General features: G+C 36.5%; 15 protein-coding genes and 1 long non-coding RNA gene across 29 annotated transcripts; 8 read left to right on the top strand and 8 right to left on the bottom strand.

Moving 5' to 3' along the window:
• Positions 1–28,332: 28,332 nt before the first annotated feature.
• On the bottom strand, positions 28,333–42,985 carry LOC127179181 (uncharacterized). The gene is made up of 6 exons (XR_007829490.1): positions 42,853–42,985; positions 31,339–31,466; positions 31,138–31,223; positions 29,821–29,912; positions 29,262–29,340; positions 28,333–29,069 (listed from the first exon to the last, which is right to left on the bottom strand). It is a non-coding gene; the product is annotated as an uncharacterized LOC127179181 (long non-coding RNA).
• LOC127179180 (uncharacterized) lies at positions 32,497–33,567 on the top strand. Its single transcript, XM_051132496.1, has one exon. The coding sequence runs from the start codon at positions 32,881–32,883 to the stop codon at positions 33,454–33,456; it is 576 nt and encodes a 191-aa protein (XP_050988453.1). The 5' UTR covers positions 32,497–32,880; the 3' UTR covers positions 33,457–33,567.
• Positions 42,986–46,542: 3,557 nt separating the features above from the next.
• crabp2a (cellular retinoic acid binding protein 2, a) lies at positions 46,543–52,903 on the top strand. The gene is made up of 4 exons (XM_051132308.1): positions 46,543–46,926; positions 50,118–50,296; positions 50,603–50,719; positions 50,804–52,903. The coding sequence occupies exons 1-4, from the start codon at positions 46,845–46,847 to the stop codon at positions 50,852–50,854; spliced, it is 429 nt and encodes a 142-aa protein (XP_050988265.1). The 5' UTR covers positions 46,543–46,844; the 3' UTR covers positions 50,855–52,903.
• A 13,233-nt stretch (positions 52,904–66,136) lies between these two features.
• itga10 (integrin, alpha 10) lies at positions 66,137–122,514 on the top strand. The gene is made up of 31 exons (XM_051132070.1): positions 66,137–66,530; positions 67,051–67,256; positions 76,166–76,277; positions 76,482–76,591; positions 76,692–76,780; positions 86,441–86,555; positions 86,645–86,772; positions 87,936–88,084; positions 96,054–96,204; positions 103,227–103,392; positions 105,624–105,697; positions 107,521–107,665; positions 107,764–107,912; positions 108,633–108,776; positions 108,901–109,104; positions 111,676–111,806; positions 111,978–112,144; positions 112,271–112,413; positions 112,610–112,720; positions 112,824–112,909; positions 114,028–114,169; positions 114,897–114,989; positions 115,098–115,174; positions 115,597–115,686; positions 118,081–118,165; positions 118,255–118,368; positions 118,471–118,578; positions 119,297–119,410; positions 119,526–119,621; positions 121,772–121,885; positions 122,001–122,514. Exons 2-31 carry the CDS (start codon positions 67,205–67,207, stop codon positions 122,055–122,057), a joined length of 3,516 nt encoding a protein of 1,171 aa, XP_050988027.1. The 5' UTR covers positions 66,137–66,530; positions 67,051–67,204; the 3' UTR covers positions 122,058–122,514.
• Positions 122,515–122,604: 90 nt separating this feature from the next.
• On the bottom strand, positions 122,605–131,674 carry polr3c (polymerase (RNA) III (DNA directed) polypeptide C). Of its 2 annotated transcripts, none has more exons than XM_051132072.1 (15): positions 131,575–131,674; positions 129,393–129,539; positions 129,018–129,282; positions 128,403–128,606; positions 126,692–126,774; positions 126,500–126,601; positions 126,196–126,288; positions 125,993–126,073; positions 124,973–125,024; positions 123,961–124,021; positions 123,727–123,877; positions 123,416–123,517; positions 123,285–123,334; positions 123,044–123,193; positions 122,605–122,940 (listed from the first exon to the last, which is right to left on the bottom strand). In XM_051132072.1, exons 2-15 carry the CDS (start codon positions 129,537–129,539, stop codon positions 122,859–122,861), a joined length of 1,623 nt encoding a protein of 540 aa, XP_050988029.1. In that variant the 5' UTR covers positions 131,575–131,674; the 3' UTR covers positions 122,605–122,858. The 2 variants fall into 2 exon arrangements, with proteins under 2 accessions (XP_050988029.1, XP_050988028.1); XM_051132071.1 differs by having other exon boundaries at positions 131,531–131,652.
• Positions 131,675–132,086: 412 nt separating this feature from the next.
• Positions 132,087–146,175, top strand: rnf115a (ring finger protein 115a). The gene is made up of 9 exons (XM_051131324.1): positions 132,087–132,216; positions 133,263–133,321; positions 136,125–136,179; positions 136,305–136,573; positions 138,566–138,634; positions 142,522–142,594; positions 142,681–142,774; positions 143,023–143,138; positions 145,779–146,175. Exons 1-9 carry the CDS (start codon positions 132,139–132,141, stop codon positions 145,896–145,898), a joined length of 933 nt encoding a protein of 310 aa, XP_050987281.1. The 5' UTR covers positions 132,087–132,138; the 3' UTR covers positions 145,899–146,175.
• Positions 146,176–146,804: 629 nt separating this feature from the next.
• Positions 146,805–156,527, bottom strand: gba (glucosidase, beta, acid). Its single transcript, XM_051131323.1, has 10 exons — positions 156,264–156,527; positions 155,968–156,156; positions 154,033–154,179; positions 153,813–153,946; positions 151,449–151,621; positions 151,088–151,325; positions 150,774–150,998; positions 147,944–148,107; positions 147,345–147,461; positions 146,805–147,265 (listed from the first exon to the last, which is right to left on the bottom strand). Exons 1-10 carry the CDS (start codon positions 156,316–156,318, stop codon positions 147,160–147,162), a joined length of 1,548 nt encoding a protein of 515 aa, XP_050987280.1. The 5' UTR covers positions 156,319–156,527; the 3' UTR covers positions 146,805–147,159.
• A 159-nt stretch (positions 156,528–156,686) lies between these two features.
• dap3 (death associated protein 3) lies at positions 156,687–164,551 on the bottom strand. The gene is made up of 13 exons (XM_051130442.1): positions 164,368–164,551; positions 164,010–164,051; positions 163,727–163,852; positions 162,549–162,650; positions 162,302–162,410; positions 162,122–162,214; positions 161,921–162,051; positions 160,184–160,264; positions 159,805–159,978; positions 159,602–159,661; positions 157,718–157,807; positions 157,403–157,520; positions 156,687–156,857 (listed from the first exon to the last, which is right to left on the bottom strand). The coding sequence occupies exons 2-13, from the start codon at positions 164,046–164,048 to the stop codon at positions 156,772–156,774; spliced, it is 1,209 nt and encodes a 402-aa protein (XP_050986399.1). The 5' UTR covers positions 164,049–164,051; positions 164,368–164,551; the 3' UTR covers positions 156,687–156,771.
• Positions 164,552–166,891: 2,340 nt separating this feature from the next.
• Positions 166,892–202,529, top strand: LOC127177994 (histone-lysine N-methyltransferase ASH1L). 10 transcript variants are annotated; one of them, XM_051130591.1, is made up of 16 exons: positions 166,895–167,248; positions 172,890–173,554; positions 174,248–177,758; positions 186,476–187,166; positions 187,291–187,385; positions 189,618–189,691; positions 191,205–191,250; positions 193,023–193,125; positions 193,272–193,374; positions 193,488–193,555; positions 193,723–193,928; positions 195,924–196,052; positions 196,150–196,204; positions 198,992–199,106; positions 199,470–199,720; positions 201,336–202,529. In XM_051130591.1, exons 2-15 carry the CDS (start codon positions 173,069–173,071, stop codon positions 199,575–199,577), a joined length of 5,790 nt encoding a protein of 1,929 aa, XP_050986548.1. In that variant the 5' UTR covers positions 166,895–167,248; positions 172,890–173,068; the 3' UTR covers positions 199,578–199,720; positions 201,336–202,529. The 10 variants fall into 10 exon arrangements, with proteins under 10 accessions (XP_050986552.1, XP_050986555.1, XP_050986553.1 ...); XM_051130593.1 differs by having other exon boundaries at positions 166,895–167,404; positions 193,723–193,901; XM_051130590.1 differs by having other exon boundaries at positions 166,895–167,404.
• A 5,465-nt stretch (positions 202,530–207,994) lies between these two features.
• Positions 207,995–215,574, top strand: trim109 (tripartite motif containing 109). The gene is made up of 6 exons (XM_051131082.1): positions 207,995–208,582; positions 211,265–211,360; positions 211,450–211,683; positions 212,337–212,428; positions 212,518–212,633; positions 214,068–215,574. Exons 1-6 carry the CDS (start codon positions 208,136–208,138, stop codon positions 214,571–214,573), a joined length of 1,491 nt encoding a protein of 496 aa, XP_050987039.1. The 5' UTR covers positions 207,995–208,135; the 3' UTR covers positions 214,574–215,574.
• A 2,512-nt stretch (positions 215,575–218,086) lies between these two features.
• Positions 218,087–239,046, bottom strand: rusc1 (RUN and SH3 domain containing 1). 3 transcript variants are annotated; one of them, XM_051131079.1, is made up of 12 exons: positions 238,871–239,046; positions 234,429–237,574; positions 228,421–229,428; positions 226,539–226,658; positions 226,383–226,459; positions 226,195–226,212; positions 225,786–225,960; positions 225,298–225,403; positions 225,154–225,200; positions 221,894–222,653; positions 221,634–221,798; positions 218,087–219,953 (listed from the first exon to the last, which is right to left on the bottom strand). In XM_051131079.1, the coding sequence occupies exons 2-12, from the start codon at positions 237,481–237,483 to the stop codon at positions 219,788–219,790; spliced, it is 5,697 nt and encodes a 1,898-aa protein (XP_050987036.1). In that variant the 5' UTR covers positions 237,484–237,574; positions 238,871–239,046; the 3' UTR covers positions 218,087–219,787. The 3 variants fall into 3 exon arrangements, with proteins under 3 accessions (XP_050987036.1, XP_050987037.1, XP_050987038.1); XM_051131080.1 differs by lacking the exon at positions 226,195–226,212 and having other exon boundaries at positions 238,871–239,045; XM_051131081.1 differs by lacking the exon at positions 228,421–229,428 and having other exon boundaries at positions 238,871–239,043.
• A 758-nt stretch (positions 239,047–239,804) lies between these two features.
• Positions 239,805–245,716, bottom strand: fdps (farnesyl diphosphate synthase (farnesyl pyrophosphate synthetase, dimethylallyltranstransferase, geranyltranstransferase)). Of its 2 annotated transcripts, none has more exons than XM_051132358.1 (10): positions 245,601–245,716; positions 245,029–245,184; positions 244,695–244,835; positions 243,594–243,674; positions 242,547–242,669; positions 242,291–242,379; positions 240,868–240,940; positions 240,698–240,775; positions 240,467–240,601; positions 239,805–240,375 (listed from the first exon to the last, which is right to left on the bottom strand). In XM_051132358.1, exons 1-10 carry the CDS (start codon positions 245,685–245,687, stop codon positions 240,175–240,177), a joined length of 1,164 nt encoding a protein of 387 aa, XP_050988315.1. In that variant the 5' UTR covers positions 245,688–245,716; the 3' UTR covers positions 239,805–240,174. The 2 variants fall into 2 exon arrangements, with proteins under 2 accessions (XP_050988315.1, XP_050988316.1); XM_051132359.1 differs by having other exon boundaries at positions 245,658–245,696.
• A 1,432-nt stretch (positions 245,717–247,148) lies between these two features.
• On the bottom strand, positions 247,149–252,258 carry LOC127178012 (uncharacterized). The gene is made up of 2 exons (XM_051130621.1): positions 252,226–252,258; positions 247,149–249,685 (listed from the first exon to the last, which is right to left on the bottom strand). The coding sequence occupies exon 2, from the start codon at positions 249,670–249,672 to the stop codon at positions 247,591–247,593; it is 2,082 nt and encodes a 693-aa protein (XP_050986578.1). The 5' UTR covers positions 249,673–249,685; positions 252,226–252,258; the 3' UTR covers positions 247,149–247,590.
• Positions 252,259–252,370: 112 nt separating this feature from the next.
• LOC127178011 (uncharacterized) lies at positions 252,371–255,308 on the top strand. The gene is made up of 4 exons (XM_051130620.1): positions 252,371–252,532; positions 253,951–253,986; positions 254,118–254,602; positions 254,703–255,308. Exons 2-4 carry the CDS (start codon positions 253,952–253,954, stop codon positions 255,212–255,214), a joined length of 1,032 nt encoding a protein of 343 aa, XP_050986577.1. The 5' UTR covers positions 252,371–252,532; position 253,951; the 3' UTR covers positions 255,215–255,308.
• Positions 255,309–257,384: 2,076 nt separating this feature from the next.
• Positions 257,385–257,816, bottom strand: LOC127178624 (transmembrane protein 100-like). The gene has a single exon (XM_051131600.1). It carries the CDS (start codon positions 257,814–257,816, stop codon positions 257,385–257,387), a length of 432 nt encoding a protein of 143 aa, XP_050987557.1.
• Positions 257,817–259,808: 1,992 nt separating this feature from the next.
• Positions 259,809–275,929, top strand: LOC127178623 (uncharacterized). The gene is made up of 10 exons (XM_051131599.1): positions 259,809–259,976; positions 261,901–262,008; positions 268,931–269,075; positions 269,180–269,292; positions 272,384–272,509; positions 272,621–272,648; positions 272,761–272,814; positions 273,536–273,583; positions 275,481–275,556; positions 275,792–275,929. The coding sequence occupies exons 1-10, from the start codon at positions 259,809–259,811 to the stop codon at positions 275,808–275,810; spliced, it is 885 nt and encodes a 294-aa protein (XP_050987556.1). The 3' UTR covers positions 275,811–275,929.
• The last annotated feature ends 4,838 nt before the right edge of the window (positions 275,930–280,767 follow it).

Genomic DNA, 280,767 nt, shown 5'->3' with positions numbered 1-280,767 from the left:
CAAGAGCAACAAGATTTGAAGCTCATGGCAGACACCCCAGAGATTCGCGCTGTGATTGGCTAAACGTTAGTTCACTCAAATCTAATTAACAAATCAGAGAACACGGGCAGAAATATTGGCGCTAGGTCAAAAAAAGTGCGGGGGACAGAATCACCTGTTTCTAAAAGTGAGGGGGACATGTGCCCCCATCCCCCCCGGTTGCTACGCCCCTGGCTGCAAGCGCGCTGCAGGTCATGTGACAGGAACCAACCAATCAGCTTCATCCTTTTCCGTAACAACATTGAAAGCTCAGCCAAGATGGGGAAACAGCTGATAATAGCTGTACAGGGATAGACATTTTTAAATGCCTAGTTCTTTCATGAAAATCTAGATGGCGCAGGCTGACGGGTGTTAGCCTTATACCACTTGGCACAAGCTGATTGGTTCATTTTATTATATTTATAAGTATCTCAAAGGGTGTTTTTTTTCTTAAAATCTAAAGCACTTTTGTTATGCAGTCATTGCATTATGCGATGATTGGCGTGCGTGTCTTCCCGCCCCTTCTCATTTGAAAAAAAAAAAAAAAAAGCCACCAACGGTTGCCACTTGCCACTTCAACACATGAATCTTTTTGCTTTGGTCTCGTTTGTTTTCCATTGGAATAATTAATAAGGATGTTTCTTGACTGTTATCTAATAATGTATTCTCAGCAGTTTCCTACTGTATCTACACCAAACCAGAGTGATGAGTCACAGAGCTTGCGTTCAAGACTCTAGCAGATACTGGTTCCATGCGCAGGTTGTAAAATCTGGCGAGTGTATTAGGTGTAGCCCAACCTGCAGCTCTGTAGATGTCTGTTAAAGAGGCCCCATTCGCAAGAGCTGCCGAGGCAGCGACGCCCTTGTTCGCGTGCCAAGTTCCGTTGGACCGAACAGGGCTACCAGGAGAATCTGTTTTGAGTCATTCCCAACATTGCACCATGTCTGTGCAATAAGCCTCACTGGGGGATAAGCCGGAACATGATGGCCTCTGTCTGCTTTTTTTTTTTTTCTTTTGTTACCGTGAAGAACTGGCATGCAAATTCTTTCACTGTGTCGCTGAAAGGATCAATCTGGGAAATGGGGGTTCAAGAAGCGGACTTCTAACTTCCCGCATTTCTGACAGGTTAAGCCACAGGTGGTGCTCCTGGACCAACAAATTGGACATCGCCCTTCCTAAAGCCTGCGCCGCAACTTTCATAGCTCAGAGAGTGTAATCGGTCATTATACACAGTTCCTGTAGCTCTAGGTTGGAACCCCCCTCGTACAGATCTCATAACACCTTGGCCTGAATCCCCACAGGATGGCCGTGGCATGCAGGGCAGACGCAGCTTGTCCAGAAGCCGTGTAAGCCTTGCCTGGAGAGAACTTACAGGCCCTGGACGGCAGCCATGGGAGGAACCCATCAAGTGGCTGCGATTTGCAGGGAGTACACCGCAATCGCCCTCTCCGCCTGGGGAACCTCCGAAGCCCCCTTGCTGGACCCCCACCAAAGGTGGTGAAGGAGGAGGAGTTGGTATATCACATTCTGACCGTTTAGGAGCTCTGAATAATAAAATCAACCGTACTGAGACAGAATAACAAACTCATCTGGAAGCTTGATCAAGGGAGGTGCCTTGTACCCGGAAGTAGAAAGACCGAAACAGGAAACAGTCGAGGTGAGCCGCGGCTTCACGTAAAAGCACACGGCTCATGATCAAAGCGCGCCCATGATCATGTTTTCGCAAGCATATCTCAATACTGAACACAACAGTCGTGTCGATCGTTTGGGGAGGTAAGCCGCAACCAGAAGGACACGGAGGGAAAGGCATGTTTACCAACACACAATCCCAACCGCGCCAGCTCTTTTAGAGAAATTGCTCTTTTAGGAGGAAGATTGCTCTTCAGGATCGCCGTCGAAGCATCCAGGGGAACTCTCACAACACTTATCTGTGTTTGAGAAGGGAGAGACGGCTACTTGCACCATAGATCCAACGACCAAGAGGTACAGCTTCTCACGGAGAGACGCTGCATTCTGCTCTGAAAGAACAGAACGAGTGAGCAAAGCACGCACTGCCCTACTTATACCCGGATACCCGGGGCTTTGGAAGAATTCTGAAGCTCTACCACAGCTTAATTATAACCATGCATACTTTTTAATGCTCTTGTGAATGTTTTAGTAGTATTGTAAAATAATTGCCTTTTCTGTTTTTCTGTCTTTGCTGTTTTTTGGATACGAAGCTGAGAAGTCTGCACAGGCCCAGGAATTATACCATTTTATCCTGATCTATTTAACTTTTTTTTTAATCCAGTTTTTATCTGGTTTTGTTTTATATTTTGTTTTACCCAATAGAAATAAAAATAGAAAGAGTTGGAGTAGTTTAAAAGTTGATTTTGCACATTATCACATTAACTTTATCCAGAGGAATTAATAAAAAAATATAAATGGGGCCCAGTTCTCACCCACTGTGGTCCCACAAAAACCCCATATAGGGGCCATTTGTGGATCCAGTATGGTCACACATTTGGGCCCCATAAGGGTTCTGTAAGGGTCCCGTCAGTTTTGTATTCTGCACGCGGCTCATATGTTCCGCTTTCCACTCAAATTTAAAAGCTGCTGTCGGTTAATGATGATCTGATGGATGAACTCACAGCTCAATTGGACTCTTGTCGTGTCAGGAAATGGTAATACTTTCAGTTTTATGAATGTCACCATCTCTGATATTGCTTTGGTCTCTGTTGCTATGGTTACTCATAAGGAATACAGGCTTGACTCTCGTTGCACATTCATACAGACAGTATTCGAAAAGCGACAGTAAGCTGCTGTGTGAACCGGACATTTCGAGACTCACACACTAAATGAAAAAGTTCAACCGGAACTCCACAGAGGGCCATGACATCTAGGCCTACCTGCAAGACATCAACTTTCACCTGGAAATGAGACCTCATGTGACTGACCGAGACAGGCTATACAGTCATGGTCAAAAATATCAGCACCCTTGTAATTCAGTCAGAAAATGCAACACTTCTCTCAGAAAATTTTTCCAATTGCAAATGTTTTCGTATTCACGTGCTTATTGTTTTTGTTTGCACTGCAACAACACAAAAAACAGAGAAGAAAAGTCAAAGATAACCTCCCGGGACGTGGACAAAAGAACAAAATTAATGAAAAATTACAATGAAGGATTGTTCAAATGTTGGATAAAGAACCCTGATTAACTTCCAAACAAATTCAAGCTGATCTGCAGACACAGGGTACAACAGAGTCAGCTCACACTAATCGTCGCCATCTGAATGAAAAGGGACACTATGGTAGGAGACCAAAGTAGGACACCAAAGGCATAAAAAGGCAAGACTGGAGTTTGCCAAAACTTATGTGACAAAACCATAATCCTTCTGGGAGAATGTACTGTGGACAGATGAGACAAAAGTAGAGCCTTTTGGTAAAGGACATCATGGCACTGTTTACAGAAAAGAAATGAGGCCTTCAAAGAAAACAACACAGTCCCTACAGTCAAACATGGTGGAGGTTCAAAGATGTTTTGGGATTGTTTTACTGCTTTTGGCACTGGATGCCTTGAATGTGTGAACGGTATCATAAAAACTGATGATTACCAAAGAATTTTGAGGTACAACATAGTGGCCAGTGTCGAAAAGCTGCGTCTCCACCAGAGGTCATGGGTCTTCCAGCAGGAAAATGACCCGAAACACACGTCAAAAAAACACTCAGAAATGGTTACAAACAAAGCGCTGGAGAGTTCTGAAATGGCCAGCAATGAGTCCAGATCTGAATCCCACAGAACACCTGTGGATAGATCTCAAAACAGCAATTGGGAGAAGACATCCTTCAAATCTGAATAACCTGGAGCAATTTGCAAAAGAAGAGTGGTCCAAAATTCCAGTAGAGAGGTGTAAGAAACTCATTCATGGTTACAGGAAAGCGATTGATTTCAGTTATGTTTTCCAAAGGGGGTGCTACCAAATATTAAGTTAAGGCTGGCAATAATTTTGTCCAGTGCATTTTTTGGGTTTTGTGTGGAATTGTATCAGATCAACAATTTTCTGAGAGAAGGGTTGCATTTTCTGACAGAAGTGCACGGGTGCCAATATTTTTGGCCATGACTGTACCTCCTAAGAAACTGTGCCAGCTACTGTGCGAGGTCCTGATTGAAGAGTTTACAGACCCAGAGTCTGAACAAGGATGTGAACTTTAAAAGCCTCTTCCTAAGAAATCTGCACCCTAGAGTCAGCCATTACCTAGGTGTCATAGCCTGTCCTCACACATGACCATCCAACAGATGTGTGAACTAACACAGACAAAACAGACAAAAGATGGCCTCAAAGAATGGTTACAAAGTATTCATCTACTCAAATTCTGTCACCAAAGACTCAAGACTTGCACTGGAAGACACCTATGGCATCACATGACCAAAGTTCTCTAACACAAGCACAGAGAATGTGACCCCCATGTCTAGAACAGCTATCAGACCAAACACTGGGAAAAGCCATGGGACTAGCCAGGCTTCTGAAGAAACCCAAAAGATAAGAACAAATGGAAAGGTAATTGGACATCCAAGAGCAATCTGCGTAGGTAAGCAACAACAAAACCCACCTTAGCACCACTCAGACAAGCACAGTACTAAGTCCGCACAAGAACAAGACAGCCTATCATCAGAAGACTTGGAACAAGTCATGAAACAATTAAAAGAATTCCTTGAAAACCAGCTAAACTTAAACAGAATTTGCAGCTGTGACAGGGTCAGGAAACAGCTTCTGCCTGTGGTCTGTATCCAAAAGCAACACCCACAAACATCTGAGAAATTTATAAGCTCCGGTGAAGGTCCTTTTCACAGATCACTCTGTATCACTCTGAAGGTAATGTACTGTCTTCTTTGCTCTCATGCTATGGAAACTACTAGACAAATCAGTTTTAAAGTTTGTTAGCATTCTTACTGTATATGGAGAAATCCTAAATAATAAAAATGTACACTTTATTTCATCAAGGCTTTAAGAATTCCCTTTTTCCTGTTCTTTTTTATTGTAGCTCTCAGCTTAAGTGTTCTCTTGAAGATGGCAGTCAAAATCATCCTGATGCTCAGCCTTCATCTGTGCCTGGCTCATCTAGAATTGGATTACAGACCTCCAGCGAAAAAGCCCTGCACACGTACATTCAAATGGAATCAAAAGACAATTTCCAAAAAAGAAACATCTGCCTGGGAATCTCCCAGAAACATTGGAGGTTAAGGTGTGGAGTGAATTCCTGAAGGAAAAAAAACTCTGCAGTGATGCAAAAAGATCTGTACAAAGCTTTTTTGACTTAAAACAAAAGAATGAAGTGGAAAAAGTCTGCACTTCAGCTGGAGGCAAGGTCTTTACACTGGGCTCCAATCTGTGTATTAGCAAGAAATCATTCACTTTCTTTGAAGTTCAGGTGGATATTGATAAGTGTAAGGTCTTTAAAGTTAGCAATGTTAGCCAACACATCATTCTAGGCTGTGACAAGTTTGGACATCACATATGTCTGCCTGTTCATTTTGAGTTCAACAAACTAAATGATAAATCGAAGGAAGGAAATAAAGATTGTAATTCTGCAGAATATCAGGATCTCCTGTACTAAAAAGAAAAACGTGTCACGGCGTGGTGTGCGGGGAATGAGGAAGAAGAGCGAGGAGATCCAGGACATGCACATTTATTAAATAATCCACAGTATGAACAGGAACAGCAAGGAATCCACACAACGCAAAAATACAACTGAATGACAAAACTAAATGACAAATAATGACTTTAGAATGACAATACAAAAACCGACAAACAAACAAACTGTGAAACCAACCAAACTTAAATTCACAGACTAATCAGGGGGAGACAGGTGAAATCGATTAAGCAGTGACATAATAATTAGAGACGAACAGGAAAGACCAAATAAGGGCATACATGGGGAAAAACACACAAAACAGTCCACAGGGGTGTGACAAAACGTGTAGCCCAATAGGAGCATGTGTCTTTTTCTTTTGAATTAATTTTGTATTATCAACTTCTGTATTCTTAAATTAGTATGTGCTGTCATTTATTTTTCTGTCAAAATGTTCTTCAATATGTTTTTATATTATAAGATACCGTTGGACTAAAAATGTATTTTCAGTGTAAATCCATTTTAAAAATTAAAGGGTTTGTTCACACCAAAATGAAATTCTGTCATTATTTACTCACCCTCATGTTGTTCCAAATGTGTAAGTCCTTCGTTCATCTTTGGAACACAAATTAAGATTTGATATTTTTGATGAAATCCAAGAGCTCTCTGACCCTCTGTAGACAGCAAGGGTAAAAATCCAAAATAAAAAGTCCTAAAATCCAATAACAATTTGATTTTAAATATAATTTTTTCAGCCATTTGATGGAGGAGGTGGAAGGTAAAGAAAAAGGTTTCATAAAAATTCCCATATATTTTGCTGCTGACTACATATAGCAGGGGTGGTGAACGCCGGTCCTGGAGAGCCGCAGCCCTGCGTAATTTTGCTTCAACCCTAATCGAACGCACCTGAACAAGCTAATCAAGGTCTGAAGGGTTACTAGAAAGCAACAGGCAGGTGAGTTTTAATTAGGGTTGGAGCTGAACTCTGCAGGGCTGCATTAATTACCTGGTAGAAGCTAGCTGCATGGGATAAATGCTAGCATGGACAGGTTGAATGTAAACATCCTCAAAAACCAATAAAACTACACCAGATACTATACAACTATGCCGTGTGTTGTAAAATGTTGGTAGCCAGGATTATGATACTTAAATTATGAAACATCAAGGTTCTTGATGTGGGCCTGAAATGCCTGAGTGGGTTTGAGAATGATACCCAGATTTTAAATAGTTTGATCAATGCACGTCACACGCACATGAGTTATTTTCCCAAGGATTTGTGGTCCACACAATCAAATGACCACTCCAGTTTATTTTAATTTGTGAAAAATCTGCATGGACATACAGGTGCATCTCAAAAAAATTTAATATTGTGAAAAAGTTCATTTTTTGTTTGTAACTTATTTCAAAATCTGAAACTTTCATATATTCTAGAATCATTACATGTAAAGTAAAATATTTCTAAAGTTGTTTTTAATTTTGGATTATTAGAGCTTACAGCTCATGAAAGTCAAAAATCCAGTATCTCAAAATATTAGAATATTTCCTAAGATCAATCAAAAAACGGATTTGCAAAACAGGAAAGTTCAAGTTTTTTAAAGTATGTACATTTATGCATTCAATACTTGGTCGGCAGCACAAATGACAGCAAATGACTTGCTCCTAGCATGATTTACAGCATCAGTGAGGTGTGGCATGGAAGCGATCAGCCTGTGGCACTGCTGAGGCACTAGTGAACCTTCAGCTCATCTGTATATTGTTGAATCGACTATTTCTCATCTTTCTCTTGAAAATGTCCCATAGATTCTCAATGGGGTTCAGGTCAGGCCAATCAAGCACAGTAATATCATGGTCAGCAAACCACTTGGAAATGGTTTTGGCACTGTGGGCAGGTGCTGCTGAAAAAGGAAATCAGCATCTCCAAAAAGCTTGTCAGCAGACGGAAGCATAAAGTGCTCCAAAATCTCCTGGTAGACGGCTGCATTTACTTTGGACTTGATAAAACACAGTGGACGAACACCAGCAGACGTCACAACACCCCAAATCATTACTGACTTCAGAAACATCACACTGGACTTCAAACAGCTTGGATTCTGTGCCTCTCCAGTCTTCCTCCAGACTCTGGGACCATGATTTTAACATTTCAAAATTTACTTTATCTGAAAAGAGGACTTTGGACCACTGAGCAACAGTCCAGTTCATTTTCTCCTTAGCCCAGATAAGATGTTTCTGTTTCAGAATTGGCTTGGTAGCCCTTTTCCTGAAGACATCTAAACGTGGTGACTCTTGATGCACTGACTTCGGCTTTAGTCCACTCCTTGTAAAACTCTCCCGAGTGTTTGAATCGGCTTTGCTCGACAGTTTTCTAAAGCTTGCAGTCATCCCTGTTGCTTGTGCACCTTTTCCTACCCAATTTCTTCCTTCCAGTCAACTTTGCATTTAATATGCTTTCATACAGCACTCTGTAAACAGCCACCCCTTTCAGTAATGACCTTCTGTGACTTACCCTCTTTGTGGAGGGTGTCAATGACTGTCTTCTGGACCATTGCCAAGTCAGCAGTCTTCCCCATTATTGTGGTTTCAAAGAACAAGAGATACATGGAATTTATACTGTAGGGATGGACATTTAATGAAACTCAACTGTAAATATTATAATATTTTGAGATACTGGATTTTTGACTTTCATGAGCTGTAAGCTCTAATAATTAAAATTAAAACAAAAAAAAAAAAACTTTTTTTTTTACTTTACGTGTAATGAATCTAGAATATATTAATGTTTCAGTTTTTGAAATAAGTTACAAACAAAAACTGAACTTTTTCACAATATTCAGGTTTTTTTTAAATGCACCTGTACTTAAGTTTTGTGTAAATCTCAAGGTAATGAAATGAAAAGTGTAAAATAGGACAGGATGTGTTTGAGTTCTATGCTTTGTGTCTGGTCTCGTCAATGAGTATGTGTGTTCCTACCTTCCTTTTGTGGATTTAAACATCAGAGGTTTTAAATCTTCTTTTTGTTTTTAAAACTACTGTTTGTGCTTCAAAAATCTACTGGTCACATTGCCAAGTATCAAAATATCAGTGTGAGACATAAACGACATGGAATTTATCTTACAGCAACAGACTGATTATTTAACTGAAATCTGATCAAATGGCTAATCAAAAAATGTTAGTTATTAATAGGCCCAATTTATGTCACATCACAAATTTGAGTGTCTACTGCACATAGGCCTATTTTTGTATATTCTCTGTGTTGACTTGACTGGATGCTATAACATCACAATTTTCGTGAAAACAGCTATAGGCATGCACAGATTATTAAATTAATTGAATTTACAGAGTTAAGGAAAGACAGACTAAATGGTGGTGTGCCACTTCCTTTTGACACTTTTACCATCTACCCTAACTCATGTAAGACCACCAAAAAAAAAAAAAAAAAAAAAAAAAAATCACATACACACTGTAGCATCTGGACCAATCAGACATACAGTTATTTGTTACATTTAACAAACATTCTTTAAAACCAACAACCCAGCTATATGCTGGAGTTTTGAAGACAACCCCCCAAAGCAACTAACACCCCAAAAGGGCTTAGTTGCCAGGGTGACCATCTGATATCACTGGTTTTATTGCCTCAAGGAATGCAAACGGAGCACACTACATTTCTCTATAGGAAAGACACAATGCCTATAGAAATGGACTCTTTCCTATTCATTCACAGACAAACCTTTCTTTGACCTTCCTATCACACACAGCCCAGGTCACTGTGTACAGTACTACTGCATTGTATCTTAATTTTGTCTGTTGTATTTGTATTTGTCTTTCTACTGTTTTATGCATGCATTACGATAGATGACTAGTCATATAACCCACCTATGTCATGTTTGGACTCTTTTAATTCATATTTTGATGATATAAAAGATGGTGTAAATTAGATGTCGATACCCATGTAACATATTAGTGTTTTAAGAAACCTTAGTAGTTTTTGCATCAACACCCAATCGAATTACATATGCAAAATACCATGCTCACAGACAAAGAGTCGTAAACTTTCACTCCAAAGGTGAAAGTTACCATTGGTTCGCGGACCTCCTGGAGGCGCAGCCTCCAGAGAGCTTAAAGGCATCGCCTCCCTCTCCCCTCTGGCTTCCTCTTCTCTGTCTTCTTCGTCTGCAACATCTTCCGATTGCTGCCCGTGTGGAGGAACCCACAGGGAGCCTGAGCCGGCACAGGGCATGCCCGACAGGCCCAACATACAGAGCTGTGGCTCTCGACCACAAAGTTCCACTCAACCCTGGAATTCATCTTCATGACTCGCCTCAGCCAGTCAGTGGTTCTTGGAGAACCTAAGAAGATGAGCTAGAACTCTTCAGGACTTCCCTAAGCGTGCGCCAGGCCTTGCGGCCTTGTCTTTCCATTTCCCAAAGATCACAGGACTTCAGCTGGGTCCCTCTCAGCTCTTGGTTCTTCTTCACTTTTCACATGGGAAGAAACTCCCAGTCACCAACGAGTCAGGACATCTTTGGAATTCATCACTCTTCAGACCCGGAAGAACGTGATTGCAATTCCAAAACCACCACTGCTCCAACCATCAAGACTTTCAGAGACTGCATTTGGACACTTGTTCGACGACCAAGGCAATGCAAGTATCGTACACTTAACTAAACAAACAGAGGTTTAGTATAAGCTGTAGACAGCACTGATGTTTTCACAGCAGGTGGTTAACTGACTCTTTTCATAGCTTAATTTCCTTGTCTTTCTCTAACTGCTTCTCACTGACCATTCCCGCATGTATGAGTGATTTCATGTTTGTTTGTTTAGATTAGTTATATGTTAGTCCTTCATTAATAAACTATTGTGCACAAATTACATGAGTTTTGATTCTGATTCTGCCTTGCAAATGAATGTCCCTTTACGATTCCGATTCGAGCTACATGCTCTAATGCAGTGGTACTTTAAGAAAATAATTTTCTGTGGCCAAGAAAATATCATTTCTTAGAGTTGATATAAAGATTATACTGAATGTTCGCTGAGCGAACAGATTAGTTGAGGGAAAATTGATTCTGCTACAGTTACTACTGGCAGCTGATATAAGTAATTGCAATTAATCATAATTAATTGTAATTATTTATATACATTTCCCTTTGAGGTAAATCGCGACGACACACTCTAACAAAAGTGAATCGGCAGCATCTGATCTGACTGCACACTTCTTATACGTATACATTATCTAGTAGGTACATGACATTTTCTTCTCTGTATGAAATAACAACAGATTCTGAAATGCTGTCAATTATATTCATCTTGACTCTTACACTTTACACTTGTCTGAGTGAGCTGGACAAGCTCATCTAGGCTAAGTCTTGCACTAAAGTGAAGAACCAGAACTGTTACGGCACTTCGCCAACATCTGCACAAGGACATCCCAACTGATCTATAGAAAATAAAATGGCAGGAGTCCATTACAAAAAAAGAATAGGAATAGGAATAGGAAGAAACAGACTTTCTTCCCTTTTAATGAATCAGAGAGTGTCATAGCTGTGTGTTTATCAGAGGAAAGATGAACATCTGAAGATGAACTGTATCAGGTTTGGAGGAAGTCAGATGTCTAGGACGAGTAGCTTTTTCACATAATGTCGAAAATAAAACTAATCGAATATTGTGTTTATGTGTGAAAAATCGTGTGATATTTGAAGGCGTAAATCCCGACAATGCCACACAGAGGCTGATTTCATGCAAATTTCTCACAGACATCTAGAGCCAAACAGGCCTATCGGGTTTCATTCCGATCAGCAATCGTTAACATCATCTAATAGGTGCTTAAAATTAATTGGCTGATGACAGCCATGTTTTTCAAGATATGCCAGTGCCCTCATAGATATGAATGGGACCTTGGACAAAGACACTGCATGCTGAATTTCAAGTCAATCAGACTAATGGGTGCGTAGTTACAGCCATTTTCATGTTTGGTTTTTTTTCTGTTATAGCACCACCAAGTGGTCAAACTCCCCAATTATTGTAATTTGACCAAAGATTGAGTTCATTCATATGTGTTCTGAGTTAGGTGAAAATGTAGTCCTGCAATGTAGTCCAGTGTTGTTTTGGACCTCACTAACTTTATTTATTTATTTATTTATTTATTTTTCATACAATAAAATCCAGTGTAATTCATTGTTGTTTTGGACCTCACTAACTTTTTTTATATTTATTTATTTATTTGTCCTACAATGAAAGCCAATGTAATCCAGTGTTATTTGGGCCTCACTTAAATTATTTTCTTTATTTAATTATTTATTGTAGCTAAACCTTTTGCACAGTACTATGTGTACAAACAGTTACTAGCTTCCTTGTTGAGTGGGTGTCTATGCATAAGTAATTCACAGCAACTCACATATTAACTTAGCAAAAGCTCCAGGAAAGATCACCACTTTTCTACCATGGTAATGTATTTTTTCCTAATGGTCTTTATTTCTGTCTTCTATTGATAAATATGTGTTTTTTTGTTGTTGTTTGTTTTTTTAATTAATGTATATTTCACATTATATTATATTATATTCTAACTACTATATCTATAACTACTAGGTTTATAACTTTTTTATATAGTAAAGACATCAGCTTAGGTTTAACCTTTATTTTCCATTATATTTCTGAAACTAAGCAAAAACAAGTAAAATAGAATAGAAATAGAATTTTTGGTTTGAAGTGCATCTACAAACAATAAACTGCAAACAGTGAATCTGAAATCTGACATTTTGATCTTGCATAAATACCCTCAGATCCTAAAAAAGCTGTCATTCTTGATCATCTTGACTGTGGTGCTCCACACTTGTCTGAGTGAGCTGGACATGCTGCATCCATCTCAGCCCTGCACCAAGCGAAGAACCAGAATGCACATGACACTTTCCTTAAACACCACCTATGTAAAGGCACACCAAAGGATACAGACTTAGGACAACTGCAGAAATTAATTATTAGCATCAACACCTGGAACAGGCCGATTCAGTCAGTCTTTCCCTTCAAAAGGTGATAAATATGAGGGAAACCTTTGCATCAGCAAGGAGCCTCTCAAGTTCTTCACTGTTATTATCAACAGAGGAATAAGAAAGTGATTTGAGAGGTAAAAGAGTAAGTTAGAGAGAGAAATGTAAGAGGGGGGCTGTGGAAAGTTAACATGAATGTGTGGGGCTGCTTGTTTCACAGTGTGAAAGGTCAAGATGTGTTATTTCCAATGAATATTAAAGTGTGACAATAAGTGTGAATATGGTCTGGAAACAGTTAACCACTTCCTTCTCAAATTACTCCCATCTTTTTTTTTTTTTTTTCTTTTTTGCTTCTGTGGAACAAAAGAAGCCTTACAAATTCTTCACCTTCTGAGATCTATGATAAGAAGCAGGTCAAAAGTAAAACATCAGCAACAGCATGTTATTCTTGGATGTGATCAAAAAAAAAATAATAATAATAATAATCATAATAAATAACAATAACAATGCTACATGTACATCAGATAATAACAAACCACACAGCAATAATAATCATTATTCCTTCAAAAGTGCTGTTTCAAGTCAGGATTCATGGCCTGCAAAACTGTGATCTCTGAATGTTACTTTTTAGCTTTGCTCATTTAAATAAACCATTGTTAAAATGTAAAATGAGGGTGTTTGCTCATATTCATGAATGACACTCATTCTTTCTATATGCCGTTCCACTAATTCTGAAAATAAAGACACTTTCCCCCTGGCTTTTAAATCATTATTTCTTAATATTACTGTCACAATAAATTATATGATTCCATAGAAAGTTAAAGAAACGCTATGCTCTGTTTCTGTTATATTCTCCTAATCATCAGGTCCAGGTCCAGAATCCATCGAAGTTCTTTCTGCGCCACCTGGTGAACATCTCGTATCAAAACTGCTGTCGAACTGTTCCCACAAAACCAGGTAACAACTTTTTTTTTTTCTATCACACTTTTTTATGTCTAGTATGGAAGCCCCTTTGCGCCACTGAATAAAAATAAAAAAAGATGTGACTTTTTTCCGTAGTTACAGCCATTTTCATGTTTTTTTTTCCTGTTATAGCACCACCAAGTGGTCAAACTCCCCTATTATTGTAATTTGACCAAAGATTGAGTTCATTTATATGTGTTCTGAGTTAGGTGAAAATATTTAATTCCATTCAAAAGTTACAGCCATTTTAGTAAATTGTTTATCTAAAAATTATTTTTCCTTTATATTTATTTATTTATTGTTTTTTTTTGTTGTTGTTGTTGTTGTTTTGTCCTACAATGAACTTATACAAGTATCATTATAAAAGGACGTAAGTTATTAACTTTTTTTAATTTCACATTTAAAAATATAGTGTTTAATCATTTCTATACATTTATTCAAATGAAAAACTTAAAAATAAGTAAGCAGGTATGACCTGCAATATTCTAGATACATGTATATTTAGTAAAGAGCCATACAGGTACCTAGTGGGTAAACCATGGCATTACAAAAAAAATGATTTCTTTTCGCACCACAAAATTCTAATCTCTAATTTGCTTCTTTGCACTGGAATTTAAAACCTTTTTCTCTGTTTAACCTTAAATACCACACTAATTGTAATAAAATATATATATATATATATTTATATTAAGTCATTAATGGAACATAATTATTGGACAAACAAATAGTATTTAGTACTAAATGATCTCCTTAAAATATTAAATAAATATTATTGAACTAAGATACAGAACATGTATGGTCACATTATAAGTAAGCAATACCGGAGGGATAAATACAAGAAAACCATATTAACCCATATTAAACGAAAATTAACCATGGTTTTACTATAGTAAAAGTGTAGTAACCATGTTTTTTTGGTGCATTGATTACCAGTTTAACCACAAATACCATGTTTAATGGTACTACATGTAGCAAGACCTTGGTTAATTCGTGGTTACCATGGTTTTTTGGTTCTATTTGTAATAAAACCATGTTTCATTTTCGTACGGGTTGCTTCCACTCTCCAGAATAAAATTATACTGTAAATGTCATCGACGTAAAAAATCAATCATAATAAGCTGTAATAGTTACCAAAAATTGCTGCAAATACCTGTATAGTGAAGCTGTCGTCTCTATCCTACTTAAACACATTCAAATACACTGTCCGCGCTAGTTTATTTGCAGAGCTCCGTGAATCACGTGACCGCGTAACAGCGACCTCGACGAGATCAAAGGTGTGTTCGACTCCATCAACGGCTACAGACGGCGATCAACGAGAATAACCGAGAGCAGTCGGGGGTGGAGTTAAAAACGAAGGCGTCAAGTTCTACACTAGGCTTGTTTGGTATGAGCAAGTTCTGAATCGTTCACCGGTCATCACCGCAAGATGCATGCCGGTTAGAAATGAGTCCGAATTACGTCCGTCTTGCTCTGATGTGCTGACGTGTGCCAAAAAACTCTAGCGACGGCGAGGCGGCTGTGTCGGATTGAGCAGTCGGGCGCAGTAGCTCTCCACCGACTGCGCTGACCAAAAGCACGATGGGAAACGCCTGGATGACGACACCGCTTAAAGCTCATTGGTTCAGACAACAGTGATGTTGTCGTTTTCTAAAATGTTTTATTTTTTAATCTAGTATCATGTGATTATGTGTTTAAATTATGCATGAATATTCCCAAACACTATGCCAGTGCGATCTCTGCGTGAGATGAGTGTTGTCATATTTCTATAAAAATCTAAAATACACGTTTGTATTAAAGTAAAAATGGATGATAACTACGCCTTTCGTATGGAATTAAATAGCAAGCACTTTGAGTTTCTTGTTCATTTTGATATAAAAACAACAGAGCTTAAATTATATCATGTTTATCAACAACACAGCACATGAGTGTGATAACGCGATATCCGCCTTTGATCTCGTAGGTTTCAGTTCTACTTCGAGAAGTCTGAACTGTCTGTCTTGACTGTGCTTATTTCACTCCTCCCCTCACTGCAGCCGCCTACTCTCACCTACATTTCAGGCGAGGCAAGGCGCATCTCAAACGAGCCTACGTTTTACTCTCGTTAGTGAAGCTCTCGCGGTGTTTGCATGCTGTATCACAGATGAAGTGAGTTAAATGCAATATTTATCAAATGCACAGACTTTTCAAAAGCGTTTTCATGAGCAACAGAAACACGTTTCATATACTGCTTAATACAGCGGCATCTGAACAAGAATAATGATAAACAAACATACTGTTTAAATACTAATAAAGTGGGGTTATTTGTGCTTTTATCAGTGTTTTATGATAAATGTGACTCAATATAACATTGCGTCTACAGTAAAAACACTTTTATTGTTCTAAAAACACAGATTTGTCAGCATTATCGCCACTTGGCCACTTGAGGTTGTTAGAATAAACCCGAAACACACGTGATCCTTGTCATGCGGTGAATCTGGCCAATCGTGAAACAGCCATGTGATCATCAGAGCTCATGCAGCCGCTCTGGAGAAACTGCGCCGGCTGAGTTAGTCGGCTGCTCTCGAATCGCTATCGCGGTACTTTGATGCCACACGTGACAGTCACGAGGCGTCGGCGCCGCCTCAAGTCGGACAAAATTTCTAACCGGCATGCACTGCTTCAAGTCAGAATTTGATCGAGCTGCGCAGCGCTGCGTTAAGTCGAACACACCTATTGTGTTTTAAAAAGGCCTTTAATATAGCATACGATGTACGTCCACTGGGCACTTTCCAAAATCCCGTTCAGCACCGCCGAGAGTTCGCGCGATCGTTCAAACAAAACCGAAAGTAAAACCCGCACGCGCCTTCAAAAGCATAATACCCCGCGTTTAGAGCGCGACTCCCCATTGCGTGCAAATTAGGCTACATAACATATTTAGGATGTTATTAGCATGTAGGCTATAATAGGTTGTGTAGTTGTCTATACTTCTGTATTGAACAATTTGCAGAAATCGTTTGTTTGTTTGAACGATCGCGGGAACTTTCGGCGGTGCTGAACGGGATTTTGAAAAGTGCCCAGTGGAAATTCGCCCCTGGTACATCGTATGCTATATTAAAGGTCTTTTTAAACGTTGTTTTAGTGCATTAAATAACGTTAAGCGTTTTAAAATGCACTGAAAAGTTCACGCACATCCACATGTGAAATCACTTGCATATATGTATATACACAACTCAAGCATGTGTCTTACCTGAAATTTATTTTGTATGTTTGCGTGAGTGTTTTATGGGTGTTTATGCGCGCAACGAGTTTATATGTATGTGCGAGTATGTACAGGTGTGTCTGCATGCAGCGAGTTTATATGTATATGTGCGTGTTGTTGTAGGTGTATATGCATGGATCAAGTTTATACGTATAAGCGAGTGTCTATTAGCGTATGCATGCGTTAAGTTTATATGTATATACAAGTTATTCACAAGTGTATATGTATTCATTACTAACATAAGATGTATTGGTATGGATTTCATATTAGTGTGCACGTGTATTTCATATATATATTTTGAACATCCAACAGTATACATGTATATGCAAGTAATTTCTAGGGGTATATGCAGGTGTTTTATGTATGTATTGATAAGCGAAGTTTGATTTAAATCCTACGTGGGGCCTCATATGTTACATCATATCAATTCATATCATATCATACTGAATTTGTATTAATTTGGTGAAATTTAAAAACAGACTGTAACCCATAGCCTATAAGAATTTAAATGTAAGGTAAAATATTATTCATAAGTATAATATTGTGTGAGTAAGGTAGGTTTTAAACATGAAGGACAAGTGTGTTTATTATGCATTACAAATTTTATTCAATAAATGATTGAATTAATGAGGCAAAAGCGTAAGAAATCAATATATGTGTTTGAATACATACAGAATGCATTATTTATGGATATCAGCAGACATCCTCACATTACTGCAGTTTCAAGACAGAAATAAAAGAAGCAAAGCTACAAAGTAACATCCAGACATCTGAATTCTGCAGGTCATGTGTCTAGACATAAAACACCTCCTCGAAAGAAACAAAGCTTGTATTTGGCATTGCTTTACTGCAGTCTGGTTTGTTATTATCTGGTACAGCATCATTTAAATTAGCCTCAAAATGAATAGGCAGACATTTATTTTTAATTTTATCACAGCCAAGAATAACATGTTGTTTCTGAACTTTGACTTTCTTGACTTGTTTCCTATCGTTGATCGTAACAGTGAAGAATGTGAGAGGCTTCTTGCTGATGCAGAGGTTCCCTCCATACACCTTTCCTCCTGATGAACACACAGCTATCACTCGTCCTGCTTCTTGGAAGGGAAGGAATGACTGAATCGGCCTGTCCCATGTGTTGATCCTGTCAATAAACCTCTGCCATTCTCTTAGTTTGCGTGGATCATTTGGTGTGTTCTTACGTAGGTGTCGGTGAAGAAAAGTGTCATACGCATTCTGGTTCTTCGCTTCAGTGCAGGGCTCAGATGGATGCAGTAAGTCCAGCTCACTCAGACAAGTGTGGAGCACCACAGTCAAGATGATCACACATGACAGCATTTTTAGGATCTGAGGACATTTGTGTAAATGCAAAAATGTCATTATTTCATAATGCAGATCTGACAGATACTGTCAGCATTAACAAGTTAAAATATTTGTATTCAGACAATGCAAAGACTTGTTCTTTCACATTTACCATCAATAATAATAATATCACAACCATAAAAACAACAGACATACAAGATAATTAGAAAAAACATATCACCATATTGCGAGAAGTCCTTGTGTACGTCAGACGATAGTCAGTGCTTTGACTCAGGTTCAGGTTTATATAGGTAGGTGTGCTGTGGGAAAAATAGTGCTGGCAGTAAACCCAGAAGGAAGTGGCTAACCATCTTCAAGCTTCTTTTCACACTTTAAAATGAAGCATTGTGGCATTTGTAAAAGAAGGGTTAAAACATTTTAAAACAAATATTTAAGAAATCTGAAAATCAGACCCATATAAATACAATTTCACATTCCCTGTAACAGGAAAACGAAGAAGAAACAATCACATAAAGCATAAAGATGTTTTTTTTTTGAGGTTTATCACCTGTTGCGAAGTCATGCAGCAGAGCTTGAACTGAGGCGGTTGCAGAATGAATTGTAGATTAGACTAGCATAAAAAAGTTCTGAAAACCAAGGATAAAACGGAGCAATTAAATAAGAAATAATGCATAATAAATATGATATAAATATGAAGTAGATGGAAAATATTACTATTTAGTTTGTAAAAAAAGGGAAAAACCACTGGTGTGTGTGTAGGGCTGTGTTAACCCACATTTTGACTGCTGACACCTGTGACAAAGGTCTCTCTGAAGATTGTGACAAAGGTTACCTCAAATTTCTTATAGTTGGAAAGGTCTAAGACTCCTAAATAGATATTTTTGCATGATTATTTGCTACAAATTATGTAGGAACAGTAATAGTAAATAATTTATGACAAGAGTGCACCTCAAAAATCTATATCATAACATGAGTTCTGACATTTTCCGTTGCCTTTTATCCTATCACGTTTTAAAGATCATAATACATGATATATCAGCTCAAAGTTTAAAACCTCAAAATTCATCCTGTGAAAGCCATTTTAAAATAGGACAATGCATTACCAGGGAAATGGTACTTTAAAATCATGATACAAAATGTATTCATTCATGAATTATAATAATTTAAGTTTGGATAGTGCACTTTCACATCTATGTTCAAAAATAGGGGTGACAGTTAAAGGGTTAAACCTACCATAAACCTATCAAACCTTCATCATTAAAAAGTGAAAGCAGTGCAAATGCAATGGTTGGTAATTTACCTCATCTATTCAACTGCAGGATATAAACTCACAACTGCGAGAAATAAAGTCAGAATTGCGAGACTGATATTTTCAGAGATTTCGAGTTTACATCTCACAATTCTGACTTAATAACTTGCAATCGGCAGTTTATATCACACAATTCTGACAATTTCACACAATTTCTCAGAATTGTGACTTTATATCTTGGAATTCTGACTTTATTACTCGCAGTTTGCGAGTTTATATCATGCAATTATGACTTTATTTCTTAGAATTGTGACTTTATATAAAGACCAGATATAAAGCCGCAATTCTGATTTTATAACATTTTAAAGCAAATATTTAACAAATCTGAAACACAGACCCATATACTGGTATGTGCCAAAAAATTAGAATAAAGAAGAAAAGTCCATTTATTTCAATAATTTGTTTCTTTTTTGAAACTTGTATGTTATATTAGTTCACTACACACCAAGTGAAATATTTCAAGCCTTTATTTGTTTCAATTTTAATAATTATGGATTAAAGATAACAAAAAAAAAAAAATCCAGTATTTCACAAAATTAGAATATCATGACAAAGTTCAACATTGTAGGTTCCCTGTGTCCCAATCTAGTCAGCTAAATAATGATAAACACCTGCAGTAGTTTGGAAAGCCTTTAAATTGTCTCAGTCTGGCTTAGTAGGCTTAAGAATCATGGGAAGACTGCTGACTTGACGGTTGTGCAGAAGAGCATCATTGACACCCTCCATAAGAAGGAAAAGTCTCAAAAGGCAATTGCAAAAGAAGCTGGATGCTCAAAGCGCAGTATTTTTTATATTAACAGAGTGTTAAGAGGGTGAAGGGAAAAATTTGGCCGGAAAAGGTGCACAGTTGACAGGGATGACCGTAGCATTGAGAGGATTGTCAAGCAAGGGCGGTTCAGTAATCTGGGGGAGCTTCATAAGGAGTGGACTGAGGCTGGTGTCAGCGCATCAAGAACCACCACATACAGACGTCTGCATGACATGGGCTACAGCTGTAGAATTCTATGCGTCAAGCCACTCCTGAACCAAAAACAATGTCAGAAGCGTCTGTGCTGGGCTAAGGAGAAAAAGTACTGGTCTGTTGCCCAGTGGTCCCAAGTCCTGTTTTCAGATGAAAGCAAATTTAGCATTTCATTTGGAAATCAAGGTCCCAGAGTCTGGAGGAAGAATGGAGAGGCACAAAAGTCAAGCTGCTTAAAGTCCAGTGTGAAGTTTCCAGTCAGTGATGGTTTGGGGTGCCATGTCATCTGCTGGACCCACAGTCCAATGTCTTTTATCAAGTCCACAGTCAATGCAGCTGTCTACCAGCAAATTTTAGAGCACTACATGCTTCCTGCTGCCGACAAGCTTTTTGGAGATGATAATTTTATTTTCCAGCAGGATTTGGCACCTGCCCACAAAGCCAAAACTACCAGTCCCTTTTTTTAAATAGCCATGGAATAACTGTACTTGATTGGCCGGCAAACTCACCTGACTTAAACCCCATTGAAAAACTATGGGGTATTGTCAAAAAGAAAATGAGGGAACAGAAACCCCGAAATGCAGACGAGCTGAAGGCCAATATCAAAGCAACTTGGGCTATGATAACACCTCAACTGTGTCAAAGGCTGATGGCCTCCATGCCACGCCGTCTTGATGCTGTAATTGGTGCAAAAGGAGGCCCAACAAAGTACTGAGGACATAATACAGTACATTAACACACTTTTCAGAAGGCCAACATGTGTTTAAGATCCTTTTTTTTATTGGTCACATGAAATACTCTAATTTTGTGAAATACTGGATTTGGGGTTTTTTTTGTTGTTGTTGTTGTTGTCTTTATTCCATAATTACAAAATTGAAACAAATAAAGGTTTGAAATATTTCATTTTGTGCGTAGTGAATATAACATACAAGTTTCACTATTTGAAACAAATTATTGAAATAAATGGACTTTCCCTCGATATTCTCATTTTTTGGCACATACCTGTAAATACAGTTTCACATTCCATGCAACAAGAACACAAAGAAGAAACAATCACATAAAGAATAAAGATGTTGTTTCTTTTTTGAGGTTTATTATCTGTTGCGAAGTCATGCAGCAGAGCTTGAACTGAGGTGGTTGCAGACTAAATTGTAGATTAGCATAAAAATTCAGTTTGTGACTGGCATTTTTAAGAAATTTTGAAAACCAAGGATAAAACAGAGCAATTAAATAAGAAACAATGCATAATAAATATGATATAAATATAAACTAGATGGAAAATATTATAATTTAGTTTGTAAAAAAAAAAAAAAACATGGGTGTGTGTGTAGGGCTGTAAGTTTCTAACCACATCTTGACTGCTGACACCTGTGGTCTCTGAATTTTGGGACAAAGGTTACCTCAAATTTCTTCCTTCCTTCCTTTCTTTCTTTCTTTAATAAAAGCAGTATAGATTTAAAAATCAATGATCCTGGTTTTATGATGACTTATTTTTGTGATCAGGACAGCTCTAATGGTCTGCTTCTCTCCATCCAATTTTTTTAATAATCTTTTTAACCTTTTATCTATCACCCGTCCCCTCAGTTGGACGTATAGGTTTACTTACAAATAAATCCTATTCTAATCATTACAAACTATATATGGTTGGAAAGGTCTGAAAACTCCTAAATAGATATTTCACCACGGTTATTTGCTACAAATTATGTAGAAACAGTAATAGATTAATTTATGACAAGAGTGCACCTCAAAAATCTATATCATAACAGGAGTTCTGACCTTTGACACAAAAAGACATTTTCCGTTGCCTTTTTCCCTATCATGTTTTAAAGATCATAATAAATTATATATCAGCTGAAAGCTTAAAACCTCAAAATTCATGGGAAAGTCATTTTAAAATAGGACATTGCATTACCAGAGAAATGGTACTTTAAAATCATGATACAAAACGTACTTATTCATGAATTATAATAATTTAAGTTTGGATAGTGCACTTTCAAGTCTATGTTCAAAAATAGTTGTGACAGTTAAAGGGTTAAACCTATCATAAACTTATCAGACCTTTATCATTACAAAGTGAAAGCAGTGCATGTGTAATGCTGGTAATCTATTAGCTGAGGTGGCAGTAAGACATCTTACAGGTTTTAACAATTACTTTTTAAGTCTCACTTTGCAGTTTGCAGTTGAGAACCTGTCATTCTCACCACTGACCATAGTATTACTCTGACTCAGCATCATGTTTGAGGTTTTGAGGGGATGAAAACTGTGAGTGTGCACCATCACCTTGTGAAAAGAAAAAAAGTGTGTGTAGCCCAATAGGTCCATGGGTCAAATTTATGTTCCCTAATAAATTATTTCTTCCATTATTTGTATTACAAAATCAGTCAAACATAACTATCATTGATGTATAAAACTCATTGATCACTTCCATTCCATGTTTCCTATAGTCAGTGGCGTCAGCCGATCACAACAGTGGTTGATTCCTGACAAGCCTTAAAGGACCCGCCCTTAAAACATCTCATTTTAGACAGGGTCAGAATGAGGGGAAATAAAGCAATAAGCCCCACAAAGCTTGGTTGAAATTTATAACAAGTCATGGGACTTATTGCTTTTATAAAACTGTTATTCCACATACATAGGAAGGTTTCACAAAATAAAACAGAGCAAACAAAGTGTAATGATATTAATAAAAACAGTATTCTTTCACTAAACAATGTAGTTCCTCAGAAACAGTTGTGGTTGCAACAAAGTGGTTGCCAAGCAACACACAAAAGTAAACAAAGGTGTATGTTTGTAGAGTCATTTACAACAGCTTCGAATCAAAGTCCCTTTAAGGTGGCCTCCTATGAAATGCCTCTCAGGCAGGCAAGTGAAGCTCCTATCTATCTGAATGGGGAAACATCAAATTCTTCAAAATGATCATCAATAAAAATTTCAGTATTTGAAATCACCAGTAAACACAACAAACTGCCTCATAAAACACTTATGCTTGCAAAAAAGCTTATTTTTCAGGCAAACTCAGCAAAAGTAAACAAAGGTGTATGTTTGTAGAGTCAGTTTACAGCAGCTGCAGAATCAAAGTCTTTACTAGTTAACAATTGGCTCTTTCATTAAGAAGACGAGGCTTCACGGCCATAATGAGCGTTACATCTTTCCCCATTCAAAACTATTGGAGTGACAAGTCTTCCTATTCTATCTGAATCCGGGGGGCTAAACATCTACTGTAAAAGGCGGCAATGTAGTATACCAATGGTGTTTTGTGTGCTAATTTAAGTGTTTTTGGACCATTGTTTACTTTGTAAAGTTGCACATCTTTATGAGATGATTCCGGTTCTTAGGGACAACATAAGCTGTTTGAATTTGTGTTCCCACATCGTTAACAAGTTTGGATCACTAAATCTTGAATGACTGTCAACTAGTGAAATGACATTTGATCCAAGACATCAGAGCTTGTGTTAAAGGGCATGCCAGATGAAGCCTCGATTCCAGGCTTGTTAATGTAGAAATCCTATTTGTAGAAGCCTCACTTTCTGTCCATGTGCGCGACCCACTTGTTCAACCCCCTGATCTTACTTTGCAAGTGCATTTTCATTGGACTTATTTAACAATTACATTTTTAAATACCCAGTCATACAAGTAATATGAAGAATACAAATTATTTTAGGAAAATTAAATATTGCCATACGCAATTAATATATGTGTACACTATCCATCTATTACATCATATTGATATTCGTACTGGCATTTAATGGCACTGTTTAATGGGTAAATTAATTTATCAGAGTCAGAAATTCAACAAACAAACACACATACAGGCTTTTATTTGTGCATATAACATTAGTCGATCTATGAAAACTGTGGTGAATGCTTCTTCCGATGAAGCTTCACAGGCTTTTGGCTGCTTTATTTTTTACTAACCACCAGATTGCGCTGTTTCGGTGTTTCACAAGGCTTCATTTGCCCGTCACTCCTGTCAACTGTTGAATGAATGAGTGTCACATCCCGCTTGTTTACTTTGAACTGGAAGATGCTCCCACTTTTGACGCACGGCCTCATGGGGCGTAGGAAACTTGTGGTTAGTCTTTGTTCGAATAGGGCTCAGTCAATCAGAATCAGGGGCTGGAACTATCTATTTTATAAATAATAATTTTTCCACATAATTATTTGTTTTTGTTTTGTTATGTTTGTTTCTTTTGCAACTAATTGTTTTAACATTATAAGTAAGCCTCAAGGAACATTAAAATAATAAAAAAAAATCCATGTCATGACCCTTATTGTGTAGTGTGTGCATAGAGAGGGCTACTAAATAACCTATATAGGCATTACATATCAAATGAATAGAGCTGAAAGAGTTAAAGTAAGATAGATGCTTAATAAGGGAAATTTGGTGTCCCACTTCCTGTTGATCTACTCCGTGTCATGCAAGACCACCAGCTACATAAGTGATCATACATACCACAGAAGATCTGCCTGCATCTGTTTGGGACTGTACACTTCGCACAATATGGTAATGTGCTTTTTTCTAATTATGCATTGAATAGATCTGTATTTTTTTAGAAGTTAAATTATCTAAGTTGGCTTGGAACATATCTCAGCCCTGCACTAAAGCAGAAAACGCGAAGGCACACCAAACGATACGCGAAGGCACACCAAACGATTTGAAAAAAGAAAACTGGAAAAAGTTCATAAACGGCATCGGCACCTGGAACAGGACGACTCAGTCGTTCTTTCCCTTCAGTGAGAAAAACAATGTGGAAGCTGTGTGTTCATCAGGAGGAAAGATGTATAAGGGCAACCTCTGCATCAGCAAGAAGTCCTTTTCCTTCATCACTGTTAAGATCGACAGTAAGAAGAAAATAATTAAAAGCATCAACCGTCAAACACAGCATGTCATACTTGCCTGTGATAAATTTGGCAACAAATGCCTCCCAGATCATTTTGAGCCAAATACAAAAAAACGTAAACCAGATAACAACAACCCAGACTGCAGTGCATGCAATTATGAGGAAGTGTTTCCCTAACTGTAATGTAACAGCAGACAAATTATATACTGTATATGGGCTGATGAAATTGTTGATGCTGAAAAATATAAATAAATATCATACATGAAACAGCTTTCTTGCTGTTATGTTATCAGCAACAGGATTTCTTGTTCAGAACACATAAAATTAGTTTCTTTAATTGTTTTACTCACATTTTATCATAAATGAAGTATTCTAATAAGAAAGCTAACTTTATGGTTTTGTTGATTTTGAGCTGTTAATATACGAATCTTTTATGTCTACATACTTATATATAGAATATTTGGTAACACTTTACAATACGTGTGCACAAATATGCATTAATTCATGCTTAATTAATGCACAGATTATCATGAGTTAGTGTATAATTCATGAAGAACTAAACCATTTATTAATGATGAGCAACTAATTAACTAATGAACGTTCAATATGATTCATAGATTAAGTAATCGATAAATTAGTATTAGTTAAATGGGTCATAATGTATTAATTCCCTAATAACTTATTTTATTAACTAATGACGTAAATGTATATGTTAATTGTATTTATATTGTAAAGTGTTACCCTGTTTTTAATAATTAAGATATATTGTTCATTAATTGTTTTGTTATTGTTTCAAGAATAAAAAATAGTATTATGACATTAGGAACATATACCATCCAAGAAAAGCTTGTTATTGTTTAACATTTACATTATTAACATTTTGATAACATTTGTGATAACTATGTAGCCTATGTCCCTAACAGGGTGGAATACATTCACAGCCACTGTCTGAACAATCTACCCACAATTATTATTTTTGGAGTCCCTGAGCTTGGCAATATGTATTCCTACTAGTTAAACATGCACTATAGAATTTCTTTCCCAAGAACTGTGAGGCCAAAATGTTACTGGAAACCAGGAATGACCCATTTATGTCAGTTTTGGAATTGGTCTTTTTTTGTATTGATCAAGTTTATTACTGTTATGTAGATTTGTTTCCATGACATTCGAAGAAGCAAAGCTGGACTATTTGTTATCACTACTGCTGTTTGTACTTTCATAAAAATTTTCAGATCACTTTACCTCCATCCAAAACACTGTTGCTTGTAATCGTATGGCTGGATCAACTGAAATGTAGGTTTTAATTGAAAAACGTTTGCAGTATGATGATACAGACACTAGATGGCGCTCAGCATCTTGCCATTAACATTACACAGTGAACACACATAAAATGCATATATTCATTTGTATATTCAATATATTTACTTACCAAGTTGCACATTTTAATTCTTCTGCTGTAGGATCTTTCAGAAATGTTGCTGTAGAGTCAGAGATGTGCTGCTGAACACTGTGCAAGTGATTCAGTCACTGCTGAGGTTTACATTGAGCACTTTCATCAGAGAGCAGGTAAGTGCTGTAGGAGAAAAGTATTTTACTACAGCAGTGGTTGTCAATCCTGAGAGAGCTTCATGAATCGAAACGTGTGTCAGACAAGAGACACATACAACAGGACTGGATCAAAACTGAAAACAAGAAGTTTGCCTGCCCATCCAGTCCTGATGGATAATGGCAAACGAACTTGGCTTGTTGTCATCAGCGAAGGCTCGGGCCTTGAACACGAGGCTCAGCTTGAGCTCAGATTTCAATCACCACATTGTGGTACTGCACAGAAGAAGAACAACAAAAATACAAGAGGAAACAGGGAGGTGAAGGGATGCCGAAGAATTGTTGCTGTGACAGCGCAATGACTGCTGCTCATAATGATGATCGACAGAACTTCTGTAACTTCAAGTAAGAGGTGTAGAGTATACGTAAGAGTAATATAGCAAAGGTAAGTGTTATATAGTATAGGGCACCTACAACAGTGCTCCCCAAACCTGTCCTGGAGCCCCCACCACCACACTATTTTGTTTGTATCTCAACTTACACACCTGAATCATCTCATCAGGTCATTTGTAGACACTGTGAGATCTAAATAGATATTTCAATAACAGAGACACACATAATGTGCAGTTGTGGGAGCCTGCATGATCAATTTGATAAGCACTGACAATAGCTTTTTTGATATGGGGCAGCCGTGGCCTAATGGTTAGGGAGTCGGGCTTGTAAGCGTAAGGCTGCGGGTTCGAGTCCCAGGTCTGGCAGGGATTGAAGGTGGGGGGAGTGAATAACCAGCACCATCAGTACCATGACTGAGGTGAGTCCCTTGAGCAAGACACTGATCCCCCCAACTGCTCCCCTGCAGCGATAGCAATAACACACTGAACACACACGCTGCTCCAGGTGTGTGTGTGTGTGTGTGTGTGTATGTGTGTTTGTTCACTACTCACTGTGTGTGTGCACTTGTGCAGAGCACAAATTCTGAGTATGGGTCACCATACTTGGCCACATGTCACATCCTTTCCTTTCCTTTTCCTTAATATAAAGGTCATTAGTCATATTAGAGGCTTGAGGTTCATTCCCCGGGGTACCTGACTTGGCCATGGCTTCTGAGATACCTGTGGTGGTCGTCACTTAACGGCTGCTGTTTGCTGAACTTCCTGTCAGGGTTATTGCCTCCCTTAAGTCCCTGTCTTAGCCAACGCTCCCTGAGGTCCCTGTGATGGCCAATGCCGCTTGAGGTCTCCCCTGTCATGGCCAAAGCTCTCTGAGGTCCCTTTCATTACCGCCGTCTGAATATGGCTACTTCTCTACTATATAATAGGCCAAAAGCAATATGTAAAATTAGTGGTATGTTTGTATTTATAGCATTCAAGTAGTTTGTCCAGATTGCATTCATACTCTACAAATTTATGTTTTATAGAGCATTACTTCACTTACTGAACTTTGTATTCATTAGGTGAAACTGAATTTAGGTAAAATATAATTTATAAGTAGAATATTGTGTAACGTAGATTTTAAACATGAAGGACACGTGCGTTTATTATGCATTACAACTTTTATTCAATAAATGATTGAACTGAGGCAAAAGTGTAAGAAAATATATATGTTTGTATACATACAGAATGAATTTGTTTATGGATATCAGCAGGTATCTTCACATTACTTGCAGTTTCAAGACAGAAATAAAAGAAGCAAAGCTAAAAAGTAACATCCAGACATCTGAATTCTGCAGGTCATGTGTCTAGACATAAAACACCTCCTCGAAAGAAAGAACGCTTGCATTTGCTATCGCTTTACTGCAGTCTGGTTTGTTATTATCTGGTACAGCATCATTTAAATTAGCCTCAAAATGAATAGGCAGACATTTATTTTTAATTTTATCACAGCCAAGAATAACATGTTGTGTCTGAACCTTGACTTTCTTGACTTGCTTCCTATTGTTGATCACAACAGTGAAGAACGTGAGCAGCTTCTTGCTGATGCAGAGGTTCCCTCTATACACCTTTCCTCCTGATGAACACACAGCTATCACTCGTCCTGCTTCTTTGAAGGGAAGAAATGACTGAATTGGCCTGTCCCATGTGTTGATTCTGTCAATGAACTTTTGCCATTCTCTTAGTTTGCGTGGATCATTTGGTGTGTCCTTACGTAGGTGTTGGTGAAGGAAAGTGTCATACGCATTCTGGTCCTTCGCTTCAGTGCAGGGCTGAGATGGATGCAGTAAGTCCAGCTCACTCAGACAAGTGTGGAGCACCACAATCAAGATGATCACACATGACAGCATTTTTAGGATCTAAGAACATTTGTGTAAATGCAAAAAATTTAATTATTTCATAATGCAGATCTGACAGATACTGTCAGCATTAAAGTGTTTGTATTCAAACAATGCAAAGACTTATTCTTTCACATTTAACAGCAATAATTATAATAATACAACCATAAAAACAACAGACACACAAGATAATTAGAAAAAAAAATATATCACCATATTGCGAGAAGTCCTTGTGTCCCGTCAGACGATAGTCAATACTTTGACTCAGGTTCAGGTTTATATAGCTGGGGTGCTGTGGGAAAAATAGTGCTAGCAGTAAACCCAGAAGAAAGTGGCTAACCATCTTTAAGCTTCTTTTCACACATCAAAATGAAGCATTGTGGCATTTGTAAAAGAAGGGTTAAAACATTTTAAAGCAAACATTTAACAAATCTGAAACACAGACCCATATAAATACAATTTCACATTCCCTGTAACAGGAAAATGAAGACGAAACAATCACATAAAGCGTAAAGATGATGTTTCTTTTTTGAGGTTTATCACCTGCTGCAAAGTCATGCAGCAGGGCTTGAACTGAGGTGGTTGCAGATTGAATAGCATAGAAAATCAGTTTGTGACTGACATTTTTAAGAAATTCTGAAAACCAAAGATAAAACGGAGCAATTAAATAAGAAATAATGCATAATAAGTATGATATAAATACGAAGCAGATGGAAAATATTATAATTTATAAACAACTGGTGTGTGTGTAGGGCTGTAAGTTTCTACTCACATCTTGACTGGTGACACTTGTGGTCTCTCTGAAGCTTGTGACAAAGGTTACCACAAATTTCTTTCTTTCTTTCCTTCCTCCTTTCTTTTTTTCTTCAATTAAAGCAGTATAGATTTAAAAATCAACGATTCTGGTTTTATGATGACTTTTTTTTATCATGACAGCTCTAATGGCTCTCCATCCAATTTTTTAAATCATCTTTTTAACCTTTTAAGTGTCACCCGTCCCCTCAGTTGGATGTTGGAAGTTTACTTACAAATAAATCCTAATCTAATCATTACAAACTATATATAGTTGGAAAGGTCTAAGACTCCTAAATAGATATTTTACCACTGCTAATTGCTACAAATTATGTAGGAACAGTAATAGATTAATTTATGACAAAAGTGCACCTCAAAAATCTATATCATAACAGGAGCTCTGACCTTTGTCACAAAAAGTTATTTTTCATTGCATTTTTCCCTATCACGTTTTAGAGATCATAATAAATTATATATCAGCTGAAAGCTTAATACCTCAAAAAAAGTTAAAAAAAACACATCTTAGAGGTTTTAACAATTACTTTTTAAATCGCACTTTGCAGTTAAGAACCTGTCATTCTCACCATTGACCATAGTATTACTCTGACTCAGCATCATGTTTGAGGTTTTGAGAGGATGAAAACTGTGAGTGTGCACCATCACCTTGTGAAAAGAAAAAAAAAAAGTCTGTGCGGCCAGGTAGGTCCATGGGTCAAATTTATGTTCTCTAATAAATTATTTCTTCCATTATTTGTATTACAAAACGAGGCAAACATAACTATAATTGATCACTTCCATTCCATATTTCCTATGCAATCTATATAGGCATTACATATCAAATGAATAGAGCTGAAAGAGTTAAAGTAAGATAGGCGATTAATAAAAGGAAATTTGGTGTAACAAGAAAATGAAGACGAAACTATCACCTAAAGCATAAAGATGATGTTTCTTTTTTGAGGTTTATCAGCAGTTGCAAAGTCATGCAGCAGAGCTTGAACTGAGGCGATTGCTATAATTAGATATATAAGGTAGACGCTTAAACAAAAGGAAATTTGGTGTCCCACTTCCTGTTGATCTACTCTGTGTCATACAAGACCACCAGCTATATTAGTGATCATACATACCATCTCACAGAAGATCTGCCTGCATCTGGTTGGGACTGTACACTTCTCACAATATGGTAATGTGCTGTTTCTAATTATGCATTGAATAGATCTGTATTTTTTTAGAAGTTAAATAATCTAAGTTAGCTTGGAAGTTATTTAACTTTTTTACATTTATACAAACATCCTCAGACCTTGCTGTCATTTTTGATCATCTTGACTCTCACTCTCCACGCCTGTCTGAGTGAGCCAGACACGCTGCACCCATCTCGGCCCTGCACTAAAGCAGAAAACAAGAATGGTTACAACACTTTTCTTCAACGACACATACGCAAAGGCACACCAAATGACCTGAAAAAAGAAAACTGGAAGAAGTTCATAAACAGCATCGGCACCTGGAACAGGACGACTCAGTCGTTCTTTCCCTTCAGTGAGAAAAACAGTGTGGAAGCTGTGTGTTCATCAGGAGGAAAGATGTTTATGGGCAACCTCTGCATCAGCAAGAAAACTTTTTCCTTCATCACTGTTAAGATCGACACAGAGAACAAAATAATTAAAAGCATCAACCGTCAAATACAGCATGTCATACTTGCCTGTGATAAATTTGGCAAAAAATGTCTCCCAGATCATTTTGAGCCAAATACAAAAAATCTCGAACCAAATAACAACCCAGACTGCAGTAAACGCAATTATGAGGAAGTGTTTCCCTAACTGTAATGTAACAGTAGACAAATTATATACTGTATATGGGTTGATGAAATTGTTGATGTTAAAAAATATAAATAAATGTCTCATATGAAACAACGTTCTTGCTATTATGTTTCAGAAACAGGCTTTCTTGTTCAGAACACATAAAATTAGTTTCTTTAATTATTTTACTCATATTTTACCATAAATGGAAGTATTGTAATAAGAAACCTAACTTTACGGTTTTGTTGATTTTGAGTTGTCAATACAAATCATTTATTTGTTATCTACATACTTATATAGATTATTTCATATCTATTAATAGCTTAAAGGTTTTCTTTATATAACATACATCAGTATCCAAAGACAGTAATAGAGCACTCCATAACTGCTGTGAATGTCCTCCAAAAGGACCATATGAGTCATATGGCTGTAATATTGGCTCACAATCAAGTGAGCTATAAAAGGCTTGACGTGTCAAGTCTCGGGATTTTGGTTATAGAATTGAAGACTGAAACTCAAATAGAGAAACACACCAGGAGGTAAAAAACACGACGTCGTTCAGCTAAAGGAAGCGAAAATATACCGTCCACAAGAAGAACTTAACAAACGCAGACACCAACACTTAATTTTGCAGCTCCGCATTTTGGTAAGTATCATTAAATACAATTCCCAGCAAGCAATTTTTGGTCTAAAAAACGTCTATTAGCCGTTGAAACACAGCATAGACGTCTAGGCTAAAATAAGGTTGTCACTGGGCTGTCAGTGAAAATTTAATAGACGTCTAAACATAGCCCTAGAATAGACTATAAATATATATATAGAAATATATAGAAATATAGAAATAAAACCAAACACTTTGTAAACGCTGTTGACTTTGCTTACATGATGAAATATCATATATCTCACAAGTATTTTGCCAAAAAATGACATGTAACTAAATTCAAGATTATTTGGTTTAGAAGTGGGTTACAAATAGCCGGACTATATCGGGTCTATAGTTAAACTAGACGTTGAAATGACGACTATTGCTTGCTGGGTTTTGTCCATTCACGTGTATAGGATAGCTTGCTTTTAGAGAGAGAGAACCACGCGCATGCCACAGACGCCAGCAGAGCTGTGGTTTAGCCTATATAGCGTGCTATTTTTAGATGACTTTGTGAGAGGACCTAACCTGGAACTTCGTCTGCAAAGCGGAATATGTTTAAGGAACAACTGTCTTTCCTCTTTCTTCCCGACAGGTCTTCAAAATGATTGCTTTTTTGCTACTTATGGCCTTTGTCTTGCCTCAAAGTCACTCAGCGGATACAAACTCTAAGCCCTGTATGCCAGCGAGACACAACAACGCTCATAATGTTTTCCTCAAGCGCCATATTCCCGATGACGTGCCAAGAACGTGGGACAATAATGCCTGGGAAACCTTCCTGAGAAAGATTAAAACGTGTGACAGACCGACGCAGTCATTTTTCCGTGCAAGCGAGAAGCAGCGGGTGGAAAATGTGTGTACTAAAGCCGGGGGTAAGACCTTGTCCGGTAACCTGTGTATCAGTAAAGAGAAATTCTCTTTCGTAACGGTGCGGGTCAATGTCAATGAGGGAGCGTGTGGGATCAGAAACATCAACAATGAGACCAAACACATCATCCTCGCCTGTGAACAGATAGGAGATGTCTGTCAACCCGTTCACTTTGAAGGAAACCCTCAAAGCACAGCGCCAAGCAATAACCAGCTGGACTGCGGCTCTAAAGGAAGCTCTGGGACTAAAACCACAGTGATAACTGTGTTTACTTTTCTGCTTCCTTTAATAGCGATGGTTTACATTTTGTAAGAGGCGAAACTATATTTTCAGTGCTACTTCTGTACGTTAAAAAGCATGCACTTCTTTGTTTTGTTTATATTTGTTTGCTTTTAATATTTGTTATAATAAAACCGTTTTAAAACATGAAAGATTCGTGGAATTAATAATTGTGCGTACAAACAATAGATCGACTGTCATTGGAAAGCTGTTACCTCAACAACTAAATTATTTATTGACATAATGAATGGCATGGTCCTTATTCCATATGAATCATATTTTATTTGTGAACAAAATCCGCTTTTTCTTGGTGGAGATTTGCTCCATCCCTGATAGCAGACATACATCACAAACACGTCTATTTGATATCATCATTTACATCTGGAAGACTTATTTTTTTTAGTGTTTTCTCATCTGCAATACGTCTATAGGACGTTTCCTATCAGATATCAAATATATGTCTATTAGATGATTTACAAAGTATGTAAAACTGACATCATCTTACAGACGTTTGTCAGATGTTTGTACACAGCAGATGCTTTTCAGATCAAGTGATCTTCAACAGCCCTGACAGCACACATACATCTCGGGAGACGTCTATCTGATGTCTGCATTTACATCTGCAGGACGTATTTTTTAGAGTGTTTTCTCATCTGCAATACGTCTATTGGACGCTTCCTATTAGATGTCAAATAGACATCAATTAGATGTCTTTAAAACGTTTATGGCTTAGAATGTATGTAAAACTGACATATTACATTTGTCTTTTGTCTTTTTTTGTTTGTGCACAGTAGATGCTTTCCAGATCAAGTGATCTTTAACAGACATCTTGCAGACGTATGTCTGCTATCTGGGATGTCTTACAAGCTTCCTGTGAAACAGGTGTTTCGGTGTTAGGAAGTTTGAACAGAAACCATAACCGAGACGACTGAAGTGAGATAAATTAAACAGCATTTAAAAATGCAGAAGTGATATATGCTGCGGTATTGGACTAAACAAAATATTAGCAGGTCATGACCAGTGTACTCACACCCATGTCATCCAAGATGTCCATATCTTTCTTTGTTCAGTCGAAAAGAAAATTAAGGTTTTTGAGGAAAGCATTCCAGATTGTTTCTCCATATAGTGGACTTCAGTGGGAACCAACAGGTTGAAGGTCCAAATTGCAGTTTCAATGTAGCTTCAAGGGGCTCTACACAATCCCAGCCTAGAAATAAGGGTCTTATCTAGAGAAACGATCATTCATTTTCTAAAAAGAAGAAAATGTATATACTTTTTAACCACAAATGCTCATTTTGCACTAGCTCAACCTCATGCAATATGTAGTAATATTGGAAAGGTCATGCGTGATGTACAGGTGCTGGTCATATGATTAGAATATCTTCAAAAAGTTGATTTATTTCACTAATTCCATTCAAGAAGTGAAACTTGTATAATGTATACATTCATTCCACACAGACTGATATATTTCAAGTGTTTATTTCTTTTAATTTTGATGATTATAACTGACAACTAATGAAAACCCCAAATTCAGTATCTCAGAAAATTAGAATATTGTGAAAAGGTTCAGTATTGAAGACACCTGGTGCCACACTCTAATCAGCTAATTAACTCAAAACACCTGCAAAGGCCTTTAAATGGTCTCTCAGTCTAGTTCTGTAGGCTACGCAATCATGGGGAAGACTGCTGATTTGACAGTTGTCCAAAAGACGACCATTGACACCTTGCACAAGGAGGGCAAGACACAAAAGGTCATTGCAAAACAGAGCTCTGTGTCCAAGCACATTAATAGAGAGGCGAAGGGAAGGAAAAGATGTGGTAGAAAAAAAGTGTACAAGCAATAGGGATAACCGCACCCTGGAGAGAATTGTGAAACAAAACCCATTCAAAAATGTGGGGGAGATTCTCAAAGAGTGGACTGCAGCTGGAGTCAGTGCTTCAAGAACCACTACGCACAGACGTATGCAAGACATGGGTTTCAGCTGTCGCATACCTTGTGTCAAGCCACTCTTGAACAACAGACAGCGTCAGAAGCGTCTCGTCTGGGCTAAAGACAAAAAGGACTGGACTGCTACTGAGTGGTCCAAAGTTATGTTCTCTGATGAAAGTAAATTTTGCATTTCCTTTGGAAATCAGGGTCCCAGAGTCTGGAGGAAGAGAGGAGAGCCACAGAATCCACGTTGCTTGAGGTCCAGTGTGAAGTTTCCACAGTCAGTGATGGTTTGGGTTGCCATGTCATCTGCTGGTGTTGGTCCACTGTGTTTTCTGAGGTCCAAGGTCAACGCAGCTGCCATACTTGCTCATACTTGCTCATACTTTTCATGTTCCAACTTTTCAGTTGGCCAAGATTTCTAAAAATCCTTTCTTTGTATTGGTCTTAAGTAATATTCTAATTTTCTGAGATACTGAATTTGGGGTTTTCATTAATTGTCAGTTATAATCATCAAAATTAAAAGAAATAAACACTTGAAATATATCAGTCTGTGTGGAATGAATGTATACATTACACAAGTTTCACTTCTTGAAGGGAATTAGTGAAATAAATCAACTTTTTGAAGATATTCTAATTATATGACCAGCACCTGTAGGTGCAAGTACAGTTCCACTGTTTACAAAGTGAACATGCAAAGAATTTTAAACACCCTTTAAAAAAGGTAAAACAAAGATGTCAGATGATTTGGAAGTTGGAATAGAAAATAAGATGTTTTTTGCCCAACACTACCTTTTTTAACCCTACCTTTTTTAAGTACACAGATGAAGAAATAACCACATGTGACCTTTCCAACATTATTACATACTGTATGAAGTTGCACATGTGCATCACAGAGCTAATGCAAGACGAGCATATGTGGTTAAAAAGTATATCAGTTTTTATTTTATTTTTCTTTTAGAAATGATAGATTGTTTCACTAGATAAAACTTATTACTCCAGTGGGATTGTGTAGAGCCCTCTGAAGCTTAACTGAAACTGCAATTTGTACCTTCAGTGTTGGTTCCCTTTGAAGTCCATCTAGAGAAAAATTATGGAATGTTTTCCTCAAAAACCTTAATTTATTTTCAACTGAAGAAAGAAAGACATGAACATCTTGGATGATATGGGAGTGAGTAAATTATCAGGAAATTTTTATTGTGGAAGTGAATGAATCCTTTAAGGACTCCTTAAGGAGTACATTTTGTAATTGTAACACTAGTTAGGGTAATTTGTAATAATAAGTGGAAATGAGCAAAAATAAATAAATAAATCACATTATACAAACTGTATTGTTACATATTTAGGCTACTACTTGACATTTAAAGATTCCGGTGCTTTCCCTTTCCTGTTTCATGGGATTTTAGAATTTTGATCCAAATTTTTTAAAATATAAATTCCTGACTGCAGGTGTAATGTGGAAAAAAAAACCGATGTCTTAAAACTGTGCTGATATTTAAATACACTTGTTTTCCGCCAGGGGGCTCTTGTTTTCCGCATTTCACTCTGGTGACTGTACAGAACATGCCTATTACCTTATAAGCCTAAACAAAACATTAAGATTTGTGTTAATGAAGTCAATCAAGTTTTGTCCTTGCTCGTTAGTACTTGTTGAGTACTATACAGTTGCAGTCAAAAGTTCACATACACCTTGCAGAATCTGCAAAATGTTAAGTATGTTACCAAAATAAGAGGGATCATACAAAATGCATGTTATTTTTTTATTTAGTACTGACCTGAATGAGATATTTCACATAAAAGATGTTTACATATAGTCCACAAGAGAAAATAATAGTTACATTTATAAAAAATGACCCGTTTAAAAGTTTACATACCCTTGATATTTAATATCAAGGTTCACGGCTGAACCTTTTCAGCTATAACGGCTATAACCATTTCACGGCTGTGTTTTTATTGTTGTTTTGTTTTGTTTAGTAATAGTTGTTCATGAGTCCCTTGTTTGTCTTGATCAGTTAAACTGCCTGCTGTTCTTCAGAAAAAAATCCTTCAGGTCTCACAAATTCTTTGGTTTTCCAGCATTTTTGTGTATTTTAACCCTTTCCAACAATGACTGTATGATTTTGAGATCCACCTTTTCACACCAAGAACAACTGAGGGACTCATATACAACTATTACAGAAGATTCAAACGCTAACTGATGCTCCAAAAAGGAAAATTATGCATTTAGAGCTGGGGTGAAAACTTTTGAACATAATGAATATGTGTACATTTTTCTTATTTTGCCTGAATATCATTTTTTTCATTTAGTACTGCCCTTCAGAAGCTATAGACAATACTTACATGTTTCCCAGAAGACAAAATAAGCTCAATTTACCAAAGAATTTGTGGGACCTGAAGGATTTTTCTGAAGTACAGCAGGCAGTCTAACTGTTCAGGACAAACAAGGGACTCATGAACAACTATCACTAAACAAAAAAACACAGCTGTGGATTATTCAGGTAATTTTACAAGCTAGTATGGGAGGTGAGTTGTACAATGTGGACTAATTTGTGAAAGCACTGATTTGTGAACTCCCTCAGTAAGGATGTGTTTTGTTACCTCTCTTTATCCACTAGATGACACCAGTGCTCAAATTTATATAGCAGGGCAAGAGCCACCAGGCAGTTCATTTTGGCAATTGCCCCTTTTTTCCTCAATAAAATTTCTTTACAAGCTCATTATTAAGACTTCTTGGCATTAGAGTAAGACTTCTGTTTACAAAATGCCCTATTATGAATTTCAATTTTAGTTGACTCAATATTATCTCCTTCTTTTTCCTCACTTCATAAGTGCTATTGTGTGTCATTTCTAGCCAAACCCTTACGAAAATTAACCATGGTTTTACTATAGTAAGAGTGAAGGCTAACCACAGTTTTACTGCAAATACCATGGTTAAACTATGGTTAGTGTAGCAAAACCATGGTCAGTTTATAGTTACCATGCTTTTTGGTTTTATTTGTAGTAAAACCATGGTTATTTTTTTTGTAAGGAAAGCAAACCTAATTGCAAAAATGATTCCTGCATTCATAATACACTCATTCCCTATTACACAGCATGCAAAAAACAATTCATCATGTGAAGGGTGTACAAGTATACAGTATATATGAAACAAACTAACAATTTATGCAGCCGACTGCTTCTGCTAGGCTTTCAGCTTGACATGATTCTGAAATGTGGACATTTTACAATCGCATAATCACACAGGAGCCGAGGAGCCACAAGGTATTACAGACTTTCTTAGGTTAGGCTGGTTAGGCTGGTCAAACAAACAAAGCAATGTTTTCATAGCCACAAAGCCACAGTGTTAACACTTTTTCTGGGAAATCAAAGAAAAATTACAGCACCTTCAACCTCTCCTTCACCTCTCCACCCATTAAATCACTTGTTCCCTGAGCTCTCCATGTGCAGTTATTGTAATGTGTTACAGGAATCTGGCCTTTCTTTACAAGAATTCCACCACATTTCCACCCTTTTTTCTTTCTCTCATTCACTCTGCGCTCTGAGTTTCTCTCTTTCATCCCATTTTCTGTACACTTCCCATGGCTTAGGCACACTATATGCACAATTTTTCTAGAAAGCATATTTTTAATGCGCTGTAGTCTTCAAGAGAATTTCATGCTCTTTCACAATGAGATACCACTGAGCAACTATCTATCAAGCCTTAAGCTCTGGCAAGCTGGCACTGACTTCAGTCAATAGTTCATGACACAAATATGACATTAGGCAAATCAATACATGCACACACCAGGCAGAGCCAGTAAATGTAACAATTGGTTTTGAGGAGAAAGGAGGAAAGAATGAACTGAAAGAATGAGTGAAGAGTGAAAGGCAGGGGGTGTGCTGAGGGGTGGCGGTAGGGTAGAAAAGGGTGGAGTGTTAGAAACCGGGCCTGCACTCAGATTGAACTTTATGGCCAAAAAAAGGCATGAAAATAAGAGGTTTGCACACAAACTAAGGTGAGAGGCTGGGAAAAGCTTTTTGCTTTTCTTCCCACATGTCTTATATTTTCTCCTCTGCTTAACTTTTTAAATTTTATTGTCATATTGCACATGCCTATCACTTTCATTGTGTTATCAGAAAGCTTAAGATGAGCTATGAAAGTGAGGATAACTCACTGTAAATGGATACACATCCAGCACGCAAAAGCAATGACGAATGGACATGGAACTTGCAGTCCAGCAAGCGACTTCTGTGATTCGGTGTTGATTCAGTAGCCATTCTTTGAGTACGTATTGTCTGATTCAAAACCGGAAAGATTTGTAATCCTTTTCTTTTAAGGAAACTATGCAATAAAAGAAGTGACTCCTAAGACTTGTTTGTTCATAAACTTTACTGTACATACTCAGGCTTTAGATGACTGAAAGCTACTAAAAGATGTGGGTGGAAGAGTTCATTTATACAGCATTTTGGATCCAAATCAAGACACGAGGACTCTTAACAAAATAATAGCTTCAGAAATCCCCCACTTAGAGAAAAATAAAGAGAGAGAGGAAGAGATCTACCGTACATTATAATTAAATTTAACTCTGTTACCTCAGCTACACTCTGTTCTTCTTTCTTTCGAATTAACTTAGGTCAGCTGTCTGTTTTATTGCCAACAGTGATCAAAAATGTTTGACTCAGTTATCTTATATTTACCTAAACCTACATTTAGTGTATTAATGAACATCACTGTTTGATATTTCTACATTGTTCTAACTGGAAAATGATCTTTCATTCTGACTTTCAACCTCCAGACTAAAACCATCAGGGGAAAACAAACAAGAAACAAATGCTTTGGCACAGAAAGCAGTTAACATGGATGCCTGGTGGGTTAGGAACGAGCCTTTTCATTTAGAGTGCCAGTTTTAGCGCACACACTTAACTGCAGCCCCAGATGACTGAGGCTTGTTGAGGTAAAAGAGTTCATTTATGCAGCATTTTGGAGCACGGTCAACAAACAACACTTGAGAACATTCAGTCTGCTGTATTGGATTCTGAAAGGTTCAGAACAAAGAGAAGAAAGAAAACAGCTTGATAGTAATTGGTGTCATAGGACACCAAGTCAAAGGTCAGGTCAAGTTTAGTTGAGTTCTGGAGTGGCTAAAAGTGTGACTGTGAAAAAGATGAACCACATCGACAAGATAATCAATGTGTGTGTTTCAGTTGAGTGTTTCATTCAGATGGAAACAGGATGGAGAACAGAAGACAGTAGGAAGTGATTTTAAAGATAAGAAGCCAGCCGATTGTGTGGCTACTGCCCCACCAGTCCGAGACTGATTTGACTAAAGTAGGATAAAGGCTGAATTAATGATTAGAGAGAGAGAGAGCGGATGTGTGTGTAAGAGAGGGGGAATAAAGGAGGAGGAAAGGGGGAGATGGAAAGTGGAACGGTTTGATAATGAGCAAAGGGTAGACTGAGACAGAATGAACAACACATGGGGTGAAAAAGGAGGAACATGATGTATATAGAAGGAGAAAGAACGAGGAACAGCTTGATTAAAGAAATCATGTGGTTCGTGTTAAGTTTCAGTGGGTATTGATGGATATATGGCGGTAATGAGTCAAATAGTCAAGCATGATCTAGATTTACTTCTTCACCCAAATTAATTTAGCTGGATCTGCACTATAAATCAGCCATTCATCAGATGTACGAGTGAGTGTTTGTGTGGGCAAGGAGAGACAAAATTCCCATTTTTAGTAATGTTGATGATGAATAAGAGTGGGGGAAAAACATTCAAATTTTCAGTTGATTTATAAATAGTTTTTTTGTGAAGTGACATCACATTACAGTTTACAAGGTCAAATTATCTTAAATAATAAGGAACATGTTGATACAATCATATTATATTGCACACAATCATGAGGGCATGATATCATTTTTTTGGGCTTTATATTAAATAAATACAGTTGAGGTCAAAAGTTTACATAAACCTTGCAGAATCTGCAAAATGTTAATTATTTTACCAAAATAAGAGGGATCATAAAAAATGCATGTTATTTTTTATTTAGTACTGACCTGGATAAGTTATGTCACATAAAGGATGTTTACATATAGTCCACAAGAGAAAATAATATGTGAATGCATAAAAATGACCCCGTTCAAAAGTTTACATACGCTTGATTCTTAATACTGTGTTGTTACCTGATTTTTTTTTTTTTAGTGATAGTTGTTAATGAGTCCCTTGTTTGTTCTAAACAGTTAAACTGCCTGCTGTTCTTAAGAAAATTCCTTTAGTTTCTAGAAATTATTTGGTTTCTCAGCTTTTTTTGTGTATTTGAACCCTTTCCAACAATGACTGTATGATTTTGAGATCCACACTGAGGACAACTGAGGGACTCATATGCAACTGTACCTTCTGAAGGGTAGTACTAAATGAAAAAAATATGATATTTAGGCAAAATAAGAAAAATGTACACATCTTCATTCTGTTCAAAAGTTTTCACCCCTGTCTTTTAATGCATCATGTTTCTTTCTGAAGCATCCGTGAGTGTTTGAACATTCTGTAATAGTTGTATATGAGTCCCTCAGTTGTGAAACGATCATTGTGAAACGATGGATCTCAAAATCATACAGCCATTGTTGGAAAGGGTTCAAATACACAAAAATGCTGAAAAAACACAGAATTTGTGGGACCTGAAGGATTTTGTTGAAGAACAGTGGTCAGTTTAACTGTTCAGGGCAAACACTCATGAGCAGCTTTCACTAAATAAAAAAAAAAAAAGAAAAACAGAGCTGGTGATCATGCAGGTAACAACACAGTATTAAGAATCAAGTGTATGTAAACTTTTGAATGGGGTCATTTAAAAAAAATCAACTAATATTTTCTCTTATGGACTAAATAACTTATTCAGGTCATTACTAAATAAAAACTAACATGCATTTTGTATGATCCCTCTTATTTTGGTAAAATAATTAACATTTTGCAGAATCTGTGCAAGGTGTATGTAAACTTTTGACTTCAACTGTATTAAATATTAAAAATCAGTTAATTATTTTTGGACTGTTGTATCCACTGTGTGTGCAGCTTTGGCTACACTTTCAAATGTTCTCACAAACATAGTGAAACATGTTGAGAATCAACTTGGTCATACTTTTGAAGTGGATACTAATAATGTTGACAGGATTGTGTAAGAGACTCAGGGTCAAGTTTTGGGAACATCGTATAAAAATCATTGTGTTTATATTTCCTTCCAAACATAATGAAACCAACTCTTGAGTGTGTGGCGTCGTGGATGAGAGACGGTTCGATTGTGTGTGGTTTTCCAGACATAAGCATGTAAACCAATGTGCTGGTGGCATGTGTTTGGGGTTATGTGAGTCCCCGGAGTGGAGTATCACTTACCCTGCTGAGATTTTGGCAAGAAGAGTGAGAAGCAGAAAGAGAGAGAGAGGAAGAGAGGGAGGGAAAGTGAGAGAAATGTAAAATGAAACCTCTTTCAAAGTGCACAGAAATATTTATGCCCTCATTGCCAAGCACCTCTCCTTACTGCCTTCAACTTTCTCTGTCTCTCTCTGTGTGTCTTCTTTGTCTCTCATCCTTTTCTCCATCTTTGTCATTCTCCATTGAGCTTTGATCTCTTTCTCTCACTTATTCTTTCCTCCTTTCACCAGGCCCGAACAAAGTAATAAAAAATGACCTAAGCACAAAAGAACAAAAGATAAGTGGGTGGGAATGAAAACGGGTAAGGCGAAGAGGGGGGAAAGGGGGATGAGAAGAGAAAAGAGGAGCGAGAGGGTGTTCGGTGTCACGGGCCACCCAGGACAGGCAAGATTTTGTAAATGTTTACAAGGAAACATCAATTGAATTGCTTTGCTAATTTCCTATTTCACCTGTTTCCACACCGCTGGTTTCTCCTGAGGTCAAATGTGTGTTTTCATATGCAGGAATGCCTTTATCTTTAAACATACTTTCTTGATGGTGGGCACAACCCACAAAGTGGGGTATTTAGATATACCGTTGATAACTCTTGCTTACAGGCCTGCAGCTTACAAGTTAAAAAGTCAACAAATACTTACAAAGGTAGAGGACGCCTTAAAGGAGAGATTAGGACGGCGATAAGAAGACAAATAGCTCCATTGATATGAGAGTGTAATGACTATCGCCTGTTGTTGTTATACGAAGAGGAACATGTGTGGACATGAAGCTATTGTGTGAACACAATCGGCAAGGTGTGTGATGTGTGACGCATCGCCTCGCGCTATCTCTGTCAAGTGCTTGTAATACAAGCGTCGCGCTTTGTCAACATGCAGTGAGCAGCCGCGACCCCACGGGTCTACATTCCTCTCTATAAACCGGGAAAGAAAAGTCCTACAATAAGGAACACCTTTGTGTGGGATGCTTAAAACTAATAATCGTAAAACTGAAGTGTGCAGGGAGGTTGTGAGTCAAAGTATTTTGAAGCACGGGTGAGGGAGTCGGTGTTGCCAGATCTCGCAAGAAAAACAAACACACATTTTTAAGACTAGATAAAATACAAATGGCAAAGCTAGGATAAAATGAGACAAATTAGCTATTTTTTAAAATAATTATTAGACCTTTATTCTTTTATAAAAATAGGCCTAACTAATATATATATATACATATACACACACACACATCTGTGGTGACTGATAATGCCAGTATGCCTGCAATGGTATATTTAAAAGCTATTAAATGTTATCATATTTTATTTTCAAACATTGTAGGCTAATAGATCTTAATAAGGTTAGACGCCATACTGAATTTAACATGGATGAAAACGAGACTTACAGTCTTTCCAATGCTATCTCATGACAAACTGGTGTGCATTTTACAAGGTGGCTAATTTGTACAACCTCACTCGTACGATTTGTCTAGAACCCAGTGACAGGTAGGTTTAGGGGCGGGATTTGTGGTAAGTTATTCATACGAATTTGAAAACTTTTAAAAAAACATATGATTTAGCAAAATTCATACAAATTTGTATGACCTCACACCTCAATTAGCCACCTTGTAAAACGTACGAACTGCGAGATCTAGTTGGTCTCTACAGTAGTAGGCACTGTATCCACCTTTTTTCTTAACGTAAGAGTTAATTATAAGAGTTAAAATTAGTAAATTTTACGGGTGTGGCTTCCCGTCTCTGCATCTAGCTTTTTTTTGCTGTACAAAACAGCTTGTTTTGCTGTTTGATATTGCAAATTGGTGTGTATTACCACATTATTTTAATGTATTATCTTAATTATGAGCACACTGGTTTGTAGAGCAAACAGTTTTAACCGTATACCGCACACAGTTTTTCTTCTCGTTAATTCGTAAATTAACCGGAAGTCTCACCCATAGGCTTACTTCTGCGTTGAGGAAAAAGGTGGATAAAGGTCCTAGAACATGTCAATTTTTACAACATAAAACTTTTAAAACTGTTTTATAGTTTTTGTTCACTGAAAGATTTTTTTCCTCAGAAACACGTTTTGTCAGCTAAACAGTACAATCCTTTCAACGCACTATACTTTCATTTCTCATAGTCTCGTTTTCATCCTTGTCAAAAATTAAATAGGGCATTACGATGACTAGTCTATTCCCTCAAACTATACTTTATTCTGTATTTTCTCTACATAGTCAAAAACGGACCCGCAATTTGTTTAAAATACGCGGACATGGCAACACCGGAGAAACTGCACAGCGCGAACGGTCCAGGCTGTCACCCCGGTAACCCGCGTATTAAAATCTGCAGTTCGCTGTGGCGCGGAAGACCATCCATCAAAAGTAAATGGTTAACGACTTCTTTGTACGACTCACATTCATCATCCAGTCTCCATGGCCCGCGTCTTCATTAGAGACCCAAACTTCGCCTCTCCACCTTTTTTTTTTTTACCAAGCCCCTACCCCCCCATATGCCCGGCTCTTTTCTTCCGCTTCAACAGCAGGGGTGAGGGGGAGACTAAAGACCCTCGGGGACGCTCCTGCAACCTCCTGGCCTCTGCTAGGTCACCTTTTGTGCCGGTGTCATTCTCTTCACTCGCGTTCTCTTGCTCCCGTCAGGATCTCTGGAATTTCCACCACCCGCAGAAGACCCTCCGTGTCTCCCTCAGTCCCAAACGTGGATAAGGATAACCACAGCGGAGACAGATCCAGTTACAGGAGTTTTGAGTGTGCTGTGATTTGCACAGGCGAGAAAAGACTGAACTTGACAGAGCTCTGTTTTAACTATTAGCCTGACAAATTGTCCTGATTGTTTTATGATCATATTCACATTTGTGAGTCCAACAGTTTCTGGCACACAGCTTGTTTATCTCTCACAGAGAGTGAGACATCTGTCCATCCCATCTTGTTGAATGTCTATTCTATTCTTCTATTCTATTCTATATTTGTTATATTCAATATGCTTTTATTCTTATGTTTTTTTAATAACAGAAAGATCCAAAGATCAGCATTTATCTAAAAATAAAAAGCTTTTGTAACATTATACTCTATACCATTCAGTTTTTTTGTAGAAATGAATTGTAGAAATGAATACTTTTATTTAGCAAGGATGCTTTAAATTGATGATAAAGGCATTTATAATGTTTCAAAAGATTTCTGTTTCAGATAAAAGCTGTTCTTTCTATTTATCAAAGAAACCTGAAAAAAATTCTACTCAGCTGTTTTTAACTTAATAATAATATATGTTTTTTGAGCAGCAAATCAGAATATTCGAATGATTTCTGAAGGATCATGTGACTGGAGCAATGATGCTAAAAATTCAGCTTTGAAATCACAGGAATAAATTACATTTTAAACTATATTCAAATAGAATATTTTAAATAGTAAAAATATTTTACATTTTTACTGTTCTGCTGTACTTTGGATCAAATAAATGCAGGCTTGGTGAGCAGAAAAGATTTCTTTAAAAAAAAAAAAAAAAAAACATTAAAAATCTTCAAAAACTTTTGACTGGTCCTCTTTATAGGACTAATAAGATTCTAGCAATATTTTGCAGTGTCCTTTAAGAAACAAAGACTTGTTCCTAAAAAACTTACGTGCAAATAAATAAATCCATACATAAAACTGAATTCTGATGGGCGTTTTCTAACGCGCACATGTTTTAAGCAGGGCGTGGTGTGGGCGGGACAAGACAATAATCTCAAAGTATCATTGGCCCCTTGATTTGACAGGGCAGATAGAGGGCGGAGTTTGTCGAAGAAGAGGTGTGTGCGCTCTCGGATTAAGCGTGATAACTGTCCCAAATTTTCGGTTCAACCTATTCACCACAGGCTATAACGTTTGGAGGAGCTGAATGAAACTCTGAGACGAAAAGAAAAAGGCTTGACATCTTAAGTTTCTCTTGTCAAGACAGAGAGAGCAGCAGAAGAGTAAAGAGGAAAATCAATTTGGCATTATAAGTGGAAACACTGCATTCAGAATCAAAGTTGCAGGTTCTTTTAAAGGGTGTCAGCTTCAAGGACTGTCACTCAACCACGCACCAGAGAGAATATTAGTGGGATACACTCAAAAGAACGACAGAACGCACGATGGATCGCAGAATCCCCGATTTTGCTGGCACTTGGAAAATGAAAAGCTCCGAGAACTTCGAAGAGCTTCTCAAAGCACTGGGTAAGTGTTAATCATGATGCAGACCTGCACGCGGAGAGTGCGCAAAGTTGACTATCAATCCTGAACAGACCGACAAATTCACCACCTCTCCTGTGTGAGTGTGTGGAAAGCGTTTTAATATTCATTCCATATAACTAGCCAACTTTTGTTACTAGTAAATATTTATTTTACTATCAACGGTATATCCAGATCGTTAGGCTAATAGTATTTAATCCAGCTTTTGTATTTATTAGATGCAAATAGCTATTTATTAGCTTACTGGTTTTAATAAACATAGCAGGCAGAAAGCAATTGGCTGCGTTTGGTTTGGGCAGGGTTGAGTTTATTCGCTTAATTGAACAGCAATATTATCCTGTCCTGACTGGAGCTTTAAAAACCCACCCCAGTATTTTGCGCAATTTGCAAGTGATGTGTGCGCAAATTGTTATGTGTGTTTTGGAAAGTCAGTTCGCAAGGCGCTTGCGAGTCTTTCTCAACCAGTTCGGAAATTCTTGTTTAAACATTTACCACTGTTCAAGCCAGAATCCTGGAATTTCAGTGGGTTCCCAAAATTTGACTGACGTCCAATTTAATGAGGGACCGCTGCCACCCAAACGCCCCTCTTCAGCAGTCTGTGTCGAACAAAAGAAGCAGATTCTCTGAGAAGAAAGAGTAGGTCCTTCATTTCACCATTCAAAAGAATGATGAAATGAAGCAGACAGGTTAAAGAGGGCGGAGGAGGAGCACAAAGGAGAAAAAAAACCCTTTTGTTTCTGACATGGGAACATGATGTATTATATGAATACCCCAAATTGCAGGAGATGAGATATGCCGCCACACGAACCCCTCTGAGGACAAATGTCGCCGTAAAAAAGAAGGGGGCGTGGTTATATGTTAGGAATGTGGGTGATTGACAGATAGGTTGATTTAGGAATGAACTTTAATGTTGTGCAAAGACACATATATGCACGCACTCTCCTAAATTCACACACTTTCAGCAACGGAACATTAAAATTCTTTTCGCCCCACGAATATTTCAGTGCACAGATGGGCCCGACCTGTCACCACACCCTGTCATCCACCGCCCTCCTCCATCTTGTGTCCTCATCTCCATCCCTCTATTCTGAAATACTTCCTTTGACCTTTAACCTACGACACTGACCCTGACCGTCTGAGTCCTCTGACATCTTTTCTCGGTTAGTTATGGGGCTTGAAGCAGGGCTTGATCTGAAGAGTCGGTTTAACTTTATTAGCTAACGTTTTAACAAGTTTTGCCTGGATTACACACTCAGAGTGAGAATATGTCTTCCATTGCACTACATTTTTGTGAATTTGCATGTGCTAATGGTTAAAATTGGTGATTGGAGTAATTGATAATTTGTTTGCGCGTCTCTGCCTGAACGTGTGTCTAAATTTTGGCCCCCTCTTGTCTGCCTCCATGTGTATATATTTACCCTTGGTGACAGGTGGGAATGTGTGTGAGGTGAGTAGTGTGAAATTCTACTCGACGCACAGAGGCTCTCTCTCTCTCTCTCACACACACACACAGACTGGCCTTTATATCTAGCTGTCTTTCTTCACACTTGGGTACCCTTTTTCTATGTCTCTGCTGCCTTTCTTGCTCCTTTTTTCTTCTCTTGTCAGTAATCTCATCCTTATTTGACTGTGGCATGCTTTTTTCTTTGTTGCCTCTGCCCTTCCCTACTTCCAAACTGCGCTCTATCCATTTCCTGTCAGGAAGGTTTAATAGATTACAGCATCCCCTGTGGCTGGTTGAATAACTTCCCCTTTCAATGCTTTCGTTCACCCACCTACACACGCACACACAGCAAGACTCCATTTGACATGCAGTATTTAATTTTGTCTAATGAACAGATTGAATTTTTATTTGTGTGCAGAATACAAATCGTGTATTGCGAAAGGGGGTGTTAGGGATTGACCGATAACTTTTTTTTTTCCCAATTAATCTTTAATATTGAATAGCCCCCCAACAATATCATTACACCCGAGTACATTTTTTGCATAATTAATTTTATTGTTTGCATAATTATTTATTAATAATTATAACTGATTATCAAGTGCGAAACATACAGCAAAACAAGACAAAAATAGTACTTACAGGAAAACAATAAAACGATATTTCTATCTAACTATATTTACTTATAATAGCATTAGTAATATGTAAATATTAATAACTATTATAATAGTAAATATTATTATTAGTGCTGTTCAAATGATTAATCGTGATTAATCGCAACTAAAATAAAAGGTTTTGTGTACATAATATATGTTTGTGTACTGTTTATTTATTATGTGTATATAAATACACACATGCATGTATATATTTAAGAAAATATGTTTATATATTAAATATATAAATACATAAATGAAAATATATGTAAATATTTTCAAAATATACACTGCATGTGTGTCGCTATATATATATACATAATAAATATACACAGAACGCACATATATAAATAAAAACTTTACTTTGGATGCAATTAATCACAATTAATCATTTGAACAGCACTAATTAATAATTATATGGCATTATAATAGTAATTATTATTATTATTATTAACATTATGTATGTATTGTAGTCTGACAGTTAGTTATTTGTGTCAAAATTATAGTGGATTATAGTGATTAGCAATTAAATTAGGGCTGTCAAATGATTAATCGCGATTAATGGCATACAAAATTAAAGTTTGAGTTTGCCTAAGAAATGTGTGTGTAATTATTATGTATATATATATATATATATATACACACACACAAATTAATGTATATATTTAAGAGAAATATATTTTTATGTAAAAAATAATTTTATTTATATATAATATAAATTATATAAAAATATAATAAATACATATAAGGGTAAATATTTCTTAAATATACACATGAATGTGTTTGTATTTATACTGTATATACATTATAATTATACACAGTATGGGAAACTCGTACGAATTGCTGTGAGATCGGGTTGGATTCAGGTGATGTCATCAGACAGTGTCGGCAATGAGAGCAGATGTATGAAGCCAAGCCAGACTTAATAACATCACTTTCATTCCCCCGATCTGTCCGACCAAGGGTCTTTTTGTCCTTTAAACTCTATAAATGAAGATTTCTCCATAACCTCTATGAATGCCAGAGTACTCACTGTATTCACAAGAGATTGTTCTGATGTGCACGTGTGTGTGTTTTGTCAGGTGTGAACGTGATGCTGCGTAAGATTGCGGTCGCAGCCGCGTCGAAGCCATCTGTGGAGATTACGCAGAACGGAGAAACCCTGTCAATCAAGACCTCCACCTCTGTAAGGACCACCCATGTCACCTTCACAGTTGGACAAGAGTTTAACGAGGCCACTGTGGATGGACGTCCCTGCACGGTACATACACACCCACAGAAAAACATAGAAACACTTCAGTCATCCTCCTGTACATCTGTCTGTCTGTAACAAATTTCCCTTTTCCAAAACACTCAAAAGAGCAAGAACCTGTGAGTGAGTGTTTATGCAATCCAGATCTCTGATGTAGACTTTCAATCACACCCTCCATCTCAGAGGAGCTATCAAACTGGATACACACCCATTCCTTCAACTTCCATCTCATGGGCACTGATCTGTTTCTCATTCTTTCCATCTCCGAAGAAAAATACTGCCTTCACATATTTTGTCTGTCTCTGTTTTTCCCAGAGCCTTCCTCGTTGGGAAACAGACAGCAAGATTAGTTGCGAACAGACTTTGCAGAAAGGTGAGGGTCCAAAAACCTCATGGACCAGGGAGATAACCAATGACGGTGAACTGATTCTGGTAAGATTTATTCCTGCTTACACACACATGGGTCTTTGATCATATTTTCCCTTTTAATAGTCTATTTCCTGCTTTTTTTGGCAGACCATGACCGCAGACGAAGTGGTGTGCACAAGAGTTTATGTCAGAGAGTGAAAGTATGAGGAAAAAGGAAGACTATCCGTCGAGATCACTCTCTTTCCTCGTTAACCACAATGACTGTGATTTTATATCATCTGTTTCCTTTCTCCCTCATCTTTTCTTTCATGCTGTTTTGTTCACAATGTATTTGAATAATACTTCAGAGAGCCATGCAAATAATTCATGTGAGGTTCCAGACATTTTAAATTGGGCCCTGATTTGTCGTTTAAAAAATACATCATTTTGGGCTCAAAAGCACTTTTAAGGGTTGGTCTTTACAGATGAAGACCTGGAAATCTGAAGCTTGGAAACCAGACTTTGGTGAGACAGTCCATCAGAATATCAGTAAAGGTGCGGTCAAATTAATATTGTAAATTTTCCCAGGTGAAATTCAGTCATTTCAATAATGATCTGTATTAATGGGAATTTCCAAACTCAGATTTTGGGAAAAAATCAAGCTGGATTGACTATGTGTGAGCTGTGCTTCATGCATCATTTCTCTAATGACAACAGACAATTGACCTTTTTTGCCAGCAAAATTTCGCTAATGCGACCGCACCTTAAGAATGTAAGCCAATGTACGATATGCTGTCGGAACATGTTATATCTGTAGTTTAGTCCATTATTTTTTTGTTAAATCTCCTCAGTTGACCCTTCGCTAAGCTCCGCCATGAATTGTAACTGACCAATCTTACTTTAGTAACTATTGCTGTTTCCATCATCCAGTGTACCTCTACGGAGAAACTGTGTTTGGATAGATTTTGAATTTTGGATAGATTTTGATTTTGAAAACTTACAGTTGTTCTACAGTCAATTTTACTGTATTCAGCTGATTGTGAGAAGTGTGTGCCTTGATTTTGATTTGCTGTTACTACAGTTTATAAATCTTACAGCATAATTTGAAACTTTTGTTAAAGATAAGATATTTCACCCAAAATGAAAATTACCCTATGATTTATTCACCCTCAAGCCATTCAAGGAATGTGTGACTTTCTTCTTTCAGTAGAATATAATCAGTTTTATTAAAAAAATGTCCAGGGTCTTCCAAGCTTATAATGGCAGTACATGGGTATTGAGATTTTGAAGTTCAATAAAGTGCACAATTATTTATGTAAGAAAAATACCCATATTTAAAACTTCTTAAACTGTAATCTCTATCTTATGCTAGGACATAGGGGTAGCATAACCTCTCAAGAACCAAGTTTTATTTATAGCAAAGGAAAACAAGTCTCCTCTTGACTTATATAGAAATTCTCCAACATTTTTCTTTACAAATCTTCGTTTTGTACTTTTAATTTGTGACTGGCGTTTTGTTTTGCTCTCTCCTCTGCTACGTCCTACGTCATTCGCTGGAACGGCGTTCTCTCGTGAACGTGTGCTTGACAGTTAGCGGAAGCTAGAGATTATGGTCTATAAAGTTCTTACATAAACACACAGATTCACTTCAGGAGGCTTTTATTACCCCCTGAGTCGTGTCGAGTACTTCTTATGATGGATTTATGCACTTTATTGGACTTTAAAATCTCAACACCCATTCACCGCCATTATAAGCCTTGGAAGAGCCAGGACATTTCTTAATATAACTCCAATTGTATTCATCTGAAAGAAGAAAGTCATATACACCTAGGACGGCTTGAGGGTGAGTAAATTATGGGGTAATTTTAATTTTTGGGTGAACTATCCCTTTAAGAAAAAGGCAGATTCAATGTTTCAATTCATTCCACCCCGAAAAGACAAAATCCAATCAAGATTTTAACACTTTATGAGCACATTTTACTCAAAAATACATTGTTTATTGAAATATCCAATTCATTCCTAAGTGACGTTCTGTGCTGTCTGATGTAGGAATGGTACAAAGGGCGGAGCTAAGCGAAGGGTCATTTGTAATTAGAACCCCATGAAACTCCAATCCCAACCTTCTCTTTTCTTCTTTAATTTTTTGTATATATTTTAATAAAACCTGAATCTTCATCCAAAATCTCTTTATATTTTTCATTTTTATACAAACAGTTTCAGCAGTCATTACTTATTTCTCTGCATGCACAATAAAGGTTACTGCCAAGAGTTTGTGTTTTTCTGTCATTCAGTAGCAATTACTCACACAGAAGTTTACTGGCAGTTCCGTGATGTCAATGGAACAAATGTCAGTTGATTTTACTTCAAAATAAGAAGAAATTAAAGAAACTGCCTTGAGTTTTTTTTTTTAACAAACCCACACTCCTTCTCACTCTCTTTTCTCACTCAGTCACACTGGTCTTATTTTAGTATTTCTGCCAGCTGGCTGTAACTAGAATAACTTGTCTGTCCCTCTCCACCCCTCCGTCTCTCCCTGATTTTTCCATCTCAGTCTTTCTTTCTCATCACTATCACCCTGTCTCTGGATCCTGTCTCTCAGCTCAGAGTTTTACAAAACCCTACAATTTTAATGCACTGATTGTCATTCAAATGCATGGAATGTAAATGTATTGTAACATAAAAATGGCCGGAAAACACCCACTAGTCATCAAAATTTCCCTGGTAACCTGATCCTCCACTCAAAACATTCACATTTCTTTTTTTCCATGCTGACAGAATTGTCGACCGTAAGTCATTTATTAGACTAGCCAATGGTTATTGGCTAAACTAGCCAATGGGATAAAGCTCTTAAATAAAAGAGATCCAGGCAAACTGTCCAATCCAGGCAGGAAATGCCAGTCGGATTACAAGGTGAAAATGATTGACAGCAGATGTGCTTAACAAGAAGCAGGGAATGGAAACTCAGGGTCAAGATGAAATAAGGACCATCATACAGTGCACTCATGTGCATGTTCATATAAACTGTACATACACAGTGCACCATCATATCCAGGAAGGTTAAGAGTGTGTAAATACAGATGAAATAGCATAATCAAGTGTATTCCCACTCAGAAAGAAAAACAAAGGTAGAATGGAGGTGATGGTGGAATGTGGAGAGGTTTAGGGGTGATGCCTGCAGCTGTACTTGGTTACTGAGTGACCCTAATAAAACCAACCCCTCTCTACCGCCTGCCCCTATAAAAGACTCCAAATAACTGCCTCTCCTTCCTCCTTTATTACCCCCTGGGGCAGTAAAAGGCAGCTGTCTCTCTCTTTTCGAAAACCACCCGCACATTTGCACACATATGAAACCAAACATGCACATTCTTTCGAACCTTCACATGTGCCATCAAACACTTTGGCCACTGTGAGCACAGACCATAAAACTGCACACATACACACACTCACACACATGTGAGTGCCCACAGCTAGTAATGGGCCCTAATGTGGCAGAAACACTCGCATATTTGGTCATTAACTTCAAAGGAACACTAGCAGATAGGCTAACAACTCATAAACACACACACACACATGCTGATTTTGGCCAGTATTGTGCAGGGCAGGTAAACCTGGAATGGCAATCTCTTCCCAACATCTATTCTGTTTGCTTTGGATTTAGCTGGCAGGCAATTTGACGAGCAGATAAGCATTTACGCAGCAGAACACACACACACACACACATGTTCGGTTTCCATGTTTTTAATGGAGACATTCCCCAGGTGTAATGGTTTTTATACTGTACAAACTGTATTTTCTATCCCATTACTCTAAACCTACACCTCACAGGACACTTTGCATTTTTAGATTTTCTAAAAACTTCATTATGAATGATTTATGAAAGCTTGTTTCCTCATGGGGACCAAAAATGTCACCACAAGGACAAGTATTTTGGATATTGCCATCTTTGTGAGGACATTTTGTCCCCATAACGGAGGGTATCCCTGAACCACTCACTCACACACACATACACACACAATGCAAAACTCTACAGTTGAGGTCAAAAGTTTACATACACCTTGCAGAATCTGCTAAATGTTGATTATTTTTACCAAAATAGTAGGGATTATACAAAATGCATGTTATTTTTTATTTTAGTTTGCATATGGTCTACAAGAGAAAATAATAGTTGCATTTATAAAAATGACCCCGTTCAAAAGTTTACATACGCTTAATTCTTACCCGAATAATCCACAGCTGTTTTTTGTTTTGTTTTGTTTTTCACACTGAGGACAACTGAGGGACTCATATGCAACTATTACTCTTAATGGTCATGTTTCCTTTTTGAACCTTCTGTAATAGTTGGACATGAGTCCCTCAGTTGCCTTGAGTGTGAAAAGAACAGCGGGCAGTTTAACTGTTCCAGACAAACAAGGGAGCCACGAACAACCATCATTAAAACAAAAAAACTGTGGATCATTCACGTAACAACACAGTGTTAAGAATCAAGTGTATGAAAACGTTTTAACAGGGTCATTTTTATAAATTCAACTATTATTTTCTCTTGTGGACTATATGTAAATGTCTTTTATGTAAAATATCTTATTCAGGTCAGTACTAAGTAAATAACATGCATTTTGTAAGATCCCTCTTATTTTGGCAAAATAAATAACATTTTGTAGATTCTGCAAGGTGTATGTAAACTTTTGACCTCAAATGTATAAACAGACTTTCAGTCCTAAATGATGTGTCGAGAGCATTCATTCAGTATCATTATCTCATTTTTGACCGAGATGGCTTTTAGGGGGTATTGCATCTGAACTCTTCATATATACAGTGCCTATAGAAAATCATCATACCCTGTGAAAACCTTTACCTTTTGTCATATTGCACCCTGGAAATAAATAAATTAATTAATTAATTAAAGGTGCTTTCACACCTGTAGATTGATTGCTTTGTTCTAAAACAAGGATTAAAATTATTTCAATGTTGCTTTTTATTTTTGGTGCGGTTCACTTTCACACAACAAAGTCACGCGCAAGTAAACTGTCCTCTCATTAATCAAACTTCCACGGTTTATTTTCCAGGATTCCCCTCAGCTGTCATCTGTCAGGATGGAACAACAGCTTTGCGGGCCTATCGTTGCATTTTTTTGTAGCTGTCATTGTATTAATTTATCATTTTTAGCACGAGTACACGATTCATTGTTTTGGCGCGGATCTGAGCGCGATTGCCGTGTTCACATATGCCCAAACAAACCGAGCTAAGGGGGAAACGTGTCAGGTTCGGAAACAAAGTAAAAAATAATTTAAAATTTAAATCTGGAGGATCATTAAAAATTAATCAGTTAAATGCCTGGTTTGGTAAAGTGATCAGCCCCTTAGAGTATACCATTATAAACTTGCTTCAGAATAAATAAAGCTGTTTCTTGATGATTCCACTGTTAGTAGTGCATGGTACGGCAAAGAATTCGCCATGGTTGGGAAAGTGCTTTCAAAAGACCTCCAGGATAAAGTTTTAGAAAGGCACAAGTTAGGAGAAGGCTACAAAAACATTTCAAAAGCTTTAGCTATCCCTCAGAGTACTGTTCAGAGCATCATTAAGAAGTGGAAAGTGTATGGCGCCACCTACACATTGCCTAGATCAGGCCGTCGTCCAAAGTGAATGACAGAACAAGGAGGACATTAATATGAGAAGCTACCAGGAGGCCAAAGGCAACTTTGAAGAACTTACGAGGTTCTATGACTGGATCTGGTCAGTCCGTGCATGTGACAACTATCTCCCAAGCTTTACACAAAGCAGGCCTGTATGGCAGGGTGGCATGAAAGAACACATTTGAAAGAGACTGATACCAAAAGGTGCTCTGACCTTTTTGGACTGAAGTCCAAGCGCTATGTTTGGCGAAAAACAAACACAGCACACCACCCAAATCACACCATACCTACTGTGAAGCATTATGTTGTGGGGGTGTTTCTCTTCAGCTGGGACTGGGCGATTGGTCAGGATTGAAGGGAAAATGGATGCTGCCAAGTACATCCAAATTCTTGAGGAAAACCTGCGTCCCCCTGCTAGACAGCTGAAGATGAACAGGTCATTCACCTTCCAACACGACAATGACCTCAAACAACAATGAAATAACAACTATAAGAAGATGAATGTCATTGAGTGGCCAAGTCAGAGCCCTGACTTAAATCCAATTGAAAATCTGTGTATGAATTTGAATAGAGCAGTCCATTGCTGCTTACCACAGAATTTGACTCAACTTGAGCAATCCTGAAAGGAAACCTAGGCAAATACTCCCCTATCAAGGTGTGCAAAGCTAGTACAGACATATCCAAAAAGACTGATGGCTGTAATTATAGCAAAAGGTGGCTCTATGAAGTATTAAATCAAGGGACTGATGACTTTTTCAACCCTGTTATTCTAGTTTATATATTATATATATATATATATATATATATATATATATATATTATTATTATTATTATTATTATTATTATTATTAATTTGCAGAACTGTTGCGTTTTGTTTAATGATGTGAGACCAAAACTGTAAAGCTGGAAAAGCTATTTGGAATGGGGTTTGATTTCAGGCTGCATGACAAATAAAGTTACTATGTATGGTGTTTGACTTTTAGACTTTTAGGTACTGTATGCATATATACATATATCTTGATTATACCATTTCCACCACCATAGTTTTCACCACACAACAAAGATGCAGTGAAAATTACATTATGGTCTGATTTTTAGAATGTACTATATACAATACCATTCAAAAGTTTAAAAGCAGTCATTTTTATAAAATATTATTACAATTTAAAATTGTAATAATTTAGTGTAACGTGAACCTTTAACAATCATTTTAATATGCTGATTTGGTGCTCAAGATACATTTCTTATCATTATCATTCTTGCAAACAGTTGTGCTGCTTACTATATATTGTGGAAACCATAAAGCATTTTTTTTCAGGATTCTTTGATGAATTGTCTTTCAGGGTAAAGCATTCTTACTGAATTAAAGCATTCCTAACAAACACAAGACAAAAACAACAATAAACAGATAAAATCTTAGTCACTTCAATCTCAAATGGTATTTCCATTAAAAAAAAAAAAAAAAATCCTCAGACCCACTAATTTCCCTTACCAGCACTTATGTTGTTAGCAACAACCCTTTAAACCCTTTAAAACGGACTCTAATCTCTTATCTCACATTTTCATGGAAGAAAGATTTATAGCTGTAAATAATTTTGTGCATAGCATAGGATGAGCTGGCTGTCACACAAAGTCAGATCTTAATCTTCGTTGTTGAAAGATAACAGATATATCACATCCATGCTAAATCTGACAGCACGGTGTGATTTGGGATCAGATTTATGCATGTAAATATACGGACAGTCAGTTGGGTAATGATAATATTTTGTGCCCTGCAGCAAAGACTGCACCGAATGCTATGATAGACAGAAAGATTTATATGACTGTATCTGTGTGAGTGTGCATGTGCTATCAAAAACCACTTTGTCAGAGACAATGAGCGGCAACAGAGAGGAAAACTGAAGCTGAGGGTGTGTGTGCAGAAACTGTGTGGGCACAGTTTTTCAAACATGACATGTACAAGCGTGTGTGTGTGTGTGTGTGTGTGTGTGTTAAAGAGTTAACGGTGAGAAAAATCCCACAGACAACACACTCCAAAACGCCCTGTGGGCATACTGCAAAGCATTATGGGTCAAACAAACCATTGTCACCTTACAGCTGATTGGTGGATCACAGCTGGCCCTGATCCATGAACCTTGAGGGCAGTCTGTGAGATACTTAAGCACATGCACAAAAGTAAACAGGGTTAAGATCGGCAAATATGTTTCTCACACCCATCAATCCACACGTTTCGCTTGCACACTACCAAAGGCGCAATGCATACACAACTCCACGCACGCACTATCGGCCATCTACTTCCAGTAGAAAAAGACAAACAGTCTCAAACATTTCTCACCGTGGTGCTGACTCAAAGTGAGCTGGTGGTGAGGATTCCAAGATTCCAGACATGCGGAAAGAGTGAGTCCCGCACCGAGGTGTGGAGAGAATCACACGGAAACAGTCACATCTCATGGCCAGGCTTCTAGGTCAACTGTCAAGTTTAGATGAATATGTGGGTTCAGGACAAGTTTAGTTCAATCCACAGCATTCCTGGCATAATGTTTATTTCCACAAAGATGAAATTCCACTTGTCCCTCATTTCCATAGAAAAATACTCCCTTTTTCATAGCAACTAGACCTACACATTATGTGTTTTAACATGATTAATCAAAAAAAAAAAAAAATGCTTACTCACCTTTCCTGTGTAAAGCCATATCCAATTATACAACTTTCATCACAGAAGTAAGCCTATGAGCGAGACTTCCGGTTCATTATAGCTGCTACAGAAAAATAACGAAAATAATAATAACGTGCAATAAATGGTAAAACTGTTTGCACTACAAACCAGTGTGTTTATAATTAAAATAATAAATTATGGTAAGACACATTAATCTGCAAAATCAAGCAGCAAAACAAGCTGAAAATAGCTGGAAACCAGACCCAATTTATAAATGACTGCGCCCACTCTTTTGGAAAAAATATATTTTTCTTATCCACCTTATTCCTGTGTCCCATGGTGCTTTGCACGCATTATGAATATAACTTTAATCAGTGAAATGCTCGCTCTATGAACGCAATAATACGTTGAGATGACATTATTCTACTCACCCGTAAACCATTGAACATTAAAATGACATTTAAAGTGCAAAAGCATAAACAAGGTACTTTTAACAGACTATGAATAACCCCAAAATCGCAGTTCTTTCCATAGCAATAACGAAAGGGCAAAATACGACTCTAGTAATACATATCTGTATTATGTAGTAACATACATTGCCTTAATAAAAAAAGTTCATTCGTCAGCACCCATTGCCTTGTGGTTAGAGCATTGACACATAGCGCAACTGCGCTCACGGCAACCCGAGTTCGAGTCCCACCTCAAGGTCCTTTGCCGATCCTGTTCCCCTCTCTCCTCCCAGTACCTTCCTGTCAGCTCTCCACTGTCCTCTCATAATAAAGGTGTGAAAAGCCCATAAATATAATAATCATGAAAAGAAAATAATCATGTGGAAAAGAATGCAGTGACTGAAAAAAAGCTCTTGCCATAGATTTTCTTGTCACGTTAACATAGCATGCGTTACTTAATTCTCGTGATGTCTAAAAAATAAAACATATCGACAGCTCATTCAGTCAAACAGATAGGTATCCTTTATTTGTAGGGCAACCTTGTGATTTGAAATTTTTTGTTTCACTCTTTTTAAATGGAAGTTCCCCAAACCAGAAGTGTCAGCCATAATTCAAAACGCAGTAGGCTCGTCAGCAGGAATAAGGTGGATGGGAAAGGCACTGAAAACGAATAACGTGTTAGCCACTAAAGGGACATGGTTAGGCGCTTGCTAGCGGTAGCCTGTTACATTATAGTACATAAAATTTCACTTACCACAAAAACAGAGTAAGGAGAGGACTGATAGAATGGCGAATGATTTGCAGATCCAGAGCACCACTGACAAACATCTAATCTTGTAAAATGTGTGGTAAGTACTGCTGCTGGTGTTTGCAAACAGTGATAAACTTTTTTTGTGGGCGGAGCCTATCTGGTGGCAGAAAATGACAGTTTTCAAGTGGCAGTCTATGGAAGCCATGGAATAAAAAAATAAAAAAGGTACATTTAATTTAGATTTCAAAATTCTGACTTTATTCTCGCAATTCCGAGATTATATCTCTGATAAGAAAAATCAACTCATCATTCTCTATTTTCCCCCTCGTCTTAGAATCATGAGCTTATATCCCACACTTATGGCTTTTTTCCCCCCTCAGAACTGACAAACTCGCTATTGATGAGTTAAATTGAGTTATAAAGTCCAAAACACAAGACATAAACTTGGAAAAAAAGTCAGAATTGTGAGATAAAATAGGTACATGTAAAATAGTATTTCATGCTGTAACTATATAAATGTAACAGATCATTATTATTGTTATAAGCTGCATAATATTATGTAGACCTATTGTTCAAATCAAATTTAGTTTAAATCAAATTAAAGTTTAAAACAAATTAAGCTTCAAATGGTGTCTTTGACGATAGTATTCTATAAAAATGATTTACATTCCTATTCTGACATTTATATAGCGCTTTTCTGCTTTTTCTAAGCACTCAAAGTGCTCTACATTGTGAGGGGGGTATCTCGTCGTCCACCACCAGTGTGCAGCATCCACTTGGACCACCACACACCAGCTTATTGGTGGAGAGGAGACAGGGTGATGAAGCCAATCAGTAGATATGGGGATTGTTACGAGGCCATGATGGTCAGAGGCCAGTGGGCAAATTTGGCCAGGATGCCAAGGTAACACCTCCACTCTTTTCAAAAAATATTCTCAGATTTTTTAATGACTAATCAGGTCCTCGGTTGGAAGACAGACGAAACGTTAACCCGACACATCCAAAGGCACAACAATAAATTTTTTTCTTTTATTCCATGGATTTTACCCATTTCCCTCCATTTGTTACCAGTGTTTTTCTATCACCATAATACGCACGCAGCTGCAAGTGACGTTACTGTCACGTGTACTCCAAATTCTTCTATATCAGTGGTATCCAAACTCAGTCCTGGAGGGCCACTGTCCTGCAGAGTTTAGCTCCGACTTGCCTCAACACACCTACCTTGAAGTTTCTATCTAGAATGCCTAGTAAGAGCTTGATTAGCTGGTTTAGGTGTGTTTAATTGGAGTTGGAGCTAAACTCTGCAGGACTCTGGCCCTCCAGATGCAGGATTGGACATCCATGTTCTATACAGAGTATGTGTGATGGCAAATCTCGAAAGTGAAAGTAAAAAGCGAGCCCACATTTACATGCAATTTCAGTGCCTTGCATATTAATAGTGGCTCCCTGATGCCTGCCATTTCTACTGTATAATTACCTAATGATATAATTGCGAGAGAAAGCATTGAAATAGCTATTTTTTCCTTCCATCTCCTATTTATTCCCTTTAGGGGTTCTGTAGTACACGTCATTTCCTTTTCGAATATGGTATTAGGATTCGAGCACGCCCTTATGTAACACCATAAACTCTAAAACGACAATGAAAAACTCTGACTAAAAGAGTTTGATAGCTTAAATTAGTATAAGCTTCACAAATTCCAAACTCACTTCCATTGTAAGTGCCTCACTGTAACCTTGTTCTTGCATTTTTTTAAAAAACAATTGAGGGATGAGTCAAACTTATTTTATTGTGGTAGGCCTAATCAACGTAATAGCACAGTGCTGTAGATTATCTTGTACTAAACCCGGAATAATCCTTTAGGCCTCAGCCTGTCTGTAATTTTCCCCAATGGATAATAAAGAGAGTCTGAGGACATGTGCATCCGTTTGGCAGAGTGTCATTTTTGCGACACATTTTGAAGACACCATGCCCCTCCTGAAATTAGAATCAGATCCCTTGCAGCATTTGCAGCAAGAATAACGTTGGGGAAAATTACAGATGCCCGAAAGGGTAGATGAGATCAGCAGACATTAGACTACCAAAAGATCACAGCAATGACCCCAATGACTCACTGCGGCTTTTATAGGGTAAGATATCATTACATGGAACTCAGTGCATGAAGGGCGAGAGTGTAGATATAATAATAAAGCAACATTTAGGCTATGTTCACACAGTCAGCGTTTGGGATTGACGACTGTGTTTAATAAGAGCTATGTCTCTTAAAGGGATAGTTCACCCCAAAAATGAAAAATCTGTTTTTAATTACTTACGTCGTTCCAAAGACCTTCGTTCATCTTCGGGGCACAAATTAAGATATTTTTGATGAAATCCGAGTGCTTTCTGACCCTGCAGAGACAGCAACACAACTACCACATTCAAGGCCCAGAAAGGTAGTAAGAACATTGTTAAAATAGTCCATGTGACATCAGCGGATCAACCGTAATGTAACGAAGTTATGAGAATACTTCCTGTGCACAAAGAAAACAAAAATAACGACTTTTAACAACAATTTCAATCTCTGACGCAAGTTCATCAGAGTTTGTGAGTTCACGAGAGTTGCGTTGCTGTCTATGCAGGGTCAGAAAGCTCTCGGAATTCATCAAAAGGTCTTACGGTTTGGAATTAATGACAATTAATGACAGAACACAGAATTAATGGAGTAATTAAAGACGGTTTCACTGGCCAAGCGACAGCGGCTTTATATTATTTGAGTTGCACTTAAACTGCAAAAACTGATGGCAGCAGTTTCAATTAAAAATGACTTTGAGATGACACATCTCTATCTTTGTAAGATATCGAAACCACACATGAAAACACCCAACATGCACTAAACTAGTTGTCTGTATAGTTGTGTTCAAATGGTTGTGCAAACTCACAGATTTCCTAAAATGCATTTGTGAATTTATGTAAACATAACCATATTAAGGACTCGAAAAGAGGACATACTGCTGGTGTGTGAACACTGTTTCTTTCTCTCAGTTTCTCTCGTTTTTTTTCTCCCACAGACACATCCATTCATTGTCACTCACATACTGTACTGAATGGAGTCCCAATTTACAGATTTCATGCAATGCTGTATTATACCAAATCTGTGGGAAGCCACATTGCTATTAACAGCAGGCAGCTGGTGGGGTCAGCTGACCGCTGAGTTTTGATTAGTTCGGAGAACTGAGGCAGAAGACAAGAAACGGTCAGAACACACCAGCTTCAGACAGTTTCCCAACATCTGTTCCTTTGTTACAGTATGTTTTGGCCTCATTGCTCACTCTTTAATGGGAAGAGAGTGTGTTCTTGGAGATGATGTGAACACCCTGTTTAGCTTTTTTACATAAGTGTGAGTCAGAAGGAAAATCCTGCTAGTCCAGTTAATAACATTTGAATTGTAGCTTTTGCATGTACATGACTAGTGTTTGTGGGTATTTGTGTCTGTGGTGACATCATTTGTGCTTTAAGACAAGATTCCCTTGCCAAAAATATGACAAGTAATACAAATATGACCTTTCACTGCAATTATCTTTTCGTTTAAAATATATATTTCACAACTGGCTGTTTGCATAAACTTTTGCATAAACTATCTTTCTACATGAGAGTGTGAGAACGAGGCGTTAATAACAGGGAGAATTTTAATTCGTTTCCACTCCCACGTAACTGTTACCTTAATGACGTTTTTAACGTGGCAAGCGGTGCACAACCCCCACAGGAGAATTACACAATTTTCTGCGGTTACAAATATTTAGATTTGTTGTGAATCGTAACACCCTTGGTAACGCTCAGTGCAAAAGGTCGACAAACAACAACGAAATAGAGTTCAGAACGAAGTCATCACCTGCAACGCACAAAACGAATACGACGGAAAACGAATAGGGAAATTGCAACACCTTGAGGATTCTTTCTGAAATGTAAGAAGAAACAGCGTGTTCCAAAATGTGTTACGCTGCCTCCCTCTGCTGGATGAATATTGCAGGTGCATAACTAAAATTCACTCAATAGTCCTCCACAGTCAACAACTAAAGGCAAAAAGAACACATAATAATGATATTGACGTTATGCTAGAAATAAAGTAAAGTTTTTAAATCTTTGGCATGAAATAACATGTTTAATTACAGTCTGTAAAATATTTGAAGGTTTTCAAAAATCAAGGTCAAATTTTGTTGTACATTCAAGCTTTATTTTTGTCTTGAAATGCTAAAATGTGAAAATGGTATTTAAATATTTAGTTGGGGGAAAAGTATTTCATTTACTCACCCTCATGATATTTTGACTTGAATGTTGGTACATAAACAGTTTTGGTTTCTACTGGCCTTTGTAGTATGTATGTATGTATGCATGTATTTATGTATGTTGTTGTCCATTTGTAAACTAAACCAGTCATTTTGAAACTGATATTTATACATCCCATGCTGAATAAATAAAGGATAGAACAATAGTTGGCCAAGATACAACCATTTGAAAATCCGGAATCTGACGATGCAAAAAAAAATCTAAATGTTGAGAAAATCGCCTTTAAAGGTGCCCAAATGAAGTTCTTAGCAGTGCATATTACTAATCAAAAATTAAGTTTTGATATATTTATGGTAGGAAATTTACAAAATGTCTTCATGGAACATGATCTTTATTTAATATCCTAATGATTTTTAGCATAAAAGAAAAATGTATTATTTTGACCCATACAATGCATTGTTGGTCATTGCTACAAATATACCGATGCTACTTATGACTGGTTTTGTTGTCCAGGGTCACATATACTGAAAGTTAATGGGAACTGTAACTGTTTGGTTGCAAACATTTTTCAAAATATCTTCTTCTTTGTTCTACAAAAAATGAAGGTCATACATGTTTGGAATGATAGGCTATTAGTAAACGATGACCGGATTTTTGAAAATTTTAAAATATTATAAAACCATTCCAAAAATGTTAAAATGTAATTTGCATCTCCTTCACAAAATATTATCAAGCACAATAAATAATTTGAGATGTGCTTCAATAACAGTGTGATGGAAATTTGGTGATGGAGAAGTATGATCAAGCAAATAAATTCACAACCATTTAATAAGTGAAACAGAGATAAGGTCCAATTATTGTGTTTTTCATAGCTCTCCTTCTCCAGCAAAACTAAATGAGTTTTCTGGGCTGTGGTGAACCCAGACATGACCCAAGGCCCTACAGTGTTTTGACAAAGTCTTAACATAACAGAGCTGATAATATCTGTGGCGTGACTGTGGCGAGAAAAAATCAACCAAATCTTGTTTTTTTAAAGAGAGGGTCAGTCTGTATTTCGTGTTTATGAGGCTGTCTAAGACTGAGGTCTTTATAATAACTCATGACGAATTGATGTGTTGGATAGAAGTCATAAACATCTGACAACACGGTTCTGTCATAAAAGCAAAGGTTGATTTAAAAGGAAGGGCAAACTAACAGATCTCTGTTATCATAACCAGAATCTACATAGAGTTGCCAAATCTATAATGTATTTGTTATTAGAATCACTCCGGTTGGAAATTGTAATACTATTTTCTTAAAACCGCACCTGATGTACTAAATTCGCGTAAGATTAGAGTTAAATAGCGTCACACACACACACACACACACGCATGTTGGGTTTACATGTTTTATGGGGACATTCCATAGGCGTAATGGTTTTTATACTGTACAAACCCTATTTTCTATTGCCCTACACCAACCCTACACCTAAACCTAGCCCTCACAGGAGACTGTGCACACTTTTACTTTCTCAAAAAAACTCATTCTGCATGATTTATAAGCCTGTTTCCTCATGGGGACCTCACAAATGTCCCCACAAGGTCAAAATTTACTGGTATTACTATCCTTGTGGGGACATTTGGTCCCCATAACGTGATGAATACCAGGTGCACACACACACACACACACACACAGAAGACAGAGAGAGAGAGAGAGAGAGAGAGAGAGAGAGAGGATTTGTGGGCCAGGCTCAGAAAGAGGGTCCAGTTGTCTGAGGGAGACGAAGGTTTTGCTCCAGAATCAAGGCGCTCTTTCATTTGCTCCATTTCATTTGTATATATTTTGGAGACTTGGAGACACGTTGCGGTCGAAAGAAAGCAGCTACGAACGCAATGAAATAAATTTCACCTCAGGACAGTTGTGCAAAATAATATTTAAGACAATTTTTCATTTCATGTGGAAGGGATAGATGTTTCTTCTTTAGCAGCATTGACAGAAATTACCGGGAAATAATTTTGACAGTTATTTTTGCGAATGTATATATTTTGGGAACCGCTCGTTTGCAGAAGTTGGACTAAACTTATGGGCGCGCTCTTATAACTACAGCAGGTGCTGGAGCCGCGCAAAACTGGATTTTGAATTAACTTTGTTTATGTGGGGAACAAGATGGTAAGTTAACTTAGTGTTTAATTTGTTGGTTTGTCAAGTTTTGCTTAATAGCTATCATTAAGCTGCGTAGTTACCCTAAAATTTAAAAGTGATAAAATATTCTGTCATACACCCTTATGTTTTACCAAAGTCGGGAGAAGGAGATATGAATGGGCTGAAGACATTTTAGCCACCACTTACTTTCTTTGTGTGAAAAAGTTAAGTGATACTGACAATTCCTAACAATTTGCCTAGCATATCCATTTATTTACATGAGTTTGGATAACATAAAGGTGAATAGTGAATAATTTAAGAGTCATATTTGGGTAAAATGTTGTTGTAATATTTATCATTTGTAATTATAAGCACCTTGAGACTGAATATAGTTGTTATTAATTATAGAAACATTATATACTCGTACACGCGTACAGTGTGGTAGCCTACTAATTTGAAACATTTTTTTCAGTACTTGTTTGAGCCAAAACGCGTAAAAAGTTGCAACCAGGCCAAAATACTATACAGTAATGTCTTTCATGCGCAGGGAATGTGAGAGTTATGCCACTGGAGAGGAAGCACATCTCCACCTGAGAGAACACGCGCGTGCGCGCCTGCTAACGTGCGCGCGCTGTATTTACACCCGCTACTGAGAATTACATTTTGAAGAAGTAAAAGAAACTCAATCACCTAACTGACTAATGGAGATTCACAAGTACCTGCTGTTGTTGAAGATCACTGTTCTTCTCAAAGGTGAGTTTAACCAGTTTTTTATGCGTTTAATTGCCTTGATTTGTGCTGTATTGCTTTGTCATGTGATTTTAAATAAAATCACTTTTTGAGTTACACCTACAAAATGATGCAAGTCATGGAATTTAAAACTGTCGTCTTCTGTAATATCCCTCCACTTACAACAAGTTGTTGACTGTGACCCCCAAAAACATGATTTCTTTGTTCAGCTAAACCCTTTTCTACTACAGATACCATAATTACTGATGTGGCTCAGTAAAGTTTAAAGGAGTCATCACATATTTTTGGTTCCTTGAGGTTTACTTATAAAGTTTTATGCTCAAAAATGATTATTTTCAACCCTCATTCTGAACCTCTGTCTAAAATATGAGCTGTTTTAAGGGGTGGGTCCTTTAAGGTGTATCAGGAATTGGCCACTGTTGTGGTTGTCTAATGTCATTTCCAGACAAAGCATTATGACGCATTATGAAGCATTATGAAATCGTTTACTTACAGTTTATGATGCAGCTGCAGTCAGATTTAGTGTGTTTTTGTGAACTCTCCATTACACTGTGCCTTGATTACAAAACAAAATGCTCCGATCGATGCTCAGGAATGATCCAGGATGCCATTAAAAATAAACTATCTACTTGTTTCTTACACTGGAATCCTTCTGATATCTGTACAAAAACCTGAAAGAGCTGTTTAAACCAAACGCATCAAAGCAAACGTTCTTTCACTCAATTTGTCCTATTGACAGCATACTCAAGCACATGCACTGTGTCAGAAAGGGAACTAGAATCTGTATACTGTATCCAGTGTAGACAAGATAGCGGCAGTGATTGTAATTTTTATCTGCTTTTGACACAAGGTGACACTCGCAATTAGTGTATTCAAGTGTCAGCTGTTAAGTGACTGAATGCCAGTGGGCGAGGGCTGTGGTGAGACTGTTCATCAATGCCTTGCTCTGGAGGCAGTGTTTATGCAAACGACTGTGCCCAGGTGATGTCACTTTGCCCCTCGGATCCAAACAAGCAGTTTTCTGAGGGTTATTACAAATATGCTTTTTTATTGATGATGAGGACATTTTAAGTAACTTGCAGGATGCATTAAAGGAGAAGTCCACTTCCAGAACAACAATTTACAAATAATCTACTCACCCTCTTGTCGTCCAAAATGTTCATGTCTTTCTGTCCTCAGTCGTAAAGAAATTATGGTTTTTGAGGAAAGCATTTCAGGATTTTTCTCCATATAATGGACTTCATTGGTTCCCCCGATTTTGAACTTCCAAAATGTAGTTTAAATGCAGCTTCAAAGGGCTCTAAACGATCCCAGCCGAGGAAGAAGGGTGTTATCTAGCGAAACGATTGGTCAGTTTTTTTCAGAAATTTGTTTTAATACTTTTTAAGTACAAACGCTTGTGTAGAACAGGCTCTGGGATGCGCGTCCACGATGCTACGAATTAGTGATGGGTCGTTCTTGAACGATTCGTTCATTTTGAACGAATCTTTAATGTGACTCGGGAACAACGAATCATCTTGGGGAGTGATTCATTCAGTCACGCATGCGCAACATCCTATTAGGTTCTGTACTGGAATTAGTTCACCTGTTTCGAGTCTTCAGTTTTTTTGAGTCGTTCGTTCATATTACAGTGCTGTCATGTGATGAACGAACAAATCAAACCCGAAAACTTGTCAGATAAGAGGTGAGGTGAGCTAATCATAGACTAAAGACCCAGGTAAATAATGAATGAATCTTTTCTGTTTCTTATAGCATTATAGTTTTGTCTTGTTTGTAGTGTGATCAACGTTTGTATAAGCAGTAGCTGTGTTAGGGAAGTAACATGTTGCAAAAATGTACGAAATGAATGAAATGACTCGAAAAAAGATTCATTCGTTTAGCTGAATGAGACTCGAAGGTCTGAATCGGTAAAATGATCCGAACTTCCCATCACTGCTACGAATCACGTCTAAGTTCATCGTCTGTGTACTCCGGCTCAAAAAGGTAGAGTATGTCAAAAAACTACATCTTATTTTCTCCTACAACTTCAGAATCATCCATTGTACCTTTTTGTATGTTAACAGCGTTTGACTTACTTGCACTTTCTTAGTCTTTGTGTCTTCACTTTGTAAACACTGGGTCTGTAGTTCCGCCTACGTTCCGTGTGACCTTTCGAAATGTTTCAGTAGTATGTAGCGTCGTGAACGCACATCCCAGAGCCTGTGCTACACCAGCTTTTGTGCTTAAAAAGTATACAAATTTTTATTTTACGAATTGTATCGCTAGATACCTTTGAAGAATAGAGCCCCTTTGAAGCAGCATTTAAATTACATTTCGGAAGTTCCATTTCGGGCACCAATGAAGTCCATTATATGGAGAAAAATCCTAAAATGTTTTCCTCAAAAACCATAATTTCTTCACCACTAAAAACATAAAGACATGAACATCTTGGATGACAAGGAGGTGAGTAAATTATTTGTGAATTGTTGTACTGGAAGTGGACAAAGGCCTCTTCTGTGTCAAAAGATCAAGGGAAATTTGGTTTCCCATGTCATGACCCCTTTAAAGCTGTCATCTGTAAGATCCCTTCACTTACTTACAGAGTTTTTGGTTATGCCATACAGTAATTACTGATGTGGCTCAGTTACATTTAAGAATAGACTTGCTTGTATTTAATTAAAGTGTGAAGCATGAAAATCTTTGTATCTAACCGTAACTACATCACTTTCCTTGCAGTAGTCTTTTTACTGGAGTTGCTTACATTATACAGCATACGGTATATCCTCTATTAACTGACTTCATCAAGACGTGAAGATTGTGAGGGGGTCTTTTGTTTAAATTCAACACTGGGGGAAACGAAAGATGTTAGATAAAGTACCCTACTTATCATGGCACTATAAGGTATACAACCTCACATATCTGGACAAATTACTATAAACGCTAGAAATACTGCTTTAATGGGCCACAACAGTCGCAGTTGAAGTATTTCCAGACTGTAGTCAAATGTAATGCCACTAGCCATTTTGTACACTCTCATGCTACCTGTTTATATGCATTGTGTCATCTAGGCTGCATACTGTAGGTGTTGGTGTCTGTTTTTGAGCATATATGCTGTGGCGGCTGATGGGTTCTGCAGATGCTATGTGATGAGCAAGCTCTCTGGTGTTCAGCTATGTTCTTCTGTGCTTTAGATGGAGAACACAGGTGTGGACTCTGGGAATTCCACCCCCTTGCCCCCTCCATTTGTCCCTGCATTTCTCACTCACAAACCATCCGCCCCCAGCACTTATAAGAGAGTGGACTGAGACATAACATGAAAAATAAAGACAGCATGAAGCAGAAGAAAAACACTAAACAGAAGCAATCCACTGAAAAGGTTTTCAAGTGGATGGAGTGCATTAAATCTGTTTGGATAGAAGTGTAATTAACAGACTGAGAGAAATTAATGTGAAAATCCAACATTGCAGAAAATGAGGGTGAATGTGAGTCTGCTTAAGCTCAAGAAGAGTCAATAATGGTTAATTTTTGTCCTATTTTATTTATTTATTAATTTAATAAAGTAAAATGCAATTCATACAGTGAGTTGAGACGTCTTGTATGAGGTGCAGGTTTTAATTTTTTTTTAAGTGAAATTCAGCAAGCCTTTTAAAATATTAGATTTTTATAATATTAATATTAGACAAACTGAAGTTACTTCAGGTTGTAAAATTATGTATGCAGTGAATCCCCCAAAACCTAATGATATTTATTAAAATTAATATTAAGTAGTATAAATATGTTAATTAAGTAATCATTCATTGTGTGTGTTATATATATATATATATATATATATATGTGTGTGTGTGTGTGTAAATATTTATACAATATACAATATTTTTGGAGAGTAATGATTTGTACTCTCACATAATTATATATTTAAGACGTGAGGGAAATGTTATTTATTTATTTATAATAATTTTTTTTTTTTTTTTTTCACTTAATGGGTTCATCCAGCTTATATGATATAAAAATTTTGTCTATTTTACGCACTGGTGAATTTGTGGCAAATTCATATCTTTTAAGTCGTATGAAAACTTACGCTTTTTAGAAAATAAAAATGAAGCATTAAGGTCTAATTTGACTCTTAAATCTACCCCTCAATGGACCGTAAGCAGATTGTATGAAAATGCATGAATGAGATTGTACAAATTTATACAAAATTAGACACCAATTCACCAAATCACAAAATGGGTACACAAATTGCCATGAGATTGGCTTTGGTCTTTAAAAGCTTCTTAAAAATAGTATTAAAATTTTTCAAAACTATTCATACATTTCTAAGAAATGTTTTTAAAAGCCTTATTAATTTTGTTTTTTGTAGACATTCTTATATTTCACTGACCTGAAAATAGCCTACAGAAATCTTGTGGAAAAGAAAGTTAAAATAACTAAACTGCGCTGTTTTTAACATGGATAACATTGTTTCCTATTTGAATGGGTTTCTCAGTAACATCTCTCTCTCAGTAATGTGTCCCATATGTGTTCACATATTAGTCATGCTGGCATTACTGAACTGTACATTTACATGTCTAATAGGACTCATTCAAAGTGACATCCATTCAGTGGTGGATGAGTATGCCTATGTCTCAGTGTGGTGTAGGAGTGCATTTATGCGTGTGTAATAAGTGTATATATGTATTTTTGTGTGTAAGGAGTTTAAGAATCTGGACTGCTTTTCCAGACTGTTCACCACCAAACTACATAAATGTTTACAGTTGTCATGACAGAGCCCTGGAGGCATGGACCAAGAAAAACCACAGAGCTGAAACAGAGGACCAAAGATACTTTACATCTCTTTCACACATAGAAACAAACACTGATGAAATACGAGCACAAGTGTAAATGAGAAGAGGGGAGTATTTAGAGGCAGGTTTTAAATGAGGATAGTGTGGAAAAGATAAATGACACCCAAATGCCACTTCTGGATGGTTCATTCACACTTAAACATGTTTGAATGGGTCAGTGGAGCTGATGATTAAACTCTTCTCAGAACTAACTTCACTTTTCCTATACATGTTTTCATCTCAGTGTCGTTTTAAACTGATGTATGAAGTCAGTTCACCTCAAGTTCACACAAGTGTCCTGTGGAGTAACTGCTGGTGTGGTTCATCACATTAAACCTTTTTGACTTGAGGGACCCCCATGAAAGATTTATGTTATTTAAAAAATCCACATTGTTTTATACATATTTTGGACTATGGGGGCGCCATTATTTTGATGACGTGAAATGGTTGCACTCGGTGAACTACTGGCGCTGCCTATTGCTATTTTTACCAAACACAACTCGGAATACACAACTCAGAAAATAAAATGCTGATACGATGACCACAGCTACTGAAAGAGCTTACAGGTGGCGATGGATATAAGTGTAGGCTTAAACCAAATGTCGTACCATCAATTTTATGTTTACAGCCTGCCAGGATGGCATCTAGCGTTTCTTGTCTCTGTCGTTTGTAAGCTCTTTCAGAAGCTGTGGTCTACTAAAAGCCTCAAAGGCATCAGGGCTAAAGTGGAGAGAACAAAGACGTGGGTCTTTTATGAAATTTTATTCATCCACAGGTGTCTTCCCATTTTTTTCTCCTCTTCTTATCGCTAGGAAAGCAGTGAGAACTTACATCACTTCTCTTGTTGCCCTTCGACTGGAAATTACAACCAAAGGCCACACAATAGATGCATTTCTGTTACAACTTAACTCCGTTAAATTTTAGCGATTAAAAATTATTTTGAAATTACAGCGTTTCCATTAATGATGTTACACGGCTAAACGTAATTTTTTCCTCTCGCCATAAGTCATGGCAACGGATTTTGGTGGGATTTTGAAGGATTTTGGCTAGTGCCACTGCACTAACCATTATATTTATTTGAATGAGGCGTAGGCGTATCTTTAGAGTGGCAGTGCGGAGAGCCGCTTATTAAAAATGTTGCAGCACAGTTGGTATATAGAGTGGCCGTGATCAGCTCCAGTGGCTGTGTCGGAGCTGTAATGCACCACAGATGTGTGCAGTGTAAATTGTTAAATACTTGAAAGCAGCCACATATCAAATGTGTCTTGAGCGTTGTAGTATATTGAAGAATGATCATATGATGAATGCCATATGACCTGTAAATGCAATAAAAAGGTTTCCATTGCAGTTTTGCAAAATATCCCTTTTTCGAATTGCCTTAAAAAACACCTCATGCGACTATAAAAATTGTTTTGTGATATATGAGCGTTTTTGCTAAAGTAACGCGTTTCCATTAGGTGTATTTTCAATTCACAATTTCAATTTGCTCAATTTGAAGGGTAATGGAAATGCAGCTAGTGCGGCATTGTATCAGTATTTTATTGTCCGAGTTGTGTTGTGGTAAAAATAGCTTCAGGTAGCGTTAGAATCTCACTGGGTGCAACCATTTGATGTCGTTAGGAAATTGTATTCGTCCACAGGCGTCTTCCCATTTTTTTTCTCCTCTTCTTGTTGCTAGGAAAGCAGTGAAGACTTACATCACTTCTCTTGTCACCCTTCGACTGTAAATTACAACCAAACGCCACACAATAGACAGCTTCCATAACATATTTCCGCAAAACTTTGGCGATATTTTATAAATGCCGATTGAAAAGTGTCGCGAAATGACGGCATTTCCATTAACCGATGTTTTCAATTCATTTTTAATTTCAATTTGTGCAATTTGAAGGGTCATGGAAATGCAGCTAGTTTGGCGTTGTATCAGTATTTTTTTTTTTCGGAGTTGTGTTGCGGTAAAAATAGCAACAGGTAGCACCAGTAGCTCACCGGGTGCAACCATTTGACATCATCAAAATAATGGCATCCCCATAGTGCAAAATAGGTATAAAAGAAAGTGGATTTTTAAAAAAATGTAAATCTTTCGTGGGTTTTCTACTTTTTACTTTTCTTACTTTTTTCAGTAAGAGATATCATTTACATTATATTAAGCCATACAAGTATTAATACCTGGGGTTCCCTTTGAAATAAATGACAGAAAGACATTTTCAAGTGTGACTTATTGTAGAATCATCATTAAGGTCATGGGTTGGATTCCCTAAGAATACACAAACTGATCCAAAGTATACCTTAAGAACATATTTCGCTTTGGATAGAGGAAAAGAGTGCAAAACAGGGAAAAGGAGAAATAGGAGCACAAGAGAATTGTGGGAAGACAAGTTTGGTTTTCTGAACATTTTTTGGGGGGGGGAGCATGAATTACAGAGCGCGTCCCATTTGTTCTTTGATCCATATGGATCCCCCTCCATGTTCTCATTCCATTGGAAAGAGAGAGAGAGGATGACAGACTGAAAGAGAGTAACGCAGGCACCCTGTTTGAGGTCTGTGGGGTTTGGTTCTCTGCCTGCCCCCTTTTTGAAAGCCTCCCCCTGCTTTCTGGGTAAACAGTCCTAAGAAATCCACTCAGAGCACAACTTCACCCACAGTGAATGAGACCTCAGTGTATGTTCGGGTCAAAACCCGTATCACACAAAACAGAGAATTAGCCTCAGATAGGTTTCAGTGTTGGGATTATGCTGGGAGTGTGATTGACTGGTCAATCTGTTCCGCAAGGCTGTTTTGGCCAGTGGGGCTGTTTTGAGTTACATTTGCCATGAGCTACAAATCCACCGGTGAACTTCTCCTTCAGCCTCTCTCTCTTTCAGTCATATAAAAGGCAGGTCTGTATGTCATAACAGGGAACCACTATGTTCAGTAGTTATTACGAGCGACGCCCTTCCCTCTCTTTTCCCTCTCTTCCCTTCTCTCTTTTTCTCTGGCCTTTTCCTGTCTGTGTGTCTGTCACTCCATCCGTTCAGTTCATTCATCAACTACGACTGATCTTCACTGCTCTTTTTGTTCACAATGTTGGACACTTGAAAAGCTAATATGAATCCTTCTTGATATTTAGGGGTTCAAGCGCGTAGCGCTGAAATGCTATTGTAATTGTTAGAATGGTCATGGATGAGCTATTTCCATGTAAACTAATTGTAAGTCATAGAGACTTCAAAGTTGGAGGGTTGGTAGTACTCACACCCCCTACAACGTGACCAAGCCTCGCTCCAATTAGCCTGACGGGGGCACTACAGCATTCAAAAGTACAAAATTGCTCGTAACTCCTAAACTGTCAGTCGCAGGCTGAAGTGTCTCATGTCAACTTTTGACTCACCATGGCAAAGGGACGCCAAAGTGTTTGAAGGGGGCAGGGCCACTTTTAGTAAAATGCCTATAACTCCTGAACGGAATAAGATATCTTCGCAAAACTCAGCACACTTGGCTGATCGGAACGAAACCGTGGGCCTTTTTGACTCGGAAATCTGAAAGAAATCAGCCACTGGATGACAGTATCACATTTTTGGAGGGCGTAAACGATTGTACATTGCATGGTTTTCTGCACATACACACTATATTCACATCGTATGATAGACCTCCTCGTTCCGAACAACTATATAACCTCTAGAACCACTGTTGTCAATCAAACCATTTTTTTAATAACTGAGAAGATTTAAAAAACCTACTTTTGCGAACTATTCCTAGGTTTTTCACTCAGTCTGGAAAAAACACCTAGGTCAATAATTATCAAAAACGTGTTGAAATTTACCCTTTGGGAGGCTATAATAGGGCCCTTTAGAAAAGGGGCCTGTCCAAATATACCCAAAAGCCTATAAAGCCTAAACGAAAACTCAAAACTTCATGAAACTCGCTAAGCACATGCAACAGGTGATTCTAAACAAGCATGCAAAGTTTACAAAGTTTACAATATAATCCCTTACTTTAACTTCAATTATATCAGTTTAGTAGAAACTATGGTTACCATGATAAAGTTTTGTAATAGAGGTAGTACTCATCTTTACCTTATCGGACGTGGTATTCGGGAACATTCCTAATTATTTTACTATATATTCTCTCTTTTAGGGCTGTGTGAGTGTTTTAATATTGATGTGAAGAGGCCAAGGATCTTCAGTGGGCCTGAAGATGCTCTGTTCGGCTTCTCTGTGTTACAGCATGAGAACAATGGAGAGAAATCGTGAGTACTTTTTGGTTTTACTTACATTTACAACTAAGTACTAGAAATACCATTTGGATATTACATATGAACACAGACAAGGTTTTATTATATTAAAATGTCATCAGGTGATTACAAACTATAACAAAACAGGCTTATACAGTAAATAAATAATGTTTTGCTGTTTTTGCTGATATTCTGAGTGACTCATTGTTTTATGAACAGAATTCTGGTTGGTGCTCCATGGGATGGACCACAAAATAACAGGAAGGGGGATATTTACAAGTGCATTGTGGGAGATGAGATAAATTCAAATTGCTCAAAAGTGAACCTAGGTATTGGATCAACTCTCTGACTATGAAAATGTACATTTATTGACTGTGTTGTGCTTGGAGTATTAGTTTACAACATGTTTTTGTGTTATTCCCTGTATAGGAGAAAATGCATTTCAGAATATCTCTCGAAATCTTAAAAACTCTCATTTGGGGATGACACTGACCCCTGCTGCTTCAGATGGCTTCCTGGTAAGATTATATTGAAAATTATTAATATAATCTTAATGTAAGATTATAATTAAAAACCAAAAACAACAAATTTTTAAGTACTGACATCACAGCAATATTTGGATTATTCAGTCATGTTTATGTTTTATATATATATGTGAGTAGGCATGAGTGTGTACGTATTTGTGGTATGGTGTGTAGAATGAGTGGTTATGAAATCCCCTACTCTGTCTCACCCAACCACCACCATCTGTCATGACCACCATCTATGTGAATGTGACCACCTGCATAACAGTGGTCACTATTGGAGTGACACATTATAGAGTCAGTGTTTGTCTAGATGGGTGTGTATTCTTGAAAAGATACATACGACTTTCTTTCTTGTTTGGAATAGAAAATTAGAAATTAAGTGGAATGTGCTAGTTACCTGGTTTCATGCAATTAATATGAATGGGGATTGGAGCTTTCAGCTAACTGGTAATTCACTCACCATCAGGCCATCCAAGTTGTAGACGAGTTTCTTTCTTAAAGGGATAGTTCACCCAAAAATGAAAATGTTGTCATTAATTATTCACCCTTATGTCGTTCCAAACCCGTAATGCCTTTGTTCATTTTCAGAGCACAAATTAAAATATTTTTGATGAAATCTGATAGCTCTTTGACCCTCCATAAACAGCAAGGGTCCTACCATGTTCAAAGTCCAGAAAGGCACCAAGAACATCAACAAAATAGTCCATGTGACATCAGTGGTTCAACTGTAATTTTATGAAGCTATGAGAATGCTTTCTGTTGCACAAAAAACTAACAGTTACGGCTGCACCACTGTCGCATGGACTATTTTATTGATATTCTTGGCACTTTTCTGGACCTTGAACATGGTAGGACTCTTGCTGTGTATAGAGGGTCAGAAAGCTCTCAGATTTCTTTACCTACCCCTAAACAGATCATATTAGTACCTTAAAGGTACATTTTAGTACTTTAAAAATACATATTTGTACCTTTTCACTTTGTACCTTAGGGTACCGCCCCAGCGACAGAACTGTACCTTTTTTTCTGACAGTGTTGGGTAAACTAACCCTTTAAATGATAGACTAGAGTATCAATTACTTGTGGATTATTGTGATGTTTTTATTAGCAGTTTGAACACCCATTCACTGCAGAGGATCCATTGGTGAGTCAGTGTGATGTAATGCTAAATTTCTTAAAATATATTCAGAAACAAATTACATCTAGATGTATATTTCCAACATCACAAGATCATATGATTATTAAGATTTTCAGACAGACGTCTAGCCGCTTCATCTTTGTCTGTACGTGTTCACTATTGCAACACTACTCAAGGTTGAACATCTCTGTTCCCTAAAGTGCACTTAAAAGTTAGTCTAAGAAGAAAGAAGTGTTAGTCTGATTTTGTTTATCTTGAAAATGATTCGATTAAAATATCTTCACATATTCCTTAAACCCAAGTCATCTGAAGAGGCATGTTCGCTTTATATGATGAGCAAGTTGGACTTTCTATGGGCAGAATCATTACTTTATTAAGTTAAACATGAGAACCACATCAATTTGTAAATGAAACATTCAGACTACTTTCATTGAAAAGACCCAGTTCAGAACAATGAGTCATTCATAAACTAGATTGTCAGGATTTCCACAGAATAATGTAATTTTTGATCTGCTTCTCTCTCCAAGATATCGTATGAAATTAAAAGGACTGAAATATAGAATACTTTTTGTTGCACAAAAAACTAACCATTACGCACCACTGTCTCATGGAATATTTTGTTGATGTTCTTGGTACTTTTCTGGACCTTGAACATGGTAGGACCTTTGCTGTCTATAGAGGGTCAGAAAGCTCTCGGATTTCATCAAAAATATCTTAATTTTTGTTCTGAAGACAAACGAAGGAATGACATAAGTAATTAATGACATAATTTTTGGGCGAACCATTCCTTTTAATCATAACAGATTTTGAGAAATTACATCAATGGATCATCTGCTGTGAAGGGGTTTCATCAGAATGAGAGCCCAAATAGCTGATAAACACATCACAATAATCCACAGGTAATGTAAGTAATGCAGAAGTGCCTATTTAAGATGTTTTTATCTATTAATCATTGCTTTCAGCCAAAATAAGAACTCTGTATCCATAATATTGCTTTCTCCATGCAGTGAAAAGTTGTCTTGTCTGAATCAGGAGAGAAATATGCACCATTATAGAAGCAGTGAACAAAACAGTCCAAAACAGTAATATGTCTGTGGATTTTGATATAAGAGGACTACATGAGGTGGACATTTTCGACTGGAGGGAGCCTTATTATGGGTTATCTTCTTGTATTTGTTGTACCAAATGTGATAAAAATGCCATAATTATGGATTTGTTTCTTACAAACATGCAGCTCTTCACTTCACAAAACTTTAAAGGGTTAGTTCACCCAAAAATGAAAATGAGCCCATTATTTACTCATCGTAATCCTAGGTGTATATGACTTCATTCTTTCAGACGAATCCAATTGGAATTACAGTGGGTACGGAAAGTATTCAGACCCCCTTAAATGTTTCACTCTTTGTTATATTGCAGCCATTTGCTAAACTCATTTAAGTTCATTTTTTTTCCTCATTAATGTACACACAGCACCCCATATTGACAGAAAAACACAGAATTGTTGACATTTTTGCAGATTTATTAAAAAAGAAAAACTGAAATATCACATGGTCCTAAGTATTCAGAACCTTTGCTCAATATTTAGTAGAGGCACCCTTTTGATCTAATACAGCCATGAGTCTTTTTGGGAAAGATGCAACAAGTTTTTCACACCTGGATTTGGGGATCCTCTGCCATTCCTCCTTGCAGATCCTCTCCAGTTCTGTCAGGTTGGATGGTAAACGTTGGTGGACAGCCATTTTTAGATCTCTCCAGAGATGCTCAATTGGGTTTAAGTCAGGGCTCCGGCTGGGCCATTCAAGAACAGTCACAGAGTTGTTGTGAAGCCACTCCTTCGTTATTTTAGCTGTGTGCTTAGGTTCATTGTCTTGTTGGAAGGTAAACCTTCGGCCCAGTCTGAGGTCCTGAGCACTCTGGAGAAAGTTTTAGTCCAGGATATCCCTGTACTTGGCCGCATTCATCTTTCCCTCGATTGCAACCAGTTGTTCTGTCCCTGCAGCTGAAAAACACCCCCACAGCATGATGCTGCCACCACCATGCTTCACTGTTGGGACTGTATTGGACAGGTGATGAGCAGTGCCTGGTTTTCTCCACACATACCACTTAGAATTAAGGCCAAAAAGCTCTATCTTGGTCTCATCAAACCAGAGAATCTTATTTCTCACCATCTTGGAGTCCTTCAGGTGTTTTTTAGCAAACTCCATGTGGAGAGGCTTCCATCGGGCCACTCTGCCATAAAGCCCCGACTGGTGGAGGGCTGCAGTGATGGTTGACTTTCTACAACTTTCTCCCATCTCCCGACTGCATCTCTGGAGCTCAGCCACAGTGATCTTTGGGTTCTTCTTTACCTCTCTCACCAAGGCTCTTCTCCCCCGATAGCTCAGTTTGGCCGGACGGCCAGCTCTAGGAAGTGTTCTGGTCGTCCCGAACGTCTTCCATTTAAGGATTTTGGAGGCCACTGTGCTCTTAGGAACCTTAAGTGCAGCAGAAATTTTTTGTAACCTTGGCCAGATCTGTGCCTTGCCACAATTCTGTCTCCGAGCTCTTCAGGCAGTTCCTTTGACCTCATGATTCTCATTTGCTCTGACACGCGCTGTGAGCTGTAAGGTCTTATATAGACAGGTGTGTGGCTTTCCTAATCAAGTCCAGTCAGTATAATCAAACACAGTTGGACTCAAATGAAGGTGTAGAACCATCTCAAGGATGATCAGAAGAAATGGACAGTACCTGAGTTAAATATATGAGTGTCACAGCAAAGGGTCTGAATACTTAGGACCATGCGATATTTCAGTTTTTCTTTTTTAATAAATCTGCAAAAATGTCAACAATTCTGTGTTTTTCTGTCAATATGGGGTGCTGTGTGTACATTCATGAGGAAAAAAATGAACTTAAATGATTTTAGCAAATGGCTGCAATATAACAAAGAGTGAAAAATTTAAGGGGGTCTGAATACTTTCCGTACCCACTGTATATAAAAATATGTCCTGGCTCTTTCAAGCTTTATCATGGCAATGTATGGGTGTTTCTCTTCAACTCCAATTGGATTCGTCTGAAAGAAGGAAGTCATATGTGACCCTGGACCACAAAAACCAGTCTTAAGCAGCACGGGTATATTTGTAGCAACAGCCAAAAAATACATTGTATTGGTCAAAATTATAGATTTTTCTTTCATGCCAAAAATCAATAGGATATTAAGTAAAGATCATGTTCCGTGAAGATATTTTGTACATTTCCTACAGTAAATATATCACAACTTAATTTCTGATTAGCCATATGCATTGCTAAGAATTTAATTTAGACAAATTTAAAGGTGATTTTCTCAATATTTAGATTTTTTTGCACCCTCAGATTCCAGATTTTCAGATAGTTGTATCTTGGCCAAATATTGTCTTATCCTAACAAACTATACATCAGAGCTTATTTATTTGGCTTTCAAAAGATGTATAAATCTCAGTTTAAAAAAAATTACCCTCATGACTGGTTTTGTGGTCCAGGTTCACATATACTCACATATACTAGGATGGGTTGAGGGTGAGTAAATAATGGGCTAATTTTCGTTTTTCACTCTCAGATAAAAAGGTACAGTTCTGTCACTGCAATGATACTGCAATGAAAGGTACAAAAGTGAAAAAGTACATCTTTGTACTTTACCTGCCCCTAAACAGATCATATTAGTACCTTAAAGGTACATTTTAGTACTTTGAAAGTACATATTGGTACCCTAAAGGTCCATATTGGTATTTTAAAAGTACATATTTGGACCTTTTCACTTTGTACCGCCCCAGCGGATTTATATGATGTGGATTGTGGATTATTGTGATGTTTTAATCAGCAGTTTTAACACCCATTCACTGCAGAAGATCCATTGGTGTGTAAGTGTGATGTAATGCTAAATTTCTTAGAATATATTCAGATGAAGAAACAAACTACATCTAGGATGATCTGAAGGTGAGTACATTTTCAACATATTTCATTTTCGGGTAATCTATTTGTGGTTGAATTTCTCCTACGCAACCGACTTGAGTTGAGTTGTCTCCCATCTTCCTCAAACTGCGGAAGGTCTGACAGCTCTGGAGAACCAGGCCTGAGACAATTCTATATTTATAAATGTATATAAATATCTATACATAAATGAATTGGTTCATTTGTATGTCAAATCAGTAACCCTCCTCTGTTACTGATTACTTCATCTTGTTTCCCAAATCACAAGATCATATGATTATTAATATTTTCAGACGTCTAGCCGCCTCGTAATTGTCTATGTGTGTTCACTATTGCAACACTACTCAAGGTTAAACATTTCTGTTCCCTAAAGCGCACTTAAAAGCTAGTCTGAGAAGAAGGAAGTGTCTGATTTTGTTTGTCTTGAAAATGATGCGATTAAAATATCTTCACATATTCCTTAAACCCAAGTCATCTGAAGAGGCATGTTCGCTTTATATGATGAGCAAGTTTTGATTCGCCAAACTCAAACAGAACTGTTTTGATGTCTGAAAGTTTTGGTTGAATGGACTTTTTATGGGAAGAAGCATTATTTTAGTAAGTTAGACAAGAGAACCGCATCAGTTTGTGAATGAAACATTCAGACTGCTTTCATTAAAAAGACAGAGTCGTTCAGAAACTACATTGTCAGGATTTCCATAGAATAATGTAATTTTTGATCTGCTTCTCTCCCCAAGATATCATATGACCTTAAAAGGACTGAAATATAGTAGTTTTAAGGAAGTACAACATCCTGATTTGCAGAGAAAAAAAAAAGGAAATCATGTGGGTTTGGAACGATGTAGATGATGAAAACGTTTTCATTTCTGAGTGAACTGACATATATGGAAGAATGGATTGATGGATGTAGTGGGAGAAAAAGACAAAAACAAGCTAAAACCTCACCTGACCCAAAACCTGACCAGAACAGTCAGTCTTGCTCTTAGTATTCATGGCTTCAGCCTCTAAAATTCTTTTACCCGCACACACGCTAACTCTTCCACACACACAAGGCTTTTTGTGTCGGGCAAAATGCAGCGAACCAGATCAGTCCAGTTCTGGAGCCGCTCTGCTGTGGCTTTGGTGGAATTGCTGGGTGGCTTTCGCCAGTAGTCAGACTTTTTATGAGAGCGAGCGAACGTTTCGGCGGAGGGAGTCTGGCTTTGTGCGCTCAAACAAAAATATGTTTTTGTGTGTGTGTTTGTGTGACAGAGGGTTAAACAGAGAGCAAGTGAGTACAGCTTCTGGGATGGAGTCACACATAGTTCACCGTGGCGTATGCCAACTAAAACTAGCGCTCACAGCACGGATGTAATGAACCCCACATTGCAGATTCAAGTATCACTAACCAAATCGTCTAATTGAATGTACCTGTTTGAAGATTTGCGAGTCTGTGTTTGTTCCTTTGGTCAGTGCTATAACAGGATAGGAATGTGACTCAAGCCCTTTGTAATGACAGGCCGTGGAAAAGCCATAGCACCTCTCACCCTCATCGCCACTTCAGTTCTGTCTCTCGCGCTCATTCTGTCCTTTTTCCTTTCCCTTTTCTCCATCCTCCCATCCCTCTGTTACAGGCCTTCATAATAACAGGGTGGGGAGTCGCAGAACATTTACCCCCCTTCGGTCTAACCACTCCTTCCAAACCCGTCTTTCTTTTGTCTCATTCTTCTTCTTTCAGCTCTTGGTATGTTTTCTTTCTCTCTATTCTTTGCCTCACCAGTCCTCACAATGGTTTTTCAGGCAAATAAATGGTACTCTTTGAAGACTACTATTTTATGTGTTTTTTTGCCCTTCTCCCCCCATTCCCTCAAAGTACGTTTAAATTGCTTCATTGCAGGAGCAGCCGCCAACTCTGTTAAAGCATTTATGACAATATCAACAGTTCTCCATATCGCTGCTTCTCATTCTTTCTTTCTCCTCTCAGTCTTCTCTTTCTAACCCATTGTGGTGATTATATCCAAGAAACGAAAAATCACAAATCTTCAATTTCTACAGAGAAAGAGACCCAAATAATCCCACTTTTAAGTTTCAGAAGAGACCTCAACAATACCTGAACTCTGTTCAGACTAATATGATTTCAATATGACCTTTTACAATTATTTATTGTTTTATTTATTCTTTTAAGAGAATTATTTGAGAAAAGTTCTGATAACTTAATGACACTATCATTCAAAAATGGGGTTGGTACATTTTTTTAATGTTTTTATGTTAGAAGTCACATATGCTCATCATTCTAAAAAATGCTGGGTTGTTTCAACCCAACTTTGGGTCAAATATGGACTAACCCATTTTTTGGGTTAAAAATTTCATTAAGAAATTTAACCCAACAGTTGGGTTAGTCCATATTTGACCCAAAGTTGGGTTGAAACAACCTAGCTTTTTTTTAGAGTGAAGGCTCAATTATTTGGTCAAAAATACAGTAAAAACATTTTTAATATATTTAAAAATATAATTTATTCCTTTGATGGTAAATCTGAATTTTCAGCAGCACATTCTAAAAAATCCTGGGCTAAAAAGAGCCTAGCGCTGTGTAAAATATGGACAAAATGTAGTTGTTTTGACAGTTGTTGAGTGGTTGCATTAAATGTTTAACCAAATCTTCTGGGTAGTTTTATTTAGCTTAACTATTGCTTAAAAATTACTATATGGATGTTTAAAATGAACCCAAAATTTGTAAATGAAAAATTTACAAAGAGGCACCAGCAATAATCGAAAGGTGAACATTTATTAATACACTCTACAAAATGCTGGGTTAAAAACAACCCAGCTTGGATTATTTGGCAACCCAGTGCTGGGTAAATATTGGACAGAACACATTCTGGGTTATTTTATTTAAGTCAGCTGTTGTTTAAAAGTTATTACATTGCTGGCTTAAAATGGACTGGAACTTACAAAAACACACACAGAATTACTAGAGACAACAGCAATAATCAAAAGAAGAACATTTGAAGAACAATTTGAATACAATATATATTACATACATTTGAACTCGTTTAACAAGCATTTTAGACATAAAAAATGTAACATTTAAAAGTAGCATTTTGATTGTAGTGTATTAACCGTTCTCTGTAATCGCTTTTTACTGAAATAGCGCTAATTCTTGTGCCGGTGTGACGCCGAAATTTGAGAGATAAGGGCTGCTGTTTGCCGGGCTAACTTTGAACTTCAGACCGCAGCCTTGCGTTTCAGCTTGAAGATGGCATCACTGACATTAGAGAACATATTTTAACATCAAATTAAATTAAACTCAATATTATAAAACTAATAAAATCCATTTATTTTATGCAAGGCAGAAGGCATTTCCATTATGCAGTGACCGCTGCTGACGCAGCTGACTGACATCTCGTCCTTATGTTGCGTTGCCTAAAAATAATACAATTTACAGCACAGTAAAGACTTATATGTATACAAACCTTTATTTAGCTGAAGAAGTGCACCACATAGGCAGTGCTGAGAACTGTAGAGGTCTTAAAAACTGTGCTCTGATGGTTGTATCTCAGCCGCTGGGTTGTTTCGTTAGAGACAGGCTTTGCAGTGGTTGGGTAAAAAAAATATTAAAAACAATCCAATAAAATTACCCAATGGGCTGAACCTAGCTTTTGCGTTAAACAAATAACCCAGCATTTTTTAGTGTTTAAAAATGTTATTATTTAAAATATGTTATTATTTAATTATTTATTTATTCAACTTATCAATACATTTTAATTTATTGAATGTATTAATACATGTTAATTTCTAACCAATTTTTTTGGTTCGTTTTAAGCAAGAAATATAGTCATTTTTTTTAGCAATAGTTGAGTTAAATAAAACTACCCAGAAGGCTGGGTTAAACATTGAACCCAACTGCTGGGTCAAAACAACTGCAATTACTGCAATTACTCCAGTCTTCAGTGTTACATTATCCCTCAAAAATCATTTTAATGGTGCTCAAGAAGCATTTCTTGTTATTATCAGTGCTGAAAACAATTGTGCTGCTTAATATATTTTTTTTCAGCATTCTTTGATGAATAGATAGAATAGAAAAGTTCAAAAGAATAACATTTGAAGTAGAAATCTTTTGTAACATTATTAATGTCTTTCGTGTCACCATTAAAATTGATATCAGTAATAATTTCCTTACAAAAATTGTGCTGAGCCCAAACTTTTGAACGTAATTATCCTGCCTAAACATTGAAACTTCTGAGCAATAAAATATTCCTCTGTGCTTTTTCATGACCACTTTCTCTTCACTTTTTGCTTTCTTTCTATTCCTTTCCCCTACTTTCCCTGGTTCACTTCACTTCAGTAGATTTTATTGGTCTGACCAGCACATGCCGCTTCCCACAAGACATTTGTCAGAAAAAGGCCCAATACCAGACTTAACATTCACACAGAGAATTTAACATGCAATACTAACAAAATTCCTGATTTGTGCACGTTCTGAGTGAATGCTGTTCATAATAATTGTGTAAGGTACCAGTAATGTAAGTATACAGGTGGTACTACAGATGCTGAATGAGAACTGTATATAAAGACTTTCTCGTTGTAATCTTTAGGCCTGCGCTCCACTATGGTCCCAGGAATGTGGTACATCTCTGTTCAGCACAGGAATCTGTGCGTCTGTCACCAATGACATGGAGCCCAAGGAAGTCATTGCACCCACTGCCCAGAGTGAGATAAACATCCTCTGTCCATCTGACCTGCTGGATTGAATGAAACAAATGCATTTAACTGAACTCCTTTTGTGTTTGTTTTTACAGGATGCACAACATACATGGACATAGTCATTGTTTTAGATGGTTCTAATAGTATCTACCCCTGGTATGAGGTGCAGAACTTCCTTAGCAACATTCTCAGCAAGTTCCACATAAGCCCTGAGCAAATGCAGGTATGATTTTGTTTTCATAATAAATTATGTAGCTTAGGGGTATTTCTTTGTGATTATATATGTATAAAAATGCTTTCTAGGCTTGAAAATTTCTTGACAATTAGTACAAGGTCATGAAATATTGTATGTATTATCATTTATTTGCAGCTACGATGTATTGCTTAAGTTAGAAATCAGAAGTTATAAACCTCTTCCATTTCCTATCCAGTCATTACAAATGAATTGAAAAAGTAATGGAAAAATCGTGGAAATTCATTGGTCAGAATGTATGCATAAACATTCACCAAAGTGAGGGGGCAAAATCTTTACTCTCAAACTGTGTTTTTAGATACCAGAGACCTGGCTAAGGTTTTGACAGATATGTACAACTGCCTTTTAGCTTTAAATCCTGTCATCAGCAGCTCCAACACCAATCTAGCTTTGATGCATTGAGCCAATATGAGCGACTATGAGGAACAGAACCGCAAGCCAGTCCGCAGAGAGAAATGAGCCCAAACAGAAACAGCACTGGCAGGCTGGGGAAAATAAATGACTATATTAATGCGAATAGACAGAAGTTGCGGTTTCTAGAGGAGAAGGACAAAGGGGACAGAGTTACAAATGTATGAATGTATGCAGTGTCAAACCAGAATATGATAAAGAAAAGATGGACTGATGGATGCATGGATAGATTAATGGATATGTGCGTATCTACATTCCTGGCATGTGTTTTTTTATAATGCGAGTTATTTAAGGCAGGCTGGGGGCAACACAAGGTAAAAGGAAATTCCTCTGGTTTGCGGAGCATTTTTTGCTTAGACAGATTTAGGCCTTCATGTTGGTGGAACAGAGCACACAGTGCAGATGCCAATCTCATCTACATCTCATTTTAGAGTTATCCACTCTGCACAAATTACTGCTGCTATGTGATTTACAGCAAATTACCTCAAACATTAGCTAGACCAAATATGAAGAGCAACCTCTGAGGGGCCCTCTGTTTACAAATAGCACAACCTCTAGATTCAGGCTGTTGGTTGAGACAATGTTACATTGTTGAGCAGAAACGTCTTTCTAATTGTTTTAATAACATGTTTCTGTATATAAACTGAGATGGGAGAAATGTTACCATTAGAAATCATATGCATCACCTATGTATGTATTTTACTGTTTGTGACTGTTTGTAGGTAGGTGTCCTGCAGTACGGGGAGATCTCGGTCCATGAGTGGTCTCTCAGGGACTATCAGACAACACAGGATGTGGTTGAAGCCGCCAAGAACATTAGTCGTCAAGAGGGACGTGAGACCCGGACCGCGTACGCCATCCAAATGGCCTGGTATGATGACCTTCTTCTCATTCAAAACAAATGTAGCTTGGCCCACTCTTTTACTCCTTTATATCTGACCTTTCCATGATCCCCACCACATCCAGAGATAATGTAAAGTATGTAGCATAGTTGAGCCTATCTGGTCAATAGTGCCTTTGTTTTTATGTTGATGTTTTTGAAGGTGCCTCCTCAGAACTGTAATTCCATTCCTTCCCCTGAGACTCTTATGTACGAGCAAAAAGTTGTTTAAAAAAACTCCTATTCACTTCACTCTGTGTCCCGTTCACACTCTCTCCATTCCTGTAATGTCTGCCTCTGTCGTTCTTCTTTATTGGTATCCCAATACCAGATCCCTCTAACACACACGTATACACACAAATGTAGGACACTAAACATAGCTGGCACTTGCTGACCACGAAAGCAAAGGCTCACAAAATGAAACTCGTCTCAGATTTATAGTGACTGCTAGGAAGAAACTTTCTACTGTCTGAAAATGAGATTTGAACAATCCAGTCTAATTAAAGTCAAGCTATGAATTTTAAAGGGGCCATAGCATGGAAAACAGAATTTCATTTGATATTTTGAAATTTAATAATAACACAGAAATATGTTTATTGTCATGATAATATTGCATTAGCATTTTAATAGGATTGGAAACCAAGAAACTGTTCAGAACCAGGCGTAAAAAAAAAACCAAGTGACAATACTGCTGTTGAATCTGCTATTGAAATATACTGCACAACCAGTTTAGTCTGTTTCCTGAAAAAATGACTCTTGTGAGTTTGTTTGTTTCAGTGAATCAACAAAATAAATGTACAGTGTGACCAGCGTAATCTGACTCCTGAACAAATTACTCTTGTGAGTCGGTTCGTTTTAATGAATCAACAACATGTACAGCACGACCAGTGTAGTCTGATTCCTAAATAAATTACTCTTTTCAGTTGGTTTGTTTTAGTGAATTGGCAACATACATGTACAGTGCAACCAGTGTATTGTGATTCCTGAACAAAAAACGTTTATGAATCGGTTATTTTAATGAATCAAAAACAAAAAGTTCAAACAGTTTAGTTTGATTCCCGAACAAAAAAGTCTCATGAGTCAGTTCTTTTTAATGAATCGACAATATACATATACAGCGCAACTGGTGTAGTCTGATTCCTGAGCAAATTATTCTTGTGAATTGGTTCGTTTTAGTGAATCAACAGTGTAATCTGATTCCTGAATAAATAACATTTATGAGTCAGTTCATGTTAATGAGTTGAAAACAAACATGTACACTGCCCTCCAAAAGTTTGGAAACGCCCTAGAAAAGTGGGGTTTTGGACAATATTGGCATGAATCCTTTTTAATTTGTGATAATTTTGCACTGATAAGGGACAACACAAACTAGGAAGACATATTTTGTTATATAAACAGTTTATACATAGAAAAAGGTAAATTTTCGATTAATCAAAATATCCACCATTAGCAGCTATTACAGCTCTGCATAATCTGTGCCTAAATTCATTGTATTCTAAATTTAAGATATTAAGGTGTGCTGACCCAAAAATCTTTTAAAAACCTGGGCCAAGTTTAAACCAGTCACCAGGCATCACAGCTGGCAAAAAGGCATGTGTGACTTTGACATGTATATATTGCCATTATTATGTAATCAAAATGAAAATTATTATTGCTGGACTTCAATGATAATGTCAAGTAACTTTAATGTATTTGCACCAAAAAATGATAAATATTTATGCTGATATTGTCCAAAACCACACTTTGCCAGGGGTGGTTCCAAACTTTTGGAGGGCAGTGTACAGCGCAACCAATGTAGTCTGATTTCTGAACAAATGATTCTTGTAAGTCGGTTCGTTTTAGTGAGTTTCCTGAACAAATAACTTTATGATTCGGTTTGTTTTAATGAATTGCCAACATACATGTACAGTGTGACCAGTGTAGTCAGATTACTGAACAAATGGTGTTTATAAGTTATTTTTGTAAATCAAAACCAAACAGTTCAAACAGTTAATTTTGATTCTTTTTAATGAATCGAAAATATACATATACAGCGCGATCGGTGTAGTCTAATTCCTGAACAAATTACTCTTGTGAGTTGGTTCGTTTTAGTAAAATAACATACAGTAAATGTACAGTGTGACCAGTGTCTGATTCCTGAAAAAACAACTCTATGAGTCGATTTGTTTTAATGAATCAATAACATACATATATGGCGCCACCAGTGTAGTCTGATTCCTGAACACATTACTCTTGTGAGTAAGTTCGTTTTAATAAATTGACAGCATACACGTACAGCGTGACCAATGTAGTCTGATTCCTGAACAAATAACTTTATGAGTCGGTTTGTTTTAATAAATTGACAACATACATATACAGTCCAACCAATGTAGTCTGATTCCTGAACAAATAATGTTTATAAGTTGGTTATTTTGGTGAATCAAAAACAAACATTTCAAACTGTTTAGTTTGATTCCCGAACAAAAAACTCTCATGAGTCAGTTCTTTTTAATGAATCGACAGCCCATTCGTTTTAGTGAATCAACAGTGAATCTGATTCCTGAACAAATAACTCTAATAAGTCGTATATTTGCTCCTGAACAAATTACGCTTGTGAGTTGGTTCGTTTAAGTGACTCAACAACATAGTGTAAATGCATAGTGCGACCAGTGTAGTCTGATTCCTGTACAACTAACACTTATGAGTCAGTACATTTTAATGAATCGAAAACATACATGTACAGTGCAACCAGTGTACGAGTCGGTTCATTTTAATTAATCAACAATATACATGTAAAGCACGACCAGTGTAGTTCCTGAACAAATAACTCTTATGAAAAAATCTAAAAAAATATGTTATTGATTTATTGATTTAACTACATAAATGTACAGTGCAATAAGTGTAATGTGATTCCTGAACAAATAATGTTTATGAGTCAGTTCTTTTAGTGAATCAAAAACAAACAGCTCAAACAGTGTAGTTTGATTCCAGAATTTGTCAGTTCTTTGTGAAATGAAAACGTACAAGTACAGTGCAACCAGTGCAGTCTGAACTCTTAATGATTAACTAATTATTTTTAGCAAATCAGATACATAGAATACAAACTATGTAGTCTGATTCCATAACAAATGGCTCTTGTGAGCAAATGTTTTTAGTGAATAAAAAACATACAGCACAAATGCGCAACCAGTGCTCCCCCATTCCTGAACAAATGACTCTTTTGACCTGATTTTTTAATAAATCAGAAACGCACAGTAAAACAGTATAGTCTGATTTTAGATTGAATGACTCTTATAAACAAGTTATTTTGTGAATAAAAAACATAGAACAAATGTAGTTTAATCCCCGAACGAATGAATCTTGTTAGCTGTTTCTTTTAAGTGAATAAAACAACAAGAAAGATGCTCAGGAGTCTCGTCTAAAATCTCTGTTAGTGCCAAACACCCAGTCCTTCATTTTGTCTTGCACAGAAGTATTTGGACCTTTTTTAGCTGTTTATACCAGGTTCTTCAGCTCTCTTACTCAGTGAGAGTTTGTTTATGTGTTTGTGGTGCATTTCTTTGTGTTTCTACACAGTTAAAGAGTAATTTAAGACTTTCCACTCTCTGTAAGGCACACATTAGACAGACACACTCTCTCACGGTAGATGAAGTGATAGCAGTACTTGGCTGAGGTGAGGAAGGTTGTCATAACATTCAGGTTTGCTGATGGAGAGAGAGAGTAGAAGAGCTGGCTCAGCAGAGCCGCAGGTGTGGTCAACATCCAGTAGACGCAGCCTTCGCCCGTGCAGCTGTTCAAACACATGACCATGTTCATACAGTACATTCACACACACTAACATGAACGTGAGAGAATTCAAATGTTGTAATTAATTCAAACTCACAGTAAAATGAAAGAGAGTGCGAGTTAAAAACCACATAAGTCCAGATGTAGCACTCAATAAAAGCACAGCAGCCTTTAAATAACACCAGCCCCAGCAATTAACAGACTTATTTGCTCAAATCACTTTCCCTGCAATTTTCGTTCTTTCTTGCTTTCTTTCATGCTTGCTGTCTTGCTTTCTTTCTTGCTTCCAAAAGTAATACACTTCAACATGCTGTTAAAAAGAGAACTGATAACTCTTATTAGCATAATAGTTTAAACAAATCTGATTAAATGTAATGCTTTCTAATGTCGAAATTTAATGTAATGTTTTCTGACACTTAATTGCATGTTATATGAGTCTGTTCAAAAACAGATTATGTTATGTTTTTATTGTGTTTTATTGTGTTAGTTAGCTGTATTTTTTAGTTATTTTTAGTTTATTTTAGTTATTTGTTTTTGCAAATGAACTCTTCATATACTATAGTTTAAATGTATATTCAGTGCAATTAGTTGGACTTAAATGTGTCACGATATCTGAAGGAGGACTCAAAAGCAGAATGAGTTGTGACAGTTTATTTACAGAATGATAGACAGGACAAAAGAGAAGGTGAGGAGGGGAGCAGTGCACGGTCCAAACAATAGGCGATGACAAGAGACAGGGGCAACAGGTAGAGCAAGAGTGGCCGCTGGGTCCAACCCAGGATGGCAAAGGACCAGAGAAGGCAGCACAGCTGGAGGCTAGATGTTAGCAATGGTCCCCCCGACAGGAACACAGGGTATAGCCGCTCCACACACGTGCTGTCACAGGCACTGCACAGGTCTGGCTGCATTGCAGATGAGGAAGCAAACCAGGAGCTCGGCACACTAGGGGAGCAACCTAGGGGAGCACATGGCAGACAACAACAAAGACAGAGCCATGTGCTCAGACACAACACAAACATAGAAACATGAAACAAAGACAACACAGACAAGACTGTCAGGGGAGAACCCTGACAAAATGTGCTTAATGGACCTACTTAAAGAAATAGTTCACCCAAAAATGAAAATTGCGTCATCGTTTACTCACCTCATGTCGTTCCATACCTGTATAAGTATCTTTCTTATGTTGAAAAAAAAAAAAGATATTTTGAAGAAATAAACAGTTGTTGGTTCCCATTGACTTCCATAGTAGGGAAAGACATACTATGGAAGTCAATAACTATCCCTTTAAGTAGGATTTATGTACACCTTTATATGCAATTTCATAATTAATTTTACTGTCTTAAATATTGTTAAAGTGTACTGTCAAATGTACAGACATTTATGGTAAACTAAAATGTACTTTAATGTAATTTCTATTGAAGCCATGTATGCCATGTATTTAAAAATATTTGTATTACAGATTTGTAATAATAAAGTTGCAATTTAGTAAAATATATCAACTGTAGTTACTGTTCAAATTTCATTTAAGTACTTAAAGTATAACTTTGAATTTGTCATTATTACAAAATAAAGCAATAAGCCCCGTGAAGCTGTGGTTGACAGTAAATTTATAACAGCTAAGGGGTGTTGTTAGGCACAACGCAAAGCTGTTATAAATTTACTGTAAACCACGGCTTCACGGGGCTTATTGCTTTTATAAAACGCTATTTCATATACGTAGTAAGACAAAATAAAACATAGCAAATGAAGTGTAATGATATAAATAAAAACAGTATTCTTCCACCAAACAATGTTGTTCCTCACAAACAGTTGTGGTTGCAACAAAGTGATTGCCAAGCAACACACAGAAGTAAACAATGGTGTATGGCCACGTTCACACTGTAATTTTTTGGGATTGACAACTGCATTTACTTACAGGTGTGAGTCTTGAAATGTCTCTTACGTTACGGAAAGTTTTGTTTTTTACAAGGGTTCGTGCTTGCTTGCTTTTTAAATCCCTTTAAGAAGTCTTCAAAATCACTAAAATCCCACTGAAACATCTGCATAACAAATTCTGTATCTTTCTCGTAATCAAGAATTTCTTCAAGATTTTCTCCCTCACAGCATCCTGTGTATAAATATCTTCACGGAACAAGCATTCTTCTCCATCATTAAAACCTGCTCTCTATTTTTCACACACCACATCAAAACAATGCCTTGCTTTTTTGTCAGTTCTCCTTTGTCCCTCTGTGTGGAAAATCAGATCGCTATTTACCTTCTCATGTGATTTTGATTCCATCTCAATCAAAGATAGTACGTTCAGAATTATTTTATTTTCACTATTGTTTGCTTCCTTACTATAGTACATCTACCGTTATTCTACTCTCCACTCCTTCTCCTATCCTGCTTTCACTGGATGTGATTAGTCGTAAGGCTGCTGGTTGTTTTTAAACTCTGCACTCTTGCGGGCAGCCACATAGTTATATTTAGCTAGAGTCTGGACGGCCGCCTGAAAATCACTAAGTTGACTAACGCTGGCTGTGCCACGAAACTTACATCTTGCAAAATGCAGGTCACCCTCACACAAACAGCACAGAAACCTACTGCATGTATCAGCTGCTTTACACATATAAGTCATTTGCACTAGTTTATGTTTGTGGGAATTGTAATAAGAAGTATGGATGGTTTTCAGACTGATATGGGCCATTCAAAGTCAGAGCTGGAAACGTCTTGGAAAAATTTATTTTTTCCACAAATTTTGTATGTGTGCAAATTGTATAATATCCAAGGTATACATTTCTAGTAATTGTGCAGTTAATTCTGATATTCCATTTTCAGGAAGTTTTGGAATATTTGATATGTCCTCTCTCCAAATGTGTCACTACCGAAACACAATAATATATGATTTAATGAGAAGGGTTATATTGACCTATTAACATTTTGCTTACATCTTCCTTGTGAATATATTTTTTTCTATTTTATTAAAAAGTTTTCAGAGTTAAATAAATAACAATTACAATTTGAACTATATTTCAAGTATAATTTATGAGATTTGCTGTATTTCGAATCCAGTGTTTTTTTGTAAAAGGCAAAAAGTTGGTCACACTTGATTTCAAACTTAAGGATTAATTTGTTTGAATATACTTTATTTTTGACAAAACATCCCATGTTTCAGTCGTGACTGAAAACTTGCAAAATTGTGCTTAAATTTTGTTTATTTGCCCCAAATAAAGGATTATGTGTTTCCTTTTGTCACTACTGAAACAATGATGACATGTTTTGGTCGTGACTGTTACAGGAGTGACAATTTCATGAGCTAACACTTAAAACACAAAGATGTCACTACTGAAACTTCACCAAATGTTTTAGTCGTGAATGTTTCAGTAGTGACAATTTTAGATACTTTTGAACCTAGCTTAAATATGCTAATCAGCACATAGTTAGCTAGCACAGTTCTGAACATTTGTACACATCTAAAAACTAAATATTATAAAATAACTTCCAAAAAAGTGTGTTTAATTATAGATGAATGGTGTTCGGCAGTGACATTCTTTAAAGTTAAACAGATTTTTCATACTTTTGAACACATTTACCTCAAAATGATGGGACCTATCTACTCACCATGTAGATATGAAAGAGAGTGACTCATAAATATTTCCTGATTATAAATGTAGGGGTGTATTAAAAATCATTTTCAGCCAATGGACTAAAACATATACTGTTTCAGTAGTAACATGAAAATGTGGGACACATTTTTCATGTAAAGTTTCATAATTTACAAAGAAAATATAAAATAAATATATTTTTAAAAAATCACATGGAATAAAATATAAAAATGATTTCAATATTATTTTCGTAAGTTGAAATTTAGGGGTTAGGGTTTGGGACAGCCACCTCGCAATTGAAAATATTCACTAAATAATGATTTTATATATATTATGCTTACTGATATTTTAGATATTATAATTTTGGGTTTTAATAGATAATAAAAGGATCTTAGTAAACATCTTAGATTTGAATACTTTAAATGTGTTTTTTGGTTGTTGGATAGCAGTTTGACAGCACCAATTCTGTAGAATGGCCCATATAGGTCTTGAATTTACAGAGTCCCAAACAACATAAAACTTAAGATATTTCTGATCAATTAAATGTGCGTTTAACTATATAAAAAAACCCTCAAATGTTTAACTTTTCACTTTTTCTTATTCATGTCTAGCTCTGAGGCTTTTAGTCCAGATAGAGGAGCGAGGGAAGGAGCCACCAAAGTGATGATAGTTGTGACAGATGGAGAGTCCCATGATGGCGAAGACCTTCCCGAGTCTCTTGCTGAATGTGAGAAACGTAACATCACCAGATACGCCATCGCTGTAAGTACAAATATGCATTCCTACCATAATTAAACCTGACTGGGCTGGAAAAACCTACAACCCCTCCTAAGAAAACCAGCGAGCAGCAGAGTGTATGTCTGAATATCAGATCTCCATTTAAACTAACCATAATTGGCACTGCTCTATTTTCAGCGTCCCTGCTCAGCTCCACCCGGTTCTCTCGATCTCTGTCTGTGTTTGAATGATAAAGCTGTCTTCCCTCATTCTTTAAACAATCATAACCACATTATTGCTGCTCAGAAATAGACTTATAGGGGGTTGCCATCAGAGGAATGAACCACACCCTGAAACCTCTCGACACTGACACCCTGCCTCTCTGGGTGGGTCAGTGGGCGGGTGACAATCCTTTACTGCCACCCTAAACTACAACAGCACAAGAAAAAGACAAAATGAAGCTGCTACCATCAGAGCCTGGGGTGTCAGTGTAGCCAAAATGGCTTTCCAACTTCAATAGACTGTCTAGTTGTCTGTATTTTAAAAAATACATATATATTCTAGCTTATTTAAAAGGTATTGGTTAGTCTGCTCAATTTTCTGTCTATATTTTTTGATCTTACATTCATGAACTGGCAATTGTGGACAGTGTGGTCTATTTTGGATTATTTAATTTCATACATAAAAATATATTCTTAAAAAAAGGGACATTAAAAATTTAAAAATAACATACCAGTGATATATTTTTTGCTGTATTTCAACAATAAGTACACAGAAAAAATGTTTATTATTTAGTTTCAAACAATTTTTACCCTGAAATTGCTTGTAAAATTCACAGATAATTACAAAGAAATGGCAAGACTGAAATAGTATTTTCTTGTACAACTTACTTTAGTCATGCTTGTTTTATTTACAGCTTTTTTATAGTGTACAAATAATAAATAGTATATTTGTTTTAGAATAATTTAAATTTCAACACTTATTTCATATACTGTAGAGCAATTGTCTGGATGTATTTGCATTGGCTCAACCAATTAAGTAAACCTGGTGTAGGCCGAACTTCCTGTCTAACCAATGGAAGATGATTATTTTAAACTTGCAACTTGGAAACTTGAAAGCAGTATTTATTTTAGCATTTCCGTTTGGTGCCGCTAATGGCACAGGAGTTTCACATTTCACCTTTCAAAATATTCTGACAGTGGAACTGAGTTTGAACTCTTCAACAGATATTGGTTTCCTTTCATCAGGCTTTTCATGATTATAGTCATAGCTTATAATGTCTGGAATCAAAAAAGTTTTTTTATTTTCTTCCTTCAATCTGAGACCATTTCAACAGAGCTGATTTTACACAAGAGGAAAGCTGATAGCTTGTTCTAATTCATGGAGGATTCTGGGAGAGCTCTTGCATATTTTAATTCTGGTACTTGTAATAAGACCATGGTAACCACAGGTAAAACCATCCATGATCCTTCATTGCCTTGACTGGATGTGGCTATAGTTGCTATAAAACAAATTGATTGTTATTTAAAAAAAAGAAAGAAAAAAACCTTTTAGTAGCCTAGATATTAAGACATGAATTCTCTTCTGTTATTTTATTATTACTGTTTATATACTTGTCACGGCGACTGAGACAAGAGACGTGCGGATCCAAATGCAGTGCTTTATTATATGACATGGTCAAAACAGGCTTGGGTCAACACCAGCAAACAGATTTAAATAGGGCAAGATGAAAGAGTAATCCAAAGACAGCTGTGGGTCAAACAACAGCGAACATAATCCAGGAGGAAAGGCAAACGGGTAATCCACTAACAGGCTAGATTCCAGACGAGGGGCAAACAGAGTAAGAAATGGCAAGACAAAGGGTTAATCCAAGACAGACTATAATTCCAGGGGAGGCAGCAGACAGACAAGGTGAGATAAACAGGCTAGGATACAGGACTAAACTAAACTTGACTAGGAAACTAGGACAGGAACTGCCTTCGTAAAGTACCTATGAGCTAACAAGCAATAAGCGCTAATAATACTCAGGCCTGAATGATGGTTAGGGCCTCGTATTTATAGAGTATCTGACTGGCTGCAGGTGAGAGTGCAATGGAACATGGGAAGTGTAGTCCAGGGTGATGTGTAACAGTCTGTGTAGTGTGAGCGTCTATATAAACGGAAGGCGACCTCTGGTGTCAAGCAGACAGAAGATCATGAACAGGATGACAATACTGTTATAGTATTTATATTTTGAAATAGATTTTTATATTTTAATTCAGTTTTTTAAGTAAAATTGCTACCTGATCTCATGACGAAAACGTACCTGTGGGAACTTTTTCTCAAGGTGTGAAATACGTACCAGTAATGCCATCCTAGATGAATATGACTTTCTTCTTTCAGATGAATACAAATGGAGTTATACTAAAAAATGTCCTGGCTCTTTTTTAAGCTTTATAATGGCGGTGAATGGGTGTTAAGATTTTGAAGCTTCCGCTAACTATCATACACGTGTACATGAGAAAGTGGCATTCCAGAGGATGATGTAGGACATAGGGGTAACTCTGGTGAGAATATGCTGGTCTTGTGAGAACCAAGTTTTGTTTACAGCAAAGGAAAACCAGTCTCCTCTTGGTTTATATCAAAATCCTCTGACATTTGTCTTTACAAATACTCATTTTGTACTTCTAACTTGTGATAAGTGTTTTGCTCTCTCCATTGCGATTCCATGTTTGTTGCTTACGCTACGTCTACGTCCTACTTTATCCGCTGGAATGCCACTCTCTCTGGAATGCGCTACTACAGTTAGCGTAAGGTAGAGATTTAAATATGTTTTAAATACACTGTAAAAAAAACAATTTATTGAGTCAACTTAAAATAATTTGTTACCCGGCTGCCTTAAAATTTTAAGTGAATTTCAACTTGAAATGTTAAGTTGTACTAAGTTGTACTGACAACTTAGATATTTGAGTTGATTCAACTTATTTTAAGGCAGCTGGGTAACTTACTCAGCTTTTAAGTTTAACAAACCAAAATTTTTGTTAAGTCAACTCAAATATCTAAGTTGTCACTTTGTACAACTTAAGATTTCAAGTTGACTAAACTTATTTGAGTTGACTGAACTTAAAATTTTAAGGCAGCAGGGTAACAAATTATTTTAAGTTGACTTAACAAATTGTGTTTTTTTGTTTTTAACAGTGTATTGAAATTAGTCTTATACAAACACATTGATTCACATTGAGGCCTTTTTATGATGGATTTATGCACTTTATTGGACTTCATTATCTCAACACTCATTCACCGCCATTATAAAGCTTGGAAGGATATTTTTTTTTAATATAACTCCTACTGTATTTGTCTAAAAGAAGAAAGTCATACACACCTCGGATGGCTTGAGGGTGAGTCAATAATTTCAGCTTTATTTCACTTAAAAAAAAAATGAATAGTTTTAGGTAAAATTACTGATTTTTATTATGTATTCTTATTCCCCTCTATATTAAATTATATATAATCAAGTATTATTATATTAATATAATAGTATTTAGCATGCCTTTTAACATTGATTATTTAGTGGTGTAGATAATGGGGTACTGCTCTTTGGCTTTTTGTTTTTCCCGTAAGCAGAAGACATTGACAGCACATAATCAAAAAGAGTAGTGCAATTTTGAATGTTCCCCAGTGCAGTGTCTAACAAAATTTAATATAAGCCGATCGAATATACAGTGCCGCTAAACCACAAAAAAGAGTCCAAAAAAATTAAAAAGAACCAGAATAAATGTCAGTCCATCTGAAAGTCATTTACTTTTCAATTTTAACTGCCTCTCACTGCTGTACTGGGTGATTTGACATTTCTACTGTACTCCACTCATTGGAACGGAGGAATATGTGTAAACCTGCTCTTAAATGAGCCCATGTTTTGCTCTATTAGACAAACAGTGCCAGAATGGTGTCCGGATTTGCCGAGTCATCTGGGTAATATGTCTCTCTGCGTCTCCTCTGGGGAACTGTGGAATAAAATTATGACAGCTGGTTTTAATGCGCCGCCAGCCAAAGCATAGCTTTCATGTTTTGATGTGTTTTATGTTCTCCCTCTCTTCTTGCTTGTTCTCTTCCTCCTGCACAGAACTAGGGAATGGATGGAAAAGTAAAACACTCACGGGAGAGAAGAGAAACAACCTCAGATGAATTTCTGTATTGGTCGTGTGGTGCAGCCAGGATATGTTTTAGACATTACAGGATAGAGATGCTGGGAATGTGAACACGGTGGGTGGGGAAGTGGGTGGGAGTTCAGAACAAGATACTAGGAATGTGCAGCAGTTAACTGTAAATTACAGCAGGTGTGAACTAAAATAGACTGAATATTGTAGATTTGATCACTTAATTATTGCTTATGAACTCAAATATCCTCCTGTACGTGACTACCTGAGTACTAGTTGGGAACAAGCTTGGGAAGTTTCCACCAGTTGCTCTCTGATTGTTTTTAAGAGAATCCGCCCAAGTCTCAAATGAGACCCAGTAAAAAATCCTCAGATCTCTGTCCAGGGTGCTGAGCCATCATCTCTTGATAGCATGAACACACCTTTTTACCTTGTCAAAAACAGCTCGGTTCACAGCGACCCGTTTCGGTCCATGTCTTTTTAAATGATAATGAGCTACTGCTCACCCCACCCTCTCTCTTCTGTCTTTTGTGAATTCAGTGGCACGTTACCATCAAAAACAAAACTAATCCACTGCATCCTCAGTGGCTCTGATGTTGGGAGAAAATGAAGACTCTTATGTTGACTTTTACATCCAACAACAAAACAGCTGCATTGCTTGTGAGATGTTGTCGCTACAGCTCCTCGAGCGCCAAGAAAATGGCAGATAGCGTACAACTGGCTGAAAGCAGAAAAATTCTAATACAGGAAAGTCTGTAAGCGGTTGTGGGTGGGGCTTGAGCAATATGATGTCATACTGCTCAGAAAATCAAAACGGCTTGATACTTGAGACTGTTTAGGTTTTTTAGGCATTAAAAAAGGACTAAATGGATTTTTATCATTGTGGGGTGGTTATGTCCACACACTACTAAACTGCTGAAGACCATGTAAAAGTGAATTTTGCATCCGATGTCCCTTTTAATAAACTACTGTGAAAAAAAATAGCAATGAAAAGGTGTGGACACTGTTATTTTTGCATATCACCTTACTGCATATGCATTCAAGGATTTTTCCTTTCAGACGCAAAATTTATGGCAGGAGAGTGTTTAAATGTAACATGAACATGATTTACTAAGGTCTGTGGTTGTCAGTTTGCTTGTATTTTCTGCATTATTTAATGCCCCCAAAAAGAATGTCTTATCACTTTCCACACCCTTGACGCTTTTAAGAGATTGCAGATCCAGACCTTCATAAATTTGAAAGATGAGGATAAATATCTGTGACTGGCCAAAAAGTCTGATCCATATTTCTCATATTGACTGGTAGGAGTTTATGCAGTCATATCCAGCCAGCTGCAGTCTCGTTGGGAAATTTAAAGGGTTAGTTCACCCAAAAATGAAAATTCTGTCATTAATTACTCACCCTCATGTCGTTTCAAACCAGTAAGACCTTTGTTCATCTTCAGAACACGAATTAAGATATTTTTGATGAAATCCGAGAGCTTTCTGACCTGGATAGACAGAAATGCAACTACCAGGTTAAAGACCTGTAAGATAGTCCATGTGTCAGTAATTCAACCTTACGTTTATGAGGCTACAAGAATACTTTTTGTCAGCAAAGAAAACAAAAACAACAACTTTATTGAACAATTTCTTTGCGCACAGAAAGTATTCTTGTAGCTTTATAACATTACGGTTAAACCAGTGATGGGAATAATGGCGTTATAAATAAACGCCATTAATTTTTTCAGTAGTGAGTAATCAAACGAATTACTTCAGTTTCCCTTGTTACAACGCTGTTACTGTTACTGACAATAAAATGCAGCGTTACTATCGTTTATTATAATATTATTATCATTTTATTTTTCAGTTCATCTGAATGGATGCGCAGCGAACCTGTTTTTGACAAACTGTAAACTCTAGTGTAAAGGCACATGACTAGCCATCGTTTTGTCTCACACACACGCAAAGAAAGATAGAGAGTGACAGAGGCTTATATACCATGCAGAATTGACACGCTACATGTAAACAATATTCTTTGCTGTATTTTCCTGTCAAAATAACGGAGTTCTTTTGTAATTCTCTAGCTTTTAAGAACTGCTAGTTTCTTTGGTAGTAGGTGGAACTAATGCGTAAACGTTCATCGCTCATCGATTATCATCCCTGTTCTGATTTCAACAAATTAGTTTGAGCTAACGCAGACAACGTGATTAATATTCATGAACCCAGCAACTCATTAATCCTTGGTGCGTTTTATATTGTTATTAGTAGTAGAATTCCTAGTAGTTTTGTTATCTTTTCAGTATTATTTTTAGTTTTTTCCCCCCCTTTTTTATAGAAACAAATTACAAACAAATCTTAAGGACCACCACTAGTCTTGAGTTTAGTCAGCATGACAAATATGCATTCGTACATGGTTATTCTAATTACTAACATTTATATACGTGGAATAGTTTATCATATATAGTATAGTTTATTATATATATAGTCAGATATTTTCGAAGATAGTTTCGAAGATGAACGAAGGTCTTACTTGTTTGGAACAACATGAGGGTGAGTAATTAATGACAGAATTTTCATTTTTGGGTGAACTGTCCCTTTAAGTAACAAAGGTACATGTCAGTGGAGTGTGAACTCATGACCTAACACTGATAGTTTTCAGGTCTTGTCATTAGTGGTGTGCTGCCAGTGACTATGAGTGATGTTCTCTTCTGTTTCCTCTGCGTAGGTGTTTAGTTTCTAGGGAGTTTCCGCTGAGTCCTATATGCCATCATTAATTGATCTATCAGATCGTCTGCTTTCACCCTAATGGTATGGCGGAGGTGTTGGCTCTATGGATGAGAAAATCTATGTTGTTGTTCTTCTCCCTCTCCTGAGTGACTAGTGAACAAAAGTCTGTGAAATCAGCATTTCCGATTCATTTTTGATGTTTTGATCTCTATCTCTTCCACAGGTATTAGGTCACTACAGCCGCAGACAGCAAGACCCAGAGACCTTTATCAATGAGATTAAGTACATTGCCAGTGACCCTGATGAGAAATACTTCTTCAACGTGACGGATGAGGCTGCTCTAAATGACATTGTAGATGCATTGGGGGATCGCATTTTTAGTCTAGAGGGTAAGAGGAAGAACATTCATCCTTAATCACCACAGAAAGAAAAAAAAATCTTCCCTTGAAGAGCAACAGTGGTTCTTTGACCTAAAAAAGAAAGAAAATCAGATTTGCTTTTTATTGAGGATGCTTATTGTGTTTTTTTCAACATATTTGGTCACTTTACAAAAACAACATACACTCTTGAAAATAAAGGTGCGTTCTTCAGAGCAATGCCATAGAAGAACCATTTTTGGTTCCACAAAGAACCATTCAGTTAAAGGTTTTTTAAAGAACCATCTCTTTCTAACCTTTTTATAATCTGAAGAACATTCTTTTGCCACAAAGAACCTTTTGTGAAATAGAAACGTTCTTCAGATGTTAAAGGTTAAAAGGTTAAAAGGTTCTTCTATGGTGTTGTGAAGCACCTTTATTTTTAAGAGTATAACAGACCAAGCAACATTTATTAAATTTATTTTAAAGTGCACCCAAAAATTAAAATTCTGTCATTAATTACTCAACCTTGTGTCGTTCCAAATGCGTAACTGAACGTGATGCGCCGCCAGTAACAGTCATTTCTGACTGTTACCAGGCCCAGAAATGTAGTTAAGGACATAGTTAAAATAGTCCATGTCACACCAGTGGTTCAACCGTAATTTTATGAAGCAACAAGAATATTTTTTGTGCACAAAGAAAACAAAAATAACGACTTTATTAGAGAATTCTTCTCCCCTACGTCACCATCTGCCGGCATTATCAAGAGTACCACAATGCATTAATGGTTCAGAATTTTTCAACTCTTAAAGTGCGGTGGAGACTGACACTCAAGAGAAGAAATTGTGGAATAAAGTTGTTTTTTTTTTTGTTTTCTTTGCGCACAAAAAGTATTCTCGTAGCTTTGTAAAACTGTAAAACACTGATGTCACGTGGACTATTTTAACAATGTCCTTACTACCTTTCTGGGTCTGGGAACATTTTAGTTTCATTGATGTCTATGGAGGGTCAGAAGCTCTCGGATTTCATCAAAAATATCTTAATTTGTGTTCCGAAGATGAATGAAAGTCTTACGGGTTTGGGACAACATGAGGGTACGTAATTAATGACAGAATTTTCATTTTTTGGTGAACTATCCCTGTAATATGAATGATCCTTTTTAGATAGAAAGTGCTGATTAAACTTGTATTTTAGGAATGAGTATGTTACAAGACTAGCAACATTTTACCCAAAGATGCAACAACATGGAAAAAAGGGAAAGAGACAGGACAAGATATCATTTCACTCTGTAAGAACAGGGTGTGATAAAGTGCCATCTTGATTCTGAGGAAAGCCAGGCAGGAAGGATGTAAGGGAGGAGATGATATTGACCTTAAAGTGGGCACAGCTGTGAATCCACAGGATACATAGGTTGGAAGTACAGAAAGAAATATGATTAGCCAGTGCTGTAGACTAACTGAAATTCACATTTTATGTCCACAGAAACACACCTAATAATGCATGTAAAGCGGAACTAGTCTTCCTCTAAATCTAATTGTTAAAAAAAAAAGTTCTGGATTCACTTAAACTCTGTTTCTTAAGATTCTCTTCATTTATTTTAAAGCATTAAAAACACAAAAATTAAGTGCTCAAAAAATCTTTGTGTAAAGGTGTCAGATCTGACTAACAAAGCATTTAATATTACCGACCCTGAAAAACCTGGAAGAATTAAAGAAATTATGAATTAAGAGAGAAAAATACAGTCCAGTCAAATATATTGTACTGCCATTGATAATGATAATTGATCCTATTTCATAACTTTTTCCGTGTTTCGGGACACTAAGAAACGTGCATATTTTTCACCTGTGGTGAAAATGATAAATACAATTACTCCAGTGTCACTTGATCCTTCAGAAATCATTCTAATATACTGATTTGCTGTTCAAGAAGCAGTTCTTATTACTATCATGGTTGAAAACAGATTCTCTGATGGATAAAAAGTTCAAAAGAACAACATTTATTTGAGTTAGAAATATTTGTAACATTATAAATGTCTTTACTGTTTTTGGTCAATTTAATCCGCCCTTGCTGAATAAAAGTATTCATTTAAAAATAAATCTTTCTCACCCCAAACTTTCAAAGGGTAGTGTGCTTGAAATATTTGTTGATATAAATGGCATTTACATAGCAATTTGATTACAGCACTTTGCACTATTTAAACATTTACACCACCTTGTATTTATTTACAGTGTATAATGCAGTGTTAATGTGTTCTTCTGTTACAGGGACCCTGGGATACAATGAAAGTGCCTTTCTCATGGAGATGTCTCAGATTGGTTTTTCAACACACATTTTGGATGTGAGTTCCGACGTACTTTATGTCCACATGCAATTGACCCTTCCCAAAAATACACCCCTCTTACTTACTGTCGCTATGTCTGAAAAACAATGAAGAAACTGACAATGTGCTGATAGATAAGACAGAGCAGGTTACTTCTGGTTCAAAACAAGGTCTCAGCTTTATAATTTTGTCTTTTTTTAAAGAAATTCAAACAGTAAAGTTTTGTGGCTGTTAAAAGAGAAGTCCACTTCCAGAACAACAATTCACAAATAATTTACTCACCCCCTTGTCATCCAAGATGTTCATGTCTTTCTGTTTTCAGTTGTAAAGAAATTATGGTTTTTGAGAAAAGCATATCAGGATTTTTCTTCATATAATGGACTTCATTTTGAACTTCCAAAATGTAGTTTAAATGCAGCTTCAAAGGGCACTAAATGATCCCAGCTGAGGAAGAAGGATCTTATCTAGTGAAACGATCTGTATTTTTTTTTTTTTTGGAAAATAAAAATGTGTATACTTTTTAAGCACAAAAGCTCATGTAGCAGAGGTTCTGGCATGAGCGTTCACGACATACTATTGAATCATGTCGAAAGGTCACGCCGATCGTAGGCGAATCTACAGGCCCAGTGTTTACAAAGCAAACATAGGCGAATCTACAGGCCCAGTGTTTACAAAGCGAACGCGCAAAGACTAAGAAAGTGCAAGTAAGTCAAATGCTGTTTACAAACAAAAAGGTACAACATGTTGGACGATTCTAAAGTTGTAGGAGAAAATAAGATGGAGTTTTTCGCCATACTCTACCTTTTTTAGCCGGAGTACACAGATGATGAGCTTAGACGTGATTCGTAGTAGTGATGGGAAGTTCGGATCATTTTACCGACTCGGACCTTTGAGTCTCGTTCAGCAAAATGAACGAACATTTTAATTAATTTTAGCAAAATCAGCGTCACGTGACAGCCCCATAAACCTGAAGACTCGAAACAGGTGAACTAATTCCAGGACAGAACCTAAAAGGATGTTGCGCATGCGTGACTGAACGAATCACTCCCGAGATGACTCATTCTTCGCGAGTCACATTAAAGATTAGTTCAAAATTAACAAATCATTCAAGAACGACCCGTTGACGCGCATCCCAGAGCAAGTGCTACGCGAACTTATGTGCTTATGTGGGTAAAAGTATACAAATTTTTATTTTCCGAAAAAAATTACCGATCGTTTCGCTAGATAAGACCCTTCTTCTTCGGCTGGGATCGTTTAGAGCCATTTGAAGCTGCATTTAAACTACATTTTGAAAGTTCAAAATCAGGGGCACAATTGAAGTCCATTATATGAAGAAAAATCCTGATATGCTTTCCTCAAAAGCCATAATTCCTTTAAGACTGAAGACAGAAAGACATGAACATCTTGGATGACAAGGGGGTGAGTAAATTATTTGTGAATTGTTGTTTTGGAAGTGGACTTCTTCGTTAAATGTGTCGTGGCAGATCACTTTATTGCCTCAGTTCAAGCCACACAAATTACCCAAATTACCAAAATAAACATGAATGAACATCAGAACATATTTTATTTCAACCACTGAAAGATCTCAATACACCATTTTACACCAAGTTTAAGTCCACCAAAGTTAATCTACTCTCCTGTCTGTTTTGTTTGTCGGACAAGATGGTGGATTCAATGTTACGATTGGTCAGATCATCTGTCAATCAAGCTCTTTGCAAACGGTCAATTGTGCCTTTTTATATGTTTGAACTTACGAACTGAGATACAGTATATGTACAACAGATGGCATAAAACATGCAGTCATGCTGTAATGAGATATGTTATTTTGCACCATATTGTAGGATGGCATCTTGTTTGGTATGGTGGGTGCATATGACTGGGAGGGAGGTGTCCTAAAGGAGAGCAAAGAAGGGCAGCTTAAGCCCTCAAGAGAGGCCTTTGAGAAAGAGTTTCCATTGGAGCTGAAGAATCATGCAGCCTACCTAGGTAACATTTTACTTTATGAAACCAACCAGTAAATAAATACTTCTTCAAGTTTGTACATTAACATAACATTTACAGCTATTTACTATTTACTTTTGCAGGTTACACAGTGTCGTCAGTGGTTGTGGGTGACTGGAAGAGGTTGTATGTTGCTGGTGCACCTAGATTCAAGCACAAAGGAAAGGTCATCCTGTTTGACCTCACCCCTGAAGGCGATGTCTTGATCACACAGGCCCTAAATGGAGAACAGGTGGAGATCATTCTCTCCTTCAATCTTAGATTTATTTATACTGACACCCTCTACTTTCACAGACTTTGTCTCTGGTCCACAAATGAGATCTCCATCAAACCCTTGCGTGAAGTCCAATTTTTGAGTTTTGCATTATCGTTCTTTTCTCAGTTGATCTTTTTTTGCTTTTCCTCACTCAGTATTTCTTTCACACCACATTCCTGCCCTCTCACAATTAATGAGTTTATTTTCTTACTAAACAAAAACAAACGGGTTTCATTTTCTCAGACCGCTCCTAAAATCAAAGTGATACTTAGAACAAAATCCAGAGGTTCAGGGTTCCCACACTGGGAAACCTGAATAAATCAGAGGATTTTTAAAAAGGTTTTTCTAGGCTATGAAAAGACACAGATATGAATACAATCTTTTTTTAATGACTGTACATTTTTATGCTTTTGTTTAAAGATTTTGTAGAGTAAAACTTGTTTGCATGGTTTAATTTATGAAAGATTTGTTGTTCTGAGTCGGTTCTTTTCACTGAATCTTACTGACTGACTTTTGAACAGATTAGTGTATATTTTGTAGTGTTGGTCATTTATCATTTATCAGCCATAACATCAGAATTTTAGTTTTATTATATCCAGCGGTGTTTTAATATCATTGCATCCCCTAATGGAAACACATTGGCCAGAAAGTGTGGGAATCTTCAGACTGCTTAACATCTTTTCTCTCTCTCTGCAGATTGGCTCATATTTTGGCAGCGAGGTGTGCGTGGTGGATGTGGATCAGGATGGAATAACAGATATCCTGCTCATAGCTGCTCCCATGTTCCTGGGAGCAGGAAACAAAGAAACTGGCAAAGTCTATGTCTACTGTCTAGATGGGGTAAGAACCACAGTTGCAGTACTGTTTGTGTGAGCGACATACAGAGAGTGATTCATGTCGTGTTAAACAACATATTCTCTGTCATACATCTCTGTCTCTGACTCAATATCTATCTCTTTACCAGGATGGCTTTGCCCCTAACGGTACGCTACATTCTCAGAAGAAAGCACAGGATGCACGCTTTGGTTATGCTATGGCTGTAGCCCCTGACCTAAATCATGACGGATATGCCGACCTGCTCGTGGGAGCTCCGCTAGAGGATGACCACCAGGGAGCTCTTTATATCTACCATGGCGATGAATACTACATCATACCTCAGTACAAACAGGTAAATATATCACTACTTCATGTGTGCAACCAACCGCAAGTGTTAGACCACTGAGACCAGACAATCTGTAGACAGAAAAATTACATGTAAAATAAATAAATACATTATGATGAAAAATTAAGAAATATGTTTATTAGAAATTTAATAAGTTCTTTTTTTGAACTTGAACTTAAATTGATATGCTAAGCATTTAATTTGTAATAAAACAAAAAGAATGTACATTATTAAAAAATGTGGGATTTTTAAAAATATGAAATTTAAATAAGTCTTTTTAAGATAACAAACAAAGTTTGAACATTAAATATGATTTCAACCTTTGACTTGGCCTAGGATTAAAGATATCATTTAATTTTTGTGAAATAAAAAAAAATTAAATCACAAAAAATGAATTTAGCTGGGGTTTCACAGACAGGGTCACATTTCGGAAAAAAATCTCTTATGCTTTGAATTTTTTTAAAATTCATATTGTGAAATATGATTACAAATTAGAATAACAGTTTTCTTTTTTTTTTTTTTTTTTTTTGTATATTTTAGCAGTACTTCTATCTTCAGTGTCACATTATCCTTCAGAAATCACTCTAATATGGCTCAAGAAACATTTCTTTATTAATGCTGAAAACAGTTATGCTCTTTAATTTTTGTGTAAACTGTGATATATTTTTCAGGATTTTTTATTGAAAGGGTAAAAAAGTTTAAAAGAACACTTTTTTACATGTTTTTACATGTTTTTACGTAACACTTTACAATAAGGTGTTATTTGTTAACATTAGTTAATGTATTAACTAGCATGAACAAAAAAGCAACCATACACTTATTACACTATTTATTAATCTTTGTTAATGTTAGTTAATAAAAATACATTCATTGTTCAAGTTAGTTTTCAGTTCATTAACTAATGTTAACAAATGTCACAACATGTGATTTTAATAATGCATTAGTAAATACTGAAATCAACATAAACTAAGATGAATAGATGCTGTAGAAGTATTGTTCATTCTTAGTTCACTGATGTAGTTAAATAATGTTAACTAATTAACCTTATTGTTAAAGTGTTAAAGTGTTACCATTTTTACTAACTTTTGGTCAATTTAATGCATGCTTGCTGAATAAAATTATTAATTTCTATTTAAAAAAAAGTACAGAACCAAATTTTTTAAATGTTGTTGTAAAACTAGTGACCACTTTTACTAGTGGTCTTTAAAGTCTGTGTAAAGCAATATTAAATATGAGTTTATCACACCAGAGAAAAATACAAATATGTTTAAATAAGGAGATTTTTTTGTAAATCATTGCAACCAGGTAATATGCATTTACGTGACAAAGGCATAGCTAGTTAGCAAACTGTAGGCTATAGTAACTAACGATAATGACAGTAACTCACGACTGAGTGGGTGAACCACTGATGCTTATGCGCTTTAGTTATTATAGCGTTAGGGGAGGGCCCTTGCTCAGTGGCTCCAGTGTGTCGAGACATGATTTCAGGCCTAGAAATTCCTGAACACAAAAATGGTGAAAAACGGTTTAACTCCACAGTTCAGTAATACATAGTTCATAGGTGCTTTAAAAGGTTCTTCACAGCAATTCCATAGAAGAACCATTTTTGGTTCCACAAAGAACAATTCAGTCAAAGGTTCTTTAAAGAGTCATCTCTTTCTTACCTTTTTATAATCTAAAGAACCTTCTTTTGTGAAACAGACGGGTTCTTTAGATGTTAAAGGTTCTTTATAGAGCCATTTAAACAAAAAATGGCATCGTGAAACACCTTTATTGAGTGTACGGTGTGTTCACACTTGTCATGTTTGGTTAGATTAAAACGAACCCTGGTGCGATTGCTCTGTTAGTGCGGTTCATTTGAGTAAGTGTGAACGCTGCCATCCGAACCCTGGTGTCCACCAAACAAGCGGACTGAGACCACTAAAAAGATGGATCTCGGTCCGCTTCCAAACGACCTCTGGTGTGGTTCAAATGATATATAAATGCAACATATACCAAATACTTCTAAACGAACCAAAAACAGAAAGTAATTGCAAGGTGCAATGTTATGCGACATAATTTCACGAGGGGAACAAGCGGTGTATCCAAAACAAAATGAGCAGAGGGCAAACTTGGAGCAACGAGGAGGTAAAGTACCTTTTATGAGGTCTTTGTGAATTTGCAGGTGGTGAAAATAAAACCATATACACACAACAATGAGCGTGCTTAGTCCAGCAGACGGCATTAGGTGTATTCGACTTCGCTTTAGGTCAAACGCACCTTTTCCTTTTGTTTGGAGTGTTCAGTTATTTCCATCACGAAATACACATCATTCAACCCAACCAATCAGGTTGTGAATGTATCGCTATGCCTTTAGGTTCACTGTCAAAAATGCCAGTGTGAACACTAAGCGGACCAGGACCAAATGTATCATTTTCCTTTTTGGTCCGGACCAAATGAACCAAACGAACCGAACCGATTTATACTGTGTTTAGAAACAGTTCTCTGAATTGCCATTACAAAAATTGTAACTTTTAGACACAACTTTACCTGTAATTTCTATTTCACATACTAATAAACCTTTCTTTTTCTCTGTAGCGTATCCCAGGCTCCTCTCTCTCTCCAGGGCTGCAGTATTTTGGCCGTAGCCTGAGCGCTCTGTTGGATCTGGATGGGGATGAGTTAGTGGATCTTGCTGTGGGAGCACAGGGCACTGCCGTCCTACTGAAGTACTCTATGCCTCATTAGTTTTGTGTTTTTGTTTTAATCTAAACACTTCCATCATACAAGTCGTCAGTTTGTCACTTTAAATTGCGTGTCAAACAGTAGTCAAGTCAAGTTTGATTATGATCCGTGGTAACAACTTTGCTTTACTCCTGACCTCTCTCTGTACTCTACAGGTCACGCAGTATAGTGCAGATCAATGTCAGCCTGTCCTTCCAGCCACACTCCATAAATGTGATACAGAAGAATTGCTACCGGGCTGGCCGAGACTCCGCATGCCTTAACGCCACAGTTTGCTTTCTGGCCCTGTCTCGCTCTCCTGGCTCTTATGGCACATATTTTGGTAAAGTGTCATGTAACCAAGAAGCTTTTCTTCCATTGCTGTACTAAATTCCTTTCATGTACGGCATGTCTATTAATAGCAACTCCCATACACTTCCTAAACTACCACATCTACTCATTTGTATAGATATGCAGATGGGGGCCATGTTGGATGACAGAAAGATCTTGGCTCGTGCTCTGTTTGACTACAGCTCCCAGCGGCAGACCCTAATGGGCGTCATAGTTCGTGTGGGGGAGACCATATGCTACACGCTACCATTTCATGTCTTTGTAAGTGTAAATGTCTTTAAAAAATCAATGAAGTAAAGGATAATGTACAATTAACCGATCGATATTGCAAAAAGGGGCTATTTTGCTCTAATGGCCGATGTTCTGTACATTATCCCACTTATTGCATGAGTATATACTGATTGTTTTCAAGGAAAAGTGTTATTATCTCTGTTACTCTCTTTCTTCGTATATGTAGGATACGGCTGATTACATCCGACCAATCAGCTTCACTTTGCGCTTCAAAATCAATGACACAGAGAGCGGCCCGGTACTAGATGAGGGCTGGCCAACAACATTTAAGAAGTCTGTGAGTGCTATTTAATTGCACTTAAAAATTAGGAATATAAATGAATGGTTTTCCCCTCATACTGCTGGCTAATGCAAAGTTTGATCTCTTTTATTGCCTTTAGATCCCATTCTTCAAAGACTGTGGGGAGGATGATGTGTGTGTAACTGATCTGGTTTTACAGGCCCATATGGACATTTCTGGAACAAGGCAATGTTTGGTTCTGCTTTTGGCATGTTGGCAGCTAATGATCCACAACTAATCTAAACATGTTGACCAGTGGCAGAACTAGTTATTTTAACCACTTGTCTTAAAGTAATAGCTAAAATAGCAATATTTAGAGTAGCCATAACAAACATTTTTAAAGATTTAAAGTGAACCCTAGATATTAAGACTTTTATGGCTTAATATAATGTAAATGATCTGTCTTACAGAAATATGTAGTAGAAAACCCATTAAAGGTTTGTTATTTTAAAAACCCACATAGTTTTATACAAATTTTGGTACTATGTTGGGCACTATCATTATTTCGCTGATGTACAATGATTGCACTCGGTGAGCTACTAGCACTACCTATTGCTATTTTTTTTAACACAACTCGGAAAACAAAATACTGATACAATACCACATTGGGTGGCTTTTGGTTGTAATTTTCAGTCAAAGGGCAACAAGAGAAGCCTAACTGCTTTCCTAGTGATAAGAAGAGGAGAAAAGAATGGGAAGATGCCTGTGGATGAATAAAACTTCCTAAAGACCCACGTCTTTGAGGCTTTTAGTAGACTGCAGCTACTGAAAGAGCTTACAAATGGCAGAGACAAGAAACGCTAGATGCCACCCTGGCAGGATGTAAACATGCCGACGCTTGTCATGACACCGCAGCCATTGAAGGAGTTTCTTGGCGTGAATTTCATTTGATATACGGAGGCGTTTAGACTCATTGTGGGGAAAAAATGATGGTACAGCATTTGGTTTATATCCATCACCACCTGTAGGCTCTTTCAGTAGTTGTGGTAATTGTATCAGTATTTTACTTTCCGAGTTGTGTTGTGGTAAAAATTCCAACAGGTAGTGCCAGTAGCTCACTGACTGCAACCATTTCGCATCATCAAAATAATGGTGCCCCCCATAGTCCAAAATATGTAAACAATGATGTGGATTTTTTAAAATAATGTAAATTTTTCATGGATTTTCTACTACATATTACAGTAAAAGACGTCTTTTGTTGAACCTGGGGTTCCCTTTAACAAGTTCAGTCACTGCTGAAACGGTGATTGAAATAGCATGTGTTGTGTATGTAACGTCAGTGTTGCTCTTATTTGTTCTTGCAGGCAGCAACCGTATGTTATACGCAGTCCTCGGCGACGGCTTGCAGTAGAAGTGCAGCTACAAAACCGACTAGAAAATGCCTATAACACTAGTCTCACTCTTCATTACTCCAAAAACTTGCATTTCAGCAGTCTGAGTATACGGGTATGATGTGTTGGGATTTTTGAAATTTGCAATACAAGAAGTTATGTATTATGAACTAATTATGCAAATGTTTATGAATTATTATAATTTCTTATAATATTATGTAATTAACAACTCATAAGAATCATGTTCTATTGTACTGAACATAGTGAGCTCTTTGCGTGATTAGTTGCCACATGCACAACAGATCTGCACATCCTGTATTCGGCCAATATCCTGTGGTTGGCTATGTCTAGTTTTAATTCCGGCCTAATATACGATTTTATGCATGGGTCTGTTATTTTTTATCTCAAGCAGCTGCACATGTCTGAGTTTCAGCAATTGAGATATATAAATGAACCAAATTTCCATTCTGCCTTCCGGGGAGTATAAAACCACAGAGTTTAATTATCACAAGACCATATAGTCATTATTGACCTTTACAGAGTATAAATGTACCTGCAAGCGAAGAACTTTAGCTGCTTCTCCTTTTTCTCTGTCACTTCTGGGCTAGCCCTTGACTCTCTTCTCTAGACTTCTCTAGATTTGTAGAACTCTGGAGGTTCGAAAATTAACTTTTGCTTCCTTTTCAGATTGATTAATAAGTAACTTCTAATAGATACGATTTTGCATCAGGGTACCAGCAAAATCTCTCCTCTGAACACATAAATGCATATTAGTACAAACACACACTTCTTGCTTCTAAATTTCTTTTTTGCCTCATTATTGTCTCTTTCTTTCTCTATAGGAAGACGCCCAGTTTAAGATTGAATGTACAGCTCTAGGCTCAAACAGTCACTCCTGTAATGTCAGTTACCCAGTGTTCCGCTCTCAGTCAAAGGTAAGACTCTGAAAGGATGAAGGTTTGCTGTCGTAATTCATTGAAACAGTCACTGAGCCGTTTTGGTTCACTGACCAGTGATTCTCCCAACTGCCTCATTTTTCTCAGGTGAACTTCATGTTGGAATTTGAGTTCAGTTGTACGTCTCTCATCAGTAAGGTCCAGATGAAGCTTATTGCTTCCAGGTACACACACACATGCAAACACACAAACACAAACCTAAACCATTAGCAAATGGTGCTACTCAGGGGTGTCATGCACATTAGTTTTAAGAGGGGCACCAGGGTGGTTCTGGCTCACTTACTGTTGTAGAAAAGGCATGACCAAAGAAAATAAAAAGCATGTTTATTAAAGCCATAGCCCTGTGGGCAGAATTCAAAGAGAACCCTTTTTTGTATTATATAACCTGCCAGTCACTAATCACCATGCATTTTACCTAGAATAAATGTCCAACTTAATTATCAAGACGTAAGTCATTTAGTACAAAATGGCATACACTGCACATCTGAGCACAACATTTGCAAATGCGCATTCACAGATGTAAATAAATGTATCTGTTAATATGACAAAATATATACTGAATGTGTGTATGTGTGTGTTTCCACAGTGACAGTGTGGAGAATGAAGGCACACTTTCGGACAACAGTGTTCAGTTACAGAGCATTGTACAGTATGAACCAGATCTCTTCATAACAAGGTTAGTTACCTAATATGACAATCCATTCATGGATATAACAAATTTACATTTCTACTTATAACTTCTGACCAATTTGGCCAAAAATCATAAGATTGGTCTTGTTAGATTTGGAGCGACATACCGAAGCAAACAATACCATATTTCATGTGTCACCCATTTTGTACATGGACCATTTCGAATGCTGTAGTAAAATTTTTTGTACACTTTAGCATATTGTTATGAATCTTATGGAATCGTTTGCAGGAAAGTTTTGAAATTTGGCACAAAAATAGAGGACAGTCTCATCATTAAACATGGAAAATTTGGAGTATCTAATGCAAACTCTGTAGTGCCACCCACAGGCCAAATTTGCACTCATGTTTCTGCCAATAAGTTCTGATCTGTTAGGCCTAATAGCAAAATTCTTTTTTCCTCTGATTTCTTGGCGCATAACAAGTTGAATGTATACCAGAAATTAAATTTCTAAACTCAAGATTTTTTGCAATTTAGAATTTTCTGAAAAATCTACTTTTTTGAACTTGCCCTTTAGATGGTTTGTCAAATTTTGACCAAAATTGGCTCAGATCATCTTTAGAGCATTCTGGAAAAAAGTTATCAAAAGCTTTTTGATATACCAGTCTGACTTCGTTAAGCGAATAAACAAATTTGAACACGGACATGCGGCTATATCTCTGCAATGCTTTAGCAGATTCTGACCAAATTTGGCATGTGTCATAACAAGCACATGAATAGTTTCAGCACAGTGCCACATACTGGTCAAAACATATTTTTAAAAATGCTATTTCTGTCTATAACTTCTGAGTAGTTTGGCCAAAAATCATAAGATAAGTCTCACTAGATTCAGAGCGGCATACCAAATCAAACAATACCAAAGTTTGTGTGTCACCCATTTTGAGCATGGACTATTTCAAATTTTGAACTCGTCCTAGACAGTTTGTCCAATTTTCTCCTAAATTGGCTCAGATCATCTTCAGAGCATCCTGGCAAAAAGTTATCAAAAGATTTTTGACATACCAAACAATTTTCGCAAAATGTGTTAACGAATTTGACAAAGTTTGTGAAAAAATGCACATGAGGCTACATGTCTGCAATGCTCTATGTGCTGGTCAAAAGATATTGAAAAAACTGACGTTTCTGCTTACAACTTCTGACCAGTTTGGCCAAAAATCATAAGGCTAATCTCATTAGATTTAGAGTGGCATACTGAATCAAACAATACCAAATTTCATGTGTCACCCATTTTGAGCATGGACCATTTCGAATTTTGTAGTAAAATTTTTGTACACTTTAGCATATTGTTATGAATTTTACGGAATCATTTGCAGAAAGTTTTGAAATTTGGCACAAAGATAGAGGACAGTCTCATCATTAAACATGGAAAATTTGGAGTTTCTAACGCAAACTCTGTAGTGCCACCCACAGGCCAAATTTGCACTCATGTTTCTGCTAAGTTTTGAACCATTAGGCCTAAAAGTAAAATTCTTCAAGATTTTTTGCAATTTAAAATTTTCTGAAAAATCTATTTTTTGAATTCGCCCTATAGATGGTTTGTCCAATCTCGACCAAAATGGGCTCAGATCATCCTTAGAGCATTCTGGTAAAAAGTTATCAAAAGCTTTTTGATATACCAGTCTGATTTTGTAAAGCACGTTAACAAAGTTTGTGCAAAAATGGACATGCGGTTATATCTCTTCAATAATTTAGCAGATTCTGACCATATGTGGCATGTGTCATAACAAGCATGACCTGAGGGTGCATAAATAGTTTTGGCACAGCGCCACCTACTGGCCAAAAATCATAAGATTGGTCTTGTTAGATTCAGAACTGCATGTCAAATCAAAACGACACCTAATTTTCCTATGTCGGCCTTTTTGGGCATCGGACATTTGGAGTTTTGTAGTAAAATTCTGTGTCAACAAATGTCTTTAACAGAGGTCTCTGACCCTGCTCCTGGAGAGCTACCATAGTGCAGAGTTCAGCTTCAGCGTTAATCAAAAACACCTAAACCAGATAATCAAACTGTACAGGGCTACTTAATTGCAGACAGATGTGTTGAAACTTAGGTCTTCAGGAAGGTAGCTCTCCAGGAGCAGGGTTGGAGAACCCTGGTCTTACTGAGTGAAAAAAGACAGCTCTTTAGCTTTTCATTTTACTTTTGTTGTGCTTGGCCCCTTAATTGCTGCTTGCAACTATATTTATTAATGTTGTTGCTGCTGTTCTTATAATAAAAAGTATTTTTAAGGTTAGATTTTTTGGGAAATATTATTATTATTTTCTTTATGTTTCTGAACATCACTTTCCCTTTAACAGCTAAGTACACCCTTAAAAATGCATGCATGTTCAATGTACAATATGACATATGTGGTTGTCTTATTTTGGTTCAATTCACTACAGTGACTCCAACCTAAACCGCTATGAGGTTCACCCGACCAGGACCATATCAGAAGGAACAGGACCCGAGTTTTACACACATTTCAAGGTGGGTTAAAGTAAACCTGACAGACTCATTGGTTTATGTTTTAAAAAATCATAAAGCTGACTACATGCGAGTATGCTTTTTGTTCTCAGGTGCAGAATCTGGGCTGTTACGCTGTCAGTAATGTGGACCTGAGTGTCAGTTTGCCCGCCGTGGCTTCAGGAGACCGAGTTTTCGCAACTGTGGTTGATGCTTCCTTTCTAAATGTCAGTGTCAAATATTTGCATGTATATGGTCTTATTGTAATTCTTATGCATCTTTGTGTTCTTGTAGTTGTTGGTGTTGATGGTTTTTCTGTTTATTTGTAGTCTTCAGGTGTGAACTGCAGTATAGTCAGTGATCTTTCTAAATTAAAGTCCAGTCAGAGAGATGTACGTCCACTTCATCCAGAAGACATGAAGAAAACTGAACTTTTGGTGAGAATACAGATACTATGCTCCCTCCTAGTTTGCTTATGAAAGATATTAACAAATGCATTCTAGAACAGAAGTAAATCCATATAAGTTGAACTGAAATTTGAGTTAATTTGATTTCATTTGCAACAGACTTTAATTAACAACTTGTCTCTGCACCGGCATTATTTTTTCTCTCCATCAAATTCTACAGTTGTCAACCTCTTTTTCTGGTTTAAAAGTAGGACAAATTCCTATTAAGTGTTTGGGTGGAGGAGAAAATAAAATAAAAACAAACTGGAATGAACCAGAGAGTTTTGGCTGAATATCTAAGAGAATGAAGGCAGCAGAAGAGGTCTGAAATGGAGAGGGATACCCATCCTAAAATTTAAAATGGACCTACTATATATTAAGACCCAATTTATGCTGTGAAAAATATACAGTTTACAGTTTATATACATATCATTTAGGAAAAAAATAAGTTACATTATTGTTTTTAGGTGATTTGTATTCATTTACTCATCTACTAAATTATTTACTTATATGAATCTCATTTTTATTTTATTTATTTATTTATTAATAGCTTTTTTTCCAAACATTTCCACAGCACTTCCTTGAAAACCCTTGACCCAAAGTATCGGAGGGTGCATGAAATGACTGTATATGTGAAAATAACCATTATGTCACTAATTTATGTACTGCTGTAAAGTATCTTATAATATCATTTCCTTTTCATATTTAGAATTGCACTTCCTCTTGGTGTGTGGAGGTGGTGTGTCACATCCAGCAGCTACTGAAGGGAGAGACAGCCTTAGTCCGAATCACTAGGAGGATACAAGACAACTTCTTCAGACAGGTGACATCTCTCACACTTTAGTACGCATAAGCTAATGGCTACAGAGGTCAGATTTTTTTACTGGGATGTGTTTGTATTCCAGTCTCTAAACTGTACCTATTTGTGCTTCTGTCAGGCCAAGTTTAAAGCAGTGACAATTGTGGGCTCGTACCAGCTGTCTGCTCGAGAGTCCAGTCTGATTTCAATGGGAAATGCTGCCCTCGTGAGGGAGGTGAGAGAACTGACAGCACATGAACTCATGAACCAGAGGTGTCCAAACTTGTTTCTGAAGGGACACTGTCTGGCAGAGTTTAGCTCCAAACTTAATTAAACACACCTGAACCAGCCAACTAAGGTCTTCAGACTCATTAGAAACGTCTTGGCAAGGGTGTTGAAGCTGGTTGAGGCTACATCTATATTAATCTGGATGATCTTAAAAAAGGGTTTTCATTTTAAAACACTCTCCATTCGCATTAACGTTTTCAAGCACTTTACAAAAGTTTCTCATCCACACTGAAACATCAGAAAATGTTACATTTGCCTTACTGAGCATGTGTAAAACCTCATAAATGATACAGATAGGGCAGACATAATTTTCACACAATTCTTCTGGCAGGATCATTTTATTTATGAAAACATCCCACCATTCATCAAGGTTGCACTAACCATTATAGGTTTTGCTGCAAACAGCAATTGTGAGTAAATTTTGTCATTTTTGCAGAACTGTAATATGAAGAGTGTAAAATATGTTTAGCAACTATGTGAAAGTAGCATATAATAGGCACAATACCAGTATAAACACAGATGTGTCACATGACTAAACATGCATCATCATTTTCAAAAGTTTTCACAGTCCACATTACAATGTGAATTGTTTCACTTTGGAGAGCATTTTCAAAAAGCTTAGTTTTCCTTGACAAAAATGAAAAAGATTTGTTTTCAGTAGTAAACGTATTACTGTGGACAAGGCCTGAAGCTTAAGTCTGCAGGACGCTGGCTTCCCAGGAGCAGCACTGACACCCCATTGTTACACAGTGGGGCACAAAAGTGAGAGACCACTTGTGAAATGTTTCTGTTTTGCTTTTTCATCAATATTATAAATTATATTGTTAACATGAGAATTTGAGGGAAAATGTAAATTCATAAAATCTCAAATTAACTTATTTTAGGAGTGACCTAGAAATTAATTAGATTTTATTATTTTAAATGTCTTTTATTAAATGTCTCTGTTTTACTTTTTTCATCACAAATTGTATTGATAGCTGAGTAAAAACTTGAATTCACAAAAATCTCAAATTTGCTTATTTGATTAGTTTATTCATTCTTTCATTCACTCGCTCATTTATTCACTCACTCATTTACTCAACTCGTTCATTCACTTAATAATTCTTTTACTTACTCATTTACTCATGCTCACTCATTCACTTAATCACTCATTTACTCGCTCACTCGTTCATTCAATCACTCATTCATTTACTCACTCACTCACTCAATCACTCATTTACTCACTCTTCATTCACTCACTCGTTCACTTAATCACTCTCATTTACTCACTCATTCATTCTCATTCATTTATTAATTTACTCATTCACTACCTCAATCACACTTATTTACTCACACACTCACTCATTCACTTATTCATTCACTCACTTACTCATTCACTCACTCAATCACACTCATTTACTCACACACTCACTCATTCACTTACTCAATCACTCATTTACTCAGTCTTCATTTACTTACTTGTTCATTCACTCATTCATTTACTCACTCACTCTTCATTCACTCTCATTTACTCACTCATTCACTCACTTATTCAGTTGCTCACTCACTCACTCACCCATTCACACACTCACTCATTTATTCACACACTCATTAATTTATTCACCCATTCACTTAGTCGCTCACTTATTCACTCAGGCATTTATTTATTTATGCAAAATATGTAAACCTTTTTATGAGGTTTTAAACTTTTGGAGGCAAATGTACATTAAATTCTTCCTTAATGGCCAGTGTCTCCTCAAAGATTTTGAATGAGAAAATGATCCACAGTACACAAAATAAAACAATGCAAATATTAAGAAATTGGTCATTGAGAATGAATGAGGAAAAGTCATGTAAGAGGAGATAAAGCCTCCATCATGCTATGATTGGCCTATTACGTTCACATAATAAATCCCACCTGTCGTTTTCATTGGTGTTCCACATCCACAAATCAATCTTAATGAATAAATAATGATGTCAATAGGAAGACTAATTAATAAATATACAACTCACCCACTGCTTTGTTACGTCAAAATCAAACTTGAAAACTTTCTTACAAATCCAGAGTTTTGTACCAACATGAACCTGTAAACTCTCTTGCTGTCTCTGCATGTATAGACGGTTTTGGAAGTGCTGAAGGGGCGTTCGATCCCAATCTCTCTCTGGATTCTGATTGGCAGCATCATTGGAGGACTCCTGCTTCTTGCACTCTTAGTATTCTTCCTTTGGAAGGTACTGAACACAACACATAAGCAGGTGTACAGTGGCTACATCTGAAGCGAAAAACACTTTCGATTTACTGAAATGACTAGCAATCTTATGCCATGTGTTGAATGTTTCTTTACAGTTGGGGTTTTTCACAAGGAAACAGAGGAAGGATGAGGATGAGAACGATGACAACTGACACTGCAGAGCAGATTGAACAGTGTTTCCTTTACAGCCAGGAAATATGCCTTTTGTAGCCATTATGTCCCCTTTGAGACACGACACTTCGGCTCCAGGACCACAAACAATCCATTATCAGGTCCAGGTGGAATCTACAGACTTATTCTTTATTTTCTTTGCTGATTTTGGAGGAAAATCTGCAGAATGGATCTAAACCCGATCAGATATTTGAGATGGAGCTCTGAGTGATCAAAAAGTGCCAAAATATTTAACAAATGGACACAGAAAGGGGCACATGACGTGTAAAATTTTGCAAATGACGGGTGTATCGGTTGCAGGTCAGTCAAGTTCATTATTCAGTTTCATTAAAGCACATGAATCCTAGCATATCGTGAAAGGTTTTACCAGATGAGAAAAAAGGAAAACAAGCAAATGCACTATTTGTGAAAAAGAAAATAATGAAATTTGTATTTAAGTTAAAAACATATGGTATAATACCAGGCAATCAGTTTATTTAATTTTTTCTTAACAGAAATAACAGTCTTCACATTCAAAGCACAGGTTTGTTAATTGTATTTGCTTTTTTTGATATTCAGACAAATTAAATAAAAAATGTAAACCATTAAATAAAAGAATTACATCTTTATTTTGTTGAATACTCACACTATTAAATATAAACGAAATATCACTCCTTGTTGCAAAAGAAATAAAAATCTCGGTTTGAAAACAGCAGTAGCCCCATCTGCTCTTCTTTAGCCACCCATTTCACCTCTTTTCCAAAAAAATCATTTTCTGAACCAGTCTAGTTACATAAAAATTCTCAGCGAGAAGCCTGTGTAGAATTAATATAGGATTCCAGAAGAAATATGGTCTCATCCACCTGGTTTTCACTGGAATCCAACCTGCCGCCATGAGCACAAAGAGAAGAGACCAGATTAATGATTGGTTGAACATTAGTCACATGAGTCTAATTCATGTGTGGAGAGTAACCGGTTTGTGTAGTACTTGTTAATGTGGTGTCGTAGGGACTCAAGCTGCTGTCTTTCAGGAGCTGTGATCATCTCCTCCACCTCTGTCAGCTGTGCCGTCTCTGCCCCTGTGGCCTGCAAGGATGCCAGGATGGCCTCAATCCGCTGAGACTTCTCCAACAGCCGCCTGTCAATGAATGAATGGATTAATTACATAATCAAAAGTTACTACTTGAAATGTTTTTTTTTTTACTGTTAAACAAATAGAAAGGACTTGCTTGTTCTCTTTGGTCTCATAGAGTCGCCTCTCAATCAGGTTCCCAACTGTCTGTATCGGGTCCACATATAAGTCAAAACATTATAAAAAGTCAACAAAACTGCAAGGATGTTCAAAATATAAGCTCTGTACCTTGTAGCAGTGTTGCAGAAGTAGTCTGGCAGTGGGCAGCTGGTTAACTGTGTACAGGTAAAACGTGCGAGAAGGGGCATAGTCTGGCGTTTTTGGGACTTCCTGCACATATAGTACAAAGAGTGCTATGAAGCATGATTTAGGGTTATTACAGTTCACTAAATCTAAATTTAAAGGAGAAGTCCACTTCCAAAATAAAGATTCACATATAATGTTCACATAAAGTACATTATATGTGAATCTTTGTTTTGGAAGTGGACTTCTCCTTTAATCTATTTATATGAACAGAACTTATGAGTGTGTTACTGCACCTGTAGCTGGACCAGGTTCTCAGACAGGAGTGTGTACAGCATGTCTTTGGCCTCTTTGGCAGGAACCATGGCAAAATCCTCCACCTGCTTTTGTTCCAGATGCCGTTTCCGCAATAACAGACGAAAGATTCGAGCTGAGCGGGAACCAAATCTGAAATAAACCACCACCACATAATGAAACTAAGTACAAATATAAAAAATTTCAGGAAGCTAAAACACTATGACTCTACTAACCTCTCTTGAACCACAGACTCCAGGGTTGCTCTGGCCAGGTTAGCGAGTGCACGGTGTAGATCTGACCATGGGGTCAAGGGTCAACCAATTCATTATAAGTGGTCTACTATGTTGTTGAAAAATTAGATACATAATGTAAAATAATTCACTGCTGCTGTGTGGCTGGAAAATTCAAATGTTTTTGAAAGAAGTCTATGTTTACCAATGCTACATTTAAAGGGATAGTTTACCCAAAAATGAAAATCCTGTCATTAATTACTTGCCCTCATGTCGTCTCAAACCCGCAAGACTTATGTTCATATTTGAAACAAATTAAGATATTTTTGATGAAATCCGAGAGCTTTCTGACTCTGCATGGACAGCAACACAACTGACACGTTCAAGGCTCAGAAAGGTAGTAAGGACATTGTTAAAATAATCCATGTGACATCAATGGTTCAACCTTAATTTTATTGTTAATTTTAACAATTTCTTCTCTTTCGTGTCTGTCTCCTTACTACTTTTCTGGGCCTTGAACGTGGTAGTTGTGTTGCTGTCTATGCAGGGTCAGAAAGCTCTGGGATTTCATTAAAAATATCTCAATTCGTGTTCCGAAGATGAATGAAGGTCTTGGAATGACATGAAGGTGAGTAATTAATCAAAAATACAGCAAAATCAGTAATAATAATGTATTACCAATTGAAGTAATATTGGTATTTGTATATGTTTGAATATTTTTATATTTATTTCTGGGATGGCAAGCCAAATTTTTAGCAGCTCCAGTTTTTAGTGTCACATGATCCCTCAGAAATTATTCTAATATGCTGATTTGGTGCTCAAGAAACATTTCTTATTATTATAAAGTTTGTGCTGCTTATTATTATTAGAAAGGTCAAAAGAACAGCGTTTATTTAACACAGAAAAAAAAATCTTACTAACCCTAAACTTGACAAATGAATAAATAAATAAAACAATTTGCAGTTAAACACAGAAAATTTCCTTTTTCCATTCAGGTGGTATTTTAAAGGGATACTGACGACATACATTCCTCCTCCACTGTCACCAGTCTTCCCCACAAATTCCATCTATTAGAATAAAACAAACATTTTTAAAGTAATTAAAAAAAAAAGTAATTTAAAACATTTTTAAAGTCATTTAATTCTTGTACAAATAGCAACTTCATTACCAGTCAAAAGTTTTTGAACAGTAAGATTTTTTATGTTTTTTTTAAAAGTTTCTTCTGCTCACCAACCCTGCATTTATTTGGTCCAAAGTACAACAAAAACATTAAAATTTTAAAATATTTTTACTATTTAAAATAACTTCTTTCTATTTGAATATATTTTAAAATGTAATTTATTCCTGTGATTTCAAAGCTGAATTTTTAGCATCATTACTACAGTCACATGATCCTTCAGAAATCATTCAAATTTCTGATTTGCTGCTCAAAAAACATTTATTATTATTATTATTATTATTATTATTATGTTATCTGAAATAGAAATATTTTGTAACATTATAAATGTATTTATCATCACTTTTGATCAATTTAAAGCATTGCTAAACAAAAATATTCATTTGTATCCTTCCTTTCCCAAAAAAAAAAAAAAAAACTTATACTGACTTTAAGCTTTTGAATAGTATAATGTATAAACTTACAAAAGCTTTTTATTTCAGATAAATGCTGATCTTTGGATCTTTCTATTCATCAAAGAATACTGAAAAAATGTACTAAACTGTTTTAAATACTGAATCAAAATCAGCAAATCAGCATATGAGAATGATTTCTAAAGAATCGTGACACTGAAGACTGGAGTAATGATGCTGAAATTTAGCTTTGATCACAGGAAAAAATTACATTTTAAAATTTATTCTAATAGAAAGCAGTTATTTTAAATAGTACAAATATTTCTGCTTTTGCTGCATTTTGGATCAAATAAATGCAGGCTTGGCGAGCAGAAGAGACTTCTTTAAAAGACATCAGAAATCTTACTGTTCAAAAACTAATGACTGGTAGTGTATAAAGTGTGTGAATGTGTATGCATTGGTTTACCGGATCATCCACCAGGAGAGTGAGGTATTGGTCTAAAATTGGCCTGGCTATGTTGTAACTGGGTGGAAGAGCTCGGAAAATCTGATGGAAAACAATGAGGGCTTTGATCCCAGACTGTTTACACTGTCATTTGTCATTTTAAACACAAATAAACAAATCTCTTAAAATGTTTCTCAGAAAGGGCCTTACGAAACAAAAATTACCTCATTGGCTGAAAGAGCTTGTGTGAAAGCAGCGTGAGCCGGCGTCGTAACTTCACTCATCCGTAACATGGTTCTAACAATCTCACTGCTAGTCTACAGGGGAGAAACAGAGAGAAATTTAGCAGATAAAGACCTACATTCTACCGACTTATTATTTCCCTGGAGGTGAAAGTCTAAATGTGAGAATCCAGAACATTCTGTCTCTGATACAGCCATGAAAGAATATTCAGTCCACAACCTAATTATATCTAACAGCACATATTAGATTGTTTGATATACAGAAAGGTGGTTATACAGTAGGCACCTGATCAAGTTTACAGGAAACAGCACTAATGATGGCCTGATCCCTGAAGTGCAGGTGAAAGCGTTGAAAATTCACTTGCCAATAGATCCCTTCATCACCACACTGGATAGTGGAGAAAACAGATGTACAATGCATCAATAACTCAGGAAATGAACATGTGAATGGATGAAGTCATTATCTTAATCGTAATACCTCACTATTGTCTGTCTTGGCTTTCTTTGCCGCACGCTGGTCATCTTCACCATCCTCACTTGAGCGTCTGCGTTTTCCTTGACCTGAATGAACACAATTCACAATTCAAGTTTTATTCTCAATGAGCTGAAATATTTCTAGCTGAGAAACAAGTGCCTGCCAAAAGTATTCCTTTTTTTCACGTTTTACGTTGCTACTCTAACATAAACTGCTTTAAATGACCTTGTTTCCCCACATCAATCTACACTCCATACACCATAATGACAAAACAAAAAATCAATTGTCACAACTCTGTAAATGTATTAAAAATAAAAAAAAACCTGAAATAAGTACATTGCATAAATATTCATACCCTTAACTCAGTACTTACCTGAAGCATCTTTACAGCCTCAAGTCTTTTTGAGTGTGATGCGACAAGCTTTGCACATCTGCATTTGGCAATTATCTGCCATTCTTCACCTTCACCTCTTCACCTCTCAAGCTCTGACAGTTTGGATGGGGTCTGGCAGACATTTTCAGGTTTCCTTAGAAATGTTTGATTAGGTTCTAACCCAGGCTGTGGTTGAGCCACTCAAGGATGTTTACAGAGTTGTCTATAAGCCACTCTTGACGTGTGCTTAGGGTCATTGTCCTGTTGGAAGGTGAACCTTCTGCCCAGTCTGAAGTTCTGGATGCTCTGGACTGGGTTTTCACTAATGCTATCTCAATAGTTTAGTGCACTGAACTTTCTTTCTACTCTGATGTGTCCCTCATTCTCTGCCACAACATGAGGCTGTTACCAGCACACTTCACTTTTGGGATGGTACTCTGCAGGTGAGCAGTTCCTGGTTTCCTTCAAACATGGAATTGAGGTTTATCTGTCCAGAGAATCTTGTTTCTCACAGTCTGATGGTCCTTTAGGTGCTCTGTTGCAAATTCCGAGTGTTTTCATGTGTCTTCACTGAGGAGATGATTGAGTCTTGCCACACCACCATAAAGCCCTGATCGGTGGAGTGCTGCAGTGATGTTTGTCCTTCTGTAGATTTCTCCTATCTAGAGTGACTAATCAGGTTCTTGGTCACCACTCTAGCCAAGGTCCTTCTCCATCAATTGCTCAGTTTGGCCAGGAGGCCAGCTCTAGGAAGAGTTGTGGTTGTTTAAAACTTCTTCCTTTAAGGGTAATTGAGACTACATGCTTCTGTGAACCTTCACTGCAGCAGAATTTTTTTCTGAACTCTTCTCCAAATGTGTGGCTTGATGCAATCCTGTCTCTGAGCTCTACAGGCAGGTTTTTGCTCTGATATGCATTTTCAGCTGTTACACCTTTTATTAAGACATCTGTGCCTTTCTAAATCATACCCATTCAACTGAATTTGCCAAAGGTTAACTTCACTCAAGTGTAGTAACATCTACAAGCAATATGAATGCTCCTGAGTAAAATTTCAACTGTCCCAGATAAGGGTCTGAAAACTTATGCAATGGAATCATTTAAGTTTTTATTATTAATAAATTTGCATTTTTTGATGTTAAAAACCTGTTTTTTGCTTTGTCATTTTGGTGTATGGAGTGTAGACTGTGGAAAAATTAATTTAAAGCAGTTTAACATAAAGCAGCAACACAACACCTTCAAAAATGAAGGGGTATGAATACTTTCGCAAGGTATTGTATATACCAAGTTGACCACTAAAAAGTTTCTTAGTATGTGATGAGTATTTAAAATGAAGTAACTGACCGGTGAGATTGATATAGGGTAGTTTGTAGCATTCTGGGTGGCTCTCTGGTTCAGCAGGCTGTGATAAAGCTGGAATGGGAGTGTCGACTGCTTCTGAGCTTGATGATCCTGCCGAGGCCATAGGAGGACAACGCTGCAGGAAATGAGTCTCCACCAAGCGGGAAAATGCAGAGACCACCTCACTGTAGTCCATACTCTGGCCCTCTGGTGCAAAAAGAGTTTCAATAGGCAAATTTCAAGTAGAAGTCAAAATATAAAGTGGATGGAACATATTTCAGAAGTAATTTTAATGTCCTTTCTCTTTGAACCACATCTGTCTGGTCCTCTTTAAAAAAAAAAAAAGAACAAAACCAAAAAGTGAATGAAGAACTTGGTTGTTGACATTGTTTTCACTCACACTGGTTTTGAAAACAGTTTGTTGTTCCAAACCTGTACGACCTTCATTCATCTTCAGAACACAAATTAAGATATTTTTAATGAAATCTGAGCGCTTTCTGAAAAGAAAGCTTTCAGACTTCTTTAAAATATCTTAATTCGTGTTCCATTTTTTTAAACCTGTTTTGTTTACATATATGATTAGCCCTTCAATCTATTATAGTCCTTATAGTTTCTCACCTGGCATATTGTGGGTCAGCCGGTCTGCTACAGTCTTGACTGTGCTGCTCATAGTCATTTGGCCTCTCTGCAGTATCTCCTCAACTATAAGCTCGCCTGTGTCTCCATAAAGACTCTTAGCGGTGTAGATGTAGCGTGGATAACGGAGCATGTGTAGGATGTGTTCGCAGTTGATGCGATATTCCACAGGCCCCGCTGGACCACGCCGACCAGCACCAAACGTACACATCCCATGCTGCACCAGCACACACAGAGACTTCTTGACCTAGCAGGAGTGGAGTGTGTTAAAGAGAATAGGATGAATTTACTGCCTTGGCAAAAGAAAGATAGAAAGATTGATGTGATAACAGGGAAAGCTTAAGTACATGACGTTACCAGGTCAAGAGCAAGTTTGGTCTCATAGGCAAGAGCTCGCAAGGTCAGAACTCCACTGCGGATGAGATGAGTGCCCACTTTCTCCACCACATCTCCGAAGTGCTCCTGCAGCAGCAGCCCACACAGACGCACTTCCTGCGCTGTCATCTGCAGAAAAGAAAGGAATCCCTGGGTATTAAGACTTGTACAGCTTAATATAATGTGAAAGATGTCTCTTACTGAAATATGTAGTAGAAAAGATTTACATTATTTAAAAAATCCACATCCTTTATAAATTTTTTTGACTATAGGGGGCACCATTATTTCAATGACATGAAATTACTATTTTTACCACAACACAACTCAAAATGCACAACTCGGAAATAAAATACTGATGCGATGACCACAGCTGCTGAAAGAGCTTACAGGTGCCGATGCATATAAGCGTAGGCGTAAACCAGAAACTGTACCATCGATTGTCATCCATCATGCCAAGTGTCGGCATATTTACATCCTGCCAGGATGGCATCTAGCGCTTCTTGTCTCTACCGTTTCTAAGCTCTTTCAGTAGCTGTGGTCTACTAAAAGCCTCAAAGGCATCAGGACTAAAGTGGAAAGAACAAAGAAGCAGGTCTTAAAGAAGCTTTATTTGTCCACAGGCAACTTCCCATACTTTTCTTTTTATCGCTAGGAAAGCAGTGAAGACTTACATCGCTTCTCGTTGTCCTTCAAATGAATTACAACCAAAAGCGGCACAATGTGGCATCATATTAGCATTTTATTGCAGTAAAAATAGCAACACGTAGCGCCAGAAGCTCACCGAGTGCAACCACTTAATGTCATCAAAATAATGGCACCCCATATAGTCCAAAATATGTATAGAACTATGTGTATTTTTTAAATAACATCAAAATTTAATGGGTTTTCTACTACATATGTTGGTAAGAGACATCATTTATGTAAAATTAAGTTATACAGGCTTAATACAAGGGGTTTCTTTTAACAAACACCTCATGAAATAACTTGGTTTTATAAACAGTGAACACAAATTTTGCAGGAGTGACAATGGAGTAGAAATATATTTTTAGTGGTAAAATGTAAAGCTTTCAGGAGAGACCATAAGCTCTGAGGCAGTTATGTAGGGCTGGAGCAGTCCATAGTCCTTGTAATTTCAATTTAATTTTTTTAAACTCATCTTGAATTGTTGAATTCCCAGTAAATAACTACACTACCCATAATCCTGAAGAAAGATCCACCAGTCAGAAAGTTGCTGTTACTAAAAAAACAAAAACTCCCATGAAGTACTGTGAATGACATAATTAATGCATCCCTTCACTCTCAAACTACTGGCACATATTTTTTTTGTTTACAATAAATTAGTTTTAATAATAAATTATATTGAATAAAATGTACATAAATACCTTTAAATAAATATTAACATATTTTTTATAAACATAAACAATAACTGTGAGTCCAAAATCTGTATTACACAGCCATTTCTGATATTGCATCTGATATTGCATCATTAAATTGTTTAAAGTTTTTATGAATCTATCTATTTATCTGTCTGTCTATCTATCTTTATTGTTGTATTTTATTCTAAATATGGCAAAGCTGTTTGGTTTAAATCTTAGAATTTTTAATGTAGAAAATAAATGCGAAAACATATTTACGAATGCGTCGGTTGTCAGTGTTGATCTATATAACCATAACAGATAAACATGATACATTCTTACATTTTTATTGTGGTAACAATATCAATATTGATGTGAACTATATATAAATTATACAGCAACTATAATTATTACATTTTAATTGCTTTTTCTAATGTATAGTAACAACATTTTTTGTTGTATCTGTAACCATTAACACAAATACATTAATATTTACCAGAAGCGTACTCTAACACTTAACATGCTGTCACATCATAGTTGTAGCTAAAAGCGGAATATTTAAAAAAAAAAAAAAAAGCACCAAAAGAACATCCTATTCAAAACGTACAGCAATAATCACTCATATTTAGGTTTAAGTGATACTCATCACACAAACTAACACATGAAAGCAGCATTAGTTGCCGTCTGGCCTTTCAACAAATCATGCATGTAGCCTAACATCGCACAAAAAGATACAATCATGCACGAGCACAAACACTAACATACCTCTAAAAGTACCTAGCTGTACGAGTTTGGAGTTTAAATCTTACTTTTTAATCTCACATGTGTTTTTCAGGCGGTATATAATGACCGGCGCTGACGAATTTCCGTGGTCATGTGGAGTTCCAGTGTGATGCCTGATTAGCGAACGAATCGTTTGCAATGAACTGATTCTTTTAATGATTCAGAGGAGCCGAATGTGAATCACTCGACTAAAGTAAAACAATTAGATGAATGACATAATGGAAACATAAGCATAATACTGTACTGCAATGTTAAAGAAAACAGAGTTTATCAATGGAAAAGGAGAAAGAGGAACACCTTTGAGCTACAAGTGGTATTTTAATTTAATTATATAATATTCATTATTGTAAATTAATAACTCCCTTTATTTTAATTGTTCTATTTACAGTCTGAGGCTTGTACATTGAAGCTGTAAGGATGTGTAACAAATAAAGTTGACTCTGAACCAGTTCATTTAACCGTCCGAGTGAGTCGACTCGCTACAGTGAATCGGACTTCCGAACGCTCATGTCAGAGCGCCTCCCTCTGCAGTGGGCGGACCGACGGCCAGCGCTGCTGCTGTTTGGGACACAGACAGTCTCACGGAAAACATGGCGGAGGCTGCGGCGGTCCCTCCGCATCGCTTCTTCTGTCACTGTTGTAAGGGTGAAGTGAGCCCCAAACTGCCGGTGAGTCCGCGTTGCTGGTAACACACACCCGGTTCATCATAATCGGTTTCTGTACTCCCGCTGTCGTTCTCGCAGGTTTCGCTGTTGTGCTAAAGTTAGCATGGTAGCTGTGTATCAACCTGATGTGGGCGAAAGGCCTGTCGTGCCTTGTTGTTTGTATATACACACTAAAAACAAACGTATTTATCGTTGACCGGTATTTCCAAACCTAAGACTGGTGCCAGTGCAGGTGAAAACAGAGAAAAGAGACGTGTTTTGTCTTTAGCACAGATGCTACAACCAAATCTTGTGTTTTTGTTATGTTTTCGTACTGTCTTTCTGTACAAATAATGACTTTTACACATTTTAAGACATGTTAGGTTTTAATAAGCATTCAGTTCTAACTCTTACCGTTTATAGATGTTCAAAAACGTCTTTAAATGTAATAAATCCCGAACTCTGTTCAAAAGCGAAACCGGAATATCATCAAATTCTGTTTCTGTTTTACTTATTTGTAACGTAACGTTTGACGTGCATCTAAATCTGTCAATGACTGTTTAATTGAAGCTCTTGTTGGTCAGTGTGTCAGTAAGTCAATCCATCATGAGCTGTCTCAGTGTAGATGAGTTGTGTGTAATCCCTTGTTTACTACCTATTTAACTTAGTAAACCTCTTACTGTGCTCAGAAGATGAATCATAACTTAGTGTATATAGTGTGAATGAGGCAGAACAGAACAGTTGTGTCGCATGTCAAGATAAGCAACCATTGTCCTACTTTTTTTGGAGACCCACAGGATGACCTATCTTGACCTGTTCAATCAGAGAATAAAGAGAGAATAAAATAGGGAAGCAGCCTCTTGAATTGGCCAGCAATTGTTGTGACACATTACAGGGAGTGTCTCTGCTCATACAGGACTATTTGTTTTAAAATTCAAATGAATGCGTGTTGTAGTGCTATGCAAATGTATGTATCCTCAGGAAACCACAGCTAAATTGTTTATTTACAGTGTTTTTGTCAACAGTGTGTTCCAGCATTGTATTCTAATTGTGATTTTGCATTCGTTCAGGAGTATATCTGTCCCAGATGTGACTCGGGCTTCATCGAGGAGGTTACAGAAGACTCCAGGTAAGCTTTTCAATGGCTGCACTTCCTCATTCATTGCTACCAGTGGCATGTTGCAACTCCTGCACTGCTAGATTACCATGGTAGCTCTTTTAGTGCCTTCTGGAGTATGTAAATAAGTCGATTGTGTCACCTGGATTCGTAGCACCACCAAACGGGCATGAGAAGTAAAAGATGTGAACACAGAGCTATGATGGGTTTTTTTTTAGTATTAGTATTGATATATCAAGCAGATGTTGTAGATCATTCATGGTTTGTGGCTCCATTCTGCCAGAGGAGTATGAAGGGTTCGACTGAAGTTTGTCATATTGGGGAAAGGGTTTAGATGTGTGCTTCTCAATCCTGGTCTTAGATTTCCAGCGTACTGCACATTGTGGATGTCTCCTCTTTTTATTTACACTATTAGTTTCTTAGTAGACCTGCGCTGCGTTTGAAATCATTATATTCAGTGCACACTGTGAAAGTACTGTACATGAAGAATCTCTTGACCGTTGATTGAAGTGCTTTTGAATGCTGTGAATACTTTGCTCGACTTGCTCGACAACATCTCCTATGTTGCTGTTGTCTTTGACTATTGAATATTCTTTTGCTTAAGATATACTAGCGGTAACCTTGAAAATAATTTACGTGAGTGATATTGGACTAGTCATGTCAAATAACTTGTCAGTGACATTATGATTTGTGAAATTAATGGATCTGTTTATTTATTTGAAGTGCATAATAATGCATTCTATACATATAATGATTTGAAACACTGATTTAATAGCTTGGCATAATCTTTTATTATTGTTTCCTGGGAAAAAATAAGCAGTGGTGAAGTTTTGTTAAAATAAAAAATAATAAATAGATAAACTACTATATATATATATATATATATATATATATATATATATATATATAATAACAAAATATACAATCATTTTATGACATGATGATATGGTGAAGTTACTGTGGTCCAACCCTCAAAAAAGGTTATGTAATATATAATATTGTTTCTGAATTAATAATTCATAATATTTGCTTTAAAAAGTACACTACCAGTCAAATGTTGTTGTTTTTTTTAAAGAAGTCTCTTTTGTTCACCAAGCTTGCATTTATTTGACAGCAAAAACAGTACAATTTTGAAATATTTTTGCTATTTAAAAAGTAACTGTTTTTTTTTATTTGAATATATTTTAAAATATATATTTTTCCTGTGATTTAAAAACTGAATTTTTAGCAGCGTTACAGAAAACATTCTAATATTCTGATTTGATGCTCAAGAACATTTATTATAATTTTGTTGAAAACAGTGGAGTATCTTTTTTTTCAGTTTTTTTGATGAATAGAAAGTTCAGAAGAACAGCATTTATCTGAAATAGAAATCTTTTGCAACATTATAAATGTCTTTATTATCACTTTTGATCAATTTAAAGCATCCTTGCTAAATAACAGTACTAATTTCTATAATTTTTCACAAAAAAACAACAACAACAAAAACACAATTATACTGACTTCTTACTGAAGCTTTTTTTTTTTTTTTTTTTTTGAATTGTATAGTGTAGCTTTTTTTTTCAGGTAAATGCTGACCTTTGGATCTTTCTATTTATCAAAGAATCCTTAAATATTGCTAATAATAGTAATATGATTATATGCTAATAATAATAATAATAATAATTTGAACCGCAAATCAGCATATTAGAGTGATTTCTGAAGGATCATGTGACACTGAAGTAATGATGCTGAAAATTTAGCTTTGATCTCAGGGATAAATGACATTAAAAAAAATAATTTTAAATAGTAAAATTATTTCAGAATTTTACTGTTTTTGCTGTACTTCTGCTCACCAAGCCTGCATTTACCTGAGCCAAAGAGACTTCTTTAAAAACCATTAACATCTTACTGTTCAAAAACTTTTGACTGGTAGTGTATTACTTACTTAATTATTAAGTTTAAGTTATTGTCTTTCTCTAGATGGTTACAACATTCTTTTCAACATCACTTTTCTTGAAAATTGTATACTTTTTTTTCAGAACCGTAAGCTATAATGAATAAGTTCACTGTTAAGAACTGTGTTATAAATGTGTTATAAATTAGATTTATAAAATATAGATTTTTTTATTTCTTTATGTTGGACACTTTTATTTGTCATTGACCTACTTACACCAGAAAAGAGTTGCTCAACTTACAGCTCTCTCAACTTTTCAAATCTGATGACTCTTTCTGCTTTGGCATTGTGGGATAGCAAAGTGTCCACCAGTTTAATGCAGTCTCAGCTGATGCAGTCAGTCGTTTGTGTCTTGTTTACGTACTCATTTTAGCATGCTATGTCTTAGGGAAGTGCTGGCCATCTTTTGAAGGCAATTGTAGATGGCTATGGTATCCCACAATCCACCTCAGCTGTTGAATATGGTATCTGATAGATTAATAAAGCTAATTAAATAATTTCACAAGTGCTCACATTTTTTTAATTCTTTTAACACGTGTCTCCATTCCTAATGAACAATAAACAATGCAGTCATTAAATATTTGCTTGGTTATGACTAAAGCTCAAATGAAAACGTAACCAGTTTTTTTTAGGAGGTGCCTTCATACTAAAATGCTTCTGTGAAATTATTGTCTGGGCACCATGGGCAGCGAGGCAGCTGTCTTAACCTTCGAATGAGTGAGACATTCAAATTGTGCAGTTCTGGATTGAGAAGCACTGGTTTAGATCGATGACTCCTTCGCCTGTGACAGTCAGCTGTACTGCAGTGTGTGTTGCCAAGTTCCATGAAACAGCAATATGTAGCCAGATCTGACATGAATGTGATTGTTTCATCCTTAGTCTTCTGGACAGTAGTTCAAATAGCCTTGATGACACAGCTTCACAGTTTGCCGAGGTATGTTGACCCCTTCCTTCCACAACATCTTTCCTGTCTGAGACTCAGATTGTGTAGCTGTTAAGGACTTTTTGAATGAGGTTCATTTGTTCTACTTATTCATAACTATTTCTTTTGTTCTGTAGCTATGGCAGCTGTTGTTTGTGGAGAGGCCGTTCAGTTTGGATCTCGACAGTCCTGACTCGGAGCGGGTCCCTGGAGGGGGCAGTGGGTCTGGGAGTCTCGGAACAGGGCCGTTTGGCGGTTCTGTCCCAGGAGGGCTTGGTGGGTCCCTGGGTGGCCCTCTCGGCGGAGGAGAGCACTGGGGTCCTGGTCGTCCTCCACGTCTGCACACTCCGAGGAGGTACCGATCCAGAGGAAGCAGTCGACCGGATCGCTCTCCCGCTGTTGAGGGGTAAGTTAAATACCTCTGCTTTGCACTTGGTCGTGTTCGGTTATCCAAATCAGTGGATTTGTTCTTATTCTTTTTTCGTTTTTATCTAAGGTTGCCCTTTCATCTCATAGATTGTTTTTTTTATTATTTTTTTTTTTTATTTAACTGAATCTCTGAAATTTAACTAAACAATGAAAATTCTGTCTCATGCCGTTCCAAACCCGTAAGACCTTTGTTCATCTTCAGAACACAAATTTTGATGAAATCTGAGGACCTTCTGACCCTGCATACTAGGGCTGGGTGATATATTGAATATTAGCAATAATATTGCAATAATTTTGACGACGATATAAAATTTGAAAATATCGTGAATAGCGAATATTTCAAATTCAAGCATACTTTCCCAAAAGAAAGCACCGAATGTCCAATATTACTTCCCCTTACGTATTACCGCCCAAGAGACGTGAGGTGAGTTGCTCTACATGCCTCTACTACGTGAGCTTTCATGAGTGCGGTTGCCAGATATCAAGCATTCAAATTCCTGAATCAGAGATTCGCTGTTACAAGGATACATTTTATGCCCAGGGTTTGGCTTATTTTAAGCAATCTGGCAACCACGCACACAAGCTCGCTCTTCATTGCGGAAGCACCGACGATGATCTGAAAGCACCGACAAACAATTAAGCTGGAGTTTAGTGATCAAAATGAAAGCGTCACTCAACCAGTCTGTGTACTGTTATTAGACCTCGACAGTATTGTTTGCGGCTGTGATCACTGAATAAATGCACTTAGGCTAACATTACTCAACTGCTGTTGTTTGAATAGAGAAACATAGGCTAATTGGAATTACTATTAGGAAGTTTTACCAGTTTTCATAGTATAGACAGAGTGCATAAATCTTTGGTATTAATTTATAAATGTTATTGCACTAAACATTTTGTTTTTACTTTGTAACAATAGCTGTTTTATGTAAATTGTTTTTGTTGTTTGTTTGTTTTTAATGGGGGCAAAAGAAAATCATGTTTTTTTTATTATTTAAAAGCAAATGCAAACATATCAAGATATATATCGAATATCGTAAAAATTTTGACAGTATCGAGATATCAAATTTTTATATATATTGCCCAGCCTTACTGCATACACAGAAATGCAACTGACACGTTCAAGGCCCAGAAAGGCAGTAAGGACATTGTTAAAATAGTCCATGTGACATCAGTGCTTCAACTGTAATTTTATGAAGCTACAAAAATACGTTTTATGTGCAAAGAAACCAAAATATTGACTTTATTCAACTATTTCTGGGTTTTACGTCAAAACATCGTGGTACTCTTATGAATCGAAGACACACGGGAAGAGAAGAAATTGTTGAATAAAGTTCTCGTAGCTTCATATCATTACGGTTGAACCACTTATGTCACAAGGACTATTTTAACAATGTGCTTACTACCTTTCTGGGTCTTGAACATGTAAGTTGCGTTGCTGTCTATGCAGGGTCAGAAAGCTTTCAGATTTCATCCAAAATAGTTTGTGTTCTGAAGATGAATGAAGGTTTTACAGGTTTGAAACAACATTAATGTGAGTAATTAATAACAAAATTTTAATTTTTGGGTGAACTATCCCTTTAAAATTTATAGTTGGTGTGAATAGGCCATTTGGTATTGTGTATTTCTAAATGACAGGACGTTTAGCTTTCTTCAAAACCAATGACGTAAACTTGACAAACTGAATATAGGCATTAATAGGCATAATAAATGATTCTTTTTCCAGTTTTATAACATAAGTAAGACTGTTGTTTTTAACAAGTACAACGTGTACAACAGTTTTGTTCCATGAAAAAACAAAATCTGCAGTCTTGAAGTTACTGGCAGTATTTACATATACTTCATATGGGTCAGATGACTGATTAAAACAGTTCATGAAATGTCATTAAAAAAAAATTAAGGAAGTTGGCAGAATTCCCCCACACCAATATCAGTTCCTCACTAATGTCTAATGTCTCCTTTCTCCTTCTAGAATAGTACAGCAGTTTCTCGCAGGCCTTTTTGCCAATTCAGGAGTACCAGGCTCCCCTCCACTGTCATGGTAAAGAAACCATTTTCACTCACAGTATTTTGCAATTATGTAATTTGGGCAGACAGTATTTATATGTTTAATAGATGTAATGTTGTCCACTTCCAAGGGATCACAAGTTCACATTTTACTGCAGAAGCCCGACAGGCGCCCTTCTTGTTTGTGAACAGAAGACGATAAGTCAAATTTAGTGAATCAGTGCGCTGTATTCAGATCAGGTGACAAGGCTATTTTCACTTTGAAAAAACATGCTAGTTGAGAGGAGTTCTAAAAGTGATCAAGGACGGATAATTTGGTTGAACTTGAACCTGTGATATCATCTTCAGTGCAAGGAAGTTTTAAACTCTAAAACATGAAATGTGGATCTATCTGATTTTGCCAAAAAATGAGTCTTGGAGTTATCTGCTTTTGCTATAAACAAACTTTTACTATGTAAAAAAAAAAACATACTGTCAATGAACTTTAATTTAGTAAATTACCTGTATTTAAGTTATTATTACTTCATCAAAACAACCTCTAACTGCAGTTTGATTGATATTACTTGGAATGTGTTATCGAATTTTGCAAATGAACTTCATTTGTAATTTTTAAGGCATCTATCACAGATACCAATATTACTGATGTCTCTAGGAAATTGACCATTGACTATAGCCATTCAACATTACAGTATAATTGAGAGCTAACAATTTTAACAATTATTAGATTTTTAAAATATTACAACTTTTAATTTAAGTGAACTTAAAAGAGAAGTTCACTTCAAGAACAAAAATATACAGATAATTTACTCACCACCTTGATATCCAAGATGTTCGTGTCTTTCTTTCTTCAGTCGTAAAGAAATTGATTCTTGAGGAAAACATTCCAGAATTTTTCTCCATATAGTGGACTTCAACGGTGCCTGTGAGTTTAAACTTCCAAAATACAGTTTCAGTGCAGCTTCAAAATGCAGCTGAGAAAGAAGGGTCTTATCTAGCGAAACGATTGGTTATTTTTAAAAAAAAAAGTACAATTTATGTACTTTTTAACCTCAAACACTCGTCTTGTCTATACTCTGCGACGCACATTTGAACTCTGTGTTATCCGGGTCAATACACTTAGGGTAGGTCGAAAAACTCTCATTGAAAATCTCATTGTCTCCGCCAACTTCACAGTCATCCTACATCGCTGTTTTACCTTTTTTTGTGAAGGGCGTTTGACTTTCTTTGCATGTTCACTTTGTAAACACTGGGTCGTACCTCTGCAGCAATGTAGGACGATTTTAATGTTGACTTACCCATAAGTTTTTCAACATACCCTAACTGTATTGACCCAGATTACAAATACTACGCATGCGCAATGCAGAGAAACAGAAGACAAGCATTTGAGGTTATAAAGTATATAAATTAGAGATGCACGATATTGGATTTTTGCCGATATCCGATATGCCGATATTTTTTCATCTCATTTTGGCCGATACCCATACCGATATATATCATTTTATTTGGAAAGTTAGTTTTTAACAATAACTTATTTGTTAGGATTAAATAAATAGTAATGAGTGGTTTACATTCAATCCCTTCTTTTTCCTCAGTAGACTAGCATTATTTATGATCTGAATTTTGTAAATTAAGTTCACTTTTGCTATGTTATAAGCCGAACTTCGGATGCTTTCACTTTCGATTTTGCAATCTGAATACAACATTTCAAAACGAAAACAGAAAAGTAGAACTAAACTGGGTGACTGTGAGGGTGCTTTGCGGGACATGAACAGGACATAATTCATTGCTACAATTTCTTAATTCGTTCCTATGATTTATTAATTTATTAATTTGTAAAATGAGGGAACGAATTAATATGTAGTATTAACGAATTGTTAATTTATTCCCACAAAATATTTTATTTCCCACCCGCAATTTATCACAGTAAGAGATACGAAAACATGGATTAAAAGTGAATGACAAGAAAATAAACCTAAGAAATTAAAGGGTGAGACGGTGAGGATTTGGGAAAATAAAAATATTAAGTTATGTCGCAATTCGTGACCAACTGGCAAAACAGTACACTTTTTTTGCACAAGAATACCAACATGTTTACCTTCTCTGGTTTAACAAGCGGTCTTTTACCCTACTCGAAAACCAAATCCTCCGTCCGCAATCTTTCCAGAATAGTCGCGTCCTTTTTGCCGTCACCGCCTGGCTCGTGCTGACACTACAAATACAAACCAGGCTCTACACCCGAAGCGCTCACAACGAAAACTACTCTTCGCGTGATCAGTGAAATCCTGAATATGCCACGGCTTTGTAACTCTGTAACCCGCGCTGTATGGAGCAGTGCGACCATGTCAAATTTTAACTTGCACATTTAAAAAAAAAAAAAAAAAAAAAATGTGACAGTTTTGATCAGTCTAGAGCCCTGCAATACAAAGGCATTCAACATGGAAAGAAAGTAATAGAAATGTAGTCACTAAGTCATGTTTAATTATAATTTCTAATTATTTTATATGGTGCACTTCGCTCTGACAGGGCTGCAGGACACGAACATAATTATTTCCTACAACTTGTTAATTCGTTCCTACGTTTTATTAATTTATTAATTTGTAAAATAAGGGAACGAATTAAAAAGTCGTATTAACGAATTCTTAATTTATTGCCACGAAATCTTTTATTTCCCACACGCAGTTTACCCGCATAAATGATCCGACAACATGGATTAAAAGTAAATGACAAGAAAACAAACCTGCGAAATTAAAGGGTGAGACGGTGATGATTTGTGAAAAGAAACTATAAATATTATTAAGTTTGTGGCAATTCGTGACCAACCGGGAAAACAGGACACACAGCCGCTTATGGCTTTAAATGTATTGGCTCGAACGGCATGAATCCAAAAGTATGGTCGCTACTAACATTTGCCTGCTAACCAATTATTTAACTTATAAAGAATGCTTTGTACCTCACTTGTGTCATATTCACGAAAAATGTTTCATATGAGCAACAGTGTGTTTTGCAGTTGCGCCGCCGAAGAAAGAGAATTCACTGACCGCGCGCCGTAATTACTTTTTATTTTAAATGCAGATCATGTCATGTGCAAACACAGCCATTGGGTTTCAAAATACAACAAAGAGCACCATAAAACCATTTAAAATGTGCATTTAGCGATCTAGTGACTGGATATGAAACAGGCAACAGTAAATTATCCCAAATGGAACAACGGCGCGTTTTCTCCTATAGCCGCTGCTGCCACTGCACGTGCTATTGCTATGCATCATTCTATATGTGTATTCTCAGTTTAAATGCAGCGATCCAAAACAGTGAATCTACTCCTCATTCAGTCAAAACTTTGCTTCAAGAATGAGCCACACTGCTGACATGATCTAATCCCTAGCACACCCTTAGCACATGTGAGTTAACATATTCATCTTATCGGCAAAACATATCGGCATAATGTTTCATATCGGGCCGATGCCGATATTTACATTTGAAGTCATTATCGGCCGATTCCGATATCAGTCCGATAATATCGTGCATCCCTAATATAAATGTATATTTTTTGTAGACAATGGCTGATCGTTTCGCTAGATGAGACCCTTATTCCTCGACTGGGATCATTTAGAGATCTTTGAAGCTGCATTTAAACTGCATTTTGGACATTCAGATGAGCACCGTTGACGTCCACCAAATGGAGATAATTCCTGAAATGTTTTCATCAAAAACATAATTTCTTTAAGACTGATGAAAGAAAGGCATGAACATGTTGGATGACAATTGTTGTTCTGGAAGTGAACTACTCACCTGTATTAACGCTCTAATTGTGACAGCACTAATTTATCAGTTTGATTCATTTTATCTAAGTAGTCATTTAAGTTATGAGTTATAAATCACAAGAGCTGGTCATTTTGGTGTTTGTGTGTCTGTGTGTGTTAGGACGGGCATGCTGCACTCAAACCCTGGGGACTACGCCTGGGGACAGGGGGGTCTGGATGCAGTCATCACACAGGTAGCTGAGCAGGGGTTGTGCGTGCACGGTACCTGATCCGTGGCTCTGTGCAAACAAGCTGATCATGTGTTTTTCCTCTCACACAGTTATTGGGTCAGTTTGAGAACACGGGTCCTCCTCCTGCTGAGAAAGAGAAAATTTCCTCCCTCCCCACTGTTATCATCACTCAGGAACACACTGGTTAGTCTGTCCTCTCTCTTCTCTTTTTCTTTGAACCTCTTGTTGTTTGTCTCTTCTGGTCTGGCAGAGGCACAGTGTGTCATTTTAGTGATGATTTAAGGCTCTTGGACTCAGTGGGGGTCATTGACCTACCAGTATGAGTCTTGTGTGGTGATGAATTATAATTCCTATTTAAGGCAACGCTCGTCTACTGAAATCTCATTATTCTCACCCCCTGCACGTTGTCTCTCTATCTTCGCTTTTCCTAGACTGCAATATGGAGTGCCCTGTATGTAAGGAAGACTACACGGTCGGTGAGCCGGTCAGGCAGCTGCCCTGTAACCACATCTTCCATAGTGACTGCATCGTGCCCTGGCTTGAACTGGTGAGAGAAACAATAGGGAGGAAGGAACCAGACTAAAGGGAGAGAATAGGGAAAAGACATAGGAAAAAGGTCATGAGCGCATTTAGTTATGAGAAGCTATTGAAGTAAGAAAAAATTATGAACGGTAATGGAAATATTAATAGATGTCTAGTATGCACAGAGCCTTCTGGAAAAGCATTTAATTTTATTTGTCTACAAACATCTGATAATTATAATTAAAAGATTGATGTTGCAGTTCAAAATTATAAATATTAATACATCTGGAACATTTTTAGTGCAAACAGTCTTTTCAAACATATTTTATTGACTCCGTGTATCCGTGTGATTTGCATTGTAGCGAAGACGTTAAAATTATGAAATGACACGGATGGAAGTAACAAAATGTGACCAAAGTAGTTGTTTGGCTAGACCAGGGTTGTTTATTTTCATTCTGAATGCCACGAATGCCAAAAAGGATGATACGCTTGATAGTCTTCCTTATAGGCATTTGAGTATTCTCCAGGTTTATACAATGTTGACTACTGTTGAAAGGTTTTTTTTTTTTGTTTTTTATAAAGAACTCTGACCAATGCTGCATGATCAAAAATACACTAAAACAGCCATATTATGAAATAATATTTCAATTTAAGTTATCTGTTTTAAATTAATACATTTTGTTTTTATTTATTTATTTTTTTTTTTGTTGTTGTTGTTGTTGTTGTGATTACAAAGCTGAATTTTCAGCATCATTACTCCAGTCTTCAGTGTTACATGATCCTTCAGAAATCTTTCTGATATTCTAATTTATTATCAGCATTGGAAACAGTTGTGCTGATTAATATTTTGTGGAAACTGTGATACATTTTTCAGAATTCTTTGATGAATATAAAGTTCAAAAGAATAGTACTTACTTTTTAATTGTAAAAAAATATACATACACGCTACACTACCAGTAAGAAGTTTTTGGTAGTTTTTGGTTTTGGACAGTAAGATTTTTAATTTTTAGTCCGGAGTACAACAGTAAACTTAAATTAAGCTGTAATATAAAACAGTAAAATTTTCTATTATTATTTTTGAATATATTTTAAAATGTAATTTTTTCCTGTTATTTCAAAGCTGAATTTTTAGCATCATTACTTCAGTCACATGATTCTTCAGAAATCATTCTAACTATCATTTCTGCTGATCAGAAAAATATATTATTAATTATTATTATGATGTTGAAAACAGCTGAGTATATTTTTTTTCAGGTTTATTTGATGAATAGAAAGTTCAGAAAAACAGCATTTATCTGAAATAGAAATCTTTTGTAACATTATAAATGACTTTATCATCACTTTAGATCAATTTAAAGTGTCCTAGCTAAATAAAATTTCTATAATTTCTTTCCTATATATATATATATATATATATATATATATAATTAAACAAATAAATATACTGACTCCAAACTTTTGAATGATATAGTGTATAATGTTACAAAAACTTATTGTTTCAGATAAATGCTGATCTTTGGATCTTTCTATTCATTAAAGAATCCTGAAAAATATGTACTCACCTGTTTTAAATATTGATAATGCTAACATTAATAAATGTTTCTTGAACAGCAAATCAGCATATTAGAATGATTTCTGAAGGATCATGTGACACTGAAGACTGGAGTAATGATGCTGAAAATTTAGCTGTGAAATCACAGGAATAAATTACATTTTAAAATATATTCATATAGAAAACAGTTATTTTAAATAGTAAAAATATTTTAGAATTTTACTGTTTTTGCTGTACTTCGGATCAAATAAATGCAGGCTTGGTGAGCAGACTTCTTTAAAATACAAAAATCTTACTGTTCAAAAACTTTTGACTAGTAGTATATATTAATGTGATATTAAAAAAGACAGCGTTTTTTATTATTGTTCTAAAACCGAAGGCAATGAAGTAAATATTATCTGGAAAATATTTACTGATGGTGTAGGTGTGTTCCAGATAAGCTCCAGATAGTTTTGGCCATAAATGTACTATATGTTTCCTTAGTGGATAATAGAATCCCAGAGTTTACTGTTATGAGTTTACTGATACCAAGACAGCAGACAGTAAACACATTTTGTTCAGAACTGGAAATGTTGTATTTTAGTGCTTATTAGATCCAGTCATGCTCAATTTTTAGTCACGTATTAGGTTCAGTTTTAGTGGAACCTAACATTAGCTCACCCAAAAATGAAAAATCTGTCATTAATTACAAACCAGTAAGACCGTTCATATTCAGAGCAAAAATGAAGATATTTTTGATGAAATCCGAAAGCTTTCTGACCCTGCATAGACGAACGCATGTCAAAGACTGACACAGAAGAGAAGAAAGTGTTAAATTAAGTCATTATTGATACTGATTTGATTCCAAATTTATAAAATTAAGGTTGAACCCCTGATGTCACATGGACTATAACAATGTCCTTACTAGCTTTCCGGGCCTTGAACATGTCAGTGCTGTCAATGCAGGATCAGAAAACGTTCATATTTCATCAAAAATATCTTTATTTGTGTTCCGAAGATGAACGAAAATTTTACGGGTTTGGAACGACAAGAGCGAATAAATTTTCAACACACCACATTTTCAAGGTCACGAATCGTCACTGACATACCTTTCTCTCTTCTTCCTCCCTGAAGCACGACACGTGTCCTGTTTGCAGGAAGAGCCTGAATGGGGATGACAGCAGCACTCAGTCCTCAGCAGAGCCTTCCTCCCTAAACACTGATCCTCGCACACCGGAGAGATGGTCCTTCTGAAACACACGCACGCACGTCCGCCCGTCTCATCCGAGCTCTGTCTTAACCCAAGCTTGTTTGTCTCTTTCCTTTTTTTTTTTTTTTTTTTTTTTTTTGTCTGTTTGTGTTCATCCCACTACGCTGGTGTATTTTTACTACGGTTTGTTTACTTGTGTTCTCTAACACAGTTCTTCTCAGTTGTCTATCCTAATGTTTCTGTGTCTCTCAGATCCGTTCCACACAGAATTTCGCATAGTTTACCTTTCCCTTATTTCAACCCGAGTGAACAAACAACAAACAGAGGGTGAGTAGGGTCGGGCACATATTGTTGCTATAGCAGCACAACTCCCAACCCACATTTAGATGGTACAGCATTCAGTTTCCCAGAGACGAGCTGTACTCCCCGGATAGCGCCTTTTGTCGTTCAATGTGAATTGTCATAGGGATGGGGTACCGTGTCTTTGCGGTTTATGAACGTTGCTTTACTCTCCCAGGCCTTTTGTTGTTCTCACATCCCTTTTGTCCAGGAGATCATGAAGTTTTGTCTCTCTCTCCTTTTTTGATTCCAACTCTGGTGTGTATATATATCACAAACCCATCAATGTCATCGTTTAATTTGATTTCGTTCTTTTCACTCTCATTTCTATTACAGTTTCTTCTAATGTAAATAATTTTAGTTGGAAAACTCATTTAAGGAAGGCAAAAAAAAAACATTGATGAAAATGACGATGAATTGCTAAATATTAAAGTATATAAATATATATTATATGATGTGTATGACCATGATGTATTAATAATAAAACTGAATAAAAACCAGGAAACATGTCGATCTTATGATACGGCCGAACAACAAATGCATTCAGACCTTCCAATTGAGTTTTGTTGACATAAACATGCATTCTCAGAAGAGACGTCTGTGAAAAGTTGCATTTATTGTGTCCTTTTAATTCTTAGAGTGTTCAGTGCGAGGAATTTAATGCATCAAGTTTTTCCAGGAATGTTAGCTTTACTTGTTAAAACACGACTGTGGTTTTTATTGCCTTTAAAACTGATAATTGTTCCATAAATCATTTTTTGACTTTTAAATCCTAGTGAGAATCAAAACAGCTTGCCTTAAGGCTTAGATTATAACCCACTCTCGAGTCGAGTGAAAAGATGTCTTTGTAATCGTGGTTGCTGCAGTCATTTGAAATGTTACTGGCTCAAGCTTGACTGAAATGATTTGAGTTAGTCATTAAGGTGCATGTGTGGCTTGTTGTCATCCGGTGTTTGGTACAGCCGTTCAGCGTCTGCTCCACAGTAGCGTGAGGATGGAGTGAGGTGGAGCACTTCCTGGCAAGAAGCCCAGCGTTTGATCCCAAACTTCAAACTGCACCTCTTCATCAGACCTGCAATTTCGTAACATGTTATATACACCTGAACTTATGTAGCAACACCATCTGAGCATAAATGATAACATTCTTTCACCTGTTTAGAATGATTAACACGGCTGAGGCATCGGATCTGATATAGGCAGAAACTTCCAGGCTGGTGTGCTGACTGAAGGACACGCCCACTCTCTGTGACTCCTCCCACAGGAACTTGCTATCAGTTTTAAAGGTACAAAAAAAGTTTCTCAGGTGGAAGCTATGATACAGTTGACCCAGGAACACAAGTATGATGGAAAAAAGCCAAGTGCATACTTGCTTACAATTAAATTACAGTGATAGGTGTTTAGTGATAAACACATACAGTATGTAAGCCTATGGGTGAGACTTCTGGTTCATTATCTGCTATAGGGAAATAAGAAGAACAACAACGTGCAGTAAAGAGTGTCTGCACTACAAACAGTGTTCATAATTAAGATAATATGATAAAAGATTACAGTAGGATATATCAAAATGTAATATTAAGCTGTAAAACAAGCTGTTTTGTACAGCTAAAAATAGCTGGACATAGATGAGACCGGAAGCCAGACCCATAAAATTTATGGGTAGAAAAAGGTGGATATTTAATAGCAAAATTTATGCATTTAGAGCTCAATCCTGTCACTGTTAATGGTGCCTTGAACCTTGAATGTGTCTTACCTGAAGTGGGCCATGCTGTAGAAGGTGGGCTGCTTGTAGAAGATGTCTTTACTTGAGTCCACAATAATGGTGCTGTCCACAAAGTTCTTAACCCAGTTTGGCCCTCCGTCCTGATTAAGGGCCAAGTTCCAGTCTGTCCAGCCTGTCACATAGTTATTCAGGTCCTAAATAAAGAGAAAGTTGCAGAAAATGAAGGTACATTACAGTATCAGTCAAAAGTGTTTTAAAATAAGTCTCTTCTGCTCACCAAGCCTGGATTTATTTGATCGAAAGTCGGCAAAAAGAGTCAAATTTTGAAATATTTTCACTATATAAAACATTTTGAAATATATTTATGCTATTCTTGTGATTTCAACGCTGAATTTTTAGCATCATTACTCCAGTCACACTATTCTTCAGAAATCATTCTAATATTCAGATTTGCTTGAATTTTTTGAAAAAATAAATAAATAAATAAATAAATAAAAAACATTTGTTATTATGTTGAAAACAGCTGAGTAGAATTTTTTTAGGTTTCTTTAATGAATAGAAAGTTCACTATAAATGTGTAACATAAATGTCTTTATTATCACTTTTGATCAATTTAAAGCATCCTTGCTAGATAAAAGTATTAATTTATATCACTTCTTTTTTATAATTCAATTTTTTGATAATTATTGGTCTAGAGAGTCCAGAGAATTGTACTACAGCATTTTTGTCCAGATAAAGCGAAAAACCTAGGACTAATTCGCAAAAGTAGGCTTTTTTTACATCTCAGGTCATTTAACAAATGATTTGATTGACAGCAGTGGTTATAGAAGCAAAGTTGTCCGGAAAGAGTTCTATCGTATGATATTGTCCGTATGTGCACAAAAAAAAAAAAAAAAAGTGTGATGTACAATCATTTACACCCTTAAAAAATGCTAATTTCTCTCACTTCATCTGCCATGTTTTTTCCTTGTGCGCACAAATTTTCATGTTGATAGGACAAATGGTTGCGCAGTTATAGTCATTTTTAGATTTTTTCCCCTTGTATAGCGCCACCAAGTGGCCAAGTTTTGTGATTTTTGTCCTGTGTCCTGTGATTGAGCTCTTACATAAGTGTTACTAGTTTGGTGAAGATATCTCATTCCATTCAAGAGTTATAGGAATTTTACTAAAAGTGGCCCTGCCCCTTTGGAACGTTTTGGCATCACTTTGCGACAGGGAGTCAAAAGTTCAACCTTTTTTTTTGACAATTATTGATATTCATTCTCCGGAGAATCTTTCTGCACTGGTTTGATTCTAAACAGGTTAAAAACCTGGGACTAATTTACAAAAGTAGGTTTTTCAAAATATCCAAAATACCCGAAAATTTTTAGCGTTTTGTCCAGTGTGAGCAGTTGTTTTAAATAGTAAAAATATTTCACATTATTATTGTTTATGCTGTACTTTGGATCAAATAAATGCAGACTTGGTGAGCAGAAGAAACTTCTTTAAAAAAAAAAAAACATTAAAAATCTTACTGTTCAAAAACTTTCAACTGGTAATATATGTTTTTTTTTTTTTTTTTTAATTAACACATAAAACGTTTTCTATATATTATATTGCAACCACTTTGTATATTAGTGGCAGTGCATTCCCACAAAATTTTGCCTGAAAAATGTTCTAAAAATATAATTTCTAATTCTTTCTAGGGGAAACACAAGACTTGTGAAGGGAAAAGGCTTATATATAATTAAATATTAAATAAATACTGAATTAATAATGTTAAATATTTATAAATAACATTAAATATGAATAAACTCCACATGTAAGTCTTCATTAAATAATAATAAAAACACTAATGTACATTTAATATGTATAATTTCCTACTGAATCTAAACCCTTAAACCAGTAATGTGGGAGACTGTATGTGTGAAACGGGCTATGGACTTACTCTCTTGTTTCACATAAACACAGCTGCATTTCTGTTATAGTTATCGACTGTATTGAAAATTAAATCAGAAGACTTCTGTATTAACATTACTGTAATACTGTTGCTGTGTTCATCTTTTTGCCAGGACTATTTAGTACACTGTAATGGATTATAACATAATAAACTAAAGGTAAGATTTTAAAAGAGTTACAGATCAATATCTCTTGTCCCCATAATTATTTATGAGGAGAAAAGCTGTGTAATAAGTGTTAGGACTGTACCTTATCACTTAAATGTTCATCTAGGTTGAACTTGTTCATTTGTCTTGGCAAAAAGCCACGCACTTCCAACTATTCTCTTTACGGAAGCACTGCATTTAAGCAAGCTAATAAAATATTTTAACTCCAATGAATATTTTGGTGCAAATATTTACTTATGTGGGAAGTACCTGTGTAATAAGTGGGATAATGTACATCCACCTCAGTGTTATTGCAAAATAAACCCCTTCAGGGTGATACAAGATCACCTTGTCAAGGTTTATTATGTGATGATATCCAGCTGGATGTACATTATCCCCTTAAAGGGACAGTTCACCAAAGAACGACAATTCTGTCATTAATTACCCTCATGTCATTACAAACCCGTAAGTCCTTCATTCATCTTTTTCGTTCAAAAATTACGGTTGAACCACTGATGTCACATGGACTATTTTACTGATGTCGTTACTACCTTTCTGAGCCTTGAACGTGGTGGTTCTCAGATTTCATCAAAAATATCTTAATTTGTGTTCCGCAGATGAACGAAGGTCTTACGGGTTTGAAACAACATAATTTTTGGGTGAACTCTCTTTAAAATCTCTTTAAACATTATGTTATTTACATATACTGTTATTACATACAGCAAATAATCATTTCTATTTATATTCCAAATAGTGTTTGGCTCCTTATCAGGTACCTGTATGATGTCATGTGCATAGTCTTCTGCTCTGTCCCAGCTGCCCAGACGCACCCCGCGATCCAGCGGATCCCACCCAGCACACGCCTCGGTTCCAAACAGGAAGTACTCCGGGTAGAGGTGGTGTGTGGCTGTCAGGGTGATGTCAGCTGGCGCAATTTTGTTCAGATACCAGTGAAAACCAATCCCGTGTACATAACGTGCCGCTTGTATGTCACTCAGAACCTACAACAGGGGTGAGAGGTGGAGAGACAGAGATGAATGAGTTTTAACACCACCTTCATCTTCATGAACATCCACCTCTCCTCACTTACCACTTTGGCCCAGTGTGGAAGCAGAATTCGGTTGTCATCAAGGATCATAAGGCGGGTCTGTGAAAAGGATGAGGAATGGAGTCCTGGACCCAGATCCAGGGCAATCCAGTCTCGCTGTGTCTCCGGAGTAAAACCCAAAGCCTGAAAACTGTAATTTGTCATTTCGCCTGCAGTGGGCTCATTTCCTGACGTCAAGCCCCAGAAAGAAAGATTATATTTCTGATACTCCTCTAGAAACCTGAAAAGGGCAGGTAAAAGTCATTATTAAAACGGCTGAAAATGTTACCATTATGAAAAAATATTATAGTTTGTTTAGTTTATATATTTGTATTTAAATACAGTTTTAGGTTTCTTCATGCACCTGATGTAGTACTGAGCCCAGGTCTTATGCTCTCTGCCTCCTGGCTTGCCTTTGAGGGTGCCTTTCCCAGTCAGTGCACCATTGGTCTTTAGCCAGGCGGGGGCACTCCAGGCACTGGCAAATAGATTGAGTGGTTTAGCAGAGAGAGCCTGTGCCCGCTGCAGCAGGGGAATCTGGGAGAGAAAGATGACATGAATCAGAATATGACATCTGGGGCATTGTGATTGAGGGTGTGCAAAATGCATTGTCTACAAAAATGTTGTTTTAACAATGTGTTAGCAGATATTGAGTATGCTGCTCACTTTGCAAAAAACAAACAGAAATGTAGCTGCAAGCAGCAATTACTGGGGTTTGAGCACTTAAGGCATTTAATCACATGTGCAAAAGACATTACATATTATTTAGTAAGCCTGTAACCACCTAAATCAATGATTAAAAACAGCATTTTGGCAAATCCAGGTACTTTATCATAAAAATATGAAGTTAGAATTTATGCCTGTTATAGTGGTGGCTGTGGTCCGATCTACCTAAAACTTTGTATGCTTGGTTAGAATCACCGGTTGCATGTGCTCACCAGGTTTCGTGAAGTTTTGAGTTTTCATTTAGGCTTTATAGGCTTTTGGGTATATTTGGACAGGCCCCTTTTCTAAACGACCCTGTTATAGTTTTCCAAAGGGTAAATTTCAACATTTTTGGATAGTTATTGACCTGAAGAGTCCAGAGAATTGCACTGCAGTGGTTTTTCCCAGATTGAGCAAAAAACCTAGAGCTAGTTCGCAAAAGTAGGAATTTTACACTTTCTATCGAAGTCTATCGTGTGATATGAATATCATGTGTATGTCTTGAAAAACACACACAAAATACAATTGTTTACGCCCTTGAAAAATGTGATATTGCCCCCCGATTTCTTTCAAATTTCTTACAGACTTTTAGGGCCGTGAGTCAAACAGGTCTGCCGAGTTTTGTTCTGATCAACCTCCGTTAACCTTATCTAATAGGTGCTTAAACTTCATGTTTTTTGAGATACGCAAATGTCTGTATTTTAATAGGACATGTCCTTATTTTTAAATAGCCATTTGTGGCATTTTGGATCAAGAGCGTATGAACTAATTTTTACAGCGAACAGTTGCTGTTTTTATGGGGGTTTTTTTTCCCTCTTATAGCGCCACCAAGTGGCTAAGCTCTGAGACTTTTTTTATGTGATCTCAGTTTCAGCTGTTACATAAGTGTTTTGAGTTTGGCGAAGATATCTCATTCCGTTCAAAAGTTATAGCCGTTTTAGTAAAGGCAGCCCTGCACCCTTTCAAAAGTTTTGGTGGCCCTTTGTGACAGAGTCAAAAGTTCAGCTTTTTCTGATAATTCTTGATATTTACTCTTCAGAGAATCTTCCTGCACTGGTTTGGTTCCGAAAACCTAGGACTAGTTCACAAAAGTAGGTTTTTCAAAAGTGCAAAATCTGAGGCCTTTTTTCTGGCGTGAGCTAATGATTCCAACGACATAACACACTTGAGCCTGCGACAAACGGTTAAGGAGTTATGGCCGATTTTGTTCTTTTGATCGCTGTAGCGCCCCCCGTCAGGCCGATTGGGACGAGCCTTGGTGACCTTGTCTGCGGTGTGAGTACTACCATCCCTCCAAGTTTTCAAGTCTCTACAACTTACGGTTTGGTCTGCACAATCAGTTTTACGTTTAGATTGCTGATCCTTGGCCACTCTAACAATTACAACAGGGTAATTTTACAAATTACAAAATTACAAAGCACGCCTGAACCCCTAATTACATCTTGAGAGTCCATGCATTCACTGTGGTGTAGCCTATTAGAATGCTCTTAAAATGCCAATGAAAACAGCTCCAAACAAAGCTAAAAAAAATGCTGCATGTCACAGTGATGTTCATTAATGAATGAATTTGTTTTTGAAAGAATCAGTTGAGTGAATGATTCAATAACAATTCATAAAGACTTCACTTGCTTTATTTCTGAATTCATCAGCAGTTTTGAATGAATCATTTAAATAGATGATTCAACAAATCAACTCATTAATGACAGGGACTTGCTGCCACCTACTGAGCTTCATTAAATTAAGGTTGAACCACTGATGTCACATGGACTATTTTAACAATGTCCTTACTACCTTTCTGGGCCTTGAATGTGTCAGTTGTATTGCTGTCTATGCAGGGTCAGAAAGCTCTCAGATTTCATCAAAAATATCTTAATTTGTGTTCCAAAGATGAACAAAGGTCTTACAAGTTCAGACCGACATGAGGGTGAATAATTAATGACAGAATTTTTATTTTTGGGTTAAATATCCCTTTAATATCGTACACCTGCAACTGTGATAGTGTGTTTTTGTTTGTGTATGATACCTTCATGTGAACATCCTCCTCAGCCAGTGTGAAGTTCTTGAGATCGTAGTCTCCTGGAGTGTCAGCGTATGTGTAGAGGCGAGTTGAGAAATCACAACTGGCCATCGGCACTCTAACAAAACGGTACTCTATACCTGTGACAGACAGAGATGTCGACTATTCAGAACTCAGAATGCTAAAGCTACTTTCCTTTCCCTTTCTAAATCTCTGTCCGTCTCACCATCTGGGGAGAAGTACTGTCTGAGCAGCTGGTCCTGAGCTCCAGAGGACAGGGACTGAATATTCATGGCTGCCGCATCTGTCATGGCTCCCCCGAATCCTTTAATGCGCTGATACTTCTGACTGGGATTCAGAGTAATTCTAAGAGCTGAGATTGAGAAGATAAAAAAAGAGAGGGGCTCAGGGGGTTTGAATTGATATAATACTTATTTTCCTTTTTTTCTTACTATTTTCCTTTTCCTTAATAGGACAAAATGACCAAATGTAAAATTATACTATTGTGATATGTTGCCTAAATAAAAATTATATACTGAACATTAGCAGTTAAAAATTCGAAATAATTAAGCTTTTTTAATGTTTTAGAAATAAGTCTCATGTTCAGTAAAGCTTCATCAAAAAAGTAAAAACAGTAATATGGTGAAAACAATATTGCAATGTAAAATAACTGTTTTCCAATTTAATATACATTACCAGTCAAAAGTTTTGAACAGTAAGATTTTTTTTTTTTTAAATAAGTCTCTTCTGCTCACCAAGCCTGCATTTATTTGATGCAAAATACAGCAAAACAGTACACTTTTACATATTTTAACAATTTAAAATAACAGTTTTCTATTTAAATACATTTTAAAACGTAATTTATTTCTGTGATTTCAAAGCCGAATTTTCAGCATTAATACTTCAGTCTTCAGTGTCAAATGATCCTCCAGAAATTATTCTAATATGCTGATTTTCTGTTCAAGCTTTTTTTTTTCAAATATTATACACCTACCACACATACACATATGTAACATTTATAATGTTAAAAAAGGTTTCTATTTCAGACCAATGTTGTTCTTCTGAACTTTCTAATCATCAAAGAAAATTCTACTCAGCTATTATGCTGTTTTCAACATAATAATAATAATAATAATAAATGTTTTTTGAGCAGCAAATCAGAATGATTTATGAATTATAAATGTTTTTGAGCAGCAAAAGAATGATTTAAAATTCAGCTTTGAAATCACAAAAATAAATTACATTTTAAAATATATTCAAATAAAAAAATAATTATTTTAAATAGTACAAATATTTCAAAATGTTATGTTTTTTTTGGCTGTACTTTGGAACAAATAAATGCAGGCTTGGTGAGCAGAAGAGAATTCTTTAAAACATATTACAAATCTTACTGTTCAAAAACTGTCGACTGGTAGTGTACTACTTTCTCTACTTCTTCTGCAGTGGTTCATCCCACTTTCCCTAAAAGGATTAAATGACAAACAATTGTGATACGATGCTTAAATAAAAAGGATATAATGTACATTAGCTTCATGTAATAATTAAGCTTTTTAATGTTGTTGAAAGAAGTCTTACTAAGGCTGTATCAAAAAAGTAAAAACATTAATATTGTGAAATAATATTACAATTTAAAATAACTGTTTTCTAATTTAATATATTTTAAAATGTAAGTTATTCCTGTATGGCTAAGCTGAATTTTACTCCAGTCTTCAGTGCCACATGATCCTTCAGAAATCATTCTAATCATCTAAGATTTAGTACTCAAATATTACCAGTTTTTACTGGTGCTTAATTACAAATAATGCTTTGCATTATCAATGTTGAAAACAGTTTTAACTGCTTAATTGTTATTTTTATTCACAATCTTTTGATGTATAGAAAGCATATGAGCTCAAGCTCAATTTATTTATATGGTTATGGACTTTCCTTTAGTACTTTCTGATGCATAATTAAAGTTTGGTTGTGCAGACTTTTAATGGATGTAATAAAATGTCTTAATTTGTGTTGAAAAAGCTGAAAAGCTGAAGTTCTAAGATTTTGCATTAACATGACTCATGAGTGTGAGTAAATGATGACATTTTTATTTTGGGGTGAACCAGCTCTTTAAGACTTTAAGACACATATGGTATTAGTTGCACATTGTCCCTTTCAAGACACTCACCTGCACCTGTGCCGTTCTTCTGAAACTGGCCTTGACTCCTCACAAGTCTGCTGCCAGTTTTACTGCTGACATATGACAAGAACTGACCGGGACCTGGCAACACAATCCGCCCCACCGAGTCGCAGAATGTCGCATTGCACACGCACACAACCGAACCGTGACCGAAGTTCACCGCTTGACAGTCGTCAGCTGGACATATGAACCGAGACAACACAAACAAGCAGACAGATACAAATAAAACAGCATATCAACATATTGTATGTTTTTATCTAATAAGGTTTACTTCATAAACACACCTCTTGTCATAGTTATTACTCCAGTCAGCAGAATGAATATAACTGTTTCTCGCATTTTGTCGATGAGATGCAGTGGAGATTCTTGTTGCGTGTAAACAACAAACGTGCTGTCAAGAAACGCTTGTGTATATAACGTTTATCCGACGCCTACAGAAATATTAATATCATTACTGTCCTCTAAATGTTGTTAAAAAAACCATAGTCGTCTTCAGCACAGCTTCTGAGATGTAAACAGTCAATCATGCACCATGCGACTGAGTTCCGGGTTAGACTGTGATCACATGACCACGTCATTCGCCATGTGACATTCAACAACAATTTATCTTTAAAAAAAAAATAACAAAAAAAAAAAAGTTTTATTAAGTTCAAAAATAAAAATCACACCTACAAAAAGGCAGTGGACAACTTCCAAGTTTTTTTCTAAATAATTTTATTATGAAAAATGTTGCATGCTTATACATTTATTGAATTCACATGATATACAGTTGCAAGAGTAAGCAAATGTGCATTACAAGAAGGCACACAATCGTTCCAGGATGGATGGGTTTTTGTTGCTGAGAAAGATAAGCTCTTTCTTTCCTTCTTCAGATCGACCTGTGAGTAAAAGATGATAAATAATAAAAACTGGTATTTAAGTAATATATGCATAAAAAAGGTCTGTCTTCAAGTGTGAACACTCAAACTTGGCTTGCTTAGTTAGAATTTAGAGGTAGAACCATCAGTTTTATAAAGGCATTTTGTGTCATGTGGATGAAAAAACAGCTATAAAGCTTGTTAAATATTACTCATTTAGATCATGGGTTTTCAATGTTTCAGATGCCACAGACCTCCAAATTTAATCATCCTCATGTGACGGACTGCCCATCCTAAACATTTTTAAATCATTAATATATTTTCCTGTTTAAAGCCCTTATTTATACTGTGAATGCATATTATAAATGTCTAAAATATTATGCTGAAAATATTTATTTTTTCTACTATTTGTAGTACTGTACTGCTATAGCATTTTATTTACTGTTATTCACTTATTTTTTATTTATTCACAGAAACTTCCTATATTTTATATGGCCTCATTATTCTCTTTACACACCTCTCTATTTCCACTACTCAGACTCTAGGCACATAAATACACAACTTACTGTGTGGATGCTGCAGCCAGTTGCGGTCCAAATAGTACAGATAACAGCTCTCAAACTCTTTTTCATCATAGTTTGACACAGAAACTGGCACAAAAGGTTCCATATCATCAAACCCCTCCTGAAAGACAGAAGGTATACACAAAATGAGAGAAAGAAAGAAATATAGTGCAAATATATTAATTTTGCTTTATTTTGCTAATTTTTAAAAGTCTATTGTCGATGTAAAATGAAAAACTAAACTCTGTTAACTCATTTACTCCGTATATTAATGAAAACAGGCATAATTTGGTTGGTTTGTGTGTGAGGGTGACTGACCTCTCCTAGTAGCTCATTGGGAAGGTAAGCAGACCGTGGCTTGAACAGAGAGCCAGTCTGAGACAAAGCTGTGAGAATGGCACCTCCACTCTATGACAGACAGCAAAGTAAAGTAAGAGAGAGTAATTAACTCAGTGAGAGTTAAATCTGTATTATAATTTTAAAGTAAAAGTTTACCCAAAAATACAAATTTGCTGAAAATTTACTTACCCTCAAAGACATAGAGGAGTTTTTTTTTTTTTTTTTCATTGCAGATTTGGAGAAATATAGCATTACATCATTTGCTCACCAGTGGATCCTCTGTAGTGAATGGGTGCCATCAGAATGAGAGTCAAAACATCAGAGAAAAAGCACTGCAATAACCCACACAACTCCAGTCCATCAACGAATGTCTTGTACAATGAAACGCTGCATGTTTGTAAGAAACAAATCCATCATAATGCCCAAAATCCCAGTCCATATTCCATAATAACGCTTCCTCAAGTATTATCCTTCACACTGTTAAACTGTTTAATGGTACTCCTGATTCAGACAAGACAACCTTTTCATTGGAGAAAGCAATGCTATAGATAGAGGACTCATATTTTAGCTGGAAGCAACAGTTAAAATGAAAAAAAAAAGAAAAAAAAAAAAAAAAGATTCACTTAAAGGAGAAGTCCACTTCCAAAACAAAGATTCACATATAATGTACTCACCCCCTTGTCATCCAAGATGTTTGTGTCTTTCTTTCTTCAGTCGTAAAAAAATTGTTTTTTGAGGAAAACATTTCTGCATTTTTCTCCATATAATGGACTGATATGGTGCTTTGATTTTGAACTTCCAAAAGGCAGTTTAAATGTGGCTTCAAATGATCCCAAATGCACTTGTAAACTATCCCAGCCGAGTAAGAAGGGTCTTATCTAGTGTAACGATCGGTTATTTTCATTAAAAACATACAATTTAAATACTTTTATTTCTTTAAACGCTCATCTTGCCTTGCTCTCCATGAACTCTGGCTCAAGACAGTTAGGGTATGTCAAAAAACTGCAATCGTATTTTCTCCTTCAACTTCAAAAATCATTTCAACATCATCCTACATTCTTGTAGAAGTTCAGACCCAGTCTTTGTAACGTGAACAAGCAAAGATCAAACACCCTTAACAAAGGTAAAACAGCAATATAGGATGATTTTTGAAGTTGAGGAAGAACATGAGATGGGAGTTTTTCGACATACCCTAACTGTCATGGACCGGAACAAAAACTGTCCATGCAGAGTAAGACAAGACAAGCGTTTGGCATTAAAAAGTATATAAATTGTATTATTTTTATTAAAATAACCGATCATTACACTAGATAAGACCCTTCTTCCTCGGCTGGGATCGTTTACAACCGCATTTAGGATCGTTTGAAGCCGCATTTAAACTACATTTTGGAAGTTTATTATATTAAGAAAAATGCTGAAATGTTTTCCTCAAAAAACAATTTCTTTACAACTGAAAAAAGAAAGACATGAACATCTTGGATTACAGAGAGGTGAGTAAATTATTTGTAAATTGTTGTTCTGGAAGTGGACTTCTCCTTTAATATATTTAGAAGTGGACTTCTCCTTTATATATTTGTTTATTACAAAAGCAGCTTCACACTTCACAAGTTATACAAGTAAACTGATGGACTCGATTACTTATAAAATCAATTACTTGTGGATTGTTTCATCAGATGAACTCTTATTCCGGCGGCACCCATTTACTGCAGAGGACCTGTGAGGATCAAATTTCTCCAAATCTGTTTCAGTAAGAAAAAAAAAAAACTCATCTACATCTTGGGCAGCCTAAGAGGGAGTACATTTTTAGCAAATTCTCATTTTTGGGTGAACTATTCCTTCAAGTAAGAGTTTTTTTTTTTTTACCCAATTGTTTTTCATCATCTTCCTCAGATTATGAATCAAAGTCAGTTCCTCTGGCTCACACTACATAAAAAGGAAAAGAAAGCAAGATGTCAAAGAAAAGCACAAATTCTTTAATAAAATTAGCATAATTAGGTGGTAATTTTATTTAGACTTATTTAGATTTTTGAATTCATATTCATTCTGGCTAATTTACACCAACATACCAAAGTTCTGTCCTCCTTTTTAAGAGTTGTTTTGCCCCACAGAGCGTTTACTCCATCCACAGCCACGGCCAGTTTAAAAGCCCCCTCACCCTCTGTGGCGCCCCCTGCCTGCATTCTCAGCTCTCGCAGCACTGCGCCCACCACATCACTGCTGCTCTTCATGCGATTCACTCCCTGTTCAATTGAAATCAAATTATTAAAAATACAATTGATATTTAGTCAAATAAAATAAAACAAAATTATGTATATTGAAAACTAAAATAACAGAACAGCGTGACAAATCAATAAAAGTACAAAAATGACTAGTTAGTCAAGTTAGAATTTGAGGTAGTGGTGATGGGGAACTTTTAATATGATAATGATGATGAATAAAACTCACCTGATCAACCAGCTCCCCTAAAGGCTGCCCTTTTTCAGTACTTTCTCTCTTTGTCCACACATATCGCTGTGTTGTCTTTATCTGTCAATTGATCAGATTGACATCAAAGTAGATTAAAATGAATAATGAAATTAACCAAAATAATAAATAAGTGATAAATAAATAACATTGAATAAATCTCCTCACATACACAGAGAGGAAGTGGAGTACATGTGACCAAGGACCACAAAACCAGTCTTAAGTGGCATGGGTATATTTGTAGCATTAGCCAAAAATAAATTGTACAGGTCAAAACTATTGATTTTTCTTTTATGCCAAAAATCAAAGATCATGTTGCATTAAGATATGTAGTACATTTTCTACCATAAATATATCAAAACTTAAGTTTGGATTAGTAATATGCATTGCTAAGAGCTTAATTTGGACAACTTTAAAGGCGTTTTTTTTTTTTTTTTTTTCTCTCAATAGTTTGATTTTTTTTATACACTCTCATATTCCAGATTTTTAAATAGTTGTATCTCGGGCCAAATATGGTTCTATCCTAACAAACCATACATCAATGGAAGCATCAGCTTTTAAATGATGTGTAAATCTCAATTTCAAAAAAATTACCGTTATGATTGGTTTTGTGGTCCAGGGTCACATATCGTGACATTTTAATTTCTACAATTTTACAATTTTAAAATACCTTTTATTAAAGTTGTTTTTTTTTTAATATTTTGAAGTTAGACAACTTAAAGAGATAGTTCACCCCAAAATGAAGATTACCCTCAACCCATCCTAAGTATATATGACTTTCTTCTTTCAGATGAATGCAATCGGAGTTATATTTAAAAATGTCCTGACTTTTCCAAGCTTAATAATGGTAGTGAATAGGCGTTAAGATTTTGAAGTCCAATAAAGTGTCTCCGTCCATCATAATGATGGATTAATAAAAGCTTTGTGAAGCGAAATTATGTGTTTGTGTATCCTTACTTACAATGTTAATGTAAACTGTAATATGAACCATAATCTCTAGTTTTCGCTAATGGTTGTAAGTGCGTTCATAAGAGAGTGGTGTTCCAGCGGATGATGTAGGATGCATAATAAGCTCTGGTAAGAAAATGCTAGTCCCATGAGAACCGAGTTTTGTTTACACCTAAGGAAAACCAGTTTCCTCTTGGGTTATAACGAAATCCCCTGACCCTCTTCTTAACAAATCCTCATTTTGTACTTCTAATTTGTGACCATTGTTTTGTTTTGCTCTTTCCACTGCGCTTCTGCGTTCGTCACCGAGTTTGACCATGTCCTACTGGAACGCCACTCAATTAGCGGAAGCTACAGTTTTTGGTTTATAAAGTTTTAAATATAGATATTTTTCTTATAGATACATACACATTGATTTGCTTCAGAAGGTCTTTAATGCCTAAGAGTCATGTGGAGTACTTTTTATGATGGGTGGATGCACTTTACTGGACTTCAAAATCTCAACAGCCATTCACTGCCATTATAAAGCTAGGAAGAGGCAGGACATTTTTTAACATAACACAGATTGCATTCGTCTGAAAGAAGAAAGTCACATACACCTAGCATGGCTTGAGGGTGAGAAATCATGGGATAATTTTCATATTTGTGTTAACTATCCCTTTAAGGAAGTTCATATTTTGTAAAAATAAATGTGATAGGATGATTTACTATTATGTGCATACTAATAAACCAACATAAATCCAACAATACAATTACCACACAAAGTTATACCTTAGATAAAAAGCGTTCATTGGTGATTTTGAAGTTTTTTAGCCATTGGGATGCCTGGATCGGCTGGTCGAAGCGTGAGGGGCGGGAAGAAGATGGTAGCAGCTCTTTACAGTTCTTCACCCACAGATGAGCTACAGAGAAAACATCATAGCATCATCAAACTTTCTACATTTTGATTTAATGAGGGTCAGTGCAGCTCACCGTCGGGTATGTGCACAATCAGCCAACCCTGGATGTAGCAGTAATGCAGGGCGTGACACAAAGACAGGGTCTTTCCAGTGCCAATGTCTCCATCTAAAACACATTGTCAAGGAATCAACGTGGAAAAATATGCACAATGTAAAAGAGCTCACAGGATTGGAATTTTGTGTTTGAGGATACAGAGTATATAACGCAGGGGAGGCTTGCTGTAATCAGCTCTTTTAAGATATGAGATAAGCTCCAGCGCTGGCGGCCTCACCATCACACAGCCTTCATTAAATGTTTTAATCTGAAACAAAAGCACAAACATGCATTAGTCGCCCAGGCAACTTCAACCACAAATCATAGCAATGGCATTTCTATTTGGACTATATTAAATCAATGCTAATGTGCTCCACACACACATACTGCAGTACTGTTCCCAAACCTGCAACTGGAAGCGTGGAGGCAGTCCATGCGGAAAGAGTTTTTGGATGTGAGCCGGGGGGAGCGTGTAGTACTGCCCACTATGTCTTTCCAAATGGTACGTCTGAGAAAGGAAAGAGAAGGATTGAATGTAATAAAAAGATAAGAATATATCAACAACAAATTTTACATGCAATTTCAAGAGACCGTTCAGCAAGTAAATGTTTAGGGATAGTGATGAAAATTCTGTCATTACTCCTGTCGTTCCAAACCTGTAAGACCTTCGTTCATCTTCGGTACACAAATTAAGATATTTTTGATCAAATCCGAGAGCTCTTTGACCCTCCATAGACAGCAAGCGCCCCACCACAGTCAAGGCACAGAAACGTAGTAAGGACATCGTATAAATAGACCATGTGACATCAGTGGTCCAATCTTAATTCTACAAACCCTTGGTAGGACCCTTGCCGTCTATGCAGGGTCAGAAAGGTCTCGGATTTCATAAAAATGATCTTAATTTGTGTTCCAAACATCTTACGGGTTTGGAACCACATTTTGGGTGAACTACCCCTTTAAATAATATGTAAATTACAAAGCAAAGCAATATGGCAGGATGCTCTAGATGATCTGAAATTCTGTTTTATTTTCTGTTTCCATTTTATTTTTCCCCAAATATATTCTTTTCCATGTTCATTTTTCTGGATCCTGTTTTTAATGGTTTAAATACATTTCAATAATTAAAAGTAATCAAGAGAATTCATAATACTACAATTTTAATAATAATAGGATTTTTGTGAAATTCTGTTGTTCTGTTTTATTTTTTTTTTAATTATGAGTTTTATATTTTATTACAATTTTATTATTAAAAACAATCAATTGCATGCATAAACCTTTGACAATTTCATTTTCAAAAATGTAATTAAAATAAAATGGAAACAATTTCTTTCATTTTTTGGCAAACAATGTGCTGCACAACAGAGGATTACAGTCAAAATAAAAACGGATTTAAAAATGTTATATTCCTTAAGAAGATTTAATGAACTACTGTTGTTATGTAAATTAATAAATTAATTTCATTTATTTATGTATTCTTTTTTTAATTAGCAAAAGTCTGCTGGATTAAGCAAAACGTTTCTGAGACACAGACACTTTTCTGGGCTACTTATAAATGTATATGTAAGACACTACTTCGAGACATACCGGATCTTGCTCTGAAGTTCTGAAGACTGACAGCGGATTTGGTTCAGCTGATGCTGTTTCCACAGCAACTGCCTCCAGCTGCTGACCACTGCTTTGAATGTGGAGAAGCCTGAACTTCTGTGTTACCTGATAATGACATAAATAATGACATATCAATATATTAATAATATATATCCTGTGAAATGTTCATTTTTATTATATATATATATATATATATATATATATATATATATACACTTTAAAGATAAATATAAAACAATTATGAAAGGTGAATGACACTTACTGTTGGGCACAGTCGCGACGATATTTTGTGCAGATTCATGTTCTGAAACAAAAGTAAAGCAATCTGGACATTTGGCCAAAGAAAATGTCTTAATGCAATTAGGTTGACCAAACTATGCTCACATTAAAACTGTTAAACTGGTAGCTCGTTATGCAAGTGTCTATTTGTAGACAGTGCTACATTGTCTAAATTAAAGAAAATTCATTTTTATAATGTTAATCTCAGACTCAGAGAGAGTGTCTGGGATCATGCTGTCTTTCACCTTGCGAGGGATATGCTGGCTGAAAGCATGAAAGTGCATGAGGCATGATGCGACTAGAACATGCTGCACAAAAAACGCAACAAAACACTAACTCACCCCTAGAAAGAAAGCCGACAACTGCGTAGAAAATAACGTGTCAATCGAGTGTTACATGTATAGCGACAACCACGTATTTGAGTTTTGATGCAAACGGTCGTACTGTCACGGGCCACGGCCGATGGAGGTCGCCATCATTGTTTCAACAGACGTCGGAAGTTACGTCATGACGTAAATGACGAAGACGTATGACCAAGAGGTCAAGGTTTGGCTGGTAAGCGTCAGATATGAACTAAGTGAACTAAATTAATACGGAATACGTACTACCTGCGATTACCACGGCCTGTAGCTTCTGCTTGTTGATAACTATACCGTGCTTTATCTTTCTCCACTGACGACCGTTTAAAAGTATCTTTTTGCATCTTTTACACACCGGGGTTGATTTAAACTAATATATTATTATTTTGGTTCTTTTTGTGATGTGGTGTCAGATTAAAACTGTTTTACAAACTTTTTATTCTTTATTGTTGTACCCAGATCCATTCAATCTTAAATTATAATTTATTGCATATTTAAAACTACGACAATATATCAACAAAAATATAAATAAACCATTTCCACCATTCGAAATTGAAATCGAAAGCCTTTATTGTCATTGTATTGGCTACAACGAAATCTGGTGGGTGTCAAAGGAACAAGCACCAAAAATACAATAAAGTAAATAATGATTAAAGATAAATAAGATTAAAGAATTGGAGTACAAATGCTTCCATACTGCACTAGTCGCCTGACAACAGTGAATACGGTAAAAAATAAAAAATAAATAAAAAACAAGGGTAAATATCACTTATTTTTATATTTTCATTGTGCGTAATTTACAACTAAGTTGTATTTTTGTCAGCTTGTGCTTTAGTGGTGCAGTTTAGTGAGCCTTTCTTGAGTTAGGCTATATACTTACACCAGTAGGTGGCGACAATTGACTGTCTTTTGTGCATTATGAATGAGTCATTGTTTTATTAATTAAACAAATTCATTCAGAAACACTGATTTATTCAGGATAGAAACATCGTGTGATGCTTCAAGACCTGCAGAGTGACTTTGGAAGTATTTTTTTAGAGCAAAGATGGCAGCCACCAAATACAGCAGGTAAACAACTTCCACTGAAAGTTGAGAGTTACATTTTTGTTCAGAAATCAATGCACTTTGCATATTGTTGTAGGTAATAGAATATCAAAACAAAAGTTGTTTTTAGGTAAAATTTATGTAATTAATGACATGCAATTATCAAATGATTAGATCTCCCTTTGTTAATATCTCTACGCCATTAAAATGTTGCTATTTTGAGTGGGAAATATATGTAGAGTTAATTGTTACTCTGGCACAAAATAAACATTTAGTTTAGGTGTGCTTTTATAATTCAAATTAATTGCAATTAATTTTTAAAATTGTAATTAATTTCTTTTTATAGATTACAATTGCTCCATTTGTAATTCTAAAAGAGCCATAATTTATTTTTGGAATATGCATGTTTTCTGTCTTTTTGCGTCATATGTCACAATTTCTGAGTTTTAAAATTAAATTCTATCAACACTTTTACCTTACTCAACTGAAGATGATATTTCAAACAGACATTTCAAATTACTGATCTGGCTTTTGATATTAGGAAAATGTAAAATCTATTTTGCTCATTATATTTTGAATATATAAAATTTTCAAAAAGAAAAATCTGTTTTTGTTAAACAAATGTTTGTGATGGCCTTTAATTTGAATGTATATCCTTATATGTGTTTTTACTTTATTTGTTAGATGTCATGAGGACCTACCTAATAGTTTTGTATTTTTGGAATTTAATAAAATAGAGTGCTGAGACGAATAGGAATTCTAACAGATACTAGACTTTATCCAAGTATCGCAGACTCCCAAAGACAGAAATGACAAATATAATTCACAACACAGTTGTAGTCTAAATATAGCACCATCTGTAAATCATCATGAAGTCTTTCCTTTGAAACATGAAATGCTTTCTTCTTTGAGTTTCAGATGAGACTCACCCAAACCTGGCTAATAATCAAGAATTTGTTGATACATAAAGCACAAATGAAACCTTTTGCTATTGTGGGTTATTGATTGAAAATCCATTTCAGATTTTGTGGGTCATTATTATGTACTATAAATTTAATTCCTGCCAAATTCTAAGTATGCCTTTACATAACTTTAAGATTCTTTTACATATTGTCAATATACATTTGCATCACCACCTATAGGTCACTCTCAGTAAATGAGCAGTTTTGCCGTTTAATATTATGTTCCATGTTGCAATACAACGTAACGCAAGTAAAGAAAAGACAAAAAGTAGGTGTTGGCAGTAGATCGCATCGGTAATTCAAGAACCAAACGTCTGGGCACGATATTTCAAGATAGTTTTGATTTGCGTGCATTATATTAATAAAATACCAAATACTGATAAACCTCAAAATATTAACACCTCGATAAATAATAACGTATTATCTTCAAACCGAACGACGCAGGTTGGCCCACAATTCAATTACATCATTGCTCATCATTTCAAAGTCGGCCATCTCGGGTTAGATTATTCAATATGATTTTCTAACACACACATGCTAGATTGTAACGATTATCATTGCTTTGATCCTCTCTTTGATAGTGTGGATTAAACAGCATCCGCTAGGGTGATAAATGCGCGAGTCTGTTTACATTTCTCTTTTCTCGCGTTATTGGTGGGTAAATTTAGCTCAAGTTGCAGGCATCAGCTCAGTAACCGAACATATACAGCATGGTCATTCCTCTCCTCCGTCTCCCCTCATCGGTGAACTTGGGTTGTGGCTATTGGGTACACAATGTACGACCATGCTTTTGATGTAAAACAACTGCGCAAGAGACGGATAGAAACAGGGGGGCGAAGAGAAGAAGAAGGGGGGACGTGAGTATCGTGTGCTGTTGCACAATGTTCATCTTCATGGGTCCTTCGCTTCGCGCAGTGGACACGCAACATCCCTCCATTTATCGTTTCAGCTCGTTGCGCACACTTGTAAATTAGCTGCTCCTTTTCTTGCGATACGTCCTCTTTGCACCTCGGGTAAGTCATTTTTCATTTCGTCAAGGAATGTGCAAACGCTCGCTGTTGTTTTCTTAAATCTCCGACGAGTTTTACACCACATTTTCGGAGTGTGCTACTCCCGTTGCTTGATAAAAATGTAATTTGAAACGGGACATTCATCTGTTAGGCCCTCGCGCATGAATACGCAGCTACACTTTTTATCGTAAACATACACGCGTGCTGTATCGCTTTTAGTAATAACGCTGTAATACGAGTAAACATCTCAAAATAGGCGAGAATAGATTAGAAACGTGGGTCGCGGTCTCCCTATCCTATTTTTGCCACTTTCCCGACAACTTTATATCGATTCTGCCTTGGCGCTGTACATAACAGGATCGTATTGACATTTCACTGTTTTCTTTTCACTGGAAAAACTGTTTCTTCAAATTTCTACCTATAGCGAGGGGAACTGTAACTTATTGCATCCTACTTATTATGTCCCATCAATCAAGTCGTATTCACTCTGCATTGACATACCGTGCCAACTAAAACATTACAGGCTTCTAATTATTCCTCCATATCTCTGTCATATTTCCATATAATGCTCTCGTTTTCAGCTATTTTTGGAGCACCCGGCTATATCTAGGTCACAGAGGAGCCTGTAGAATTGAAACAGCTTTATCCCTTTTGTATTTTTACATTCGGCAGATGGATTTGCGGGCAAATCACGGTCAATTCTCTGAGTTTGCCCGGAGAAGCCTTAAATCTTGTCAGGGGAGAAAAGCTTTGGCGAATGAAGGGCAGTGCTCAGTGATGTCATCTTGTTTTGCTACTCTAATGCACTTCAGACTACTGTATGCTACTTTCACATTGCACCGATTTGACTGAATCTCCTTGAGGTCTGCTTAACTGACAAAAGCTGGCGTTAACCTGCTTGTTGTTGTCTAGACGTACATACGAGGACAGAAGACCCCACTGGGTTCGTAATGAGATAACATACACAAACTGAAACATAGTGAAACCTAATAACTTCCTGGAGACTCATTGCACTTGACGCTGAAGGGTTGGATTGAGAATACATCGGGTAAAGATCAATAAAACCGAAACTGTGAAGACAATTTGGGGGGATGAGAGAGTTAGAAAGATAGGGGAATGCTAGTTATTTCTAGAGGACGGCAACAGTGATTTTCTTCTTAGTAGATGTTCGCGTGTTTGCAAAGATTTGTATCAGAAACAGCAAAACAGATTTTTAAGGAAGAGCATATGGTTTTGATTTGTGGGGAAACAGCGACTTATTTAACCGCTCGGTGTGGTCGGCTCTGAAAAAGCTTTAGAGATATAGTGTAAAAGAGAGAGCTAATTATATACTGAAAGGAAAAATTATGAACGAAACCAGCAAAAAGTAAATGAAACGGAAGGACGGGAAACCTGCGGATGGAGGGAACGCCGAAGCAGTGCAAGAAAATGAATAATTATGGTAAATGTCGAAAAGTAGGCTTATGTCCCAGGGAGAGAAAGACCCTCAAACGTCCTTCTCACTTTGCTTCTGAACCGTGCTACTAATAGCCACAGAGCTCCCTCTTCTGCTCTCTACACACACACACACACATCATTGTACTTTGCTCTCTCTCCTCTCCTCGGGCCATTTTTCTTTTCAAGCGTTCCGTTGGGATTGTTTTCTTAGCACCAAATCCTAAAGGAGGAGCTGAGGAGATTGCGCTCAGCAAGTGCAACGCTGCCGAATTTTGCCTTTTTTAAAAATTAGCAAAGACTGAAACAACCTGCAATGGGTGTTACATTTACTAGCTAGAAACGGTCGCTAAAGCACTTCACAAAATAGTACAAGGGTGGGAAACAACTTAGGTATTGGAAGTTTGATATTGGAAGCGCTTTGACAGAGTCCAGTCAAACAGCCCACAGATGGCTCAGGCTACTGACGCTGGGCTTTATTAGCGTGTTCCTCCTTACAGCCTGGAGGTCAGCCGCTGGATTTTATGGGTCCCCTGTGCAAATTAACGCACTGAGGTCATCATGCGGAATCTTCCATAGAATGACCTCACTCTGTGTGGGAAAGCACCTGCCTTTCAGACAACTCAAAACAGAGTTTCAGCCAGCTTTTCGCAGTTGCTGGGGATTTTTATGTGGGTATGTCCCGAGGGAACTGGTCTATAGGAGATTGAGATGTAGCTCTTCAAGTAGGTTAAGAGTTAACTTGAAAGTAGACGCTACCTGGCTAACCTACTTTTCTTCACAGTTACTGTAAAACTTCCTTTAGAGATCAAATTGTAATTGGATAGTTATATTAGGGACTAAACTTTGTTAGATAAAGCTATCTGAATTTTTTAAAGCTGAAGTCTTCATCTCATGCGTCATCGCTCACCATGCTGCCTTTCTATTACACCAAATTTGGAAATATTCTGAACTGTTCTGACAAATGGAGAAACCACTATCAAGCTGAAAATGTGCATGTCTTTGGGGAGCAGAGAGATCATTGCTTTTCGACTCAGTTAAAAGTAGTTGCAAGACATTCCTCTCTTCTACATTAAAAATAAAAGGTTTCCCCTTTAGGTTCCAGTTGAAGAGTATTGTGAAAGTTGTAGCAGTAGGTTCGTTGATGCATAAAATCTCATGCATGGTTTTAAAAACTAGAATGGCCAGTCATTTCCTTTAGGATTGTTACCATTTTAATCACCTTTTTACAATGTGTCGAATGACCATACAGAAGTTGTTCTCACCTTTTTGACCCCAAGGCCTTCCACTGCCCTCAACAATATTGGAAGGCCCGAAGCTCCTAGTTTCTGTAAATTAAATGGCAGGATTCAAAAAGTTTTAGTGGCCCTGAAGTGGGTTTCTTCTCTTTTAAACCAATAAATTTGCCTTACTTTTTCAATTCATATTTTTACTAGATAAAGATTAAGGATAACTTAATTACAATTTCACCTGATAAAATATTTTAGGGCTTGAAATAATTACAAAAATCTCATCATAAAAATAACCTTAAAGTTTATTTGTGACCCTGAACCACAAAACCAGTCATAAGGGCCAATTTTTCGAAAATGTGAAATGTATTTATTTAAATTGAAATTTATTCATTTATTAATAAAATAATAAATGAATAAATAAGCTTGTATGGTAAGTATGTTTTTTTTTAGGATAGGACAATATTTGAAAATCTGGAATCTGAGGGTCCAAAAAAAAAAAAAAAATTAAAATGTTGAGAAAATCGCCTTTAAAGTTGTCCACATGAAGTCCTTAGCAATGCATATTGCTAATCATAAATTTTTGTAAATAAAGTTTTGATATATTTACAGTAGGAAATTTACAAAATATCTTTGTGGAACATGATTTTGCTTAATATCCTAATGATTTTTGGCATAAAAGAAAAATCTATAATTTTGATTTTGATATTTTTGGCTATTGCTACAGATATACCTGTGCTACTTAAGACTGGTTTTGTGGTCCAGGTTCACATTTTATTAATTTATATGACCATTCCAGGTCTAGAAATCACACTTTTAAAATTAAGTTTTGTCATGTATACAGGATTTTCAATACTGGGAATCTTCAAAGAAAAAAAAAACAGGGTAAATTAAAATAAGAAATATCTTCTTGTAATACTGTAGTTGTTTTAGCTGATTTTAGTTCTTGTTTAGTTAGGGCCCTATAAAATCAGTTCCCAAATTCCATTTCCAGATTCCTTTTTTCCGTTTAAATTTTTCTAGACTCTGTTTTAATGGTTAAATTACATTTTATTCATCAAAAGGCATGTCTAATTAATTTAAATCATAAAAACTTGCACAATTTAACAACAATTTATTAAAGGTTTAACAAAAATTGCTTTTTTAAGGCCCAATGAAATACTTTTTTTTTTTCAAATTCAGTTTTATTATTATATATATATATATATATATATATATATATTATATATATATATATATATATATATATATATATTAATCAAATTCTGTGTTTTACATTAATTATCTGGATTCCATTTTAATGGTTTCATTACATTTAATAATGAAAACATCTCTAATTAATTGATTTTATAAAAAATAAATAATAATATAGTTTTTTTTTTTATTTCTTTTTTTTTCTCAGAAATACTGTGTTGTGTATTTACATTTTTCTGGTAAATAAATTCTGGTAAATATATGCTAAAGATTCTTTAAAAAGTTATGTTTTAATAATAATTAATTAATATGTATTATTAATAGTAGTACTATCATTACACTAAGTAGTATATTTCTGTCACAATTTCTTCAAGTTAAACCAAGCTTTTATTTTGACGGGTTGCTGTGAAGACCTGTAAGTTTCTATTTGTATATGATATGACAATAGGTTTTTACACAATAAACTCATGAAAATGTTCATGAAATAACTCTCAGAGCAGTTCAGGCAATTATATTCATGTGTTCATGTCCTCATATATTGAGACGGCAGAGGATGAAAACACTGTGAACGTAATGCGCGCTTCAGTATTTGTGTAATAAATGAAACATATGCAGAACATGCAGGGTTCATATTTAAATGGTCTTTTTGCAGCTTAATATTCACAGACACTAGTCCATATTTTTTTAAAATTTAAGTGTACTGACCTACTTTTGATTTATTTGACCAAAATTTGGCAGATTCTGTGACATTCCATGTTATACAGTAAATTCCATTTTTATGACTGGATTCCACGATTCCGTCCTCGTTTACCACATCGCAGAAATCACATGGCCCTATTTAGTCTTGTTTTAAGTAGTTTTAAGCCATCCTGTGGCCTCCTTAGAAGTTTGCTAAAGGCCCCTAGTGGGCCCTGACCCCTGGTTAAGAACCAGTGCTGCAGACCATAAAGCTTTTAACATCATAAGATGTCTTGCAGTAATGACAGTTAAACAGATTTAGTGTCCTTTAGTCTCAGTTTGTTCTAAATCATAGTTTTAAGATTAATTTTCAAATATTTTTTTGTGAATATGTTACATGACAGTGCACATTTTTGTATTTGGTTGCAGTCAAACATAGCTAAAAAGATCTACACAAGGCAAACAGATTAATCCAAAAAATCCTTTATCCATTTTTTTACTTCAGTAATCTTGCATTCTGACAAATGAATTTTATGTTTGAAAGAGAAAAATATATCACACTGCAGGACGTCTACTTTCTATTAAAGTATTTCATGTCAGCTACTCAATAACAGATTCCATTAGCTTCTGAATTGGCATGTTCAGAGCCAGCTGCACATGCTTTAATAATCCATGCCTCTAAATTGAGCACTAAGTATTTGAACTAGTCAGTCACAGTAATAGCTCAGGTAACTGGACAGTTGAGTGTAGACTTTGTGCACAGAAGCTATGTGTTTTAATCTGGGTAAATGTTAAAATGTGTAGCATTTTCTGTTGTACCGTCTGCACATCTAATCTTACTATGTGGTGAGGTTTTCCTATGAAAATTTTTTCATGTTGTGTCATATTATGTGATACACTGTGAGTAAGCTGTGACTAATGTTTTTTTTTTCTTGTTTTTCCTTTTATTATAGCCCTTTTCATGGTACCAATACCGTATTGCTCTCTCAAGTCAAGTGAGATGTAAGAAGAGTGTTAAATAAGACTGAAAAACGTGACATTATCGTGTCTCATAAGCTGAACATTAATTATTGACAAAACTTTGACTGTCAAAGTACTTCACCCATTCACGTCTACTACTCTGAAAGTTCAAATGGATAAGAAAAGGCAAAAGACAACACCTAGAGTGGAGAAAGAAGAACAAAGTGAGAGGACAGAAGACAGGAAGAGGATGAGAAAAACCAAAGGGGGTGAACTAGAAGCTTCCTCAAAGAGTATTACCATTGAAGCTAAGCAGCAGCAGCAGACTAGTCCGGGGGAATTCACAGATACAAAGTCTGACCAGTCAGATGGAAATTTAAAAATGAAAATTGGCGTTGGAGCAAAACGGACAAAGAAGCCCCCAAAGAGCCTTGAGAACTTCATATGCAGGCCCACAATCAGAATCTCTCAGAGGCTTTCACATGGAGATAGTCATAGTTCATGTGGAGGTGAAGTCTCCAGCCCTGAAATCAGAGGGGCCAAACAATCACATCGTGAGATTCAGAAAAAAGATTGCATTTCTCCAAAAGCATCCACAAGGCTTCCCACTACATCCAAAAAAGCTGACTCTACACCAGTCATTACAGCCTCTAAGAAGGTAGCTATTTCAGTTCTTTTCTTTCTTTCTTTGTTTCTTTATATCTAGTTTAAAAAATAAAATGACAAAATGCTTTTTCTCTCTGTATCTTGCCATTTTTAGCCACCAGTGGTTTGACATTTTTTATCTATTTTTACATCCCTTCAATTTATCTCGGTCTTTTTTTGCTCACTCAGATCTTATCTTCTCTTTGTTACTGTCATTCTCAATCTTTTTGTCTCCCTCTCCCATAAACTGACAAATATGTAGTTGGAAGTCCTTCATCTGCACTGTTATTCAGTTTTGTTCTTATGACCAACAAACAGTTACTGGAAAGCCTAGAGCTAAATATATTCCTCTTGTTTGTTTTATTTTTGCTCGAATGTCATGTGCCATGTACTTCTGTCTAATTCACCCAGATGCTTCTAAAATCCCCAGATCATAGTACCATGTAGTGGTTACACAAAATGAGTAATTAATAAATAAAAAAACCTTATTTACCGTGACTCTTTAGTGATGTGTTATTATAAAATGTCAGTGAAATTAAGTCAAAGTCTGTCGGAGTCATCGCCTGTCACATTTCCTCAAATTTATAGCTACTCCAGGCTGCCTTTGATTTAATTTCACTGGATATCCTTGAGTGACCTGAATGACTGAATATCTTCAGACATTTCCTGATGAATTCTGGTCAACACATGTCCTTTCTTCCAACAGGCTCCATCAAAGCACATGAGGAAGACTGACTCAAAGTCATTATTAACATCAGATGGACCTTCGTATGCAGTTCAACCACACACAGATAGCAAAGTACCACTTTCAGATAGGATAACCTCCTCTACCTTGTTGAAGCAGACGTATTCACCTCCAGCTGCTCCTTCTCCACCTTCCTCATTACAACAGAGCTCCAGTCAACAAGACAGCACCCAAGTTTTAAATGCTCAAAAAGACAAGGCAGATGATCACCCAACTGGAGAAGCAATGACCTCCTCCCTCAGTTCACATGGTTCAAATGATATGACGTTGAATGCCCAGACATCTCAGCAGTCTTCTTCCAGTGTTGAAAATGACAATGAAACCACATCATTTCCAATATCATCTGGTGATAGTTTAGTAAAGCAAACTCCCTGCCCTCCAAAAAAGAGCAGAATCAGGGAAAGTAATGTTGACAATGTTTTAAATACAACAGAGAAAGAAGATGGAGATTCTGCATGTTCCAAAAACATGAGTAACACCATAACTAACAGTAGGAGTAAGGAAAATGGGTTATTGCATCAGCAGAGTCCCTCTATCAAGACACCGTTGCTCCTTACTGCTTCAGATAAATCTGCCGAATCAGCAACTCCTGAGAACAGCACTTGTACGCCAGAGTCACTGGAGAATAGAGGTAGAAATAAGAAGTATAATGAAAGTGATGCCATAGATGGCACCAGAAAGATGACAATGGAACCTGCCCAAGCTGTTGCTGTACAGCCAAAAGATGGTAGTAGGGTGGGGCATATCACTGACAAGAATAAGAAAAGAGCTAGGCATAGTTCAAACCAGGACAAAGATGTGCCGTGTTCCTCTCAAACCCCTGGGAGTGCAGATTCTCAATTTAACAGTTCTGTTCCAAGTGATGAGCCACCTTTACATCCCAAACAAAACATCTTGTCACAGAAGAAACAAAGAAGTGTTCAGATGACTAAGATGGAAAATCAAGGTGAGAAGATGGATCTGGCGAAGACCGCAAATGTTAGTTCTGCTGCCTGTAAAAAGATACCACAAAAATCAAACCTTAAAAAAATTCCTTCCATAAAGTCATCAAAGGCATTGTCATCACAGCAGGGTAAATCAAGACAAGTTGGACAACCTCCTAAATCTAAACAACTCCAAAATGCACCACCCAGTTCAGAAACCTTTTCCTTTGAGTCCCCTCCTAAGAAAAGGGGTCGTCCAAAAGTGACCAGGTTGGAAGGGACTCTTCAGGAAAGTAAGTCTCAAAAATCCTCTACTAAATTCCCCATAATTGAACATGCGAATGTCCCTGATCCAGAGAATCTCCCAAAGCCAACTCCCAAAACACTCGGTCATTCCAAATGTTCCTCGTCTGCCCAGAAAAAGAGATCTAAGTCACTAAACTCAGCATCTGGGAAGAAGGGTGCTGAAGGAAAACTCAAACCCTCCTTGTCTAAAGCTAGAGATGCTCAAATCAGCCGCAAACGAAACAGGTTGATAATGAAGACAATTATCACAAATATTAATAAGATGAGAGTCAAGAAAAAGGATAAAGTACTCACACAGTTTCTTTCAGGGCAGAGCCAAAGTTACAAATCTGGTTTTACTCAGAAAGACAATGAAGGTGATGCCAATAGTTCGGCTTCAGATGGAGCTCACTCTTTATCCTCACTTGTTAACTCTTTTGGTGGAAAGCTTGGTCCTCAAATTAATATCAGCAAACGTGGGACTATCTACATAGGAAAGAGGAGAGGTCGTAAACCTAAAACTCAAAAAGAAACTCCTGGGCAAGACTCTGAACAAGTTGTGGGACAAAAGTCCCAGCAAGTCTTGACAGAGTCTTCTAATCAGCTAAACTCTTGGTCCACCTCTGGTGAACATAGCCATTCGTTTGATAGCCAGTCTCCTTTGTGCGGGTCTACCTACTCATTTAAACATCTCGAGTCCCCTTCGCCCACTCCTAGTTCTTTCCGAAGAAAGCTTCATCTTGGGAACCGTGAATATGATCAACATTCTGCTCCGAAGGTAACCAGCTCCCAAAAAGTTAAACCAGTGCACGAAGAGAAATCGAAAACTCCGTCCTCCTCGCAGTCTACACCGTGCCCTTCAGCCACATCCCAGTTGGGCTCTGTAAGGATTCAAGACCGCAGATCTACACACCTTGGACGATCTGTCTTGATGGAGCAGGAAAGTCTCAAATACAAGTGCCATAGAAAAGGTCACAATTGCTTCAGCCATGATAAGATCAGGAGGCATAAACACAAATGTAAGAAAAAGTATCTTCAACTCAGGGCCAAAAGACAAGACCCTGCCTTTCTGGCAGAGATTGAGGAATTAGTGGTCAGACTTAGTGCGATTCGCATTGTGCATCATATCTCGTTACGAGGGTGTGGGGATGAAGCAAAATCTGGACGGAAGAGTGGGAAAGGAAAAGCTCACCCTCACGTTCTTCAGTGTCTACCGCAAAACCTTCATCATCCAGCTATGTTTCAGATCAACTTCAGTGGTTACTACTCACCTCAGTCAGACTTTTCACGTGATTCTCTGCATTATGTCGGAATGGCAGATTTTAAGAGGAACAATGGGTGTCCTTCTCAACCTGGTGAACATATTGTCACACATTGTCCAGTAGTGCACAAACTTGGGTTCCCACTGTCAGGAGGTGGCTGTTACCACCCGCCATACAAAATGCCACTCTCCACCACTTCATTTGGTTTTGGACTGTATAGAGGATACCCTCCATCTGCAACGATATACCCATCATCACCCTTTTTACCCTCTTATGTGCACCCCTACTCCAAAAATCCCATTTTAACCCCTTCAAAGTTCCATAAAAGAAAGCACAAGTTTCTGAGACGTGACTCCGTACTTTGCGGTGGGAAGCCACAGGGGACGTACGCTAATGTAACATCTCATTCCCCCAGTGACTGGTTCAGTAGAAATAGCTGGCAAAGAGAAGACAACAGAGAGCAGGCTAGAGATAAAAGGTTTGTGGATGATAGGGTTAGAGAAAGAGAAGGAGTAGAGGGTATGCTAGGACAAGGCAAGATCAGGAAAGACCATTTCAGAAGGGGGCCGCCCTCAAATTCCCCATGCTCTTCATCAACACCTTCAAAACAAGCAGAGAAACACAAAAGTTCACCACTTTCATATATAGGACCTGCACATCTAAGACCTGTATCAAAAGTTAGGTGGGCAGAGCATCATCAGCCATGGAGGTGGAGAGAGAGCAGTCAGGTAGAGCCGGGAAACAGGGTTCTGAACCCAGAAGCTGGGTCAGGGTACCAGGACGATGATGATGAAGGTGATGAAGACCTACCATCACCCCCCCTAGCAGAGAGAGCCATCCACCATCACACTTTCCTGAGGAACCCCAACCTTGCTAGCAGTGCGTACAGTCGAATGACAGCTCAAAGGAGTATGGGTGAAGTTCAGCCTGCTTCAAGGAACATAATGAGACCTGGAAGCTCACTGATGAAGGATTGCTCAGCTGGAGGCATAAGAACATCAGGTGAGAATGCATGAGATTATTTTTTGTTTGCATGTAACAAACAACTACCACTGCTCAGATGCCATTCTGAAAAAGAACTGGTACAATCTAAAAATAATTTTCAGTGCTTGGCACTGAAAAGTTCAGTTGTAACATTCAGTATCCGTTTGTTCCCATTAACTAGGTGAGAAAATGCATGGAATGCTTGTAGAAATAATCACAGACTTTGAACAGTGAAATAAGACTATTTTATTACAGCATTGAGAGTCTATGGTCTTATTTATCTCCCACTGTTTTACTAGTTAGGTACCAAAATGGAGCTTGATTTTGCTCTGCGTGTAATTGGCTACACAGATTTTTCTTGGCAGGGAATCTGTTTAGAAGTCCACCGAGAGGTATACAGTCTCTCTTGTGCGTAAATATTGTTACGCATTAGCTGTGCGCATTATGTGGTTTTCTGGCATTGATATTGTTGTCATTATGTACTTGTTTTGTAAGGTACTCTTAGATGGAGCGATTTGGAACCGCAAAACCTGTGTATGTTTTTAAGGTCTCTATGTATGTTATATCATACTATCATGTGACTGGCTCACAGTCCACAGTTGCACCAGTGGAAAATGTGATTTATTGCCAAGTTGAGTAGAATTTGATATTTGTTTATACCGCAGATATTTATATTTAGGCTCTCTGAAATGAAACCAAGTGTGAATCAATGCCTAAGTCTTTTTTCTCTGCAAACACACCTTTAGAATCAAAAGAAGTGCATATTTGGCTAATTAGCATTGCTGAAAACATATGGTAAGAAATAAACACCAGCATGTGAAGAACTTCTCACAGCAGGAAGACGGGGACATTTGGTGTGGCGTAGTATGTGGTGTCTGCTTGTCTTTGTGCATGCAGCTTTTACTGTTTATTAAGTATACCTGCTCATCAGGGGCGCTTTCTCAGAGGAAGAGGCAGATACAAAAAAAGATTGTAAGAAAAGTAGCATTCGTTTTTCTAAAGCAACACTTTCCAACAGTCTTCAGAGTGCAGTTGTTGAGTTTATTGGTGTTGTGATTGTGCAAAATACAGACAAAATGTCCCATGGGGAAGCTTTCTTTCATGTCACTGTGACTGACTGATAACTTTGTCAATTGGATGATTTCCTACTTATCATTATCATGACTGTGATTAGCTTATTACCCTGTCTATGCTATAGTGCCTGCCTATCATGTTCACATCCAGTCTGTGAACTGGACTCAATGAGTCAAACTAATGCAAATTGATGAGCTAATTACAAAGTTAAAAGCTCATTTACTTGGACATCTCCACTTTCGGTCACATCCGAATCGAAGTTAACTTGAAATGATGATCTGTGAGTAACAAGTATTATGTTACTGGTTGCTTGATGATAGTTTCTAAGTACATATGCCTGTAAAACCGAAACCGTCAAGGAAAAATGAGTCTGGAACATGAATTTACATGCTACTAAAAACCCAAATCCAGAGAGGGGTTTTCCTTCTCATTTCAGAAGTCCATGCCACTCCTATGCAAATATGCAAAAAGGGAAACTGCAAATCACGAAGCCATTTCTCAAAAAGAATTCATTTCCCCAGATTTCCTTAGGAAATACGAGTTCTTGCAAGGAAGTAAAAGAATTGTGTTAAAGGATTAGTTCACTCCTGAATTAAAATTTCCTGATAACTTACTCACCCTTGTAAATGTCATCCAAGATGTTCATGTCTTTCTTTCTTCAGTTGAAAAGAAATGAAGAAATTCCAGGATTTTTCTCCATATAGAGGACTTCATTGGAGATCAACGGGTTGAAGGTCTTCAGAGGGCTCTACACAATCCCAGCTGTGAAATAAGGGTCTTATCTAGTAAAATGATCTGTCATTTTATTTTACAAAATTAAAAATATATATACTTTTTAATAGGGCTGCCAGAAAAGATTTTTCTGGTCAACTAGTAGTCGTTCGTTTTAAGTATTAGTTGACAATTAGTCGCACATTTATTAATAAACCATATAAATCATAATAATGAGCCTTTAATTGCCTACATAGCCTAATAAGCACTCAAGCTCATGCAAAAAAAGCTTGCCACAGCTCAGATATAATAATTATGAATGTGTCAGGAAAAAACAGCAAGGAGACTGCATTAATGTTTTAATAATTTATTAATAGACTGTTGCTTTCTTTGTTTTCGGCTTAAGAGATGAAGTCGGCGACACTGACTCATCTCCGCAGGAGTGATGCACCTGTATGCATGTTTTATATGGATCACATGAGAATATTTGTTTTCTGTTTGAATTGGTTCATTTAAAAGTAGACACTGCACTCTCTATAGATATATTTTTCATGTCTCATGTTTCAGGCATGTATGCACAGAGTTTCGTAGTTTCACACTCAAGTTCACAAAGACCAAAACGGCAGATAAATCTTGTATGCTTTAATTATTTTACAAAAGCGCAAGGTTTTGTTGTTATTATGAGTGTGCACAAATAAACGTCATTACAGATTCAAAAGATGTATTACTCTTATCTGTATGACCAAAAATGATGGAGTATTATAAGAGCGCAGTATACAATTTGTATTTTTTAGAAAATGTTTGCTATGTAAGACCCTTATTCCTTGCCTGGGATCATGTAGAGCCCTTTGAAGCTGCAGTGAAACTGCAATTTGGACCTTCAACCCATGATCCCCATTGAAGTCCACTATATGGAGAAAATCCTGGAATTTTTCCTCAAAAACCTTCTTTTTGACTGAAGAAAGCATGGCAAAATAATCCTTTAACATTCCCATAAATATTGACTTACATTTTAGGTTTAGGAAATGAAGTGCCTCATTACAACCACTTTGCTGTTGTTTAATCTTACTTACTTGTCTAGCACACAAAATCAACACAGTCACTTTGTGTATATAAATGCCTAAACTAAGGTACTTTAAGGGATTTTCATGGTCTGTATCCCTGAGCAGTTGTTCACACTAGTTCTTTTTCTGTCATGCTGACTCTGTGTTTTCAGTGGGCATGGATTCAGATAGGATATCAAAATTGCTTTTACGTTTCAGCGAGGTATGAAAGTGCTTATTTATAAGTAAACACCAGCTTTAATCTTAGTACTTGACATTTGAGTATTTCTGTAAAAGAGAACCACCCAGATTTCTGCTATACATTTAACCATTATGAATTATATGCTTATTCTGTCATGTTCCTGCCAAAGAATTTCCATTTAAGACTCTGCCATAGACCTTCTGTCAGCCTGTGGCCAAAACAGTCTGTTTGATTTGGAAAGGGTGAATGAGAAAAAGCAGGCATTCAGCAGTGGTAAGGAAATGTGGTGATGCTAGTGGAAAGGATGAAATCTGAGCATGGAAATCTACAAGTGAAATGTGAAAAATGATTGACAGAAAGAATAGGGGAAGGGAAGGAATGTTTTTGTAAGCGAAAGGGAATATATGGCAATAACACGTTTTGTAATCAAAGCCAGATGTGCTCTAAAAATGCCACTCTTGTGTATTTACTCTGCCTAAAAATGTTATTAAAACTGAGTATATCTGATATATCAGACGTTAATGTCTCCTCACACTTTCATTCAGATCTGATGGACATTTTTTGTAGTCTAGCTTTGGCTGTCATCCAAGGACCAGAAATAGCTCCTTTGTAGATGCTTGAGGATACAACTAGGCCATTTTCTTTCTTTTCTTTCTCCCTCTCTTATCTTTTTGTGACTTCTTTCTCCCTTCCTTTCCGTCTCTCAGAGAGTTCTTAGAGGGATAACAGGAATGTGATGTTAATCGCATTATACAGTGTTTATTCTCACTGCCTGTCCTTATATACTGTCAAATGTTTTATTTTATCACTCTAGTAAAGTCTGTTCAAGCACACACCCTGTCTTCATCTCACGATCGCTGTGCTGGGGACCCGGGGTTTGGCTCGCTGTGGAATGCACTCCAGTGGAGCTCTGTGAAATTGATTTAGTGTTGTATCTAAACTAGCAGTACTGGTGGAGGAGAGTGGAATTTGCAGTAAAGGAGTGAACACTGGCAGTATAATTCCCACGGTCAGGATTACAGTAGTTCTCAAAAATGTCAACTCTTTCATGAGCAGTAGTAGCTGACTCACAGGTTATTCGTGTTTTAGTATTAGCTTGATTAGAAAGATGCTTCATGATGATGACTTTGAGTTTTACTCTTCTTCCGAAACAGGAAACAAAATTTCCTTCCTTTCATTCCATCATTGTAATTGTCATTTGTACTAACAGTAATTGCAATCATTGTGGTATAATTGTAATTACAGTTCCTGTGTAGGCTGTGTTAAGACGCTGTCCAAGGTTGTTCAAACTTTCTTGCTTGGTATTGCAATGGAAATATCATTTTGCAGTGGGGATGTGGGCGAAATCTGAACTTGATTGAACACTGCAGGGTGAATGCACTAAATTAGCGGCTCTCCAACTGTGGCTGTGCCCTATATGCACCATAACCCAGGATAGTAACACAGTTAAAAAAGGTATTCGTTTTATTCAAATAGCTATTTTTCCATGTTTTATTTCTAATGTCTGGTTACTTTAGAATTATATTAATTAAATCCAAAAGCTCTGTCATGAACCTCTAGATAGCAGTCTGATAGGTCTAACTTAATCTGACATAGAGCCAATGAGCTTGCTGCTCAACATTCAAACACTTGGCTAGTGCTTGCTGTAGCAGTTGCAGTGTGGTTCAGAAACCCTTCCCCTTCCCCAGCTCCACCTGTATAGATCTACATTTTTTTTTAAATGATAGAACGTCGCTTCCAGCCAACTGTCATACAAGTGAAACTCGCGTGAGAAGTGACGATGTACTTCACAATGTGCTGACATTTACATGAAGTGTGAACTCATAAACACATGTATGACAGTTGCCCAGACAGTTGGAAGTTCTATCATGACAATGCTTCAGAATTTTAGCATGGTAATGGATATGACACTGCTAATGTATTTGATCTTGGAAGAATAGATCTGCTATGCTGCTGAATTGCTGCTGCTGTTGGTTATTGCTGTTGTTGTAGATTATTGCTGCTGCAAAACAAGTACGGCGATATACTGCTGTGAGTGTTTCAGACATACTGCTGCTGCACAAATAGCATGTATAATAACGTAGCAGATCTATGGGTTTCAGAGGAACTCTGAAAGTGCACTGCAAAATGCTCTAGTTAATACTAACCAGCAATTTAAATGTGAGCAGCAAGCTCATTGGCTGCGTATGCAACATGAATCAATCAGCTTGTGCCAAGTTGTTTAATGCTGTGAATATCATCAGTTTGCATTAACAACTTACCAGCCTGCACCATCTAGAGTTTCATGACATGGCGTTTACCATCGAACAGGGTTCGTACAAGGTGCTTAAAGGAACACTCCACTTTTTTTTTGATAATAAGCTTAATTTCCAACTCCCCTACACTGTAAAAAAACAATTTGTTGAGTCAACTTAAAATAATTTGTAACCTGGCTGCCTTAAAATTTTAAATTCAGTCAACTCAAAAAAAGTTTATTCAACTTGAAATGTTAAATTATATTAAGTGACAACTTAGATATTTGAGTTAAATCAACCTAAAATTTTAAGGCAGCTGGGTTACTTACCCATCTGTTAAGTTTAGCAAACACAAATATCTAAGTTGTTACTTAGTACAACTTAACATTTCAAGTTGAATAAACTTATTTTAGTTGACTGAACTTAAAATTTTAAGGCAGCAGGGTAACAAATTATTTTAAGCTGACTCAACAAATTGTTTTTTATTTGTTACAGTGTAGAGTTAAACAGAGAGTATAGTTCCTAGCCCTATCGGCCTAGAAAATCGCAACTTTTCATTTTCCATCTGTCTTAGTACACAATGTAACTACAGAAGAGTCAAACTCTTTGGTCATTTTTGAGCAAGATGCTAACAGTCTAATCAGATTCAATGATCTATGCTAAGCTATGATAAAAGTGCTACCGCCAGACCCGGAAATCGGCTGAAAGGATTCGAAAACGGTAAAACTCAACTGTTTAGGGGAGTTGGAAAATGAGCCTATTTTTTAAAAAAAAGTGGAGTGTTCCTTTAAAGTGCTTGAAGTACTTGAGTTTGACTTTTTTTAAACTTTTTAAGCCCCGGAAAACCCTTGAAAATAGCAATATTCCTGAAGAGGTACATGAGAAGTGGTTAAATTATTGAAAGACAATGTATCTTTAAAATAAGTTTTTAATTTCAATTCAAGTGTTTGATTTCAATAATTGCAAAAATCTATACTAAAAAAAACAACAACATAAAACTAGAGAGCTAAGCCAGTAGTAATACTGACAATGTTGTGTATACATGGTTGAAGATGCGAAAAGAGGAACAGATGAACCAAATCAGTTGAGTGAGTCATTTACGCTGGAACCCGCTCCGATAGTTTAAAACTTATGACTTTGATCATTCATTTCAAATGATTCACTAGCAAAAAAAAAAAAAAAACCTAGATCAAATTAAAAGGGCCAATCATTTATGAATTTTGACACTGCTTGTAACAATTTAAAAAAGCATGTAGTGATGGAAACCCGATGGAAAAAGCAAACGTTTTTGAAAAGTTTTTCAAAACTCTGAATCAGTTAAACCATAGCGTCGCAAAGTGATTCACTGTTTCGAAGTGCTCCAATTGGGTCATGTAACACAAATCATTTGAATTAATTTGGGACTTAAGATCGCGTATCACAAATCATTTAATTTAGATCAGGACTTCAGAGTGGGTTCGCAAAATGTTTGATTTAAATCAGAACTTTGCATATCGCAAATCATTTGATTTAGATTGGAACTTCAGAGCAGGTTCGTAAATCTTTTGCTTCACCTCGGAAGAGAGTGGAATCGCAAATCATTTGATTCAGAATGGAACTTCAGAGTGGGTTCACAAATCATTTGATTCAGATCGAGACATTGGTGGAGGTTCACAAATCATTTGATTCACTTTGGGACTTCAGAGAGCGTATCTCAAATCGTTTGTTTGAGATCAGGATTTTGGAGTGGGTTCGCGAATTGTTTGATGTAGATCGGAACTTCGCATATGGCAAATCATTTGAATCAGATTAGGACTTCGAAGCGCTTATCGCAAATCATTTAATTTAGATTAAGATTAACTTCAGAGCAGGTTCTTGAATCTTTTGCTTCACATTGAAACTTTGGATTGCGGAACGCAATGATTCAGATCGGGACTTTGGAGCATATATCACAAATAATTTAATCTAGATGAGAACTTCTGAGCAGGTTAGCAAATTTTTTGCTTTGCATCGGAACTTCAGATTGTGAAAACACAAATCATTTGATTCAGATCGGAACTTCAGAGGGGGTTGGCGAATCATTTGATTCAGATCAAGACTTCGGTGCAGGTTCGCGAATCATTTGATTCAGTTTGGGACTTCAGAGATTTCTGAAGATTTTGAGATCAGGATTTTAGAGCGGGTTTCCAAATTATTTGATGTAGATCGGAACTTTGCATATTTTGAATCATTTGATTCAGATCAGGACTTTGTTTGCTTTAGAGTGGAACTTCAAAGCAAGTTCTTGAATCTTTTGTTTCACATTGGAACTTTTGGATTGTGAGTCATTTGATTCAGATTGTGACTTCGGAGCATGTATCGCAATTCATTTGATTTAGATCAGAACTTCTGAGCACGTTCGCAAATCTTTTGCTTCACATCGGAACTTTGGAGTGCGGAACGCGAACTTCGGAGCGGGTTCATGAATCATTTGATTCAGATCGAGACTTTGGTGCACGTTTGCAAATCATTTGATTCACTCTAATCATTTGTTTGAGATCAGAAATTCAGAGCGGGTTCGTAACTTATTTGATGTAGATCGGAACTTTGCATATCGTAAATAATTTGATTCATATTGGAACTTCAGAGCAGGTTGGTGAATCATTTGATTCAGATCAAGACTTCAGTGCAGGTTCCTGAATCATTTGATTCAGTTTGGGACTTCAGACATGTATCTCGAATCATTTGTTTGAGATCAGGATTTCGGAGCGCATACCGTGAATCATTGGATTTAGATTGGAACTTCGGAGCAGGTTGTTGAATCTTTTGCTTTACATCAAATTTTGGAGCACAGATCGTGAATCGTTTGATTCAGATCGGGACTTCGGAGCATGTATCGCAAATGATTTGATTCAGATTGGAACTTCCGAGCAGGTTTGCAAATCTTTTGCTTTACATCGGAACTTCAGAGCGAAAATCGTGAATCATTTGATTTGGATTGGAACTTCACAGCAAGTTTGCAAATCATTTCATTCCGATCAAAACTTTGGTGAACCTTCGTGAATCATTTGATTCAGTTTGGGACTTTTATTTATTTATTTATTTATTTTTCCAGCGCAGGCACCTCCTTTCTATGTGAATGGTTCTAATTGTACATGTTATTTTCCAAAATTCTGCTGGCTTTAAAGAGCCTATTTTGGAATCTGAATCCCAGTAGATAAGTGATGTTGTACAGCGCCTTGTAAAACTGGCCAGATTGTAGTCTGTTGTATCCATCACAACTTAGCATTCAGAACTGACCCGAAGTCCTAGGGAACTGCATCATGGAAGTCACATTCAGAGCAGCTTTTTTGGTCATTTGGGTATTACCTGATTTGCATAATTCCTTTGGTGAAGCTGGCCCTAAAACAACACAGACAGTGTGTGCAAATTAAAGACGCCATCAGTGGGTGCAGTTTATCCTTAGTGAATTTCCCCTACGTGATCACTCATATTTTAACTTTTCTGTTTCAGAGAGCTTCCAACCCGGCGGTTCACTCTTCTCTGAGCACTTCTCTGCGAGTCCCTCTCTTAACGAAGGCCAAGAGAGAGAAAGAAGAGAGAAAAGACCCAACATCAGCAGAACACACTTCCAGACCAATGATATCAGGCCTTTTTCCTCTTGTACCGCCACCAAAATCAGCCTTTCCAATTTAAATAATTCTAAAAATACAGCGCAGAGCAAGAGAAAACTGAAACATGTCAAAAAGCCTCTCAAGAAGAAGAATCCCAGAGGTCAAGAGGTCACAGGAAGTGAGGTGAAGAGGAGAGGACGAGGCCGGCCAAGAAAAAACCCTGCACCGTGCTTTTCTCCACCTTTACCTGCCACACCTTTACACTTTGAAGCCACGGAGTGTCCTGCGAAACGTAAAAAAGGTGAGAGAGATGACTACACAGTGCTCAGTGCGATTGAGTCCATGGCTCAACATGAGAAAAGGAAGAGGAGGAAAAAAAGAGATGAAATGAGGAGCGATGACAGGCAGCTAGATGAAGGGAAAGATGCGACTCTGAGCCAAGAGCCCTCACAGTCACACATCGACACATCCTCACCTTCCAAGGATCCATCAGTGTCTGTAAACAGCCAAGCAGAGAAGAGTCCTGACATGGCAGCTGAGAAGATATATGAGTGGGCGGGGCTTTACTCGAATGTGTATAAGAGTGAGAAGTGAGTGAGCTCTTATGTATTTATAAACAAGTAATAATAATATTTGTTTAAATGCAGCCTTTATTTAGAGAGCTCTCGACAAAGAGCTTGACAAATCCACTGTCTGTTTGTTTACTCTGCACAGCCCCACGAGTCTGTCCTCTCCAGTGCACACAGACTGCCTTGACTACGATCCTGAAGAGCATGAGCACGGCCTGCTTCCTGCACCTATACACGTAGGTGAGTTTGTGTATGTGTGCGTTTATTGGATCATTTGGAGGTCACTATAAATGTAGAACTGAAAGGAGAACAAATTATCACTGTCAGTCAATAGTGAGCTGGGATTAAGTCCAAGCTGGATTTATATTGATTGAAAGAATCTAAAAAGCACATAAGTGGCATTTGAAGTGGAAGGCTAATGAATAATAAGTAATATTAAGTAAATAATAATCTATTAATATTAATTGAGCTAACATTTATAGATAATCTTACATTCACTTTACTTAATTATTAATGAGCTAAGCCTTCATCATAGTATAATTAATCGAAAGTTTTAAAACAAATTATGATAATGCAAAAATGCAAATTACCAAAAGTTTTAAATGATTAATATTGTCAGTTTTCAACATAATAATAAATAAAATATTATTTTAGCATCAAATCAGAATAATAGAATGATTTCTGAAGGACTGTGTAAGTGGAGTAATGGAGATGCTAAAAATTCAGCTTTGAAATCACAGGAATAAATTACATTTTAAAATATATTTAAATGGAAAACAATTATTTTAAATAGTAAAAATATTTTAAAATGTTACTGTTTTTGCTGTATTTTGGATGAAATAAATGCAGGCTTGGGGAGCATTAGAGGCTTCTTTTTTAAAAAAATATAAAAAAAATCTTACCAACCCTAAACTTTTGAACTCCTCAGTAATTTGCAGTCTTTCTATTCACTAATTTCAAGTGTGCATACACACTACCAGTCAAACATTTTTGAACAGTAAAATTTCTAATGTTTTTTAAAGAAGTCTGCTCACTAAGTCTGCATTTATTTGATCCAAAGTACAGCAAAAACAGTGAAATTTACTATTTAAAATAACTGTTTTTCTATTTGAATATATATTAAAAAGTAATTTATTCCTGTGATCAAAGCTAAATTTTCATCATCATTACTCCAGTCTTCAGTGTCACATGATTTTTCAGAAATCATTCTAATATGCTGATTTGCTGTTCAAGAAACGTTTATTATTATTAATATTATTATTATCAATATTTAAAACAGTTGAGTACGTTTTTTTCAGGATTCTCTGATGAATAGAAAGATCCAAAGATCAGCATTTATCTGAAATAAAAAGATTTTATAACATTTTACACTATACTATTCAAAAGCTTGGAGTCAGTATATATATATGTGACCCTGGACCACATAACCAGTCTTAAGTCGCTGGGGTATATTTGTAGCAATAGCCAAAAATACATTGTATGGGTCAAAATTATTGATTTTTCTTTGATGCCAAAAATCATTAGGAAATTAAGTAAAGATCATGTTTCATGAAGATATTTTATAAAATTCCTACTGTTAATATATCAAAACTTAATTTTTGATTAGTAATATGCATTAGTAAGAGCTTCATTTGGACAACTTTAAAGGTGATTTTCTCAATGTTTTATTTTTTTGCACCCTCAGATTCCAGATTTTCAAACAGTTGTGTCTAGGCCAAATATTGTCCAATCCTAACAAACCATACATCAATGGAAAGCTTATTTATTCATGATGTATAAAGCTCAGTTTCAAGAAATGGACCCTTATGACTGGTTTTGTGGTCCAGGGTCACACACACACACATATATATATATATATATATTTTATATATATATATATATATATATATATATATAGCAAGGATGCTTTAAATTGATCATTTTATTTAGCAAGGATAAACGTGATGATAAAGACATTTATAATGTTCCAAAAGATTTCTATTTCAGACAAATGCTGTTCTTCTGAACTTTCTATTCATCAAAGAAACCTGAAAAAATTCTGCTCAGGTGTTTTCAACATAATAATAATAATAAATGTTTTTGAGCAACAAATCAGTATATTAGAATGATTTCTGAAGCATCATGTGACTGGAGTAATGATGGTAAAAATTCAGCTTTGAAATCACAGGAATAAATTACATATTAAAATATATTCAAATGGAAAACAATTATTTTAGATAGTAAAAATATTTCAAAATTTTACTGTTTTTGCTGTACTTTGGATCAAATAAATGCAGGCTTGGTGAGCAGAAAAGACTTCTTTAAAAACATTAAAAATCTTACTGTTCAAAAACTTTTGACTGGTAGTGTATCAGTTATTGTGAACTTTAATTTTTACACCTCTCAGAATAGTTTCAATTAGAGGGAGCGTTAAAGTCATCAATGTAGTGAATGGATTTCAATACATTCATAACCGATGTGTGTCTGTGACAGGAAAGTATCTGAGGCTGAAACGAATTGACTTTCAGCTGCCCTATGACATATATCGACTCTGTGCACAGGAAAAGGTATTTTTTAAATTACTTTAAAAACATGAAACATGAATGGTCATTATTTGTGTGCCTTCATGTCATTCTAAACCTGCATGTCTTTATTCTGCAATAGAAAAGGTGAATTTTTTGTCAAACTTCTATTTTCCATAAATACACCTTAAAGGGCACCAATTGTGTCCCTTTTTACAAGATGTAAAATTGGTCTTGGGTGTCCCCTGAATGCGTCTTTGAAGTTTCAGCTCAAAATACCTCACTGATGTCGGTGCCGGTAGCCTTGTGGGCAGCGTGCCAACATACAGCACCGTTGCACTACGGGTGTCCTAAGTTCGAATCCCGGCTCTCCCGATACCGCCCCCTTCTCTCTCTCCTACTTCGCTTCCTGTCAGCTAATGATCTGTCCTATCACAATAAAGGCAAAAAGGCCAAAAACAAGTCTTAAAAAAAATCCCCACAGATTATTTATTATAACATAAGGAAAATGTCTAAAAAAAGAACTATTTTGGTGTGTATCCCTTTAAATGCGAATTAGCTGGACGTAGCGATTACATCTGTGCTTTGCATGCCTACAGCAATAAACATTCGGTAGAAGCAACATGACAGAGTGTAAGAACCGGTGTTCAGCCGCACATATGGGAAGCCAAACACACCGAAATTGGGATGAAACAGCGTGGCATGAACTAATCTCACTAGAGCGGCACTGATCAGTTAAAATACATTAATAATGTACACACACAAATATGGTTAAAGCATTAGTTAAGCACTATAATGACATTGCATTCACACAGCAGTCTGGAGTGAAATGATTTGCGCAGACAGACATAAAGCTATTTGGATAGATTTTGAGGCACATTACCATCAGAAATAAAAGTAAGCTACTGCGTCCTCAGTGGCTTAGATGTTGGGAGAAAATGTAGACTCTCATGTTCAGTCTTACCTCCAAACACAGTACACTGGGATTGCTTATGAGTCATTGTTGACGTTACAGCTGCTCGAGCACAGAGAAAATGGAGGACAGTGTACAACCAAACACAACTCGCTGAGAGCGGAAACTATCATTGTCCTGTCAATGCAAGACTGTCAGTCAGCGGCCTAAACAATGTGGCATCACACTGTCTTGAGAATTAAAACCGCATGCCTAATGAAACTGATTTGGTTTAATGGGGATAAAAAATTAGGAAAGGGTGGATTTTTATCATTGTAGGGTGGTTGTGTTCACACACTGCCAACACATATTTATGTCCAAACCATGTAAAAGTGGATTTTGCATAATAGGCGCCTTTTAAGTCTAAAATTATTTGCAGAAAATCCTCAAATGTAGGTCTTGAATTTCATTCACTATTGTACACATTCAAAAATGGTCTGTCACAATTGGTAACAAGACATGTGAAAACCAGTAATCATCAAGGGTCATGTTGTTAGAGGTTTTGAATGACATTAGGATACATTTTTGAGTGAGCTATCCCTATATTTTCAACATTTCCATTTTATCAGTTGTACAATAATTGTGACAATCTCTGTTCCAATACAGCGCCCTAAAAAGTCACGAAAGAACCCACGAAAGACGGCCCCATCCAGTGAGTAGACTTACCTGCTAATTTGTGTAATTGTGTTTGAGTATGTAGGTTAAAAAAAGGCCTAAATCAACACTATGGAATAAAGTCAATTTCAGTTTTTACTCACATACTCTGGTCTGTATGCAAGCCCATCTGTGCCACATAAGAAAAAAGATAATGTTATGGCAAATGGTCAAAATGATGACATACTAAATGATAATTTTGAGATAAAAAGTAAGATTATAAGTCATTATTATGACATTATACATGCACCTTGCAGAATCTGCAAAATGTTAAGTATTTTACCAAAATAAGAGGGGTCATACAAAATGCATGTAATTTTTATTTAGTACTGACCTGAAGAAGATATTTCACATAAAAGATGTTTACATATAGTCCACAAGAGAAAATAATAGTTGAATTTATAAAAATGTTCAAAAGTTTACATACACTTGATTCTTAATACTGTGTTGTACCTGAATGATCCACAGCTGTGTTTTTTGTTCTGTGATAGTTATTTATGAGTCCCTTGTTTGTCCTGAACAGTTAAACTGCCTTCTGTTCTTCAGAAAAATCCTTCAGGCCCCACAAATTCTTTGTTTTTTCAGCATTTTTGTGCATTTGAATCCTTTCCAACAATGACTGTATGATTTTGAGATCCATCTTTTCACACTGAGGACAACTGAGGGACTCATATGCAACTATTACAGAAGGTTCAAACACTCACTGATGCTCCAGAAGGAAACATGATGCATTAAGAGCCAAGGTAGTGAAAACTTTTTTAATTTGAAGATCAGGGAAATTGTCTTCTTGGAAACATGTAAGTGTCTTCTGTAGCTTCTGAAGGGCAAAACTAAATGGAAAAAATATGAAATTTAGACAAAATAAGAAAAAAGTACACATCTTCGTTCTGTTCAAAAGTTTGCACCCCTGGCACTTAATGCATGGTTTTATTTCCTTCTGAAGCATCAGTGAGCGTTTGAACCTTCTGTAATAGTTGCAAATGAGTCCCTCATTTGTCCTCAGTGTGAAAAGATGGATCTCAAAATCACACAGTTATTGTCGAAAAAGGATTCAAATGCACAAAAATGCGGACCTGAAGAAATTTTCTTCTGAAGAACAGCAGGACGTTTACTTGTTCAGGACAAACAAGGGACTCATGAATAACTATCACTAAACAAAAAACATCTGTGGATCATTCAGGTAACAACAAAGTATTAAGAATCAAGTGTATGTAAACTTTTGAACAGGGTCATTTTTTGAAATTCTCTTGTGGACTATGTGTAAACATCTTTTATATGAAATATCTTTTTCAGGTCAGTATTAAATAAAAAATATCATGCATTTTGTATGACCCATCTGATTTTGGTAGAATAATTAAGATTTTGGAGATTCTGCAAGTTGTATGTAAACCTATGATCTTAACTGTATGTCATAATTACAGTATGACAGTTTAGGGAATACAGACATAATTTCATCATTTTATCTCATAATTATGACTTAATAGCTCATCGTTTTGACTTTTTTTCTCATAATTACATCAGTGAGGTTCCAATGGATGATTTTGTTTTTCTTATGTGGCAGAAATGGGCTTCCATTTGACTGGAGCACAAGAAAAACTAATCATTACAAACTGTGAAACTCTTTAACCACCATTTGGCCAATCAAATTTGATTACTGACACTGACTACTGCATAATATTACATTTAAAATGGTTCTCTGAAGTAAGTGTGTAGAAGCATTTAATATTGTGTAAACATATTCTTCTTTGTCTCTTGCTCTGTCTCTTTGAGATGGATCTGTTGATGTAATGTCTCGCACTCAGACCGAAGACAGTTCCTGTAAACATCAGAAGCTCAGTGTGAATCACGACTGCGTTTCTGACAGCCTTAATGGGTAAGTAAACACACACATGCACAAACTCATTCACCATCTATTGCTGAATTTAAAAAGTGGAATGAAATTCTCTCAGGCTTGTTTTCAACTGTTTAGTCCAAACCACTGATTTTATCCTATGCCATAACCTTTTCTTCTTATCTTAGAAATGTCAGCCCTAGACCTAATACAGAAGAGACTGGAAAAGAAATCAGTGAAACAGACATCGAAAATAATCTTCCCAATCAACCTGACCCTCCCAAACAGCAGGTATGAGGCATATTTAGATATAGCTTCACTTCTAATTCCTTTGCAACATGCCTGACTGCATCGTTTAAAGAGCATGGTCAATTTGGTCACTTTGCAAATGACTTTATTCGCAGGAGAAAGGCAGTGATGCTGAAAATATCCCCTCCCCTCTCCTGATGATGCCCTTGTCTTGTGAGGAGAGGCAAGAACACACATAAACACCGACAATAGCATTTCTACCCATTGTAGATGCTCTTTGTTTTTGGGTTATTTTATGCTCTTCTCTTACTTGTATATTCATATTTATCATTGTTTTAAACTTCTTATGTTTGCACTTACATCTTTGATTTTCTCTTATTGCCCCGATAGGAGCTTCGTCTTGGAACATGGCATTTTTCTGGTGAGAAACTATGAGAAAATGAGAGACAGACAGGCGTTGCTCCTGAGGGAGGAGGTGACAGAGCGAGAGGAAGAAAACAAAGACGATAGAGGGAGCAGCCAGAAGGGGGATCAGAAAGGGGATCTTGAAGACACCAGCACTAAGTCAGGTCCAGCAGTGTGTATAGCTGTAAAATGTGTGTATGTTTCTGTGTGTGGTCACATTGTTCTTAGCTCTTAAAAGGATAGATGACGAAAAAAAATATTTTGTCATTATTTATGACTATTTTCAATCTACTTGGTCTCTTATATTAATTATGCAGGCTGCTGTGCCTTTAAGACGCTTCACATCTGCAATGACATATAGTGCTTTGCTGCATTTTTACTCACGAACTGTGGATTTGCTGTCCAACGTAGTAAAGAAGTCCGCTTAATTGTACTGAATGTGCACTTGAAATGTACTTCACCTTTAAAATTTTACTTTGAAGTACAGGTCAGAAGTGTGCATCCCCCTTTCAAAATGATTAAAAATGTTGATTATTTTACCAAAATAAGATGGATCATACAATTTTTTTTGATTTAGTACTGACCTGAGTAAGATATTTCACATAAACAATGTTTACATATAGTTCACAAAAGAAAATATTAGTTAAATTAATAAAAATTACCTGGTTCAAAAGTTTACATACCCTTGATTCTTAATACTGTGTTGTTACCTAAATGATCCACAGCTGTGTTTTTTGTTTAGTGATAGTTTTTCGTGAGTCCCTTGTTTGTCCTGAACAGTTAAACTGCCTGCTGTTTTTCAGAAAAATCCTTCAGGTCCCACGAATTATTTGTTTTTCCAGCATTTTTGTGTATTTGAACCATTCCAACAATGACTATATGGTTTTAAGAGCCATCTTTTCACACTAAGGACAACTGAGGGACTCATGCAACTCTTACAGAAGGTTCAAACACTCACTGATGCTCCAGAAGGATACCAAATGCATTGAAAACTTTTGGAATTTGAAAATCATTAGCTTATTTGTCTTCTGGGAAACATGTAGCTATCTTCTGTATCCTCTGAAGGGCAGTACTAAATGAAGAAATATTATATTTAGGCAAAATAAGAAAAATGTACACATCTCCATGCTGTCCAAAAGTTTTCACCCCCCGGTTTTTAATGCATTGTTTTTCCTTTTTGGAGCATCAGTGAGTGTTTGAACCTTCTGTAATAGTTGTATATGAGTCTCTCAGCTGTCCTTATTTCTTTAATAAGTACTCTTAAAGTATGCTGAAGTGTACTTCTCTTTCACAAGGGTTCCTTTCATCTTTCAATAAGGTTCTGTATGAAATGTGCACTATATCAAGTCACACGAACTGTAAAGTTTGTTGAGAGAACTTGTTAAAAAGTATTTAGAAGAGAAAAATAAGTATCAATCCCAGAGTTTTCCTTAATATGGGCCAAGTTTCTGAATACCAAATAGATCAAAATTGGCATCATGTCCACCTGTCTAAGGTGTTTCCCTGCCTGTGGCACTATGCTTGCCAATATCTTTGGAAAATGGATGGATGGCTGTTATGTATTCGAGTTACAACATTACATAACAAACCATGTTAGTTTAATTTTTAATAAATGATATGTGGAGGAAGTAGCATGATTTAATATTATACATTCTACAATTTTGTGTCTGTTTGTCAGCAAGGCTGACCGTTACCTACCCGTATGTACTATACTAGTGCAACCAAAGTACATGTACATTAAGTGGGACAGTCTGTTTATAGCGCTTTTTGTGACCTGAGGCAGTTTCTTGATGAAGAACATGGCATCAGCTATTCCTCCTCCTCTCCTCTCTCCCTCCTTCACGCTCAGCGGGCTGTAGCTCTGGAGCAGCTCCCAAAACCACCTCAATTCTATTTCCACTCAGCATTAGTCAAAAGGGCAGAAGAGGACATGTGGTTAACGGCTAGCGCAGCTGGCACGTACAAGCTACCGTGTCCCGTTGAGTTCATGGAAAAAGTGTATTTAAGTGCATTCCGATTATTGCACTTGAAATAAAGATGACTGACAATGAAAGACTTCAGATTACAGTCCTTTACTAAATGTGCACTGAAAACTCTATAAGCCGATGGCTGCACTTTTTTCAAATGTGGAGTGTATCATGTAGGTGTAATAAGACAATATTCTGTGTGTCTTCTGCACATTACAGACCAGTGCCTGACTCACTCCAGCCCACAGTCTGAAAACAGAGAGGGAGACGACGAGGGGAGAAGTGTACAGAGCAAAAACCTCACACAAACACTCCAGGGGATCTATGACGTCATTGTCAGTCACAAGGGTACGTCTGTTGATTTTATTAATAGAGACGTTTCGCAAAAGGCTTAGTGTGAAGACCAGCACAGCTGATCGCTCTTTCTGTCATTTGGGTTTTTTAGGGTCATCTGGACAAACCCTCGCCGCTCCTCTCCTGAACCTGTGCTCCAGAAAGAGGTTTGTCCGGATATGTGTGTGCGCATGCTTTTCCACTCACCAGTGTTGTTTGCTCAGTGGCTCTCCTGCTGTTCTCTTCACAGTCTCCAGATGATTAGGGATTCAGGGAACCTGGGAGTTCAAACCTCTTCCCACTGACAGCTACAGTAGATTGCAGAATGTTCTTGAAGTTATGATTATAATTAGAGATGTCAATTGTCTGTATTTTCTATTATCTAAATTGATCAATTAATGTTAATGGCACAAAGATGTAATGAACATTTTCCTTCATTAACACATTTCCAGTCTAACATACTTTAAAGGGGTCATAAAATGCCTTTGTTTTTTATTTTGTACTAATCTCTAAGTTAGCCAATAGGTTATTTTCTGTCCTGCCTTTAACACCTCTCAGCATAACACTTTGTTTGAATAGGCATAGCGGATTGTAGACTCGGAAGTAAATGCCCACTGCTCCATGATTGGCTAACAGTGTACATTTATTCCTCATAGATGGACACCGCTGTGATTTAGGTTCAAAACACATAAATAACTCTGTAGATATCAAACGATCTGTAGGAAGAGACGAAGCAATACTCGCACTTTTGTTGTGACATCACTGTTGGATCCAATATAGGCATCACAGCATCGTCTTTTAGTTTCAATCCTGTCACTCTGGTTACTGATGTAACCTCGGTTCCCTGAGATGAGAGACTGAGCGTTCAACAAATCCACTGTAAAATTAAGTAAACAATGGACCGAGTTTTTACAGATGTTGTCTGGAATTAAAAATAAAATTTATCCGCTTTCTTCTAACGTTGGAATCAGATGGAAGACGATGCAAAGACTGTTTTCCCACATATTGGCACTGCAGAGCATCCTGTTGTTTTCAGAGCCATCTTTTGGTCTCGTTTGGTTTCTGCGTAGACCTGCGCATTTGCCTCTTTGGAAAACACTATGCACATGAATCAGTGGGCGGGGCTAAACAGGCAGTGATGTCGACCTTCTTCTGCGGAGGCGGCGCTTAATCTACCTATTACATCATAGAGTAAAACATTCCAAAAGCTGTCGTTTTGGCACTGCCTTCAATATAAGCTGTTTTTAGACTAACGACTATTTTGGGTTCTGAAACTTACAGGAACTTTTTATAAAACAATGACTTTTTATACTGTATGTCAAAAGATCAAGGGAATTTGGTTTCTCAATTCATGACCCCTTTAATGTGTTTTACTGACCATTTAGTATCATTAAAATCATGGGCGTCGGAACCATTGAATGTGGGTGAGACAGGACCCACCCACTTTTGAAGACCAATGATATCAGACCCACCCACTTTTACCGTCTCTAATTCAGCAAATATGTCTGTGCACTTTTTAGATGTAAAATGAGATGTGAAAAGGCAAAAGAGAGATTTCGGCAACAGGCAGATGCGAACCCGGGCCATTCGCGCCACTCTGTTCTCTGATATATTTCAATAGATTGTAAAATATTTTGGACAACTTTTTATTAGGAACTTTAAAGTCAACTCATAACATAGAAGGAAGTTATCTGGTTTTATTCAATGCCTGCTTCTGATTGGGGCCAGTCATAGTTAGAATTTTAGAGTGGGAGGGCATTCAGCTGGACACGCCCCTGTCTTAAAGGGGTCATATACTGAAAAATCAGAATTCCCTTTATCTTTTGACATATAAGAGGTCATTGTACTATAACACCATCCTGTAAGTTTGAAAACTCCAAACTTGTTCATTAGTCTAAAAACAGCTTATATTGAAGCCAATCTGCCAAAACAACGGGTTGTTGTGCATGTTACTTTAAAAAAGTAATTAGTTATAGTTACTAGTTACTTCTCACAAATAGTAACTGAGTTAGTAACTGAGTTACATCATATATAAAAGTAACTAATTACCAGGGAAAGTAACTATTGTGTTACTTTTTGAAAAGAATGTTAAAACGTCAAATAACTTGGATGCCCCAATATAAAAAAAATGAATGAATAAAAAATTGTACACTAATATACACTATTTTAAAGTTGGGGACAACGTTTTAACAAGAGAGACACCTTCCAGGGGCTAAATATCACGTTACTGGGGTCGCTTTAACCTGCAGACATGAGAAATGTCTACTTTTAAATGAGGTCACATCGAAAACAAATGCTCTGCTAAAGTAATCTGTATGATACCATGCAAGCTCCAGTTTTTCCTGTGTAATGTAAACTCATTTCTAATGTAATCATCTTGGGGGTCAAAACAGGACAGAAAATAGCCAATTCACTACTAAATTATGTTTTCAATGTCAAAAAAAATTTTGTCCACTTTTAAAACTCGATGATAAACCAGTCACACCACACAAGTGTGACTACCTGTTTTTATTGTGTGGTCATACTGCTTTGTCTGATATTACAGATTGTTTAATATGATCTTGAGTATTTGTGCATTTTTAACCTAATTACAGCAGCATCAATCTGAAGGATGTAGGCTGTCAAACATACACAACTGTTAGCCAATCATAGCACTGGACGTTTACTTCCGAGTCTACAATCCACCACGCCTATTCAAACAGAGCATTTGATGGGGGTCAAAACAGGACAGAAAATAGCCAATTACTACTAAATTATGTTTTCAATGTAAAAATTCTGAAAACTTGATAAGTGGATTTAAGAGAACAGTACAAAGAAACAAAGGCAGTTCATGACCCATTTAAAGGAATAGTTCACTGAAAACACACACACAGATGAACCTCAAAGCTACTACACACTTTTTTTTTAATTTGTTGGGGGAAAGACAATTAATTTGCGTGTGTTTTCTCTTCCAGATCAGGCTCGGCTCCTGTTGACCTCAGTACCTTGCAGAAGCAGCTCCTCGCAGGCCACTATGAGAGTCTGGACAGCTTTCATTCAGACATGCTGAAGGTGTTCCACTGCGCTGAGGTCAGTTTATTGGACTCACACTGTTTTGTTCTGCACCTGTCACGGGTTTGACTTTTGAGCTGTCTAGGTCATACCTCAGACTGACCATCAAATGATATTCACAAAAGAATGGAGTAGATTTTTATTGCTACACATCCAGAGTATTTCCCTGTAATGTTACCATAGAACAGCACCCTGAATTTATCACAGGGACAGTCCCTCTGGAGCAGCCTGAGGGCCAGTGTCTTGCTCCAGGGCACAATGGTAATGTCTCATGCCTTGCTTCTTTAAGGGGACCCAATCATAATATCTGCCTCAGCAAAATAGAACTTTGCATTTCACTCTTAATATTTCATGCTGTCATTATGTTTTGAATTCTATCAGAAATACTATGGATGTGAGTCGTCAGTGGGTCGTAATGTGAGGCAGCTGAGGGAAGTGTACAACAGTGCTCATCAGGAGGCCTTAACTCACATCGGCAGTTTCCTGTGAGTGACAGAAAACCACATCAGCAACCTCTATCGGGGTGTTGCTGTGACCAAAACCCAGAGGCATGATGGGCCTTCCAGAAGGCAGATAATGCTCTCCGATACCAAAGACCTGCTGTATGTTGCACTCACAGATGCACTGCACAGGTAAAAAATTTTCTATTTATACGCAACTAATTTAACCTTCAACAAGTATCAAAATAAATATTAATTTTAATAGTGTACATTTTAATGTTTTGTTTGTTATGCCTAAATTCTTGTAGCATTTAAAACAATTAATTTTAGTTTTTAATATTTTATTTTTCTTGTTATTCATTTATTTATTATTTATTAGCCATTTATTATTTTTTAAATATTTTATTTTTAATTAATTCATAATTATAAAAATAAAGCATTTAAAGATTTCGTTCAATGTTTGTTCATGTCTGTTTACAGTGCATAAATTAATGTTAACAAATGCAACTTGTGATATTAATAATGTATTAGTAAATGCTGAAACTAACATGAACTAACATTAATAAATGCTATAGCAGTATTGTTCATTCTTAGTTCATGTTAACTAAAATAGTTAACTAATGTTAACTAATGAACCTTATTATAAAGTGTTACAATTTGTGTCTTATATTACAGTAAAAACATCTAAACATCCTTGAAATTAGGTTATTCTCTCTAATTGGCATTTTTCTTTCTTTCTTTCTTTCGTTTGTTCATTTGTTATTTCGCTCGTTCTTTTGTTCTTTTTCGTTCTTTCATTTTTTTATTTCATTCTTTCTTTCATTTGTTCTTTCATTCTTTCTTTTGTTCATTCTTTTGTTCTTTCTTTCAGTCTTTCATTCTATCGTTCGTTCTTCAGTTTGTTCTTTTGTTCGTTCTTTTTCTTTCTTTCATTCTCTTTCATTCTTTCGTTCTTTCTTTCGTTTTTTCATTCGTCTTTCTTTTGTTTGTTCTTTCTTTTTTTGCTCATTTGTTCTTTCGTTTGTTTTCTTTTTCTTTCTTTCGTTCTTTTTTATTTCATTCTTTCATTTGTTCTTTCTTTCATTCTTTTGTTCATCCTTTCATTCTTTCTTTCGTTTTTCTTTCTTTTGTTTTTTTCTTTATTTTGTTCTTTCATTCTTTCTTTCATTCGTTCTTCCATTTGTTTTCATTTTTTTTTTTGTTCATTTTCTTTTGTTCGTTTGTTAATTTGTTCGTTCTTTTTTTTCTTTCTTTCATTTGTTCTTTCTTTCGTTCGTTCCATTGTTCGTTAGTTTGTTTTTTCTTTTGTTCATTTTTTTTAGTTTGTTCATGTTCTTTTTCTTTCTTTCATTCTCTTTCATTCTTTCGTTCTTTTTTCATTCATTCGTTCTTTTTCTTTCTTTTGTTCTTTCTGTCATTCTTTCATTTGTTCGTTCTTTCTTTCGTTCCTTCATTCTTTTTTCTTTTTTCTTTCTTTCTTTCTTTCTTTCATTTGTTCGTTCCTTCCTTCCTTCTTTTTTTGTTCCCTCTTTCTTTCATGTTTTAATCATAAGCCTCACTAAATTTGTTGCCATTTGTGGAATCTTTCCTTCATTCATTCAAGGCATTTGCTTTTGGAAATGTAACGTAAGCCAGTAGTTTCCAATTGTTGTTGTGGGCAGTCAGCTCTAAGTAAAGCAACTGTAACTGTAAGGCCTTTGCATGGATCAAAGCCTTTTATTTCTCTGCACTACAAGGGTCTTTTATTATTATGTGCTGGTAAGGTTCTCTCACTCTTACCATTTCCCCTATTCTTTGTCCTCTGTAGGTTAAGACAGCACTCCTGGAAATGCCATTTGTGAGCATGGACACGGCTGATGCTTGACAACATGATTAGTTGAAAGCAGCTCAGCCTTTCTTTCTCTCAGGGAAAAGAAAGTCAAGCGAAGGAACAGGAGACATGACAAAACAAATCAACATCAGAGACCCCAGATCATTTCATATACCCGAACTACATGCATTCTTCCATTTTGAGATGTTACACTGTAGACTGCACATAAACATGTTGAATGGGATGCAGGGAACCATGCGAACAGGACGTGGTGCTGTTTCGGGGCTGAAGGAATGAACATGCACAGACTGTTTTAAATCATTCAACACACTACATCAGCATAACTACAAGAAAATGGACTTCACTACTCTTAAAAGGCTTCGCTGACTGAACAGTTTTGAATGGAGTGAACAGAATTGTGGTCTAAAGCCTTTTTAGTGTTTTGTGTTGAAGGTTATAACTATAAAGTAAGCAATAATGCATGAAAGGTTCAATAACAGCCTTAATGTAAGCAAAAGTGTGTTTATAGTCATTTTAGAACAGTAATTTTTATTTTAAAGGGAATTTACTACCACTTGTGCAGCGATGTCTTGTGCTAGTGATGTTTTGTAATACATTGATTTGAAGCAGTAATCTTTATAGCTTTGAGACTTACTTTGAGATATATTTTATACCATTGTACAGTATATTGTAAATAATGTATATTTAGCAAAAGTATGTTTTAGTATGGTTCAAGAAACTATTTACAGTCTTAAATTGTTGTGGAAAAATCTGTTTGAAAATTGATTCTTTAATAATATTTTTATAGATAGTTTTTAAGGTGTCTCGATGCATGTGTAATTTGAAACAGGACATTCAGTGTCTGTAAAACATCAGATTTTCATAGTCTTCTTTATGCATGGCATACTTTATATTGCTTAATAATGTATAATAGCTGTGTATACATATGCAACAAATTATATGTCTATGCTGAACTAAGAAATTAATCGTTGAAACTCATTAAAAAGCAGAACAAATTAATTAATCCAGCTATGTTAGTTCACTCATAAAAGTAAGTCGATACTTGGACCGTTGTGCTTTTTAGATTTTATAGGTTTTATTGTTTATAGATAATAGTGCTTGAAGAAAGTTGTAACCAGTTACTCGTGGTAAGACAAAGATGCAAATTAAACCCACAGGAAGAGCTGCAGATCTATTTTTATCTTTTAATTTGTCCATAAACTTTTTAGTGCTTCATAAGCCAAACGTTCATTGCTTTAGCTTTGTCTATACAATTAAATGTGTGTCAGTGGACCTACATTAGGTTATTGCATCATATGATTCATTAAATATTATATCTCCATTGTGGCCTCAGCACATTATACTCCAACTCTGTTCAAGTCTAAATCAGGTCACAGTGTCAGATTGTTTAACTGTGAAGCTGAGGTTCTTTCCAGGTCTAGTTTTACATAATTAACTTGATTTCATCACTCTCATTATATAACAAGGTGATAGGAATAGATTCTGGTTTGACTATTTGTCATACATTCATTTCTAGAGAGGGATCTGCAGACAGTCTTCACAAACAAGACTGCAAGGGAAAAGCAGACTTACAGACTAATTGTGTCTGGAATTATAGATTTTATAGATTGTGTACCTGCCTAATAGCTTTTGGACTTATTATTTCACTAGATAGCAGTGTCAGGATTGTTGTTTACAAGGGTTTTAGAGAGGAATGGCACTCTCTAGTGGTAGTAATATACTAACACTAACTAATATGCAGATCTGAAGGTGCGACAGTACGTTCACTGAACATTTCGACTCAAAATCAAACGCTAAAATAGCTTTGTTTATTTTTGTGTTTATCAATATACACTGACCAAAATTATAAACACAACACTTTTGTTTTTGCCCCTATTTTTCATGAGCTTAACCCAAAGATCTAAGACTTTTTCTATGTACAATAGGCCTATTTCTCTCAAATATTGTTCACAAATCTGTCTAAATCTGTGTTAGTGAGCACTTCTCCTTTGCTGAGATAATCCATCCACCTCACAGGTGTGGCATATCAAGATGCTGATTAGACAGCAGGATTATTGCACAGGTGTGCCTTAGGCTGGCCACAATAAAAGGCCACTCTAAAATGTGCAGTTTTATCACACAGCACAATGCCACAGATGTCGCAAGTTTTGAGGGAGCGTGCAATTGGCATGCTCACTGCACGAATGTCCACCAGAGCTGTTGCCCGTGAATTGAATGTTCATTTCTCTTCCATAAGCTGTCTCCAAAGGCGTTTCAGAGAATTTGGCAGTACATCCAACCGGCCTCACAACCGCAGACCACGTGTAACCACACCAGCCCAGGACATCCACATCCAGCATCTTCACCTCCAAGATCGTCTGAGACCAGCCAACCAGACAGCTGCTGTGTATGGGTGTATGGTGTCGTGTGGGTGAGTGGTTTGCTGATGTCAACGTTGTGGATCAAGTGGCCCGTGGTGGCGGTGGGGTTATGGTATGGGCAGGCTTATGTTATGGACAACAAACACAGGTGAAATTTATTGGTGGCATTTTGAATACACAGAAATCCTGTAATGAGATCCTGAGGCCCATTGTTGTGCCATTCATCCACGACCATCACCTCATGTTGCAGCATGATAATGCACGGCCCCATGTTGCAAGGATCTGTACACAATTCCTGGAAGCTGAAAACATCCAAGTTCTTGCATGACCAACATACCGGACAAGCCACCTATTGAGCATGTTTGGGATGCTCTGGATCGGCATGTACGCCAGCGTGTTCCAGTTCCTGCCAATATCCAGCATTTTCGCACAGCCATTGAAGAGGAGTGGACCAACATTCCACAGGCCACAGTTAACAACCTGATCAACTCTATGCAAAGGAGATTTGTTGCACTGTGTGAGGCAAATGGTGGTCACACCAGATACTGACTTAATTTTGGACCCCCCAGGACCCCTCCAATACAGTAAAACTGCATATTTTAGAGTGGCCTTTTATTGTGGCCAGCCTAAGGCACACCTGTGCAATAATCATGCTGTCTAATCAGCATCTTGATATGCCACACCTGTGAGGCGGATGGATTATCTCGGCAAAGGAGAAATGCTCACCAACACAGATTTAGACAGATTTGTGAACAATATTTGAGAGAAATAGACCTTTTGTGTACATAGAAAAAGTCTTAGATCTTTGAGTTCAGCTCATGAAAAATGGGGGCAAAAACGAAAGTATTGCATTCATAATTTTGGTCAGTGTAAATATAAATACTGTACACAATCCCAGCTGAGGAAGAAGGGTCTTATCTAGTGAAATTATTGCTGCTCATTTTCTAATATGTGAAATCGAGCTAGTGCAAGATGAGCAGGATAAGTCTCTTATTCCTCGCCTGGGATCATGTAGAGAGCCCTTTTAAGCTGCAATGAAAGTGCAATTTGGACCTTAAACCCGTTGGGAACCATGAAAGCCCACTATATGGGGAAAAGACTGGAATGTTTTCCTAAAGAAACTTAATTTCTTTTCGACTGTATAGAGAACTATAAGAAGCCAACAGGGTCAATGAAGAGCATACTTGAGATAAAATAACCACGTGACTACAGGAAAGAAGAACCAAGGTAAATATCACAAGGTGTGATATTATTTATACATTTGTTATACATACATCATTAAAATGTAATTTACTCTGTGATGCAAAGCTGCATTTTCAGCAGCCATCTTTTTAGTGTTCAGCGTCACATGATCGTTCAGACGTCATTTTAATATTAACTTAATGGTTTTTATTAATGTTAAAAACGGTTTATTTTTACGATTTTTAATGAACTGACAGTTAAAATGACAAAATTTATTAAATTTGTATTCGTTTTGTTACTTTTAATGTAACACAAATTAAGTTCTTTATACAGTCGAAAAGAAATTAGGTTTTTTTTTTTTTTTTTAGGAAAACATTCCATTTTTTCTAAATATAGTGGACTTCTATGGTTCCCAACAGGTTTAAGGTCCAAATTGCACTTTCTTTGCAGCTTCAGGCGAGGAATAAGAGTGTTCATTATTTGTAGCTCGCCAGCTATAAGCGTTTATTATTTGTTAAATGAATGGTTCTTATTAATGTTAAAAACAGTTTATTTTTAGGATTTTTAATGATTAGAAGGTTTAAACGACAGCATTTATTTAATATAGAAATCTTTCGTAACATTATAAACGTCTTCACTGTGACTTTTGATTAATTTAATGCATCCTTGCTAAATCAATTTTAAAACAAAACCAAAAAATTCACTGAACTTTTAAATGACTAATGAAATGACTTTTAATATTAAGCAACAAAAAATGTTTTCAACGTTGATCAGATTAAAAATGTTTCTTAAGAACCAGATCTGCATATTAGAATGGTTTCTGAAGGATCACGTGGCACTGAAGGCCAGAGTAATGGCTGCTTTATGGATTATGTGATTTTACTTGGATACATTTTCCATTGGAGTGGAGGTGAATTACACTTGCATAATTGCACCATCTAGTGAACACAGTAGATCAGTGAAGGGCATCTGTGCTAAAAATATTCTCATATTCACCTTTTTGGGGATAGGAGGAGAGTTATGGCATACTTGTCAACAATTAGATGTAGATTAATATTTTTATATAATAAATGTTTGTAATTCAGGCATTAAGAAAAATAAGTATCTTCGTCTTTTTAACTTTTTTGTGGTAGATAAAATTGTGTATAATTATTTCTGTGTACTATCATTTACTTATAAGCATAAAGAATAACGTGCTATCTTATATGATTATGCGATACAGCAATAAAGGGTCTGGAATTCTGCTTAAGCACAAATATAAATTTCTTTATTATATCTGAGCTGATTTTACATGTTTTTTAGAAGAGTGCTCATTTATGGTCTTTAGCTGATGGCTGATGTAAGCATTTAGAATCAGCTGGACTGCCAACTGGTGGGTCTGAGACCAATTTGATGGTGGTCAGGCTTGTTAGAGTTGAAAGTGGAACTTGGATCAGTACAGTAATGGCACAGAGCCATATTGATATTTATTTATGTTTATTGCTGGAACTCACATGCTGCTTGAACTGAGGCGAATACAGTGATCTTACATTAAAGGGTGGAAAAACACATTTATTGTTTTGTATCTTTGCGTAGCTTTGAACATAGGCCTGTAGTCCACAGCAGTCCAGTCTGTGGAAGATTTGTTTTTGTATTCTGTCTACTATATTGTCAAGTTTATGTAAACATGCACTTAAGTCTTTGGAAGCTGCATCACATCTTGCTGGATTTGAATCATGTTTGAAGTGTTTGAATCAAGACCACAAGAATACAAGAATCATTCAGTTTTAGCTGTAAGTTTATTGCATTTCATTGAATAGTATTTATTAATGTACTTTGAACTCTTTTGTAATTTATTTCCCTCATTACTTTGAATATGTATTTGAGTTCTATACACATAAGTCGTCTTTTTTTTTCTTCTAAAAAAATAAATACTTAATGTCTCCAATTTACAGGACTCACCACCACTGCTAATATTTTAGGGCATAAATACCAACATAAATACCAAGAACACATGGGGGATTATATTTAGCTATAAGAATATATGGTAGGTTCTCAGTGGTTTATTTTATTAAACGTAATAAATTCCCTTTTTGTGAAAGTCACATTTATTTTTTATGTTTTACGGTAAATATTTGTTTTGTTACTTTTTCGATGTCATTTATGCATACTGTAGTTTTCATGCTTCTCTTTTCTCTTCAAACTTTAAATTTAACTATCCATGTTTTTCTTACCATAAAAGTGGGCGTAGCCATTTGTAAATTTTATGGGTCTGGCTTCCTGTCTCATCACGTCCAGCTATTTTTAGCTGTACAAAATAGCTCCTTTTGCTTTTTGATATTGCAAATTGCTGTGTCTTACCATACTATTTTAATGTATTATCTTAATTATGAACACACTGGTTTTACAGTTTTTTATCGTTTGCTGCACGTTGTTGTTCTTCTCGCTATTTCCTTATAACGTTAGCAAAACGAAAGTCTCACCCATAGGCTTCCACATTAAAGAAAAAGGTGGCTAGAATGTTCAAAAGTATCATCTAAAAACAAAGGGAAAAAATAAACAGTTTCTGTATTTATTATGTGATTTACATACATTTCTAGAAAATGTCCTTAAGATGTTAATTTTAACATTAAATATTATTGTAAATGGCAATAATATTTCACAGAATTACTGTTTTTACTGTATTTCAGAAGAAATAAATTCAGCCTCAGAAATGTATTTCAGGGAGTTTCCTCCTCTGTTGACCATTACAGTAACTAAGACACTAATTATAGTGATGGCAACAGTATGTCTGAACTGCCCCTGCTTGTATTATATGCACATGTGATTATCCAACCACCTGTTGATTCCCTTCATGTCAGACAGAAGGTCAAATCTGACTTTGGTAATATGAGCCACCATTTGTTTTTATTCTAAATGAACAAGTCCTGTTATGAGAAATCATTCAGACTATACTTTAAATGTGTTTGAGTGCAGTGGCATGATTAATATAGGGAAGTTCATCTGTGCAAGGAGTCATATGGCTCCCTTTATTTAGCACGCTAAGATAAACATGTGCTAGTCAAGTAAGGGGAGAGGAAGAGCCCCCAAACACTGTCCTGCCCCTGCACATGTGGTAGACATGTGTTGTCATTTGTCTCCGCAGCTGTTGGGACAACACCTCATATCTAAACCCCCGTGCCAGTGAGTGTTTGGGACATTTAGGGGACACAATTTGCATTTTATCAGCCAGTGTATTTCAAACAAGTAGTTGTAATGGATTCTCGGCTGTCGAAACAGATCCAGTGTTCGGTGTGTTTGGGGGACTTTACAGATCCCGTGAGTCTGCTGTGCGACCACACGTTCTGCCGACAGTGTATCAGCAATCATTCCCAAAGCTGTCGTCTGAAACTCTGTCCAGAATGCAGACGACCCTATACTATGTGGGACATTCGGTCCAACCGAGTCCTGCGGAATATGGTGACCGCTGTGAGGGAACACTTGAGTGAGCAGCAGGCCCTCAGGGACATGAATGTAGCGACCTGTGGAGCAAGCGCGAGAGTGTTTGAGGAACCAGAGAAGCTTGTGTGTTCAGATCATCAGGAGAGACTCAAGCTGTTTTGTGAGACAGATCAGAAACTGGTGTGTCTGATCTGTAGGGACGGTGAGAGACATCAGGGACACACGTTCAAACCTGTGGAGGAGGCAGCGGAGCCCAGAAAGGTCAGTGAGGACTGAAACATCACAAACTGTACCTTCATAAGCCTTGTGTTTTGAGTTTGACGCTTCTCAAATTTCAGGTCATATCCAGGTCAGAAATGCGAAAGCCTAGAAGTTCACTTGGTTTCTATTTTGGATGTATCTAATGCCATGTACTGACTGAGTTTCTGTTTGGGGTCTCAGAGACACCAGGGTCATTTTACTGTAATTTCTCAACATTAAAGTATCACGTTCGTTCTTCATGACTTTTCACAATCGTAGGGCTTCTTGAATACGCAAATTTTGAAGTCTGGATGAGTAAATTACCGAAAGTCAGAGCCTGTGTATAGATTTGAGTTGACTTTTTGAGTTGACTGAAAATTGCAATTATGTTCAGTTGGAGGATATCAAACATAATTCATATTTTGAGCTATTTTTAAACACATTTTGTTTTCATTCCTAATTGTGTCCAGCAACAAGCCACGTGATTCTGCATGTTTCTGCATGTTGTGCTTATTTGGAAGTGTTTGTTTCTCAGTCACACTCTTAAAAAATAAAGGTTTCTTACTGGCATCAGTGGTTCCATGAAGAACCTTAAACATACATGGAACCTTTCAAATGCAGAAAAGGTTCTTTATAGAGGAAAAAGATTCTATAGGTTTTTAGAATGTACTTTAAAATAGTTCATTTAAGAACTGTTCACTGCAAGGTTTTTTGGGGAACCAAAAATGGTTCTTCTATGGCATTACTCCAAAAACAACCATTTGGATCCTATATTTTAAGAGTGCAGTAAGTGTATGATGCCCAGTTTTTCATTTTAAACAGATTGCAAAGTTGACAAATTAGCCCTCAATCTGTTTAGTCATGAAGTTTATTCCAGACTTAATTAGAAGAACTAGTCATAAATTAAATTAAACTTAGTAATATCCTTTAAATGTACTTAAGACATGTTACGTTTCAGAGATTTTAAATATGAAACTTTAAATAATGCAATGGATTTTCACATAAGGTACATTATTCCTGGTTTGTTATTATTTCTGCTATTGTTTATTTAAAAGTATCATTATTTATTATCCATGTACATCATTGGGTTGCTAGAATTTCTGGGCAATTCGTACGTATTTTACGCAACCTGGTCTCATGATGAAAACATACCTGTGGGAACAGAAATAACCGGAACAGATGAATGTACATATTGTACGTTTTATGTGACGTTGGGATTGTACATGTCACCACAGTTCTGACCTGAAATGTCCATCGAATGGTACTGTAACTCTAATGCTCCATGATGTTTTAAAATATAGCATCTGCACTACACTTAAACCTACTTGATAGTATGAACAAAAGTGAATGTGATATAAAAACACAATTCCAAGCATGCCGTTTTAGCTTGTTTTTTTTCATCTTTCAGCTCTTTCATCGTGAGTCATGTTTCTCACAGAATTTGTAAGGATTCCTCATCCTAAGTCCAATTCTATGCCAGTTGAGCTACCAAACAAGATTGTTACGTTGGGAAACATATGGAGCTAAATGGCGGTTGCTGTTTTACCGCCTCTAGTGTTCATTTATGTTGGAAACTGCAGTGATATGTACTTAAACGTCTCGCAAAACTTTTCCACATGGTACTTTTTCATCATGAGATCAGGTTGATTTTTCGAGTTCCCCAATTTGTATGAATTCATACAAATAACCTACTCCTAACTCCGCCCCTAAACCTACCTGTCAGTGGGGTCTAGACAAATTGTACAAAAACGTACGAGTGAGGCTGTACATATTAGCCACCTTGTAAAATATGTACGAGTTGGTCATGAGATAGCATTGTAAAAACAGTTAAAGGTACCATTTCACCCAAAAATGAAAATTCCTTCCCTCATGTCATTCCAAATCCAGACCTTTATTCCTCTTTGGTACTCTGCATCATGGTACTCTTGTGAACATGCATTGAAGACACGGAAGAGAAGAAACTGTTGAATAAAGTCGTTAATTTTGTTTTATTTTGCACAAAGCGTATTCTCGTAACTTCATAACATTACGGTTGAACCACTGATGTCACATAGACTATTTTAACAATGTCTTTACTATCTTTATGGACCTTGAACATGTCAGTTGCGTTGCTGTCTATGCAGGGTCAAAGCTCTCAGATTTTGTCAAAAATGTCTTAATTTGTGTTATGAAGATGAACAAAGGTCTTAGGGGTTTGGAATGTACGAATGTTAGAACCTGAGGAACAAACATACATAAAAACAGAAATTAAAGGAATAGTTCACCCCAAACATTAAAATGAGCTAAACGTGTTGTTCCAAACCTATATGAGTTTCTTTCTTCTGCTGAACATAAAAGATAGTTTGAAGAATGTTGTTGGTCCTCTTTGACTTCCATAGTATGAAAATATACAATAGAGGTTAGCCTTGGTTTGGTTACCAACATTCTTCAAAATATCTTTTTTTTATGTTAAGCAGAAGAGAGAAACTCGGAACAAAACTTGAGGGTGAGTAAACTATGACAGAATTAAAAAAAAAATTTAAGGTGAACTATCGCTTTAATCACTATGTGTGTTTATATATTATTGCCCAACTTATTGTGGATGACAAAGCAAACAGAAGTGCTCCTTCATACTCCTCTGAAGGATGCTGTAGATTTCTAGGAGCAGGACTGAGCACCACCTGAAATATTCATGTCAAACGCCCACTGTCCTGTGTGTTGTAGAATTTATTGTTAGAGCCTCTGAGTTTCCTTTCGAAGGAGAATGAAGAGCTGCAGGCTCTTGTGAAGAAGCAGACGAGTGAGATCTCTAAAACGGAGGTGAAAATACACTTCACACAAAAGTCTAAATAGTCTATAAAGGACCACCGCAGGGTTCATTACTGTCTGTGATATATTTTGTATCTCAGGAAAGGTCTCGACAGCTCTCTGCTCAGATCTCTGCTCAATTTGAGGAGATGCACCAGTTTCTGAAGAAAAAGGAGGAGGAAGTGGAGAAAATGCTGGAGAAAGAAGAGAAGGATATGATAGAAAAGATGAAAAGAAACAGAGCAGAAATAGAAGAGAAGCTGAACGATGGAAGAGAGAAGGAAGGGATTCTACGCTCAGTCTTTGACACTGATCAACCAGACGGCTTTTTGCAGGTTCAAACAAACATTTGCATTCAGCAGTTTGTCCAATTATTTGTCCAAATTAGTTACATATATGTGACCCTGCACCACAAAACCAGTCGTAAGTACCACACGTATATTTGTAACAACAGCCAACAATACATTGTGGGTCAAAATTATCAATTTTTCTTTTATGCCAAAAATCATCAGGATATTAAGTAAAGATCAGGTTCCATGGAAATATATTGTAAATTCCCTACTGTAAATATATCAAAAATTAATTTTTGATTAGTAAAATACATTGCTAAGAACTTTATCTGGACAACTTTAAAGGCGATTTTCTCAATATTTAGATTTTTTTGCACCCTCAGATTCCTGATTTTTAATAGTTGTATCTCAAAATAATGTCGTATCCTTACAAACCATACATCAGTGTGGTGATCTATGGTTTTTATATATATATATAAATTACCCTTATGACTGGTTTTGTGGTCCAGAGTCACATATCTGCAAATTGTAAATAATATATATATTAAATTGTATTATTTTACAAAAAATCTTATATTATAGTACAACAATTACTATATATTTAGTTCCCAGTATATGAAACATTTGGAATATTTAAAAATATATCATGGTATTTTACAGATTCTCCAAATAATATCCATTTTCTTTTTGTCCTGTAGTGGTGGACTGAGAAAGGGCTGGACTTTGTCGAAGAGATGAAAGAGAAAGAAAGCTGTTGTGAAAATAATGACGTTGCTTCTCCAACAACCAAGTAGGAAAATATACTGTAATGCTTCAGGTACACATTATGGCACTGTACAGTAATTATCCCATTAGTTACATTCATCTCCTGCATTGTAGGTTCAAATCAGCAGTGAAAAGTGTGAATTTGACACCTAATTCTCTGCTCCTTGGCCTTCATGAGACTCATTTGCAGTTTATTGTGTGGAAGGAGATGCTGGGCTTTATCAAACCAGGTGAGGACATCAGATATACATATGTAGACAATACCATATATTAAAAATTAACATAAAAGTATATGCTGTTAAAGTCAAAAGTTTACATACACCTTGCAGAATCTGCAAAATGTTAATTATTTTACCAGAATAAGTGGGATCATACATGACATGATTTAACACTGAGAACAACTGAGGGACTCACAATAAACTATTACAGAAGGTTCAAATGCTCACTGCTGCTTCAGAAGGAAACATGATGCATTAAGAGCCAGGGGTGAAAACTTTTGAACAGAATAAAGATGTAATAAATATCATACGTTTTGTCATTTAGTACTGCCCTTCAGAAGCTACAGAAGATACTGACATGTTTCCCAGAAGACAACATAAGTTCAGTTTACCCTGATCTTCAAATTCGAAATTCCCAGCTTAATGCATTATTTCTCTTTCTGAAGCATCAGTGAGTGTTTGAACCTTCTATAATAGTTGCATGAGTCCCTCAGTTGTCCTCAGTGTGAAAAGATGCATCTCAAAATCATACAGTCATTGTTGGAAAGGGTTCAAATACACACACAAAAAAAAAAAAAATGCTGAAAAACTGAAGAATTTTTGGGACCTGAAAGATTTTTCTGAAGAACAGCAGGCAGTTTAACTGTTCAGGACAAACAAGGGACTCATGAACAACTATCACTAAACAACAACAACAACAAAAAAAAAAAAAGGAAAAAAACAGCTGTGGATCATTCAGGTAACAACACATTATTAAGAATCAAGTGTATGTAAACTTTTGAACAGGGCCATTTTTATAAATTCAACTACTATTTTCTCTTGTGGACTATATGTAAACATCTTTTATGTCAAATATCTTATTCAGGTCTGTACTAAATAAAAAAATAATATGCATTTTTGTATGATCCCTCTTATTTTGGTAAAATAATTAATTTTTTTTCAGAATCTGCAAGGTATGTGTAAACTTTTGACCTCAACTGTATTAAAATTAATGTAAAACTGTAAATGACTGTAAATACAGTAAAAAAGCTGTATAATTTTTTTGTGGGAACTGCCATACATATTTTTTGAATTCACTGATGAATAGAAAGTTGAACAGCAATTATTAGAAATAGTAATCTTTGTAACATTAGAAATGTCTTTACTGTCCCTTTTGATCAATTTATGCATCTTTCCTGATTTAAATTTGTAATGTATTACATTATATGCAGCATAAAACATTATGATAATAATAAAATATGAGATAATATTAATACAAATAGTACAATAGAAAACAGTTATTTTAAATAGCAATAATATTACATAACATGACTGCTTTTGTACTATATTTTTGATCAAATAAATGTACCCTTAGAGAGAATTTGGAAATAATGTAAGAAATCAAACTTATTAATTATTGTATGACAAACTAATCTGTGTTTATCTTTCACGGTTTGTCTTTCTTAGTCCCTGATTGTAATGTCATACATGACTGTCATGACCCATACCTGAGGGTCTCCTCTGATGGACGCAGTGTCATCCGCACATCCAAAAAGGGTATTTTCTTGCGTCACAAAGACTACAGGCCTCTGGCCAGGACTCACAAGACCTTCCAGTCAGGACAGCACTACTGGGAGGTGGACGTAGGAGCAAAGATAGACTGGAGCGTGGGCTTCGATGGTGGGTGTATAAGCAACTTAAACAAGGACATCGGGCTTCACCTTAAGCATGACCAAGGCTACTGCATCAAAGAGTATGAGACGGTGACAGAAATAGATTTGACGGTGAAACCACGCAGGATAGGGCTGTACCTGGACTGTGACCGGTGTCAGGTGTGCTTCTATAATGCCGATGACATGACTCTACTGCACACCTCCACATACCCTTCACCCATCCCGTACTCCCTCAGCCTCTCTCCAGGAGCTTATCTGGCAGGGAAGAATGCTGATCCACTCACAGTGACCTGGAACTGATCCGACTGGGAAATTATTGACACTTTAGTAAGATGGTTAGAAGAACTGGTCCATTTAATGTTTTTGAGGTGATGTAATAATGCAGGGGTGGCAAACGTCTGTCCTGGAGAGCCACAGCCCTGCAGAGTTTTGCTTCAACCCTAATCAAACACACCTGAACAAGCTAATCAAGGTCTGAAGGGTTAATAGGAAGCTATAGGCAGGTGAGTTTTCATTAAGGTTGGGGCTGAACTCTGCAGGTCTGCAGCTCCCCAGGACCGGAGTCTGCACCCCTGTAATAGTGCTTGAGAGAAAAGTTATTGGGTGCTGTATTTACTTGCTTAGTTTGTTAGTGGGTGGTTTGCTTTGTTATATTTTAGAATATTTGTGACAGGCACCATAAGCACTCTGAGAACATAAAAGACCACATTATTGTTAGAGCCATTTCCACCATATAAGAAAAAATCATGCTTTGGTGAACCATAATTATAACATGACTTCAAAATTTTGAGTTACTAAGTCATGATTATATACTATAAGATAGACATGTCACTTTTTCTTTTCTTTTCTTTTAAACTTTTTGTTATAATTTCACAATTTCACCTGTTTTGTTTCATAACTGTGATTATGTCCTAATTATGTTATATAATAACAATTGTATGTCATAATTGTTATGTCATAATGACTGTTTGTCATAACTATAACTGTGATTGCCATAATGACTGTTTGCCAGAATTATGACTGTTTTATCATAATTATGTTACGTTATTCTGGCTGTTTTTGTCATAATTATGTTGTCATAGTTATGACTGTTCATGTCATAATTATGACTGTCATAACTATGACTGTGACTCACAATTACCGTTTGTCATAATTATGACTGTTTTTGTTATAATTATGTAATGTCATAATGATCGTTTGTTATAGCTGTGCATGGTCAGAAATTAACTTTTCCCATAAAGGGGCAATATTTGCCCCCCTATATTTGACCCCCTGGAATTGATTTCCAGGGGCATTTTTTACATTTGTGTGTGCATTGAGAGCAATTTTTATAGTCACCTTATTGTTATAATCACCACACTATGTTTTCTTTAATGTCAAATACTTAAATTTACCCAATTACTTTAATTAGTATTTAAACTTGTCAATAACAATACACTGTTTAAATTTGTATCTAAATTATATGCTTACATGTAAAACAAACAAACAAACAAACAAACAAAAAAAAAAAAAAAAAAAACAGGAGCTCATAGGGCTGCAAAATTATAACATAAATCATTATTGCGGATAATTGCTAAGAATATTGTAATAATGATTATATAACGTTTTATATAAAATATAAACCGTTTTTGTTTCATTCTGGGCAAGTCACATTCTGGCTTAACAGAAAAACATGTCTGTTCATGACTTCTAGCACAGGTTATGCTAAAAATGCCTGGTGTAATCACTAAAGCTTTGATATTAATCTTTTATTTACACAGTATCTGCATTGTGTTGTTTATTATGAAGGAATTCGCGAGTGTGCGCACTCACTAATAGTTCCGACTAATCTAAGCGTTTCTGACTGGCCAATGCATTCCTAAATTCAACAGAAACGCGTTTGATTGGATGTAAGGCTCAACGGCGCTGCACAAAACAGCGCGTAAAATAACCCAATGCAATGTGAACGAATCTAAATGTAGTTTCGCAGATTCACACTTTTCTTTAATTTTAACATTTAATTTTAAACGCGACAGCCGTAATACATTGTTTAACTGTGCAGGGGCGACTTTTGCCCATTTGTCTTGAATTTATGGGGCATTTTAGTTCATTTTCCTGGCATATTTTCTGCCACAGGCTCTCCTTAATTGCCGACCCCGGTGAAAAAACCAGCATATGCTGGTAGGTATGTTTTGATGCTGGGATGCTGGTTAGGTATGTTTTGATGCTGGTTTAAGCTGGTCCTTTGCTGGTTTATGCTGGTCCTTGAACAGCAACATGACCAGCAAAAACCAGCAAAGGACCATCTTAAACCAGCATCAAAACATACCTACCAGCATATGCTGTTTTTTTTTTTCCTTCACCAGGAGACCCTGTAACGTTAACTGTCATAATGCCTGTTTGTCATAATTATGACTGATTGTGTCATAAATTGTCATTATGACTTATTTTCTCACGTGGTTGAAACTGGCCTTCATAGGAAATAGATGCAGCAACCATGATTTTTAAGTCACCTTTATTCTTTCAACATACTAATGTTACTTACTAATATTAATGTTACAAACAAGTTCATGCCATATCTACATGGATTTACAGTATACTCAGAAGAGAAATGTTTATTTATGTGCCACAAGAGGGCAGTGTTACAAATTCTTAAGAAATATTTTAAAGTCTCATTTTATTTTAGAAAGATTTACGTCAGAATACAGGGTTTAGAACTTGCTCTAGAAATCACTGGGATCAAAACATATTAATATTTGAAATAACATCCATCTTTATGAATTACAAACTCGCATATTGTGACATATATCCCAATGTGTATATAAGGACCCTGGTGAAAAAAAACAGCATATGCTGGTAGGTATGTTTTGATGCTGGAATGCTGGTTAGGTATGTTTTGGTGCTGGTTTATGCTGGTCCTTTGCTGGTTCATGCTGGTCCTTGACCAGCAACATGACCAGCAAAAACCAGCAAAGGACCAGCATAAACCAGCATCAAAACCTACCTAACCAGCATTCCAGCATCAAAACATAGCTACCAGAATATGCTGTTTTTTCACCAGGGGAGTGAATGCGCTTAAGATGTGCAAATCACTGCTTATGTAGTTTAGGAATATTAATATTTTTTATTTTATAAGTTGCTTGTTTTGTCAGTGACCTCACATTAAACACATCACAACACCCTTATCTGTGCAGGAGTTTTTCTCATCGTTGTCCTTTCAAGAACTTTTGCTTATTTAGTGACATCTTCATGCGATCTGTGGTATTGCAGCTGATATGTATAAACGCTGTACGTTTGTGGCCACCACAACAGCATATTCAGCACAGTTTCTTTTAATATTTTATTGGGTATATTTACAAACACCAACATGCATAGAGCTGATTCACAGGGAATTACAGAACTCAAGAGTTGGTACAGTACATAATATGCTTAAGTGTGCTACCAGCGATGGGCAATATACCACATAGAGCTACGCAACTCATACCACACAAAGGTACACACACAAGAGATAGATAGAGAGATAGACAAGAGGAACAGATAAAAAGCAGATCAATATTATGGTATATTAACCACAAACAATAAGTACACTATATTTAGAATGCAACAAAGCGGTTTCTTTCTCTAAAACATACAAATGTAATTCCAATGTCACAATTATAAATACACAGTTGTAATGACAGCTACGAGAGCTGAAACAATAATAATGATAATAATAAATGAATTAAAAAATCATGCATCATTGCAGTTTGCCCTGTGAGGTAAAACTATGACACTAAATATTATTTATTTATTTTTTATTTATTTTTTTTTACTGAACCCCTGTTGCTTGCTTACTTCTCAAACCATAAATTTTATATTTTCTTTTTTTTTAAACAGGGACATTAAAGCTCAAGCCAATTCCATAGCTAACTTCTGAAGGTGTTACATTTCAGATTTGGTTTTCTCCTAAACTATATCCTAAAAATTGTCCCATTCTCAAACATACATAAATCCCATACATTAATTTTCAGTTGAAAGATTCATACTTATATACAGCAATGTGAATTTGTAAGTGCTACTGTAGCCCACTGCTTGTTTGCTATTGGTTGGAATAATCCAGAAGGCATATCATTATGTGGTGCGATGGGCAAAGCTGTGTTAAACGTGACAAGATTAATCTTTCTTTGTCTGAATATATTTTTGATTGCGGTGCCAAGTCAGAGGTGTGACAAAAATTCATACTACACATGAGCATTCAACTGTGGGAAACACAGAGGGCCGTTTAATGAACAAGAATAAGCGAGCTCCATTATAAATCACCTTTCCAACTACAGCCACTAAAAAACCCTGGCCTAGACCTTCAGCATAAAGCGTTTGTAGTTTGAAGCGTTTGTGAGTCCGTGCTCACAAAAAAGTTGTATTGATGATTACCTGACATTTGCTACACACATTCATGCAGGTTTAGTATGTAAACCCCTGATTCAAAGCGATATACGGATGCAGAATATCCATTCAAACGAAAATCATGAATGCTATCAATCATATATGGTTTTCCCAGCAACAAGCCTCATAAACAGTACAGTACAGTACAGTACAGAGTATGCATAGTCACTATCAAGCTCATGGTGATACAGATCTTACCACAGTAGCCATCACACTGTAAGAAATAGAAAAGAGTCATCTACACACTACCACTTGAATATATTTGACTGTTCCCATTGAGAGTTACAATAATAACGATAAGAGAATAATAATGTCGGTTTTCGAAAACAGAATGTTTTTTTTCCTTTTTTTTCCTGATAAGTGAAATAATAGAAGGGTGTATCTTCAGGTAATACCAGTGGTTTATCTATTAATTGTTGGTGTACAATTAGTCCAGCAAAGTATTAATATTATGAGGAATAAATTAGTTTTAATAGTCAAGCAGTTCGTTTTTAGAATGATTAGCCAGTAGTTCCTTTCTAAACAGTTCAATAAAAAAGTAAACTTGAGTAAATCTGTCATTTATTAAATAATTCAGCCCCAAAATAACCCAAACTCATGCCTTTGCTATAATTAAGTCGTGCTTGCCTTTACAACACGTTGCTGGGCTGATGATATGATAAAAGGGTTTTACAAACAGTTTCAGGTGAAATTAAGTCGCATGTGCATATTGGTTGTTTATCAGACTTAAAATTACAATGAAATGCTGTTTTACGAATATACATTTCTTGATAGATTCCAGGCGAGCTGTTTGTTATGGTAACACCTACTTATAAATACACTATGATGGTTTTATTTTTTGTTAATCTTGAATCTTATTCATTACCCATTTCTATTTCTTGTTTATCTGTCTATCTATCTTTGTAAAATCTAAATATATATTTATGATTTATACAGTAATTTTGTTTCCTATATATCACAGAAAATATTCCGGACGTCACAAACCAGGCAACGAGGGTCAGAGATAAACACGTAACACGGCTACTAATAACTACGTCTATATATGGTCTTTTTCCTTATACGTTATCCCCTGATATTCTTTCACACAAACATACAGGCAAAAATAAAGATAAGTCACATGATAAGTGAAGCATAACCAATGGGAACAAGGCCTTCATTGTGACCTTGACGACAGCGAATCCAGTCTTGGTCCACGCCTCCCAGGAGAACAAGCTCCTCCCCCTTTCTGAAGCTCAGCTCTGTTCCGGTGCCGCTGTGGTCACACAGAGTTCTGACCATCCTGAAGAATCAGAACACAAGACTCAGCACATTGTTGATAATAAAAGCTTCAGAGACTGCTTTACGGGTCAGCATATTAAACTGTCAAAAATGAATCAAACAATGAAAGTGTGGTAAAAGGTAACAGCATATTTTCCTTAAAGGATTTGTTCACTTCCAGAACAAAAATTTACAGATAATTTACTCACCCCCTTGTCATCCAGGATCTCTTTTTTTCTTCAGTTGTACACCACATTTTACAATGTTAACTAATCTTGACTTGTCATAAAATGTTGAAATTGTCTGATATTTTAAGAGACTTTATTGACCTTGACACATAGCAGGAGTACTCTCTATAATATTATTTCCTTTTTTCTGCAATTTCTGAATGTTTTTTTTAGATTGCTTGACTTTTATTTAGTACAAAACCATTTTCAAATATTCTGAGCAGCGAAGTAATTTTGTTAAAATATTTTTTCTAAGTAATAATAAACATTGGCAAACTACTTAATAAGATTTTCTTTTCAATAATGTCATTCTTTTAATAAAAATGTTTACTTTTATTAAGAATTTTAACCTCACATTTTCTGCTTTTTCCCCCCTTCCCCCAAAAATAATTTTCATTCAGAAATTTGTGTTTTTAAAATCAATCAATCAATAAATAAATACATAAAAACTAATAAATAAATAAAATATAAAAAAAATTATAAAAGTGTAAGAAGTGTATTCAGGTCATGGTATGTATGAATGGCATACTTCTTTTTCTCTCTTTTTTTTAAATACATTTTTTTTATCCACCTTTTTCTTTCTGTACGAGTGGGTGCGTTATTTCTCAACGCTATTAATCAGCCATATTGGCGGCACTGAATGTAAACAGTGCCACTGAACTGAACATATTTTGCTGATTATTGCTGCTGAAAATGGCCAATTATTGTCATGTTTTGGGCTGTACTAATCGGTCAGACAGGGAAAAACATTTGGAGGACTATGGAGTGCCAAAAGTTATGACAAATCAAGGAGAAGAGTGCAAAAACTGTCTAAGGAACAAAAGCCATTTGTGGTTGGTCAGACTGAACCAGGATTTTCAGGGCAAGAATCCTGACAACATTCGTGTTTGTTCTTACCTTTTCCGGTCAGTTAGGTGAAATATTAGGCTAATATCTTAATTAACCACCTATTAACTTTAGTTTGTCAAAATATTGTGCCCTTTCTTGCTTACTAAGTTCTTCTCTATATGATTTAGCAGCTTCCACCCTTTTTTTTTACATGGTTTAGACAGCATAAATTAGCAGAAAAATGTATTCAGTAGTACATTAACCGTGCAGTCCATTCTGTTGTTTACATCTGAGTATCGCCAATATGCCTGCACATCTGGGTAACTGACCAAACTGTGACGTAAACGCAAACACTCTATTATCTTAATTATGAGCACCCTGGTTTATAATGCAAATTAGTTTTAATGTTTACTGCATGTTGTTATTCTTCTCGTTATTTCCCCATAGCAGCTAATGAACCGGATGTCTCACCCATAGGCTTACTTCCGTGTTGAAGTATGATAAACAAAAATGTATACTGTGTCACTGACCTAAATACCACAAGCCCTTAAAAAAGCACTTTACCAAAAAAGTCTAACGTTATTTTCATAAAATGCATAAATGTAAATTTGTTAAGAAGAATATGAATAATCTAACAGAAACTTTACCTCAGGGGCTTTGGCTGATCTCTGGCTTCATTAATCTTTTCATTTTCATCTTCCTCCATATCTTTGCTTCTCTGGGGCTCTCTCTTCTCAGGCGGAGAAGCCTGGCCAAGATTCACTAAGCGGGAAAGGACGGATACGCCTGGGGAGAGCCACTGAGATGGGCGCCTACAGAATGAAAGAGGATAAAAAGATACTTCGCATAAATAAACCTGACAAATCTGAAACATACTAAACTGACATTTAAAAAAACATTATCAAACCTGCTTGTTGGTGGGTTGTTGGGGCTCTTAGCAGCTCCAAAGAGCCGTCCCAGACCCCAGGGAACAGCAGCTCCGGTATCCTTCAAAGAAAGGTCGTCTTTTGGTTGCTGCCTGATTTCATCTGGACTTTTTAGATTCAGTGAGAAGCCACTCTTGAAGTCATCTGGTGAGTTTGGATCTTTAACATCCTCTGTGGTGGTGGCCAAACCAAAGTTCTGCCCTAAACGCTCTCCCAAACGCATTACTGCCCCCCAGCCTTGCTGAAGAGCCTGGCCTGCCTGCTGGGAAAGGCTTCCGGCATTAAGAGGCACGGAAATCTCATTGCCTTTAAACCATGATAATGGCGAACTGGCTTCCTCCTTGGTAACGCCTGATGACAGCGAAATTGGATTGCGATAGGCTGACACATCAAGAACGTGACTCGTGAGACCTGAATTGGGATTGGTGTCTAAACCCAAACTGCTATGGTCTTGCTCTAATACGCTTCCAAGATGATGGCTGCTTCCTTGGAAAAGCCTCTTGGGTGACAAGTGGAAGCTGAAGTCTTCATTCGGTGGGCTGTATATCTCAGATGTGTGACTGGCTGGGGTGAGAGTTGGGGAGGAGGGGTCAAGGTGGTGATGCTGAAACAGCAGGTCGAGGTTGAAGGTCAGAAGAGAGAGAGGCTGCAGGAGGAGGAGAAGCTCCTCAAAAAGAGGCTGGCAAGAAGTTAGTGACAGACGCATGAAGGAAGTGGGGCGGTAATATGTTTCCAGGACATCTGTGGGAGTGAAGAAAAAGAAAATACAAAGGTAAAAAATATTATTAAAGTTTTTTAAAGAAGTCTCTTTTGCTTACCAATCCTGCATTTATTAGATCCAAAATACAGCAAAAACAGTCACATTCTGAAATATTCTTACTAATTAAAATAACTGTTTTCTATTTGAATATATTTTAAAATGGAATTTCAAAGCTGAATTTTTTAACTGAAAACAGTTATTTTAAATAGTAAAAATATTTCACGATTTACTGTTTTTGCTGTACTTTGGATAAATAATGCAAGCTTGGTGAGCAGAAGAGACTTCTTTAAAAAACATTAAAAATCTTGCTGTTCAAAAACTTTTGACTGGTAGTTTATATATTTGATCACATTTATTAATAAAAAAATAAATAAAACAGGATCAGTGGTTAAAATAGATCTACTACTGTGATGCTTCATAAATTCTATCCATTATGGGTTATCAAATAAACGTACACATAAAACTTTTGTTACTTTTTTGTTTATACACGCTTTCTTTGTCCGCTCTATTCAATTTAAAGGCACATTATCCAATATTGACAGCTAGGGTTTGAAATGGGTACTGCAGCCCAAATTCAAAATACTGTTTCTCCCGCCCACTTTTCCTCAGTGTGGATGCTCACGCGGGTTGCCAGATTGAGAACACGCAAGAGGAACGAGCGCAATTGACAATGGAAGGCGACGAATCTTACACACTGCAAGTTGTAAAGTCAGATTTATCCATGTTTTAGTATTCCTTGTCATAAAACATTTTAGATGGATGACGAATATTTTTAGATTGAGTAAAATCTGTGATCTCTGACCCAGTTCATTTGCTGGCTTTCATGGCTGCAAAAATTATGTTTTTTGAGGAAAACATTTCTGCATTTTTCTCCATATAATGGACTGGTATGGTGCCCCGATTTTGAACTTCCAAGATGCAGTTTAAATGTGGCTTCAAACGATCCCAAATGCGGTTGTAAATGATCCCAGCCAAGGAAGAAGGGTCTTATCTAGCGAAACAGTCGGTTATTTTCATTAAAATAATACAATTTAAATACTTTTTAATCTCAAACGCTCGTCTTGACTTACTTTCCCTGAACTCTGTGTATTCTGGCTAAAGACAGTTAGGGTATGTCGAAAAACTCCAATCGTATTTTCTCCCTCAACTTCAAAAAACAGAAGCTGCAGAAGTACCGACCAAGTCTATGCAAAGTGAACATGCAAAGAAGATCAAACACCCTTAACAAAAAACGTAAAACAGCGATATAGGGCGATTTTGAAGTTAAGGGAGAACATGAGATGGGAGTTTTTCGACATACCCTAACTGTCATGAACCGGAACAAAAACAGTTCAGGCAGAGTAAGACAAGACAAGCTTTTGGCATTAAAAAGTATAGAAATTGTATTATTTTTATGAAAATAACCGATCGTTACACTAGATAAGACCCTTCTTTCTCGGCTGGGATCATTTACAACTGCATTTGGGATCGTTTGAAGCCGCATTTAAACTGCATTTTGGAAGTTCATAATCGGGGCACCATCAGTCCATTATATGGAGAAAAATGCTGAAATGTTTTCCTCAAAAAAAAATTTCTTTACGACTGAAGAAAGAAGGACATGAACATCTTGGATGACAAGGGGGTGAGTACATTATTTGTAAATTGTTGCTCTGAATGTGGAGCTCTCCTTTAAGTACAGTCAGACATATTACATACTGTACAGCACCTTTAACAAGATAGAAAGCAGTCTAATGTTGTACAATGGAAATGTTGTACAATCCACCCTGGACTGATAATTCTGTTTTTGGATAATTCGCCTCGGAACGGCTCAATTTATTGCATGTGCTGTGAGTTTAGCATGCGTTTAAGAGCTCTACTGCTGTTTCCATCAAAATAAAATCTTAAAAGTGCAGTATGAATTGTGGACCGCTAGTGGTTTAAATGGGTATGGGTAATGTTACTGTAGTCCAAATTCAAAATATCTCTTTCAAGTGTAGAAATTAGAAAAGAAGTATTCCCTACTGTAGTGTAAAGGAAAAATAATATTCATACTGAATTTCATTTATTTTACAGTGCAATTGTTTTACATTATATGGCTATTACTGTCATAGCAATAACAATACAATAAATTTGTTGTTATTATTATTATATTCTAATTAGTTTGGTTTCCTAAAACACCAGTGTGAATGTAATTTAGATTTAGACTGAGACAGTATGCCACACATAAAAAGAGGGTTGAGTCCCCTTTAAAGTTCAGGTACAAGTCAATTCACTGACTTTTTGCTGACTTACGTTTTCTTAGTTAAGAACATGGGTTGGAGCTTTTAATTTTGAACTCTCAAAGTGCATTAGATAGAATAATTTAACTTTAATATGTACAAAACTTTCTTTTTTTCCCAAGTCTTCATTTTGTCTTTTTTTTTTAAATGTTGAAATAAATATTATACCATGGACTTTATACTGAGGGACCACTGGAGAACAACAGTAAATATGGACACTTACCACTGCAGGACTGCAGATGTGAAAGCCAGTAATCCAGGAGCTTGACACTTCATGGCACATTAGAAGATGAAAAGAATACATTAATGATCAATATCTTGCTGATAAAATCATCTTTTAGAAAGGCTGAGGAAAGTTCTGTCTTACTTGAGAAGGCCAAACAGGAATGCGTTGAACTTGTGTCTGCTCTGCTTAAGCTGGGGAAGCCCTGCTACCTTAGTCTGGAGGCTGTGCAAAGCCTGTGTGCTCGGGCCTGAAGGACCACAATAATTAAAGATTTTTAAAAGATACATATAAGTTCTCACAAGCAAATCACTGATTATTTTAAAATGCTAGAAATGGCAACAGAATGAATGTGTACCATGGTGAATAAGGTACTGAAATCGTGCTGTAATGCTATAGAAAACATGAGACAATAAACATAAGCAACAAAAAGAAAGAACACTGAGGGAGAAAACCAAGGAATATTTAAAGATTGGAAGTATGACAGAGATGGGTGAGTCAATACTGCAGGGATTCACAGTGCCAGAAAATAGAAGAACAAAAAGAGTGATGATGAGAAATGGAGAGACAGAAAAAATAGGTATTTATTGACCGTAATCATCTTGTGTATACCAGGTCCAGATGTCTTATACCTGGTTTGGTGGAGGCCTGAACCAATCCCCAGGGTGAATTTGGCCTTCTGCCTGCAATGAGGTCACTCTGGTGGGGCTTGAGTCCATCACAGAGCAGGTTGCGCAGGGCTGGGCAAAGGCACTGCAGTACCAGACGACCAAGACAGGGATTTACACTGCTGTCTCCAGAAAGAGTCTGTCAACAGAGGTCAAAAAAGGGCAATGGAAGATAGGCAGACAAGAGGGAGAGAGAGACGGAGAGAAAGAATAAAAATGTGCAAAGCAATGGAAAAAAAATAGGATAAATAAAGTGTTTAAAATAAATAAAAGAGAGAGGGAATATGAAAATAGGGGAAAGGGGTGAAAGTTGCATGAGGTTAGTGTGAAAATAAGTTATTCGCAAAGCTCATGTTTATGAACTTTGAAGCACCTTATTTACTGAGTGAAACTGGAGAAAGAAAAAGAAAGAGATAAGCCAAGTGCATGGAAGTGGCATGAAGAGAGAGGGAAAAACAGGTACGGTTTACTAATTCTATTAGTGTTCAATTTTTCTTTTCTGTGGGAAGGTTGATATTAAACTAAAGTGGAGATTAAAATGCCAGGTTGCACAAAACTGACCTTCTGTACAACAGTCCTGGACGAACTGAACTGAGCCAAAATGGCTTCCACTGCAACACTGACTGAACTGACAAGAGCTGTGAGACAAAACACATAAAATGTCAACAATTATTTACACAAGCAAAGCAATTTTTGAGGTATACTATACTGAATTACATTTCTTTTCTTGCAGGCAGGCAGAAGACAGCCCTTCGGCGCTCAGTGAGGGCCTCACATCTTCTCCCATCCAGGCCGCGTTCTTCTGCTCAGAGCCGGCAAACGAGAAGCTGCGAACAGCTATTAGGAGGCAAAGACAGCAGGGTGGGGTTAGAAACTCGATTAACAGAAGATAATGTATTACAGTTGATCTTGAGCCAATCCAGTGCAGTACATCACAGCAGCTCGTAAGGAACGTGTATCTGATACAAATATTAATGAATAAATTATGAAAGATATTTATTCATTTCAGTCATATTTGGATTTGTTTTGACGCATCTGGATTCGTCACATGCAAAAGCAAAACATGCTGAGCAGCATAAAAAAGAAACACCAATGCTTTTAAAATTAACGAACATATACTGTAAATGACAGGGGTAAAAAATAAACAGAATAAAATAAAAAAATGTCTAAGAGCAATAAGCATTTATATAAAATAAATAATTAAAATATTAAAATTAAAATTAAAATATTGTACAGCCGTAAACACAAAGAAATTTTCCTACCTGATATCATGATGAAAACGTACATGTGGGAACTTTTTTGCGAGGCACAAAATACGTACCAGTAGGAAATACGTATCCCTGCAGTTTCCGACAAATGAACACTAAAGGCGTTAAATCAGTGAGCACTCGTTAATGTTTTCATACACAGTTAAGATTACAGCTCCATGAAATCCATTTTTTTTTTTCACACTGAGAATAACTGAGGGACTCATATGCAACTATTACAGAAGGTAATAAAAAACATGCATTAAGAACTGGGGGTTGAAAACTTTTTGAATTTGAAGATCAGGGTAAATTTAACTTGTTTTGTCTTCTGGGAGACATGTAACTATCTTTTGTAGCCTCTGAAGGGCAGTACTAAATGAAAAAAAAAGCAATTTTGGCAAAATAAGAAAAATGTACACATTCTCATTCTGTTCAAAAGTTTTCACCCCGTCTCTTAATGCATCATTTTTCCTTCTGGAGCATCAGTGAGTGTTTGAACCTTCTGTACTAGATGGATATGAGTCCCTCAGTTGTCCTCAGTGTGAAAAGATGGATCTCAAAATCATACTGTCATTGTTGGAAAGGGTCCAATTACACAAAAATACTGGAAAACCAACAAATTTATGGGACCTTAAGGATTTTTTTGGAGAACAGTGGGCAGCTTGACTGTTCAGGACAAACAAGGGACTCATGAACAACTATTGCTAAAAAAACAACAACACAGCTGTGAATTATTCAGTTAAGAACACAGTATTAAGAATCAAGGGGATGTAAACTTTTGAACCAGTTAATTGTTATACATTCAACTATTATTTTCTCTTGTGGACTATATGTAAATCTTTTATGTGAAATATCTTATTCAGGTCAGTACTAAATAAACAATAACATGCATCTTGTATGATCGCTCTTATTTTGGTAAATAATTAACATTTTGCAGATTCTGAAAGGGAATGTAAACTTTTTACCTCAACTGTATGTACTTACTGGTATCTCGCATCTCGTGAAATGTTGCCACAGGTACGTTTTTGTCATGAGACCACGTTGAAATTTTCAAAAAATAAGTATATTTATATAAAAATAATTAAATTACAAACAATAACATTAACAGTTGAACAGTAAAAAAAAAATAATATAAAAATAAGCCACATATTATCATTTTAAAGACAGAGGTTCTGATGCCATCATGCAACAGACAACCACATATTTCACACTGTCACAGACACAGACAGTGCTACAGTATCCACAGGATATGAATGAAGACACAGCGACAAACAGACAAGGTGCTTTACGATTAAAGAAAGTGGAAAGAAGTGAAAGAAAGTGTGAGAAATGACAATGCGCTGATTTCTTACTCAAAGTGAGCGGTGGTGGACTCTGCTGAGAGTGAAGTATGGGGACCGATGGCTCCCGCAGAGGGGCTTGAACAGGGGGTGTGTACAGATAAGGGTAGTAAAGCGGGGCGGCAAGAGCAGGAAGGGTGTGACTGCGAGGGAACAGGGGTGAACAGAGACGGGCAACATCTGTGCCTGGAACTGGAGGCCCGGACCTGTGGGGAGGTGAGATTGCACCAACGGGGGACAGCCGTGGGGGGGCGCCTTTATGCAAGGGGCAGTTTTTGGGGTGGTAAAGGTAATAAGCAGGGAAGGATACAAGCTGCTGGTTGCTCTGTGTTGTGTCTTCATTGCTGTTGTGATCAAAAACAGGGTTGATTGGTGGTTTTGAATCATTAATGTTATCTGAGTTTAAATCAAACAGCGAGTCGGCATCTTTATAACTGTTTTTGTTGACACAGCTCCGATTTTTGAGGTTTCGCATTGTTATGTAAGTTTTCATGTCAATGTTTTTGTATGGCGTTATGTCGCCCTCAGTAAGAGTGTTAATGTCAGCTGGTGGTTCAGGGTCGGTGAACAGCTTCAGGCTAGTTCTTGTGTATCTGACATCACTGTAAAGTGAATCATCATTTCTGATTGAGTCTGCTCCGCTGTTATGTGGACAGAAGCGGTTTTTTGTGCTGTCAAGATCATGCCCACAGACATAAAACGAGTCTAGGAAGCTGTCAGCATGATTACAGCTGTGGTACAAAGAATCCATGTTACCATTGAGATCATTTTCTTGTTTACAGAACAAAAACGTATTGTTTTCTGGGCCAGCACAGTACAGGGAGTCAGTATAGTCATCTTTGCTGCAGTCAAATGTGGAGTTTATGCACAACGGGTTTGAGATGTTTATAGAACCCTCACAATTGGTCAAGGCATGATTCCGGTTAATGTCAGTGTGGTAAAACTGGGAGGCTTGTGACAGGGGAGCAGAGTGCAGGTAATAAGGTGTGGTCAAGGAAAGGGACAAGGGAGGTGAGGACACTTTTACAGTTATTATGGGTACGGGGGTGAAGAATTATGAAAGTATAATAATGGAGGAGATTCAGAATTGAAAGGATGGGCAGAATGGTCAAACAGCAAACAGTGAAGAAAGAGAGAGAAAAAGAGAGAATGGAAAAATGTTAGTGTCATTTAGAAGAAGAGAGAATGCACTTATGTAAATATGATGAAACAGATGATAGAGAACTCCTTCAAACATTCAATATGCTGTATGTAAAGAGTATTTTCTGTTATAATAATCATACAAACATTAGAACACAGCACAACATGCCACAGTGCATGGGGAAAATGTGTATATAATTCATTCTCCAAAGATGAGAAAATTTAAATCATAAATCATTTTATCTGGCCAGCAGGGGTGGACGATATCACCAAAATTTTATATCACAATATGAGTAAATTTATTTCACAGTAACAATATTAGGGTGACCAAACGTCCTTTATTCCCTGGACGGTCCTCCTTTTGGACCTAAAAAATGCATCTGGCCGGGATTTCTTATTCGCCCAAAATGTCCAGGATTCGGGTTTTGCTTTGTACAGTCGCCATTCATTGTGTGCGCTTTTGTATCAAAGCCTTGCGCGGGACTGTTTTCTTAATCCCGCTCCCGCAAACATTCTAATATTGAATATAATTTTTGCACGTCAGGGGATCACTATCAAGTCGCAGAATTTTTAAATTGCTTTGGATGCAGCTCATGTTGGACGTAGGGTTGCCAAATCCACATTTTTTACACGTAATTAGGCTGACTGTAATTAAACTGTTCCAGTGGGTTGATTTTCTCCCGTGGGTTAAAGTTTTGAAATATTCCATAAATTACATTTGACTGAAATGCTTGTATTGAAACATTCTGCATTCTACCTATGATAAAACTGTGGTAGACATAATTTTTTTGTAAAGGAAGGCCTCTGTGGTAGGAAGTCTTTTAGCCGTGTTTATGATCAATCTGCAAGATGATAACTGTAAAGTATGTAGTTTGTAATGACATATTTTGAGTTTTGATTGTCTTCTTTTTAAAAACTAAAATATGGTCACCCTACACAATAGATATCACAACAATAGATAACATCTATGATATCAAAATTATAGATACCATAGAATTTCATCATTCAAGTATCACAAAAAACTAATACAAGCTTAAAAAAAAAAAACAACTCAAACCCACTGAAGACAAGTAAACAGTCAGCGATTAAATAAGAATATGAAACAAATTAGAAGCAATAGGATGAAAAAAATACAGTATAACAAATGCTTTTTATACATTATACATTGTATAAAATAATCAAATGTATGAAAAACACTGCATATACTTCACTGTGTATATTAAGTACTAGACTGCTGTCACTTTAAGAGCTGCCTGGATCCAATATTCTGTTACTCATGTTTTCTTTCTCAGCTGCTTACTTTCACTTAAAAAGACAGGCATTTTGACACATACAAGTGTGTGTATTTAACAAGCGGCAAACTCCCGGTCTCCCTCTTAAAGCCATCACGGAAGTGACTAAAACTAAAAATTCATCGACTGACCGCTAGAGACTGGCTGCAAAAGGGAGTCAATCCCATAGACTCCCCATGTTAAAATGCCTAACTTTACAGCAGAAAAAAATATGGTTACAGCCTGGTACAAAAAGTGGTTTTGGTCTATATAGCTAATTTTGCCCTTCATGTCAACTGTGAGGGGGGTGAATTTTTTTATAACTCATCTGTTTAAATTATATTAATCCTTAAAGTTCTGCATAATTTAGGGCGTGGCCACTTGAGTGACAGGTGGAATGCCGCTGCTGTCACCACCGTCGCGCTAGGCAGGTATGGTTTCAGCAACCAACTCCACCCACATCCCGCCTCTTTGCCCATTTTCGATTATCCCGTAGTGACGTGCAGTGACGCGATTCCAAGATGGCGACGACCGACTCCTGCCCACTAAGATCTACAGAAACCTACGGGTGACGTCACTGACACCCCATCTATATTTTTTTACATCTATGGTATTTAACCATTCAAGGCTTGTATAGCAGCAAAAATAATTCTGTTCAATATTCCTGTCCTCTATGAGCACCGTTTTCACATGTACGCTTGTCTCAGACAGTGTGCACATACAGTATAGCAATGAGTTTGGATTGCTTAAAATCACTTGTTTTTAAATCACAATGCTAAAAAATGCACGTAAACGATCATTTTTTATGACCACGTAGCACAGCGGCATTACGAAAGTGTGTAACCGTGATAGAAATAATAGTTTAAAATCTCTACCAGCTGACAAATTTCTAACGGTTAATCATACTACTAGTATATCGCCCACCCTTACTGGCCAGCACATTTTATGCCACTCAGTGTTTCACAGGTCAGACCATAAAAAAATATACATGTTTTAGAAAAAAGAGAAAGCCTAACTATTTTAGCCTAAATATAATAATAAATACAAATCCATATAAACTAATCAGTCAAGTACTCAAAATTTCATTCTTATAACTGCACTCACTGTACTGAGTGCTAAACCTTTGTATCTTTTTAACTACTAAAACAAACACACACACACACACACAAACTACAGTTTTCAGTAGTGTGCAGAGCCTAATAGCACTTTATCTGATCCCTCAACATTCGACCGTGCGGGAAAGCAGTCTCTATCTAGGATCTCACTAGGCTGCACTAGGATCACATTTCACCTGCAATGGCAACTGTGATTTGAAAGACAAGCTAGGCCTAACTGTCTTGAAAATAAGCTCTTTTGGATCTAGAACACTGGCATTCACCTTCTAATTCTTTTCAATAGATTGCATGTTGCATTTCAATGTATTATGCTGAATAAGTGTTACATTACATTTTCATCAGTACATATCTCTAGAGAATTACGATTTACTCACATAAAAACCATTCTACTTTACCTTTACTTGCCAGATATCTCCCTCTCTCAAATGCAGTCAGTTTGACTCAGCATTTCCTGTTTCCTTGTTGCTGTATTGTGATTGGTGTAAAGGTTTGAGTCACACCTTTTGTACGCTTAAAGGCGTAGGTCATGTTCTTGAGCTGACTGACACAGCCAGAAATATGAATGATGAAGATCTTATAAACAGCAATTTACTAACACAAACTAAAACAGATATGTACAACTTGAGGAACTAAACACAAAAATTACATACATGAATACTAATGTCCATGAATAAGATGAATAGTACTTATATTGCCAAAGCGTGGGTTAGCAGTTGTATGATGTGCTAACCTTGTAAACAAAAATGAGGACTCCCTCAAATGTATTTGCTTCTCAATTTACAGGCACATTAGAGGCCATTTATATCTGAAGTCCAAAAGTGAAGTAACCTGATCCAAGCAAATTTGCCTTTTCCATTTGGCAGATAAACAGTATGGAAAGGAACAGAGCAAAAGAGAAATGGCAAAAAAATAAGAGAAAAATAAGCATAAGAGTATCAATTTAATAATAGGAGGCATGTCAGAAGGTGTAGGAGAGATGTACATCATGACTTTTGTATGAGACAATATTTTTGATAGTAATATCATTATAAGTTTTGTAAAGCCAATTCATTTGACTAAAATAGAACTAAAATAGAAAATTCTCACTGAAAACAGGAAGGTTGACAGGGGAAAGTATGATCTATAATGTGTGCCAGCCAGAGAAAAGGAAGAGAGGATGAGAGAAAAAAGGAATTAGCCTGCCGAGGAGGATGAATAATTAAAAAGCTTTGTGACATCATGAGAAACAACACAGCATTAAGCCTGCTGCATTCTGAAATTCCCTCCAGTCTCGCTCTGCTGATTCATCTACCCATCTGCCTGTGTGACTCTCATCTTGGCTTACCACTTTCCATGTCATCAGACTACTGTTCTTTTACTTTCGCCTGAAAGGATTAGTTCACTCCAGAATTAAAATGACTTAATCATTCACTCACCTCCATGTCATGCAAGATGTTTTTGAGGAAAACATCCCAGGTTTTTTCTCCATATAGTGGACTTCAGTGGGGGACCAGCAGGTTGAAAGCTCCAAATTGCAGTTTTAATGCAGGTTCAAAGGGTTCTACATGATCCCAGCTGAGGAATAAGGGTCTTATCTGTCTTATCTAGTGAAATGATTGGTCATTTATAAAATTTTAATCCACAAATACTCATCTTGCACTAGATCTTCATCCACTAATTTAAACATTACGCAGAGATGTTGGAAAGGTCACAAGTGACGTAGGTAGAAGTACTGACCCAGTGTTTACAAACTGAACATGCAAAGAAAGTCAAACGGCCTTTACAAAAAGAGGTAAAACAACGTCAGATGATTTTGAAGTTGAAGAAGAAAATGAGATGGAGTTTTTCACCCTACCCTACCTTTTTGAACTGGAGTACACAGATGAAGAACTAACCACGTGTGACCTTTCCTACGTGATTACGAAATGTGTGAAGTCATAGATGCGCATCGTAAAAATCAAGCATTGTGGTTAAAAAGTACATCAATTTTAAATTTTTTTTTGGAAAATGATTGATCGTTTTGCTAGATAAGAACCTTATTCCTTGGCTGGGATCACGTAAAATGAAAGAATCATTCAAGAACGACCCATTACTAATTCGTAGCATTATGGACGTGCATCACAGAGCCTGTGCTACACAAGCTTTTGTGCTTAAAAAGTATACAAATTTTTATTTTTTTTAAAAAATGACGACTGTTTTGCTAAATAAGACCCTTCTTCCTCGGCTTCCTTTGAAGCTGCACAAGTGCAATTTGGACCTTCAACTCATTGATCCCCATTGAAGTCCACTATATGGAGAAAAATCCTGGAATGTTTTCCTCAAAAACCTTCATTTCTTTATGACTAAAGAAAGACATGAACATCTTGTATGACATGGGGGTGAGTAAATTATAAGGAAATTTTTATTCAGGACTAAACTAATCCTTTAATATTCCAATGAATTTGCACCGTGTGCAAGAACTTTCTAAGACAAACCAGGTCAGAGAAACAACTATATTTCTGAAATGCAACTTTACCTGTTGTCCTGGTTTCCAAAGTCCATGCTCCATCTGCCATTCCCCTAACTTCCACTTTATCTTCATCATCCGTTTTCTTGGTGTGAACAGCTTTATCTCTTTCATCACAAATAGTCCTGAGGCTGCCTTCACTTGCTGAACAGCCAATTTGTTGGGACACTTTGGGTTCAGCTGGGCAATCTTCCTGTATATTCATGCGGCACATTTCCCTAAAGAGGGACAATGAGGCAGGAGTGGGTGGCGGCTGAAGAAATGAGGCTTGTGCTTGGGATGTATATTCCCAGCCATCCCCATCAGTCTTCTCTCTTCTCCATTTGAGGTTGTACAGGAAATCAGGGTCTGGGGTGATAACAGTTGGATCAGGTTCTGGTTGAACAAGAGCAGGCTGGGAGCTCTGTTTGCTTCTGTTGCGTAATTCTTTAAAGGTTGTGACTTTTGAGCCTAAAGTTGAGACTTTTTGCAACATGCCATCATTGGATGATTTTCGCATCTCAAGAGGTGGGGACTCTGTATCTGGGGTGAAGGCTATCAGCCAGTCAAATCGATCTGGGCGAGATGCATTGGCAGGTAGAGTGCAGGGCTTGAGAGGGGGAAGTTCGGGAAGATGGGAGGCAATTGGTGGACGAGGGGGCAATGGTCTTGGAGGTGGAGGAGGAGGGGTATCTGAAATCACTGAAGCATAATCAAAACTCCCAAAGCTAACATTTGGGATGTTTGTATTGCTAAGATCGGTGCTGTAATATGAGCTGGGAGATAGGCTTTGACAACCACAGCTGTAATTACAGTGTCCACCATTTCTCTTACGTCGTCTTGCCATTTCTGTGAACGATGTTGTCCTGTTTACTTCCTTCTGTTCATCTTTAGAAACTTCATTTTCACCGAGAGTATCTAATTCCTTTACACCTGCAGACTTGTCTTTCCCAAATCTGGATCCTTCTTTCAATCTGGAATGCAACCCCTTATCTACACCTTCCTCCTTTTGTATCCTGTTTACACTGATTTCTCCAATCTGAGAGACATCAGACATTGGCTGTTGCTCATTCTCCAAGACAACGTCTACACAGACTCCCAACTCGGGACTAAGTTTAAGCAGTTCGGCTTGGGTGAGGCCTGCTAGTGCAAGCAACTTTCGGATTTCCACATCCAGAGCATGAAACGATGGAGGCGGTGGGAGTGATGGTGGAGGTGGAATAGCTGGAGGCGAGGACATCGCAGGTGGAGGTGGCAATGGAGGAGGTCTGGATGTTGGCGGTGGAAGGGACAGAGGAGTCTTTTCTTTTTCGAGCTCAGCAAGTCTCTGAGCCTCTAGACGGGCTTTATGACGTCTTCTCGGAGGAGGAATTGGTGGTGTGGGGGAGGTGAGAGCAGGTCTGTCTGTATTTAGGGTGAAGTAGGGCACAGGCTGTGATGGAGGAGGAGGAAGGGCAGGAGGTTTCAAAGCTGGGGGTGAGGATGACAATGCAGGCAAGGGAGGGACAGGAACACTTGTAGAAAAATTAGTAGCATCGTTGGTGGATGAGACTGAGAAGACATGTCCACTGATGTTCTCGTAAGTGTGCGATTCTGGGTGGGTACTCACATGCCTCGTTGGAGGTTTTGGGGGCCGAGGAGGAGGCTCCAACGGTGATGGAGCAAGTGAATCAGAGGCAGGGGTTTCATCAAGATCAGAAGGAGCTGTCAGATCTACCCCTGCATCAGAAAATTCCTGGGATTCGCTTGATTTGTTGCTTTTATACAACTTCCATGGAATGTCAATGTTGCCCATTTCATCCAAAACCCCAGTGATATCCTCATCGTCAAAGTCTAACCCTTCCTCTTGGAGCTTCACAAGATAAGCCAGCTTCACCTCTTTGTTAACCCTCTGAAGCTTCTGCTGGTGATCCAATCTATCTCTGACAATCAGCTCACCATCCAGTTCCCAGTGTGCCAGCTTAACAATGCGGTAGAACAGATCCACTTTTCCCAACTCTTCTATGGAGTCTAAAAAATGGAGAAGATCCACTTTAATACATTTTCCTTCTTCTGATCCCTTGCTGTCTACGTAGTCAGACGACGGAGAGCAAGGAGCCGAGGGATAGCCTTCATCAGAAGAGCAAGGTGATCTTGCAGAAGTGTTGAGATCCAATGGTATGGCATTGGACTGAAAGGCAGGGCAGCTGGAGACTGGGGAATGAGATGATGGATAGCATTCAGCTGCGTCTTGGTCCTGTGATGACAATGAAAATGTATCAGGACAGTCACACTCCAGATCTGAGCAGCTGCTGATGGATGTGGATGAAGATGAGGTAGAAGATGTGAGGGAAAAGTCCAGCATGGATTCTGGACAGTTGCAGCTAGAAGGGACAAGAGTATCATCATCTTCGTCGTCGTCGTCTTCATCATCTTCACCATCTTCACCATCACAATTGCCGTTGCCATTCTCATCAACATTGGCATTCACATTTACACCGCAGTCATCATTTTTGAGCTGACCGCCTTCTTTTTCATCCACATTGCCATTGTCCTCTTCTTTCTCCTCCACTGGGATAACATGAGGTTCTTTTACTTCTGGCTTACTCTCATCTTCTTTGATGTCTGGTTTTGGAACTGCCAATTCCTTCTGTGGAGGTGGCGGTGGCAGCTTCATTTGTTGCCTGATGTTTACAGTGTTATTGTTGTTATGGTTGTGATTAAAAAGGCTGTTGCTATCCTGAGGTGAATGGCCATCACAACACAGACAAGGTAGGCTGGGCTCATTGCAGTTTGGATCCACAGCTGGGACTAGGTTTGATACAGTGTGTCCACTTTTTGGTTTCGAGATTGCTGGTATTGCGTGAGCACCATTCTTCTGTGGCCGCACCAGTTTGGATGGAACCACTGGGGCTCGTGCACCTTGACCGGGGCCTTTTAACCTGGAAGACTCAGGTGGTCCTCGAGTGCCACGACGAGGGGATGAAGATGCCGTGTTCATGTTTTTGTCCTCCCTCTTAGCCCCTTGGCTTGGTTTTACCTCCGTGCGCCTAATGTCAAACCTGCGGGAACGTGGGGGCACAGAGGGACGAGAGGAGGGGTGCATGGTGGGATAGTTTTTATGTCCTGATTATTATTCTGGTGTTTTTTCTAAGGAGTTTGTAAACATATGGTCACATCTTGGATCTAGCTAGTGCCTGAAATATTAAGAAAGACAGATTTTGTTTAGAAACACAAAAATTGACTAGCTTACTTGTGTAATGGGACTAAAAACTGTTCACAATTTAGCATCACTTGGTAAACTGCATAGATAAAGGAGCACTTCTGTTGCTCATGGGCCAATATTGAACACCAACATCATTTCTAATTTCTCAGAGCATAAAAATATATACACCATTCTGTGTCACTGAAACACATGTACCTACTGCTTTTTAGAAACTGCTTGCATGCTCAGTATTGATTAGTGCTGGGCAACAATTAATTGCATCCAAAATAAAAGCTTATGTGTACATAATATTTTATGGGTGTATTTTGTATATATAAATACACACACATGCATTTATATATTTAAGAAAAATGTTATGTTTATATATTAAATATATGTATATATATATATAATATAAATTAAACAAATATAAATATATACATGCAAATACATGTACTGTAAATATTTTCAAAATATATACAGTATGTGTGTGTCTTTATATATACAAAATAAATATACACAGTACACACACATATGTTATATGAACAAAAACTTTCATATAACCCAGCACTAGTATTAATATGAATTGTTTGCCTAATAAATAATATAATTTTATAATAATGATGATGAATTTAATAATCATTTCAATAATAATAATAATTTTATTTATATCATTTATTTCATTTAGGCATATTATATAAACATTATTAAAATAGAAGTATTTTTATAGCCTACATATAAGCTAATCAACATGTCTTTGAACATATTCTACTATACAAAAATGTGCTTTTTCTCTGCGTGAGGCATGTGGAGCAGAAAATCACTGGAATGACTAACGCTGTTTTTGCTCTTGATAAACACCGTGGGCAATGCACTGCTCTCGCCCAATGTCCTTGGATACAGAGGATGTAAATCTAGGCCTAGCGCTCGTTTAGTAAATAAACTCACGATTGATATAAATGCAATACAATATTTAAACATCACGTAATCTAAGACGCCGCTGTGTATGATTTATTTGTTGCTGGCTAATATATTAAATATTTACAGAGAGTATTAAAATGATGTCTAATAAGATGTGATGACATACGAGTTGTGGTGACACCTCCTCCGTACACTTGTATCAATACAGGAGACTTACATTTCACAATAATAACGTATCGCTTTATGATATATCTTCGAATACCTTAACGTTACCTTATAAACAAAACAAAACGAAACAGATTCATCAGCAAATGAAACAAAACACGCAGAAAATCCAGCAGACAATGCAATAGCCTACAAAAAATACCTCATTTCCAGAAGGATATAAAGGACGCGTTCTTCTTGATCTCGATCTCTATTCCATCGCACAAGCCATGACTCTGAAATTAGTATACGCCGTTATTCTCTTTCCTCTTGTCTATCGCTCCGTCATCTAGCCCTCCCTTCCTTGCCCCTCTCCTCCTCTCTCTCATCCCATCCTCGAAACCACACCCCTCAGCAGCATCTCTCCTCTGCCCGGACCAAACCAAGAGCAGCGAGTCCACAAAACTTCTCTTGCACACAGTCATGCAAACATCTCCTAACAGAGAAAAGTGCATGGTAAAATAATGTTCTTCAAATTTCTTTATTAAAAGGACTTCGCTCGTCTTTCTATAATCCAAATATACAGCAGTGACGGGGACTGATGCATGATACTTGAGACATACATCCGGTAACGTTGTAAATGTACAGTACAATCTAACTTGACAGGTTTTACCAAAACAAAAAAGACAGAAGGATCATGAAAGTGCCACTGTGTTCTGCGTGAGCAAATATTTTATTTAGGTAACACTTCATACGTTGCAAGGAATATGTGCATCTATTCACTGGATTGCATTTGATCAGCAGTTTGTTAATTCTCATTCTCAGAAAATTAATTTTCCTTTTATAAATATTTATTTAAATTTTTTTCCGTAACAACGGGTGCAGCCATTTGTAAATTTTATGGGTTAGGCTTCCGGTCTCATCTGCATCCATTTATATTTAGCTGTACAAAATAGCTAGTTTTGCTGCTTGACATTGCAAATTGTTGTCTTACCATGTTTCTTTAATGTATTATGTTAATTATGAACACAATGGTTTGTAGTGCAAACAGTTTTACCGGTTTCTGCACGCTGTTATTCTTCTCGTTATTTTGTTTAATGAACCAGAAGTCTCAAGCATAGGCTTACTTCTGCATTGAAGAAAAAGGTGGATACATCTTTTCCTGTTTTCTTTCTCATTTATTCAAAGACGTTGAAAATACAATTCAAAAACCTGATGAAAATATATGGTTTTTACATATATATACCCCAAGTAAAACACTGTCAGGTGTTGTTTATGTGTGCTATTTGTGGTTGAGCTCTGAATCAGCCTATTGTATTTTCTTCTGCAAGAATAAAAGAGGGAAAACACAAATAATTATGACAAATAACTAAACTCTTGACAGTATCTTTAAAGTGCGGATAAAATCTACCGTTTCCATATTTACTCAACCACTAAAATCCCTCAGTGTGTATTCATTTGACCCAGGTCTGCGTGCTTAAAAACACTGAACTCCATTTTTGAAGTCCTTTCATTTCTTTGAACACCTTATTTGTTTCTCTTATATATTTTCTTGGCAAAATTAAGAAAAACAGCATGAGGCAGATTGTTGGCATGAAGCTGGATGAGTTTTTGAAGGCGGCGATAGCTCTCCTCCTCATGTTGATGGTATCGGATAGGCATTTCCAGAGTATCATACAAAGCCTTGACGCGTTCGACACTTTCAGCATCACTACGTCCGTAACACGCCTGAAAGAAAGAGGGTAAATCTGTTCATTTAACCACTGTCTGTTGCTTTCTGGAATTATTTAGTTTTAGAAACAGCCCCACATTTTCTCACCTCAAGTTCTGCTCTCTGTTCAGATGTCATGATGCCCAGTGCGGACACCACCAGCCAGCTGCATTTGTTGTCCTGGATATCCGTGCCGATTTTTCCAGTTACTGCGGGATCACCATAACAATCCAGGTAGTCGTCCTGTCAATGCCAAACATGTTCTAAATGTTTTGGTATATTACAACCAGAGAAGACAGCGTTTGAAGCTTCAAAAGTGTTGCTTTATTAAACTAATACCTGTATCTGAAAGAACTCTCCCATTTCAAGTAAAATAGTTTTAGCATTGTTGTGTTCAGTCTCATTTTCAATCCCTGCCTATAATCAATAAAAAAAAAGATTACAAAAATTATTCTTTACACTTTGTAATAAAAAAAACAAAAACATAATAGATTTGTATGCTAACTCACCATATACATGGCTGCAGCCACAGGGAGATAAAAGGAATAGAATGCAGTCTTGTATTTCACAATGGCTTTGTACCTGAAGCAAATACACTGTAAATCAGTCAAGGACAGTGAATTGGCAAATAATATCTCGTTTTGTCAAATTTCGTGCCATTTAAAGGAAGAACTCCACTTCCAGAACAACAATTCACAAATAATTTACTCACCCCCTTGTCATCCAGGATGTTCATGTCTTTCTGTCTTCAGTTGTAAAGAAATTATGGTTTTTGAGAAAAACATTGCAGGATTTTTCTCCATATAATGGACTTCATTGGTTCCCTGATTTTGAGCTTCCAAAATGTAGTTTAAATGCAGCTTCAAATGGCTCTAAATGATCCCAGCTGAGGAAGAAGGGTCTTATCTAGCGAAACAATCAAATAAATAAAAATAAAAATTTGTATACTTTTTAAGCACAAAAGCTTGTGTAGCACAGGCTCTGGGATGCGCATTCAAGACGCTACGTACTACTGAATCACATCGAAAGGTCACGTGGAACGTAGGCAGAACTACAGACTTAGTGTTTACAAAGCGAACGCGCAAAGACTAAGAAAGTGCAAGTAAGTTTGTAAACGCTGTTTACAAACAAAAGGTACAACGATATCCTCCTCTCAAGCTGTAGGAGAAAATAAGATGGAGTGGAAAGTTCTAATCATTTTACTGACTGTCTTGTTTAGCGAAATGAACAAATCTCCCCCCCTTACAAACAAGACAAAACTATAATGCTATAAGAAACAAAAAAGATTAATTAATTGTTTAACTGGGTCTTTAGTCTATGATTAGCTCACCTTACCTCTTATCTGACAAGTTTTCGAGTTTGAGTTGTTCGTTCATCACGCAACAGCCCCATAAGATGAAGAAACGTACCGAAAAACCTGAAGACTCGAAACAGGTGAACTAATTCCAGTACAGAACCTAATAGGATGTTGCACATGCGTGACTGAACGAATCACTCCCCGAGACGACTCATTCTTCCCGAGTCACATTGAAGATTCATTCAAGATGAAAGAATTGTTCAAGAACGACCCATTACTAATTCATAGCATTGTTATTATTATTTTTAGCAATAGCAAATTATTATTTTTTCGAAAAAAATGACCGATGGTTTCACTAGATAAGACCCTTCTTGTTCAGCTGAGATCATTAAGAGCCCTTTGAAGCTGCATTTAAACTACATTTTGGAAGTTCAAATTCGGGGCACCAATGAAGTCCATTATATGGAGGATAATCCTGAAATGCTTTCCCTTAAAAACCATAATTTCTTTACGACGGAAGACAAAAAGACATGAACATCTTGGATGACAAGAGGCTGAGTACATTATTTGTATATTGTTGTTCTGGAAGTGGACTTCTCCTTTAAGTTGTCTGACCCTTATAGACAACCTCTCACCTCTCCATGGTGAAGCGATCAAGGTCAACTTTATGTGGAGGTGCTGTCATCAGATCTAAAGCCTGACCCAGCTCTGTCTGGAAAGAGGTCTTGAGGAAAAAAAGATTCAGGTTTAAGACAGCCCACATAGGTCAGTATGTATTAAACAATACGCAGTTAATCAAGAAAGATAGAAACTGGATAACAGTCTTGTGTACAAGCTGCCAGTGAGCAAGTTAAAATGTGTGCTAAGTAATGAAGCTTTTGGATGTGTTACCTCCATAAAAAGCTCAAGCAGATGGACATAGTAGGGCTGTCCTCTGCAATGTCTGCGAAGAAGGCGATAGATCGCCCCCTCCAGGAGAAAAGAGTCATTGATAGCATCCAGACCAATACCTTCCTGACAAGTACAAGAAAACGAACATAGATTAGCACAGATATTAATAATCCGCACAACTGATATACCCTAGGATAATATAACACACACACACATACACTACCAGTCAAAAGATTTTCAATGTTTTTTAAAGTAGTCTCTTCTGCTCACCAAACCTGCATTTATTTGATCCAAAGTACAACAAAACAGTAGCATTTTTAAATATTTTACTATTTAAAATAACAGTTTTCTATTTGAATATATTTTTAAATGTATTTTTTATTCCTGTGATTTCAAAGCTGATTTTTTTTGCATCATTACTCCAGTCACATGATCCTACAGAAATCATTCTGATATTCTGATTTGCTGCTCAAAAAACATTTATTATTATTATGCTAAAAAACAGCTGAGTAGAATAATTTCAGATTTCTTTGATGAATAAAAAGTTCAAAAGAACAACATTATCTGAAATAGAAATCTTTTGTAACATAATAAATGTCTTTATCATCACTATATTCCCCCTCATCACTATAATATTTAATTATTTTTTTTAATTATAAAAAAATAATTATACTGACTCCAAGCTTTTGAATGGTATGGTGTATAATGTTACAAAAGCTTTTTATTCCAGATAAATGCTGATCTTTAGATCTTTTTACTCATCAAAGAATCCTAAAAAAAATGTAATCAACCATTTTAAATATTGATAATAAAAATAATAAAAAATGTTTCTTGAACAGCAAATCAGCATAGTAGAATATTTTCTGAAGAATCATGTGACATTAAAGACTGGAGTAATGAAAATTTAAGTTTGATCACAGGAATAAATTACATAAATATATTCAATAGAAAGTAGAAAATATCAATTCACACATCTTGTAATGTAATTTTACAGCTTCATCAACATATAGTTCAAAACATGCATAAATCAATAAATCAATTAGTTACCTTCTTATACCAACAGGGTTGACCCCTTCTTGTCAGGGATGCATCCATAATGTCATCAGCCACCAAGAAAAATGCCTGAAGCTATGGAAAAAAACAGAAAACGTTTTCCACTGCACAATCTTCTCCTTTTTCGTTTGCATTGCAATTGACCTTATAACAGATAAATGACTGACAGCCCAAATAGCCAATCAAATTACTGCACTAAGAAGCCTTTCTGCCATCTTGTCCATCAACCTTTAAGTCTGAATACTAGGTATCCAGAGTGGCTAGTTAATTGAGTTTTGTTCATTCCTTTCCTAAAATCAGCCAGTAATCTTGAATCTTAACTTATTTTGTCTTCTGAGAAACATGTAAATATCTTCTGTAGCTTCTGAAGGGCAGTACTAAATGACAAAAATACGGTATTTTGGCAAAATAAGAAAAATGTCATTCTGTCATTCTGGCTCTTAATGCATCGTTTTTCATTTTAGAGCATCAGTGAGTGTTTGAACATTCCGTAATAGTTGCATGAGTCCATCTTCTGTCCTCAGTGTGAAAAGATGGATCTCAAAATCATACAGTCATTGTTGGAAAGGGTTCAAATACACAAAAATTATGCAAAACCTGAAAAGATTTTTTCTGAACAACAGCAGGCAGTTTAACTGTTCAGGACACACAAGAGACTCATGAACAACTATCGCTAAACAAAACAAAATAAAAAAATCATTCAGGTAACTACACAGTATTAAGAATCAAACGTATGTAATCTTTTGAATGGGGTAATTTTTATAAATTCTATTATTATTTTCTCTTATAAACATATTTTATGTGAAATATCTTATTTGGTCAGTACAAAAAAAAAAAAATAACATGCATTTTGTATGATCCCTCTTATTTTGGTAAAATAATTTTGCAGATTCTGCAAGGTGTATGTAAACTTTTGACATCAACTGTATACTAAATGCAAATTGGCCTCATCCAAGATACTTGTGCATCTGTTGACTTCATCTTATACGCTGTTTATTTTATAATTAAATGTTTATTTCTATTTTTGTACACCACTGAGGAAGCCGACTATGGATTACAGTCATTAGGTATATTAAAGGTATTAATTCCACACACCAGTTCAATGCACCATCCAACCAAAAGGGCTCTGTGAACTTCATCAGGTGGCAGTTCAGAAGGAGAAACCAGCTCCCGTAGCGAACCAATCACAGACAAGCCTCGGTTTCTCTTGCCTCCAGGAGCATTGTACCGAAGCACCTAGAGAAAAATGATACTTATTTCAAAATACAAAAGAAAAGCCAAACTAATAAATAATAAAATTAATTAAAAGGGGCATTGTTTCAGATCTGTTCTAGAGTTTTAAACTGTAAATGCTTTGTATGTCATCTTCAACTATTTGTCTTCATGTAGATTTCATCGCTCCAAACAGGCGGTGCAAGGTTTACTCTACCTCTTTGAGTCTGTTGAGGGCATCAGTGAGAACGGGATCAGTAAAGTCCTGCTCTGTAAGTTCAGACACCAACTTTTCAAACTCCAAATCAAAGAGCTGAGCATCTGATAACATCTTGCCTTTCTGCTGGACACCCTTACTGCACCTGCTGTCACCCTGACATGGCCGAGCACACAAATATAGTGTGATGACAGAGACATAAATCAGAAACAGACAAACATTAGACATACTGCACCACTTGGAAAATACAGAAAATAATATTTTGTCCTAAACTTGAAATATACACTATACATACAGCACATCAAAATCTGAAGCTTAACATAGCAGCATTGGGTTTAATCTATAGTAAAGCCTTTTATAAAGAAGCTAAATATGTGACAAATTCATATTATTCAATATTAGGAAGTAACATGAGGAATATTACTTAGCACAACCCCACATAAGTAATGTAAACAGGGTAAACATGATCGCATAAACTTTGCTAGCTTCGCTAACAGAGCGGCTTTACATAGTATTTGAGATTAGCTGTATCATAATACACTTTGGTCAATTGAGCGTTTATTTTGACTTACCGCTACGAATCTGTCCTTACTCAGACTACTGTCACAAACATTTCTGTGTGCTTTTACCTGCAGTATGAAAAAGTCAAGACGGCCCATAAGATCGAAGGCGTACCAAATATTGTAGTTTTTTTGTACATTTGTATCAGTCTCAGGGCTTCATTTTAAACTCCAAGTACCGAAATGCTTTGCGCATGACCTGTTAAGGCGTGTACGGCAAAAGCTCATATGACATCACGAACGTCTATTGGTTGCAGTAATCGAACGAGGATGGGCTCTAGAGAAATCAGCCAATGAGAAGAGACAATCCACGACGCAAAGGGTGGAGTGAATGCAAGGGAACCTATCAAAATTGGGAAACCTCTTGTAGCATGATGTGCGATAGATTGATAATACACAGTTATTTCTTAGCTATTGGACCGCGAAATGTTAGTTACTGTGCATGGTTGTAATAGCTGTAACAGTTTCTAAACTACGCCTGGACTGTTTTGTAGAAAGAACTGGTTAGCATGTTAAAATGAATATTAATTGAATATATATATATTTTTTTTTGAGTTGCATGTCTTTAGTTAGAAATCATACTTGTGTATAGTTTACTTTGCAGAGGTATAACGTTATCATTTCTTGACCTGCCTCAAAATATTTTTTATATTTAAGTCCATGATCTTTGTCTATTAATTATAATTCCCTCTATTGTGGTTTCATCTTCTGTTGTCAAAATCACAGTGTATCTTCTGGTGTAAACCATGATTAAGATCACTAACTGTGCTAAATTGCATGTGCACTATACACTTACATTAAAGTTAACTGTAAAAATGTTAGTCAACCCTTAACTGAACTGGGGCCAGTATAAATGTAGCCTTTGTGTGCACTAAGAACTAGTTTGAACAACTAAGTTAGCTATAGGGTTATTAATCTTATTATTTGGATTCAACTTGCTGATGTTATTTTGTAAGAAGAGCATATGTATGGTGTGTATTAAGTGCTGGCCTATGACACAATTTTTATACCTTAAAAACACTCCTAAACAACACTAAACATAAAAACACTCAAAAACACTTATTCCATTGTTGTAAATTCTGCTGATATGTTTCTATATAGCCCCAGCTTTAAAAATAGCAGAATTTTCACATTTATTCATTTTAGGTGTTACGTAATATGTTTAAAAGCTTGTATAAATGGGGTGTAATTTTAGTAGAGCTTGATATTATTGTAGAACTGTGATCTTATTTGTTGCAAAGGGGACTTACAGTACTTGATGACTTTCAGAATAACCTGTATATGTATTAATATAGACTAATTTTGATGAACAGAAGTGACAACAAAGTACAACAAAGCAACAAGCAACAGTAGAGCAGTAGTTGTTTATTAGTAGTAGTAGTAGTAGTAGTAAGGAGGCAACATCAGTACATAGAATTTAAATATCAGTATCTTCATTCAAGGAAAAATGTATCATGCAAAGCTAACAGAAATATTTGTGTTTGTTTGCTTAAACTAAATATTAAGGACAAAAGAAAAAAAAAAAAAAACAGATTTATGAAACCAAATATTTCCTGTCATTTCCACTTTCCATAAAGATCCTGCATAATCATACAGAGTATGCTTTTAGGAATCATTTACTAGCTGAACATATACAGGTATGATTATAATTGTAACAATATTAAAATTTAAACACTGAAACAATGTACAGTAAGTACCTTTTCTGACTCATCTTTTAAATTTTTTAAAACATACACTGATTTGGATTAAGAGGATGTTAAAAATCTCATCAGCTGTCTTCTGATAAACACTGCCTTTATCCATATGAGATAATGTTTCTTGTTCAGTTGCTTTGAATTTGCTTCGTTTGCTGCTTAAATAATACATTTTATATAGCTATATACATAATATTCTAATCTAAATTGAGCTGGCATGACATACTACTAAACAGCAAAGCTTAAATCTTAACTATGTAAGTATTTTCTTGTATTTAGCAGCCTTGTAAAATCCATGGGAGATTCTCTCAGTAGTAGGATGATGCTTCTTCTTCACTGAATCCAGTTTGAACAGACTCTTGAATTCTCTTGATTTGTTCTGGAGGAGCAGCAGGCAGAATGGCAAGCAACTCGCGATCAATCCTTTCAAGTCTTTTTGTGCTCTTCCTCTCAAACTCCTCTTTGTTCTTCAGGACAAGCATTAAAATGCCTCTTTGTGCCTCATCACAGCCGTTCTGGAGCTGTTGTCGCTCATGCTCAAAATCTGGTTTATTTTTATCCATGGCCATTAATTTGCCCAGTGAACTGACACGGTCCATCAGGTACTTGTTGGAAACATCTGTGTATGTTCCGGAGATCATATGGACCAGACTAGCAATGTTACAGGCTTGGAAGGCTTGAGTGTAGAGCAGATCTTTTGAGAAGAGCTTTGCATTGTAGGAGAGAGCTTGTGTTTTCTCAGACGTGGTGATAAAGTTTTTGAGAGTTTTGCTCAGGCTGGTTTTCACAATGTTGGAAACCATCTGAAAGAAGTGAACCATCTTCTCCCACTGCTCCTTCACTCTTCCCATGGCATCCATTCCTTTGACCAGCATCTCTATGGTAGTTTTGAAGTCGATCTCTTTCAGTTGACAATTTCTCATAGTGACCAGGACTTCAGTTAGTTCCTTCTGGTTCTTCTCTAGGTTCTCTACACACTTCTCATAGGTCTCTCTTGCCTTGTTCAGCTGAGCTTTGTTCTGCTCTATGGAGAATCTTGCATTCTCCGTGGCCCTCTGAGAAATGCTCATGTTCCCTGATTTGTTTTCTTCTCTATACATCATTGGAGGTGTTGGAGAAATGCCTGGAGAATGTGTGATGTCTTTGCTTTTGCTATCAAGAATATGAGCTGACTCGATCAGATCTAAGACCTCTTTTATTATCTCAGTGCTTTTGTCTTTGTCACATTTGCCATCAGGTGCATATTTTGCCAGCTGGTTGCATATTTCTATGCCATCTTTGCATAGTTTCTGAGCTTGTTTCTTTGCTGGGCAGTCAGGGATTTTCTTTAAATCATCACTGATTCTTTTAAACTGTTTTGCTGTGAAATCCGTGTTTGTGATTTTTTTCTTCTGATCATACAGCTTTCTCCAGTCAATGTCATCATCCTCACTATACACATTCATTTTCTGCTGCATACTCTGGACACAATTTAAAATTTCAGCAGACTTACTATATGCATTTATTTCAGCAACCACATCTCTTACACTTTCCTGATCTTTAATGTGGCTCCAAGTATCAGCTATCTTTGTTGTTGCAGAACACATGTTTCTCACTGGGTGAGTAATAACAGATGTCAGTCCATTAATCAAGCCTGTAACGCTCTGTGTTATACCACCAAAAAAATCCATGCCAACCATTCCCCATCCACTAGGGAGAGAATCCAGAGCTTTCTTGTAGCTCTCCTGAGCCTGATCTAGTTCCTTCTCCATGGCACTCACTGCTTTCTCAGTCCTTTTCTTGGTCTCTAGAGCTGACTGCTCCCTCAGTTTGCTCTCCTCCAGCTTCTTCTTGATTGCTTCCATCTCTTCTCCATAGAAGTGCTCTGCATTCACACATGCTTCCAGCAGCTCTTGGATGATTTGAATGACTTCAGTGAAACGTTTTTCAGTTTGATCTGACAACTTCAAACATTCATCTGCAATGACTCTGATATTTTCCAGCTGATCAGGAAGATGTGCTTTGACAACTTCATCATCACCTTGGAACAGAATCTTCACTGCAGTTTTCATGTAATCTGGAACTTGGGCAGTATGGAGGCGAATCTGATCCATGCTCGTATGGGCCTCATTAAATGCCCACCAACCAGAGTTACACACTTGCATGAGGCAAGCACGAAAGGAATCAGGGTATTTGATGAATTGATAGCCATCTTTAGGGGGATTTTTATTGATAGAGAAATCTGTTGAGGACGAGATGAAAACCAGCTCTCCCAGGATAGCTATGGATAGAGGTGCTGGAGTCAGGTACTCTTCCCAGTTGGCATAGGGCTGCATTATAAGTTTGGTTTCATTCCTCATGTCCTCAGCAGTGGTAAGGCTTTGAGTAGATTTTAAGATTGCTGAATCCATGGCTTTCCTGTTGCTGGGGAAAAAAAGAAACAGACAAATCTCACTATTTTAAAAAAATTACCACTAAATTATCACTATTTTATAAAATTATAAAATCCCCAGAAATGTCCACTTTGATCAGTTTGCTCAAGCATGTTGCCAAATAATGTGTACTTTCAAAACAGGCCCACCAAAAACTGCTGTTTAGTTGCATATGAAATTATCGACAACCACAGACCAACAAACCAATGAGAACATGCAACAATGACAAAATAAAAATGGAAAATATAAAGCAATGTCAATAATAATTAGCCCACAGCCTGTCAATATAAGCGTTCATAGCTTATATGGACAGCATGCCCAGATTTTTTACTTTTCAGTTTGAAGAATTATTCTCCCCTTTGATTGTATTGACACTACCTTTTGTCTGCATCTATGTGAGAGCTCTTTGTCAGTGGATGTGTATCAGTAATGGTGGTGAACCTGGAGCACTTTTTTGTGTGAGAGCAACATGTTAAAAACTGCTCCTGACTAGAAACAAAGATAATACTCATAAAAGTAACATATTTTGAAGTTTGATTCAAAAACATACATGAGTAAAGAGTGTTATAATGGTGGATACGATTCAATGTGCTCTATGGCAAGGCCACACAAACAAATAAATAAATGTAAAGAAATGTTTGTAGATTTAAATGCCTTTTTTAAAAAAAATATTTTAGGTAGGTTTCTATATATTTATTTATTTATTAAGACATTTTAATGACTGTTAAGGGGGAAACATAGAGTAAACACAATCACATTAGATTAGTTGAAATATCTGCAATCATAACATGCAATTAATAAGCAAATAAAAATGTTGACCAGAAATGGTGTCAATGTTTGACAGCAAAACAATGACAGGTTGAAAACTGTCATCTCTACTATAGATCATTGGCACACTTGTAACTTGGCTGGCAAAATGACATGGATTTATTCATTTATTTATTAATTAACAACAAATCAGTGAACTTTAGAATAACACCAGTGCAGAAATATTCACAAAAGGAACTACAGTAGCCCTAAATCCTTTGAATCTGTAGCATCTGAGTAGGCTATTAGTTGAGGCAGGAAAAACAGAAATAAACAAAAAGATCCATGCCTTTCAAAATAGCAAATGTGCTAGGGATGGGCGATACCTCCTATTTTATTTTCGATCCGATACCGATATTTTCAAGCCAAGTATCGCCGATATCAATACCGATACCGATACCTCTAAACTAAACTGATCTTTTAAATTATTAAAAGAATAAAATAAGTAATGATACTTACTTAACATTATATTTAAAAGTCATGTGTTTTAAACATTTCATAAGTGTTTTTTTTTTCTTCTTTTTTTCTTTTATAACACTGTCAGAAATAAAATGTACTAAAATTTTGTATTTTAGCTCTTTACTGGGCAGTAACCTCAAAGGTGCACCTTTCTTTACCCCTAAAAGCCAGGGAGCATACTAGTACCATACAAGTACACACGCATTAAGGGTAGATACGGTACAAAGGTGTACCTTGGAGGGTACTTGATGAAAAACAACCATGGTGTTACAGAAGTACTAAAATGTATAATAATATAATAATAATAATAATAATAATTAGTAGTAGTATTATTAGTATTAGTATTATTAATTATTATTACCATGGTTTTTGCTACAAATATTATGCTTGAAATAATGTTCCTGTAGTGTTAACCATGGTAAAAGGAAGCAAGCCAAAAGAGAGAGTGTTAACCATGGTTTTTTTTTTTTGTTACTGCAGTTTTACTACAAATAGGTTACTGTAGCAAAACTGTGTTTTGTGTGTGTGTGTGTCTGCAGTAAAAACAGCAAGATTGGGAAAATGAACAATTAAAATAACTATTTTCTATTTTAATATATTTTGAAAAATGTCATTTAAAAAGCATCTGTGACCAAAGCTGAATTTTCAACATCATTCCTCCAGTCTTGAGTGTCACATGATCCTTCAGAAATCATTCTAATATATTTTGCTACTCAAGAAACATTTTTTTTTTTTTTTTTTAAATAATGCTTTATTATTTCAATGCCATGAGAAGAATAGGAAGAAACATCATTTCTGATTATTATCAATGTGATCGATTGGTTCTGTCTTACAGCATTTGCGTGTGTTCCGATGAGCAGGAGAAATAGTTCTATCCTACACAATAATTCTTTAATAGTCTGTTGTTCCTCTTAGAGGCTTATTTTATGCACCAAACTTCTTGTTAAATAAATAAAATTAATGGTTAAAAATGCACTTTAGAATATATTTTTATGTGAGGATCGATCCTTTCGATACAACGTCAGTATCGAAAGCATCGATCCGCCCATCCCTAAAATGTGCATTTACAAATCAGTTTTGAGTCTAATCCTTTGCTTTTCTGCTAAATATTTAAACTCTCAAAACTTTAGAACTAAAGGTTATAATCATTATAATCAGTTAAATCAAATTATAGCAAGCAAGGTACACTTCAAATGAACTCATTATGCATTCAAATTCATTATAATTCGTTATAAAATGGCAAAAGAGCAGAAGTAGTTTCCTTACCTTGTTGAAATAGCAGATGTTTTAAGTTCAAGTCCGTTGATGGTCTGATGGAATGGATGAAGCCGTAGATGCTTTTTTATAGTCGCACATGTAGAAATCCCCTCCTTTTCCTCAAAGGAATATATCAGTCGGATGGGGTAGAAAGCGAAAGCGTGCATTGGCGAAATCCCCTAGTTTTCCTGAAAGGAATATATAATTAATGGGGGCATTTCTGTATGCTGGCTATAAAGGCATCCTCCATACGCACAGCATAGACTACGTTTGAAAATAAAGAAACAGCGAAGTAAAGTCTGTGTAGCACTTTCAGGTACGTTTGAGCTTCTGAAATTCTATCTTACTCCAAATTGTTTAATCCAGCTGTCATGTCATTGTTTTGTTATATGATATCGCATCTCGAATGTTTGCTATGTTTCGGGTTAACTCGCACCATAATCATTTGATTTTTTTTTTTTTTTTTTTTTAACAATGTACTAAAGTGTTGTTATAAACCTGACAAACTGTTAGACAAGAGGAGGATTTGCTAGTTTCTTACTCAGGTACTGAATATTTACAGGTAGGTTTAAAAACGATAGTAAAAAGGAATGCTTGGGTGTGCAATGCACATGTATGGATATATTAGGTGGGCAGTATGCCTAGACCCAGTACCATTAGCTCTTAGTTTCAGAAAACTGGAATACGAAAACAAGCATTTTAGTTAAAGTACTAGTTAATATTATGAATGCCTGGGAATCAAAAACAAAAGGTTACAACTTGGAGATTCTTCTGCGCATTCCATATAGACCTAACTACATCAAAATGTTCTAAAGAAGATTGCTTTAGGGAAGAGCGCTTTTCACTCTGTAACGAGTGAAAATGTTGTGGCTCCTTTAAGAGCAGAGCTCTGTTCGGTGAACAGTCTGCAGCCGCAGATGCCACGAGTACCGCCTGTGTGCGGGTGCGATGGTTTTGCTCATTTAAGTTGTCTTCTTTTGCTGAGTAACGCTGTTGCCAGGAGAATAAAGTTCAAGATGTGGAATGCGACCTGTGTGTGGGTTGGCTGATTTCTGCTGCAACTTGAGTTAGGCGAGCTATCCTTTAGCCTTGCTACAACTCCAATGATAGAAGCTGCTGCAGACAGACTTTGAGTCTGTGCTAGATGGTGACATGTAAAGCTTGATGCATTGGCTTCTTTAATGCACTGCATGCTCTATCAAAGCAACATCTGACTTGCTGTCATGAAGTACTTTTATATGTTATATGTATATGTAATATATAATATGTAAGGCTTAGAATCTCAGAATGTGAGAGGGAACATTCCTCTCACAGAACCAAGCACATTTACCAACTCTATAAGGAAAGACAAGACCAGGAACAAGAGAAACACAGAGCATTAAATGCACAAAGAATATGTCTATCAAGAAAGATGGGAAAAGAAAACAGAAACACACAAAAACAAAGAACTCATAATTGGCGACAGAGTATTAGCATTATGTGCTGATACTGAAAAAATAGCACTCTTGTTTGATGTTGCTAATTAATCACTGATTGCCTTACTCGTTGCCTTACAACATTTTTCTTTGTCAAGATTCAATATATATATTTTTTTCCTTTGAAATAGTTTTTGGGTTGTGAATTTAAATGGATTAAACCGTAATACTTCCAATAACTCCAAATGTTTTGCTAAAGACGTCAACAGCATGGTTTAATGACACAATATCATTAATTTTCTTTCTTTTTGTGTTTCAGTATGGCAGCTGAAATGAGACTGTTCCAGTTATCAGAGTAATTTTTTCTTTAATCTAGTCTCTATTCACAAAATATTGCTGTTATTATTTGTAAAAATTATTATTATTATTTTATTATTATTATTATTATTATTTTAATTAGATTTCTTATTCCATATCTTCACTCAGTGTTGAGGATTTGCAGTATGTGGAGGCAGTTGTTGGGCCTCTGAGTGAAGGAATTGTCTCCATCTCTAACATCTGCAAGTCTCTCTTGGATGCTCAGATTGATCAAACCACTGGCATGTGCTACAATTACGAACAAATCAGGAGACATATTGAGCATGCTGAGCAGTGCCTGAAAAAATCTGAGACAGTGATTAAAGAAAAACTGGGGTATTTGGATGAATGCATGGAGCAACTTATTCAAGAAAAAGAAAATGCTGAGCAGCAGAAGAAGGAAAAATGTATGGCCAAGGATAAATTACATACTGAGAAGAACTCTGCTGAAGAATCATTAAAAAATTACAAAGCAGCTTTGGAGCAGGCAGAAAAAAATCTAGAATCAGCAAAATATGCCTTAAAAGTACATCAAGACAGGAAGAGCTCAGGTGAAGGGGTAACAACTACAGGGGCAGCACTGCTTGCATTACCGGTTATTGGATGGATTGCTGGTGAGAAATCCTCTTCGATCCACAACTACCATATATCATCATCCTAAAGAGTGCAACTAATCATCATTTGTGGCTGATATGATTTCTTGCTTTTTTCTAGGTCCAATCATGATCTGTGAGGGAGCACGTGTAACTAATGAAGCTTCAAAGGATATCAGGGTTGCTGAAGATGAGCTTAAGAAAAATGAGTCTCAGGTGAATGAGAGCAGCATGAAAGTGTCTAATTACCGATCCAGGATCTCTAGCATACAGAATGAGATTGAAGAGACTGATAAGGTGCTGCATAAAAATGAGAGGAAGGTTAAAGAGGTGAAGCAGCATCTAGAGGTCACAGCTGATATTCAACAAATGGTCAGAAGAGCTGTGAACCTACTGAGTGTTCTTACTGGAAGAGTCACTGTACTGGAGAAACAAACACAACGTTTCATCCTCTGGCAGCCTGTGATAAAAGCCATGGAAGATGCGGTGAAGGCGGCAGGAAATATTGCAGAGAATCGGCTCCTCTACAGTCAGGGTGCATCAGTCCTCATAAATACTTTAAGGGAGAACGTTGGAGGACTACAGACTTTATGCAACTCACCCAGTAATTCTGAATATGACAGCTATTACTGATCACCATCATCTAATTGTACAATGCATATATGTAGGGGGCCAAGAAACAAACGACAATGAGACATTAAAGTGATATTTCATAATAAAAGCATGACATGACAATGAACAACCCCAAAAGAATTAGTGTGAATCAACTGTACATATCTGTGTGATCAGAACTTTTAACAATAAAGCAATTATTGTTTATGTATTATGATGAACATTTTATTTTACATTTTAAGCTATTTGATTTTTGTTATTAAAAAAATAATTAATAATTAAGTTTAATGTGCATTTTAATAACAAATATGACACTTATTGAAACAAAATAAGGAATATGACACTACTATTAATAAGCAATTTTACAATCAGCATGATAAAGTAAGAACAGTGATTAAGTAAGTTGATTATTTCAAGTATTATTTTCAAGACAGGCAGAGTAACTTTTTAGCAAGTAAATCACTTACAAAGAATAATAAAAAGTGACCAGCAGATGGAGACAGACATTACGTGTTTTACACAGAACAATTCTTTCTTTCTTTCTCTCTTTCTTTCTTTCTTTCTTTAACATTCAGTGTAAGTTTAACCAGTGTTACAGTGAAATAATTTAAAATAGCACACTGTACCATACATGTCTTACAGTAATATTGATTAGTAGAATAACACTGCTAAACAGGTTTGAAAAAGGCTGTAATGCCTCTTTGGGTTTCGATCATTACTTAATATACTTAATAAACAAATTTATTATTGAATTATTTATTTTGATTATTCAATTCTTTATTATATATTGAAATATGCTGAATAATATTTTGTGTTACTATGCTCCAATGTATTGAAATTTCTTTCAATATAGTGGAACATAGTAATAATAAATTATATTTTTGTCACGTATTTTTCAATATATATATTCAATATATAATATGAATTTAATATAATTATAATATAAAGTTATTATAATTAATATAGCCTATATTAATATACTGTACTATGTAATATACTATGTTATTTAATTTTCAGTAATATACTTCATAATATATACATGTAATAAAATGATATTGTGTGTGTGTTTGTATGTAAATTTATTTGAACATGTATGTATATATATATATATATATATATATATATATATATATATATTCACATTTGATGGGAACACATCCATTCAATATATTATGAGGAAAATATACATTGTGATATGTGTATTTATTACATAAAGTACTCAGTCAATTAAGTCATAAATGTCCAAACTCATGTTTCACCCACCATGTTGCCATGACTTTAGCAAGACATCCAACTGTCCAAAAATCCAAAACTTTTAATATTTGTTTTTCGTAAAATCAAATGTGTAAATATGCAAACAATAAAGTGAGATAGTATGTGTTCAGCTTTATATACGCCCAAGCATTAACTGTTATATTAATTGAGTGTTTCAATAAAGCTACAGTTTTTGTCTTGATTTACTATATATGTATTTTGCATATGTATATACAGTATGAGTATATTTCATGACTATATTGCAATATATTAAAAAAAAAGTTAAGCATTATAGTTTCATAGTTTCACACAAATGTATTATTTGATATATCACATTATAGTTACTATTATATTTCCATATATTTTTGTATTGTTTTTTTGGTTTTCAGGTAACACATTTAGTAACAAAGAAATGAGCGCATATCAAACTGCAATGGGTTTTCTTAAGCACACAAGCTTCAACCATTTTTTTGTAGCCTATACTTATATTTCCTCAATTATGCAGCTGTGATGTAATTGTTGATGGTCCCATTGTCAGGTGTTCATGTTTTTATCCCCTTAATGATAGTATATGGCAATGGAGAAAATATCATTTATGTGTATATTGTATATACTGTATATATTAAAATATATAGCTACAAAAATAGAGGTGCACTCAGATTAGAAAAAATTACACAGTGATACAGTACACATATTCAAAAAGAAATGCAATTTAGAGCCACTGCATCAGTTTAAAAGCTAAAAACCTCTGGAATAATATTCATTGAAAGTTAGATAATCAGTATAAGTTTAATAAAGACATGAATGCAGAAGCAAATATGCCTCTTCTGTGTTCTGAAAACACAAAGGAAATAGCAAACACATTGAATCCAATGAATTTCCTGTGATATTCTCCCATCAGGCAAAAAGTAGAGAGGGAGTTCACGTCACTGCTCTATTACACCGTGACTCTTTTTAAAATAACGTCTGCATACTCATTAACTAACACTAGATTTGCTTCTGCCCTCTCTCTCCTGGCCTTCATTCTTCTCTTTTTCATTAAGAAATGGATGGTGAAGGTCACAGCCATCAGACCCAAACTGCTGAGTAGCAGTACCAATCCAAGAGCCAGAAGGTGTGACAGACCACTGTTCTTGTACTCCAGATGATCCCACAAACCCACCAACACAACACTCAAACCAACCAGAGTGCCCCAAACCCCAAAGGCCAACATACAGGAGCCACAGGACAGCTCTGCTCCCCCCGTCACCACTGTGACACCTGCCACAGAAACCAATCCATTTAGTAACTTCACAGTTTCAGACTTTGGATCATATTTCACTATTTGGGTGGGGTTTGAATCAGCTGAAGGGTTCACGGGTGTTGCCATCATTAATGAGCTTCACAGAAGTAAGCTGCATGTCTGTCCTGTTGATGTACAATTTTTTGAACTCCTTAAATATTGATGATTTTAACAAAATAAAGATTTTCCAGGTTGTGCTTCTTCAGTAGTTGTCCTTCTTATCTCTTCTCATAGGGATTTGTCAGTCATTTCTATACTCCTATCAATTATGCAAAAGCACAGAATATACATCAGCATATTTGAACCCTTTCCAACAATGACTGTGTATACACACACAAACTTCACAGCAACCTGTCAAAATAAAAGTACGGATTAATGTGTAACAGAAATATTGTATTACATATTTAAATACAAGACAACTGGACAATTTAAATAAAATAAATGCTAAAAGTAAATATTACAACAGGGCTCTCCAAAACAACATTTCCTCACTAAAGCTCTCATCTTTGACAAAGTCAATCATTTATTTTAACTATCATATTCAATTAATGACTGAACAGTGGCTTGTTACTTATAGAGAGAGCATGAGCTAATTGAATAGATTATCTTTGTTATCGTACAAGTACAATATAATTTAGTTTGAAACTTCCAAATTGATACTAAAGCTCAAAAATACAAATAATTTAAAATGGCAGTTTAAAATTTTCAATTATAAAAAGTTTGCAGCAGCATTAAAACTAACCGGTACAATCAGAAAACAATGTAATTAAAACAAGGGGTGAATTTATTATTCCATGTACATTTGAGGTTAATGTGTATACAATATACAGAATATATGGTCAGCCTAAGGCATTGAAGATAAAAAAAAAGCTAATGTTTCCTTTCCTCTCCCCAAGATGGCAGTGGAAGTCTTAATATGGATATCCTTTCCCCCCTGTGTTGCATCATACTGTGAAAGGAGATTCAGCTTTTATTTGTTTTGCAGGCATGAATTATGAGTAGATGTAGGTCAGATGAGTCCACATAAAGGTGTGCCGTATGGGTAAAGTTACAGTATTAGACAGGCATATAACCCCCCACACTTGATATATCTGAAACTTGATTTGAAATGTCTTCTTAGTAAGTAGTAATTAAGTAATAATTTCATTGTGGATTTATGGCCTGTAGCTTCATTGAAAGCTGTCTGGGCTTGCTTATGTAAACACTACTGTATATAAATAACAGTTACTCATCTGAATGTAACCACTGTTAACTGGAGTTTGCTTAACAATTTTATCTGAAAATTACCTTTATCTGTCTTTTCTTGTTTTATTTATTTTAATTATAAGTACAAGTAAAATTATCCCCAGATTACAAAAGGAAAAGGAAGGGAAGGGAACGCAATTGTGCCCTGAGTTGAAAATAAATATTAGTTACAACTGGATGTTTGTCCAGACCTTTTTAAATCTTGCATTACATGATGTTTAAATGTAATTAGCAGTAAGCTGCTGTTGATAAAGATTGTCAACTGCAAAAGTGTGGCTTATTATACAAGACTTATGCTTGTGGTATAAAAACTAATAGGATGTAGTGCAGCTCTTATAGCCTTAGTCATCTGCTGATAATACATGGTTGTGTCTGTGTGTTTGCCTTGTACATGTCAAAACTGAGAAGTTGGTCTCTTTAGACAAGGAGGTTTTAAACAGCTTAAGGGTCTGTGAAAGATTTCAGAGAAAATGTGTTACAAAAGCTTTGTTAATAATGTTAATATTATTTTCCAGCTCAAGTATTAAATCTAAATATTTTCATTGGCTTTAGTACAATGACAGCATAAATGTAAATTATTGTTATTTGTCAGTAGCACCATTTTCTTTAATGAAGAGGGGATCTTTAAAGTTTGATTTGAGGGGTCTTTAGTATCCAAAAAAAGTTTGAGAACCCCTGTGTGCTACGATTCAGAGACTTAAAAACTGAATTCATTAGTAATCAATCAAAAAATAGTGAAGGTGTTTTACTTTTTGTGTCATACTTTCTTTGTACTTTGCATTTGGCATTTTCAGGCCAGCATTAGCTTCAGTATGTTTTTTTGTAATTTTTAAAATGATTGTTTCAGTTGTGGCGTTGCTGTTGTGCATTGTACTGTCATCAGAAGCATCTGATATCCTGCAGTGCACAGGAGAGAGACAGAGTGATGGACAGTTCTGCTTCCATATGTCATATGACTTTAAAGATGGTGTCCGTGACTGCGAGACCCAAAGGCTCATTGATGTAAATATTTTATTTTGTAGCATTTTGTTGCTTTTTACTTACTTACTATTTAAGTAAATGCAGTCTTGGGGCGATTACATCCCTATCCCTCAACAGTTTTTTCTGACTATAAGATTGTTAGCTAAAATCTAAAGATGACAGTTTCTATTGTTCTTTTAACATGATGTTTGATAAACAATACATTATGCATAGCGTCAGTGACAAAGTAAATAAAAACGTGTACATACAGTGGGTACGGAAAGTATTCAGACCCCCTTAAATTTTTCACTCTTTGTTATATTGCAGCCATTTGCTAAAATCATTTAAGTTCATTTTTTTCCTCATTAATGTACACACAGCACCCCATATTGACAGAAAAACACAGAATTGTTGACATTTTTGCAGATTTATTAAAAAAGAAAAACTGAAATATCACATGGTCCTAAGTATTCAGACCCTTTGCTGTGACACTCATATATTTAACTCAGGTGCTGTCCATTTCTTCTGATCATCCTTGAGATGGTTCTACACCTTCATTTGAGTCCAGCTGTGTTTGATTATACTGATTGGACATGATTAGAAAAAGCCACACATCTGTCTATATAAGACCTTACAGCTCACAGTGCGTGTCAGAGCAAATGAGAATCATGAGGTCAAAGGAACTGCCTGAAGAGCTCAGAGACAGAATTGTGGCAAGGCACAGATCTGGCCAAGGTTACAAATAAATTCTGCTGCACTTAAGGTTCCTAAGAGCACAGTGGCCTCCATAATCCTTAAATGGAAGACGTTTGGGACGACCAGAACCCTTCCTAGAGCTGGCCGTCCAGCCAAACTGAGCTATCGGGGGAGAAGAGCCTTGGTGAGAGAGGTAAAGAAGAACCCAAAGATCACTGTGGCTGAGCTCCAGAGATGCAGTCGGGAGATGGGAGAAAGTTGTAGAAAGTCAACCATCACTGCAGCCCTCCACCAGTCGGGGCTTTATGGCAGAATGGCCCGACGGAAGCCTCTCCTCAGTGCAAGACACATGAAAGCCCGCATGGAGTTTGCTAAAACCTGAAGGACTCCAAGATGGTGAGAAATAAGATTCTCTGGTCTGATGAGACCAAGATAGAACTTTTTGGCCTTAGTTCTAAGCGGTATGTGTGGAGAAAACCAGGCACTGCTCATCACCTGTCCAATACAGTCCCAACAGTGAAGCATGGTGGTGGCAGCATCATGCTGTGGGGGTGTTTTTCAGCTGCAGGGACAGGACGACTGGTTGCAATCGAGGGAAAGATGAATGCGGCCAAGTACAGGGATATCCTGGACGCAAACCTTCTCCAGAGTGCTCAGGACCTCAGACTGGGCCGAAGGTTTACCTTCCAACAAGACAATGACCCTAAGCACACAGCTAAAATAACGAAGGAGTGGCTTCACAACAACTCCGTGACTGTTCTTGAATGGCCCAGCTGGAGCCCTGACTTAAACCCAATTGAGCATCTCTAGAGAGACCTAAAAATGGCTGTCCACCAACGTTTACCATCCAACCTGACAGAACTGGAGAGGATCTGCAAGGAGGAATGGCAGAGGATCCCCAAATCCAGGTGTGAAAAACTTATTGCATCTTTCCCAAAAAGACTCATGGCTGTATTAGATCAAAAGGGTGCTTCTACTAAATACTGAGCAAAGGGTCTGAATACTTAGGACCATGTGATATTTCAGTTTTTCTTTTTTAATAAATCTGCAAAAATGTCAACAATTCTGTGTTTTTCTGTCAATATGAGGTGCTGTGTGTACATTAATGAGGGAAAAAGAATGAACTTAAATGATTTTAGCAAATGGCTGCAATATAACAAAAAGTGAAAAATTTAAGGGGGTCTGAATACTTTCCGTACCCACTGTATGTTTATTCTTAACTCTGCCATCTCACCATCTTTTGTATCTTTTCTCTCCCTCTTCTGATCAGGAAAAAGTGGCAGATTTCTCTGAAGCTGCTGGAAATGCAAAGTTCATGCCCCCACTTGCAGTGGTAATGGCAAACACAACCATCATACAGACCTGCCCCAGTGCCAGTGTAAGTACATTTGTGTTTTAGCTTTTATGGCCATCAAATTAATTGAATAACCTATAAGCTTTCATTACGTTTTTTTTTTTTTTGTTTGTTTGTTTTAGCAGTTTAGGAAAAAGATGCAGTGCTCTTGTAAGTAACTGATTTACTACTATGTAATAATTTGACTGACTGCATAATCTTTCTAAACATGCCCATTTAATCTACTGTAAACCCAGTTTAGTACATAGTAATATCACGTGACTAATATCATGACTACTAGTATGTGCAATAATAGTATTAACAAAAGTATTAACACATTGACAACATTGTTTTGTAGGTGATAACACTCCTCCGACTACACTTCCTAAAGGTAAGGTCAACTGTTTATGCTAAAAGGAGAAGTCCACTTCCAAAACAAAGATTCACATATAATGTACTCACCCCCTTGTCATCCAAGATGTTCATGTCTTGCTTTCTTCAGTCGTAAAGAAATTATGTTTTTTGAGGAAAACATTTCAACATTTTTCTCCATGTAATGGACTGATATGGTGCCCCGATTTTGAACTTCCAAAATACAGTTTAAATGTGGCTTCAAACGATCCCAAATGCGGTTGTAAACGATCCCAGTCGAGGAAGAAGGGTCTTATCTAGCGTAACGATCGGTTATTTTCAGAAAAATAATACAATTTATATACTTTTTAATGTCAAATGCTCATCTTGACTTGGCTTGACAGTTTTCTAAAGCTTGCGGTCATCTCTGTTGCTTGTGCACCTTTTCCTACCCAATTTCTTCCTTCCAGCCAACTTTGCATTTAATATGCTTTGATTCAGCACTCTGTAAACAGTCACCCCATTCAGTAATGACCTTCTGTGACTTACCCTCTTAGTGGAGGGTGTCAGTGATTGTCTTCTGGGCCATTGCAAGTCAGCAGTCTTCCCCATTATTGTGATTTCAAAGAACAAGAGATACCCAGAATTTATACTGTAGGGATGGACATTCAATGAAACTCAAATGTAAATATTCTAATATTTTGAGATACTGGATTTTTGACTTTCATGAGCTGTAAGCTCTACTCATCAAAATTAAAACAAACAAACAAACAAAAAACTTTAGAAATATTTTGCTTTACATGTAATGAATCTAGAATATATGAAAGTTTCAGTTTTTAAAATAAGTTACAATAAAAAAATGAACTTTTTCATGACATTCTAATTTTATGAGATGCACCTGCACTGTAAAAAATCCAACTTGCAAAAAGTTTGAATAACTTAAATCTGTTAGTTAACTGGACATTAAAACTAAAAAAAGTTGACTTAATAAGCGGAAATAAGTTGGTTCAAAAATTGTCAGACCAACTTAGTTTGAACTGTTGACTGGACATGCACATGCAAGTTTACAAGCACACATGTTGGTTTGGTGGTTGGAGCATGCGCGCTGTAACATGCAGACGTTGGAACACATGAAATGATAGCGCCATTTTGATCGTCGGTCAAAGATGCAGCACGAGATCACAAACAATTTCATCAACCTTTCAAACTGCATCGTTCAAAGTAAGTATCTTTATTTATTTCATTATATTTATTATATTGGTATAGTGTTTGTAAAACGTCAGTGTGATCATTAAGCATTGTTTGCGACATGCAAATATTTCTACTGTTCAGAGTTTTTAATGGCAGTAAAATGTACAGTTGTCTTTTGACCTGGTTTTAAAAGTCATAAGTAATAGTGTCACTGGTCAAGCTTGTTATTTTAATGCAAGTTTGCATGAACGTTCTCATTAAGGAGAAAATATGTCTTAATTCCGGTTTTATATATTGAAAATCTAACTTAATGTTTTGCAGTCCTGGTTTTATTTACTACAGTTATCGGAAATAATGTGCGAGTAGTCATATAGACTTAACTGTAATGTAATCGTGTTGTTTATTACATCACAGAAAAACATTATAAAGTGTACTTGTTAGATTAATACCGTGTACAACGAGACACAACACACAATATGAATCCATTATAATCAGTGCATGCAGCGCGACTCTACAAATGTCTTGTTCTTAATTAGTTTATTTTCTTTTGTCGTGTCCGGTTTAGACATTGTATAAGACTCTGTGTATTGTGCTTAAAACTTTTACAGTGGGCGCGATACTAATCGATTTTTCCCATCGCCCCGGATGCAACAACAGGCCATCCAGTTAGATATTTGACATTTTAGATGACTGTCAAGAGCTGCTGTTACACAGAATGACCTGATGGTGGTGACAAAGCACAGAAAACGAACTTCACTCTAGCATTTAACACAAGATTCGTAAGCAGGACTGAGGAATGGGTCAAAACGCAATTTTGGTCTAGGACTTTTGGTAACATGAACAATAAATCCGTATCACAAGAACACCAGTATTATAATGCGAACTTTTATTTTTAAAAGAATTTGCATAACGGTTTAAAAGGGAAAAAAAAAAAAATATATATATATATATATATATATAAAGTACTGGTGTTCTGTTTGTATTCTCTCTTGAAAATAGTTTTAGATTGTTGGTGTACATCATTTTTGCCTTTTTTGGGTTTCAGAGATCAACACATGCAATGTAAAATTTAGTAGAGGAACTAAAGAAGAGGACTGAAAAGATCCTTATCAGTCAGAAAATGAGATTGTGTCCCCTGTCTCTTCCTAATGAGGTTAAAGTATTAGTCCTAACAGGAAGTATTTAGCTGTAGTCATCTTTATAATTGAGATTTTTGTGATGTTTTTATGTTTGTTGAACAATTTTATAACCAAAACTTTTTTCTCTCATCACATAGGTAATGAGTTCAAAAACATTACCAACATTGACCTCCTCAGTAACATTCAGCTCATCATTACACCAACATACACCACAACTTCTGAAATTGTACAGAGCAAGACAGGGGGCTTTTGAAAAATAGATGGAAGATCTTCTTGACATGCGTGATCAACAGGTAACATGTTAATGACATCCATGTGTAATCTCTAAACTGTATGATTTATCAGAGCCCTTTTGTGTTTTAACTTCAGAAAATAGCGTTGTCTCACTGTAACACTACACAACATCTCTTAATCAATTATTTTTATTTGGTACCCATTTTTCAGACCTCAAATATTGTGAATCACAGAAATATTGTGAATCTCCCTGAAGATCCTGCATTGTTTATAAAATGTCTGGTGAGTATGTATCAATAATTTGTCTGCAGATATAAAGCCTCGACAACATCTTGCCACATAACCTTAATAGAAATAAAGGGTAGCAAATCTTTACATTGTGAGGAAATTAATTACGATTTGATTTCATTTTTGATTTTAGGATGATTGAATTTAGCATTAATCATTCAATTAAATTCAATAAACAGTTCTGTATGATCATTATGATGATTAATGACAGCCTCATTGACAGTCATCATTCACTTATATTCTGTAAATGATAAATTATGCAATGCAATGTAAATTAGCATTATTAAAAGAATATGCAACCTTTTATCATGTATTTAGCTTTATATTATGTCTAACTCATGTTACAGTCCAATCATTGGAATACAAAGATATGAAGCATGTGTTCGGTGATTTGGTTGTTTCATATAATTAGTTGTTTTTCAGGGAAAAAAACAAAAAGATATAAAACTGAGATCAGCTGATAATGATGTGTTCATTGTTTCATTAGGACACAGGACACATCTCCAGCAGACAGACAGACCAGAGGGATGAAAATGGGAATTCCTGTTATAACGGAGGATGATGTCGCCCCTAGCACACTGCCTACCTTTACAAACTTTGCTGTTGTTTTGGAGGAGGTCATTGTTCTGAAAGACATTTCAGACCTACTATCTGCTGTTGCTTACCTGTTTGGCCTTATCTTCTCCTTGGATTTTTAATACCTAAAAGAACTCAAATATACTTTTGAGGTAATTGAGAAAGCGTTTATGGAAATGGGCACTCACTGCTCTGCAAAGGTACAGTCCCTGAAAACTAAACTCTTGCTGTGAACGTTGAAGTCTTGGTGTGACCATCTTTTGAATTACATATTAGCATCTTACTGTAAAAATGTTAAGGGATTGTTAAACTGAACTGTTGAAATGTAAATATAATGTTTTAGAATGTCATTTTTATTTAATTTTTGTTTTATTATTGATTGTGCATTTATTTAATTATTTTTTCATCTTTTCAGATTCTTTATTAATTGTGCCATATATTTGTTTTGTGGACCAGGGTCACATATCTGAACAGTAAATTTAATCACAAATGCAAAAATTCAAACTAAATATTTAGAATGACATTTACTCTGCAAAAAATAGCACTCAGCAACTACGTTAATGCATTAGGTTTAGAGAAATACAATTTTTGCAACATTTATTAAAATAGTTAAATCAGACCGTTTATGGCCTGATATTTTACTGTACTCCTAAATGTAACAGAGCTGGCCAACAGTTCCAGTTCTAGTTTCACTGGCTAGTTGTTTTTCTGGGAAACTATTAATCAGCTGATCAGCCTGCCCGTAAACAGTTGTTTTTACATGTTGCCAGTGGCAACAAAACATCACTTTTTGTTTACTTTGTTTATTGCAGTTTTAGTGACATAGTAATATTGACTCCACATGCATGCTTAATGTATCTTTTATGCAAGGAATGTCACAGACATTTATACCATTACCTTTTTATACAAATACATTTACTGCTGAAACCAGGTACATTCTCTCACACCTCATATTTGTCACTGTAATGATAGACTGAAGATATGTTCAGGCCATATATGGTAATATAGGGAGTAGCTCACACCTGGTGTCATGCGCAGATTGTACGGCGGTTCAGAGGAGAATCGCAGCATAGAGTGAGTGTATGTTGAACCATTGCCCAGTTGTTAATAAATGGACTGAAGTGGAAAACACCTGTATCGCCTAATCTATATGCCATCCTAACATTGCAGTAACAACAATAATACAGACAAATGTCACTGTAAACCAGTCCTGGGAATTCCCATGTGATTTTAGCTCAACTCAGTTCAGTTCACAGCTGTAGGTTCTCAACATCAGAAGTGTCATCAGCCAATAATGTGCCAGTAAGATCACCTCACTTCAGAACAGGAAATGATGCAGGGGTGCACTGTAATAACCCCATGGTGCAGGACTGTCTGCCACTCACATTCCAAAGGAATACTATTTTCTCCACTTCTAACAAGCAAAGTAATTATCAGTTGAAATTCAATTCCCATCATGTTGTTATAAAACAAACCTCTGTGCAGTGTGAAGCTAATACAACATTCATAATGAGATTTTGTAGTTTTATCTTTTTTTCTCTCTTCATCTTCAGAATTTCAGAATTTTTCAAATTAAAATATTTTTTGAAGAAATCCAAAAGCTTTCGGACCCTGCATAAACAGCAACACAACTGACACGTTCAAGTCCCAGAAAGGTATTAAGAACATTTGTCACACAGTCTATTTAAATTATTTCTTTACTACTTTTCTGGGTCATGAACATGGTAGGTGCGTTGCTGTCTGTGCAGGGGGCAGGAAGCTCTCAGATTTCATCTTAATTTGTGTTCCAAAGATGAACGAAGGTGTGGAAATAACATGAGGGTGAGTAATTAATGACAGAATTTTTATTTTTGGGTGAACTATCTATCCCTTTAATTTTATTCCAAGCCTGTGTGACATTTTGTGTGGCACATAAATAGAAATGTTATGCTCTTTTCTGCTCATACAATGAAAGTCAATGGTAATCGTGGAAAAGACGATGAGGGCTATAAAACTTTCCAGTGTACTTCAACTGATTGCACAAAATGACCAAGTTGTATAGATCGACATTCGAGTGACTAACACTCGCAAACAGTGCTTTTTAATAGTTATTTTATGTATCCATTTAACATTTTGTTTGCTATTTTAAACACTTCAGTGTTCTTTGAGGTTATCCATCTCAAAAAACACACAATATCATCAATATCCTCAATCGGTTCTCTATATCGTTTCACCTGGGCTACTCCCATGGCTTTAGCAAAATGATGCCAAGCAGTGATGCCAAGAACCATTTTTGGTTCCCCAAAGAACCTTTCAGTGAACAGTTCCTAAAAGAACCATTTTGAAGAACATTTTCAAAAATCTAAACAACCTTTTTTGACTTTAAAGAACATTTTCTGCATTTGAAAGTTTCCATGGATGTTGAAGGTTCTTCATGGAAACACTTATGCCAATAAAGAACTTTTATTTTTTTAGTGTAGCCTAATATTTGCTAACAGTTTAGTTTTTAACAACACACAAGTATTATTATCACTTCTGATCACCCATTTGGCCTTTACTCTGGTAAGAAGTAAAAATGGTTTTTCACAGCTATGTTATTTAAAGATATGTTTAAAGACCCATTTTAGAACATTGTACACAGGGTGTGGCACCATAAAGAATGTAATGATAATTATCCGCATAGCCATTTGGCCTTGATTTTGCTTGCGTCACAAGAGCAGTAGTTACTCAGTACCTCAGCATACAAAAATAGATGTGAATCTGTGCTAGGTCACATTAATTGTTTGTTTAATGTATCCAATAACAATTAACTAACCATTTCCTAAATATTCCTATGTGTCTCCAGAGGTCTTTACGCATGAGCTTCCTTCAGCAACACAGAAAATGACAAAATAAGTATGGATGTTTTGTTAAGATATTTTATTGACCAGGATGTCCATAAAAGTGCTAAACAATTACCATCCCCTACTCCAGTAAATAGTACTTTCCAGTTGGTTGTAAGACACACACACAAAATGACCAAGCAAAAGTTGACAGAGTTAAATTGTAGGTAGTATGTATTATACTTCCACTGTTTGTTTGAACACAGCCCCATCTCAAACGCTATCTCTGAGTCATTCATTCTCTCTCTCTCTCCCACACACACACACACGCACACATACGCACACACTCTCTCTCTCTGCTTTCACACATGGGTGGTACTTGTGCAGCAAGACCGCAGTTTCCTTAAAGTCTGCAGTCTGCTCATTCAAGCTCTGCCTGTCAATGAAAGCACAACTTTGATCATGCATACCGCTCTGTTATTTGCTGTTTTGTTCCCGTGTCTTTCTTTTAACGACGGAAAGTCGATCGAAGGTAAAACTTTGCATTTTAATTTCATTGGCAACGATAATTCTGAAATTCTAATTTTAATGCTGTAATTAGAGACTTGATTCATTTGAGGAATATCGCCGCAGCAGGTGAAACGTGTGTTGGGATTCGGAGAGAAGGTTCATCCTATGACTTTGACCTGCCCGACGGTGTGGCCGTGAACGTGCAAGACCCTGCGTGTGATGCAGAATGGACCATTGATGTAAGTAACCATTTTTATTTTTAAAATGTGATTAATAAATAATAGCTAAACGAAATGCTAGACAGACAGACAGATAGACAGATAGATAGATAGATAGATAGATAGATTGTAAAGACAGACAGATGGACAGACAGACAGAGATGGGAAGTAGCTGAGTACAAATACTTTGTTGCTGTACTTAAATAGGTTTTCCTACATTTTTACACAAATATCTGTACTTTCTACTTCTTACGTTTTCAAACCAGGCTCGTTAGTTTTACAGTTTTTCTCAGTCGCTTTGGTGCATTTCTCACAACACTATTTACATTTGCACAACATTTACTTTAACCTCCACAACATTTAGTCATTTGTGCACATCATAGTAGCAGTTTCTCATTCCTTCCAACAAATTGCAAATGCTTTTGGACATGCATCAATTGCTTTCATACAACTCTCTGCTGTTTTATAACATTATCATTTGCTTATGTCATGTCAGTCAAAATTAACTAAACTTGTGAATGCTGAATAGTCATTCCATATAAAACTAATAGTCCTCATTTCATTGCTTGAGTCATTACATACAAAAATGTTGAACTAGTTGTCAAAATCTGTCAAGCAAATTTTATAAAAAATTTTTTTTTTTTTTTCCTGAAAATGTCTTCTAAATTGAACAATTTCTGCAAATGTGCATGAATGATTTACAGACCTATGTATGTTGTAGGTTCAGTTCCAATATGTACTGCAATATTGTTTACAATTGTGCACAGCTCTACCCAAAGGGAGTTTATGTTTGTTGTAAATAAGGGTGTATTTATTCGTTTGCACAATGCTTTGAATAAATTAGAATTGCAAAGAGCATATGAAGTAAAAATGTGAAACATACATATTCAGTGTCTTGTACTCAGATACCTCACTAAATACAGTAATGTCTAGCTTTACTGTAGTTTTCAAATGGCTGTGCAAATAGTATATAGTGCTGTCTTGAGCATTTTCAGGAAGTGTCACCAAAATCTGACTTTTTGCATAGGAAAAAATTTACAGAGTAAACTGTCATAATGAAAACATGACAAAGCCATTTGACTATCTTGTTCATAAACAATGGTGTCAGGACTTTTCATCTTGATGACACTGACACTTTCATTGACATGAATACTTGCTTTTGAGGAATGAGCTATCCATTTTGAGCAAGTGACACGCTTTTGCAGGTTATCAACTAGGTTTTGCAGTTTGTACTAATTGTTTTGAGAAATGCATTAACTGTTGTGCAAATGTAAATAGTGTTGTGAGAAATGCACCAAAGCGACTGAGAAAAACTGTAATCTGCATTTGGTGAACCATGGTTACTATAGTTAAACCATGGAAACCACAAATTAACCATGGTTTGCTACACTAACCATAACCATGAAATTTGTAGTAAAACTATGGTTGTGAATTAAAACAGATTCTAATCAATCCGCCAAAAACATGGTTAATTTTAATAAGAGATAAATATGACTCATGATAAAGCAATAACATGTTCAGAATAACAATGTTTATGTAAAGATATTGCCATAATGTCATTTTTATTCTGCTATTTTTGACATTTAGGCAATTTAGAAAATATAGTTTTACTAAATCTATAGTATTTAAGTAATTTTACGATAAAACAACACGTGGTCATAATGTGATACTTTAAATTTAACTAAAATAAAATTATGTTATTGCAAAAAGAATACAATGAGGTGTTTGTTTTGCAAGAAGGTGGATACAGTTCTGTTCATAACAGTAGATGGCTGATGGGAAAAGGGACAGGTACAAGAAAATTAGTGGAAAAAGTAAACACACAATAAGTGAGATGCAGAGAGATATCATGGAAACTAAGATTGAGATTGAGAGACTGAAAAGGAAAATGGAAATTAAGGTGCAGTTCAAGAGAGAACCTTTAATTATTTTGTTTAATTATTAGGTTTTAACCGGTTTTAAATTTGATTACCATACAAAAAACAGGTGGTTTTGTAATTTTTTGTTGGTGAATGGGATGGCCTGGATGAGTGTGAGATTTCACCGGCCTGAAATTTTGTCCCAGTCCTGCCCTGTTCTACATGGTGGTTGTTCAGCCTTGATACATTGATTAGCTAACAAAATGTTAAATGTAAATTATTTTGTATTAATGTGTCAGTATGATGTGAGGTCCAGTTACCAGCGTGACACTAAAACAAGCAGTACTAATGGGTACTTTTTACTTAAGTACATGTCAGAGCTCATACTTCTTTACTTTAACTTGAGTAAAAAAGTGTAGTCAGTACTTCTACTTTTACCAGAGTATTTTAAACAGGAGTATCTGTACTTCTACTTGAGTGAAGGATGTGTGTACATTTGCCATCTCTGCAGACAGATAGATAGATAGATAGATAGATAGATAGATGACAGACAGATGGACAGACAGATGGACAGATAGATAGATAGATTAATAGATAGATAGATAGATAGACAGACAAACAGACAGACAGATAGATAGATAGATAGATAGATGACAGACAGATGGACAGATAGATGGATACATAGATAGATAGACAGAAAGAAAGACAGATAGATAGATGGACAGACAGACACAGACAGACAGATAGATAGATAGATAGATAGATAGATAGATAGATAGATTAGTAAAAGCCCACATGTTGTTAAAGGTTAAAAGCCCAAGTGTAAAAAAAGAAAAAAAACTCAATGTGGTTAAAATGGCCACAACACTATGGCATACATTTCGCACAATGATTCACATAAAGTTCCATAAAAAATTTTCCTTACCACAACTATATAAGGATATATTGAGATTATGTCAGTATAACACCCTCTAGTGGCAATATATATAGACCTAAAAGCAACTTTGAGTAAAAGGACCTCTAGCTACCTGTAAAATGAAAAGTTTTTAGGCCTAGGGACATAAGTCCTGCTGTAGCCTGTTGTAGGTATGTTTTTATGTAATTTTCTGTGTTTTGTCTGATACTATTTGTCACTGACTGTGACAAATTGTTTTGCCTTGTTGCACCAGAAACATTAGTTAAAAGAAGCAAAATAGCAGCAGGTGTTCAGTGTTTGAAAGTTTCATCATGTTTGTCTCACAATTCTCCTCTAGCGAATCTACACCGCAATCCTGGATAGAAATTTAAGATACTTTTCTCATCCCTTCAAAAATTTAAGTCGTTATGGAATCAGTGCGTCTTACTGTCCAGCTTCAGTTAGATACCACGTCTCTTGTCCCGTAAGTTCAGAAACAATTATTTATCTGATCAGAATAGTTTTACTACTTTTTATTTTAAAGATTGTATTTATTACAAAAATAACAATTGAATGCTTTTTGATTCTCTTGTAGACATACACCAAGAACCTCATTTGTTCTTGTGAGTAGTTTTTCACTTGGCATCTCTTTGCTTTGCTCTTTATTTTAACAGAAACTACACACCAATATTAAAATAAAATAACAATGGCATCCAATTGTGTCTCTTGCTTCAGGCACCAATTCAACAGACAGCAATTCCGTTTTTAGCACAATTCTGCCATCTAGAGGTAAACTTTTTTTTAAACATTTGTGATCCCAGACCACAAAACCAGTCAAAAGATCAATGTTTTTGAAATTGAGATTTATACAACACCTAAAAGCTAAATAAATAAGCTTTCCATTGATGTATAATTTGTTAGGATATTTGAAAATCTGGAATCTGAGGGTGCAGAAAAATAAAAAATAACCTTTAAAGTTGTCAAAATGAAGTAATTAACAAAGCATATTACTAATCAAAAATTAAGTTTTGATATATTTACGATTAGAAGTTTACAAAATATCTTCATGAAACATGTTCTTTACTTAATATCCTAATGATTTTTGTCATAAAAGAAAAATCTGTAATTTTGAACCATACACTGTGTTGTTGGCTATTGATACAAATATACTCATGGTTCTTTGGTACTGGTTTTGTTATCCAGGGTCACATTTATTATTTATTTAACATTTAAATTTGAATCATGTTACTAAATCATTTTGCTTATGCACCTCTTTAAAAAATGACTAGGATAAATATGTGGATAAAATATCCAGCATAAACAGCACACATAGCCTAGGTTTTTTTTTTTTTTTTTTTTTTTTTTGTAGTGTAGAGCAAATGTACCTTTGTCTTGGTAAGAAATTTATAGATATAGTACTGCATATATACTGCATCTATGGTGATAGAACAGGGTGCAGCCGTTCAGTAAATCCATGTACTCACTTTTTGTAATATTGTTGCATTTACAGACACATCCTTATCTGCCATGAAAACTGGTTTATCAAAGAGAAAATACTGTAAGTAAAATCTTAATAAATGACCACATTTCCAGCACTGATCAAGCAATAACTTCACAGTAGCTTACTGTCTCTTTACTTAGAAAATTAAAGCAACCTAGAAACAGAAACTTAATTGGGGATGATCATCATTTCATGGCTGCATAACAAGTTTAATGCAAATCACATGCACATTTCTTACCAGACTTCACTGTCCTTGTATGGTTGCGAATCAGAAATTTCACAAAAATAAAAAGAATGTCAGTAGTAATAATTATCCATATCTCATTGGCTGAAGTTATGAAGCCACAAAACAAAAAAATATGAAAAATCTCTAGAGTTGCTGCAGCTTTTGTAAGTCACTACTGCGTGTTCCTGTTTTGCAAGTTTATAAACAGCCACTTCCAGATACAACAATCACATTAAATCACACACACACACACACACACACACACACACACACACACACACACACATATCACATACACACACACACACACACACACACACAACTGTGCACTGGAAAAGGTTCAGTGGTTGAGGAAGCTAGGCTAGAGTTCTGGAGATGGGGGAGGGAATACGGTAGTGCAAGTGGTGTTGTAACAGGAAGTTTACTATAAGAAAAACCATATAAAATGCATTCAAAAAAAGAACACTATAATAAAGCTTGTAAAACATGACCTGATGGGCAGGTAGATTGTGAATCATTAGTGTTATCAGTACTTTTTCAGTGCCTTGTGAAAGTATTCATACCCATTAATTTTTTTCATAGTTTTTTTATGTTGCTGCCTTATGTTAAATTGCTTTAAATTACTTGTTTCCCACATCAATCTGCACTCCATACACCATAATGACAAAGCAAAAACAGAATTGTCACAACTTTGTAAAAAAAAAAAAATTTAAAAAAAAAAAAAAAAGAAATATGTACATTGCATAAGTATTCATACCCTTAACTCAGTACTTAGCTGAAGCATCTTTACAGCCTCAAGTCTTTTTGGGTATGATGAAGCTTTGCATATCAGCATTTGGCAATTATCTACCATTCTTCTCCTCACCTCTTCACTTCTCAGGCTCTGTCAGGTTGGATAGGGGTAGATGAACAGAAATATTTGATTGTGTTCAAGCCCAGGCTGGGACACTCAAGGACATTCAAAAAGTTGTCTATAAGCCACTCTTGATGTGTGCTTAGGGTCATTGTTCTGTTGGAAGGTGAACCTTCTGCCCAGTCTGAGGTTCTGAATGCTCTGGACTGGGTTTTCTTTAAAGCTATCTCTATATTTTGCTGTGTTGTGCTTTCCTTCTACTCTGACGAGCCTCTCAGTCCCTGCCGCTGAAAAACAGCCCCACAGCATGAGGCTGCTACCAGTTTACTTTTAGGATGGTACTCTGCAGGTGATGAGCAGTGCTTAGTTTCCTTCAAACATGATGTTAGAATTGAGGTTATTCAGACCAGAGAATCTTGTTTCTCACAGTCTGAGGGTCCCCTAGGTGATTTTTTGCAAATGCCAAGTGTGAGGAAAAGATTGAGTCTTGCCACACCACCATAAAGCCCAGATGGATGGAGTGTTGCAGTTATGTTGTCCTTCTGTAGGTTTCTCCCATCTGCATATATGATCATGGAGCATGTTTTTTGCTTTGCCATTATAGTGTATGGAATGTAGATTGTTGTGGGAAAAAGTACATGAAAAAACATGAAAAAAATTAAGGGGTATGAATACTTTCACAAGGTACTGTATCATCTCTATACTCTATTAATTATTATTATTATTACTCTTTTGAACCTTGTCATTATCATTAGTGCGTATGCATCATTTTGTTCTAAAAAACTGCCTTTTCATGAAGCCTTTTTCTTAAAGCAAGTGACACCTGTGTGTTGTTTGTATAAATTGATAATTTGGTCAAATGTTCTTCTCTATAGACTGCACCATTGTTGTTGCTGCCACTTTTGTCCCAGTAGTTGTCATTTTGACGTACTTCATCTGCAGGACAAACAGGTATTTAACACACATTTTGCAATAATGCCATGTGCACAAAAACTAAAACTATTTACACCTATAAGATATGCTCTTATCAAAGAAAAGTAGAATTTAGGCTAATCTAAGCTGGCATCTCGAAAAACCAACAGCACTTGATGTGGAGTCATAACTACACATTATACTATGATGTATATTGTATTATTTTATATTATGAAAGCTAATAAAAATGTTTTACCCATTTATTTCCTCCTAGAATGAGAGATGGCACATAATTAACAATACTTCCCTGTCTTCGGTTGGAGAAGTCCATTACCACTAGAGGTCAATGTCCACAAAGTTAATTTCATGTTGTGGCGCTTGTGTTAGACTTGTTAGCCTTTTCTGTTCGCTATCTGTTAGCCTCTTCTGTTTGCTCATGGCTGTGTAAGTTTTGTTTGTTTGTAGTCATCGACATTCTTATTGGGATTTTCTTTTTTATTTAAGTTTTTCCCCTTGTACTTCTTATTTCTTTATTTATTTTATTTGTGTGTGTTTTGTATTATTCTGAAACTGCAATTCAACTTTTTAGAATGACCATTACTCAAGTCTTTGAGTCTGTTGAGTCACAAGCAAGTCAGAACTGTAATGCCAATGCTTAATTAGATATGTGAACGTGTCACACGTGTGTGAACAAGAAGTGCTTTTAAGATTCATGAACCTTTCTTTGACTTGACAATAACATAACAAAGCAACTCAAATCATGGCAAAACAAAAGAGTACAGAATTGTATTTTAAATTATAATAAATATATATTTTTTTGCTAATAACTCAGCAGTTGTGTGATATTCATTCTTGGTTTAAAGGAGAAGTTCACTTCCAGAACAAAAATTTACAGATAATTTGCTCACCCCCTTGTCATCCAAATTCTTTCTTTCTTCAGTCGTTAAGAAATTATGTTTCTTATAGAAAACATTTAAGGAATGTTCTTCATATAGTGGACTTCTATGGTGCCCGCGAGTTTGAACTTCCAAAATGTAGTTTAAATGCAGCTTCAAAGGGCTCTAAATGATCCCAGCCGAGGAAGAAGGGCCTTTTCTAGCGAATCCGTCGGTTATTTTCTAAAAAATGTACAATTTATAAACTTTTTAACCTCAAATGCTTGTCTAGCTCTGTGATGTGCATGCGTAGTCTGTGCAATCCAGGTCAAGACAGTGAGGGTAGGTCGAAAAATTCACATTTCATTTTCTCCTCCAACTTCAAAATCAGCCTACATTGCTGTTTTACCTTTTTTGGTAAAGGGCATTTGACCTTCTTCGGATAACATAGAGTATGCACATCACAGAGCTAGACAAGACAAGTATTTGAGGTTAAAAAGTATATGAACTGTAATTTTTTTTTTAGAAAATAACCGATCGTTTCGCTAGATAAGACCCTTCTTCCTTGACTGGGATTGTTTAGAGCCCTTTCATACTAGATAGATAGATAAGAATAATTAGCTGTATCTTGTACATTGTGGTATATAAATATAGCCGTGAAGGCAGGGCTGTTTAAAGCTTTTCACACATTAAAGCCATAAAAAAACATGCATGAATGAGAAAAGAGAAAGTTTCCCAAGAAACTAGCATATTTAAAGGCTGTTTTACCACGTTCAGTTCTAACAGCACATTTCATTCGTTTTTACGTTTTTATGTTTTATGTGCCCCTGACATGCATTTCCTTGGGAAAATATCCCTAACCGAATTATATCTGCTGATACCTGGTCCATACTTATTAAATGTTATAGTTCATAAGGCCGACATCGGCCAGACACACCTGTGCTGTCCAGGGGTGCATTTCCCAAAAGCCTTGTTAGCCAGCTATGGTTGCAAGTTCCGTCATTACCAACATAGTTCAACGATTAAGTGTTTCCGAAACCACAGTTCAAATGAACATTCACAAACAGCGTCAGAAGGTTAGAAGCATAGTTTCTGGTTAGTAAAACATATAGGGTTAATAAATTATGCTCTTGGACACAGTAAGCAAGCTAACATGCAGTGCATGTCTATATCTTCCATTCAATACAAATATAAATGCATTTTAATATACATATTTTTGCACGTCCTCTGTAAGCATTTTTGCCCAGATAGCACACATACATCTGCATGATGTCTGTTAAAGATCTCTTGATCTGGAAAGCATCTGCTGTGTACAAACGTCTGGCAGACATCTGTAAGATGTCAGTTTTACATACATTCTAAACCATAAACATCTTAAAGACATCATCTAATAGACGTCTATTTGACATCTGATAGGAAACGTCCAATAGACGTATTGCAGATGAGCAAACTACGTCTTGCAGATGTTTGCAGATGTAAATGCAGACATCAATTAGACGTCTCCGAGATGTACGTATCAGGGTGAATAGTATGCATGTGCATACATGCCTAAGGGAACCACTGAATTAAGTTGCTTCCACAACAAAGCATAGTACTATGGAGGTTAATCAGTGAGTTGTCAACACATTCTCACTCCCAGCTCGTCACAATTGAGGCTTGGTCAGGACCCATTGGCATCACTTTTTGACGCACAGGGTACCCCTTTAGCGTCATTTTTCGATGTGCAGAGTCCTTCATTGCTTTAAATAAGAAACCCTTGGCGTCACAGTGCTAAGGGAATTTTATTGTCATGATAAAAAAAAATATATTTGGTAATAATATTGCCATTATTGCATATGTAGGTTGGTGTAGGTAGGTGTAGATTTTTTTATTTCATATATAAAACAGTTTCCTTGGTGTAAATAATTTTATTTTATGCAAAGCAAACTAAGCAGACTAATAGGCTACTACTTGATGTCTACTATATATTTTATAGGGGGGCCCTATAGCAAATTCAGTGCACAGGGCCCAGAATTCATAGCGACGGCCCTGTGTGCGGAATTGTTTTGCACACATTGTCAAACATTCCCTTAAAAATTCCCATACAACTCTGATATGAATGGATAATAAAACAATTACACTTGCACAATTACATTTGCAGAAAGTGCTTTTGTGGTAAAAATGGCCTAAAATGCAAAATAAGAAGCCTAATTAGGGATAGTAAAGATTAATTTCCAAAACATAAAAAAAAAAAAACACTTGAAAAGTTGTAATTACTGTATACTCAGTTTGTGAAAATTAAAATGTTAAATACAGAAAATAGAAATATTTGTTTAAAAGTTTATTTATCATTTATTCTTATATTTATTGTTTTATTTCTGTGTTTTGTAAAGTGATCGGCCATCGTAATTAAGTCATGAAAAGGAAAAAGAAAAGGACGTTTGAACATTTCCGCTTCCTTTGAGATGTTTACCCTCTTTCATCTACCAGAAATTGCACGGTTCCAAGGTCCAGCAGAAAAACACACCTGGTCGAGCAAGGACAGAAGTATCTGCAGTTTCGAAAGAAAAGGTCTGCACAGGAAATCCTGCAACACCATGTTCAGTTCAAATCTGAAGAATAGCACAGATTCAATAGCCAGGTTGAAGTCTTGATGGTGCTGCTGTGTTAGGCAAACTTTTCAAAGATAAGACAACCTCCAGCCATCAAGTTATCTAACAGATGTGAAAGAGATGACAGATGAGGTAATTTACATAAATTAACTTGAACAGAATCTGTAGTGTATTTGCATGTAATGCAAATCTGTTTTCATTTCTCTTTTGTTGAATTGTGTGTCCCATGAATAATTTATTTCTATTCAGCCTGTTGGAGCCATTATTTTGAGTTGTCATTTTTGTTTTTGGCACTAGAGAGCGTATGAGTATTTTCAATATATTTAAGTAAGGCATTCATTTGTTACAGGTGCGCTATGAAAGGTTAAACAAACCTTTTGGCCGTGTCGTGTCGAGAGCACTGTGTAGGACTCGTAACAGTTTTTTTTTTTCTCTTGAATTTAAATATTTTGTTTGTAACAGGAAAAACGACGTTAAGTCTGTTTGCTTTATTTTTTGTTGTTGTATGCGATGCCAAATGGCTAATAAATGGATTGGCATATCCGATTTTATCCCGAAAGTTGGGACAATGTATTTATTTTTATTCAAGACAGAAGCACGCGTCAAAACCAAACACTTCAACCATCTGCATCCCTACACAGCCCTTTTGGGGAAAAAAGTTAAATGTGACACTGTCACCAATGATGCTTGTGAGGAGCAGGCAGATGCAGTCATCCATCTCAAAGGTTTTCAGCTTTTTGTGTGTATATAACTTTACTTTCCAGTGAAGTGCAGTTACTGAAATGACAATGGAGTTGCGACATTAAGGGGTCAAACTGATAAAATGTGTGATTTTTGTAATTATGTTATAATCTGGGAATCCTTTGGATCACAACCAGCTTAATTATGCACACAGATACTCCTACACACAGAACTGTCCTGCAGCTCTGTCATTCACAGGTGGGCTAATGGTGTCCGGTGGATCCTCACTTGTCCTCTTCATCTAAGAACTCCGCCTCTGCTTTCTTCCGTCTTTTTTCTGACTCCAGTCCTCTAGTTTTGACAGATCCAAATACCCTCCATCTTGTCTGTCAACCGTTCCCAGGTCTAAGAAATGAAAAGTGTAAAGTTTAAGCAATAATGTATTACATATTTGAACAATGTAACAAAATCATACGTTCAAATTGTTGAGCTTTTTACTAGCTGCAAATAGGCCTGTGTCCCTTAGATGTCATCTTTAAAAAATGGAGAACACAGTGTCCAGTGCATGTAGTTACAAAAAAGTGTTTACTGTATATAGTAATTACTTAGCAATAAAAAAAGAAAAAAAAACATACACACACTCCAAAGAAATCACACCTAAGTTTGATGAATATGCCAAAAAAAGGAAATATACACACATATATGTATCTATGTGAATGTGCGTGTGTACATATACAGTAGGGGTGGAGCCGAACCCGAATACGGTATTCGGAAAGGCACAAATAGCGTGTTTTTACAAATACTTCCCAACAAACATGAGACGTCCACCCGACGTGCAGATCATGTCTATATTCCGACAAAGACGTTGAAATGACGTCGTTTGGACGACGTTTGCTCAGTGGGTTATTTCGAACAAATACTTAAAAAAAATATTTGTATTCGGGAACAAGAAAAACTTTATATCAAAAAGCTGCGTTTCCTCATGAGACCGCAGTGCACGCCCGCATGAGCGAGTGAGTGAGTGACATTCAGGAGTCGGAGGGGTTGGGGGCAGGGCATATGCTCCCAAAATTTAATCTGCGCGACCTCAAAATATATTTGGA

This window comes from Labeo rohita, chromosome 16, assembly GCF_022985175.1.
Source record: "Labeo rohita strain BAU-BD-2019 chromosome 16, IGBB_LRoh.1.0, whole genome shotgun sequence".
NCBI lineage: Eukaryota > Metazoa > Chordata > Actinopteri > Cypriniformes > Cyprinidae > Labeo > Labeo rohita.
Note: the sequence above shows the minus strand (reverse complement) of the source record. Positions and strands in the feature narration are given on the sequence as shown.

Bases quoted from the DNA above. Each gene is read 5' to 3' on its own strand.
- LOC127179180 (XM_051132496.1), top strand. From the start codon at position 32,881: ATGATTGCTTTTTTGCTACTTATGGCCTTTGTCTTGCCTCAAAGTCAC.
- crabp2a (XM_051132308.1), top strand. From the start codon at position 46,845: ATGGATCGCAGAATCCCCGATTTTGCTGGCACTTGGAAAATGAAAAGC. The intron at 46,927-50,117 runs GTAAGTGTTAAT...GTGTTTTGTCAG, and splicing joins AGAGCTTCTCAAAGCACTGG to GTGTGAACGTGATGCTGCGT. The intron at 50,297-50,602 runs GTACATACACAC...TGTTTTTCCCAG, and splicing joins TGGATGGACGTCCCTGCACG to AGCCTTCCTCGTTGGGAAAC.
- itga10 (XM_051132070.1), top strand. From the start codon at position 67,205: ATGGAGATTCACAAGTACCTGCTGTTGTTGAAGATCACTGTTCTTCTC. The intron at 114,170-114,896 runs GTATGATGTGTT...CTTTCTCTATAG, and splicing joins TCAGCAGTCTGAGTATACGG to GAAGACGCCCAGTTTAAGAT. The intron at 114,990-115,097 runs GTAAGACTCTGA...CATTTTTCTCAG, and splicing joins TGTTCCGCTCTCAGTCAAAG to GTGAACTTCATGTTGGAATT.
- polr3c (XM_051132072.1), bottom strand. From the start codon at position 129,539: ATGACAGCGCAGGAAGTGCGTCTGTGTGGGCTGCTGCTGCAGGAGCAC. The intron at 126,602-126,691 runs GTATTACGATTA...TCCACTATCCAG, and splicing joins CCAAGACAGACAATAGTGAG to TGTGGTGATGAAGGGATCTA. The intron at 124,022-124,972 runs GTATCCCTTTAA...CCCCATGGTCAG, and splicing joins AGGAGGAATGTATGTCGTCA to ATCTACACCGTGCACTCGCT.
- rnf115a (XM_051131324.1), top strand. From the start codon at position 132,139: ATGGCGGAGGCTGCGGCGGTCCCTCCGCATCGCTTCTTCTGTCACTGT. The intron at 133,322-136,124 runs GTAAGCTTTTCA...TTTCATCCTTAG, and splicing joins GAGGTTACAGAAGACTCCAG to TCTTCTGGACAGTAGTTCAA. The intron at 136,180-136,304 runs GTATGTTGACCC...TTTGTTCTGTAG, and splicing joins CAGCTTCACAGTTTGCCGAG to CTATGGCAGCTGTTGTTTGT.
- gba (XM_051131323.1), bottom strand. From the start codon at position 156,318: ATGCGAGAAACAGTTATATTCATTCTGCTGACTGGAGTAATAACTATG. The intron at 156,157-156,263 runs GTGTGTTTATGA...TCATATGTCCAG, and splicing joins AGTAATAACTATGACAAGAG to CTGACGACTGTCAAGCGGTG. The intron at 148,108-150,773 runs GTACCTGATAAG...CTCTTTATTTAG, and splicing joins ATGCACATGACATCATACAG to GACCTGAATAACTATGTGAC.
- dap3 (XM_051130442.1), bottom strand. From the start codon at position 164,048: ATGAATCTGCACAAAATATCGTCGCGACTGTGCCCAACA. The intron at 160,265-161,920 runs GTATAACTTTGT...ATCAATTGACAG, and splicing joins ATGAACGCTTTTTATCTAAG to ATAAAGACAACACAGCGATA. The intron at 157,808-159,601 runs GTAAAAAAAAAA...TGTCTGTCATAG, and splicing joins AGATGATGAAAAACAATTGG to AGTGGAGGTGCCATTCTCAC.
- LOC127177994 (XM_051130591.1), top strand. From the start codon at position 173,069: ATGGATAAGAAAAGGCAAAAGACAACACCTAGAGTGGAGAAAGAAGAA. The intron at 177,759-186,475 runs GTGAGAATGCAT...TTTCTGTTTCAG, and splicing joins TGGAGGCATAAGAACATCAG to AGAGCTTCCAACCCGGCGGT. The intron at 193,556-193,722 runs GCAAGAACACAC...TTGCCCCGATAG, and splicing joins CCCTTGTCTTGTGAGGAGAG to GAGCTTCGTCTTGGAACATG.
- trim109 (XM_051131082.1), top strand. From the start codon at position 208,136: ATGGATTCTCGGCTGTCGAAACAGATCCAGTGTTCGGTGTGTTTGGGG. The intron at 212,429-212,517 runs GTAGGAAAATAT...CCTGCATTGTAG, and splicing joins GTTGCTTCTCCAACAACCAA to GTTCAAATCAGCAGTGAAAA. The intron at 212,634-214,067 runs GTGAGGACATCA...TGTCTTTCTTAG, and splicing joins GCTGGGCTTTATCAAACCAG to TCCCTGATTGTAATGTCATA.
- rusc1 (XM_051131079.1), bottom strand. From the start codon at position 237,483: ATGCACCCCTCCTCTCGTCCCTCTGTGCCCCCACGTTCCCGCAGGTTT. The intron at 225,201-225,297 runs GTAAGACAGAAC...TGTGCCATGAAG, and splicing joins TTCCTGTTTGGCCTTCTCAA to TGTCAAGCTCCTGGATTACT. The intron at 222,654-225,153 runs GTAAGTGTCCAT...TCACTCCCACAG, and splicing joins ACATCTGCAGTCCTGCAGTG to ATGTCCTGGAAACATATTAC.
- fdps (XM_051132358.1), bottom strand. From the start codon at position 245,687: ATGGGCCGTCTTGACTTTTTCATACTGCAGGTAAAAGCACACAGAAAT. The intron at 242,670-243,593 runs GTAACTAATTGA...TGTACTTGTCAG, and splicing joins AACCCTGTTGGTATAAGAAG to GAAGGTATTGGTCTGGATGC. The intron at 240,602-240,697 runs GTATTAGTTTAA...TGGCATTGACAG, and splicing joins GAGAGTTCTTTCAGATACAG to GACGACTACCTGGATTGTTA.
- LOC127178012 (XM_051130621.1), bottom strand. From the start codon at position 249,672: ATGGATTCAGCAATCTTAAAATCTACTCAAAGCCTTACCACTGCTGAG.
- LOC127178011 (XM_051130620.1), top strand. From the start codon at position 253,952: ATGGCAGCTGAAATGAGACTGTTCCAGTTATCAGA. The intron at 253,987-254,117 runs GTAATTTTTTCT...ATCTTCACTCAG, and splicing joins AGACTGTTCCAGTTATCAGA to TGTTGAGGATTTGCAGTATG. The intron at 254,603-254,702 runs GTGAGAAATCCT...GCTTTTTTCTAG, and splicing joins GGTTATTGGATGGATTGCTG to GTCCAATCATGATCTGTGAG.
- LOC127178624 (XM_051131600.1), bottom strand. From the start codon at position 257,816: ATGGCAACACCCGTGAACCCTTCAGCTGATTCAAACCCCACCCAAATA.
- LOC127178623 (XM_051131599.1), top strand. From the start codon at position 259,809: ATGATTGTTTCAGTTGTGGCGTTGCTGTTGTGCATTGTACTGTCATCA. The intron at 269,293-272,383 runs GTAAGTAACCAT...ATTCTCCTCTAG, and splicing joins ATGCAGAATGGACCATTGAT to CGAATCTACACCGCAATCCT. The intron at 272,510-272,620 runs GTAAGTTCAGAA...ATTCTCTTGTAG, and splicing joins GATACCACGTCTCTTGTCCC to ACATACACCAAGAACCTCAT.